Source organism: Colias philodice, chromosome 2 (assembly GCF_061535455.1).
Source record: "Colias philodice isolate Cphi_HAF_F1 chromosome 2, ilColPhil1 Martin Lab GWU primary, whole genome shotgun sequence".
Taxonomy (NCBI): domain Eukaryota; kingdom Metazoa; phylum Arthropoda; class Insecta; order Lepidoptera; family Pieridae; genus Colias; species Colias philodice.
In genome coordinates, this window is record NC_143087.1 from 8,042,342 (window position 1) to 8,306,128 (window position 263,787).

General features: G+C 32.8%; 18 protein-coding genes and 4 long non-coding RNA genes across 31 annotated transcripts; 15 read left to right on the top strand and 7 right to left on the bottom strand.

Moving 5' to 3' along the window:
* Positions 1 to 5,873: 5,873 nt before the first annotated feature.
* LOC149490619 (uncharacterized) lies at positions 5,874 to 15,734 on the top strand. Of its 2 annotated transcripts, none has more exons than XM_089707281.1 (6): positions 5,874 to 6,015; positions 7,059 to 7,164; positions 11,381 to 11,541; positions 12,775 to 13,014; positions 13,252 to 13,489; positions 15,516 to 15,734. In XM_089707281.1, exons 2-5 carry the CDS (start codon positions 7,059 to 7,061, stop codon positions 13,408 to 13,410), a joined length of 666 nt encoding a protein of 221 aa, XP_089563407.1. In that variant the 5' UTR covers positions 5,874 to 6,015; the 3' UTR covers positions 13,411 to 13,489; positions 15,516 to 15,734. The 2 variants fall into 2 exon arrangements, with proteins under 2 accessions (XP_089563407.1, XP_089563399.1); XM_089707273.1 differs by having other exon boundaries at positions 5,880 to 6,021.
* Positions 15,735 to 19,516: 3,782 nt separating this feature from the next.
* Positions 19,517 to 24,534, bottom strand: Cdc6 (Cell division cycle 6). 2 transcript variants are annotated; one of them, XM_089707103.1, is made up of 8 exons: positions 24,469 to 24,534; positions 22,624 to 22,792; positions 22,479 to 22,551; positions 22,157 to 22,328; positions 21,817 to 21,983; positions 21,194 to 21,489; positions 20,562 to 20,880; positions 19,517 to 19,902 (listed from the first exon to the last, which is right to left on the bottom strand). In XM_089707103.1, the coding sequence occupies exons 2-8, from the start codon at positions 22,775 to 22,777 to the stop codon at positions 19,689 to 19,691; spliced, it is 1,395 nt and encodes a 464-aa protein (XP_089563229.1). In that variant the 5' UTR covers positions 22,778 to 22,792; positions 24,469 to 24,534; the 3' UTR covers positions 19,517 to 19,688. The 2 variants fall into 2 exon arrangements, with proteins under 2 accessions (XP_089563229.1, XP_089563220.1); XM_089707094.1 differs by having other exon boundaries at positions 24,320 to 24,514.
* A 596-nt stretch (positions 24,535 to 25,130) lies between these two features.
* LOC149490621 (uncharacterized) lies at positions 25,131 to 29,528 on the top strand. The gene has a single exon (XM_089706871.1). It carries the CDS (start codon positions 25,367 to 25,369, stop codon positions 28,628 to 28,630), a length of 3,264 nt encoding a protein of 1,087 aa, XP_089562997.1. The 5' UTR covers positions 25,131 to 25,366; the 3' UTR covers positions 28,631 to 29,528.
* Positions 29,529 to 32,001: 2,473 nt separating this feature from the next.
* On the bottom strand, positions 32,002 to 32,731 carry LOC149490622 (uncharacterized). The gene is made up of 2 exons (XR_016317129.1): positions 32,490 to 32,731; positions 32,002 to 32,186 (listed from the first exon to the last, which is right to left on the bottom strand). It is a non-coding gene; the product is annotated as an uncharacterized LOC149490622 (long non-coding RNA).
* A 126-nt stretch (positions 32,732 to 32,857) lies between these two features.
* LOC149490623 (uncharacterized) lies at positions 32,858 to 35,194 on the top strand. The gene is made up of 3 exons (XR_016317123.1): positions 32,858 to 33,018; positions 33,091 to 33,161; positions 35,127 to 35,194. It is a non-coding gene; the product is annotated as an uncharacterized LOC149490623 (long non-coding RNA).
* Positions 35,195 to 36,928: 1,734 nt separating this feature from the next.
* On the top strand, positions 36,929 to 38,482 carry LOC149490624 (uncharacterized). 2 transcript variants are annotated; one of them, XM_089707312.1, is made up of 4 exons: positions 36,929 to 36,993; positions 37,426 to 37,556; positions 37,636 to 37,835; positions 38,121 to 38,482. In XM_089707312.1, exons 2-4 carry the CDS (start codon positions 37,446 to 37,448, stop codon positions 38,206 to 38,208), a joined length of 399 nt encoding a protein of 132 aa, XP_089563438.1. In that variant the 5' UTR covers positions 36,929 to 36,993; positions 37,426 to 37,445; the 3' UTR covers positions 38,209 to 38,482. The 2 variants fall into 2 exon arrangements, with proteins under 2 accessions (XP_089563438.1, XP_089563446.1); XM_089707320.1 differs by lacking the exon at positions 36,929 to 36,993 and having other exon boundaries at positions 37,200 to 37,556.
* Positions 38,483 to 40,407: 1,925 nt separating this feature from the next.
* Tpr2 (Tetratricopeptide repeat protein 2) lies at positions 40,408 to 44,624 on the bottom strand. Its single transcript, XM_089707010.1, has 8 exons — positions 44,444 to 44,624; positions 43,860 to 44,110; positions 43,523 to 43,721; positions 42,872 to 43,010; positions 42,667 to 42,784; positions 42,005 to 42,422; positions 41,718 to 41,896; positions 40,408 to 41,360 (listed from the first exon to the last, which is right to left on the bottom strand). The coding sequence occupies exons 1-8, from the start codon at positions 44,509 to 44,511 to the stop codon at positions 41,251 to 41,253; spliced, it is 1,482 nt and encodes a 493-aa protein (XP_089563136.1). The 5' UTR covers positions 44,512 to 44,624; the 3' UTR covers positions 40,408 to 41,250.
* Positions 44,625 to 47,169: 2,545 nt separating this feature from the next.
* Positions 47,170 to 49,987, top strand: LOC149490626 (dolichyldiphosphatase 1-like). Its single transcript, XM_089706716.1, has 5 exons — positions 47,170 to 47,397; positions 47,481 to 47,581; positions 47,951 to 48,129; positions 48,239 to 48,466; positions 48,772 to 49,987. The coding sequence occupies exons 1-5, from the start codon at positions 47,331 to 47,333 to the stop codon at positions 48,902 to 48,904; spliced, it is 708 nt and encodes a 235-aa protein (XP_089562842.1). The 5' UTR covers positions 47,170 to 47,330; the 3' UTR covers positions 48,905 to 49,987.
* A 215-nt stretch (positions 49,988 to 50,202) lies between these two features.
* On the bottom strand, positions 50,203 to 53,092 carry LOC149490627 (uncharacterized). Its single transcript, XM_089706728.1, has 4 exons — positions 52,963 to 53,092; positions 52,730 to 52,882; positions 51,830 to 52,024; positions 50,203 to 50,668 (listed from the first exon to the last, which is right to left on the bottom strand). The coding sequence occupies exons 1-4, from the start codon at positions 53,047 to 53,049 to the stop codon at positions 50,534 to 50,536; spliced, it is 570 nt and encodes a 189-aa protein (XP_089562854.1). The 5' UTR covers positions 53,050 to 53,092; the 3' UTR covers positions 50,203 to 50,533.
* Positions 53,093 to 53,669: 577 nt separating this feature from the next.
* On the bottom strand, positions 53,670 to 55,321 carry NC2beta (negative cofactor 2beta). The gene is made up of 3 exons (XM_089706738.1): positions 54,817 to 55,321; positions 54,379 to 54,542; positions 53,670 to 54,224 (listed from the first exon to the last, which is right to left on the bottom strand). Exons 1-3 carry the CDS (start codon positions 55,055 to 55,057, stop codon positions 54,078 to 54,080), a joined length of 552 nt encoding a protein of 183 aa, XP_089562864.1. The 5' UTR covers positions 55,058 to 55,321; the 3' UTR covers positions 53,670 to 54,077.
* Positions 55,322 to 55,887: 566 nt separating this feature from the next.
* On the top strand, positions 55,888 to 56,934 carry LOC149490629 (coiled-coil domain-containing protein 25). The gene is made up of 4 exons (XM_089706753.1): positions 55,888 to 56,116; positions 56,197 to 56,288; positions 56,375 to 56,521; positions 56,602 to 56,934. The coding sequence occupies exons 1-4, from the start codon at positions 56,044 to 56,046 to the stop codon at positions 56,911 to 56,913; spliced, it is 624 nt and encodes a 207-aa protein (XP_089562879.1). The 5' UTR covers positions 55,888 to 56,043; the 3' UTR covers positions 56,914 to 56,934.
* Positions 56,935 to 57,022: 88 nt separating this feature from the next.
* Tgt (tRNA-guanine transglycosylase) lies at positions 57,023 to 61,915 on the bottom strand. The gene is made up of 6 exons (XM_089706744.1): positions 61,652 to 61,915; positions 58,227 to 58,524; positions 57,860 to 58,103; positions 57,614 to 57,782; positions 57,320 to 57,514; positions 57,023 to 57,238 (listed from the first exon to the last, which is right to left on the bottom strand). Exons 1-6 carry the CDS (start codon positions 61,781 to 61,783, stop codon positions 57,038 to 57,040), a joined length of 1,239 nt encoding a protein of 412 aa, XP_089562870.1. The 5' UTR covers positions 61,784 to 61,915; the 3' UTR covers positions 57,023 to 57,037.
* Positions 61,916 to 63,444: 1,529 nt separating this feature from the next.
* Positions 63,445 to 100,510, top strand: LOC149490631 (uncharacterized). Of its 3 annotated transcripts, none has more exons than XM_089706853.1 (41): positions 63,445 to 63,701; positions 64,291 to 64,521; positions 64,956 to 66,775; positions 66,959 to 67,051; positions 67,130 to 67,231; positions 67,350 to 67,505; positions 67,621 to 67,776; positions 68,005 to 68,148; positions 68,254 to 68,391; positions 68,735 to 68,878; positions 69,058 to 69,180; positions 69,281 to 69,424; positions 69,527 to 69,685; positions 70,524 to 70,667; positions 71,187 to 71,375; positions 71,869 to 72,012; positions 72,116 to 72,274; positions 72,548 to 72,691; positions 72,926 to 73,114; positions 73,262 to 73,408; positions 73,661 to 73,843; positions 74,006 to 74,149; positions 74,227 to 74,406; positions 76,908 to 77,054; positions 77,175 to 77,327; positions 77,563 to 77,743; positions 78,070 to 78,179; positions 78,377 to 78,523; positions 78,762 to 78,961; positions 79,184 to 79,217; positions 79,499 to 79,700; positions 79,868 to 79,949; positions 80,348 to 80,526; positions 80,758 to 80,944; positions 90,107 to 90,304; positions 90,515 to 90,611; positions 90,694 to 90,850; positions 91,772 to 91,972; positions 92,932 to 93,092; positions 94,462 to 94,617; positions 97,897 to 100,510. In XM_089706853.1, the coding sequence occupies exons 2-41, from the start codon at positions 64,344 to 64,346 to the stop codon at positions 98,053 to 98,055; spliced, it is 7,731 nt and encodes a 2,576-aa protein (XP_089562979.1). In that variant the 5' UTR covers positions 63,445 to 63,701; positions 64,291 to 64,343; the 3' UTR covers positions 98,056 to 100,510. The 3 variants fall into 3 exon arrangements, with proteins under 3 accessions (XP_089562979.1, XP_089562984.1, XP_089562988.1); XM_089706858.1 differs by having other exon boundaries at positions 67,350 to 67,484; XM_089706862.1 differs by lacking the exons at positions 69,281 to 69,424; positions 69,527 to 69,685; positions 70,524 to 70,667; positions 71,187 to 71,375.
* On the bottom strand, positions 74,014 to 117,896 carry LOC149490632 (uncharacterized). Of its 2 annotated transcripts, none has more exons than XR_016317130.1 (4): positions 117,878 to 117,896; positions 79,272 to 79,354; positions 78,919 to 78,954; positions 74,014 to 74,147 (listed from the first exon to the last, which is right to left on the bottom strand). It is a non-coding gene; the product is annotated as an uncharacterized LOC149490632 (long non-coding RNA). The 2 variants fall into 2 exon arrangements; XR_016317131.1 differs by lacking the exon at positions 117,878 to 117,896 and adding an exon at positions 91,767 to 91,885.
* Pka-C3 (Protein kinase, cAMP-dependent, catalytic subunit 3) lies at positions 101,218 to 121,978 on the top strand. The gene is made up of 7 exons (XM_089707141.1): positions 101,218 to 101,640; positions 112,367 to 112,535; positions 113,861 to 113,970; positions 116,209 to 116,454; positions 117,042 to 117,223; positions 120,088 to 120,165; positions 120,357 to 121,978. The coding sequence occupies exons 1-7, from the start codon at positions 101,463 to 101,465 to the stop codon at positions 120,480 to 120,482; spliced, it is 1,089 nt and encodes a 362-aa protein (XP_089563267.1). The 5' UTR covers positions 101,218 to 101,462; the 3' UTR covers positions 120,483 to 121,978.
* LOC149490634 (alpha-tocopherol transfer protein-like) lies at positions 120,772 to 127,520 on the top strand. 2 transcript variants are annotated; one of them, XM_089707215.1, is made up of 9 exons: positions 120,772 to 120,895; positions 123,038 to 123,141; positions 124,386 to 124,691; positions 125,075 to 125,231; positions 125,448 to 125,577; positions 126,168 to 126,299; positions 126,385 to 126,495; positions 126,608 to 126,713; positions 127,093 to 127,520. In XM_089707215.1, the coding sequence occupies exons 3-9, from the start codon at positions 124,553 to 124,555 to the stop codon at positions 127,242 to 127,244; spliced, it is 927 nt and encodes a 308-aa protein (XP_089563341.1). In that variant the 5' UTR covers positions 120,772 to 120,895; positions 123,038 to 123,141; positions 124,386 to 124,552; the 3' UTR covers positions 127,245 to 127,520. The 2 variants fall into 2 exon arrangements, with proteins under 2 accessions (XP_089563341.1, XP_089563349.1); XM_089707223.1 differs by lacking the exons at positions 120,772 to 120,895; positions 123,038 to 123,141 and having other exon boundaries at positions 124,122 to 124,691.
* Positions 127,521 to 132,109: 4,589 nt separating this feature from the next.
* On the top strand, positions 132,110 to 135,421 carry LOC149490635 (alpha-tocopherol transfer protein-like). Its single transcript, XM_089707202.1, has 7 exons — positions 132,110 to 132,286; positions 133,189 to 133,348; positions 133,451 to 133,580; positions 134,138 to 134,269; positions 134,560 to 134,670; positions 134,751 to 134,856; positions 135,211 to 135,421. The coding sequence occupies exons 1-7, from the start codon at positions 132,148 to 132,150 to the stop codon at positions 135,360 to 135,362; spliced, it is 930 nt and encodes a 309-aa protein (XP_089563328.1). The 5' UTR covers positions 132,110 to 132,147; the 3' UTR covers positions 135,363 to 135,421.
* Positions 135,422 to 136,274: 853 nt separating this feature from the next.
* LOC149490636 (uncharacterized) lies at positions 136,275 to 137,702 on the top strand. The gene is made up of 3 exons (XR_016317690.1): positions 136,275 to 136,860; positions 136,987 to 137,048; positions 137,123 to 137,702. It is a non-coding gene; the product is annotated as an uncharacterized LOC149490636 (long non-coding RNA).
* Positions 137,703 to 140,028: 2,326 nt separating this feature from the next.
* LOC149490637 (alpha-tocopherol transfer protein-like) lies at positions 140,029 to 147,918 on the top strand. Of its 2 annotated transcripts, none has more exons than XM_089707248.1 (8): positions 140,029 to 140,242; positions 143,020 to 143,163; positions 144,123 to 144,279; positions 144,685 to 144,814; positions 145,112 to 145,243; positions 146,562 to 146,672; positions 146,784 to 146,889; positions 147,319 to 147,918. In XM_089707248.1, the coding sequence occupies exons 2-8, from the start codon at positions 143,025 to 143,027 to the stop codon at positions 147,435 to 147,437; spliced, it is 894 nt and encodes a 297-aa protein (XP_089563374.1). In that variant the 5' UTR covers positions 140,029 to 140,242; positions 143,020 to 143,024; the 3' UTR covers positions 147,438 to 147,918. The 2 variants fall into 2 exon arrangements, with proteins under 2 accessions (XP_089563374.1, XP_089563363.1); XM_089707237.1 differs by lacking the exon at positions 140,029 to 140,242 and adding an exon at positions 142,795 to 142,819.
* A 618-nt stretch (positions 147,919 to 148,536) lies between these two features.
* On the top strand, positions 148,537 to 156,539 carry LOC149490638 (alpha-tocopherol transfer protein-like). The gene is made up of 8 exons (XM_089707262.1): positions 148,537 to 149,012; positions 149,104 to 149,247; positions 149,493 to 149,652; positions 150,068 to 150,194; positions 154,760 to 154,891; positions 155,114 to 155,224; positions 155,596 to 155,698; positions 156,271 to 156,539. Exons 2-8 carry the CDS (start codon positions 149,112 to 149,114, stop codon positions 156,414 to 156,416), a joined length of 915 nt encoding a protein of 304 aa, XP_089563388.1. The 5' UTR covers positions 148,537 to 149,012; positions 149,104 to 149,111; the 3' UTR covers positions 156,417 to 156,539.
* A 6,957-nt stretch (positions 156,540 to 163,496) lies between these two features.
* LOC149490639 (retinol-binding protein pinta-like) lies at positions 163,497 to 167,554 on the top strand. Its single transcript, XM_089707188.1, is given in 7 exon segments — positions 163,497 to 163,539; positions 164,343 to 164,503; positions 165,014 to 165,173; positions 165,748 to 165,922; positions 166,255 to 166,455; positions 166,643 to 166,748; positions 167,260 to 167,554. Coding segments are annotated over 6 exon segments (939 nt in total). The 5' UTR covers positions 163,497 to 163,539; positions 164,343 to 164,358; the 3' UTR covers positions 167,412 to 167,554.
* A 556-nt stretch (positions 167,555 to 168,110) lies between these two features.
* Positions 168,111 to 183,316, top strand: LOC149490640 (uncharacterized). Of its 2 annotated transcripts, XM_089706772.1 has the most exons (9): positions 168,111 to 169,403; positions 174,141 to 174,390; positions 175,064 to 175,150; positions 176,241 to 176,555; positions 176,988 to 177,128; positions 178,869 to 179,082; positions 181,967 to 182,056; positions 182,166 to 182,218; positions 182,599 to 183,316. In XM_089706772.1, exons 1-8 carry the CDS (start codon positions 168,247 to 168,249, stop codon positions 182,204 to 182,206), a joined length of 2,295 nt encoding a protein of 764 aa, XP_089562898.1. In that variant the 5' UTR covers positions 168,111 to 168,246; the 3' UTR covers positions 182,207 to 182,218; positions 182,599 to 183,316. The 2 variants fall into 2 exon arrangements, with proteins under 2 accessions (XP_089562898.1, XP_089562889.1); XM_089706763.1 differs by lacking the exon at positions 182,166 to 182,218 and having other exon boundaries at positions 168,112 to 169,403.
* Positions 183,317 to 263,787: the final 80,471 nt, after the last annotated feature.

The following is a 263,787-nucleotide window of genomic DNA, read 5'->3' on the forward strand; positions in this document are numbered from 1 at the left end:
ATAAGAATAAGATAACTAAGGGTGGATTTCACCAAACAAGAGAATTCGAAGACTTACCTATTCTTTGTACTTACATACAACAAAGTATACCTACAACAAAACCGCTACCCGCTGTCTGAATACCTATGTTTGCTTAGAATTTAGGTCTGTCTCTCTATGTATAAGTTTTTTTATTGGATAAGATTGATTCAAGAGCAAGGTCATGTGTATTTAGTATTTAACATGCATAATTGCACCCGTGCGAAGTCACGGGGTTTGTATCAACTATCATGTATTGTATCACAATCTCGCCTGCGATGTGGTCTAAGATGGAGCGCGCTTCCCTAGCTGAGGTACCTGCCCCCCTAGTCAAGTGGATTTCTGTTAGCGTAGCGTTCAATAGAATAGACTACGAATGTATGAGATTGACGTAGGCTGTAGATAAACGTATCTACAGCTTACGTCAATCTCATACATTCGTAGTCTATTCTATTGAACGCTATGCTAACAGAAAGCCACTTGACTAGGGGGGCTGTTCACTCTACCCTTGAAGACCCCCATATCGTACTCATCGGGGAACACAGATTCAGGAAGAATGTTCCAGTCCAATACAATTTGTATACATATTTCTGAATAGTTCGTTTACCTAAAAGAGGCTCTCTAAAATAAAAAGAGCAATTTACGATAAAGTAGTTTCGGAGATAAAAATTAAAAATACTCTTCAATTCTAAGTTTACTTGTAATAGTCGAGCTTTTTCTGATAGGCTTATTTCTGTAGTTGTCTCGGATAAAATATAGTTATAGATTAATAAAATAATAAAATACAGTACCTACCCAACCTTTGAGTATGTGGGTCTATACTCAAAATACCCAACATTAAAGTAAGTAGATTCTCAACTCTGTGGTCGAATTAATGTTCGGAAAAACCGCAGGTAACTACTTAAACGTTCACTTTGCATAAAAAACACTTCGTTTAAATTCCCAACGATTTATCTGTTTTCTGCTTTGCTTTACCCTTACAAGGTGGGCCAAAAGAAATCACCCTATTGGAAGATGCTCTCATTTTTGCAAATGGCCGCCAATGTCAAATCTGTTTTGACATTTGTGTACTGGACAGATGTAGAATACAAGTGAACAAGCCATGGAGCGATACAGTACCCAATAACGCGGAATAATCGTGTCAACTTTTTTGCGTAACAATTCGTCGCCGATTCCCCGGCCGTCCGACACTGACTGCGCAAACACTGCGCCGTTTGGCCACCAACCTTGAAGAGTATGGGACCACACGAGACGTTGCCAAGATTGGCCGGCCCCGGAGCGCCCGTTCTGCCGAGAATTTCGCCGCTGTTGCCGAGGATGTCGAGCTGTCGCCGGAAACATGCTACGGACACGGTGCACGCTATAGGGCCATGTTGACTGAGTTTTTTTCAGCCGCAATTGGACGAATTAGGACTGGAGAATATGTGGTTCCAACAGGACGGAGCAACGGCACACACTGCGCGAGCCACAACCGATATTCTGAGGGCGGCTTTCCCGGGTCACCTCATCTCTCGTTTTAGCGATTTGCACCGATTTGCACTGCCCGAAAGATCGCCCGATTTAACCGTTCCAGACTTTTTTGTGGGGTTTTTTTGAAGTCCCGTGTTTACATGAACAAGGCTGAGACCTTGGAAGCCCTCAAGGACAACATTAGACACGAGTGCGAGAATTTGTCGCCCGAAGTTCTCGCTGAAGTGATGAGAAATGCCATAAAACGAGCCCGTATGGCAATCAATTGTGACGGCGCCCATTTGGCTGATATCATCTTCTCGACTTAACCAATAAAATTTTAAAGGTTCAAATAAACATAATCAAAAAACAGAATCGAAGTTTTTCATTTAGAAAAAAAATGAGAGCCAAACAACATCGGATGACTTCTTTTGGTCCACCTTGTATGTATATGTCACCGTGAAATTATAAATATTAAATACCGTACTTAAGCTTATAATCTACCTATCTCGTGAGATTGTAAAGTATCGAACTGCGAACAATTGCAGGTAATCGAACATGCAACTAATAGCTTAAAAAACGGATAATTTTTGGTCTTAGTTTTTAGTAGTAAAAATAAATATTAATCCATCGAATTGATTGTAGTAGTAATAGTTTTTATCAATCCTTCTAACTTTCATATACCAATAATTCTTAGTACCTAGAACATTACACCTAGACTACATACTCTTAGAGCATAATTTATCTCAAGTAGAACAAAGCAAATTAAAAGGGTGTGAAATGTATGATTTTTAGAGAGAATTTATACGTTGCGTCACTTTGTACGTATAATATGTATGTATTTAACATATTACATAACTTAAAGCCGTCGAACACTTACACGTAAATTTCTACTATCACCCATAACACACCCATGTGTCTAAACATTTGCTTAGACATAATATTAAACATGACGTTTTCTGTTAATATTTATGACATCAAAACCTGTGAAAGTGGCTCGAAGCAAAAATAAATATTACGATGTACAATGAAGTGTTATATATCTTTAACAATAGTAGGTAGGTATATCGTTTTATTAGGTACGGTCACAGAGTAGGTAGGTACCTTTTTATATACGGAAAGGTACGATACATTATCTTTTTGAAACACCTTCATAAAAGTCCCGTCTTTCGTTAATTTTTCGAAGTCGGACTTAAATTTAAAAAATAATGCGTAACTGAAACTCATGTTTACCTACCTATTGAGAAAATGAGAAAGTTGTTTCATCATTAATCGTAATCGCCTCGCCAATAAAGTTAAATATATTTGATTATATTTATACCTACCGGTACCTAAATGGTACATTTGGTCACTGCATAGATTCGTACATCGCGATCGCATCGTTTACTGTAGTTACGTCTGCATTTCCATCGTGTGTAATTTTTAAATAATCCCTTGTCATCCTTGAACTAAAAGACTACGATTAAATTAGCACGAATAGTTAATAATTATGTTTTGGTACTTAATATTGTATTGGTAGTTAGTGCAGAGGTAACTCGCGACCTCGGACTTCGGACTTCAAATCGATAAGTCGGGGGAGGTAAAACCTCGATAGGAAATAAATATATATATAAATAAATAAATAAATATTATTATAGGACATTATTACACAAATCGACCTAGTCCCACAGTAAGCTCAATTAAGGCTTGTGTTGTGGGTACTAGGCGACGATAAATATAATATTTAATAAATACATATATAGATAATAACACCCAGACCCAAGAACAAATAATTGGGTTCATCACACAAATATTTGCCCTGACCGGGGATCGAACCCGCGCGGGACCGTCGGCTCAGTAGGCAGTTATTTTACCACTGCGCCAACCGCGTCGTCGATATATATCCAAGAAGCATAAAGTTCTACGACATGACGTGACATCCGCCAAATTCCACTTGGCCATCGCGTTGTACCCTCATAGGAGACCCGTGTTTCAGCAGTGGTACACGGATATGGGCTGGTGATGATAATGATGGTAAATTATGTAGGTATACAGCGCATAATACTATCTTCCTATAAAATTTTATATGCCATTAACTGCAACTACATTTCTACCCTCCATAACCAAATAACCAATTTGCAATTACCCCCTTATCAGTCATCAGCTGGCGCCTCCCACTACTCTTGTCCTTCTTCTTATCTTAGATATAATATCTCTAATCTCTAGCAATGATGCAAAATAAAATAAACTGTGAACTACTAAAGCTTCATGTTTTTTTTGTGTTTTATAAATACATTTTTTTAAGTGTGTCATTAACAAACAGTGAATATATTAAAATTAGGTATTATGCAATTGAATGATATAAAAACATTACAATATATTATCTCTATGTATAAAAACATTTTTTTTTTAATTTGTGACTGACCTGAGGTTCAGTACGCATGAAGATTTTACGACTTTTAACGTTAAAAAAAATATCAGTATTTGTGTGAAGCGTCATCTAAATCGTCGCCTAAATCATATAATTTTAAAGTTATTTGGAAAAAATGTAGGTTAGTCTCGCCTCACAATGAAATTTTTTCTACTCACTGAATTTATCTTCATTTTTAAATTTTTCTTTAATGCCTTAACTAAATACTTACTAGTAAAAATAAATATTTCATAACTGAACTTACAGGATGTCAATTTTGTTTCTCAAATAACGCATCACATGAAGAGCATGAAGCGAACATGCATATAGCCCATACCTACAACAATGCCACAAACCTCAACATAAAAATACCTATGTTCCATTCTGTTTGTTGCAACGACTCAAATACAAAAGCACAATAGTGAATAAATAGTATGTATTATTATAAACCCGAATTGGCATCTTTGCCCTTGTAGAAAAACGAATAGTGTTCTGTTACCTAATATTTGACCTAAATTAATGTGGTTCTCTAGAATGTGTACAGCGTGACAATGCAATATTGACGATCGTTTCCATGATTTAATTTAGTACTAGTGCGCTAGTGTATAGTAGGTATTATAATATTATCTGTGATATATGTACAATGCCGGAGGTAACTACTAAAAACTTACTAAAAAGGAATAGGTTTCATTCAATACAATAATTTTATTACTAAACCGATGGAAGCTCAAACATTGGAGAAGTTTCATACATTGGTTTTGGTCGCAAATGGAATATTTGAATCATCTAATATTCTGAGTTGATTCAAGCTTTAGAACGAGGACATTCTTTTCCGCAATCGCAGATGTAACACATTACACCGTGATTGTTCGAAAACACACGTAGGTAAAGCTTTAAAGTTTAATCTAAGCTCGCAATTAATTTTGTATACAAAATTTTCACAACGGTCAGTAGGTACTCAGTATTATTACTTCTTAATGAACCGTCATTAAAAGCTAAATTAATTTTTAAAAGAAGTTAGGTAGGTAGTTACCTACTTACAGTTTTTTGGTTTAATAATCTTATATATAAAAATGAATCGCAAAATGTGTTGGTAAGCGCATAACTCGAGAACGGCTGAACCGATTTCGATAATTATTTTTTTATTATATTCCTTGAAGTACGAGGATGGTTTTTATGTAGAGAAAACGTAAATATGTACCACGGGCGAAGCCGGGGCGGACCGCTAGTAACTAATAAACATCATAGGTACCATTATAGTGAAATATTTTTTATGAAGAGTAATTGCTATGCAATGTGGATGTTTTATAGACCGCAAAACATTGATAAGTATTTTTTTTTCAGTTTGTCTGTTCGTTTTTTTCCATGTACTTATGTCTATAACATAAAAACAATTGAGCGGGTTTCTATGATTATAGAAATTACAAATAATAGCTGACTATATTTTATTTGAAAAAGAGAATAGCGGTGTCTCTCCATACATGTAACCGCGGGGAGATAAAAAAAAGTTCGCCAATACTGCAATTAGTACCTACTTAGCTAATTAAGTAAGGTAAAAGTGGATAATAATACAAAAATAATCTTTTAAAATGGAATACCTAGAGGTTTCTAAAATATAAGATTTTTGCTGTGATGCATCATGCACTGGGGCTTACTGCATTTTCATCGAAAATCCAAGAATTTCCACATATTCTTCAATATTGGCGCAAGCGAGAGAAAGAAAGTACCTAGTGAAATAAAAAAGGCAATTAAATTTATTCACACTTAAATGTACATATTATACCTGAGTATATTAATCATTCATTATGATAAAATCTCTATAATACAACGAATACTCTACAACTTCACAAGCGCAAGTACCTGCTCTAGGTGTATTCAGTATTATGTAAATTCATGTTTATATCCGGCTACGACCTCCAGAAGGTCTTTGCAATTACCCATAGGTACTTTTAATGTACAGAAGGAGAGGGACGAGCGGACGGATCTTCTCTCATCATCATATTGGAAGTGAAAGTGAATGAATGTCGGAGTCTTAATTAGAGAGGACGGCAGCGCCTGCGCCAGTTGTTCTGATACCGCCGCGTCCGACGCACTAGCATTGCGTACCGCACACGTACGCGAACCTTCCCGCAATCAAACAATCCCATCAACTATACAAGGTAGAGGTACGCACAAGTTGCATGTACTCATCAATTCATAGTGGTGTTAATTTAAAAAAATGCTCGATTCACTGGTCGACGTCTTGATTGTGTGTGATTTAAGAATTATTTGAAAAGATCGACGTTTTGGTCAATTTGGGAATTATCTTACATTTTAAGCATCCCAAAAATATTTTAGTTATTATTAAAGTAAATAATTTTATAAATTGTTTATCGTATAAGTTATTTTTTTTGATATGATAATTTGTGATACACATTAACACATATAGGTCTATATTATTTGTGAAGCGCATCCCAAAATCAAAATGCCGGAGGAGTAAGGTTTCAATACTTGTTAAATTAAAAAAAATGCAACTTACATCAAAAATTTAGTTCCAGTTTTTATATTATAGTTTAAGTTTCTATAGATATATTCGCTTTCGGCTTTTTAACATAAAAGCCTCACAGCTTTCCGTACCATAAAATGCGTCCCAAATCGACGATTTCTCGCGCAGAGCACCTTTTCACGCAAGGAGGTCAGTGAGGCGGGTTTTGCTTTCACAAACACAAACAACAAAATAAATTCATCTCACGTATTGATTGTCCTCGACCATCGTTAACTGCATAAATAAAAGAAAGTGAACTCATTAACTGGCATCAAAACAGCTGATTGACCACTTTCCTTTATACATACAAATCGAATTAACAAAATCTGACTCAAATCGTATTTTATAAGACTTAAAAACTTGTAGTACGTATGTGAGAATTGAGTGTGAATTAAAATGATTAAGCTACGAATTAAATGTTAATTAAAATGCAGTATCTAGTAGGTAGTACTAGTTATACTGAACTTCTGTTGATAATCGGAATGTAAGAATGATGTCGGACTGGTTTTAAAAAATTGTAAAAAATCGAATTGGTAACTAATTAATTAAAAAAATCTGTGCACTCATGGAATCGCTTGTCTTGAAGTGTTGTTTACAATGTACATAGAGATGATACATAATTAAATTAAGTTCCCTAAAATCTGGTTCAGATAATCATTTCCCTATAATTTGTTACAGATGAGCCGGCACAGCTACCTGGCTGCAGTCGCACTGCTAGCGGTTTTCTGCGTCGCAGAAGCACAGAGACGTTTGGCTCTTCCTGACCCTAGAAGTTGCGCTAATAGTATGTAGCAATATTATTTCCAAAAAATATAATTCATTAACTAATAAATAATTTCATGAAAATTCACCTAGTTTGTGGGGCGAAAATGCCAATCTAGGCATGTTCTATAATTTCATAATTGGATTCGAATTCTTGTTCATTATTAGTATCTTAGATATTATCTTAATTTCATATGAGATATGACCCTCAAATTCCAGTCTTTTTCCAGTTTTTTTCTTCATATTTACCTTTTAAATATTGCTGTAGAGTGGTCAGGACGTAAGCTTTCGATTATACACTGCGTAAGCGTAAGACTGCCTTGGGCCCTGGGCTCTAGCTTTGTATCCTGCACTCACCAATTATTTATGTTCACACATGAATTGATGATGACCTACCCCATTTATCAGAGGGTGGCCTAGGAAACTGTTATATATTTTGACCAAATTTTGACCGTATGAAGGTTTATCGTAGGATTGAATAAGATAAGTAAGAAATTACAGATAATTTATGTAGACACTGACACGACATTTATTGGATTTTTTAAACATTTTTGCTCTGTTCATTTCATAGTCAATATAAAAAAGCGGTAAGAAAAATTCTGAATTTACAGTTATAAACTATTAAAAAGTGTTACGCTATACGAAATTAAAGTTCCGTTGCGCTAAGAATAGCATAGAGGTCATGTACACATGAAACAAATCCTTTCAGCTGGATAAAGAGATGTGCAATGGTCACGAGCTCGTAGCGTCTTGCACAAGAACACTCACGGCTTAGACTTGGTGACTGGTGGCTCACCTTGTAGTCTAATTGCTGTACCTAATACGAACTGATGGCACTAACATCGCTAATTATTTCTAAGAGCATTCGTACATTCAAAAGTATATAGGTCAAGTACTTTTTAATATCATATTGCATAAAAATGTATTTCAAGATAATTCAAATGTTATCCAATAATCCATCAAATCAACAATACTAAAGTTGACTAAAAGTATTCTGAATAAGTAAATAGACACTGGCGATAAATTCTTAGCATTTTCATTTTATCATTGCTCCTGGGCAACATTTCTGAAGATAGGTACTCGTTTCCTCTTTACTTAATATGTATATATTAAATTTGAAGCCTCTTTGTAAATTAGTAGGTACGGTAGGTAATGAAGTATACGGAATATCATCTCCTAACGTCTTTCGTGTCGTTATTATACTCGCTTATCTAGAAAACATTGGTAGAAAGGTTGCTAAGTACCAAAAGTTAAATTTCACATAATTTTCTGAAATTGGACTTGTCGCTCGAGAACGAAAAGAAAAGAAAATATAAGCTATCCTATAACGGTATAACCTTAGATCATTAAGTAATGACCTACTAGCATTGGAAGTTAATAATTAGCTAAATAATTAATGTCCATAGAAGTAGGTTTTACGCACACAATATAACGATGCTTATTAAATTATTCTACAAACACTCTAGATCATTATTTGAATGTATTTCCTTATTCCCACAAGGAAAAACATAATAGGACCATACTATAGCTTTCGCAACGCAATGTTTGTACGGTTTGTACCACCAGTGAGGGCGTTTCCGACGACGATTTCATGTGGGAGCGTTCGGACAATTGAACATCATTCAGATACAATGCTGATAAAATGACGTTATTCAAGTGTATTGTTAAAGAGGTGATTTACATAAATTTTCGTGACTTTTAAAATGGTGACCATCAAATGCCCATTGTTTCGGCACCTACTTAGCTTAGCATCTAAAGCTAAATGATAAATATTTTAATAGCGGAGATTATAAGTAATCACTACTTATATGTACCTATACCTTTTACCGTGTTTTACATAATAGTTAATACCTACGCATAAATAATAAAAAATTGCAGGTTCTCTTACACACCTGTACGGCTGTACCACATCAAATACGATAAATACGTTTATGAATGACAATTGGTACCCACCTACAACTTTCTCCTAAATTGCGATGTTATGACTTGTATGAGATATGACGCTTGCCAAACTTGCTGCGTACTTTCTGAATTCTGATAGCGATGATGGTAACAGAAAGCATTCCGCGTCATTACATAACTACATTCCTCAATCGTATCGCGTACGTGTCATACAATAATCATTATAACATCAATACGTTTCGGGCTTGTTTATTATTAATTTACAATAATATGACATTTAACCGCTCACTGTTACATAAACAACTTGCTTAGTCTTAACGATACCTGACAGCACGTAACAACTGTAACGAAAGTAATTTGCAAAAAGCATAATATTCCATAGTCGAAATTGGAAACATCGAGAAAGGTCATAATGGACGCTTTCTAGTTACGAAACATGGCGTAGTTGTATGCAATACAAGTAAAATAACATTATAGCAGCATTACTAACATTGATTTCGTTAAAATACGGTATCAACCTGCGCTAATGTGTCCTCATTACAGTTTCCAGTGATAATTTTCATTTGGTAGATATACTTAGGTTTGGTAAATAGGTAAGTACACCACATAAACGATTAATTTTGTAAATTCATCATATGATTTTTTGAAATAAGTTTTTAAATTTCAACACACTATAATATATATACAGGGTGTCCCACTATTGGTATACTAAGCGCGAAGGAACTTGTAGTTTTGGATACACTGATCACGTAAAAAATACTTAAAAAAAAATTGGGTCCAAAATTTTTCGCTAAATTTTTCCTGAAAATCCATGTTTTCTTCTCTAGCTTCGCGCAGCCGGCATATATACTGCTTCTCTAATATGAGCATTTTGTCTATGAAAACATAATCTTAAACGATAGCTAACGTGCTGGTGGCAAAGTTGGGCAGGTTGCTTGTTTTGGGTTACACATAGAGTTTTAAGAATTCATCTATTTGAAAAAAAAATGCGTCTGGATTTTTTAAATTATTTTTTACGTACTCAGCGTATGCAAAACTATAACCTCCTTTGAGCTTAGTATACCAACAGTGGGACACCCTGTATATGCTTATGTCGATTGCAAATTATTAGCATAAATACCAACTATATAATGCTAGGTTTCCGCTCGCGGATTCGCCCGTGCAGTCAAAGAAAAACCAGCATAGTTCCCGTTCCCGTCGGATTTCCGGGATTGCGTCATTTTCCCGGGATAAAAAGTAGCCTATGTCCTTTCTCGGATATCAAAATATCTCCATACCAAATTTCATGAAAATTGGTTCAGTAGTTTAGGCGTGATTGAGTAACAGACAGACAGACAGAGTTACTTTCGCATTTATAATATAATGTATAATGTATATATTAATTAATAGTATGGATTATGAAAACAACAATGGTATAGTTTTCTACGTAAATAGGATTCATGATATTAAGCCTAGTGAAAGAAGGATGGGTAGCGTAAGTCTTAGTAATAGGGTCCCATAACCCATTTTACCTTACTTTGCGGATATGTTACGTAAATGGTTACAAACAAACTTTATATACTAGTTACGAATTAAGAACCTGGATAAACTTTTGGAACATCAGTTTAAAATGGAAATGTCACATTTTGGAAGTTAATGATACGCTTTTTATGATTACTTTTGAAATATATTTAAAACTGATAATTTGTTGCTAAGCTTACAAAGCTACATGGCACGCAAGTCAGAATAGACGTACAAATAGCCACATTAGAATTTTTATCATTTGTCTCAGATCTCTAAAAGATTAAAAGTGCTTTGCGTTAGACTTAAAAACTAAGAGATAATAAAAACGTGTGAAAATATAATAACCAGTTAGGTATGTAGTACTTTTTAATTAACCCATTCCACTTTTGTGTATTACGTTGCTGTAATTAGTATGTAGCAACGATGCGTGTGATCGATCTATTGTAACAATGATCTGAGAAACCTTGATGTGGTTTGGAGACTTCAAGTAATGAATATATTAATGATACGTATATATAAAAAACAAAATATAGTAAAGCTGTTAAAAATACACAAAGCTTCAAAGATTTTTCCTATACAAATATGTATTATTTAAGGAGCAATCAAAATGTATTCTATCTAATAAAATCTTAGTTGCGAACTACTAACCCGTACACCCGTACAAATTACCAACCATACATGAGTCCGTAGTTTGAGACGTACGCGTAGGTATTAACAGCACGACCGTTTTTTTTTTTTACAATTTACCCTATTATAACAACCACTAGTAGTGTCAGTTTTATAATATTTCCCATTCCATCCGTAATTAAAAAAAAACACATTTTTTGCCATAGGAGTGCGTCATTCAACATACAGAGATGCTCGCGGAGTCCTCCACTCCTACTTCTTCAGTTGGGAGCACGCGCCCACACGCAACTTGGAAGTCGACTGGTTAGACGCAAGGAACATCTGCCGCCGCCACTGTATGGACGCCGTGTCGCTGGAAACTCCTCAGGTATAGCTTCTTGAGCATTACACATAATGGACAAATATCTAAAGCCTCTGCAGTAGGTATCAAGTATGGCTTAAAATTTATAAGGAAAGTAGATATTCATCAGGTGCACAATACTTAGTGGCCTACCTAAATAAATGAAGAAAATAATATATTATGTCATACATTGAGCAGCGTTCTCGAAGCTTTTATTGAGTATAGAGACAATAAATCTTAAAAACTATTAAGAAAACTGAGCGCATTGTGAATTTAGTTTATCGTAAAATTTTATAACTTTTATGCACATTAAAAGGTCATTCAATAAGTTAATTGTGTAATACCAATAACATCAACTGAGGATGGTCGAATAATCCTTTCACAGATACAGACTTATATTACACAAGAGGGTCAGTCGTGATGCGCTCACTTTCTCATTCTCAAGTATCAAATAGATACCTATATAATTTAGCATGTGGCAATCGCAATTTGCAATTACGAAACAGAGTCATAAAGACTGCAGCTAAGACATAAAATTTAAATTATGCCATATAACTGTCTGTATAAGAATTCCTAATACCATCATGATGCATACAAATTATGAAGCTTATAATATGTAATCACTTACAAAAGTGTTACTTCAAGTTCCTCGTATTCATCTGTATGAAGTGAACTCGCTCTCTCTATAAAGCATCTCTGATACTATAATTAAGTATTGTTATGTTCATCCGCGTTATGGGTAAGCAAGAAAATATCAACGTAACAAGTTTCTCCAAACGCTTCCTGCCGCGGTTAGCCCGATGTCAATGCACGTAACCAACCCATTGTTATTCATTTTCCTGGTCGATGAATTAGATACCCAGCTCACATATCATATCATATTTAGTGACAGAAATTAATGAACACGTTGAGCAAACAGATAGTAATTGTTACGACAATGCATATTTATGAGGATGCATTCAATAGATTGATCGGTTTGTAGAGCGTGGAGAATCCGTGAAAGGGGTGCAATGGCCTGCTGCGTCACTTACGATAACGCGTCTATCTCATAAGGCGCACGCACCGGACAAGTAGCACATGGCATACATACCTCTGTAGCCGTGTTGCCCACTTTAGCCGGAAACGTACGACGGAGGTAGACTTCCCTTCGTAATCACTTCTTTGTAACCGATTTCACATCAACGCTGTTGTTAATATGAATGCTATGCTAATAGGTGTCGTAGATAATGGCTAGTTTTTAAATGTATCATTTGTTTTTAGGAAAATGAATTTGTGAAGCAAAGGATCGCTCGTGGAAACGTGCGTTACATTTGGACGTCTGGTCGTAAATGTAACTTCGCCGGCTGTGACCGCCCAGACCTCCAACCCCCTAATGTGAACGGCTGGTTCTGGTCTGGCTCAGGAGCTAAAATTGGACCAACCACTCAACGCAACACCGGGGACTGGTCCTACACCGGTGGCTACGGCCAACAACAACCCGACAACCGCGAGGCTGCTCAAGTAAGTTTCGTTTCGATGCCTGCAAATGATTTATTTTGACCTCGAAACCAGTAGTTTTATACCTTACAATTATTCAAACGTTTATTTCATCCAGATAGGTACGCACCTCCTTAAATCATTATAGGTTAAGGTACCTATTGGTCGGGTTATTCTATTACATAGTTATCTTCACAAGTAACTATGGAGATAGTCACTTTTATGTTGTTTTATAGTTTAAATATTTTTTTTTATTTTCAGGGCAACGATGAATCTTGTTTAGCAATCTTGAACAACTTCTACAATGATGGTATAAAATGGCACGACGTGGCTTGCCACCACGTGAAACCTTTCGTGTGCGAAGACAGCGACGAACTCTTGAACTTCGTCCGGTCGCGCAATCCCACTCTCCGTCTATAATACGTGTAATCCTGACAAACGGTCAGCGCTTTAGTTGGCTGTCATTGTACAAAATCCAGTGGCTAACATTATATCTGTGGTATTTGGTACGTACCACTTAAGTGCAAAATGGTGATTTTTGAGTACGAGCGTTTGAAAGTTTTCGCGGTTGCCACCCTGTTGCTACAGATCGGAATAAACTCTTGAGTAAAACAAATTTATGATAATTAAATGTTTATTATGTTCAAGTTTTGAACACTTACAAAAAAAATAAAAAAAATGTTCTAGTTCAAGAGTAATTGTTACTTAACATGTTTGTACCAAAAGAAAAAAATGTGAAAATGATGTGAAAATGTCTAAAACGTGTGTACTTAAGTGGATTAGAGCATATTTATTTCTACTCTTAATTAGTATTTATTCCTGTTTTTACATTAATGGAAAGGATTTTTCATTTTTTTTTCGACGAAGACATAAACAGACATTAAAAAAAAACAAATATTATGGGGAAACGTCTTCCATACAAATAGATTTAACCATATATAAAAACAAAAACGAATAGGAGTGTGATTTGCCACAAATAAGTACTCATAAAAAAGCCAGGAAATATTGTGATTTTCGTGCAATATGCAATTCTCTGATACTCTCTCTACAAAGTAAAATCCTAAAAGTAGTGTGTGTGTGTGTGTGTGGTTCAGAAGTCACGGTAGTTCGCTTGCCTGCCATGCTAGATGCTGCGGGATCGATCCCATCAACCGACATATTGTACCAATGTGTCTTTTTCGGATGCATAAGTAGATTCTCTAATAACCAGAGATACATTTTCTATAACAAGAAAACATCATCATTTCTAATAACAGAAAAACATCGTGATGGCAACCGGGATTTTGGTCTGAAATCACCAACCAGCAGTGAACAAGCATGGTGATTACTGCTCATGCCTTCTCCTTGTGAGAAGATGCCCTTACCCTGCAAATAGTTACGAGCTGGATCAAGTCAAATAAAATTTGTTTGTAAAACGTACCACTACAACATTCATTCATAGTCGTCATCACTGTCACTGAAAGTCATAAGATTGTCTCTAGTCGGACCATGAGACAATGATTTGAAATAATCATCATAAATTGGATCACTTATTGGCAGAAGATCTAAGAGATCTTAAAATTTCAGAGCATCGATATTGATAGGCTCATTAGAGGCCAATGGCAAAGCCACTTCGGGGACTTCTCTCTTTTCTCAGTTCTCTTAAACCAGAAATACAGAAAATTTTCACTCAAAGAACTTCGATTTCATCCGCATCTCTTTGAGCTATTCCTTCATACATAACATAATGGAATGTTCGTTTATTAGTAACTTTGGGAATTTTTAAATTAAAAGTCCAAAGTTTCTTTTATAAAAGGCTACAGATGCAGTTAAATTTGGAATCTGTAAACAAACAGCTTTTATCTTTTAGTTTCATAGTGAAATGTTGCCTTATGTTCCGATTTTTCTAAATCTAAATCTATTCTAATCTGACACGAAAGAATGAATTTGAAGAGACAAAGAATCAAACCTTGTGCACATGCACAAGGTATCGTTACTTGGCTTTTTAAACGTTTACCAATCTTTAAATCGATTTAAAGATTGGTAAACGTTTCTGAACACACTAAGTCGAGATCTTGCATCACATGCATGTTTCTTTATAGATCAGACCAGGCTTCGGACCTAATGTCTTAAGATTTAAATTATGTGCCAAATAACGTTATATTTAAGTAAGGGAGAAGACCTGTTAAGTTCACAAATAATTTTATTTGATTTGGTACAAATAAGTTAAGTGATGATAATAATTATTCAAGTTTGGTCTAATTATGTTAAGTGCTCTTACGTTGTAAATGGCCGTTCGTTGAATTGAGTATTCGTTTTACAAGTCTATGTTAAGTTATATTAATATATTTGTATCAAATAAAAATATTTTTTTTTGTACTTAAGGGGTTTTGATACAACCTATTTAAGGTATTTCTACTATCAGTAGGCTTATGTGACATAGACCAAACGAAAGAGGACGTTTTTATCAGTATAGATGGCCAGAAAACAAAAAATGGCCATTTTTGCACTTACGAGGTATATACCAAACACCACAGATATTTAAGTTATTTATTATGATTGCGAGTGACTATTTACACTACTGAAGTTTTATATTGAAACAGTAATGTAGATACCGAAAGTTATCGACACGACAATGCAAAATTGTAACTATCGTTTCTTTGTAACTTCTCGTTCAGATTTTGTTGTAAAAATGTTTAATGCACAAAATAGGGTAACGTAACTTATGTATACATATTAGAAATAAATAATAAAATTATGACCAACGTGTGATGTTATTTATTACCTTTATCGAGGTTTTTTTTTCGAACTTTCTCTGTTCTCAGAAAATAAAAAACTTAACTAGCATCAGTTCATCCAGCATAAATTAAATTTTTAAGGAGTCTTCTAAACTTGTACCTACCCCGAATTTCTGATAGTAGTTGAAGGGCCACGGAGCCACTACAGTTGGTTGAGATTAATTTTGGTTTTGCCGAAACTTTGTTTTAAAATTTCCTGAATAATACCTAGTTACCTAAATACTGAAAACGATAATCTAGTTAACTGATAGATAATAATTAATAATGCACATTCCTCAAAACAAGCGTAATATAACAAATGTGATTTCGTTCATACCTATATTTCAAGTCCCTTAGATTGTAAGAATTTATGAAACATCATTATTTATCATCATATAAATTGGCGGGCTCATCGCTGTATAGCGATTTCTTCCAGACAAGACTTATGGAGAAAAATTAGTAAGGTAGAGGTGAAGAGTAGGGCAGCCATGTAGTAGGTAGGGTAGTTCGGATTTTTTCCGTTAACACCGGTGAGCGCCCGTCCGACTAGGGCCCTTCCGGCCTCCTCCACTCAAGCGACAGCCCAAGCCGAGGTTCGAGATCCCCGTCAAGGGGGGACGCCCTTGCGCATGTCGCTACCAGGGTGAACCTTCAGTTCACCACCGCGTCCGCGTTAAAATGTAGAAGCCCTTCTGGCTAACATTGAGAAACACCACACAAAAAAAAAACATTAACTAGCTGCGCTCCGCGGTTTCACCCGCGTGGCTTCGCTCCTGTAGGTGATAATATATAGGGCTATCTAACACCGAAATATTTTTTTAAATCAGACCAGTAGTTCCTTAGATTAGCGCGTTCAAACAAACAAACAAACTCTTCAGTTTTATATAATACTAGCCGCGGTTTCACCCCCGTGGCTCCTCTCCTGTTTAGTTGGTCGTAGCGTGATGGTATTATAGCCTATAGCCTTCCTCGATAAATGAGCTATCTAACACCGAAAGAATTTTTCAAATCGGACCAGTAGTTCCCGAGATTAGCGCGTTCAAACAAACAAACAAACAAACTCTTCAGCTTTATAATATTAGTATAGATATAAAGCAATGAGCAAAAAAATATTTCAAGAAGGCTATAATAAGGCTTAAATACCCTGGCGAAGTCGGCGAGCAGTCTAGGATTTTAATTTTAAAACAAATAAAAATAGACAAAATTATAATAAAACTCCTATTCTGCCCCAGAAATAAATTTGAGGCGGTCGTAATGATTTAATACATAAAATAATCACAATATTTGGAGTTATTGTTTTGTTTGCTTCTCAAAATTATCGGTACCTAGCGGTAATGTATGTAAAACTAAAATATAACCAAGGGCGTATCTTTTTACTTGCTAAAGGAACAATAAAACGCTTTAAAATATACATTAAAAACATTTATTTGTACTTTTTGTAAACACAAAAATTATTATGTAATAGGTACAATGAAAAAAAGAAAAGAAACATTTTTTATTTTCTTTATAAGTAGTTACCTACTCAATTATATAAAATCAAAATGCCAGTAATATCAACCCAAATTTCAGATAAAAAGGCGTTTAATTTACAGTATTGGTACCTTATTTTTATTTACCTAACAAAAAGTTAGACACCATTCATTTAAAAATTAATGTTTTCATAACAATACGTAACATGATAATTGCACACAGGTCATGATTTTAATGGTAAAATACTTAAATTCAAAATATTAACATAATTTATGAATGATTTCGAGAGAGTTTGATATGTTTAGAGCTAGTTCCCCGTTGCATTAACATAAATTATGGAAATATGACATTGCAGTTTTGTAAAACATAATTACATATTACGAAGAGAAATTTAATAAAATATATGCACCGTTTACGCAATAACTACTATTATAAATAACAAACACATTAATATGCACAAAAGCAAACAAATTAGCATGTACCATAAATAATACGAATTATATCATTTTCGGAAGTGTATATTTAGCCTTTGTTGTGTAACATAAGAAAAGATACATTCGGTATGCAAATTAATAGGTGAGCTGAAAATCTTAATACATACATATATATATAAATCTCGTGTCACAATGTTTGTCCTCAATGGTCTCCTAAACCACATAACCGATTATAATAAAATTAGCACACCATGTGCAGTTCGATCCAACTTGAGAGATAGGATAGTTTAAACATGTAGGTACCACGGGCGAAGCCGGGGCGGACCGCTAATATACTATATAATAAACATAATAATTATATAATGACATTCTAAAAAAATAATGTCTGATTAAATGAAATCATAACCCTCGGTTTCTCTATTGAATATGGTTCCTACTTCCTAGTCCTTACGATAAAAAACAAAGTAAAATGTTAATACATAGCAAATATTCAGTATTCAATGTCAACAATTTATTTTAAGGCCTCTTATTTTCTATTCACTACTTCATTATTAACGTAACAAATATACAATCAAAACACACCACATTTGATGATAACATACTTTTCTTCAACAAAATTAACACAATCTCCCACAAATTGACCCATTTTTTATGCCAACTAATACTGTAGTCATTAAAAATTTGTTTACTATGACATTTCATTTTTGCTTCCGTATGTAGGTATTATATAAATTAACAGTAACAATTAGTCAGCAAATTGAATAGGTCAACTTCTAACATTTATCAATAACACAATAACTTACACAATTCTAAAAATTACAAGAACTAAATAATAATTCAACACTTTCAAAGGCATTAAACTTAAATGGTGTGTCCATTTACACAAAAAAACCAATACTCTAAAAATTGTAGTAAAATTTAAAAGTCGTCAAAATACATCAATGAGATCGCCTCAAAATTACCTAATAATAACTTAAAACTTAATTTAATTCAGAAAATGAATATATGCAATACATTGCCTAATTTGTCTAATTATAAGATCAAAGTGCAAAAAGATTTTTCGTAAGAAAATCGTAAGAAATGGCAAGTCAAAAGAATAAATAAAAGTACATTGAGGATTAAAAGAGTGCTAATAACTAGAGATAGGTAAAGGTAAAATTTAGTTGATGATTAATTCTCAATGTAAAACTTGATTTTATTATTTAGATATTATCGATTTGTATATTTCCTTTGCCCGAGCGCTCTGGGTATGCCTACTCACTATAGAAAAAAAAAGTGTTGCTATAGCTTATGAATGGTTAGTGAGTATGGGCAGAGTGCAGGGGCTTGTCAGCGAGCGCGGCGGTGAGCTCGGTCTAGTCTGATATACGTCCTAACTAGGGATGTAACGATACCGATACCGATACCGATATATCGGCCGATATAATCGGCAAGCCGATATATCGGTATCGCCGATTATAAAACAACCGATACCGATATCAAACAATTCAAAAAACCGCGCCCAATGAACGATGCGGGAGGCCGCCCGCGCGTGCGCACTTTGCTTTTTGAAAAAACTCTACCAATAGTAAACTTTTATTAGGAACTGATTGTATGTGTATAACTTAAAGTTTAACTGACTTTGCAAAATAATAATACTAAAATAAATGGTTTTCTTGTTTTTTGATTTGGCATTGTTATTTAAAAGAATACGATTTACAGTTGAGTCTCTGTTAAATGTTGGTAACTATTATGCATAATTTACTATTTATTTTTCTACCAAGCCATCGATATCGGTATCGGTATCGGTATCGCCGATATTTTATTACAAATATCGGTATCGGTATCGTATCGGCAAAATCATGTATCGTTACATCCCTAGTCCTAACGTATATCTGACGACGATCCAATTGATATACTCTCTAAGGAATAACTAATATATTATATACCAAATCCGTGTCACTTTGGTTATTAACACTAATATTACAAAGTACACCATATCCGTGTCACTTTATTTACGTTACATAGCACAAGTACTATAATAGTTGCACTCGTGTTGCTAGGCCAGCACATGGTGGTTAGCCAGTATGGCGGAGAGCAGCGGCTTGTCGGCGAGCGCGGCGGCGAGCTCGCCCTCGTCCCAGAGCAGGCGCAGGCGGCGCGCCCGGGACGCGCCCGCGCACACGCGCAGCGCGCCGCGCGCCTCCAGCAGCGAGCACGCGCCAGACATCTCGCTCATGTCCAACGCTGCTATGTTGCGGGACGCCGCCACCCTGCAATATATACGGATTTAGGAAATTCTCTTGGTTCGGAGTATGCCATTCTCTTGAATGAATGAATGAATCGGTGGTAAATGTAAAAATATATATTGACGTTTCAAAAGTGCTTCTCGAAGAAGTCTAATTGAATAAATAAATGTATGAGTTTGAATGAAAAATACTTTATTGCACACATTAAGTGTTTATAAGGATTATAAACTAAGAACCATACAAGTAACAACATGTACAGAGGGCGATCATATCGCTGTAAGCGATTTCTGCCAGACAACCCGAAAATTTAGAAGGATTACATTTATGGTGGTGATGGTGGTTCTCTCACATCTAGTGTAAATATAAATTAAATAAACAATAACTTTATTTTCCAACATATTACATACATGTAAATTGACAACCCTTGCTCCCACACTAGGATTCCCTGTATCGTGGGAACAAGTTTCTTCCAGTGGTAATACATTTTATTCCTTAGGCTAAAAAATATACTATTACATTTATAAATCTTGTATACAAAAATTTTATCATTACTCAATAACATTATAAAATATATAAATTCATGCTACTATACATAAATTCAATAGAAAATTACAATAGATGTTCCTATAATTTTTTAAATATAATATACTCGTAAACATTATGTGCATAATATGATAACTTACTTTTTATAGACATCATGTAGTTTGCCCATAACAATTTCTTTGTTTCTGCCTTTAGTGAGCATTAACAACAAACTACAAAGTATTAATTTCTGTTGCATTGGCATTCCTTCCTCTACATCTGTATCAATCTTCCTAGAACCCCCATAAACATCATTTAAGACTTCCAAAACTTGTTTTAATTCTACAGTAACAGTAGAGTCATTCATGATAGTGTCCACTGATTTATGTTCAGCAAATTTACTGCGTTTAGCTACTTCTATAACTCTGCGTCCTATATCCAGGGCTCTCCTCATATCTCCAGACACTGCAGCTATTTTAGCTGCAAATATTATTATTTTAGTCTTAATTTCCAGCAGAAATAATAATAATAATAAAATTGCAGAAAATATTATGTTACAATTAAAATTAAATATAAAAGGCAAAGTATCTGTTAAATGTATCTTTAACTAGCGGTCCGCCCCGGCTTCGCCCGTGGTACATGTTTACGTTTTCTCTACATAAGAACCATCCTCGTACTTCAAGGAATATAATAAAAAAAGAATTATCGAAATCGGTTCAGCCGTTCTCGAGTTATGCGCTTACCAACACATTTTGCGATTCATTTTTATATTATAGATTGAAGTAAATCTTACCTGCCAACATTTGCAAAGCTGGTGGTGAAAAAACATTTGTTTTATCCTGATTTGCTAAAACTTTCGTAAAAATGTTAATAATTTGCTGCTTTGTATATGGTGCGAAATGTAGAGTCAAAGGCCTTAAAGAACATCTAGCTTGTAGCCGAGGAAGTGTCCTCTCTGTCAGATCTAAGGCGTTTGCTATGCCTATTAATACAATCCGTGAATCAGGAAGTGCTGGCCATTCAAATATTGTATATAAGACAGATTGTCTCTTACTATCTAATTGGTCTATTTCGTCTAAAACTAGGAGGCTGTGAATAAAAAGAGATACAACATGTAATTTTAATATAGATATTTCATTCACTTAATAACACACTAGGAGTTTAAAAGTTTTTACTAATTGTATCCTCTTCTGTATTTTTTGAATAGTTTTATAAAATGTCGTCCATATTTTGTTATTTTAATTAAGGCTAGATTTTAACCATATTAATATATACCATAAAAGCTTACAATAATTATTATTTTATAACATACACAAAAAATATAAGCCCCCTTGAAGTTTTCTGCGCAAGGCCCTAGATCCAAATATAGTGTAGATACTGCACTAAACATAACTTAATATAGGTAACAAAACTTACATCCTTTTGTGTTCTTTGGTAAAATATTTCTCAATTGCATTAAGACATGCCTTTTCACTTGTTCCTGATGTTTTCAGTTGTAATTCTTTACAAAACCTACTATAAATGCTTGCAGCAGATTTGACCATTGTGCAATTTATATAAACTTGTTTATACCCTTCTTTGAACTGTAATGAAACATTAAAAGATATATGTTATGTTGATTCTTAGTAATTTACAGTTTTAAGTGACCATTATGCCACCATAAAGGAAAATAAGCCTATCAAATTTATGTAATGTATATAAATACACATTGTATAAGATTAATAGAAATTAATAAGTATATAGTTTATTAAATTACCTTTTTTAATTGTAAAATATAAGACAAACTGGCTGTTTTGCCTGTCCCTGGTTGTCCAGAAATATATAATGATGCAGATTTTTCCTTGTCAAGATTTTTAGTCAAAAATGAATCCAGAAAATCAATTTCCTTCTCTCTACTTGTTAAGGGTTGCAATGATATATCAGCACCTCTGAAAAGATTCAATATTATTAATTATGTTCCATATAATCCTATCATTCACAATAAAATTATAACACTGTTGTCACTACAAATACAAGATTTAAATTAAATGTTACAGGACATTTATTCAGGATGGAATAAAAAATTGATATTCACTTACTCGGTAACATCACCTTGATTTTGGTCTTTGGTAATGTTTTTTGTCTTAGTAATCTTTGGTGGTGAACAATTATCTGTAATAAAATTTTTATAACATAAATACCTATAATTAAATTGGGATATTGACATTGTGTCACCTCACTCACCATCATCAGTTAAAATATTTTTAGACACTCTCTTTTTCCGAGTGGCACAGTCAATATTCAAAATATTTTCATTTTCGATATTTGCCTTATTTTTGTTGCCCAGACATGTTCTTTTGCGCTGCTTAAAAGGAATTGTAGACTGTAGGGTAGCCATTTGATATTTTTATACCTGTAAGGAGTAAGCACCCTGTTAGTTGGAATATTTCATATAGACGACTTTCCTCAAAGATAGATGTCAGCAATAATGCACTATCAATAAAATGGTAATTTTTATGTGTGGTTGTACATGTTTGGAATGGAATGAATTGAATGCTATTGAAAGAGTATTGAAAGATAATGGGGTATTTCTTTAGAAATTTGCGGCACGAATTAAGGGGGGGGAGGGGAGGGAAAGGGAGGGGGGAGGTAAGGGGAGACCCCCTATAAAGTGGGGGGGTGAGGAAACCCCCCCTTCTATTTTATTTTTTTATTTTTTTGAGATTATATTTATACTAGCTTACCGCCCGCGGCTTCGTTCGCTTTGACTTAAACCTAATAAATTATATACTAAAACCTTCCTCTTGAATCACTCTATCTATGTATTAAAAAAAACCGCATCAAAATCCGTTGGGTAGTTTGAAAGATTTAAGCATACAAAGGGACATAAGGATAGAGAAAGTGACTTTGTTTTATACTATGTAGTGATGTAGTTAGAAATATAACGAAGATTATGGGCTTTCTTGACTGCTCCGGCGCTGCAGAACGTGGCGCTTGCCCCCGTGTACCTCGTTGCAGGCAGGAGTCTTCACTCGCCTTCGTAGCTTCGGCTTTTTGGTCGCCTTTGGCGACCAGCCTCAGCCACTCCGGCTCGCTTGACTCTGCCTGCTCCTCAGCACACGCGGGCGCCACGCTCCTCCGCGCCTCCGACTTTTTTAATACACTCTAGTGTATGACAGACAAGTACCACGTGGAATCGGGGTGGACTTCTGTGATTAACAATTTGTGTGCAATATACATACAATAAAAACATTTTTTTTTAAATAATTATTTATTCAAATCTTGTATATTACATGTTTGATACAATTTACAATGGCAATGAATGGATCCATTTTATTTTTTTCCACCCATCGTCTCCACATACTCTATATTATCACCGAAGTTTGCTGGGTGGTTACTGGTTATAGTTATCTTTTTTAAAAAATCTTTTTACAACATGCCACTGGGACTCAAATGGGTCAGAGGCAATAAATGGGTTGTCTGGGTCTGAGTGATTACCTTTTTTATGAACATACCCATATTGCCCCAAACAATCATATGCTCGCCAATAATCCGTATAAATTGTTGTCCCCTCAGCAACATGCTTTTGAATGAACTATGGTTTTTAATATGTACATTAAGACATTTGTTATCTCTTTCAAACACAAGTCTTGTAGTTTTGTCAATGTAACTCAAACAATTTTGAATATAATCTCAAAAATTAAAAAAAAGATTTCTCTGTAATTACACGTTTCCGCACAAAAAGCCGCTAATGTATGTTTCGGGGCATCATTACCGATCGATAAAAATTAAAATCGCGCCGAAATTCGTGCCGCACGTTTCTGAAGTCAACCCGATAATGGTAATATACAATGGTAATTTTTAAGGTTTCTAGAATCTGTGATAATATAAGTTCTGTTTAATTAGGAAACTGTAGAACTTTTAATATAGTGGCACTAACCTTTTCGCTACTTCGAATATGTTTTATTTAAACCAGTAGATACGTTTTTCACTTGTTAGGACACTTGGTATGATTTCATAATTAACTTTGTAAAACACTACATGGAATTCACCTAATAATTTATAAATAAAAATAAATCTGTAAGTTACCTAAACAATGAAGAACGAATTGGCATTTGGGCTTTGGCGCGAAACCTGACTGAAGTGTATGAATTATGAAATATCAAATACAAAGACAAGAGAATATTCGAAATTTGACGTAACAGCCCACAGAGTGATTATGAATTACGTTACGGTCTTAGGGCGTATTCAGAAAGAAAGCTTGAAACTTATAAGCGCTTATAAGCGCTTATCGGCGCTTATAAGCGCTGGTAAACCCGCGCAGGAAAATATATGAACATGCGCTTATAAGCGCTGATCGGCGCCGACAAGTTTGTTGAAACTTGTTGGAACTTGTCGGCGCCGATCAGCGCTTATAAGCGCATGTTCATATATTTTCCTCCGCGGGTTACCAGCGCTTATAAGCGCCGATAAGCGCTTATAAGTTTCAAGCTTTCTTTCTGAATACGCCCTTACTTACTGTCTTAATTCTGATTCCATTTAATTGGGTGTACAACCTTCACGGTATAACCACTAAATAATCATACTGTTCTATCAAACATATTTTGTAATAAACAAATTGTTTTAACTTTATTCGAATAAATCCTTCGAAGCCTTAGATTCGAAGCTAATTTAATTATTTCCATTTTTTATCTATGTTTACTTGAGGTCGTAATTTTGAGTCTGTTACTCATAACTCTATGATTTATCTCTATGATAGGTTTATCGCAAATATCGCAATTATTTAATATTTACATATTGAATGAATGAGTTTAATTTTAATTGTAAAAACTGTACAAATGAGAGCTTGCTGTTTAAGTTCGTGAAAATGAAAATCTAAAGTGGATTAAACTATGTAAAGTTCATAAACTTTCTGCTTGTAGCATATTTATCGTGTGCCAGCTGCTTTTGCTGTGTGTTTAGTGACGCTGTGCAACGAAATGTAAAAATGGTTACTTCTAATAAACAAACGGAAAAAAAAGTTGTAAAAATGACTACACAAAGCAACAACGCTGTTGTCCCTCATAGAACTCTCTTGGGTGAAGTAAATGAACATATTACGTGTCCATTATGTCGTGGTTATTATATCGATGCTACCACCATCGTCGAATGTTTACACTCTTTTTGTCGTAGTTGTATTATAAAGCATCTTCAGGTTAAAAAATATTGCCCAGTATGTGAAATGATGATAAATTCTGCAAAACCTAATATTAAACTAGATAAGGCACTTCAAGACATAGTTTACAAATTGGTACCAGGCCTTTTCCAAAAAGAAATGGAACGTCGCCAGCAATTTTATTCTTCTCGGCCTGGTCCAGCAGCATCAGCAACTCCAGAACAACGAGGAGAAGACACAGAGCGAATTATATTTAGTCCAGAAGATGTTATTTCATTTTCCTTAGAATATTCTGATGTAACTGATACTGACAGCATCTCTAGTAAATCATCTGATAGTAATGAATCACAATCAACATCAACAACTGCAAGAAGGTATTTGCAATGTCCTGCTGTTGTTAATATTAGTCATCTAAAAAAATTTCTCAGTATGAAATTTGATATTGATAGCACACAATTTGCTATTGATATATTGTACAAAAGAGTACCTTTGCCTGACTATTATACATTAATGGATATTGCTTATATCTATAATTGGAAAAGAAATGAACCTATGCGATTTTTTTACCAAATTATTGATTATGTTGCAATTCGAAACAGATTATTTGATTTAAATAGGAAGGGGTCTCAATTGCAGGACAAGAAAGCATCCCCTCCTGTTGCAGAAGATACTCATGCTAACAGCCCTACAACTAACACAAATGACCTTGCATCAGAAGCCTCTTCAGGTGCTGCTAGCCCTATGTTAGATGACAATGCTAAAAAATCAAATGACCCTTTGAAAAAGAGTAATAATATATCTGACAGTCATAAACCAAATCAAGAACCAAGCTCCACCCAGAGAAGTAATTCACCTATAAAGAAAAATGATGATGAAGATGAAAAATCACAGTTCCTTAATTCTTTTGAATTGACGGCTAAGAACAGTTCATCCTCAGCCAAAACATCTCCCACCAAAAATGCATCAGATAATGTTTCGACGGAAAATAAAGTTCCAACCCCAAACACATCAAAGAATGAAGATACATTAAAACGAAAGTTCCATATGGGAAATAATCTACCAGAAATGAAAAAGGTAAAAATTGAGCTTGAAAAAGCAAAATTACCTGTATCTCAAATGGTGTCATCATCTAATACAAGTTCTAAAACAGCCAGTACCAATGAGAAAAATGTAAAAAATGTAGAGCAAAACAAAACAGTTGATAATACCCCAAAAGGCACACAGTCAGGTAGCAATATAACGAATACAACATTGGCATCAAAAGATTCCAAACAGTCTAGTAATTTGCCAAAACAAGCAGATAATGCAGGACAGAAAAGAACTATAGCTGAATCCCAAAACAATCTTACACCTAAACGTAAACCAGAAATTATGTCCACATCTTCTCCTTCACTACAGAAAACTGTTTCTCCTCTTAAAATTCAGTTATCTAAAACAGATTCCCCATCATTAATAAATAATAAATCAAATGAAACGCCAAAAGGAGTTACCAAGAAAATGCCCGATTTAAAACCGAGCACAACAGGAACAGCAGCTTCAAGCAAAACTCATCTTTCTGGGAAATTAAGAATGGATCTTTTGGCAAACAATAGTGATCCCACTATTGACCGAAGTAAAATTTTATCTCAAGTTAAAACATCAGTAACTGCAAGTGGGCAAAATACAGGAGATAATCTAAAATCATTATTTGATTCCTGTAAAATTAATATACCTTCTTCATTATCAATAACCCTAACTGATCAAAAGAGCCCTTCTGATCCACCTATTTCTGAACAAAAGAAAAATATAATCAATAAGAACCTCATAAATCCCACAAATAGTACTAATCATAAAGCACCAAGCCCTCCTGTACACAATTATATTGAAATCAAGAAACTTCCCGAAACTGATACAAAAAAGGCGACAAAAACAGAGAGTGCAACAGATACAAAATCAAATATACAAAAATCTGAGAGTAGTGAGGTGAAACCTAAATCAAATAATAAAAGTAGTGAGACATCTGCTAAAGGACCAGTACCAAACTTAAAACCCATTGCTGATACTAAATTGGCTAAACAAAGTGGAAACACAGCTGCACCAATTACATTCCAACAGACATTTGAACAACAATTACAATCTCTTCAAACAGATACAAAAGTGAAAGTGCCCAAAAATAAAGCACAGGTACCAAAACTTGTACCAGCTACACCAAAAGCTTTTAGTGCGGCAAATAAATTGAACAATGCTAATTCAAAAGTTCCAACTGGTGCTTCTTCAAGTGAAAACAAAACGTCAACTGCTCTTGATTTATCAACTCCTCACACTATACAAAGCCAATTAGGCCCTCAACAAACAAAAGCTTTTGAAACTATGCAGTCTATTGCCAATTTAGCAAAAAAACAAAACTTACCTCCTAAATCAATTCCCTTGACTTTATCACAAGATGTGTTTCCAAGTGTATCAAGAAGACCTATTACAACTTCATCACCATTAAGAATTCCCACTGGTAATAACAATGCTCATGTAAAATTAGAGAAGCCTCCTACTAATATATCTCAGTTAAGTGCTAGACAAGAAATGCCAAAGCAAATAATTGCTCACAAATCAACAAATCAAATTCATCCCACAGTTTCGAATGTCGCCTCACCTAATTATCAGGGAGCTCAGCCTTCTACACAACCATCACCACGGTCTCAAACTCGTTCACCAAGCTCATCTCCAAAATTGGTAATAGCAGAAGAAAAGCAAACAAGTACTGCATCTGCAGACCAGAACCAGTCTAGCACGCCTCTGAATCCCCAGCTGTCAAATATATTTGCTCCTCGATGTGAGTCTCCTAAAGACTCACACACCCATACTAAACCAGGCCTAAAACCAATGAAACCCTTAATACCTACTAGTAAATTACCTTCTATTCGCCAACCCATAACTCCTACATTAAATGCCAATACTGCAATGAGTTCTCAAGCTGATTATTTATCGCATGCCATATTTAGGCATCAAATGGAAATGCAAAGTGCTTGGTTAAAGGCACAGAGACAATATGACATATTAAAAAACATGCCCAATATGGCCATTCAGAGTCAAAACGATTTTACTAATAAAGATAAACAGTAAGGCTTAAAACCGCTAGTTTTTCACAAGGCTAGGCGAAAATTCAGTTGTATTTGTAAGTTAAATGAGATGTTTAAAACAAAACAACATTCTTTTAATGATAAAGAAATTTGTAATTTTATTATTTTAATTTAAGGATATTTTTACTGTATTAAAAAAGCTGTAAAATATTAGATCCTAATTTTTATTAGTATGTATATGTATCAAAATAATGATTTGCAATTTTTCTTTAAAATAATGTATTAATTAAAATTATTTAAAAAAAACTTTCTTTGGGTATGATATAATATTATGGCTCATTCTTGTAGTAATTACATAATATGTTTATTTTAATATTACTTTCATATATTTATTAATTAATGTAGATGGGTAACTTTGGTTGTTTCTAATTTGGAACGAACCTTTTTTTCTATTAGATTTACTATTTTTTATTTGATTAAGTATTGATGTTTTGTATAAATGTTTTTTTTTTTTATCTTCGTTGATATTGAAAATCAATATAAGTAGTAAGTACTTATAAATTTAGTAAATCTGGTCATTTCGGGTCTACATGGAAAATACTAAGAAAATGTAAAACTTTGTGATTTAAATGTTAAATATGATAATATTAGGATAATCATAATCAAAGTTACCCAATTTCAAAATGATACATAACTTATTTAAATGGTTTTATGGTTGGGTTTATTACTAGAAATTGTAATATTATGTATACATTCAAGAGAAAAACGAATAATATAAGTAATATGATTTACATCCAACATGAGTGTAGGTAGGCAGCTACCAATGAAAAACTTTATAAATTTTGTATTTTAATAAAATGATAGGATTAGTTTACAATGTACAAATGGAATTTAATCATCTGAAAATTGTGTGTATGAAATAAATAGGTATAAGAAATCAATTAGTGTAATTATTTGTATTTAAAAAATGTTCCTCATTTTCATCATTTTGCTCAATAATAGTTTCTTTTAGATCCTACTAATATTATAAATGTGAAAGTTTGTGAGGATGGATCTATGTGTATGTATGTATGTTTGATACTTTTTCAAGCACATACTACTGAACCGATTAGATTAAAAATCAATCATTTAAATTCAGCACGCATAAAATAGAGGGCAACTTGGATTACAACATAGGATAGGTTTTATCCCTCCTCCCTCCTTGTTCAGTGGTTGACGCATGAGCGTAGAGCCGAGGGGTCCTGGGTTCGTTTCCGGTGGAGATGAAGAAAAAAAAAGACGGGTTGCACTCCGGGAGTGCCGGCAGAAGTGAAAACTTGATTATTAACGTTGAGCATGTTTGATATCCATCCGTCCTACGCTTTTTCGATCAGGTCACGTGTCCTGACGCGAGTTTAAGATTTTTTAGAAATTTATTAGAAATATATATAAATAAATGTTTAAAAAAACCCAACTCAAATCGACAATAATTATTATTCAAACACATTCAAACGACGCGGCCATTTGGCGCGCTCCGTGTGACGTCACAGTTCATAAGTTCCTGTTGGACATCAACAAACAAATAGCAAGTCAAGAAAATAATTATACAAGTAAGTATATACATTTCTTTGATTCAATATCGTTAATCGTTTCTTGTTATTGTTAATAAATCGATATAGAACATCCTGCTTCAATAGAAAAATATAAAAACCTACATACAAGTATTGTATAGTGCTTATCTGAAAAAATACAATAAGAAATGCTCCAAACAAAGTGTTTTAAGTTTGTAACTTTGTAAGAAAAAATCTGTGGAAAAAGTGTTGTAAACGGATTTTTCAAACTTAAAATGTCTTTATGTATCATACATTGCACTTGTAAGATAATACATACACACACATATTAAGAAAAAACACTATTTTTAACATTCATGATATTTTTGATGTCATTTTTGTTATTTAAACTAGTTAAAAAACAGTTTAAAAAAGTTCTGTCTTGGACGTCCGTGTGTCTGTATGTGCGGAGGATTTTCTTGTTAACACGATAGCGACCGAAATACTTTACTAGTCGAGTCTTTTTTTTTCTCTTACGCTTGAGTATGCTCAGGAATAGAACCCTTTCATTTTTCAGGGTCTGATTCGATGTGGTTTAATTGTTATTAAATAAACAAAAATAATAATTAATAAATAATTATTAAAAAAAGATTAAGAGGCGTGCACTTTTGGATTTTCCAAACTATTGCACGCCTCATAAGCGAAGCGTTGAGGTGGGTACTACTGTCACTTCGCGCAAAACATCTGATTTTTCAAACTTAAAATGTCTTTATGTATCATACATTGCACTTGTAAGATAATACATACACACACATATTAAGAAAAAACACTATTTTTAACATTCATGATATTTTTGATGTCATTTTTGTTATTTAAACTAGTTAAAAAACAGTTTAAAAAAGTTCTGTCTTGGACGTCCGTGTGTCTGACGTCTGTATGTGCGGAGGATTTTCTTGTTAACACGATAGCGACCGAAATACTTTACTAGTCGAGTCTTTTTTTTTCTCTTACGCTTGAGTATGCTCAGGAATAGAACCCTTTCATTTTTCAGGGTCTGATTCGATGTGGTTTAATTGTTATTAAATAAACAAAAATAATAATTAATAAATAATTATTAAAAAAAAATTATGAGGCGTGCACTTTTGGATTTTCCAAACTATTTTATATTATCTTTAATCATTATTTCATTGTAACAAACTGTGGCGGCATAACAAACCATAAACCATATAACAAACCACATAACAAACCTTTAATTTAAAGCATTAATTTACTAATACATACTTACATAACCACAGAACAATAAAAACAAATAGAAGTGCTTTAATGTCATAATTAGTATGAAAACCAGTGTCGCCAAACCCACACATTTAAACCGATAGTTATACAGTACACTACAAGTAAACTATGCCTTTGATTGGACTGCTTAATTTGAGTAAAAACTGACTTAGGTTATAAATTCAGCATTTCAATATGTACCCTAACGCACCATGTTACGGTTTATTTTAGTATAACATCTCTAGGTATATTAGCTGTTTTGTTTCTCATTGCACAGAAATTCCAAATTCGAAAAACATTCAGCTACTCCACAACAGAGGGCGTTAGTTTTCAATAGATATAACTTTGAACCTCAACACATAGAGATAAGGTTGAAATTTGTGTCACTCAACATTAATGACATTAACTTGATATTTATCTGATGCTATGCCCTGAGGGATGTCAGCCTTGTTATCGATATCGAGATATCGATAATTCACAAATAAATATTTTTTGTGTATTTTTTTTTCTTTCTATTATACGAGTATAGTATAATGTGTCACATTTTGGAGTATGTTTATTACTACTAAGTACGTCTTTTTATATTATTATTATTAAATAAAAAACGGAATAGAATAGTATTAATCTATATTTACAAAATACAAACAGAAAATATGCATTATTTTAAATCTTGGAACTGCCGTAGGTTTGCTGTATCGGTGGCCTTTGTTAGACTGCTTAGTGCTGTTCGGCATTCAGTTAACTCGTCACGTTGCATTTATCCATTTCTCTTTTAAATTAGCCTCTTTGGGAAATCTGTAAATAAATTGGACAAATGAAAGCTAAGGAAAAATAAAATAAAATTTAATATTTATAATGTTTCTCTTTTCTAAAGTATCGATACTGTCGATATGCGCCACAAGCATCACTAAAGTGACATTCGTTTGTTTATTGCAATAATATTCCAGAAATTCTTGTTTGCTGTTCAATCTATAATAGTACTAATTTCTTACGGATTAAGGTTCATTTTGACTAGATATTTGTATACAATTTTGACAAATTACAAGCGAAGATATAACATAAAATATTATATGTAAAATAAATAAAAATAAGACTTACCGATGGTATGAAATGCCTCCATTGCTGATATTATTTCGTCTGCTATCATTTTTGCACTCTAATACCGAACAACACGTCCTAATTAATGAATAAATACGGAAAAAAGGTTTGACAGCTGACAACCGACTCGAATATTTTTCTGCGCACAACTGAGAGCAAGTTAGGTGATCCTACCTTACAAGTGACACGTGGGCCACGCCCACATCACACTTCTATCTACTTTACTGTTCTGTGTACATAACATTTTGCTTTAGTGTGGCTTTATTAGTGTATTAGATGGTTTTACTTTCTTTCTTTCTTTAAATTTAATAGTCTGTGGTTAGACCAATGCCAAAATGTCACCACGGTTTTATTGGCTGTCAGAATTCAAACATACAGCTTGACGTTTTGCAAATCCTTCTTTTATTCACGGCCTTGCACCGGAGTACTCACGTTTCTGAATCCGAAGTTATCGATTGAATCCCAAGAGCTGTACTCGTTTTACTAATAAAATCTTTTCGGCTTTTAGCCTAGAAATATGAGAGCTAAGGTATTAACTATTCTTTACCAAGTTATTTAGTGATTTCGAAGACATAAATTAAACGTGTGAATCTTGTTTCAGTGGCGTAAGAAGCGTATGCGAAGGCTAAAGCGTAAACGGAGGAAGATGCGTGCGAGGTCTAAATAATATGGGTAAGCATTTAAATTTAATTTTCTTCATACGAATATTCTCTGTTATATGAAAGTTAATTGCATATAAATTCGTTACCGGTGAGGGGCAAATTTAATAAACAAACTGAACATGTTTATAACCTCCTTCATAAAGAGACATTGTAATTTGAAATTTCATATTGTAGTAGTTATCTTTCAAGACAAATATTTTTGAAAAATTATGGTTTGCACTGAAAATCAATTCATTAATTGTTTTATATATAAATAGGTACAACTCGAAACTTCTATTCCTACAGTATAAACATGTATTAAGATTTAAGACTATAAAACTTAAATGATAATATTCATTGAATTGAACAGAACATGCTTGTTTGATGAATTTCAGGTTAGATTAAACTCTTCTCAATTTCTATAAGATGAAACAAGTTAATTTAGATATATAAAGACAGTCTAATCTGCTTGTATTTCTTTGTAACTTGTGTTCATGTATTTTGTGGTTTTGCCAAAAAAATATGTATTTATTAGGTATAATCTGTTACAACCATGTGTGTTTTTAGTTTTAAAGTTCTTGTTCATTTGATAGATTTAAACAATATAAATACTAGGTAGTTCACACCTTTAATACCACCATGTAATTTTTTTGTCCAAAAATGAAAAATTTGGTTTTTTGTTGGTAATTTTCCATGCGTTCTTTTGGTTTTGAAGTTCTTGTTCATTCAATAAACATAAACAATATGAAAACAACCCATTGGATGTCACATGTTATATTTTTACATTTTTGTAAGTGATTTTCAACTTAATAATTTATAAAGAGAAAAAGAGGGAGTAGGAGAGTATGAATAATTAGGCATTAGTGGTCCACCTTTAAACTTTGCCTGTGGAGCATACATAGTCTATATTTCTATAAGAACTTGGAAATCACACATTAAGGTGAAAATATTATTGAAATTTGTCTAGTAGTTACTGACATTAGCATGTTCAATTAAATTCTAGCTTTAAACTGATAAATTAAAAAAGTGTCATTCAAGGGAGTAAAACTTTTGAAATTTGATTAATGATTAATACTATATTTATATGATAAAAAATAATTTAATCGTAAATAACAAAATTTAAAAAGTACATATTTTTTAAAAGTAAATTCTATTGAACTTATAAATTAATCATTAATTTTTACTAGAAAAATGTCATTAATATTTCTTATATTTATTTACGCTTCCTTGATTAGCGCATTTTGTTTTGCTCTTAGTCTAGGGATGAGATTATCTTGTAAATAAAGACCAATGTCATTATACTACATTGTTATACTAAAACAATATCATTGAGATTTATATCACCAATAAAGTGAAGTTAACATGCTGTTGGTACATTAAGCTATATGAGGAATATTTTGTAATACTCATTTTCAACAAACGCAATATCAATTGCTAATTTCAGTATTGGATATACTCAATACATATTGCCTTGTACCATATTAATTAAAATTTAAAAGTTACTACATTTTTATTTTTAATAACTAGTATCTTCTTATATATAAAAATGAATCGCAAAATGTGTTGGTAAGCGCATAACTCGAGAACGGCTGAACCGATTTCGATAATTCTTTTTTTATTATATTCCTTGAAGTACGAGGATGGTTTTTATGTAGAGAAAACGTAAATATGTACCACGGGCGAAGCCGGGGCGGACCGCTAGTATTATAATAAAGCTCGTGTTTTTTTTCATTACATTATATCATATGAAAGTTTTAAAAAATAAATTGAATTATTCCTCCGAGGCAGTCATTTATCACCAAAATGTGATAAATGCTAAGAATCAGAGGAAATATTACTAGTTATCTCCACCCTTACAAATGATATTTAATTTGTAAGGACTTAAAAATAACTAACAACAAAAATCTTGCTCATTAAGTATATGTATTATGATAATTTCTATTGTCCATGGAGTATTATAATGAGAGATTATAATGTTGCTTATTTTCTGTTTCAGGTACATGAGCGGGGGTGAGGAGATTGCTTCTATGTTTATGTATCTAATAAAAATATAAAAATCCAAAATGGTTTTTATTTAATTATTTTTTCCTATCCTGTGCTAAAAAACTTCCGGTGATGTCGCACTTGCATTAAGCAACAGGGGGTCATTTTAAATATTTCTTGTAATTTAACACCTTGTAATCGGTTTTAATTTGTTTTTATTAATTATGTAAAATAAAATTTTGCACTTACTACATTTAGATTTAAATTTTTCGATTGAAGCCTTAGTATGAATAATAAAATGAAATTTTCAGGGTAGGTAAAAAATAAAAAATAAAAATCTCATCGTACTCGGCAATAGGTGAAAAAAAAACCGAAAATACGAAAAATCGTATCACATACATGGGGGTGACTCAGATAGCCCTCTAGGTCCTCTAACCTCCTGGCTTCAGTATATCCATACTTCTTGGGACACCCTGTATAACGAAGTACCTATAACGTCTTTGGGTGGCTCTAACACCGTGAATGGTTATGGGCACAGAATACAGATCACAGAAACTAGGGAGATATGGTTAGGGGGCGGGGCCGGTGTCGCAGCATAATGCCATGATAATGCCCAAAAAAAGAACAAGCTGTAGTGGTGCTGTATACGTACGTCACTTACAATCTAGTGTGCGAACCATAGAAATCTAAATAACAAGACACTAGAAGTCGTAAGCGTGCGTGACCTTGTCGCCACTCAGGTGATTTTCACATCACCAGTGCATTCGTCACTGTTCAGTTGCTCTGGAGACGTATGAGTGTATACATGGTGTGTTTCAGCAATTCCCATTGCGGAAATTCTTCCACAAGTTGTAATTATACTTATAAAGGAATAATATTTCATCGGAAAATATTTTTTTTTAGAAATAATGCCGTTTTTCTTAAAATTATAGAATATTTACAAGTATTACGAGTGTCACCATAGTAATCGAAATAACAATGAATGACACAGTCGACCATTCTTATTATCACGTTTGTTCTCAGAGCAATCGTTTGTTCGTATTGGAGCAAAAAGTCTCATATACTTAGGGATGTTATTCTAAAATAAACCGTAAATTCGTGCGTTAGGATACATATTCAAAAGCTTAATTAATTAATAGTTAAGTTAGTTTTCACTAAAATCAAGCTGTCCAATAAAAGGCATAGTTTACTTGTGTGTACTGTTTAGCTTTCGGTTTGAATGTGTTGATTTTGGCGACAGCGGTTTTCATACGAATTATGACATTATAGCACTTCTATGTGTCTTGTTATTTAGATTTCTATAGGGCGTATTCAGAAAGAAAGCTTGAAACTTATAAGCGCTTATCGGCGCTTATAAGCGCTGGTAACCCGCGCAGGAAAATATATGAACATGCGCTTATAAGCGCTGATCGGCGCCGACAAGTTCCAACAAGTTTCAACAAACTTGTCGGCGCCGATCAGCGCTTATAAGCGCATGTTCATATATTTTCCTGCGCGGGTTACCAGCGCTTATAAGCGCCGATAAGCGCTTATAAGTTTCAAGCTTTCTTTCTGAATACGCCCTATGGTGCGAACGAGTCGCTCTCATATTTTTGTGTGATGACACGCACACAACGCGAAGTATTGTTTTGATTTTGTTTACTGCAGTCAGTAAACAAAATCAAAACAATACTTCGCGTGTCTCATTTACAAATTTACGCACACAACTGTGTGTGCGTAAATTTGTAAATGAGACACCAGTTCGTACTCAGCGCAAGCGATTGGCATCTCATCACTATCGAAAGTGATAAAAAAGATCCAAGAAAGAAAGAAGATAATCTACATTGATTATCAGTAAATAAATAAATTTTATTTAATTTGCAACAATCCTACTAAAATAGGTAGATAAGAAATTCGCACGTGTTTATTTGTCTGCTCTATTTTATTTACTCATGTGGTCTTTTAATCTTCCTGAAATATAATTATTATACATAAATAGACTTAAATCTATAAAATCTGTCCAGACATGAGTTCAAATGTCAAACAAACATGAATCGATTTTATCCAAAATTCGTCGTTTTTCGTTGCTATAAAATATTCATCTAGAGGTGATCTAGAGAAACTTTCGTCAGTTTTGTCTGGGTTCCGTTCCGTCTGACCTTTTTTATATGTACCTATACGTAAATCCATGCGTAAAGAGTTCTAAAATAAACAAAATATAGGCAGTAACTTGACATGCCCTGACGTTTAAATTTTAAGATTTTGTGAAGTTTTACAAATACCTAAATATATTTTCTAATTACTATTTATCTATCTACTTTTATCTATTTTAGATTTTTATCCGGTATAAAATATGGGCCGCATGTCCGGTATCAAATGGGAGAAAACAACACAATGTAGGCCAGTTCATAACATAATTTCATCAGATTTCCCTAAGTATAATCCACAGCCATGGAAATTTATGGTATTTTAATTTTAAAAATAAATCACGTTCATAAATATACTGGTAAATATTTCATGACCTACCTTTGTCATATCTTTAGGAAGGGCCTTCACGAATACAGTGGCTCCTTTCGTATGAGTATCAACGAATGTGGTTCGATGAAAGAGAAGCTTGGAAAAAGCGTATGTATCCCGAAAACACTACTGTCAACGTTGATATTGTAAAAAAATATGTACTTACTTTCAAATCTAATCATCAACCACCGAAACCGGAGAAGAAAAAACCATTTAAAATGAAAAAGTAAGTAGTACTGTGTCTGTCTATCCATATATTGAGTAGGTAAATACCTAGTAATGTTTTCCGAAAATTACTCAAGTATTTATCAGTTCTGAATGAATTGGTCCACTGTGGGCATTGTCGATTAAGACCATAATATTAAGAATTTAAGACTAGGTACATTAGTTATCTGCGCTCAGGCGTTGTCGCGGTTTCAATCACAGAGTGTTTCAATTACAACACAATATCGTTTGACACCCAGCAGTAGATTCGATATTAAGAAATGTAACCACTTTTGATTTGTTTTAGATTCGAAGGAGTCAGCAGTCGCACAAGCAATAAGCGCCAGCCAAATGATAAAGCAATGAATTTCAATAAAAATAATGAAAACAGTTAAAAAACATTTAATCTCAAAAGAATTAAATCCCTATAAGTTGTATGAATCGCTATATTGGTAATCGCTTTAGATTGGAAATAAAAAAGCACTTAGTTACTTCACTAGGTCATACTTATTTTTATTTTATTTAAATTACAATTTGGTACCTACGAGTTACGACCCATTTCGAAATATTTCATGAAACATATCTCAGAATATAGTCAATATACCTACGTGATACGTCTTTTACTTCTTTTTTTCGTTTTCCTTTTTTCCAATATATCAGCTCCACCCCTTAGGGCGAGGCCACAACACTGCGTTGCGGCCGGCGTCGCGTCGTAAAAATCTACGACGCCGCAGACTTAAAAATGTAGTATATTCACACGAATTATAAGCGCACCGCGTCGTAGATTTTTACGACGCGACGCGACGCCGCAACGCAGTGTTGTGGCCTCGCCCTTACGGGTGCTTTTCCACCAATAATGTGCAAGGATGTGTAGCGAGGAATATGTTAAAAGCACCAATCATATCGCTTCATTTAGTTTGAAGCGATACCACAGAATATATAGAAAAGACAAACATTATAAAAAAATATTAAATTTTATTTTATTTTTCCTTAGCTTTCATTTGTCCAATTTATTTATAGATTTCCCAAAGAGGCTAATTTAAAAGAGAAATGGATAAATGCAACGTGACGAGTTAACTGGATGCCGAACAGCACTAAGCGGTCTAACAAAGGCCACCGATACAGCCATATATACATATATATACATACATATACTCCAAAATGTGACACTTAATACTATACTCATATAATAGAAAGAAAAAAAAATACACAAAAAATATTTATTTGTGAATTATCGATAACAAGGCTGACATCCCTCAGGGCATAGCATCAGATAAATATCAAGTTAATGTCATTAATGTTGAGTGACACAAATTTCAACCTTATCCTATGTGTTGAGGTTCAAAGTTATATCTATCGAAAACTAACGCCCTCGGTTGTGGAGTAGCTGGATGTTTTCGAATTTGGAATTTCTGTGCAATGAGAAACAAAACAGCTAATATACCTAGGGATGTTATACTAAAATAAACCGTAACATGGTGCGTTAGGGTACATATTGAAATGCTGAATTTATAACCTAAGTCAGTTTTTACTCAAATTAAGCTGTCCAATCAAAGGCATAGATTACTTGTAGTGTACTGTATAACTATTGGTTTAAATGTATGGGTTTGGCGACACTGGTTTTCATAGTAATTATGACATTATAGCACTTCTATTTGTTTTTAATGTTCTGTGGTTTTAATATTGTGGTAACTGAATAGTAATGAAATACATTTTTTTGTCTTAGATTTTTTTTATTTAAGAATAAAAAGACAAAACCATTTTAGTTCCAGATCCTTCAAATTATTAATTAAGGCAGAGTAACTTTGAACTATTTTATAAAGTATCCAATGACCGGAAGAATAGACCAAAACTTTATTTTTTAACATTGATTCAATAGGAATTAATTTGAAAAATTTAATCCATATTATATTGTAACCATAACTATTTCTTTTTACGGCGCATTTACATCAAATGAGCGAATGCTCCTACTATGTCAAATTATTTTAGTGTAAAATAGGCGTAAAGCATATTTTCGATTTTCATTTTTCTTAGTGCGTTCGAAAAGATTCTATGCAATGTTCTAATACTGAATAACACTGAATACGAGTTATCGTTTACACTTACAGATCACGAAAGGTTGCTCTTACTCTAGCTCTGTTCGTTAGATGAAAATGCACCGTAATAATTCCTTCTATTGTAACTCTTGCCGTCTTACGATTTTTATATAATTATTATGATTGTTTAAATATAGTAAATTGCAAATCATCGATAAAAAAACATATTAAAATTAAACATTTTTAACCATTAAAACATTATCCCAACAAATTAATAAATCATTGTCGGGTTTATGACTGTCTATGTCGTGAATTCGGCTCCTGGTCCTTTGTATAAATAAATATTTTAACTTGAAAGTTGATTAAAATAAAAGCGAAAACTTAATTTATTTGCGATCTGGGAACTTAGCTGGGTACAGTTGAATTGTAATTACTGGTTAATATTAAAAAAAAAAATGAACACAAAAGAACCTTTAACGATGATAAAAAGTAAATTCCCATAGGGTTGACTAATACTACTGTTTACACCATTAACAATTAAAAAGAGAAGGACAAAACTAAATGTATCTTATTTATTTACTCTTTTAAAATCGGATAAATTAATAGAACGTTTAAATGAGTAATAAAAAAATTCTATTGCCAAGTACCAAATTATAAAAGTACGTTTCGAAAATGCTGCACACTTATCATCTATCTCAGCCTTTCCCAACCTTACCATGATTCGCGGACCCCCAAACAACTTAAAACTGAAAAATACAAAGTACGGCCGTCAGAATAGTCTGGTTAGTGGCTTTCGTAATTTTCTTGATTTGTATGCGGACCCCCAGGTTGGGAAACACTGATCTATCTGATAATGAAGTAGATGTTTTCGATATTATGGATAATGAAGCCTCAGAATTTATTTTTCCAAAATTGTATTAATCGTTAAACAATAGTTAAAAAAATGAATTAGGTATAGCATTTTCTAATTTTTCATTTTATTTTCGTTTTCATTAGTAATGTTTTAATATTCTTATTTAAAATTATTTTACGGGAAAAATCAATATCACATAATCAGTCCATACCTATTAAAAATATTTTGTAATAAGCTTGTATCTACTACTCGCATTTGTAATGTTTTTTCCCCACTTAAGGCATTGTTTTTTACGAAACCTTTACCTACTTATTTTGCCTACATAAACACTGAACACTTGTTATTTTTAAGCGTTTTCTAAGGCAACTATAGTGACTATTTTGTTTTGGTCTTAATTATACGACATGAAAATAAAAACAATGTCGTATTGTATTTATTAGCCCATTAGACAATAATAATTATAATGGAATGACAAAATTTTGATAGTTTCTATGTAAAGTTGGGTTATGAATGTTTTTAGTATACAGATATTAAACTGATCATATGATCTAGCCGAACTGAAAACTGAAGCCAGCACCGGGGAAACCGCCGCCACTGTGGAAATCAAAAGGTTGGCCGCCGCGGAAGAAAGTTTGGAATACGACATTTGGATCGATATCTGAAACAAAATACAAAATATAAATGACAAATTTAGTATACCAAAAAATAAAAAAAACTATTATCGGCATGACACATTTTTTTCTGTGTTTGTTGCTTAACAAAAATGAAATTGAAAAATACACCCATATTTTTTTTTCATCAAGTTTCTTTTTACAAATTTTAAACTGAACTCTATTCCATAATTCTTTTAATAACTCAGGCCGCGGAACCATAGACACAATAGAAAATCTATTGTGTCTGGGACCGATCGGGCCGCTTGGGGCTCAATAGGTTAAATCAACAATTTTCACATAAAATCTTCACATTATTAATTTCACGTATTAATTATTGAATAATATAAAATAGTTTTACTAACCACCAACACCAGAGCCATCGTCGTCAAAGTCTTGTCCATGGTCATAGCGGGCTCGTTTTTTGGGATCGCTGAGGATTCCATAGGCTTCACCGACTTCCTTGAAACGTTTCTCTTGTTCACGACGCTCCGTGTCTGTTGCACCCGCGTGTCTGTCTGGGTGATGAACGAGAGCCCGCTTCCTGTTGATTTGTATAAATTTAATTTAAGACATCAATATTACCCAATATGTATATAATTGATGATAAATTTATACATCTTATAGTGAAATTGAACTTTATAGAACATACCTATACGCTTTTTTAATATCATCCTCAGATGCTGTTTTTTCAACACCAAGAATCTTATAATAATCCTTGCGTTTCGATTTCTTAAGCGCAATTTTTGCTTCATGTAAGAGCTGTTTATTTTCCTTACTTTTATCGATTTTGTACAACTTTTCATAGTCTTTTACAGCTTCTTCATATTCACCAAGCTCTGTGTAACACTTGGCACGACGTAAAAGCGCTTTAATGTAGTTTGAGTCGAGATCAAGAGCAGCAGTACAAGCTTCTGCAGCTTCCTTGATTTGGTGGAGTTTGGCACATACTGTTGCCTTATTAAAGTATAGTTTGGCATTAACTTTTCTGTTATTTTTGTCAATTTTAAGTGCTTCGTTGTAAAGAGTTAAAGCTTGTTGCCATCGTCCCATCTTGAATGCCTCATTGCCTGAAAAAGTATTATAACTTTTTAAAACTAAAAGAATATTTATTTTTATTTTCTATAATTAAAAAGATCATCATCATACATCTTACCAGTAGCAACATAAATTATTACATTTTTCATGAGAGTGAAATAGAAAAATAGTTATCAAATTTGCAACATTTCTAATTTTGCATACATACATACATTTGAGTCCTACCTTCTTCTGAAAGTGGTTAACTTTAGTGGAGTCAACATGAAAAATACCCACCTTCTTCCTTTTTCTGTTTGAGTAGTTTAGCTTTCTTGTATGTTTCCATTGCCTTTTTGTGATCAGGTGCTAATCTTAGTACTTGTTGGAAATGTTTAAAGGCTTGTTCATCTTTGTCCTATGAAAGAATATGAATAATGATCAATCAAATATTCTGAAATTAATAATTTAATCAGGAAATAATAAATAAAAATCTGATAAATACCTCAAAATAAAGGCACAGTCCTCTTACATATATGGCTTCCGTGTCAAGGCTATCAAATCTTAATGAGTCGTTGGCAATCTCTTGAGCTTCTTGACATCGTCCTAGCATTGCCAGACATTCTGCCTTTATCAATTTTGCCCTGCAAATAATATGCAAGATAGTGTAACAATTATCCTGTTCATTTAATGGTAAACAAGCTGTTCAGCCCTACTTTACAGCAGCACTTAATTAGTGCCTTGCAATATAAAAAAGATGGCGACTTAAATTCCATGATTGTACAGGAATTTGTTATTAATGATTAGATAATATCCACAAATAAGAAAAATAAACACAAGAAAGAAGCTTTGATCTTATAACATAAGATCGGGTCCACCAGTCCCTTGGCTAAAAACTATATTATATCATTAAACACTGATTCTACTGCATTCATGCATAAGGGCTGATTTTTCAATCCTTGGATAAAACTTATTCGTTGAATAATGTATAAAACTACCATTTTAAAACGTATTCTAATTGTCCGTATTTGACAATTTACGTGACATTTTAATATTATCGTGTAATACTTTATTGGATGGATAAGTTTTAACCGAGCATTGAAAAATTGGCCCTAAGTCTAATCTACCTATAGATTGTATACTGACAAACAAATACCTTGAACTAGATGGACTATATTCAAGACAGCGATCCATACAAAACACAACACGCCTAAAATCACCAGATTCTAAAGCACGTTGAGCATCTTCATGTAATCGTCTCAATGAATCAAGTGCCATTTTTTCATTTGACGCACAATCTGCACCACCAAGTTCGGTTGCACGGTTTACTGCTTGTTCTCCACCAGATATATCACCTAAACATATCTTGTATTATTTATTACTTCAAAACTATTATGCAAAAATAAATAACAATAATGTTAGTTCTATCAGTGCTGAGTTTAAAGGTGAAATAATAATTAATGTTAAAGATTTAAGAAAATTCATAACTGTACCTAGAGCAATACAACATTTAGCCATCCTGATGTATCCTTTGGTGAAGGTGGAATCAAGAGCAACAGCTTTTTGAGCATCTTCCAAAGCTTTTTTATACATTCCCAACATCATGTAGCAGGCAGATCTGTTGCCATAGTATGCTGCATTTTCTGGGCACAGTTTGATAGCCTCTTCATACATAGCCAAAGCTCCTTTATAATTTTTAAATTTATATAAATGGTTTCCGTTTTCCTTTTTTTCTTCAGCCAATCTAAACATCATCAAATAAAAAAGTTTACAATGGAATTAGCGAAATATATACTTAAGTCTTAACGATAGATTTCAAATTCCTAAAAAAATAAAGAAATGAATATGAATATTTATAAGGCGATTGTATACGAAATCGTGGGTAGTACAAGTAGGTCAAGTGTCAAGGGCCTAGGATCTAGACGATTCATAACAAAGGAAATGATCTGAATAATTTGAGGGTATGCAGTGATTAAAATCTCTATGACAGGGTAAACAAAGAGTTCAACGATAACGATAATGTAATATTAATGAAGGACATTTTAAGGCATTGATTCAATGAAAAAATTAATCTTACTTCTCAGGGCTTTTTGGTACTAAGTCATCAATGGTGAGATCCAAATCTACAACTTCTGATTCTGCCATTTTTGTTCCTTATTTTTTCACCAATTTATACAAAAACACATACAACTTCTTTTATTTGACGACGGAATACGGAACCATAAAATCTGCCAAAAGAAAGAGCAAAAGCAAGTTTCCTTCAAAGAGAAAAGAAATAGATTAAAAATATTACAGATAAAAAATATAGTCACGAAAATGGAAATGGATTAATAAGTTAGGTAAGAGTAAGAGCGAAGGCACACGATGCGTTGCGGCGGCGGTGCGGCGCCGGAGCGGTGTCGCTACGTCGTCTTACATAGAAATATCTGTGGCATGTCACACGATGCGCTCCGGCGCCGCACCGGACTTGTAACCACCAAGACGAGGCGGGGAGGGGTGAATGCGGTGCGACGTCGGAGCGGCACCGCTCAGTTGTTTTGCGTCACAAGGAAGGACACGCTGTGCAACGCTGCTACGACGCCGCTGCGTCATAAAAACGTTACGGCGCCGCACCGCTCGTGTGCCCACTGACACGGTGAAATCTTTGCGGTGCGGTGCCGCAACGCATCGTGTGCTCCCGCTCTTAGGTAATCGACGAAATTTATCTGCATTATAAAAATGCTCATGAGCAACGAACTGATGAAATATTATGATTTTTCTTACACTGAAATAACTCCTCGTTATCACTGCGCAATGCCATGATTTATTTAATACTAGCGACCCGCCCCGGCTTCGCACGGGTGCAATGCTGATCTATACAAATATTATAAAGAGGAAAGGTTTGATTTTTTGTTTGTTTGTATGAATTGAATAGGCTCCGAAACTACTTGGCAGATTTGAAAAATTCTTTCACTGTTGGAAAGCTACATCATTTCTGAGTGACATAGGCTAGGTTTTATCCCGGAAATCCCACGGGAACGGGAACTATGCGGGTTTTTTTTTGAAAATGCGGGCGAAGCCGCAGGCGGAAAGCTAGTACTAAATACACTACAGAATAAAAATAACTGCGTTAAAAACAACCGACTTCAAAAACGGAAAAGTAATAAATAAAAAAGATTTGATATGCTATTCACTAAAAAGGTTTGATGTCGGTGCACGGGCTTAATACTAAGTGCTTCGTGTTTGGCACTGACTTCAAACCTATTTAATAAATAGCACATCTAAATAATATTATGTAGTAATTAATAATATCAAATCTTTTTTATTTATTACTTTTCCGTTTTTGAAGTCGGTTGTTTTTCGCAGTTATTTTTATTTAATACTTTTTAGTGTATTTTTCAACACGAATCAAACGAGCCCAATCTCGATAAAGTTGAGTCAATATATTACTGAGTTCCTATGGCCACCTTCCGATTCCATCATAAAATCAGCTCTATGTCATGATAATGTTTCATCGCTATCCAATTTACATACGTATACAAAATTTCAGCTCAATCGGTTACCGGGAAGTGAATCAAAGTTATTGCTACATTTCAATTAAGTCATCGAGTACAGACAAAAATGCTTATTAAATAAAAACTACTGGGCCTATCCGAATTAAATTTTTATGGAAACAATTCGACACCATTCCGCATTGAACACAAAAAGAATCACGTAAATCGGTTAAGAAACATAGGAGTAATCGGTGTACATACATAAAAAAAATATATACCGGCCGAATTGATAACCTCCTTTTTTTTGAAGTCGGTTAAAAACTGTGAACGTTGTATATAAAAACATAGCGGCCCGCTCCGGCTTCGCACGGGTGTAAAATAGATAGCCGGGCGGCCGGCCGGTATCGCCGCAAACGCTACGTCCGGCAATTTTTAAATCTGTAATATCTTCGAAAATATTCACTTAAATCATACGGTGTAAAGGGCCTTAAAGATCTATATTAAATGAACAATGTATTCAAGGTATTTAATTGGTTAAGGATTAATGCTGTATTGGTTAAAATCGCATCGAAAATTAGCCATTATTTGTCGTAAAAAGTAAATGATAAAAAAAAGTTATTGTGGGTTATCCATAAGAGATAGACATATACCATCGCGGACTTTTCTGTAGACCTTTTCAATGTGTATAATACTTAGTACATTATTTTGATAAAACTCGTAGGGTTCAGCCTGCGTTTGCAATGTAAGCGGAAAAAATGTAATTTTTTACGACATCACATTAGAAACCTCAAAAATAACAGTACTTCTCCACTATTTAATGGATGTTATTATACATATAAACCTTCCTCTTGAATCACTCTATCTATTAAAAAAAACCGCATCAAAATCCGTTGCGTAGTTTCAAAGATTTAAGCGTACAAAGGGACATAGGGACAGGGAAAGCGACTTTGTTTTATACTATGTAGTGATGATGATCTCTACCAAGCAAACACAGGCAGTGACATAAAAAAGAGAAACACACGCTCTTTTTGTTTTACATGCTTTACCTATCATATTATTTGATAATTTTATTTGGTAACTATGTCTATACCACACTTCACCTTCTGAACGCCTCTGAGAAACACGTCACGTCAGACAGCAACCATCACAGCAATATTTATTCTGTGGTATTTAATAATCGAAGCATTGTAGCTTGTAGGTTTATTGCCGTAGACCTCCGCTAGGAGTAATTGTATTCTATGCCGTAGACAGAGCTGTCTACGCTCGGTGTCTACGTTTATTGCTGAGCATTGTACAGTTTACTTTGTGATCCTGTGATCCAAGCTATACGTCAAAGCACGAGTCAAAGCACGTCAATTGTCAATGTCAAATCGTAAGCGATTTCCATGGAACTGTTTTTTAGAAAATTAGAAATTGTAAAAATGAAGTTCGAATAATATTATATGTGTACAGTTCATATGTTTTTAATAATAAATAAAATATACAGAAGATATGGCGGATAGTGAAAATGTTATTGAATGGCAGCCTTTAGCACTTACGTTAGTCGAATATCCCAAAGGTAAATTACGTTCACTGAACTACACTTTTATATAATTTATAAAGGAATGCTTGGTAGAATATAACCGTTTTTTACTATTTCAGGTGATTTCATTGGTAAATTTTTTGCCCTTACCAGTTTAGCACCTTTTGGAATTGGCGCTGGTTTTATCGCCTTGATCTTATTTCGAAGAGACCTACATACAGTAAGTTACTGAATAAGTATACTTACTAATATAATAATATAATTTACTTTAAAGTAGTTCCATATTAGATGTTCAAAATAAATAAATCACAATCATCACAATACTATTATAAAGGCGAAAGTTTGTATGGATGTTTGTTACTCTTTCACGTAAAAACTACTGAATGGATTTGAATGAAACTTTACCACAATATAGCTTATATATCAGAATAACATATAGGATAGGTTTTATCCCAGAAATCCCACGGGAACGGGAACTATGCGGGTTTTCCTTTGAAAACGCGGGCGAAGCCGAAATCTAGTAACCTATATATTTGTTTTGATTTATTGACTTCATTGATGATAACATGTTTTTCTGTTTACATTACAGATAGCTTTTTTTATAGGAACTCTCGTAAATGAGCTCTTGAATATAATATTAAAACATATTATATGTGAAAAGAGGCCACTATCTAGGGGACATTTATATAATGAATATGGAATGCCTTCCTCACATGCACAATTCATATGGTTTTTTAGTATATATGTCTTATACTTTTTCATAATAAGGTGAACTATTTTATTTTAAATAAAATTTTTATTAATCAAAAATTAATTCATATTTAATACTTGAATTAATAGTAATTCTTTAGCATTAATTCTTCTCACTTTGTTTCAGATTACACCATATAAACAATAATAACATAATATCTGTTTTATGGAAAGTTATTATTGTAAGTAATTGTTTCTTATTAGCCTTGATTGTATGCATTGGGAGAGTATATCTAGAATACCACACAACATGGCAAGTTGTTGTTGGTGGCCTGGTTGGATTTGTTACTGCAACAGTTTGGTTCACTGTTGTGCATAAAATACTCACACCAATATTCCCGCAAGTGGCTAATTTGTAAGTATCAAAAATTTAAGTGATAATCTATAATCATTTTGAATTTTGTCTCTGCATGATAAAAAAATTGTTGATTTGATTTGAGTTGAACAATGACCATCCAATGAAGTTTAAAGTAAATGATATGAGTCAGAAAAAATGTAAGGAGGCATAATTATATGTGACTATAAATTTATAAAGAATAGAAAAAATTCGATCACGAGGCGGGACTCGAACCCGCATCCTTTCGCGCCATTCCGAAAGGATGCGGGTTCGAGTCCCGCCTCCAAAAATATAAATTCTATATGTGACTATTTAATTTTCAGGAAAATATGTGAAATGTTAATGATACGAGACACAACTTTAATACCAAATGTATTATGGTTTGAATACACCAAGTCGCGGCACGAGGCACGCACTCGAGGCCGAAAATTGGCAGCTTGTAAACCAACCCGATGACAATACGCCTTCTCGCGCGCAAGCGACGCCGTGTGCCGTCCGAGAACTCGCGCGTGACGATTGCTTACCGCTGCAGCTGTTGTGCTCAGCGGGGTCATTATGTATATCGTTAGAATGCGTTTCCAATATGAGTAGCATTTATTTTAAATGTATTATGACTATGTTTTGATGGACGATTATTATATTTTTGTTAACTATCTAGAAAATTATATTTGAAACGCATTTTATTATTTGTTATTTTAATGGTGAGATTATGGTATGACTGACCATAACTTGATTTGTTTTTTTGTATTGTTGCACAATATTATGTTCAGATGTTTAAAATTCATCCATTATTATATATTATATGATTGAAGTATGTATATAAGGTAATCTTAATCCACCTACCATAATATTTATAACGTTTTAATTCTTAGTACTAATTACTATCTTTATACTCAAATGTAAACATAAAAGACAATAAAAGATAATGTGCAGTTTAATTAAACTATGTAAGTAAGTAATAGTTTACTTTTACAGTTATAAGAGAGAATATTTAAGAGCAATATATGTAATTTTGTAAAATAAAATAATGCACATGTTTAAATAAATTCAATATTTTAAATATATTTAGGAGACCTTAAAATACATAGTTTAAAAAACTGTAAAAAGTATTTTTTGTCTTCCATTTAAGTTTCCAGTTTATTTGATATTTAAATATGTATATCAAAATGATTTCTTACACAGTATGATGATCACACATTATAGTTCTTTCATTTGTAAGTAAATACTTATAATGAACAATGACTCAATATATATTTTTAATCCAATTTACGCTTATTTTTATTATTTTCGTTGCTGCTATAAAAATAATAGAAAAATATAAGTACAATTCTTGCGCTTATTTTGTGTGATCTTAAACACGACTAATAAAATGTTTTGGTACAAAATTAAAAATCCACTGGATTGTGTTTCAAAATTAAGTATTGGAATAAAAATGGTTGTGGTTTGAGATACATATTATGAGGAAAGCAAGCATGTTTATGTAAATTATTATATTGTTAATACAATTAAATGAATATTGAATATACACGCTTAACAAGTTTTGTTATTTTTAATAACCTTTGAGTAGTTACGACTCCTCGGATTTTGATCATATAATTTTTTTTCGTAATTAGGAGCTAAAATGGGTTCCAATACGCCTCCACAGAAATTATCCCATTCTTTTATTCTAATTTTCCTTGAGTTCTAAGCTTCCACCTTAATACCTACCGTACAAGTAGGTAGGTATTTAAATTAAAGGCTCCATACTGTATATTATTTAATTTTCAAAAAAAATCGCAGGCTGCACTTTTCACTACATTCTTAATGCGTAGACGAACTTGCTTTTGAATTCGTATCGACGGCTAAAATATAAAATAAAATATTCTACAATGAATTAGAGATCAAATCGCAAGAAGTCTGCAGCGAGCCATACGTACTGACGTATGCTGCTCTTGTGCTGCAGGTAATGTGGCTATGTTGGGTTTACAATTTACATGGATTAATTTAATCAGTTTACGAACGTAATTCTAATTTTACAAAGTTTAAGAATATTACATAAAAAAAACACAAGAGCCACCGAGTTAAAACTAAATTTTGGAGATTTAATTACATATTTGAATACTTATGTAATATTATTTTAATTAAATAGAAACCTGCAGCGCTTTGATCAAATGCCTGGTCTTCAGTAATGTTAATCGAATTCGACGAAATGCTTTTTTCTGATAAACTTTCTAGCCATACCTATAAAAGAAAAAATCAAGTTTTACTAATTGGCAGTCGTTTATAAATAGGTATACATTTTTATAATATGTAGACCGTATTTTAATTTATTTTCACATCAGCTGTAAATCTTAGAAACCATGTTGGTAACTACTTAACGTATCGTATTTTTAAGCTATTGCATAGCTTCTATCGCAGGCTTTGAGCGCGGGGACCGAATATAGAAATTCCGTAACGAAAAAACCTCACGCTCCACACTCCGACGGGCGGAGACGTGGCTTGAAGGCATAGCATGCAATAGCTTTACCGCGGCAGTCCCCGAGTGCCACACGTTTTTTTTATTCTTTGTCAGTTACTTATTAGGTATATTATATTTCTACCATTTCTACTGTACGTTTTATTTAAGCACTCGAAAATGGACCTTAGATTTACCTACATATAGAACGCGAGCGAAGCCACGGGATAAAGGCTAGTATTGTAGTAAGTAGGTAGGCATGGTGTTCCTCTTATTTGAATTATCAGAAATTTCATCTAACGATCGATAGGTGCAGTGTAATTTTAACATATTTTAGTCAATTTGATTCTCGGGTGTGGCTAGAAAATTTGCGAAAATCTTTGAATCAAGTTTTATTTTAAAAAATAATGGTTTTTTTTGTTTAGGCCGCTGGCAAACGTTCTATTACAATTTACAAACTACCCGCGGCTTCGCAGGCGTTTTCAAAGTAAAACCCGCATAGTTCCCGTTTATTATAAAACAAAGTCGCTTTCTCTGTCCCGATGTCTATATTAGACATCGGGATTCGGGACAGAGAAAGCGACTTTGTTACATATAGATATGTCTAAGGGCTAAGGCTACATATAGATATACCTAGATATTATCTAGGTATATCTATATGTAGCCTTAGATCACACCTTAGATCATTATTCATAAGCTACATATTATGTCCTTAGGTATGCAACGGATTTTTATGCGGTTATTTTTAATAGATAGAGTGGTTCAAGAGGATGGTGTTAAGTATATAATTTGTTAAGTTAGACAAAGCGGGCGAAGTCGCGAGCGGAAAAACACCACACATAGTCACATAATATATGTATAGATGTACCTACTACTAATAGTACCTAGTTATAATTTTCAGTACATATTAGGTAGTATATACGAGTAGGTTATTATAGATACTTTACCTTATCAGGAGGTATTAAGCGGTTAACTTTTCTCAAGAAGGAAAAGTTTGCTTTATGACCAACTAAATGCCTTGTTACTTCTGTAGTAGATATTGCTCTGTTAACAATTCCTTCTAATGGCAATCTGTCTTCATTCAAAAGATTTGGAAACATAAGCGCTATAGGTTTAATTTGAGAATCATCTTCAGGTTGTACCTTTGTATATGAAATAATTAATACATATATGTACTACAAGAACTAATAAACACGATAAAAGATAAAATTATTGCATTGTCACCAATCCGATTCTTGATAGTTGATACTTGATAGGTCATAAGTTTATATAGATTACCTATGAGTAAACTCGAGCATATAGGGGTCGATTACCATACAAACATACTGATGACAGAAAAATAACTAGTAGCTAGTCTGAAGCTATTACTTACAATTTTTTTTTTACAAGGGTTAATAATTATTAATATTATTGAAGGTGAATGACGCACTTTAAATGCATTTCGGACAAATTGTTGTTAGAACGAGGTCTACTTCGGATGTAGGTACCTACTTACTGATTTCAAAATCATAAAAATGATTATAGGCTTTAGGTTCTAGATTGATCAAGCGATTAAAAAAAACTATATGAGACGATAAGGGACTAGTCACGTTAATGAGATAAAGAATGAAATGCAAATGCTTGTTAAAGATAAAGCAATTATCACAATTCACAAAGCAAGTAATATAGAAAGCAATTTTGAATTAAGATGATATTAAGCCATTACATAATATAATCGTTAGCTAATTTTTAAATTTTTTATTCTTATTGAAATTCTTATACCGATACTATAAACTTAATTAAAAGAATATATTATGAAAGCTAGTTGTATAAGTACATATTTAAAATTTATTATAACGTAACCGTACTTCTTCCCCAGCTGGATTATTATTGTGGTCCTTCAACTTTATGTCGTACGATGTACTCTCCAGAAAATCCACCCATTCCGAATCTTTCGCTAATAAGGGGCATTGGTGTTTCACACAATCAACTGTATTGTCTTTATTTCTAGGATTAGCATTCTGTAAAATTGAAAACCCTTGTTTTCAGCTGATTTGCTACAATTACTTATTTTCTATATGAAAATATTGAATTCACCAACAGATGCTTGAGTCTGTTGAGAATTATAATTCGTAGAATTCTTATTTTTTGTTCTTTTTGTCTTGTTTTTGGGATCACTAGAATTCATTTTATATAGCTCATGGTTTTGTGTATATAAGCATAGGAATAAGGAGCACTTAAGAGTTTCGTTTAAAGTTTAAACACTACATTTTTGTCTTGTTTACAAAGGTAAGATTATGGTAACTAGGTAAATGTCACTACTCTCTATCTTTATGCAAGATCTTATGTTATGATGTTATGTTATGGTATAATATGCACAGAACAGTAAAAAAACAACTGTTTTTACTGTTCTGTGATGGTATGTGGCTGTGGGTATACCTCACGTATACATAATAGGTAAAAATATATAAATTAATGTTAAAATTAACTAACAGACACACCTAGTGCGATCAGAGTGATCGGACCTATACAAGCTTATAATTATTTTATGAACGCGTATTTAACCAAAGGTTTGGTGCCATACCAAATCAAGTGGGTATATAATTATATTTTTATGATAGCGAAGTTATGACAAACAGACAAATTCAAGTATTTCTATAGCTTATGTGTTATTCTGGTGCTTAAGCAACCTCACTGCCAGGTATCATCAAATTCCAATCAGTGGTTTACGTGTGAAAGAGGAACAAACAGAAGATTTAGAAGGATAATATTATATGTGATATTTTAAAGATAAAATTAACACACATGACATTGATAAAACCTTTTATTTTACAGCATATATTTATTTCTATGTATGGACACAATAGGTATACAATTTAAGTAGGCACTGAAAATTGTTTTATTTTAATTAATAATCTTAACGTAAGATGGTTTTCCTAGAAACAGGTTTGTTTTTCTGAAAAGTAATCATTGAATGCTGAAACAACATTTTAAAATATTGTGTTGTGAGTCTGGTTCAGGTATGCCTAGTAAGATCAATGGGGAATAACCACAGACATATTGTATCAAGGCATGTCTGTGGGAATAACATTTTCCACCATCTTTACTTGTACATTTTAATAAAATGGCATTGCATACTTTGTTTAAGTAAATTTCCATTTAACATTTTATATAATTATTTCTCAGAGTGAATTGACAGTTATTCAGTTGGTAAATTTATGAGTAGTCATCGTCTTCTTCATCTTCTTGCTTAGGTACCATAGGTGGTATATACGGTTGTGGAGTACCTTCAGATCCAACCAGACCTTGTTGCTGCAGTAATAACCATTGCTGCTGTTCCTGCTTTGCTTGTTCCTCGCGGGCCTGTAATAAATTATACAATACTGAATAAGTGTATTTGTTAATAATATTGAATAGACAGAATATAAAAGAGTGGAAGATTTTTTTTGGAATAAAAATGTCTGTGTAAGTAATCTTTCAAATCTCTAACTTTTTTTGGGCAAAATATAAAACATACCTTTGCAAACAACTCTTGTTGTTGTCTCAGTAGTTCTTCTTCAGGTATACCAAGATTTTCAAGCCTTGTGCTTTGCCTCCTGCGTTTTGCAGCAACTGCCTTACAATCTTTAAGGACTGCTTCAGCTTCCACTGTGTAGTCACTAAATCCCAGTTTATCAAGAGCTGTAATTAAAAAAAATGTTTTTTACAGGCTGTGGGACTCCTGCTTTACATTGGTGTCAAAGCTTACCTAAGCTCTAGACTGCCCAGTTTTTCAAGATATAATATTCCTTTTTGCAAGCAAACTTAATTAAAATCTGTAACTCTTTAATTATCTGTCTCTTACTGTACTTAAGTATATTATATCTAATCATAATTTTAAGATTTTTTTTTATGAATCACATAGATACTTACCTAACAAATAACCAGTAATCATGAGTCTTAATTAAATACTGACCTGTGAGTACATGTTCTGCATTTATAGTTTTTTTGTTGCTTTGGTTACATACTTCATTAGCTTCAGAGCTTATAAGATGAATAAATTCAGTACAGCAATTCAATATTAGTTCTCTCGACTCAAAAGCCACTCGAACCGATGGTACTAATTCTTTTATCATTTTATTTATACTAGCTCGTGGTAGAGTTAGCTCATCTTCTTCTGATGGAGGTGGACAAAGTTCACGTTCTGGACTACCCATTATTACAAGATATTGCACTTTTTTGGTGCTATCTGAATTTAAATCTAAACCTTATGGGATTCCTCAACTTTTAATTCTTTATGTTCATTCCTCAAAGGAATTGAAACTGCTGATAAACTTTATTGCAGTATAACTTTTCCAATGAAAATATTCATGACTATAAACTCGTTTAGAACTTACTTATATAGCAAGTAATATTAATTTCAATAACCACAACTGTGTACATACATTTTTTTTTATTTTGACATTTTGTTTGGCAAATTGACAGGCAGCTGACATTTTTTTTAATTTTTAATAATTTATTCGTAACCATGGATACAAGTCCTTCAGTCGCAATCTTATAAGGCAGCTGACAAACTCGTATGTGTTGCCAAAGGTTGACTTCTCAACTATTTTGTCTCTCCCATCAATTTGTATGGGGAGTTGCGTCGCTACGTGCGCGCACTTTCATACTAGCCTATGGGTGGAGAGACAAAATAGTTGCGGAGACAAAGTTGCTCGTGCGCGCTAGCTCTAAGGATATCTTACCTACAAAAATTATTGCGTATTAGTTACACCCAGTTACACCACATAATATAAATCAGCCATCAGCAGCTCTTGAACTGACTTTCGTAAATTTTGCTTTGTTAGATTTTTTCGGTTGGGACTAGGAACATTTGAAACAGTAAAAATTTAAAAACTAATAAAGCAATGTTGCGTAATTTTTTGTTGTTATTATTTGCGCGACCGTAACGATTAGTAAAAAAAAATCTGAATGTGAATGTCATACTTAAATGGAGGTCATATTGCCAGGCTAAAACAACAACCAAACGTCAACTTGACGGTTAGCAATATTCATTTGACAGTTTTGACACTTGTCGATATTTTTTTAAAATAGAAATCACATTTCTTACAATTTTCCTAAATTTGAAATTTTTCAAGTTTATGAAGCCTGCATTTAAAGCACGGCTATAAATGGTGTTTCATTAACTTTTTAGACATACAATATGGTGTTCTTTTTTACTAGTAATGTCGTGTCACCCCCTGTGACTTTATTTATGGGTGCCGACAAACATGAAAGTAAGCTCTCTTCTACATTTGGTTATATTATGTGTGATATCAATTCATTTTAAAACGAAATCTTTATTTATATTAAACAGATGAAGACTTAATTAAATGGGGTTGGCCTGAGGATGTTTGGTTCCATGTTGATAAAGTGTCTTCAGCTCATGTGTATCTAAGACTAGCTCCTGTAAGATATTTTCTGTGATTTATTTTGTAAAGTCTGGTTTTTATAGAATTCTATATTAGTAGTACTAGGACTTAAATATGTTTTAGGGACAAACAATAGATGACATTCCTAATTCTGTGCTGGATGATGCATGTCAGCTGGTTAAAGCTAATTCCATCATGGGTAATAAAATGAATGATATTGATATTGTATATACAATGTGGTCTAACTTAAAGAAAACCCCAAGTATGGAGGTAAGCGCACTTCATTTTGTTTATCTTATAATTTTATGTAGTAAATACACTCTTTTAATATGTAAGTTTTTGTTTTAAAGGTTGGCCAAGTAGCTTTTCACAAAGATAAAGATGTAAGAAAAGTACGAGTAGCCAAAAGATGTAACGATATAATTAATAGGTTAAATAAAACAAAAAAGGAGGATTTTCCAGACTTAAGACTAGAACGAGAAACAAGGGATAGATTGGAAAGGGAAGACAAGAAGAAAGTTTTAAGGGATAAGAAAGAGAAAGAGAAGGAGGAAGAGAAAAAGAAGAAAGAAGAAGCCGAACTAAGAAGTTATTCAACATTAATGAAAAAGGAAAATATGACAACAAATTATGATGGAAATGACTCTGATGATTTCATGTAAAAATAAACTTATTGCTTATTATGTTTGTTTTGATGGAATTTGAATTTATGGAGCACATCATGAATATTTGCATTGGGCAGACTGTACCATAACCTTAGTATATCTGCCACAATTATGATAGGTTCTATAAGCACATTTTTATTTTAGTCAAGAAGTAAAACAAAGTGGTATATGATTCAAGAATATTTATTCCAACAGATGCTAGTGAATTAACCACCCAAGTGGGAAACTGTTTATCTGGATACAATTCATTAACAAAGTTCTTGACAAATTCAGGAAATGTTCCCTCCTCTATATTATCTCTCATTGTTCGCATTAAGCGCATCTGAGAAACAATAAAATATAATATTAGCTTTTTAGCAAAAAAAACAATATGACATATTCCTTAAGTAATAACTTTGCTTACCTGGAATGCAATATTATGTACTGAAATAAGGTGACAAGCAACAGTTTCAACTGAAACAATACAATGCAAATAGGCTCTGGTGTATGTTTTACAAGTAGAACATGTACAATCCTTATCTATGGGATTGAGGTCAGTTTCATACTGTTTTTGTTTTAAATTCAATTGCCCCTTATTTACTAGAGCACAACCAAATCTCTGAAACAAAAAAAAAACATACAATTTATCTTTCTTTAATCTCTATTGCATAAAATACAACAGGTTTACTTGTATATGAGATTATCAAAAAACACTTACTGCAGTTCTTGTAGGAAAGACACAGTCAAACATGTCAACACCCAATGCAACACAGATTACTAAATCAATAGCCACACCTACACCCATTAAATAGCGAGGCCTATTTTTATCAAGCAAATCTGTGCCCAAACTGACTATAGGCCAGAAATCATCTTTTGCTTCACCTCCACTGTAAAATAAGTTCTGATTTTATCTATACAGTTTATATCATAATATTTCTTTGGATAAGTAAATATTAGTTATTACCTCAAACCTCCAATAGCAAATCCATTTACATCTTTTTTCATATGTTCAGTAGCACTAAGGATCCTTAGGTCTTTGTTAAGTAAACCCTGCACAATTGGGAAAATATTTTGATCTGTTGGTCTTTTATGAGCTTTGATACATCTATCAAGCCACCTACTTGTTCTTTCTGTTGCTTCTTTAATTCTATCATAGTCTTGAAAAGTAGTCCTCACTACGTCATCTAATTGCATGATAATGTCAGCACCTAAAAAGGATCATTTAATAATTATTGAAAAATTTGCTACCATAAAGCTTTCAAGATCAAAATATTATTTAAAAACTCAACTCCTTTTTCTTTAGAAAATTAGTTAAGATTAAGAACACTCACCTATACAGTTCTGGATTTCTATTGATTTTTCTGGAGTTAACATTATTTCAGAATTGTCATATGGTGATCTGAATTTGACACCTTCTTCAGTTATCTCAGCTAATTTGAGCAATGAAACCATTTGAAATCCACCTGAATCAGTGAGTAAAGCTCTATTCCATCCCATAAAATTGTGCAAACCACCTGCTTTTTGTAATGTATCAGTACCAGGTCGATTGCCCAGATGATATGTATTTCCTAAAATTATTTCACAATCCAAATCTTCAAGCTGATCTGGTAAAAGTCCTTTCATTGTACCCTGCAAAAAAGTATATATTAAACAACTTTTCAATACGAAAAGAATACTTATTTTTCTTACTTTTACAGATTTTTATTATTCACTAGCTGACCCGACAGATTATGTCCTGTCTTTGCGCATTCCGTGAAGTTTACATGGCCATTGGTTTTTTCCATTTTCTTTTCTTTGTCACAACTTGAGTTTTTCTTTATCGAAATTATCAAAATCGGCCGTTCACGAGAGAGGTTAAATATTTAATTCGATGTCCCCGAATTTCATTATTTTGTGCTGTTTAATCGATAGCTGGTAGTGGATTTTCTTAACAAACTGCTTTTCTTTTCCAACAAAAATGCGTAGTTTTTGTGAAAATCGAAAATGAAAATTATTTTTTTTAAGGTTATTTTTGTACTAAAAACGACACTTTTATACCATTGTCGTATTAAAACTTCTAGTAATCTCGCACACAGGCAATATTTTTAAATATAATGCCGTATTATTAATTTATTTATAACAATTTCTTAAATTATATTACCTGGAAAATGTAAGTTTGTATTTACCACGTATTTACGACATGCCATTATAGATAATAAATGTTATATGACGCGTTCACAATTCAGTGTTAGCAACCTGAAGTGAGCTGATTATCGTACCAGGGGCGTAAAATTATCGTACATTAGGCGTTTTTGGTTCGAAATTATCGTACTTTTTAGAATAAAGTCAATTATAAATAAATAAATCATATAAATTGTAATATTGATAAGTATGCAAGTTCTCTATAGTTAATCTTTGTTTAACTACCGCTGTCAAATCAACGGGACACTGAAAAGTGAAACCCAAACGTTTTACGTGCCTTAATATTCATTATACTCTTTGGTTTTACAATTTACGCGTGGTACAGACTACAGACCTGAACCGATTCCATTTCCACTTTATGTTCAATAAACGCGCCAAGTTTAAAATTCAATCTGACAAAATTTCACTTTTCCCATGAAAGTTCGATATGAAACACGTCAAAATTTCATATTTGTATGGGTGAAATAATATAAATTCTAGAATTTTGCCTGATAGAAATTATCGTAAAATCAGCGTAAGATAATAACATGCTATCGTTCATCGTACGTAGGCACCAAATTATCGTGTTTGTACGATAATTATCGTACGGTTGGGAACGCTGTCACAATTGTAGTTGTAGTTATTAAATATAATTCGAAAGTGATTTTTAAAATGAATTTGTCAAAAATAATTTTAAGGACAGCGCTAGTCGTCCGCTAAACGGATGAATAAAATAAATTAGTTGTCCGATTACCGGATGAATAAAATAATAATTCTTTAGAGAACTGCCGCACGTATTATAGGTTTTTTGTGGGGGGAGGAGAGGGGGAGGAGGGCACACGTAGGTATTTGATTTTTTTTGCGCGTCGACGGAGCCCCGCTTCGCGGGGCTCCTATTTCTGTGTAGTTTTTTTTTTAAGAAACCTAACCTAACCTAACCTAACGGCTAACCTAACCTAAACTTGATTTTTTTTTGCGAGTCGACCGCGACGGAGCCCCGCTTCGCGGGGCTCCTGTTTCTGTGTAGATTTTTTTTAAGAAACCTAACCTAACCTAACCTAACGGCTAACCTAACCTAAACTTGATTTTTTTTGCGCGTCGACGGAGCCCCGCTTCGCGGGGCTCCTATTTCTGTGTAGTTTTTTTTTTAAGAAACCTAACCTAACCTAACCTAAACCTAACCTAACGAATTGAGGGCGAATATCTCGGCCATTTTTAATTTTAGAGAAAAGTTGTTCCTATAAAACATGCTTATATTAGCGTAATCTTTACGATAAAACAATAATAAATAGGTGTTATAACGACACCAACTCCATCAAAAATTTTCTAAGTCCTGAGCCCCCTTTGCTTTAGTCCAACTCAACTAGCTTTAGTGTTAAAAGGTTATCTAGTAATCCGAATAATCGGACGATTAAATTATTTTATTCATCCGGTAATCGGACGACTAATTTATTTTATTCATCCGTTTAGCGGACGACTAGACACTTCGTAATTTTAATTTAGATAGCATTTGATAATAACAAAAATTTTACGATACATCAATAAAATACAAACAGGTTGTTTAAACCTACGTAGTTTTTTTTTGTTTGAGTGGGAATCGCCCTAAAGTCGCTTCTGGCACTCGCCGGCCGCTGCCGCGGCACGCTCGCTTCGCTCGCTCGGCTCGTGCGGCAGTTCAACAGTTAACCTAACACGCTCGTCGCTTCGCTCCTCGCTACCTATTTGAATACTAAAAGTAAAAGTTAATCGATTTTTAAAACTGAAGCAAGTGAGCTATAAAAAAAACATTAAAAATTAAAATGTATCATTTATACTCTATGATAAGCTAGTATATTTGTATTGCTAATCTGTGATCTGCGTCATATTAACTAATCTGTGTTATCTGTGGCTTGTTGTGAATACAAGGAACGATTTTTGGCTATACTAAATTGTTAAAATACTATTTTGACAAAATAAATTGTAATATGTAAATAAAGTAATAGGTACGTAAATATATTTAAAAATAATGCGTGTGAGTGTGATAATTAGACATTTTGATACTATAATGGCTTAAGATTTTACTTTAAGTTGCGTTTTTAGTACAAAAATAACCTTAAAAAATATCATTTTCAATTTCGATTTTCACAAAAACTACGCATTTTTGATGGAAAAGAAAAGCAGTTTGTTAAGAAAATCCACTACCAGCTATCGATTAAACAGCACAAAATAATGAAATTCGGGGACATCGAATGTAATATGCAGCCACGAGAGATTCCGTGACCAAGGGAAATAGGGATTAATTTTTATATAGGACTAGCTTCCGCCCACGACTTTGTACATGCATCCCCGTTTTTCCCTGTTTCCGCAAGAATTTCGGGAAATCCTTTCTTAGCGGATGCCTACGTCCTAACACCTACCTGCATGCCAAATTTCAGCCCGATACGTCCAGTGGTTTGGGCTGTGCGTTGATAGATCACTATATCAGTCACCTTTGAGTTTTTTATATACATATATAGATATATAGAAATAGCGAAGGTATTTATTTAAGTATGTCTATGGGGCAAAATCAAGTCCTTTGTGAATTAAAATTAATTAAAAATACGTAGTTCTACTTTACCTGAGTCCCAACAGGCATAAATACCGGTGTCCTTACACTATAATGCGGTAATTTCATAAGGCCGGCACGAGCCTTTGTAAATGGGCACTCTGATTGCACGTTAAAAGATAAAGCTTTAGATTTAGACCCCATAATGTTGGTATTATTAAGTCAAAGCCTAAATGAGAAATAATAATTTATTTTAATACCATTCGGTAAATAAATAACAAAACTTCAACCACGCTATCCCTGTCTCAAAGTAATTGACATTGACATAATATAAAATATCAGCTGTGGACACAGATCTACTTACACTTAGATTTACATTCTACACAGCGTTTTTTTTTTTAATTTGATGTAAAATGAACGCGAAGCGGTGCGAATCTTCGCAATATGTGCAGTGCAATACACTTAATTTATAAATGAAGTGTATGGCTATGTCAGCACTGCGTAATAAAATTCGTGCGTTTTGCTCGGTCGTGCAACGGCGCTATTGAGAAGATGGCTTATCCATTTTAACGCGCTTTCGTTATCTACACCTATACAGTACTCCTAAATTAATAATGCGCATGAAGATCTTCGCCAATTATCGTATTTCCAGAAACACCCGAATCACCCCGAATCACTGAATCGTAAGTGCCCTAAACAATGCACTTGCATCTTGCACCTTGTTCGAAAGAAATAGGAGTCAATTCAGAGTCATACACAATCGAAAACAATTCGGGCGGTAGGTGACGGTATCCTGTCAGTCAAAAAATTCAAAAATCCGTCAGTCGCATGTCAGTCGTCTTTATATATTAGTGGTCACTTGGTGGTCACCAAGTGGTCACCGCACGTATTATCTCTGTATGGAATTATATAGAGCTGCTGTTACATACCCTTCTTAGTTTTGTTTCAGTTGAATTTTCCGATAAAATGATTATTTACACAGGTAGCAGATAGCAGTAGGGAAAGTGAAAGTTAATAAGAGCATAATGAAAGTTATGATCATTCTACGATATCAGAAATAGAGATTATCCCTGATTCTGTAAATCCTTTGGACTGAGATTTTAATGATTAGATTTCTACAATTTAAATGTAAACCAGTGTTTGAAAATATTTTTTTAAATATAAATTTTTCTTATTTTAACCTTCCATACATCCATCATCACGCTAGCTTCAGTAAGACACTTCAATAGTTCTAAGTATAGAATTTTCCAAGTAAATCAATACAACAAATATATATTCGCAATCGTGTCGCTTATGAGTCTTATCCTCGCTATTAATTTACATTGAAGCAAGAGTAGTATATTCTTTGCATTGAAGTATCGAAACAAATTTCGTTACTTATCTCTTTTACCATAAAATCACAATAAAACTCATAATTCTAATAAACTATACATATAGAAAATACATTTAACCACTCTATATACATATCGTCTTCGGAAGCTCGGGGAATATGACAGTTGCCGAACAGTGACGAATTTTTCTGTACTGTACGTTTGTATGGGAATGAACGTATTCGCGCGTATTCGAGGGACTTTTGTACTAGAATGTGCTAAAAGAATGTGCATCGGTATTAAACATGTACACATAAATATGCACTGATAATATTCTCGTCGATAATTATTATAGACTAGCTGTGCCCTGCGTATTTACCCGCAGTGCTCCACTACTGCAGGTGGTCTTAGCGTGATGATATTATAATATATTATAGCCTACGTCGATAAATAGGCTATGTAATAGCCATGGTAATAGCCTGTGGTAATAGCGAAAGAATTTTTCAAATCGGACCAGTAATATTTCTTCCACATTTCTTCTATTCTGTGGTGAAACTGTGGTGTGAAATGTCAGGAATAAGAAATGTCATTTCTGCAATTGTCAATTCACAATTGTCACTTGTCAAAAGCTTGATATAAATATGTGGGATTAAGTTTTTAACCTAGTGAAAATTGTTTTTTAATTTAAAAAATAAGCAATTTAATTTAAAATTGAGATAAATTTAAGGATACAAATAAAATTTTAATACTTGTCAATATTTAAAGATTCTATTGGGTTAAAATATTAATTTTCTGACTTTCATCTTACGGATGTAAGTATGAACTTACTGTAAATGCTCATAAAATTATGTTAGATATTGTGATATTATATTAATAAATGTTCAACTTTTGTTGTGGGGTATATAATTCGTGTTTTGACAATGGTGAAATTATATCAATTTGGCTGTGTAGCCACCACGTGGTTTTTACGCCTTAGTGTCCACGGATCGATTCCCCGAGTGAATTTTTTTTTATTGTTGTTCTCATTAATAATTTTATTTTTCAACAATGTCTTTTTTATTACGATAGCTTGTGATGATTGTATGATTTATGATTTTATTACATTGTTCAATTAAAATATGTTAGTACATAATTTTAATTTTTCTTAGTAGAAAAATTCTCCAATAACTTCCATAATTTATCTTAGTATATTTTTTTTCAAAAATTAAACATTGCTTGTAATAAATGAATCAAAATTTGAGTCTAAAGTTATATTGCCTCGTAGCATTTTGTCTGACTGGCACTGCTTTCAGTTGAAGTTCTGGAAAGAGACCATGGTTCAAATCCAATAAAAAAATATATTTTTTAATTTTTTTTTTCAAAAGCTTTGTATTTAACCATGATTTCACCCATTAATTTCAGATAATTAATCTCGAATGAATCATAAATAATATTTTTTTTGTTTTAACATAAAAATGAGTTCAAGTAAAACAAGAAAAAGAAAAGCGTTTGTGAAAGGTCCTGTGATTGAATCTGACAATGAAACAACAGAGGTGTTGGTATTACCTCCAAAATTATTAGAGAAATTGGGTATATCTATAGGTAATATTGATGCAGGTCTAAATGAACAAAAAGATCAATTAAATAACAGTGGTGAGTACTTACATCATTTATATTTCAATTATGTTCACTAAAAGCATTTTTTAGGTGAAGTACTTTTTTTAAATAAGCTTTTTTTGTATCATGTTATGGAGTTTTTAAATTTGAAATTTACAAAAGTGTAAAGTATTAATCTAAAAGGACTAGGAATAGAATACAATATAGTATTTTTACACCTACTCAGGTACATTGGAGATAAAATTAAAATAGTTGATTATCAACTTCATAATATAAATAAATAATAAAAAATCCCTTTTAAATCATAATTCATTTTTAAATCAATGGATATCATAATTTTAATTTCTAGTAAGAAAGTTATCTACAGCAACTGATACAAGTCTGATTCAATTGTAATGAGATTAATTAATTATGTATTCAAAGTTTCATATTTTTGATTTTTAATTTTTTAATTTGTTTTCTTTTTCTAGGTTCAGATTTAATCCTTCATAATGAAGTTGACAACTCAGCTTTGTTTCAAATGTCTTCACCAAAAACAAATAATGTTGATCCAGATACATCTATAATGGAAACTGCAAACTTAATGAAAGAGTCAGTTTTTCTTAGTCCCACCTTCTCTTCTTCATCAGTTAGTGTTCCATCTTATATTGGTGATGACATTGTTTCTAGTACAAGTTCATTGGATGAAAATGGCAAAGACAAAAAAATAGATGTTCAATTTGAAAATATTGAAAGCAATTTTATAAATCATGAAATTGTATCATCAACTAAAGAAAATGCAAATGATTTGATCAATGAAAATAATGACAAAGAAATAGCTAAATCATATGATTTTGCTTTTAAAGACAAAAATAAGGATATACAAATTCTAAATCAAAACATTGTCACTAATGGAATAAAGCCCAAAATAAAAACAAATAACAAAATTTGTGTAATATCTGAAGAAGTGATTACTCCTTGTAACATAAAGGAATTAAAGACGTTTGATAAACCAAGCAATTCCACCCTGATTCCAATACCAATTAATTCAATAATAACAACAGAAAAATTAAAGGAAAAATCGAAAAATACCAAGAACAAAAATATTATTGATTGCAACTCAAAACAACTTAACCCTAAGTCTATTCAAAATAATGATAATGTTGAGAATATTAATAACATATCGAAAGAGAATTCTACTAACACAGTGTCCATATCCTTATCAGACAGTTTAAACAATACTGCAATTAAGGACAATTATGAAAGTTCTAATACTAAAATGCTTAATGGTGAGGTAGTAGATAAAAATACACCTGGAGGTGATATTATTAAAACTCAAAATCATGGTCATTCTGAAGAGGTTGATTTTAATTTAAAAAGTGATTTGATTTCTGATAAATTTATATCATGTGCAAAAGATGACTTAAAAATTGAACAAATGGCTGGGGAAAATGGAACAACTGCAGAAAAAGCAAATTGTACAGAAATAAATGGCAATGAAATTATGTTACCCCCAGAGAATAAGAAAAGTAACCAAGAAGAATATGTTCAATCTAGTGATATGATAATTCTTAATCCAAAAGAAATTTTAGATCAGACACATCATAAAGCAAATAATGACAAAGATGATTCATTTCTAAACAATTTTAATAACTCCTTGATCTCTAAAGATTGTCCTCTAAATAAGAATAGATGTGGCATACAGTCCAAGTTGCATATTCAGGGAGTTGAAAAGCCGGGTGGTCATGATTTAGTGAATAGAAACATCTTAGCAATAAGAAATAATAAGGACAGTCTTCGGACATATACAAGAAAACCTCTAAAAATTCATGTGCCTTTGAAGGAAACATATAATAAACCCCTCATTCAAGTATTAAACAGTGATACAATAGAAATAAGTGAAATGCTCAATGAGCAAACATTTTGTGTTTGTCATGATTTTGGACACTATAGTTATTATGATGAGAAGGAGACTTATGAGCATTTACATTTCCTGACTCGTAAAAATGTCCAATGTTCTTCTGATATCATATTTAGCATTTATAGTGATGACTCTAAAGTAGTTCTTGTTGATGACCAAAAATTTGAAGAGAATTTAGAAAGATTTGGAGAAGAAATTATTGCTGATGTTGCAGATGAAGATAGTAAAATCTGTTATAACTATATTTCACATGATTTTGATATGAATACGGAAATACAATCAAACATTGATAATAAATCCAATAAGATGAACCAAACAATATTAGGGGATAATATGAATGATGATATTACAACTGATGATAACCACACCAACATTTCGACCTTAGTTAATGTAAGTTTATGTTCTATAATTATATAAAATAAAGATCCTTTAAAAAATATATTTTGTTTATATTAATAAGGGACGGGACTATTTTTATACTAGGGGGGACACTTTATTTTCTATGTACGCAATTATATAAAATATTGTCATAATTTTTTAAGATTCGTAATGATAAAGGATGTGTTTTTTTAGGGACCGCAACCCTCAACAATCACCACAGAAGCAAAGCTCCAACCTGTATCAGACACCATAATATTATCTGATGTCTGCACTCCAGAATCAATGGTAATATTTTTATTTTCACCATTTTAGTCTTTTTGTCATTCAGTTTCACTAATTTAGATTTTACTTTTATTTTTGCAGGATTCTGGTGAAAAAAGAATATTTGAAATAGAAATTGAAATTGCTCCAAATCCATGTAACATAGAAGATGATCATTTACAAAAACCCATCATGACAAGAGGTGTAAGTGAAACCAAAATAATTTTGAATTTATATTTAAATAAATATAAAAATAATTTCATTTTAATTTGATAATCGCCAATGCTTTCGTATTTATTTACAGTCTTTTTTAATGTTTCAGAAAAGAAAGAGGCTTGAATCGGATCACACTCCTTTGATTCATTTGAAGAAAAAGCCGAAAGTCGTAAATAGTAAAAACAATGCCAACTATGATGATAAAATTTCGCAGGAATGTCCTGAAACTCGACAAAGTGATGTGAGTCAATCATTTTTGTCGGTTGGTCAATTTTTACGAATACTATTTCAATAATACCTTATATGTATTAAGTTGATTGCCGAAAATTAATTTGAACTAATGATAAACAATTGTGTGACCTGTTTATTTTTTTTAGGATACAACAGATGTTAATCTTAAAATTGAGAAAGAAGAACAAAATGATACAGTGATTTGTGGAGTTTGCCAATTAAAACTAAGAAATGAAATGTGGATAGCACATATTTCTAGAGAACACAGTTATTTGGCGTGGAGAGAAAGTGATACCCCATTGGTGGGTATAATTTACTTTAAATTGAGTATGAATTGGTATCTAGTGTTTTAAAACCATCAAACCATGAAATCGATTGTCCTGACAAATTATTTCTATTTAAATATTATATTATCTTATCACTAATGATGTGATTGTAGTGCAACATTTTAAGTATAGACAAATTTACATTTCTCCATTTTTATAAGTTTTTGTGGAATAATAATGTATGTTGAAAAAAAATGATTTCAGGATTTTTCAAATGAAGATGTTGTTTATGACCACCTGAATAAAATCTTAAATCAATTGGGGCATTTGATTTGCGGTCGATGTGGAATTGAGCGTGAAAGTACGAAGAAATATCTTCGACACGTGAACAAGTGCAGCGTAGTTCCTGTAAGTCATATGACTAATTAATACAGCAATATTGTTATAAATAAAAAAAAGATCTTTGTGTAATGTGCGTAATTTTATATTCATGAAAATGTTAAACTATTTTAGGGAGTCTGTTTTATAGATGTGCCGAGTGGTGTCCATGTTGTAAAATGTGGAGTTTGTCACAAGGAAGTCGCCGATTGGATCGGTCATATCGCAAAAGAGCATAATTATCTTGCATGGAGGGAAGGAGAGCTTCCGATTGTAAGTGTCAAATGTTTATATAGAGGATTTCATCCCCCCCTTCCATACACCTAGACCAATTTTAATTTTGTTTCGCTTTTCTATTAAATACTCAATTCTATTAAATAATAATATTTAGCCACTAGACATAATGTTCAGTTCTTAAATCATGTTGTGGAATTTGGGTCAAAGCAGTTATTTTTCGGGTTCCGAACCTCAACAGGAAAAACGGAACACATATAAGGATCACTTTGTTGTCTGTCTGACTGTCAAGATCCTTTTTCTCAGTCCGACTTGCACTTGTATTACTCAGATTAGTTTACTCGTATGTTATGAGTACTTACATATTTTTATCTCTTACTAGAATTTCGAGGATGAGACAATCGTTCGACAATATTTAAATTCCATCGCGAAGCAAATTGGAGGGTTGACTTGCGCAAAATGTGGTTGTTGCCGAAAATATGTGAAAGCTTATCTCGATCATATAAATACTTGTGGTGCTGAGAAGGTAAATATTCCTATTATGGTAATGGTAGTGAGTTCTTTTCAGTAAATATTTATACATAATAGATTATGTTAATTATATTAAACAAGTAAATACTTTTATTCTTTAAACGCTGATAATATATTCAGCTGATATTATACATAACAGTAACAGTTACGAAAAAAGTAATATGATTTTTACAGAGCAATTATGAACCTGGTGAAGTTGTAAAGTGTGGAGTTTGCCAAGAAGAAGTAAGGGATTGGTACACTCATATTGGTGAAAAACATAATTATATTGCTTGGGCCGATGGCGAACCAGCTTTAGTAAGTAAAAGATTATCATAATAATGTTAAATCAAACATATTATTAATCTATAATTTAGGTTTATTTATATACTTATGATCTCTTTTTTTTAACTTTCAGAAAGTTGACGATGAAGAATCCGTCCAAAAACACTTAAATTCTATAGTAAAACAAATAGGTGAACTTGTTTGTTCAAAATGTGGGTATCAACGAAAACATGTGAACTCATACCTCAATCACATAAAAGTATGCGAGGGTTTAATGGTAAGTATTAATGCTTGAAAAAATGTCTTATTTATTTATATATTGAATATAAGTTATGTATATAAAACTTAGAATTTATATACATAAAACTAATTATTTCAGAATACCACATTGAATAGCACTTTAGACAGTACCCTCGATAGTACAAGAAAAACTGTTAAATGTGGAGTATGTGATAAAGAAGTACGCGAAAAAAACTGGATTAAACATATTCAGCAAGAACATAATTATATTGCGTGGACTCAAGATGGTACACCTTTGGTATGTATTTTTTAGATATTGCAAATATTATGAGCTCCAATTATTTATATTCATCACTAAATATTATAAAACAAATCATCTGCTAAGTCTGTTTAAACAGATTGATTGTCTTTCTGTTTTTGTTTTCTGAAGGCTGAAAGTATTAGTCAGGTTATGCCGGGTCCAGACTGGTGAAACGTAACATGCAATGTAACATGCAATGAAAGAATTCACCGTCCACATTGCTGCAATGTATCATGAAAGGTAACACACTTTGTAACAATTTCTCATAGTTTGGACGTCTTGCGCGCGCGAATTGTGCATTACACGCGCATGCTACGAGCATTACAAGCCGCGCGCGGAGCGATCCGAAATTTGTCGGTTTTTCGACGAACACAAAGGGGCAAGGAACACAACTACGGGAGGTTCGTAGTGAATGCGCGTTATGAGCGCGCTATGCGTCCACACCAGCAGCGAACATGCAATGAAAGGCAGAATGTTACATTGCATGTTACGTTTCACCAGTCTGGACCCGGCATTAAGTTTTTGACTGCGCGAATGATGCCGCTAGCGAAAAGCTTTTATTTAATATGCATATTGAAAACATTAGTTGTTATTTAAGTCTGTATAAATTATTTTGTAACAATTGATATTTTTGGTTCTATGGGACACAGTTTTATGTGTCCCTGAGACATATAAAACTGAAAGAATAAAATAAATTCGATTGCTCTGGCGGGTCACGAGTGGCTGAATTGGTCAAGCATCCGCCCCGGAATGGCGCGAAGGATGCGGGTTCGAGTCCCGCCTCGTGATCGATTTTTTTCTATTCTTTATAAATTTATATTTTGTAACATTTCAGGATACCAATGATAAAGAAGCCGTTTATGACTATTTGTACACTATCTCTAAAGAGTATAACGGGCTTATTTGTTCTAAATGTGGAATACGTCGCAAATACGTTAAGTTATATCTAAGTCATATTAAAACATGCACTGGAAGTAGTGTGAGTATTTTGTATCTATTTTAAAATAATAATCAAAAGAAATGATAAACAACAGTTGTTTCTGAATACAAATGTTGTTTATCATTTCTTTTGATTAAACAAGAACTTTTTTTTTAACGTTGGGAAATGCATTTACGCATCCCTCTCTGCAGTTTTCCTGCGTGAGGGGGTATGTGGGACTCGCGAAAAGCCATACCCACTAAAACCCAACGGTGGCCACCGATCCCCTTCGGCGGCAGGGGTTAACAGCCAGGCCTTGTACCCCCATCGTGATTAAACAAGAGCTAAACTACTTTGAATCTTATACGGTTTGGGTGGGATGAACTTAGGATGGCTCCATCCCGCAACCATTTTCCATTGTAGACACGGACTTTGAATCTTATAAGATCATCAATTTGATTCCATACCACTGAGAAATAGGGTAGCAGGATTCATAAAACTAGAACATTTATATTCGCTGATATTAAAGTTTTTCGATGCCAAACAATGTTGCTAAATGTAAATTATTATTTTTTGTAGGATAATTCCAACAACTCTGAGGCCGATGTTAGTAATTTGGATAGCAGCGTTGCGGAAGATACGGCTTTAGAAAGTGGGCCCCTAGTGAAGTGTGGGGTGTGCCAAAAAGAAATTACGAATGGCAGTTGGCTCCGTCATATAGAAAAGGAACATGATTATATAGCATGGAAGGAAAACGAAACACCTTTAGTAAGTACTTAAATGTCATTTTATACTCTACCAAGTTTTCAAAATTAGTTTTTCGCACTACTTCAACTGATCGTCCTGAAAAAAAATGTTACTACTCCAGTTTGGCAAGTAGCTTTAAAAGTTAGCGCATTTAATAAGGATTCTAACGTGGTATTACACTTACTCCATTATATCTTAGATCGGCCATAAAAAATTTTTTTCTTAAACAAAGTCTGTTTTTAACAATTTCTTTGAAATTACAAAAAACAATTGTAGTGTACCTAAAGCGTTCCTAATGAGTAATGACCACAGGTGGTTTAAATAAGATGGAGAGAGACATTCCATAAAGCGTGAGCGAGACAGATAGTGACGCTTATGACATACAGACGCAAATAAGTGAACTAGAGTAAAATAAAGACAGTCAGTTTCTTTTTTATGATTATTGACAAATATATTATTAATCTTTAATTTAGGTTTATTTATATGCTTATGATCTCTTTTATATAACTTTCAGAAAGTTGATGATGAAGAATCCGTCCAAAAACACTTAAATTCTATAGTAAAACAAATAGATGAACTTGTTTGTTCAAAATGTGGGTATCATCGAAAACATGTGAACTCATACCTCAATCACATAAAAGTATGCGAGGGTTTAATGGTAAGTACTTAATGCTTGAAAAAATGCCTTATTTATTTATATATTGAATATAAGTTAAGTATATAAAATTTAGAATTTATATACATAAAACTAATTATTTCAGAATACCACATTGAATAGCACTTTAGACAGTACCCTCGATAGTACAAGAAACACTGTTAAATGTGGAGTATGTGATAAAGAAGTACGCGAAAAAAACTGGATTAAACATATTCAGCAAGAACATAATTATATTGCGTGGACCCAAGATGATACACCTTTGGTATGTATTTTTTCGATAATGCAAACATTATGAACTCCAATTATTATTTATACATGTATTTATCACTAAATATTAGAAAACAAATCATCTGCTAAGTCTGTTTAAACAGATTGATTGTCTTTCTATTTTTGTTTTCTGAAGGCTGAAAGTATTAGTCAGGTTAAGTTTTTGACTGCGCGAGTGATGCCGCGAGCGGAAAGCTTTTATTTAATATGCACATTGAAAACATTAGTTGTTATTTATGTCTATATAAATTATTTTGTAACATTTCAGGATACCAATGATAAGGAGGCAGTTTATAATTATTTGTACAATATCTCCAAAGAGTATAACGGGCTTATTTGTTCCAAATGTGGAATACGCCGAAAATACGTTAAGTTATATCTAAGTCATATTAAAACATGCACTGGAAGTAGTGTGAGTATTTTGTAGCTATTTTAAAATAATAATCAAAAGAAGTTATAATCAACAGCTGTTATTGTATTTAACTACTATGAATCTTGTAAAATCATCAATTTGATTCCATATCACTGAGAAATAAGGTAGCAGAATTCATTAAACCAGAATATTTATAATCGCCGATGATAAAAGTTTTTTCTATGACAGTGTTTCTATGCCAAACAATGTCGCTAAATTATTATTTTTTCGTAGGATAATTTCAACAACTCTGAGACCGATATTAGTAATCTAGATAGCAGCGTTGCGGAAGATACTTCTTTAGAAAGTGAGCCTCTAGTGAAGTGTGGGGTGTGCCAAAAAGAAGTTACGAATGGCAGTTGGCTCTGTCATATAGAAAAGGAACATGATTACATAGCGTGGAAGGAAAATGAAACACCTTTAGTAAGTATTACAATTAACTTCTTGTATCTTCTCTTCTATACATCATAATTATATTGAATTCTATCTATTTTTGCAATGTTTTATACATAGATGTATATAGAATGATAGAAAGAAATGACGACTAATTTATATAAATTTGAATTTCAGAATACAAACAACAAAAATGAAGTTCACGATTATTTATACAATATCACTAAACAAAATAATGGATTGGTTTGCTCGCAATGCGGCTGTCGACGGAAATACGTAAAAGCATATTTGGATCATATAAAATCTTGCAAGAACGAGAATAATGTAAGATTTTCTTTCATATGTATTTTTATTAAATAATTAATATCTTTTTGTTATTCAAATAAAGATAGAAGATAATGGTATAAAAACATGTTTAGATTAATGCAGATTTATTTGACGTGACATTTTTAATTCAATTTCTAATATTTTGTGTTTCAAAAGGAATACAAAGTTTTGTGATGTTTGAATTCCAATTGTAAACAAACTAATAAATTATTTTATCAATAATAAAACAACGATTGGCCTCATCTGCAGGATTCTCCAAATGATTCTTTACTTAATAGCAGTACTGTGGATGAAAATGCTTCAAATATTTTAATTAAGAATGAAAGCATGAAGTGTGGGGTTTGCCAGGAAGAGGTTGAAGATGATTTGTGGTTAAATCATATAGAGGAAAAGCATAATTATATGGCTTGGAGAGAAAACGAACAACCTTTAGTAAGTTTTGAATGGTATTAATTTTTTACTATGGATTTACTTTTCAGAATGTTTTCAAAATTTCTTTTAAACTAATAAAAACTGTGATGAATACATTATTTATTTTGACTTTATTTATCGAGTATTGAACGCACATTTTTAATAAATTAATAATCTTTTTAGAATTCAAGCGATAAAGACGAAATTTATGAACATTTATACAATATTTCTAAACAAAATAATGGTCTTCTATGCCTTAAATGTGGATGCCGTCGTAAATACGTGAAGTCCTATTTGAGTCATATTAAAAGCTGCACTGGGAATCCTGTAAGTCAAATTTTAAATATGTTTTATAATTTCTAAATTAAAGACTTAAGGTTAAGAATAACTAATGAATTTTACAGGATTGTACTAATGATTCAATAGCAGATACAAGTAATTTAGACCAATCTATAGTTGATAAAAATGATAAAGCTTCAGTGAAATGTGGTGTGTGTCAGAAAGAAATAGAAAGTGGTAACTGGGTGACACATATTAAAGAGGAACATGATTATATTGCTTGGAAAGAAAATGAAGCACCCCTTGTGAGTATTCAGTCTTATTAGTTATATCATTGAAGTTATTTAACCCATTGACCACCGAGCGGCCCGATCGGGCCGAGACACAATAGATTTTCTATTGTGTCTGTGATCCGAGGACTGACGGATTAAAATTTAAATTACACTTAAAATTTCTGCACGTTGTAATATCGATAATAGACTACAAGCCCACATATGAAAAAAATATGGGTCAAATGAACCACCACGGGACATATCCGGTACGAAAGAAGAGCAAAAAATAATAAGATTCATCACTATGCCGTCACTTGTAAGCTGTTCAACTGAGTGCAGATGAGAATTGAAAAGTACAGGTAGACTCGGTAAATTTTGGTCATATATTTTTGTACGGCATTCTTAACCATCGATAGATCCATTAAAAATAATAAGAAACCGCTCAGTGCCGTACAAAAATGTTGGTCCACCAAGTCGGAATTTTAATTTAATTTCCGAGAGTTACCGGGGGTAAATTTGGTCATTTGACCATGTACGGCATCTGTGTCATACTATTGCTATACTGCTTTTAATCCATTATTCCGCAACGCCGTACAAAAATCATGGGGACAAGGGGAAAAAATCGAGAGTTGTAATCCCCTCTCTTTCCCCACTCCAGGGGGTCATTTGACACAATACGAAATAAATTTATTTTTAAAGTATTTTATGCATAGATAATATTTTTTCATGTGCCGTACATTTTCGTTGGTTCAAAGGGGAAAAATCTGAAAAAGAAAAAATCCATATAACGAAATGTTTGCTTTATATTTTGATAATAAAATATAAATATACATTAATATTAAGAAGCTCGAGGTGGTTAATTATCACCTTGGAAAGTCGGAGTCAAGTGGAATGGACTCCGTTAAATTGATGAACTAATAAAAAAGCTATGAACGAAAAGATGTGAATTATATGCAATCAGCCCATGAATACAGGTAAAGTCACAAGCAAATGCTAGTATTATATACATATTCAAAATGTACAAGTAAAGCGCTTTCAAATGATACCAAACACGGCATATTTATCTTAACTTTATTTTTTTACTCAGTATGTTTTGTCCGCTAGAGGGCGCCACATTAGATTTTGTGAAACCCCATATAGCCTTTAGCTAGCTGGTCGCTGGTTATCCAGTGAACAATTCAGATGCTTCTAATGATATGTTATTTGTCGAATTCTGATAAGTAGTTTAGAAGTTACGAGGGAATAGATGAACATACTTAAATGACCTGTCAAAACCATAACCCTCCTTTTGCTTTGCCGTAGTTGGGTAAAAATATGTTAATGCCGTACTGTATCAAATGGCCATAAAGCACCCTTAAAATTGTAGCTTTCGTCGCTTTCATCAGCCTAAAAGATGTGGTCTGCACAAAAATGTACGGCATCGTTTTTTCCTAATTTATCTATGTTAATACTATTTAAAACAACGAATAAAGTGTAGAAAACTATTATATTTCATTAATCTACGATGTTTAAACTTTAACAAAATTTCTGGTTTTGCATTTCTCTATAACTTTTTTTAGAACGGTTTCTTTTGAACGGCAATACTATACAACAATTGAATTTTACAATATCATGTTAAAAAAAAAGTTCCCGTACAGGGTCAAATGACTTTACAGCTCTTTATATCAAGAATTCGATGAAATTAAGATGATTATTGGTATACATTTAAAAGAACAATTATTTTTTGACGGCATTGCTTTTAATAGTACTTTTGAGTGCTAGATAATGTTTTGGAACCGAAGCCGTACTTAGTCAAATGACCCCCTGGAGTGGGGAAAGAGAGGGGATTGCAACTCTCGATTTTTTCCCCTTGTCCCCATGATTTTTGTACGGCGTTGCGGAATAATGGATTAAAAGCAGTATAGCAATAGTATGACACAGATGCCGTACATGGTCAAATGACCAAATTTACCCCCGGTAACTCTCGGAAATTAAATTAAAATTCCGACTTGGTGGACCAACATTTTTGTACGGCACTGAGCGGTTTCTTATTATTTTTAATGGATCTATCGATGGTTAAGAATGCCGTACAAAAATATATGACCAAAATTTACCGAGTCTACCTGTACTTTTCAATTCTCATCTGCACTCAGTTGGACAGCTTACAAGTGACGGCATAGTGATGAATCTTATTATTTTTTGCTCTTCTTTCGTTCTAGATATGACCCCTGGTGGTTCATTTGACCCATATTTTTTTCATATGCGGGCTTGTAGTCTATAACCAGTTGATTGTTTATATTTATGACTTGTAAAAAAGTTTTTTTTTCTTGTTGTTATTTTTTAAGCTATTGCATAGCTTCTATCGCGGGCCTTGAGCGCGGGGACCGAATCGAGAAATTCCGTAACGAAAAAACCTCACGCTCCCCACTCCGACGGACACGGAGGTGTGCCTTGAAGGCATGCTATGCAATAACTTTACCGCGGCAGTCCCCGAGTGCCACACGTGTTTTTTTACATTTTTTAAATTAATTATTAATTCCAAATTATATTTTCAGGATGTAAATGATAATGACGCCCTGTACAAACATTATTATAATATCGTTCAAACGTACGGCCAACTTACCTGCAAGAAGTGTGGGTGTCAGCGCAAATACGCAAAATCGTATATGAGCCATGTACAATCCTGTACTGGTGATTATATGGTAATTGAGAAATTATATTTTATTCGTTTTTAATATACACCTATCCAAATATTTAGAAATTATTTTATGAATTCGATAGAAATTTCTTTAAGGATTATATGTTTAAAAATCTTTTTATAGGACCCCACGTTCGTTCAAATCCAAAAAGAAACCCAAGATAACAAAATAGTGAAGTGTGGTGTGTGTCAATTAGAAATGGAGAATAAGAGATGGACTACACATATACAGAGGTTTCATAAGTACGTAGCGTGGCAAGAAGGTGAAACGCCGTTAGTAAGTTGCTTAAAATAATTAATATTGATAAAAAACACTTAAAATCATGAAATAATTGTGTTGTCACCAATTCTCAATAAGTGTACAAAACTTGAGTGAAAAAATTGAGTTTAAAGTGTCAAAATCCGTGTACATGCAAATATACATGTTAAGCTAATAAAAGCGTGTTAATTGGTAATTCTGATAAAAATTAATTATCTGATGATAAATCTCTAATATTCCTCAATCATTTTAGGATACCGAAGATGAAAATCAAGTTAACGAACACCTTTATAATATGTCGAAAAAATATGGCGGGTTGACTTGTGCGAAATGCAATGTTACTAAGAAATATGTAAAGGTGTTCCTGGCTCATATCGAGAGTTGTGACGTTGATGTGGATGTTAAAGCTCTTCCGGATTATGAAATGAATACAGGTAATTTGTTTTTACCACTTAAATTTGGTTGTTAACTAGACTTATGAATGTTTTTTTTATAAATTTATTATTATCATACTAATAATAGAAAAAAAGTGTGTGTGAGCACACGTGTCAGAAGTGAAACTTCTTTGGCAAGAATCAAAGTATGGTGATGACGAGACCTTGAAACTTTACTCTCAACGCGCCTAAAGAAGTTTCTCTTCAATTAATTCGATATGGAATATATCTTTTTTCAATTTGCATCTAGTGTCGTAATATTCTATAGAGTCCTATTTATAATCTTTTTATATGTTAAAACTAATTGATTATGTGTTTTATTTCAGATAGGTACGAATGCGCGCTATGTCATGAAACTGGGCCAATTAGTGAATGGAAAAAGCATGCCATGAAGAAGCATTACAATGTCGCCTGGATGGTCGGAGATGTACCAATTGTATGTGACGCTTTATTATTTTAGTTACAGTTATAATTAATTTTCTCTTATTTTGTTTGTTTGAACGCGCTAATCTCAGGAACTACTGGTCCGATTTGAACCCTACCTAATAATAAAAGTTTAATAAGTCATTAGTAATCCAATCATAACTTGGAAGGAAAATTAAATAAATATGTAATCGTATTAATATTTTACAGGATTTAAAAAACTTGCCTTGTGTGGAAAAATATCTTAAAGAATACCAAAAATATCACAAGACATTACGATGTTTGGAGTGCGGTATGGTTCGAATTTCTATCACGGGATTTTATGCTCACGTCATGTTCTGTGGAAAAACTGAAGAGGTTTGTTGTATTAATAAAAAATATATTTTATTTTGAAACAGAACGTTTTTGTTATTTGATTTTCTTTTGATATCTGTAAAATCCATATAACTTTAAAGCTTTTTGAAAAACTTGAAATTTTATTATATTATAATATACTTATAGAAGAATTATATTGGTCTTTATAAATTACGAATAATCTAGATATAAATCATTACATGATGATTAGCTAGCTAAGCGAATTCTTTCATTTCTCTAGGAAAAAGACATGTACAAGAGTTATTGCGAAATATGTAACAACAAATATATAGGCGTGTACAAAGCACAACATATGAAAGCCCATCGAGAGCAAGAGTATGCGCAGATGAACAAACAGATGATAGAGGCTAGACAAGAGGCGATATTAAATCAGAAACCTGAAGATGAAGAAACTCCTGGTAAACGGCGAGCTGCTGAAAAGTAAGTAAAAATTAATGTCAATACTATTTTGATCAAAACTTAGTAATATTGTAATATGTATTCATATTATTCTAGACAATATAGTGTTCATTGTATTATTTAAATTTGCATATGTATGTATAGAAACGACGAGTCTATAGTTCATTATTATTTGTAGGTGCATCGTTAATTTCATACTTTTCCAAGAATTATTCTTTGAAATCACAAATTATTTTTTTGCAGGGCTAAGAATGTCATCAAGAACATCACAACAAAGGTAAGCTTATTTATTTTCACAAAGGATATGAGGACTTGGAAGATATTTACTTACATTTTTTTAATGGTCATGAAGTTTTTGATCTTATCGTATAATTTGCAAACCAGACGAATTCCGTAGAATCACTCGCGAAGTACCTGCATATAAAGTTATTACGTGGATAAATAACCACAAGTATGCGTATTGCGTACATTCATAAATTCTTACAGCCTAATGCATTTATCGTAAGATAATCCCTTATTAATACAAATAGTACCCCAATAATTATTAATTTTCCATAGACTGAAGATAAAGAAAACACTGATGATGATATATCAGATGATAACTATGACGAGACTAGAGACGATAGCAGCAGCGAGTCAGACGATTCTGTGACAATCGATCCGACGTCGGACGAAGAATCGATTGACACGGAAATCGATTCAGACGTGTCTAACGATGACAAAATAGAAGTGAAGAGAAAGAAAAAGTATGGAGAATCATGTAAGTGTCAGTTTTCCATTAACACATATTTATATGATATAATATTTATATTTTACCTTTAAACTACAAAAAAAAAATCAAACGACTTTTTAAGAAGTTTTTTGGATGGTCAAAATACATGATTTAATGTTTACCTCTTTATAAATTCTTTTTTTTATACGTTCCAGCGTTTGCAACTATTAACAATAAACGAATACCTTTTACGGTATCACAACCTGCTGCATATATTGCTGATAGTGCCAAAGAATTGTAAGTATTTTCACTATAACAAATACAACACAATACTTATAAATTTATAATTTGAAGTGAAACTTTTTTAGTCGCATTCAGAGAAAAATTTCATGGCAATACGTCACGTAATGGCATAAGGCGACGATTTTGGTATCTCTGAATCTTGTCAAAGAAGTTTCACTTCTGACATGTGTGTTCAGCACACACGCATTTTTTTATGCATGTGTATCGTGTACACGTAATTTTTTTACCCAAGAATGCTAAAAAATCAATAATAATTCATTGTTAAGTGACATATTCCTCCTCATATTCATTTTAAATATACCATCAATTTTAAATAATTCTTACGTTTTCTTTTATTCAATATATTCGTCCTGTTAAAAACCACCTCGTTTTACGTAAATGTTATATTCCAGTTTCAAGACCCATTACACATCAAGTACTCTATTCCCTCAATGGTTAAGTTGCGAATATGAAGCAGTCCCTGAAGACCAGCTAGCCAAATATATGCCACCGTTAGCGAAGTCCTGTAATGTTATGTATTCGACCGACGGTTGGACGACGTACGACCGATTTGAAGCAAGGAAGGGAAAAGGTATGGTATCGATATTAGTTACGGTAAAAAATAAGTATTTTAGTGATCTTGAGGTAAAAAATAAGTATTTTAGTGATCTTGATATTAAAACCAGACAATTTTTATCTTTTTTGTGAAATTTATTTTTTTCAACATATTTATGGTTGACCAATCTCTATTACTGTTACTAATCGTTCTTTTCTTTCTCATTAAGCTATATATTTCGCTCTGTGATTTCGCTGTATTTCCTAGGTCTCAGTTTGTTCGTGGGTGCCAGTATAAACAATATACGCTGGGTGCCTCCTCGAAAGAATTGTGAAAATACGCCATATTTGAGTGTCAACTGTTACAACGGACCGGACGCACCGCGCCTTGATGTGACGCAAACTGTCGAACATCCCGCCATGATACAGATATGGGATTTTCAGGATATGTCTGAGTGAGTTATTTTGCTAATTTTTTACATGGCAAAGAGAGAAAGCTCTCATGAAGTTTTTAATAATTCTTTAAGGTGATTGCAACGATCTGTTCCCAGCCAATATCCCGCTAGATGGCGCTGAATTCTACATTTCTAGTTTATTTGAGTTTTTGCGTAATTGGAATAGTCATCAAACCTAGGAATAGTCATGGCGGTTACTGAATATTATATTTTATTGAAATATGTTATATCATTGCCTTAAAATCCACCCAATTCGGTAAAATTATGCGTTTTAACATCTGTCATTGCATACAGGGTCGTTTACACACACAGACGTATACAAAAATGATAAAGATTTAACTCTAGATGGCGTGAATGTAAAGCGCGTCACACACGGTGAAGATACTACCTATAATATTTTATCTAATCTAGTAATATTTTATATTACAGTATCTTAAGGTATCCGGTATCAGCGTTCTGACCATCATTTTTCTTTTTTCGCTGTAGAACCGCCATCCTGTTACAAATGACCCACAAAGGAGAATGACCACGGGTGGTATCGGTAAAATTTTAGTTGTGCCACGTATTCGTTATATTGTTAATTCCTATTTGTATTTATAATGATCATATGTATCAATATTAAGTCTTAATTAAACCGGATAAATTGAAATAATAGTAAAAGTAAAAGTTTTTCTTTTGAAACATGTATGACTACGTATGGAATCGGTAAAATACTAGTTGTGTCACGTGTTCGTGATATTGTTAATTCCTATTTGTATTTATAATGATCATATTTATCACTATTAAGTTGTAATTATACCGAATAAATAGAAATAAAAGTAAAAGTTTTGTTTTGACACATACCTATATCTATCTCTCTTGCAAACGTCATATGTCATAGTTTCTATTTGAAATGTCAAATGAATGTGTTCGACGCATTGTTCGATGTTATTTTGAAATAATGTTTAAATTACGATTTACTTTTCACATTTGTCTTGTAAATTAAAATATTACCTATGTAATAAATGTAAAACTTAACGTTCATCGTTAGTTTAAACTCGATTAAGTAGTTTTTTGAAGTGTTGAATAAAACTATTGTTTTATTTTTATTGTCGCGAACTGCGGCTTATTTACATAAAAACTTTAATCATATCTAAAAGTACTAACATCAAGCTTTAAATTGAGCTATATTTCATCTTGACACAATAAGTTTGATTGCGATACCAAGTGCCATAGTCACTTGGGCAATCTCCTGTGGTTTTCATTTTTCTGTATGGGTAGACAAAACTTCAAAACGCCACCTGCTACGGTTTATATTATTATGAACGATTAGCTTTCCGCCCGCATTTTCAAAAAAAAACCCGTATAGTTCCCGTTCCCGTGGGGTTTCCGGGATAAAACCTATTCAATGTGTCCAAGTTACGTTCTATATGTGTGCTAAATTTCATTGTAATCGGTTCAGTAGTATTTGAGTGAAACACACACATACACATCCTCACAAACTTTCGCATTAGTAGGAAGTAGGATTGTTATAAAAATAAAAGTTATATTTGTTGGCGTAAACTATTTTATTGTAATTTTGGGAAATAAATAATGTCAAAATTGATTACCTACAATAAAACGCAGTTTTATTTTATTACCTACATTACACTATTGTTTTTTTTTTATCAAAACATGTATTTGAAGTAGCAAATATGATATTATGCTGATCCAAGCATTTTCACTCAAAACTAATATCACTAATGATTTGTAAAAGTAAATTATTTCAAAATACATTTCATAACCAACAAGTAAGAATAATTATTCATACAACAACAAATCAAAAACACTATTTACTATGGAAAAAAAACCAGGAAGGTGAAAAACATATTTACGATTTCGATGCACTCGACTTTTAGTAAAATAATAGGTAAAAATATTATTATGGTTTTGATCACAGACATATCTGTGGTTTTGATTTTAGCTATTAGTATCAGAAAGCTGCGTGTTCAATGCACGTCGGGGTCCCACAACTGTGGAGGAAGGAAGGTAGAATACCTCCATCGAATAAGTGAAGTTTCTCGACATACTCGATTTGCCGGCCGGCCTCAATGAAGATTGTCCGAAAGTTGTATATGTCCTCTGCAACGAAAAAATTTCGCTAGCGCGATTCAGAGTGAGGTGTCGTACAATATACCTAATGAAGTTTTTCATCTTTTTATTTTACTGCAAATACAAAATAAAAATTAAACAATGGTAATGTAAATTCTAAACAAACTACTACCAAAATACAATTAGAACAAAAATCATTTGACTTGTTTATTTCACCCAGAGGCCAGAGGCGGCTCGTGACAAAATTGTATAGGTGTTCACTTGAAATAAAACAACGAAAATACAATAGCGTTCGGGATGATTTATTACAAAAAAATGAGCACCACATTTTATAAATGTCTATAACACTAAAAATTACAAAGTACAGGCTATTTCAAAACGAATTCAATGACTAGGTATCAATAATTAGTAAATCACCGAATTTGCATTCGCGAGCGTAGGTATCCATAGTGTTTGTCACTGACGGTCACTGACCTCTATAACTTATAGTTATAGAGGTCAGTGGTGTTTGTTGTGTAAACATGTATGTATTTGAGTAGTTAGTAGCATATTATATTCTGAATTTCTGATCCATGCCTATTCACTCAAAACTAATAACACTAATGATTTGTAACAGTAAATTATTTCAATAGGTAGGTATTTGAACATTTCCCAACAAGACGTAAGAATAATTATTCGTAGGTATACAAGATACAATAACAAATCTAATACACTATTTATTATTTTATTATTTACTAGCGGTCCGCCCCGGCTTCGCCCGTGGTACATGTTTACGTTTTCTCTCCATAAGAAGTAATAGCTAGAGAGCTAGCGCAAAGCTACCTGTATGTATTTGACCAGACCTGGATTTTTGTGTGTTGATTCCCCTATACCTACTATACATGAGATGAGGAGTCACTAAGCCCAGAGTGGTGGACGGGGCGCGCGCTTAGGTAAGACAGGTGGAAATTTTTGGCGAACTTTGAAACCATTTGACCACGTCTGCCATTTTGATATTTGAAAATAGATTATTATTACTATCGGAAAATAACAATGGCAGACCATTATCACGCGGATAACATTCTGGCAGACACTTATGAAAGTGCTGAAAAAAATACAATTTTGAAAGTATTTGACCAGATCTGCCATTCATATATTTTATTTATTAGGGTCTTAAAAACTTATTTTCGAAACGGCAGACATTTTCATTGCGTACAGACTTCAGCAGACAACAAAACTTTACAGACTTCAGCAGTCAACAAGACTTAGCTTCTACATGGTCAGATGTATATATGTATTACGTTCCCTGACCTTACATCAATGATTTACTTTATTAATGTTTTTATGGTCATTTACATTTAATTTTGAAAACTATGGAATAAAATTTATAAATTTGATGATACAAAACTAAATATACATTTGTAAAGAATCTCAAATATAAAGTTGTGTTGCAAATAACAAATCATCATTTAAATATTTAGTTTATTTCTTTATTTAAGAAACAATTAACAATTACAAAACAACATAAAAAAACACGCATGCATTTATTGAAATGTTCATTCATCATCACTATCGTATGGCGTTGTGTGACTCGTCTTCATAATCCATTGAATCGGATTCTGTAAAAGTAAAACGTAAATTATATAATAAAAGAAATGAGTCATTATAAACTTACCTAGTAAGGCAATGCCTTTGATGTCGCACGATGCCGCCGCGCCGCCAGTGTAGGTACTTCTGCTGCTACATGAAAATATGCTAGGGTTGCAACAAATGGGAAATAAAACAATTGTGATTATTACTATTATGATGTAATCATTTATTCATATTATGTACATTCAAAACAATTGCTATTATTAAATCTGATGTAATTATTTTTTCATAAATATATAATTATTATTAATTACATAATATATTGCACTGTGAAATATTTACGTATCACTTTATTTTTGATGTTCTTAATTGTCTTTTATAAAATTTAAGTGACGCATTCGCATTGGGATCAACAATCCGATAAGAAAAGAATGGAGACAACATATACATAGCTTTGATTTCAATTCTACAGATACAAAATATACAATCTAGATCACTACTTTTCCTTGCTATAGTTTTTTTTATTATCATCCTTTTTTTCCTTACTTTATGTTTTGCTTGCTGACGTCATCAAATATTGTTTTTTATAAAGTTATTGTATTTGTGCTATAGTTTATGTATGTTTATGTATTCTATTTATATAATATGTATTTATATATCATATGTAACTATGTATATGTGTATTTTATTTATTTGTAGTATAATTTATGTATATATAGTAGGTATATTTGATACTTAAATAGTTTTATTTATTTATTAGGTATAATTATTATCATTATTTTTTTTTCTCTTCTTTTTGCACTATCCCATTAACATCATACATTTCCTTTCCCATCAGGTTGCCTGGTAGAGATTGCTGCTTAGCAATAAGGCCGCCTCTTGTACAAACTATGCCTTCCTTTTGTATTTTAATGTTATTTTTGTCCTAACTTTGTTTGTGCAATAAAGTGTTATAAATAAATAAATAAATAAATAAATCTATCTAAAATGATACAACGGATGTTTCCTGCGTTTTCTCGTCAAAATACCGAAACAACGTAATTATTGTATAGTAGTTGGGCGTGAAAGTAAAAAAACAAATGAAAAGTGTTTTCCATATGATTATTTATTAAATTTACGCGATTAAGAATAATTTCAACGATACAATTTAGTAACCGAGAATTCAGAGGATTAAAGAAAATACCTGCCTGATCATTTTATCAAACTCTAAAAGAATTATGGTTATTTCGCATCACTCGGTTTATTAGTTTGGTAATAATTATTAAAGGTAGTTACAACCCTAGCCATTGAGTCGAACGGTAGGCAACACAATATCGACTTTGTGCGGGTACATATGGTACATTTCTTCTTGCTGTGAAGCGTAATTATTATTATTAAGATTTTTTAGGCTATTTTGAATCAGCTGTTCTAATTTAATTCTAGAAATTTATTAAAACGTGATTTTTTTAAAAGTATATTATGAGTTTATAAATACCTCAACCAATAGTTATTGTGTCCTATCCTCATTTCTTTATATCTTGGTAGTTAACTAAAGTGTTAAATTTACATAACCTCAACAACAACATTTACACTGCCACTGCACTAAAACTAAACTAACTAGCTCTCTAGCTATAAGAACCATCCTCGTACTTCAAGGGATATAATAAAAAAAGAATTATCGAAATCGGTTCAGCCGTTCTCGAGTTATGCGCTTACCAACACATTTTGCGATTCATTTTTATATTAGACTAGCGGTCCGCCCCGGCTTCGCCCGTGGTACATGTTTACGTTTTCTCTACATAAGAACCATCCTCGTACTTCAAGGAATATAATAAAAAAAGAATTATCGAAATCGGTTCAGCCGTTCTCGAGTTATGCGCTTACCAACACATTTTGCGATTCATTTATATATATATACTAGCGGTCCGCCCCGGCTTCGCCCGTGGTACATAATATTTACGTTTTCTCTACATAAAAACCATCCTCGTACTTCAAGGAATATAATAAAAAAAGAATGATCGAAATCGGTTCAGCCGTTCTCGAGTTATGCGCTTACCAACACATTTTGCGATTCATTTTTATATATAAGAGAATAAGATTATGTGAAAATAACCAGGAAGGTGAAAAACATATTTACGAAAACATAGTAACATAATATGGCTGTCGCTACAATAATTATATTTCAATTTTATCTTTTTATACCTAGTAGAACTGGCCGACGAATAAAAAAAATCGTATTAGAATAAATACAATAAATTACGGAACAAAAAAAGGATTGTAACTGAATTAGGTATGTTTGTTTCTGGGCGCACCGTTTTCGACGACGCGACGCGCGACGTAAGCGTATAGGTATAGGTACCTACTTTGCTAAAACAAACTAATAAAATTGTGTGTCTGTCTGAAAATTCGGAAAAGCATATTTTGCAAGTTTGTAATTACTTTGATAGTTTACCGATTTATAATAATTGTAATTGTAATTGTATAATATATAATTTGCAATGTGGTGAAATTTCATAAAAATCACGGGCCAATTTTTTGTTTTGAATCCCACCGAAAATATAATTGCGTTATTAGAATAATTAATTACTATACCTACCCACGATCAATTATTACAATATAGTCTCAAATGCATACTAGAGAAATATTGCAATTTGATTCAATTAAAATGCATAGCATACAAAAATAAATTCACAACACAAGAAATTCCGCGCGCAAATCATAGCGCGTGTCAATGAAATCAAGAATGTTTTATACAAAGAATACTTATACTCTAAATCAAGCCGACGCGGACGACGACGCGACGCCGAACAAAAGTACCTACGACGGACGACCACGCTTCGAGTTGCCAAACAACATGAGTAATAAATTGTTTACAAAAAAAACAAGTTTTCCATTTTTCTGTATGAGTAGACAGAACTTCAAAACGCCGCGCCACCTGCTACGGTTTATATTATGAACGATTGTTATAAAAATAAAAGTTATATTTGTTGGTGTAAACTATTTTATTGATCAATAATTTTGGAATTTAAAATTGTCAACATTGATTACAATAAAACGCAGTTTTATTTTATTACACTATTGTTTTTTTTTATCAAAACATGTTATTTGAAGTACCATATAATATTATGCTGATCCAAGCATTTTCACTCAAAACTTATATCACTAATGATTTGTAAAAGTAAATTATTTCAATATACATTTCATAACCAACATGTAAGAATAATAATTATTATTCCTACCTACAACAACAAACCTAAAACACTATTTACTATGGGAAAATAACCCTGGAAGGTGAAAAACATATTATTATTTACGATTTCGACGCACTCGACTTTTAGTAAAATATAGTAGGTAAACATAATATTATGGTTTTGATTTTTGCTACTAATATAAGAAAACTGCGTGTTCAAACTACCTACTTGTTTGTCTGTCTGAAAATTCGGAAGTACTTTGGTAGTTTACCGATTTATAATAATATTGTATATATATCGTTGTTTAAAAAATATTCAAACACAATAAAATATGATATACTGATTTATCACTGGTTTCAGTGATGAACTGATGAGTCAATTATAGCCACTATACTTTCGTCATACGTGTGTATGATTGATGTGATTTGCAACGTGGTGATATTTCAGAAAAATCACGGGTCAAATTGTCCCACCGAAAATATAACTGCGTTATAAGAATAACTATACCTACGATAAATTATACATAATACAATATAGTCTCAAATGCATACTAGTGAAATATTTTATTTGAATCAATAAAATAAAAAAATAAATAAAAAATAATAATAATACAAAAATAAATTCACAACACAAGAAAATCCGCGCGCAAATCATAGCGCGTGACAATGAAATCAAGAACTTTCGAGCCGACGCGGACGACGAAGGAGCCTAACAAAAGTACCTACAATCATAGGCGGCTCGTGACAAAATTGTATGGCCGTGTTCACTTGAAATAAAACAACGAAAATAGGTACCTACAATAGCGTTAGCAGTACAAAAAAAATGAGCACCACATTATAAATGTCTATTTATACACTAAAAATTATAGAGTATTTCAAAACGAATTCAATTATTATTTAGCAATAATTAGAAAATCCCCGAATTTGCATTAGTGATCGTATTCATAGTGTTTGTCTACACTAATATTATAAAGAGGAAAACTTTGTTTGTTTGTTTGATTGTAAATTGTAATGAATAGGCTCATAAACTACTGGACATTTTACCAATGTTTGCAAGTTTGTGATTACTTTGATAGTTTACCGATTTATAATAATTGTATACTTATATCATTGTTTAAAAATATTCAAACACAATATGATATAGGTACTGATTTATCACTGGTTTCAGTGATGAACTGATGAGTCAATGTTAGCCACAATACTAATCACTTTCGTCATACATGTGTATGAACTATGATTGATGTGATTTGCAATGTGGTGAAATTTCATAAAAATCACGGGCCAATTTTTTGTTTTGAATCCCACCGAAAATACATATATTACTAATTGCGTTATTAGAATAATTAATTACTATACCCACGATCAATTATTACAATTTACAATATAGTCTCAAATGCATACTAGAGAAACATTGCAATTTGAATCAATTAAAATGCATAGCATACAAAAATAAATTCACAACACAAGAAATTCCGCGCGCAAATCATAGCGCGTGTCAATGAAATCAAGAATGTAATTTTATATCAAGCCGACGAGCGACGACGCCGAACTAAAGTACCTACAGTACCATTTACCTTCAGTGTACAATACAGTTTACAGACCTACGACGGACGAACAATAATGAGTAATAAATAAAAAAAAACATAGTTTCTAAGGTCATTAGTTTTATTTTATTTTATTGTTATTTTCTTTGAACGATTGGAAATGAAATTACTCAATTTTTACACAGAACTTTGATTTATTAGAATTATGCTCATTATGCATAAGATAACGAACGCGAATGCACGACATCTAGCGCGTCAATGTCTAAACATCGCCTTTCGTTTAGACATTGACGCGCTAGATCTGTAATAAGTATATAGTCTATGCGCTAGATGTCGTGCTTTATGTCGTGTTTCGCTTGGCAAAAGTCACGCACACTACTGTAGAAGTGTCAAATTTTTCCGGTATATTACTGTTGTTTTTCTAAGTAAATATTGTAAATTATTGATTAAAAAGGTCGAACGCGCACACATTTCATTATAGAGAAGTGATAAAATGATTAGTTTTAAAGAAATAGTGTCTGTGTTAAGTGTTTAGAGGTAATCAAAAATGTATGGAGGGACGGTCGGAACATCAACCTTAAAGTCCCATTTTAGTTACTGTACGAGGGTTATATCTATGTATAATATTTTACATGTTTAATATTATCATGAATAGTGTGTTTTTGTATAACAGCTATTGTGTTTCCATAAAGTACCCTCAAAATTTACACCAACTTTAAAAATAAAATCCACAGTTATTTATTAGCATTTTATTGCTAAAACAACATACTGTTTTTACATTATGTTATGCAATTATTATTTTTATTTCAGCCTTCCATCATTCGTTTTTGGGATAGCACACGATCTAGGCACAGTGTGGAGTATGGATTGGTGTCCTTCTGGGACTTGTGAACTATTAAAAGATGAGGAAGCAAAAGGTTTCACAAGGCTGGGATTATTGGCCGTAGCCTGTTCTAGTGGGTCCGCTTATATCTTCTCGGTTCCTCACCCGTCGTCGATAATAGAAGGGTCAGTATACTATAATGAACAATTGCTTTTAATATTTATTGAAATTGAATTTATGCTAGTAATTTAAGTACCTTTTATAATACGTACTTATAACGCACGAAAATAGGGATCATATTGGGATGGGATATTTTTTCATGTTTGAAGCATCATGTTATTAAAATGGCTATTTCTTATGATAAAAACAAGTTAATGTAAGTATGTATGTTTCAGTGATAAATTGGTGTATAAGTTGAAACCTGTAGTGGAGTTACGCATGTGCCGAAGTAAAAATCAAAAATTTCAAAGCACTGCCATTAGCTGGTCCAATGTAAGTATATTTTAATACGATTGTACTCAGATTAAATTATAATTTAATACCTTTTTATTAACAGTTTAATTATTTTTTTCAGAATAAAGGTCATGCGTGTATAATAGTGGGATATTCTAATGGAGCTACAGCAAACTTTGATTTGAACACCGATTCTCCGTTGCTTACATGTGTAGAAGATGGCGTTACAGTGTTCTATCCATTCCACGATGAGAAATCGCATTCGGCTTGTGTGAACGGTATGATAAAGTTTAAAATCTATTTCAAATGTCAAAATTCCAAATATATTACGTTTGAAAACTTTCTTTCAATATCATAATGACAATATAAAGAAATGAAAAAAAAGTATGTTGAAGCGACTTCAAACTACATATTATAATCCCCAAACTTAATAAATGTCGTAGTTTATACTGTCTGTTTCTCTAAATATATCTATGTTAAAGTCGATATTTTACAGCTGAAGTTCGAGTAGATGTGTACCGCTTTTCCACTCGTGACTAACTTCAGCTTAGTGGAAAGGCTTCACTACATAGTATAAAACAGAGTCGCTTTCTCTGTCCCTATGTCCCTTTGTATGCTCAAATCTTTAAAACTACGCAACGGATTTTGATGCGGTTTTTTAATAGATACAGTGATTCAAGAGGAAGGTTTTAGTATATAATTTATCACTACATTGTATAAAACAAAGTCGCTTTCTCTGTCCCTATGTCCCTTTGTATGCTCAAATCTTTAAAACTACGCAACGGATTTTGATGCGGTTTTTTTAATAGATAGAGTGATTCAAGAGGAAGGTTTTAGTATATAATATAATTTTGACGACGCGGTTGGCGCAGTGGTAAAGTAACTGCCTACTGTGCCTACTGTCCCGGGTTCGATCCCCGGTCAGGGCAAATATTTGTGTGATGAACTCAATTATTTGTTCTTGGGTCTGGTTGTTATTATCTATATATGTATTTATTAAATATTATATTTATCGTCGCCTAGTACCCACAACACAAGCCTTAATTGAGCTTACTGTGGGACTAGGTCGATTTGTGTAATAATGTCCTATACTATTTATTTATTTATTTATATTTATAATTTATTAGGTCTTAGACAAAGCGGGCGAAGCCGCGGGCCGTAAGCTAGTATTGGATATAATATTTATTATTGTACCGCAGATGTAGTATCTCTGTGCGGTGGAGCTGGCGGTGCAGAATGGCGCTGGTCGGGCTCGTGCAGTACTTCAGCGACGGGCACCACTGCAGTACTGGGGGCTCCTGCGGCGACCGCTGGCACTGCGCACGTGCAGCTCACAGCTACACATATAGCACGGGAACCGCTTTGGCCTGCCGCTTTACTCACTGGGAACAGTGATATTGGTATGTACTGGAGTTAACTGAGTAGCAAAGAGTAGTAATCTACACTCATATTATAAAGAGGAAAACTTTGTTTGTTTGTTTGATTGTAATGAATAGGATAACTAAATAATAATAATAACTACTGGACCGATTTTAAAAATTCTTTCACCATTCGAAAGCTACATTATCCACGAGTAATATAGGCTATATATCATCATGCTAAGACCAACAGGAGCGGAGTAATGCGGGTGAAACCACGCGACACAGCTAGTTATGTATAAGGTCACTGCAATACACAAGCATTGACGTCATAGCTGTTCTGCTTATGATATTGGTGAGTAATATGGATTATTATCCAACTTACCAACCTGTTGGTTGGTAAGGTGCACTATAAAGTCGTGCAAGTGGCACGCCAACTATCCTGACTCTGTCGCTTTGCTCGATAACAATAAGTTGGCGTATACTAGAGATAACGTATTGGAAAATTCAGTCTAAATTTTAAACTCGTCAGTTCTTCTGTCGAGTGCTTTTCATGTTTCGTCTTCGCTTTTACTGCCAGTGAAATTAAAACATGTAATGGAAACTGTATGTGATATGAATACTTACATATAAAATATATCGTCATTACATCCTTTTTTCTTTATTATAATATAAATAAATAAATTATCTAGTTAAAATATATTGTCATTTATAATTAAATCCTTTATCCTTTAGATCCAATTAAATGTCTATTTATTTGCGCATGTTGTAACATCACCACTGCTCGAACGGTGAAGGAAAACATCGTGAGGAAACCGACTTGTCGAAGAATTAAAAAGTTCGACGACATGTGTCATCCGCTAACACGCACTTGGCCAGCGTGGTGGATTATGGCCTGTACCCTCATAGGAGGCCCGTGTCCCAGCAGTGGGAACGTATATGGGCTGATGATGATGATGATGATGATGATGATGATGATGATGTAATGTCCGTTTCCACAGTATCGCAAGCAATAAACGAGGTGGACTGGTGGGGGTCGGGGCGGCGGTTGGGCCCCGTGAGCGCGGCGTGCGGCTGCGCGCACTGCGCACGGCTCGCCGCCTTCATACCGCCGCTGCTCAAGACCATGTTCCTGCACCCCGTGTTCCATGATAAACGGGAGGTGAGTTATATGAAATGAAATGAAATAATTTATTTGCAGGAATTGTGGTTAACTACAAGGTTTCACAATATATTACAATATAGTCCACACAATTCGCCAGCAAACTGGCATACAAATATTTATGTGTATTTAACTAACTAAAATACAATATATTTTTAATATTTTACATTACAGTTTTTATTATTATGTTGTTGTTGTTAATCATAATTATAGTCCTTTTCACCTATGATGATTCCTGTGACACTTCATCGTGTTCCGAATTACGTATTTTATGTTTAAAAAGTTAAAATAATTTTAGTGCATAATATTTTTATTTATGGCGGCATTATTACCAAAAATATAAAAATGAAACATGTTAAGCTTATAAATCGAAAACAGTATTGTTTAGTTTAATATAATGAAAAATAAAATAAAATAACACAAAAATATAATACCTACGCAATTCATGTACATGAAATGGATCGTTGAAAAATCATAGAGTTGGAAAATCATATAATCGGCGTCCATCTTGTGATCGTTTGTCAATCGAGTCAATCATCTGTACGAGTACGTCAGCCTTGTGTACAAGTTGCATTTTTATATTGATACTTTACGTGGTATTCTGTTATTTTTACTAATTGTTATTGTTGACCTTTGTTGCTGTTGTTTGCTAAGTTTCCTTAGTTAATTGTTGGCGAAATGCCGAAAAAACTAATTTTGGTACTTTATTCAAATCGATTTCATTTCCATATAGAATATTATCGATTATCGGAAACAATTGATACGATTTCAGTAACCGACATCTCTACACGTGTCAAAAATCGATGTGTCACAGAAATCATCTTAGGTGGAAAGGACTATAATTGTGTCTATGTGCTGAAAATTATCATATGTAGTAATAAGTGTATGGCTTGAATGCTAAATATAACAGAGCAATTTAGGTAATCTCATTTATTTAATATAAAATTAAATTAAAAATTCTTTATTCTTTAAGACACGTACATCAATCATACATACATACATTTTACATAATGCTTTAAAACAGTTTCTTAAAGAAAAACGTTAAAATACAGTAATAAAATCACTAGTGGTTCCCGCACTAGGCAATGTCTGTCCTGTGGGACCGTTATATTAACCAAAATAGCATTTCAATTTATATTTGACTAAAATTATTAATATAAAAAATATGATGGAAACGCTGATCATTAAAAGCGTTAATGAACCATAAGACGTAATAAAGTTTATTGAAAATTTCCGTCGAAAGTATAGACATAATATTATCATAAATGTTAAGGTAAACACATAATAGTAAACATTTTTTTCCTTGTTTATGTACGTTGGTTAAATTCAGGCGAATAAATTTTAAATAATACTATATATTTTTTTACAGTTGCAAGTACGGATAAAAATTGATATGGTGCCTCTAAAAGAGAATAAAGACTCGAAAAAGAAGTCCGAGCAACCTTTAAAATTGGAATCTTACGTATACGAAGAGGTTACCAAATATTATGGAATTGAATATAAATATGCCTCAGATTTGGATAAGGTAAGTTTTTATTTAACCGCACATGGTAGAAGGCAACTGCCTCGTATTAACTATTAATGGTACCTGCAGCATCGTTTGTTCCTATAGACCGCCCAGCTTTTCCAACGCCTCACCTTACCTTCATTCATTAGACACAATACTACAAAATATTAAATCTAAAGAAATCATACTCACCGGGGATATGAACCTTGACACAATTAACGAACTTAAAAGTAACCACACAAACGACTATCTGAATATTATTGCAATGCACGGTTTAATTGAAGGAATCAACTTACCAACTCGTAAAAATGCCTGTTTAGACCACTTTATGATAAAAACCTCAAAACCTTTTCAAACTGTTGTATTGCCTGAATTGACTGATCACAAGCCCATAGTTCTCTTTATTGAAGAAACAAAAATATCCAACCAAATCCAGACTAACAGTAAGTGCAACATTGACATGAAAATACTCGGTGATAAACTAAATGAAAAGCCTTGGTTGAAATTTAACTTTTATGATATGACGGATGTAAACCTAGCAACAAATATACTTTTAAATTGTATTAAAGATTCTATAGTTGCAAGCTCTATAAATAAAACAATACCTAAAAATAAACGAATTCTGAAACCCTGGATCACACCTGCAATATTGAGATCTATTAGAAAAAGAGACGCAATGCATAAAAAACTTAAAAACCAACCGAAGAATGAAATTATGCATTTGAATTATTTACGCTATAGGAATACGTGCAATAGAATCATTAAGACACAAAAAAATCAATATTATAGAAATCAGTTACTTTCTAATAATCGGAATATCAAAAACACTTGGAATACGATAAAAGAAATTTGCAATATGAACAAAAAAACGGCAACTTCTAATAATTTATTATGTAACAATACAAATGCGGTTGAGTCTCTTGATATTGTTAACAAGTTCTTCACTGGGGTAGGGCAGGATTTAGCAAACAAAATTTTAAATTCTATTGATAAAACAGAGGACGAACTTTCCAGAAACGCGACAAGTAAGGACGGGCCGCTCCACTCCATGGCTTTAATACCAACAGACTCATATGAAGTTAATAAGATCATTCACTCAATGAAAAAGAGTAGTTCGCCGGGGTGGGACGGTTTGACTTCTCATATACTACAAAAGTTCTCTCAAATTCTAGTTGACCCAATAACCTTTTTATGCAATCTTAGTATGAGCTCTGGAATTTTTCCTTCGTCTTTAAAAAAATCAGTAATAGTACCAATTTTCAAGTCGGGTACTGCTACAGAACCTTCCAATTACCGACCGATCTCCTTACTACCCAGTATTTCTAAAATTTTAGAAAAAGTTGTTACCAAAAGACTGATCGACTTCCTAAATGTAAATAATATAATTTCACGACACCAGTTTGGTTTCCGTTCTGGAGTCTCAACTGAGGATGCGACGCTAAGACTTACCGAACTTATAACTACATATCTGGATCGTGGTGAGAAGTGCCTGGGAATATTTTTAGATCTCCAAAAGGCGTTTGATACCGTGTCGTCTAGAATCCTCATTGCTAAATTGCAAAATATTGGAATCAGAGGAGTGGTCTTGAATTGGTTCCAGGACTATCTTACTGACAGATCACAGCGTGTTAAAGTAGATGGCCAGTTTAGCAACGAGGCAACTAGCTCTCGGTACGGTATCCCTCAAGGAAGTACGATCGCGCCAATCTTATTTTTGATCTACATTAACCCACTGTGCATGATGCAGATACCCAACGCTGACATTACTATGTTCGCCGACGACACTGTCATCCTATTCCACCACAGAAACTGGCGTGACGTCAAAATAGCTACAGAGGCAGGATTGGCGGCGACATCTAGATGGCTTGAGGACAACCTTCTATCGCTCAACATAAGAAAATCAAATCTTATCTGTTTCGCAAAAACAAAAACTGGATTGCCTACTAGTGATTTTAATATTAAATTACATACCTATCCGTGTAACAGACATCATCACTATACCAGTAGTTGTGCTTGTATAAACTTAACGCGTGTAGAGCACTGTAAATATCTAGGCATTCAAATAGACCATAACCTAAGATGGATACCGCAAGCGAATTACCTAGCGACTAAAATGCGGCGCCTGGTGTATATTTTTAAGTCACTTAATGCTGTTGCCAACAAGAACATCTTGATTCTGGCCTACAAAGCGTTGTGCGAAAGTTTGCTTCGCTACTGCATATGCACTTGGGGTGGTATGGCAAAAACGCATTTAATACAAGTGGAACGAGCACAACGTTGCCTTATTAAAGTTGCCTTGAAACTTCCATTTAGATGTCCTACCACTGCAGTTCTCAAAGAAGCACAGGTGCTTAGTGTCCGCAAATTATATTTCTTAAATATTCTCCAGAGATACCATATTAATACTGTACCTACGCTTCAAATAGCGAATAAACGGATAGATCGATGCCCTGTACCTGCTATTAAAAGTAAATTTGCTAACAAATCATACAGAGTACTAGCTCCTCGTATATACAACAAATTGAGCAATAAAATTAATGTAAAAAAGCTAAATAGGAACACCTTTAAGAAAACAGTTTTATCATGGCTAGACGAATATGATTACGATGGCTTAGAAAATCTCCTTATCTCACAAGTTAAATAAATTATTCTTAATGTAACTCACCGCAATTATACCTACTACACAACACGTTCACTCGTTACTCAAATAAATAAAACACACACACACATTCACACACATCCACCCACACTCACACACATACATACACATACACACACGCAAACACACACACAAACACACACAGCACACATTCACAGAGTTGGCTATTCTCCCTTTTATTTTTATTTTTATTTTAAATTTTGCCTTTGTATAAATTTTCTTTTCATTTTTACCTTTAACAAGACCAAGATGTATCAAGGGAAGGGACTGGCTCTCTTAACACAGGCTATGCCTAGCAAGAGAACCAGAGCCTCATATTCAATTTTGTATAATCTAAAGGTGAAATAAAGATTTATTTTATTTATTTATTTATTATTTATTTTTTAACAATAATTTGTTATGAAGATATGTTGATTTTTTACAAAATGAATATATTTTTATACAAATAAAAAAGAATGTTCTATTAAATATCATCTGACTGAGTTATTTTTAATACAACGCACAATAATAAATACGTGATATTACGAACATAAAATTTAACATTTAATAATTTGTATCACCAATAGTTCTCTTATAACTTAACCATAAATTAAAAACTAAAGTATTTATAATTACAATAATTGTTTATTTAATTGTAGTCGGATATCCAACACCATTTAAACAAGCCCCGGAAGAAGAGTCCGGACCAATTCCCCTTAGCCGAAGTGACGTCGATGGAATTCTGTCCAGTGCCCATATATCACAAGAAACTAGCCATAGCTACGCATTCTGGTATGCTTTTCGTTATAAATACGTGATAGCAAATAATTTTAATACATTTTAAACAAATATATTGAGCTTTAATGTATTAGATAGTTGTGGTCTTACCACAAAACAATTTAAACACAGTCTAACTTTAAACCAGGGATCTGTCAGTTTAATAGTCTGTTGTCTATATGAAATACGACAAAACCAGATTAAAGAGAACCCGCGCTTAAAGTTAAGTAAGACAGTTCAGGTTTTGTACTCCAATGTTCCAAAGATGTTATTGTAATAAATATTGGCGGATTGTTTAATCGAACGTGTTATTGTATTGTTGAATTGTAATTAATTATTTTTTTTATATCTGTTCGTTTATTAATAATTATAATACGTTATACGCAGTCGTGTTTGAGTATTCGTATATTATATATTTTTTTATTCAATGGCGTCTGTTATGTGATTAACATAAAAATAAAGATATAAATAATTCACGTTTGATTTCTTAGCTTTTTGGGCTATTTTTTAACATGGAGAATAAATTGAAAAGTGTTCGTCACAAAAATGTTTTGTAAAGACTATAAAATTAGAGATGGTTTTAATTAAAATTAAAATGAATATGTATAAAAGTATGGAATCAGAAATTTGTAAATAGCATTGTTTTATATTTGTAAACACTAGTACACATAGTGTAGAACACATAGTGGATTTTAATCAATATTCGTATTAAAATGATGATAAATTTTCTTGTATTATTACTTGCAAAATAAAACATTTGATCTCGGCTTTTGTTATGCAGTATAAAGTAAAAGTAATAAAAATTACTTGTGGTTCTAAACTGATCTTTCTCTAAATAGCTACGTGCCATAAATACGTCTCTTTTAAATTCAAAAGAATTGAAAACTCTATATTGGTGACAAAAATAAAAAAAAAATCAGTTCAAATGATTCGTATAATATGTATTTCATATAATTCAATCTGCAATACTTTTTTAAAGACACCAAAATATAAGGACTATAAATAATATAATCTATATAAGTACACCGCCCATAATGTAACGTCGCGTATAATTTTTTTTAAGATTAAGCATTGCGTTTTTTTTTTGTAACACGATAAACATGATAATATTGAAGAACTTGTCTATTGGCACTATTGGTCAAATTATTGATAAAAATCTCAGTTATTTTCATAAAAATGGCCATTCATGGTTCACAGCTAGTGTAATACGTACTTCTGTCTTATTCAAAGATTTTATCGTTATCAGGAATGATTTTATTAGCCTTGCTGCGTTGTATTGAATTTTCAATTTGAATTGATTTCACAATTTGTACGAAACATTCAACATTGTGTGTCAATATAATATTGTTGCCATCCACAAAATCAATATCAATACATTATACACTACACATTAATTACACATAAGTTTAGTGCCAATTATTTCGTTATATGTGGACGTCAGTTGTAAGGCATATTCAATTTGTCACGAATGTCATCGACTGGACACGTTTTAGAATTTATTTGGCATCATGATTTGCGTGTGACAGTCCTTTATTAAGCTCCAATCATGTTCCAATACAGTTCATTTCAGTGGGGTCAATGGTTTTAAAACCTCAATAATATTATGAAATATTATGTTGTAGATATCTCTAATGTACTAAAATTTTTACTTCTAAATCTAATCTAAATTCTAAAGAACTTTTGTATCAAACCCAAGTTCTCTCTATGTCAAAATTGTACAGTACAAGAACCTTATTTGACCATCTCATCAACATTTTTGGAACATCATTTTATCATACAATGTAACCAGTATAATCCAGTTTGTACTAGATATCCGTGCGCCCACATACAGATTGGGTTTTTATTTATGTTTGCGTAATCCCACTTTGAACCACTTCGCTTTTTAGGCACATTTCGTGATCTATTTTCTGAATATTTTGTTTAATTCTCAACTAAATGGATCTCTAACTATTAATGGATCACTAAAGTGAACACACTTAAGAATTGAAAATATAAAACAAAGTGTTTCTCAGTTTCATTTTGGAGAAAAGCTCATTGGAATTACGCCAACTATAAATAAAAGTCTACTGCATTGAAGTGTTTAGGAACCGCTGTGACGCTACACATTATTTTTTGTGTTGAAAATATTAAATTGTATGTGACATCACTATGTATAACGTGGAAAGTCCGAGACAGATTGAAAAAGAACGGTTCTTATTAATGAAATTTGTTTGCAGATCTTTAGTAAAAATGGTTAAATCTTTGGTACGGATGTAATGTTATTTATGATAAATAGGTACATAATATGTAAAAGTGTTTTCAATAAGTTAATTGTAAATTATGTTAAAGTTGTAAAGGTATAATATAACAATATTATTTATTAGTAAGTTTTAGCTATAACGAAACCATATATCGGAATTCAGTGATATTAATATATTTATTTATCTACTAGTAAGTACATCATTATGCTTGTTGCCTAATAAAGTTTTTACAAAAAATCAATCTGTTTGTTTTTATTTTGTTTCCTCGTTACTTTTTATCCATTTAATTGTGGTAAGATTCTAGCCAATCGGACGGAACGGATGGACGGAATTTAATGTGAATCTTTTTCAGTGAGTAAGTCTCTAATGGAATTAAAAATTGGAATAGGTTACAATTTTTCTGTTTACCATTCTAATTTGTTATTGTTGAGTATACAATGAGAAATAAAATAAATTAAATATTAGCTATTGTTATTTACTTATCTACTATATAAAAATAAGTCGGGTTTTCCTTCCTGACGCTATAACTCCAGAACGCACGAACCGATTTCCACGGTTTTGCATTCGTTGGAAAGGTCTCAGGCTCCGTGAGGTTTATAGCAAAGAAAAGGTGTCTTCTCTCGAAACGGAGTTCGCCCGGTTTGCTAGTTTGTTATAAATATAGAAAAAAAAACTTATGATTTATAAGTGTTTTCTTGATTAAATTGAAGTAGAAGCACATATTGATTAAAATTTACGTGGATCGTGGAAGCTAGAATTTAAATAAAAAATAAACTGTCCTAGACGCGACTCACAAATTTACATTGTTTTTACTTTATTGTCTTTCAATTGGTAGCGCACAATTTTTTTATTTAACATCGTAATTACTTCCCTCATATATTCAAGATGTGTGAAGTAATTTTTATAAATACTGCAATACAGATTTGTTTTGGAACAAGAGTGTTTTCATTGCGGGTGAACAAGTCTTAGTTCAAGAGCAGCAGTGAGACGCAAGACGCGTTGGGGAGTGCACGTATATCTGACATAATAACACACTCGCGCGCTTACACTCGATCGTAAATAAATTCAATTAATTTTGCTCTACATAAAAAAAATACTTTCTTATTATTTTGTTTTTTTTACTGGACGCATATAATAATATCTTATTCGAATAAATTATGAGAGAGATATCTCAAATAAACTGAAGTGGTAAAGTGACATTTTCCAAAATGATGATGGCCAGTGCGAAAATGGTAAGAGACATTACCGCAGACCTCAGCGCAGATGTGCGCTCGCTTTCAGTAGAGTCCTCTACTGAAGAACAAGAGTCCACTACTACGGAATCCGAATATTCGGAGGAAGAAAAGGAATATGAGCTGGATGATCTTCAAATTCTGAAAACCATAGGTAAGGCCTATTTTTTTGAATTGTCGTTAAGTTAATATTCGTGTAAAAAATATATGGAAAATGCTAACAACTAAACCATTAAATATGTCGCGAATTATAACAGTTTTTATGATTCATAGAAAACGTAACCATTAAGTTAATAATAAATATTTCCTGAATATTGCACGTGTAACAATTTTTATAGATTTCACGTTTTTATTGCGCCCATAAATATATCTACGAGTTATATTATCTCTTTTCTCGTGCTACAAGCATATTCTCCCCTTATTAAAAACACCGGTTCGCTAGTTTTGGCGTGAAAGCGTAACAAAAAGAGCGATCTTTCAATTTTATTACAATATGAATGTTGGTTTTCAAGGAGCAAATATTTATGAATCTCTTTATCAGATTAACATAATTGAATACAGTTTAATATGTAGTAACCTTTTACTGTTTGCAAATGCATTAAACCGACCTTGATTAATAGAAGGGTAGAGTGTTACCATGCCGGGAATAATAGTTTGCCTGTCTATATTAGGAGAGATAGGAGATATATATATTCTGATGTCTTTTTGGTTTTGACTGATAGGCCTTTTTTTGTAGTGGGAAAATCTTCCAAAGATACCCACGGCCCCCAGGAAAGGAGCCGTGGGTTATGTCGGATTCTTACCGACTAAAACTCCACTGTGTTCCGTCGAGCCGCTTGAATGATGGGGCCGCGGGTATTTGTTAGAATTCTTCCGCGACCTCCTCGGTGGCAGTTGACTGATAGGCCTACAATTTCCACTAGTGACTAGATGGAATCGATCCCAGGATGTTTATGATAACATCACACTTCTAGGCCCCGTGTCCATGCCGGTCAGACATTGTGTACATAATATAGAAAATCGCGATCAAAGTCGGATTGGTGATAGGTATTACAATTTGCAATCTCTCCTGAAATTTAGCTTCGTATGAAAACTTTAAAAACAAACCGTTCTATATTTTGTAAAGGAATATTATTTTAAAGATATGTACATAATATTAAATTTCAAATACGTTGTGACTTGTGACTTGTGTCAAATGTAGAGTTTAGGCACCACTAAATAAATATAGGTGAGGGTTACTTATAACATGTATTCATAGATATCTTACATGTAATTACCATTTTTGCATTATACGTATGCTGATAAAAATTTACATTATGTTTATTGCGTCCTTGGTCCACATTTTCACCATGTAGAGCCAGACCCCCTTTTGACCTAATTTAATGATATCGACTAAGGACAATTTACCGTGTCAGGTGATAGATAGCATTTGTTTGTGCTGATTAGATACATAATTACAACTATCTTGTTTGCACCAAAACTATTATAGTATTTCAAACTTTCACCATATCCAAAAGATGATTTAAATTATAAATGCAATAGTAAAATTGATTGCATACAGTTTCAAATATAAGACGTTAAATATTATTGAAATGTCTACGCGATATCGTATTTATTTACAGTTTGAATGCATCTCATTACTGTATTTTGGCAGCCGTCTTTGCAATAAAGTTTAGAAACGTATTTTTATACTGGTATAATTGCTTGTACTATAAAAGCGTATGTCGTAGCATTTAATACATAAATATACACGATTGATGCAAATAATGGTCCAAAGTTTATTTTTTAGTTCTAAAGTGCTTTGTTTTTTTTTCTGTAGGTAGTTTGTAGATTTTCATTAGCTATCTGTAGAAGTAATAATACAGTTGTGTAACTTTTAGTTGAACCAGATGTCTGCGTATCTTTTTGGTTTATAGATATCATGTATGCAATTCTGTAAACGAACTGTAAAAGTGAAACAGAGCACAAAACGTCTCGGTGGCAGACGTATCTGGTTTGGCTATTATCCTCTCGACGCTCCAGTTACAACAGTAATCAGCTCTACACACATTTACGATGACTCTACGGCGCTGAAATGTAATTTCATTTCTAACTATTCCTAAGTATATAAATTCGAACATTTTCTTATAAATTATCACTTAATACTAAGTTAATTTATTGAGATTAGTAGGTATGACTATTTGTAAATTCAGGGAATAACTTGAAGTTCAGAGTAAACTTAACACGTTCCATTTAACGAAGTTATTCGTAGGAATAAGTCGGTTTTATAGCAGAAAAATGTCTTTGTTTATACAGTTCTATGAATTTATTGTCTAGCTCGTTTTAATTAGGTGTATTGTTTTATTATACATTCCATTGTACATCGTGCATGATGTGAAAAATGTAAATAAACCATCTACATGCACGCAAATGGTTCATTCTTTGAGTGTAATATGAACGTAAATAGCAAGTGTCACGCTTGATTTAAGGTAAATCTAGGTTACCTACTGTAATGCTGTAGGTAAAAGTAATGAATTTTAATAAAACGGAGCATGCTGTCATAATATTTTCACTTTTACTGTTATAGCGATTATTCATTTTCCTAAGTTATGGGATAATAAGTATATAGGCTATCCAGCTATGGTTTATAAAAAAAACATAATATATGTATATACTTAATTTTAAATTAACTGATTAAATAAAAATACATTTTTAATAAGTATAAATAAAACATTAAAAAACTATACAATTGCTAAAAATATAATTTTTTTATATGAAAGTGCGTATGCAAAACATCTAATAGGTTTCAATTTAAATAAATGAGATCTAAACACCTCAAAATCTTCACAATTCAATTCACGTTGTTAAAATATCTAGGTGTTGTTTTTTTATCACCCAGTGCTTAAACATCTAACTAAATTTAAAATGAAAACACACCATATAAGCTTTCTAAATTCTAGTTATATTGTATCATATCAATAAATAAATAAAAAATATATTGTGTTACAGGAATATTAATAAAGAATATAATATGACCATATTTCACACAGAAAAGAAAGTGTAAAAGTTGTAAAACAAAGCTCTATCAATCGCGGTAATGCCATGACAGACCATTGACCATCCCAAACCGGTCTCATGTTTTACTTCTGACCCATGAGTTACATCGATTGCATAATCTGCGAAAAGAAATTTTAAATTAAACAAAAGACTATCGTAACTGTAGTAATGTGTGCTACTACGAATTACCGTAGGTATTTTTAGTAGAGACAAACAACGTAATTGAGTTTAACGTTATTGAGTATAAACAGAGATTATCAAGTGTTTTTAATTTAAAAGTATTATGCTTAAAGTCAGTGATCTAAATTTTTGGATACAGCTGATTCGTGAACCGTTTCGTTTGCCTCGGGCCTTTCTGTATCAGCCTTGACCGTTTTTCATTAGAATTCCTATCTGTATAAATATTTTTTAAAAATATTTCCAAGGGTTGATAAGTTTCCTCATAAATATTAAAATTTGGTGATATTATAAATCTTTTCATTACTATTAAATCCGATTAAAATAGCTTTTTATTTATTACATTAACGCAAACGCAAATATGTTACGTGCTTACTATGTAATTGGCACAAATTTGAGTCACAATTTTTTTTGTATAAAACATTAATGGTATCATACTTGTAAGTTGTAATATAAAATTTAAGTTTCAACCATCGCCAATCACCTGCATCGGTTATATAAGACTGGAACACGTCCGATTTACCTACTTGATGGGATTACAAATAACGTTAGCACTTTCTCTAATATGCGTATAATATACGTAGGTATACACAATATGTGGCACATAAAATTATCGCGTTTTTACATAGACGCCTATCGTTACCAAAAGAATACTAATTCCTAAAAGATCTTGGTTGTTATCACAGATAATATAATACTATTCAAAAGGAGTACGTAAATATATTTAAATTGATTTATTGACTTTCTGTAGATATTCTTAGAACTGAATATTCATACTAAATGATAATTAATTGACTGCACGTGACATTGAATAGTTTCAAACGGGCATATATTAAACAACTACTGGTTGCATACAGGTATAGAAATTGGTTTAAAGTTGATGTTACTGTAATACATTTCGGAAATTGCTCGAAACGTGAGTGGCTTCAAAATTTCTACTAGAAACTGGAAAGTTGTCTCGGATGACGACTGTCATCTGAGGCGCACCGCAGTCGCGGGATGTTTAGCGATGTTGCACGATTTCCTTTCTATGTGTAGGTACTCTACGTGTTTACTAGCAAGCGTGATATTTCCATTTTTATAAAAAGACGTTTGGATCTATGGTACTTGAACTTACAATACCTAAATGCTTTTATTTTTCCCAGCATCTTTATTATTTATAAACCTTCAATGCAATAATGCTCTTGATTCAGATTTTTAAAATAATTTTCCTGTTTTCAGCTCGTACTTTGAGCTTGGTGGGTTCATTGACATTTAACCTAAATGTGTAACTCAGTAATAATCGGCTTAACGTTTGCAAATAGGTCACGAAATTGATAGACGTTGAAGATTGATACACAATAATCGGTTACGTCCTAATAATCTATTTTTCAGGTATAAACAAAAATAACTTGCATTTAAAAAGAGGCCGAGTGTTCCCCTTCGGCTGAGATGGCCTACATGTCGTGATTTTCTCCGCGGAACCCTCCCACGCTTCTGGGAAAGACTCATAAAAAAGTTTTGTCAAGCCAATAAACTGACACTCGCGTATCCGAGGAATTAACATACACAGTAAAAATACGGTAATGAGCTTGAATATTTGAACAAGTACGAAAAATATAGCAATTTTATGATAATATTCGTTCTTGATCAATTATTGTAATGAATAGATAAACGCAGTAAAACAATAAAGAAGTCTTAAAAAGAGGAGCCTGATCTGATCTTTTGTCAAAATAAACTAGGTACATTGATTGTTCACGAATGTTGTTTTTTTCAAGTAGGTAACAGAAAAAAGACAATTCAATCTTGAAATGAGGAAATGTTAACCATCATGATTATTTATTGTACGATCTAAACTGTTAAGATATAGTTTCGCTGAAAAGAAATCCTACAATATTATGAAAAGAATTGTTTTACGTCAATAGTCTCGTCATCCATATTTTATCCACAGACTTTATCTTTGAAACGGCTCTAACGGCCGCGGCCGCGGCGGAGAGATTAGCGAACGACTGGTTGCTAACACGTGCCGTCTTCAAGTATGTTCCAATGAAAATAATAAATAGTATAGTTTAATTTTATAAACATAAATCCTTTTCACACGGCTTCTATCGTAATCCCGGTTAAATTTAATGCACTTCATTGTAACTTGTTTAGTGTAAAATCACGTTCCTGTTTGTTTTTAAATATCTGATGGACTTCATAACAAGACAGGGAGGAGTAGATACGTATAGTCCAGAAGCACTTGTGTTATAAATTGCGACTGGAGTGACAATCTTAGCAGGTGGCGGGGTGGCGCAGCTTGTAATATTTCCAATACAATGTGTATTTATAGAATTTTACAAGCAACAAACAGTTAGAAGATTTCTTTTTATAGATTTTTTCGCATGATGGTTATCCGACGTGTGTACTTTGTTTTGTTAAGGATTCCTATTTCCAGGTTATGTATTTATTGAACTAGTATTATAGGAGCTAATATATGAAAGTTTAATCTATGTATTTCAAACAAAAAACATAATTACATTTTAATATTAATTTTATGTATAAATATAAGCAATTCCCACTAGACATTATTCCACAAAATTATTAAATTATCTACCTACCTATTGGATATAGGTAGAAATAAATATTATTCATCACCATTAGGGCCGATAAGTACCAATTATGAAATAAGTCTTGAGGCTTAGAGCGACGACGCGAGGGTTTCATAGAGAAAACTGTAAGTACAACAAATATATAATTTGATTAGTAATTTTGTTTGGAAAGTTCCTTTGACAAAAATGATAAATGTTATCAGCCTTTTCTTTTGTATGCCATTTAATAAATAAAATATAAGGCACGTAATTGTTAAATGTGAAATGGCCGTATAAAATATTATCGTTTGTATGTCGCCATGACGTGACAGAATAACATATTTATCAGTCTGTTACATTCTCACAAGTTTATTTAACCTTGAGTGCTTTAGTATTGACATTTCTTGCAGTTTACTCTAAATAGGTACCAACAGGAATGGACAAGAAATTGTTTTAGTATCGGGTCTCTAAAACTTTGTTGACTCTATGGGCCAGATTATTGCAATAGCTAGCTTGCTATGGGGCTTAATGACTCATGAATGATAAATGGATACTAGTTACTATAATAATATATATTATATGAAATAATTATTTGAGTTTGGTAGAATTGGGTTAAAGAGACATAACACATAGTTTTCAATCATTATAAAGTATATTAGGTATTATGTTACCTCAGTATCACGCTCACTGCTGCACTAGTCCTCATCATGTGGACAGTTTACCCGTGATTTCTTTTAAATATAATCTAAAATAAAAGCTTTACACTACGTAAATTTGATTAAATAATCTCAGAAACCAGTTAATGAAAAGAAACAAGCAACGGAAGCAATTACAATTTCGGAAACGTTTTACGATTTGTGCAATTTCCTATAAAAGTAAAAAGTATATGGATGCGGCATGTTCCTGGAGCTATTAGCGGTTATGCGCGTCGCGAACAAAGACCGTTGAACCAAACGAGCTCCACTGTTCCATACATAACGCATTTTAAGTACTTCTATTTCTATTCAGTTCGCGTTCATGTGTATTGTCTTACTGTAATTAAAACATGCTATATTAGTGCGAAACTATTGATACACGTCTCTGAAACGAAAATTATTTTTGGCACAAGGATAATGGCTTTCATCTGTGTTCTACATAACGTTTGAAGATATGTATTTTGTGGTTGTTGATTCTTTACTTGTCAACCATATTACATTGAATATATATTTTCATTAATAAAACAAACAATAATAATATATATTTTATTAATTAGAAGTTTCAGAAGCTTTAGGTGTTAATTCGATGAGCTGCACATTTTTATTATTGTTATGTCTATAATTTTTAATAGTTTTATAAATTGTAATGACACTAATTTAAATTTATTCAAAAATATACATAATTCATTATATGATTTTATACAGTAGGTCATTGGTATTCAGGTGTGAAAGGTCATCGACGAAATTCTAAAATTGATGGGCGATTCCACATTTCTACCCTACGTAAATAAATCCTGGTAGGTATTCGATATAATTATGCGATTCCAGTATGCCTTTTATGTTCCTACGTGAAGCTTTTATACACAAAAATCCTTCAAGAAACAATGCTTTATGGTCTAGACTCTATCACTATTGACTCTACCTACTAAGTAAGTATAGTTCTAAGGCTTCTGTACAACTGTTCTGTACAACTATTAAAGAGTTAAATAAATAAATAAATAAGTCTGCTATAAGTAATGTAGGTAGCATATGCTTTTTATGCTCTAGTTTCTTTAACATGCACATTAGATTACGTAACCCAACAAAAAATGTATTTTAGTGTATTTAAAATGTCATAAAAAATTAAGTACCTACTTTGAAATAGCATGCGAAAGTTATTCGCGAAAATGTTAATTAATTCATAACATGCTTGTCATGGCTCAGGAAGATTTCGTTGCCAACTTCCTCAGCATTTGACATCTACTTTGTTTTTCGATTATTCACTTAGCGTTTCGCGAAGGTCATCAGGTGACCGCAGGCAGGAACTCAAGACACTTCAATTTTTTCTAAATTATATGGAGATTTATTTGACAACAACACGTCGCAGTAAGTACGTTGTACCAAAAAGAAGTCACGGGAGACAGGCGTGAAATAACGTCACAGACTGGAAAAATATAGATTATTTTAGTATCATAGGGGGAATATGAGTTAGATACCTACGGGCTACGTCATACGGCTTTACGGATTGAAAGTGTGCCTATAATATATCATGATACTAAAAAGATATTTATTAGTTTAGATGTGGGCTGTGGTTGGTGTTTTGAGGGCAGTGGTTATGATTGTTCTTCAATGCTTGTATTGAAATAATGATAAAACATATCGTATGATTTGTTGGTAAAGCTTAACAACTGGATCTTATTTAGCTGGAGGCTAAGCAGAATTTGTTATATAATTTTTCGCTTTAATAAAAAGAAAATCAATCAGTAGTAACGATTAAAATCTTCCTCAATAGGGTTAATGAACGATATTATTATCCTCAATTAGATCGTTATTTGTTTAGTTCATTTTCATAAATGCATATATTCTTACGTTCTTAAAAGATATTATTTTCATTATTTATTGTTTTGCTAATAATATTATCTAGTATTGTATCAATAAGAGCTTCCTGCAACTATACACAAGAGTGCACGACATGATTACGAAACATTAGGGCCCTATTTTAGATCGAAACTGGAGCAAGGTTTGTACCAAAAGCACTTTATTTGACACTAAAGTCTACTAAAATACAACCCGTTACTCATCAGCGTGTAACTTTTATGCTCTATAATCAGGTTTATGACTGACATAAAATATGGCACAGTCATATTTTTAATTAATGTTGGAAAACATTTTAATTATTGTTTGGAAAACTGAATATCAGCATTTTTTGGTAAAGGTATTGTCAGAGCAATAGATGTGTAGGTAATTTTTTATTGCGATTTATATAAAATCATATACTTAGTATGGGTAAATAAACATAAAAAAATGCCTATCACGTCACGTTATTTGGTAATGGTAGTAGCGTCTAAGGGTAGCGTAGATAAAGAAATAATGATAAAATAGATGTAAAATATACTACCTAAACCTTATTACGTTTAACTTGACCCCAATGAGAGAGCTTTTAATTGGGTTATTGTGGTTGCTATTATTTTGTGTATTATTTATAATTATAGCTTCATTTGATTGTGTACATGGATAATATTGTACGCGACTTTTATATTCCAATCAATAGATAAATAATAGACCAATTTGGCCACGATATCTAGAGTCAAGGTAAATCTGTCTCACTTCAATACGCACGGTTAAGTGCAAGGTCTATTTTTATTGTCCAGTGAAACAAAGCATTTTCCTCTAGTAAGTGACCTTCTACCGAAATTATTGTTTACTGTAGTAGCTTAGCATCGCGAAATGTGCTGATTTAAATATTGGATTAATATTTCAATCAACACGTAGACACTAAACAGTATAAGTTTTTTTTTATTATATTTCTATTAATAGGCAGGATGATACTCAATAACTATGAGAAGAAGTTTCCATGACGTTAAAGATCAACGTATGACGTCATTCCCGTGCCTTACGCTCGAGAGTGAAAGTGGCGAAGTAAGGTTACAAGAAATTATTTTACTCACAATCTTTAGCCTTTTTCTCTACCTACAGTATGATAAGGACGCAACAACAAAGATGCAACACGCTGTCGTCACAGACTTCCGATACTCAGTACTCGAAGCGAAAGGTTGAACCGGAATCCGATGATGTAATCTTTGTTTGAAATTGAAATTCAATTGGATAACTTGAAATTTATTACTTAATGGTGTAGCAGTAACCTGAATCTTGAATTGATGGCGAGGTTTATTTAGCAGCTCTTTTATTATCTTATTTAAAGGAAGTAAAGACTAAGGTATTAAACATTTCACTGAACATTTTATTTTTCCTTCAACATCTTCATTATTCTTACTAGCATAGCACCGTGTTACTGTTTACAATTTACAAGAAATGAATAAACCTTCAGAGAGCCCTGAAATCAAAATAGTCGTTAAAATAAATAATAATGCCCTTAATGCTGTTGATGTAACAAAATATATGCGATAGAGTAGTTGTAGCGACTTGCGCAAGAGTGGCCGAAATAAAGTCGAATGTTGAATCTTGCGAAAGTTTTCGACGTCACGGGCAGCCTCGTATAAACACGTGTTGTTAAAATTATTTACGAATTAAAATAAAGATATAACGGTACCCAGTTTAGCTTGGATTTTATTTAAGAAGTCTGTGATTCACATTTTGTTGCACGATTCTCTACATATTCTACTTGACTCAAACTTTCAAATTAGCTCCTAGGTGATAGAAAAAATTACTAAACATTCTGAAAGAAATTTCACCGAAGAATATGCGGCAAGATACTCAAATTTATCTCTATCAAATGATATTGAATTTCTTTCAATCAATGTACTAGTTCCGATTTTAGCTTCATTTATACTAATGCAAAAAATAGCGACTACAAGAATAATTTTAGGCCAAATACATTGTTATTTTCTTTCATCCATTTAATAACACTCTTGTTAAGTGAACGAAATGGTCTGGGAGCACTCAGCAACAAAACTACGTCATTGGTTGAAAAAAGCTTTGTATCTACAGCAATAGATCCACACCATTTATTTTTACTTTTATTTGAATATTGCTAAACATCGTACTTAAACATTATACTCAATATCATCAGTTATCACTTAGTCGGCTGTAGAGTGCAAATATAAACAAACTAAGAGGTTCCATAGAATTGGGAATCTCCGTGTATGACTCATTAAAATACTGTTTACTTCTTCATAATATTTACGTCTTGATTCCTTTAAATTACTGATAAACAAGTAAATGTTGAATCTGATAAAGCAGTATCGTTGGAAGACTTTGACCGGTTTATTATATTGTGTTTGGAGCTCTGCTTATTCTCTTTTCACGATGTCAGCTACTGTTGTACAAGAACACCGATAACTTACTACATATAGGTACCTATAAAGTTTTGTGTATTGAGAAGCCATAACATGGACTTGAAGTAGCCACGGTTGGGCTATATTGATTAGGTTATTAGGTACATTATAAGTAAGAAGCTACCAATAATTGATTTTTATTGTTTCAGGTACAGGCACCTTCGGGAGAGTGTGCCTCTGTCGGGACAAGGCAGCGGACGAGTATCTAGCTATGAAGATTCTTTCCATGGCTGACGTTATACGTTTGAAACAAGTCGATCACGTGATGAATGAGAAAAACATTTTATCTGAGATCAATCACCCTTTCATTGTGAACTTGTGAGTGAACTGGTTTATTTAAGAGATTCAGACGTTAAATATTGAGATAGGCCTATACAGCTTTACTTTCTCGAACGACAAACAACAAACGACAATATTTGATCTTTATTCGTAAATTTACATTGTGCAAAACGGAAAATTGGAACGTATGAAAACAACCTGATAAGTGGAAAAATATAAATTCACCACAACCACATTTTTTTTCAACCGAATAATTTGCATAAATATGAGTAAATGAAATAATGTTCAATATTTAATTAGATTAGGCATAATTTAATCGGATACTTGTACCGTAATGATTCCGATGAACTGAGCTTATAACACGTTTTTTATTGAAAATATAACATATTAACTTTCACATGAAAGTATTTACGCGATGTAATTTATGAGTTGGAATGGTTTCCGCAGATTGGAAACTTTAATTATACCTATAGCTGTCATATAAAGGTTTTCTGTTTTTGTTAATATTTTTTAGGCGTTTGTTTTATATTTTGTCTTCGTTAATTTAATTTGTTCTCTTGTTTGTAGTATCTATTTCGAACTTTAAATTATTCATTATTTATTTATATGAAACTATTTTTTAAAAAAGGATACAATTATGGGTGATAACTGATAAGATAATACATATATTGTATCCAATAGATATTCTTGTTTTATACGACACGGGAACAGGAAGAATACTAACCTACATGTAAAAATACAAAATATTAAATAATATTATGTCTAAGAAAGCAGAAAACATATCATTTATTATTGAAACGGTTATTTTTTCTAGTTTTAAATCGGATCCTATGAAGTTAAGTCTCGATTGCTTCGATTTGTTGGATATGGGAAAAATACCATTTAATTAATATCTAGTCATTAGAGACTAATGGCCCATTATAGTCCAAATTAACGTTGGCGCACCAAGCATAGTATAATAATATTACACAGGTAATATATTATGAGGACTATAAATATATTGCAGCTCATTTTATCCAATTACCCTGTCACGTTTGTCTCTCACACACACGTGTCGATAGTCTTAACGTTGCATTAAATTAAAAAGATTGAAAATAGTTACGAGGTTAATAAGAAACCCTTCCTATCCTTTAAACTCTTTTTTAAAGGTGATATTTTTTTTTAAAGTTTAAAAATATGATATTTTTAAGTTAATAATCAAAGAGTTCATTGACAAACGCAGTAATATTTCTCGGAAATAGATATTGTATACATTTTTCAAAAACTACTACCATGATATTTGAACAGATTCAAAAACTTTCACTTTCAATCTTAGGAGTATACTAATAAATTATATTAACTCTAAAAATATTGATATTTTTTAGACGGTGGTGGACTCATGATGACTCATGTATCTATATGCTGTTCGACTACGTATGTGGAGGGGAATTGTTTTCCTACTTGAGGAATGCAGGCAGATTTAGTAATAATATAGGTAAGTCAAATGTGTTCTTACATAGAGCATTCCTGCTGAGTCACTTTTAATGTACAACGATGTTTTAAATTTACCATCGATGGCAAATATTCATAACAAATTGACGTAGAGGTCTACGAATACATAAAATGTAGGTACGTTATGTGAAACTCAGGAAAGAAATGTCACGGTGCGTCTGTGTTGATTTGGAAAAGCAAGTACCTATTAATCTGATATACGCAAGAGCTTATTTCTGGAGGAAAGGACATGGAATGGACAAAAATAGTCGGTCAATGACGCGATGTCTGTAAATACTGGCTTGTGTTGAAAGTTGAGACTTTAGCGATGTCTACACGTAAAATTTTACGGATACAGTGGAACAATACTGGAAGACATTTATTTCTGCGGCTGTCCGCGGCGGCAGTAAAATTGTGGTCGCGGTATTGCGGCTCCCGTGCCAGACGTTGTGACGCCGTGTCCTGATTAGCACAGAGCTTTCAGTAGAACTAAACTTTTGATGATCCAATAAAATACAATATAAATGGGGATCCAAACCACATTTTTGGCTTGCGCTAACTAAATTCTCACTATAATTATGCCGCCATCTAATATGCTCCTAAAGTTTGAAATAAATAAATTATACATATGTATAGAGCGCTCAGAACATTTTCTTTTGTCCAATTAACTTAATCCGAAGAATAAATTTATACAGGCTCCTTGCCTGCCTTATGCAGCTAGCACCTGCAAGGGCAGCTTATGTCCTATTTTGAAATAGAATTCCGATAGTTATGGGCTTATAAACGTGATATTTTATCAAAAAATCTGACGCATAGAGACAAATTAATATATTAACGTACCGTAATGTTAGTTTCAAATAATGTTTCCTGTTAGAAATTTCAAACTATGTCCGGATGTTTTACGCAGATACAATTCAAATGTAATACAGATGTCAGATGTACAACGCATAGGTATTAGAAATCGGACTAATTATTTATTACTTTTCTAATTTATTGCAAAATGAATAAAACTTTTAAAACTTTTAGTTACACATTAATAATGCTTTGCTTTATAATCATTGAAGGCACTTGACTCTATCTGGTTTATGTTTTCACCGGACGAAAAATAATACGTGACACGCCAAATTAACACCGGTAATCAAATTTATATATATGGATAACACCTAATTTTTATAACGGGACGACTCAAATAATATTAAAAGTAGGCGCTAGTTCTGTAGTTCATCATGGACCGAAAAAGAGACGTGACCTCATGAGACGCTTGAACCATAAATGACGCAAAGGTATCACCTACGCTACCCTGACTCATCTTTGATAAGTCATTAGTTTCATTCAACACGAAAATTTGTTTACTTTAAATGTGCTAGTTAAACATTTTATATGAACACTTAAATCACATGGGAGTATTAGCTCCGGAAATCCTAAAGACAGATTTACATTATCTGTAGACTGTGCCTAGTGAAATGGTGAATGTTTTCAATTAGCACATGTAACAGTTAACCAATTAAAACGAACATATTCTATTTGGCAACATTCAATTCTCTAATAAAAATTTGTGTGTGACTAGATGTAGGTTACAAAATAGAGCATTGAGTACGTACAATAAAGACATCGTTCACTTAGTAGCGGCTGACACTCTCGAGCAAGGTGTAAGTTTTCTGTTCAATAAATGTCGGGGAAGACAAATAAAAAGTGAGAATATTATTTATTTTGTTCCAAAGCCGTTTGTAGATTGATAAGAGAAGTACCGGCTGTAAATCGGACCATTTAAAAAATCCAATCAATAAATATAAATCCAAATACTTTCCTTAATTTTTAAATGTTTTTATTGTTACTTGGTTGATTCAAATATTAATTAAAAATGTTGCAATCAATGTTGGAAAGTGTAAGACTTGAAATTAAATATTAAAGGTTATTTGCAATACATTGTCCTGGCGAAATGTTTCAACATGTGTAGTGTAGGGTAATAAATATGTTTCTTTCACGTTGCTGCAATAATTCCAAATATAAGTCATAAAGTTTACGTTGTAAAACATTTTTTATAACACAATTCCAAAACGAACTGTGAACACGAATTTCCGCAATGAAATAAAATGCTTTAAAATATTATCATCGAAGTGAGAGGTTAAAATATTTTGGATACTAGTGACTTCTTATTTTTATTATTCATATCAAGATTGCCTATTTTGGATTTTCCCACGTAAAAAAAAAGCTTTTAGACACATCGCCTTTCTGTTTGCAGCAAATTTCTACGCAGCGGAAATAGTTTCTGCACTGGAATATCTTCACGCTCGCAACATCGTGTACCGAGATCTGAAGCCTGAAAACCTCTTACTGGCTAAAGATGGCCATTTAAAGATCACTGATTTTGGTTTCGCGAAGAAACTTACGGATCGCACGTGGACACTTTGTGGCACGCCGGAGTACCTCGCCCCGGAAATTATTCAAAGCAAGGGACACAATAAGGCTGTAGATTGGTGGGCTTTAGGTATGTATTTTCGGTAGTTAAACAAACTTTTGAAGCTGTCTCTACAGTTTGCTCTCTCTACTGTGTCTGTTTTGTTCACTACAATAAAATTTTATTTATCGAATGATATTAGTTTTAGAGTTTTAATGAGTATTATATCATTCCATGTTCCTTCTCGTTTAATCAAATGTAATTCTACACAATAACTTGTGTAATATGTATTTTTATGTAAAAAATAAAATGTATTTTTGCAGAATAGAGTTTGAATTTCTTTGTTTTCGTTCTCTTCAAAGCGCATGGCGTCAAATGTTATGTTTACACTTTACGGTATAATTATTTACTGTTCTAATGATATATTCCCACGTCCAAGTGACTTGAAATCGTTTTGGTGCCAGATTGAATGTAATTTATAGTTAAGACACTCATCTGTGCTTGTAACTCCTTATATCCTTGGCACAAGTACATAGAACTACACACGACACCTGTTATTGTGTAGAGCATTATCCAGATTTATTGTCCTTTATGAGCGTGGCTTAACATTAAGTTCAATTTATCTCTTGTTATATCTTACATTTACATTTCTAAGAATCATACGTTATCGCTTGCAGGTGTTCTTATTTATGAAATGTTGGTTGGCTATCCACCTTTCTACGACGACAACCCTTTTGGAATATACGAAAAGATCCTCAATGGAAGAGTTGACTGGCCCCGACACCTCGACCCCATTGCCAAGGACATAATTAAGAAACTTTTGGTACAGGACAGAACGAAAAGACTCGGAAACATGAAGGTATTTCGTTATTTATGTTACAAGGAAATTGGCACACAATATAAAACTTTGTTTTTGTATTGTAAATGATGTATTTATGCAATGCGTATATTTTGTTGTTTATGCGTCTTAAACTTTCAAATGATTTTAATTAAAATTTAAGAATCTTTTAATATCATACTATTTCGGTTTATCTCTTTTAAAAGTCTATATACCTAGACTAAGGAGCATTACTGGCACTAGCGAGACGGTTGTAATTAAATATTGTTGCTCTTTTCTATGTGGAATTGGCATGAATATCGCTGAATCTTTCAAACCTACGTTATTTTATATTCCTGTACGTTTTTAATCTGCGTCGGGAGAAGAAGAAAATAATGAATTTATCTTCATCTTGGCTTGTTTCCAGTAACTCTTATATGTACCTACTCGTACATAATTATATGCGGAGTATAAACTATGCCCAACTATTATATATTTGATTTAATTTGTAACTGTCTCCCAAAGATTCATTAATTAGGTACCATTAGTAAAGTATTTAAAAAAATATCTTTGTATCATCATTCTTAGTAGATATCCATTGTTTACAAGCAAATTTACCCGTTGCATATTTTCTATATAATTAAAATTTGAACTAGTTTTACGACAATCTTATTTAATGTAAGTCTACCGGTCTACCAGTCTTGTATTAATTACCGCCATGATGTTGTAGCTTTATAATAGTGCTATTACGGCTTTTATACGAAGCAATGTTGTAGGCCATGCGCAGACGACAGACTATCCGTGACGCACTTTTTAGTCTGTGAAAATAGAACCTATGAAATTATATGCAGTAACGCACACGACGCGCAAAAAGTCCGGCGCACAAAAAATCCGTGTAATTCGGGCAGACCGCACCGCGCCGCTCCGCACAAAAGTGTGTGAAAAGAATTGAACGTTTGCTTCAACGCGCGCTAACGCAGACGGCGCACACTTTACACGATTTCCATAGCGTCTACGTCCCTACAGCTCTGCAGACAAAATGATCGAAGATGTGCGTCGTGTGCGTTGAGTCTGTGAAAAATCCGCGACCGACTTTTTGCGCGCCATGCAGACTTTTTGTGCGCCGCAGACTCGATCGCACAAAAAGTGTGCCGTCTGCGCAGGGCCTAAAGTGATCTAGTTTATAATTATTTTGCATTGCATAACAAGGTAGTTAAATTTATTTATCCGGTATAACGAGTCATCAACTTCAGTCATTTTAAAATTTAAACACTCGTTAAACATTATTTATGTTCTCCGTCGATCTGGTTAAATGTACTTATAAATTTTATAACCACTTGATTCACAATTACTAGTTTAGATATAAATACCGATTGTTCTTATAAAACAATAAATTTCTTTGGGAATTTATGTGTTAATATAATAAATAAACTAAAACAGTTTTCGGCTAGAAATCCGAAAGTTAGCTTGCTCATTGGATTCATAAATGGTTTATTATGACAAGATAATAAAAATGTTTTTTAAATTGTACAAATACTTAACTTACTTAATATTTATAATTAAAATGTATATTGCAATGGGTCATTTCTCGTAGAGAACTATTTATACATAATTGGGTCCGATAAATCCAAATAAAAAAAGTTTCAGTATACTTACTACAGAAAAAAATAACACTGAAAAGACTTTGCATTTCCAATTTAATTTATTTAGGATGCGAAGTATAATTAGCAATAAAATAACGATTTTTAAGTTTATAGAAGTAGTCGTTTAAAGATTTGAACAGCAATCGTTTTTAACAAAACTTATTTCTATAACAATATATTGATATGTCTTTAGAGATCAATAAAATATCACAGTTTATGTTATGTGTGAAATTACATAAATGTTCAAACGATGCAGTTTCTAGTATCTGCACGTTTTCACCTAGCTTTTTCTGCGAAGTCGCCAAGATATTTAGAAAGCCATCATTCAAGTGTCCAGCGGCGATATCAAAGATACTTTGACGAGAAGAATTGCCTATAATCTTTGATATATCGTCTCATATTGTATGCGATAGAAGACGAAATGGGATGGAATAGAGGGAAAGCTTGATAATAACCATTCATCAAAAGTTAATTTAAAGAAATAAAAATTATATCTAGGTACGTTCAAAATAGAAACAAATGTCTTAAATGTTCTGCAGTTTTTGTAAACTTTAAACGCTATGATATCACAAAAGTAGCATTATTGAGCAGCATTATTTATCAACAATTTTAATGTCCTAGATTTGCAGGAAATGTAAAACCTGTTTTTATTAAATATATATGCGCTAAATGTAACCCTAGGCTTAGGCGAGTTAATTGTTCAGATCCGCTCCATAAATTTCAAAGTTTACGATGTCGAGTTGCGTCGAACGTCGCTTAAGCCAATAATAACAAAATGACTCTAATTTTGGCTACCAACATGTATGTAGTGCTTCTGTGATTGATGTATGGAATGATTGTTTATCGATTCATTTTAGACATATTGATTTATCTGTGTTTTGTTTTATGGTGGAAGCTTTGGATCATGTAATGGGTTTCATTTAATAGATTCGTGTATTTATTTTTATGTTGGTAGTTTAAAACAATTTATAGTTATTTGGCATCTTTTATGAGCGACTGATCTGACCTTTACTTGTGCCTTTAATTTTAATCGTAGGCTTAATCTGCTTTTCTATCCCTTGTAACCTTACTTATCGAGCAGATAGATAGATAAGTATCAGTTAAATAAATAAATAGCACACATCACAATACTAAATAGTGACCATAAAGTAAAGTCTTTTTTATTTAGAATTAGAATTAATATACGTTATATTCTAATTATTGATTTTTTATGTTTCTATAATTTAAATAATATTATACATAATTAAAAATTATTTGTTGCAGTGTGGTTCCGAAGATGTAAAGCGTCACAGATGGTTCAAACATTTGGATTGGGCAGATGTTTACATGAAAAAGCTACAGGTAAAGCTATAAAGTTTGATTATGTATGTACGTTGCTTTTGCTTATAATAATATAAAAGGCGTTTAATATTCTAAAAAAATAGATATATTATGCCTCAATGCCGATTGCCGTGCAGAATACATGCGTTTTTAAATAGGAAAATGATGAGTGTTGTCAAGCAATGTATAACTGTTTATTTTATATATTTCAGCCTCCCATTGTCCCTTCAGTTTCCTACGAGGGCGATACGTCAAACTTCGATGAATATCCAGAAACCGATTGGAAGGCGGTGCGGTCCCTTGACCCCGATGAACTGAAATTATTCGTAAATTTCTGATGTAATAATTAATATAACTAGGAGATTTAAATTATTGGCGTTAACTAAAAGCAGGGAATTCTGAATTCGAGCCATGAATAGTATTTAATATCATTAGGATCATAAGAACTTTGGAATGCAATGACTTCACCGCGTTTTGCTGCCTCAAGTTATTTTGAAAGCAAATGCTTACATCTTTAGCGTGGCTAAAATAGATGCATAATGTGCAGGCTCGCGTGATTGAGTACTATAAGGAATCATTTCTATTCTGGAAAAAATAGTATAGATACTTCGATCATTGGAATGCGTGTAGAGTTTTTAAAATAACATAGTCTAAAAATGTATTCATGTCTGCGTTCTATATATCTTTAGGGATCATCAAACTTAATATTAACGAGTGATTGTGATTGTACCTAATTGTGTTTTATTGTTATGTAAGTGTTTCGATAGTTTAATTTAACAAATAGGTAAACAATGAACTTTACAATTTTTTCACTTTATGATACTGTAAGATTATTGAGAGAAAAAAAGGTACATTAGAAGCTAATAAATTACTTGCTCTGCTGGATTTATGTCTTGATTAAAGTTACTTTGGGTCTTATATTAGATTATTACAAGATGCTTACCTACTCTTGGAGATGATGATAGTATCTAGCTGATCCTTCTCGTTTCTTTGCTGTAGCATATAAAAGACTGCTTAAACATTTTGTTTACATTTCCTGCAGGCTACAGACAACGTTTATGATGTTATGCTCTCAATGGTCTTACCACGCTTGTGATGTACCTATCGAAGAAAATATGTATATTTTAGGAGAAAATATGATGAGAATGTTGCAATGATTATATTGTAAATCGATAACTACTAATTTCATAACTAATTTAGATACATTAACTTGGTCATAGTGTAAAATTATGATTCCTATAAATCGTGCATAGTTTTGCAAGAGATTCTTAGGGTATAGATAATAATTGGATATAAATATTTAAAAACATATTATAAGAAGCCTTAGATTGACTCTACCTAGGCGTTTAATTTAATTAACTTAGCCATGTTAATGTTAATGCTGTGATCTGTATTAGTCAAATGGAAACTCTGTTTTATAATATAAAATTTATCATATATTAAAAGAAGACTTAATATATTCATTTGACTTTTCATGCCTTGTCGTATCGATACGTATTTATACTTCCTATCTATAATATATTATTACGCACCAATTTATACTTAAAATTATTCCATTTACATATTATATGTACTTAACTTTTAAAAAAATGTCAGCCTTAAAGAACTATGAATGATCTTTTTTTATTCGTTGTAATTTAGTCATAATCTAAATTTAACGTAAAATTAAAACTACTATCTAATTTAAGTATGAAAAAGGCATGGAAAAGTTTTATGGAAATATTGTTACAACTTACAACTATAAATTAAATTATTTAATACATAACGTAACATGTAACAGGGTTTTCAGAGAGTAATTAATTTAAAATATGTAGATATAAATAGATATATTTATTACAAATAAATTATTGATTGATTCCAATGGCTTTCATTTTACAATATCCTAAAATATTTTCTTTCGATGATAATAAAGGTATTGTTTTGTAGTTCTATAGTGTACTTTAACACTGGCCAAAAAGAAAAAAAAGTTTGGAAAATCCAAAAGTGCACGCCTCATAATTTTTTTTAAATAATTATTTATTAATTAATATTTTTGTTTATTTAATAACAATTAAACCACATCGAATCAGACCCTGAAAAATGAAAGGGTTCTATTCCTGAGCATACTCAAGCGTAAGAGAAAAAAAAGACTCGATTAGTAAAGTATTTCGGTCGCTATCGTGTTAACAAGAAAATCCTCCGCATATACAGACACACGGACGTCCAAGACAGAACTTTTTTAAACTGTTTTTTAACTAGTTTTAATAACAAAAATGACATCAAAAATATCATGAATGTTAAAAATAGTGTTTTTTCTTAATATGTGTGTGTATGTATTATCTTACAAGTGCAATGTATGATACATAAAGACATTTTAAGTTTGAAAAATCAGATGTTTTGCGCGAAGTGACAGTAGTACCCACCTCAACGCTTCGCTTATGAGGCGTGCAAAATCACAGTTTTGTGAAAAAAAATAAGCGGCCATTACTATTTGAATTTCGAATTTGATTTATGAATTTAACGTACACTTTCAAGTGAGGAAAGGTGGAGGAAAGTATACTGCTCGCTGACGCAATTGTTTGAAAAGTCGATCATCACTATTAATTATTTCAGTAATGTTTAAGATTGCTTTAGGAAACGGTTGTAAAGAAGCAAGCAACGTTTATTTTTGGTTGGTGCGTGTAGACAGAGCGCCGCCACTGCTGGGTTTAACTTTTTCTATAAATAGATTAAAATTTTATCTATTTTCTGTAAACCATGCAGAGGCTTTGAACATAATATAATTATGTTCTTAAATTACATGTAACCTAATCCTAACCCGTTTTTCGAAGATAGAAAAACTTGCAATTTCCGATACCTAGATTATGTAAAGATCGATTTATAATAAAATGTTGATGTTCCATAATTTTCTCAGATCTATTCAGATTAATGCCGCGCTTGGATAATTAGAAATTTTTCGTGCATGTGTATAATCAATTTACATTATCTGAACAAATTTTTGGCTGCGTGAACATTAAGGTGAGATAAGTTGTTTATTTTAATCTAAATTATTCATTATATAATCAATTAGGGATCATTTAAAATACATGTGATATGAATACCTACCTATTTGATTGACGAATATAATATATATACCCAGATACAGAGGCGACTCGTGACAAAATTCTATGGATGTTCACGAGAAAAAAAAGCAACGAAAATACAAGAGCGTTAACAGGATAATTTTATGACAAAAAAAAATACTTATATAGGAAATGCATACGTCTGTCGTTCTTGCAAAAACATCTATTATTTTTGTATGAAAATCGGATATCTGATTAATTAACCGTGTTTCTGTAGATATCATACACGACCCATTTAAACGGCCCTGTGTCATGGTATTGCGCGTAAAAGTTTTCATCGAAAAGCAACGCTCACTTTCGACTGCGGTCATCGGTATGGTATCTACAAATTAATTTTAACCATTTAATAATTTAAAAAAAAGCTGACGCTAGGCTGATGAAGTGTTGCAGTAAAGAGCTATCGCACCATCCGCGTTATGGAAGTCTTCTCTGCTGTAAATGACAATTATTATTTTTATTAGCTCATTTTTAAGTTCTGCGTTCTCCAAAAATTCAAATATCAAAACAGAATTATTGGGACAATAAATTATATTATTAAAAAAGTGATTTTGATATTACATATTAGAGTTATTTGGAACCTTAGTTTGAAACACTAATACTGATATCGACACCTAATAATATTACTGATAGCATCAAATGTACATTTGTCTTATTTTCTTATCTGTAAATGGAGTATATAAATTGATAAAGCGTTCATTAAATATAATTAATCAACTGCAATTAAATAAAAAATGTAATGTTATTACATTGTTTGTAATCAAAGTATTTAGTAGATATTATTTAGGAACTGCAAAACCGGTTACGTGTAAAAATATTTAGTTTGTAGGTATACATATATTTGGCTAAAATAATTATAATGAGATGAACGGAGTGATAGGGATTAGAATATATTTAAGAAATTTACATCACTTTGTAAGGCATTAGAAAACGAAATGTTTCATAAGAATTCTTAACATTCACATGGGTTTTGAGTTTCTTTTTCTTCTCTGTTATGAAAATTTTTTAAATGTTAATACCTACATAAAGTTAAATACTCTTATGGATTTGAACGCACATTTCGTAACTATGTATATCTACGTGTATAAATAATGCATAATATTATATTATATAACTAATTCCTAATAATGGTGTGATTTTAAGGACCGAAGAGAGAACTTAAGTACGTATTATCACGTTCGAGGATAATGCACGATACGCAATCAGCGATAATACTCGCATTAAGTTTTATTACCTTATAAAAATACGACCTTAGTTATAGTCTTTGATCCGTAGCGGGTTACACGTTTTTATAAGGTTTTGTTAGCAAGATGTCAATTCGCGCCCTGAGCCCTGAATTAGCTGAGAAAGCTCGGCTAGAATTAAATGAGGATAGCAATAGACTGCAAAGTGACATACAGCATATTAAAGATTGGCTGTCGAAACAACCGCATTTGAGGGCTAGAACAGGTTTGCCAAAAATTTACTTAATAAATTGAAAAAAATATAAAAATCGATAGACAAAAAAATATCCAGCCAAAGGTCTTACCAATGGGGCATTTCCTTTATTCTCTTTTCTGCTTTGTTCCATACGCCTAAAACATTTGAAAGGCGTAGCCGAAAGCCGAAAATGCCCAAAAAATTTTCAAAAATATAAAAAAAGGAAACGATTGGAGATTTTTTTGTTCTTATTATTTTCTCAAACAGAAAAATCTATTAATTGATAGCTTAGAATTTTAGATAATTGGGTTATTTCTAATTATCTTCCTACAAGTAAGATAAAAAGAGAAACAGCGAGGTCCGATACAGTGTTCGTTTGTTGCACGTACTAAAATACCAAAAAATGATTGCAGATGATCAGTTTATTGTGTCATTTTTGCGTGGATGCAAATTCAGTTTGGAAAGAACAAAGGAGAAGATTGATCTTTATTATTCTCTTCGTAGTATGGCCCCAGAACTGTTCAGCGTGCATGCAAAAGATGCCCGTTTTAAAGAAATTATGAGTCAAGGGTAATTAATGTGTTATGTTTACATTTAATAATGATGTTTTAGTTAGTACAAATAATGCTAATCATAATGTTATTATTTTAATACAATGTTTCATTATTATTTCTAAACATAGTAGAAAGTCATGTTGATAAAGGAAACAATTATTATTTATTGATTAAAACTTGTATCACATGCTTAATATTGCATTTATTTTATTGTACCAATTAAATCTTTCAGATCTTATATAATACTACCAAAAACTTGCGCTAGTGACAAGACAAGGATTACATTGATACGCCCGGGACGATATGACGCCAATAAATATAGTATAATGGATATTCTTTCCGCAGCAAATAATTTGGAAAAGGTTGTAACTCGTCTTATTATTTTTAACAGTACAATATAATCACACATTGCTTACATGCACATAATAAAGCCCTTCCCCTTATATAGGTCAGGCCGTTTGGATCTGTAGCTTCCTTATTTATTACTAGCTGCGCATCGCGGTTTCACCCGCTACTGTTGGTCTTTAGTTTGGTCTATAGCCTTCTTAGATAAATGGGCTATCTAACACCGAAATAATTTTTCAAATCGGACCAGTAGTTTCTGATAGATCGATTGCCCACTGGCAAGATGTAAAAACTCTTTATACATTCCCAAGTAACATATATAAAATTTAGCTTTTATACTATAATGAAACTTAGGTATTATTTTATACACCTTTACTACCTGTTACCTGCCAAAGTAACCACAACCCAAACTTGATAGTCGCTGGTCGTTCTTATCTGTATAGGAGATATATACAGAGAAACTTTCAACTTTTATAAAATAACGAAGGTCTGGCTGTCGTGGGCTCTTGGGTTATGAGATTATAACGAAAGTATTAAAACTCACAAATAAATTTCCCTTATGTTTTATTTTTCATAAAGTCTTATTATTTTACTACATCGTTTCCAGATTATTTTAGTCGACGATGATGCTGGTTTGATCAATGGTAGACGTACTATAGTAGATTTAGAGGGAGTCACAATGGCACATTTCGTACAAATGTCACCAAGTAATATGAAGAAAATGATTGTTTTAGGACAGGTATAACCTCATTACTAACAATTACAAACAATGTAAAAAACATTTAAATCTGAATTTGTTAATTAAATTATGAAAAATGTTCTAGGACGCTACTCCTATGCGGATGAAAGGTGCACATTATATTAATCTTCCTAATGGATTTGATGTCGTTTTCAACGCAATGCGAAGTCTTCTTAATGAAAAGAACAGGAACCGGGTATGGCTTTGGAATTGCATTTATACGTAAATGGTTTAAAAGTGTGTATAAACGACCAGAGTGGACAATTTTTTATAATTTAACTATGTACTTAGATATGTATTATTTTTAGTTACTCGTGCACAATAAGAATTACGAAGAAATGTATAAATATATCCCTAAAGAGGCGTTGCCAGCTGAATATGGAGGTAATGCGGGAACTATCGACGAAATTTTAGGTAAGTCCCTAGATATAAAAAAAAAGAAAAACCCTCTGGAAAATATGATATGAGATTTTGAGTCCCGAATATCCAGGGTATTCTAATGGTGCCCATTAATCAAACTTACCTACCCGATGTTTTATAGGTCTATTATTTTCTTAACTTTCCTTTCTCTGGATTACGACTACTTTTATGGAGTATACTGACAGCCTTTGATTTTGATAAACTTACATAATCCATATATTATTAGAGGTTCAATGAGCCAAAAATCATAAGTTACACGTTAATTATGTAATGAAATATTTTTTAAATTGCTAGAAGCGTACTTAACTGCACACGTTTGCCTATTAATAAAGCTATAAAAATATAAATAATCACGATTTCCTCCATATTTCAGATTATTGGATGAAAAAAACAGACGAATTCAGCTCCTGGTTAGAAGAGGACTTACAATATGGATCAGACGAATCCAAAAGACCCGGGAAACCAAAAACTGCGGCAGATTACTTTGGTGTTGATGGTTCCTTTAGACAATTAGAATTTGATTAATCTAATTTCAAATTAGAAAAAACTCGTAAAATGGTATTAAATTGGTAAATAAAATTGATGTTCATTTAATTGAGTATTTAATTGGAATGTTTATCAATATCAATCATATTATATTCTTACAGGGTGTGTCGTAAATAATGTATAGCCTGATAATGGTGCTAGTGGACATTGAAGCCGTTTTTTAATATAAATTTTGTGTTCTATATTCAAAGTACCCTGATAATACACATAAAATTCATGATACAATGAGTCAATTGCCTTTATTCAAAATAACTAAAATCATATAATTTAGTCCGGGATACATCGCCTATTTTTGCAAGTGATTACTATCAAGCTAATTTTTCGTGACTAGCTATAATTTGATGAGATGCCCAATAATTTCATGTACGAAACTCTCGATTGTGGTAGCTTACAGAGGTAACAAGGATAAAAATTTTTGATTTGACGGTTCTCAAATATTTATTACGCAATTTGTAGGACAATATGTCTGTTGAATTATATAAGTATTAAATAAGTGAAAATAAAAAAATCAGCTGGTTAGTAATCATTTATGATGACTTCGTTATCGATACACATTGGAAAGGGGGACTCTTTGATCAAACCATAGATTTTGTAGGACAAATATTTTTTCGAATAATTTAGATAATTATCTTGAGATTGAACAAAAAAAAAACATTCAGTTAGTAATTAATATTTGAGAACCATCAAATCAAAATATTTTATCCTTGTTTCCTCTGGTAGCTACCACAATCGAGAGTTTCGTACATGAAATTATTGGTCATCTTATCAAAATAAAGCTACTCACGAAAAATTAGCTTGATAGTAATCACTTGCAAAAATGGGCGATGTATCCCGGACTAATTTACTTAATTACTGGAAATTGACTTTAAATATTTATAATATTTATAAATTTATAAATTTCAATTTATTAAATTACATTTTACAAAAGTTGCTGAAATCTCCATATCAAACTACATTTTTTTATGAATGATTACTACAAACTGCTTCCATGTCCTCTATATGTAGTTACCAGGTTATCCGTTCATTATTCTGTATAATATGTACCAAGTACACAATTATAAATGTTATGTACATAGTTACTTAATAAAAATGTTGTAAAAACGACGTTTCTGTTCAATAGCCAAGTGGTAGGTACAAAACCACAGTCTAGCATATCGTATTCTACTTGGGCGAGATTTGAAAATGATCTCTCAAAACTTTATGAAATATGATGCTGTCCCAATGTGTGTTTTTCCAAAAATCATTGAATTGAATACATAACTTATAACTACTCCGTGATGAATAATTTATTATTTATCAAGGTAATTTCAAAGCAAAGTCCCAATTTCTGGAATGCCATTTAACATCGGTCTTTGCGATGACTCTACGGTGGGAGCCACCAAAGATGGTCTACTTCTATGGATTGCTCCTATATTAACACTACCATTATGATATGTTTTTAATACAATTATTTAATTCTTAAAAAGTAATATTAGTAATTATAGTACTTACCTATATCATTTTTCACAAAATATTTACGAGCAAAATGAAGTTTCTTGGCCAGTGACGGATTTGGTACGAGTAAGGTGGGTGATGAACTGTGATGAAGTTGAAGGAGCATATTGTCTAATAAGGTACAATATTTCTCTTTACTAGCATCAAATAAACGGTTTTCTTCAACACGAATCACTGGAAATATATATTGTTATAGTATAGTTAGAACAGCGACGATTGGCGACGAGAAGCTAAATTTAAGCCAGATTTTTTAAATTGTTAAATTGCAGTTGAATAGAGACTGGTACCGTATTTTGATATGATTGGTATCTAATTGTGTAGAAATTATAAAATCTTAACGCCCTTTGGTCTCTACTTTATTATTTAATTTTAAAACAAATATATACGGTAATATAAAAGAATTATGGAATGTGATTAAAAATATTAGTTGTATTAATAAGCCTGTGGATCATTCTTCCTGTCTAATATCAAATTCAACATCTCCTGTTGAAAACATTAATAAAGTAAATGCCTATTTCGCTAACATAGGAAAAAATTTGGCTGAAAAGAACATTTCTTTAAATCACCAAAATTCTCAACTAGTTGAACATTATAAGCAATCTCCACCTTTATCATCTTTCGCTATGCTTCCCACGGATGAATCCGAAATTCTCCAGCTGATCAAGGGTCTTCGTGATAATTGTGCTGTAGGAAATGACTGTCTCTCGGGTAGATTGATTAAAAGATATGCTCATTTGCTTGCTCCTGTTCTCACTCATATATGTAATCTTTCGATTTCCGCTGGAAAATTCCCTACTGCTTTCAAATCTGCAATTATTAAACCCATCCATAAAAGTGGTGACAGAGATTGCGTGTCTAACTACAGACCGATTTCCATATTGCCTACTCTTTCAAAAATCTTAGAGCGTATAATTAATGTTCGTCTAGTTAAGTACCTAGAAGACAACAACCTTCTTTCTCCTTCGCAATTTGGCTTCCGTCAAGGTCGATCTACAAATGAAGCTGTTCATGAAATAGTGAATTCTATAATTACAACAGTAGACAAGAGGAAGAAATGCCTGACAATATTTCTCGACCTAGCAAAAGCTTTCGACACGGTTTCTGTCCCACTTTTGCTTTCTAAGATGGAAAAACTGGGTATTCGTGGTATTGCCCTACAGCTATTCCATGACTATCTTTCTGGTAGGAAGCAGAGGGTTAAGGTCAACTCTTTTTTGAGCAACGAACTTTCTGTTGACTTTGGAGTGCCGCAAGGAAGCATCCTGGGCCCAACTCTATTCTTGATCTACATAAACGAATTGGGAAGCCTTAACCTTACGAATGGCAAAATTATTACTTTTGCTGACGATACGGCAATGTTTTTTGAGAGTGATAATTGGAATGATCTCTTCATTACTGCTCAAATAGGGTTCAATAAGGTTAATTCATGGCTACAGAGAAATATTCTTACCCTAAATGCTTCTAAAACTAAATACATATGTTTCGCACTTAAGTCAAATGTGCTTCCACCGCCTTCTTTATCTCTAAAAGCTCATACCTGTGACCAAGAAAATCCCCTGTGCCTTTGTTCTCCGATTGAAAGGACTGAGAGTATAAGATATTTAGGAGTAATACTTGACCAATGTCTTACCTTCAAACCGCATATCAATGCCTTAGTGTCCAGAATGCGTAAACTTATTTATATTTTTAAGTCACTCAGACACGTTGCTGATCGTCGTGTCATTAAGATTGTATACAGTAGCCTGTGCCAGTCTCTAGTGGATTACTGCATTACCTCGTGGGGAGGTGCCGCTAAAACATACTTACTCGAATTGGAGAGAGCTCAACGTGCGGTACTGAAAGTAGCTGGAGGTTTTCCTTATCGTTTTCCCACTTTTGACCTGTACAGATTCTGGGACGTTCTATCTGTAAGACAGTCTTTTATACTCCAAACTGTCCTTAAGAAACACCAGCAACTTACGTATAATCCTGACTCGATAAAAGATAAGAGGCGAAAGGACACAGTATGTCACATGGTTAGATTTTATTCAAAATTATCTCGGAACTTCTATTGTTATCTCGGCAATGATCTTTACAATAAATTAAATAAAATTCTCAATATTTACCCTCTCAATCGATCCAATTGTAAAATCAAAATCTCTATGTACCTGAAAACCTTAAACTACGATGATACAGAAAAACTTTTGTGCAACGTTATATAAAAAAAAAACTATTTGCTTCCGCTTTAATTAATCCCCGTTTCTTTTGACTTCAGCAAAGACATTCTTCATTCATCAGCTCAGACTTCATTACAGACCTCACTATACACTCACTCATACACGCACACACCCATATACACATTCCACATACGCACATACACACACACAACAACCATCAATTTTTTTTACTTGTTTTTAGTTATTTTATTTTTATACTATTTTACTGTTTCTTTTGTTTTATCCACAAGCTTGCTGCAAATTCTGCAATTTCTATCCATACGACTGCTACATTGTATTTTGGATATACTAAGTGGGGCCTGGTGACCCGTACCACAGGTTCTACAGAACCCACTTCGGGCACCAGCTCTCATAAGGTTGCCTAATATATTATGTGTATTTTTCATTAATTGTCATTTTTAACCCTTGTGAGAGAGACAAATAAAGGTTTTATTTATTTATTTAAAAATATTGTGTTTATAATACCATATAGCTGTATTAGCATTTAGCTTATCAATTACATTGATAGTACAACATATGAAGGTCACAATTAATAAGTATGTAATGTAATAATTTATAATAAGGAACAAAGTGGTATAGTACGAGGAACAGTTTGCGATAAACACATGTCTCTAGTTTGTTTACTCTTTAAAGCTTACAATAATTGCGTAGCAGATTAAAGCTATAGGTCACTTTTGTCTTTAAGATGAATCACGATGCCTGATGCAGCTATCATCTTTAGATAATGATTATTGATATTATAGCATTGCTTTGGTTGAACGACCTATCAAGGTTCTTAGTCTTATATTTTGAAGGAGGAATAAATGGCGTTGAACAGGCCATTTCTCAGAGTTCTTAAGTTTTTAAAACGATGAATAAATAATACTTATATATTTTGTTACTTTTCATATTTAACACAAATTCAATCGAAAATAATTCTGCAATTTAAATAAAAGAAATTACATTTTTAATCATTCTTTTCAATTCAAGTATTATTAAACCTGAAAATAATTATAGAGATCAAATAATGAATGTTTTTTTCAACAAAACTGATAAAATTTATTTTTATCAATCGTAATCATAACGTATCATCGTTCGATTACAAATAATAATTATAAGTGATAATTTTTTAATGCAACTTTTATATAATGATAAGGTAGTGTTAGTTCATTGTGAGTCGACAATCGAACAAAATGCCTGTCCGGCCTCTTTGCCCCGAATTGGCAGTAATTGCCGAAAAGGAATTAAATGAAGACCCCAAGCGTATTGATAGTGATATCCAGCATATTAGAGAATGGATTTCCAAGCAACCACATTTGCACGCCAGAACAGGTCAGAATGTTAACATAATACCTAGTACCTACACCTTTTCTAAATATGACACTGACGATCATAATTATATGATAAAAATTATTGAATAACTTGGACTGGCTGACAGATTGTTAACCAAACCAAAATGAAATTTAAAAGGCCGCAAAGAAAAGTATTAGATAGTAATATGTATTAGGTACATACCTATTACATATGTATTGGTGGTATTTTTTATTCTTTACTAGCGGTCCGCCCCGGCTTCGCCCGTGGTACATATTTACGTTTTCTCTACATAAAAACCATCCTCGTACTTCAAGGAATATAATAAAAAAAGAATTATCGAAATCGGTTCAGCTGTTCTCGAGTTATGCGCTTACCAACACATTTTGCGATTCATTTTTATATATAAGACTAGCGGTCCGCCCCGGCTTCGCCCGTGGTACATATTTACGTTTTCTCTACATAAAAACCATCCGCGTACTTCAAGGAATATAATAAAAAAAGAATTATCGAAATCGGTTCAGCCGTTCTCGAGTTATGCGCTTACCAACACATTTTGCGATTCATTTTTATATATAAGACTAGCGGTCCGCCCCGGCTTCGCCCGTGGTACATGTTTACGTTTTCTCTACATAAGAACCATCCTCGTACTTCAAGGAATATAATAAAAAAAGAATTATCGAAATCGGTTCAGCCGTTCTCGAGTTATGCGCTTACCAACACATTTTGCGATTCATTTTTATATATAAGATTTACAATCATTTTGATCTACAAATTGATTAATGCGGATGTGTTGTGATCTAACTTTAAGTCAATGATAAATGGGGGTCTTATTTTGCTGAAAATTCTATCTCTTATCGCTAGTGGGAGACTCGTTTATCGCTATATGTACATCTCTTAAAATAGTGATTTTCTTATTCCAGACGACCAATGGATTGTAACATTTTTGCGAGGTTGTAAATACAGCTTAGAGAGAACAAAGGAGAAGATAGACCTGTATTACTCTATGCGCAGTTTAGCACCTGAAATATTTTTCCACCTAAAGCACACTGACCCAAAATTTATCGAAATTCTAGAATCAGGGTATTTATTGATTATTTTATATATTCATTTTTTATATTAATCTCTGGGAATGGATTTTAACACACTTATCTAACTATCTATCCTATATATTTTCATTTTCAGGTCATGCCTTCTTCTTCCAAAGTTGGCAGCACCCAATGGTCAACGCATTTTCATTTCTAAACCATCTTTACTAAATGTAGAAAAACACAAAATGATGGACGTTTTCGCTGTGACGAATGTGATGCAAAGGGTTAGTGTAATTTTAATATTAGTACTTGATTTTTATTGATTCCAAAAACAACATGAAATAATCCAATGTTCGAAGATAACATCATTTGGTGCTCTAAAAGTATTTAACTGTTATGAAAGTAAAATGGGAAAGTACTGTGGTACTTCTTGTATGGCATTTTCGTAAAAAACGTACATAGTTTTTGCTTTACATATTAGAAGAAAGAAAAACTCTTTTTCATATCCAAACCATAGTACTAGAAGGATGATAGATAAATAGAAAACTGTTTTTAACCGACTTCAAAAAAAAGGAGGAGGTTATCAATTCGGCCGGTATGTTTTTTTTTTTTTTTTTTTTTTTTTATGTATGTACACCGATTACTCCGTGGTTTCTGGACCGATTTACGTGATTCTTTTTTTGTTCGATGCGGGATGATGTCGAATTGGTCCCATAAAAATTTTATTCGGATAGGCCCAGTAGTTTTTATTTTATGAGCATTTTTTTCTGTATTTGTAAATGTTGCAAGACGTGCAAGTTTGAAGTCGGTTGTTTTTAACGCAGTTATTGACTTGTTTTAGATAATGCTCATGGATGATGACAATTCCGTTATTGCGGGATCTCGATCAGTAATGGATATGGAAGGTTTGAATATGTCATTTTTCCTACAAATGACACCATCTCTGATGAGGAAACTGACTGTATACACGCAGGTAACGTATTCGACATTGTTAATTTTTTACAGCTTCTATATTTTCGTAGGTCTATAGAAGTTCAAATATATTTCATCAATCATTGTTAATTGCATAATTTATTTAAATTAATTTGTATTAGGCCTATGTCCTGCATTGGAATTAGTCCTGAAAGGCTGGAACGACGACGATGGCTAATTTACACCGTATACAATATAACAATGTTTATATTTAAATACTCCATTGTGTAGTTAAAGCCTAATATTAATTTATAATGCCTCCTAATAGAAAATTATTTTTTTGTTATCCAGGAAGCAACGCCTTTGAGATTCAAGGGAGGTCATTACATTAATGTAGGCAACGGATTTGAAACAATTTACAACGTCATGAAAACATTTTTGAACGAAAAAACAAAGAGCAGGGTAAGTAATTCTGTCGATTGGCAAAACCAATACCGTAGTTGTTTTTATTATTATAATTTATTTTTATTGTTATTTTTCAGCTTTATGTGCATAATACCAATTACGAAGAACTATACAAATACGTACCAAAAGAGGTCCTACCAGTTGAATATGGTGGAAACGGTGGTACCATACCAGAAATTATTGGTAAATTTTTTGTTATACCTAAATTACCTATAGCTTATCGAGTGTTCTTTTGCAAATTTTTAAGTTCTAACTTCAATTACAAACAAAGTGTCGAAGAGTTACTTTCAACAAACTGGCAAACTGCGTGTTTTAGAAATGATAGAGAATGTTAATATGTTCTCAACTCAAAAGCGACACCATTTTAGCAAAATAGTTAGTCAACAAATGTTTACCATGAATACGAGGCATACAGTCTATTAGATTGTAGTATTTTCCAGAGAAAGCCTTATTCTAATCAAAACTTCTATGAAATGTGTCTATCATACCTATTATGGTTCATGAGATTTAACTTTTAGAAAAAAACTTAATTTGCAGAATACTGGAAAAACAAGATTCAGGAGTACAGTGCTTGGCTGGAAGAGGATATGCAGTACCGTACCGACGAATCTAAGAGACCGGGCAAACCAAGATCCGCTGAAGAAATGTTTGGGGTTGAAGGCTCGTTTAGGCAATTAGATTTTGATTAAAATATCGACAAACATAATTTTAAATTATTTAATAAATGGTTTTGGTTGTTGGTTCTTTATTTTTGTTTTTGATTCTCAACAACTTTGTTTCGCAATTATTTTTATATTATCACGGCAAATCCATACCAAAAATGTAACAAGCAAAGTACGTACATTGAATATATAAAAAAGAAGACAGCAATCTATTTCTATATAAATAAAAATGAATCGCATAAACGTAAAACTCGAGATAAGCTTAACCAATTCGACAAAGACTTTTAAAAGTTATGGCACAAGCAAGGACAGAACCGTTTTTCACCGTTTAAAACTTCTTAAACCACGTTTAGGGGTTTCTCACCGACATGCTAGATGCTAAAAATAATATACTTACTACAGCTTTCTAAGTTAATAGTTTTCACTTCTATCATCAGTCTCCTATGACTGTTTAATTTTTCTGCAAAAAATAAAAGCTGAGCATAATAAAACTACTTATATCTAGTGTTTTAAATAGACATACCTAAGTCTATTTAAAATAAACCAATATTTTTTGGTATCACTTAATACCAAAAAAATAGTGGTAGAATTTGGCGAATTTTTTAAGATTGTTCTATTTATCCTGAAAGAAAAATATTCAAGCGACAAATCAAAAGGTTGTCTATATTAATTAACAGTGTCACTTCTAGAATAAATAGTATTTGACAAGAACATTAACTAGGTATATTGTATGCTAATAACTAATGTTTTTACATAATTCTACTCAACAATGACCTTCGGTGACCCAATACGTGAAAAACATCAATCTAATCTTTTTTGAAACGTGATAGAACGATGAATGTTTTGCCGGAGTCTATGGTCGGAGCAAATTGGGTTCAATGTCACAGATACTATTACTAATTCTCTATGCTCGATGACGACAAACGCCACGTGTTCAAAGTCTATATTTAAGGTGATGAATTAATTTTTCTAACATTTACGGCCCTTTTTAAACCTTCGTAATTTTTATATTATTAAAGTTGTCGTGATGAAAATTCTTGACAAGAAAGTTCAATAGTAACACAATACGTCTACCGTTTTAGAAACATGATTCCATGATATTTTCTCGATAGAAAAAAAATACAAAGTTCTCATTGTTATTTTTTTGTAATCTCTGGCATCTTCAAAATAACAAACGTAAAGTTACGACTTTTTGGATATTAACTATAAAATATACAACCTATACGTCTACCGTGTTAGAATTTTGAAATATGCGATGGTTTTGAAATAAACAAGAAATACTTGAAATTAGCGCCTGACCAGCCAATATAGCGAGAGCCGCCCTGTACCTTCCTACCCCGATCGCTGCACGAGTCATTCCCGCTACGGCCGTCACACGGGGAACTTGTGTCGCTTGCGCAATCGTAAAAAAGGGTGACAACACGATAAGACAAAATGAGACAAATGAGGACAATAAAGAAAATAAGAAGAAGAAACATAAAGGTTGGAGGAAAAAGAATGCTTACAATTGGAACAAATTAATGAAGTAAGTTGGTTTTATTTTAAATTTGATGATAATTGTATTATAGACGATGTTTGATATGTACCCCTGTTTTAAGTACATAACGAATGTGTAAGATTTTTTCATTTATAGCATAAATAATCTTTTCAGAAATCCGGAATCCAGAAGGAAAATAAACCCACTGATTGTTCACAATGTGAACCCACTCCTTCGTAAGTACCTTTATTCAGTCAAAAATGTATGTTATCAACGCTCTACTGGTTTTATCGCATGATTCCATTTTTAGCAAAAAGCAACAAAGTGCAAAGAAATAAAAAATCATGGTGAACTTAGTGGAAGTATGGTGGACGTAATATGGAATTATGGAACAGGAGCTCGTTGGAGTAGTATTATATTTTAAAAAAATACGAAAAAATTTCAAGAATTTCTTAGTAGGTGGTAGATAAGTATGTTGTATAAAGAATTTGATGTTGATATTTATTTCATTTATACTTACTACACCTGTGCGGGAAATTGCTTAGTACTAAAACCGGTTTATATTCATATTTACATAGTAATGTGAGTTTTCATTTCGAAAAATTTTGTGTAAGTATATTAAATTGAGTTCCTGGGTGATCTGGAAACACAATTGGGCCCGGAGGATGGCGCTGCAGTCACTCCTCCTAATCACATGAACCGATTTGGATGAATATTTGTGTGCACATTTCATTGTTGTGGGATGATTGGTTGATTCGTTTTCACATTAGCTAATATTATTATGTATTTTTGTTGTTAGAAAGTAAACTTAATTTAATGTTTATAATACATTATTATTGGTATAAATAAGCCAGTGTTCGTCTCACATTGCTGTACCTGCCTACCTATCGTACCAGGGCCTAACTTTGTTCTGGCTATTTTATTTTGATTATTTGTAATGAATAATTACAATTATAACAGAGTGCAAAAAATAAATACATGCATGAATATATTTTGTGTTTTTTTTAAACAATTTTTTTATTTAAAAAAATATCATTCCGACCGCGGCTTTGCCCGCGTGGAATTAGGTTATATCGTGAATCCTGTTTTATCCCACAGAAGTGTTCAGTTCGGATAAAAAGTATCCTATGTGTAAATCCAGGCAATTAGCTATATTTTATCAAAATTGGTAATGTAGTCTTGACGTGATTAAGTAACAACTAACAAAAAAATATATAAATTAACATCCAAAGTTTCGCATCAGTTTTACTGTATTAGCGATATCTTCCACTCTTGACTTTGACTGAGAAGAATTAGGGTTTATAACTTCTTTCAGAAATAGTACCTTTCATTTCTGGGCATGATGTAATATCTACGTCAGCATCAAATTCTATCTAAATCAATTCAGTAGTCCGCGTAATTAGGTACCATTTCATTTTTTCAGAGTAACAATATTTTTTGTTATTTTAAAGATTATTTATAACCTGTATTATTTTGTAATAAAGTAAACATTACGAAATAATAATAATTAATAATTATTAATAATGTCTAAGTAGTTGTTAAAAAGAAGATAATTTTGTGTTTATAAGCAAGAAAATAAAACCAATAAATCAACAATTAAATATATGTATAACAATATTATAACTGTATGACGACTCCATACATGTTTGTTCCGAGTCGGCCAGCGGCAGCGCGGCGAGTATGCAAGAATGACTTCGCGCACACCCGCGTTCGCGATAGCGAGCTATTAGACTCCGCCCGCCAAGCAGTGGATTTTTTTTTGTGTATCGTCTTAAGATTAGTTTTATGTAATACAGCGAAGTACGGTCATATTTTCTTATGTAAATCATTGATATTTTCTATTTCATATACTTTCCATTATTGTCAGATCAGGATTAAGGCGTACCTTTATAATATTGCGATATAAAGTATAGTAGACTATTTATATACATTTGCATATTCATTTGTTTTCTATTCTTTAAAAATGTTCTATAAGATTGTCTAATCTAAAAATGAACGCCCTTCCACTAAACTTAATTGTTTCAATGTGTGAGGACAAATAATTATTGAACCACTTTATATGTGTGCGCGCGTCGATTCTACTGCAAACTTTGACACTCGCGCACTGATTTGTCAACTAATCGGGCGATCAGTTCAGGTGCCTAGCATTGTATGGCGGGGAGAGCGCGCTATGTACGGAATGACACGTCCGTTCTGTCGTGCATCGCGTCATTTATGCACTAGTTGGCCAACTGGTCTTGTCGTTCGGGCATGGACGGGACTGGAGGACTGAACGACCAATGAGGCAGACGAATTTGTGTGTATTGCGTCTATACACGTACTTTGAATGTGAGCGTAAACACAGTGGAGGGGCGTTCATTTTTAGATTAGACAATCTATACCTCAAGATTTGAGCGATGAATTGGAAAAAAGTTACTATTTATAAATAAAGGAAGGAAAATTCCATATAGTCACCATAGTATAATAGTTCGGTGGAGGTAATGGGTGGTATTAGGTACAGATTACGACGTAGTAACTATATAATATTTAGTGATCTGTGCTATAACAAGATTTATCCGAACTATAACTCGATATGCTATGCTCTAATTTTGCACAAGTTTATATTTATGATATGTATTAGATACTAAATAATAATCAAGGGTTAATTAATACAGTTTAACACAATTTATAATGCTGATTACTCTATTAATTGCTCTTGACTGTAAATAAATAGAATATATGTATTTCAAAGTATACGTTATTACATAAGATAACTCTTAAGGTAATAAAATACTTATTTCATAATAAAAGCGTCGCTGGACTAGGATAAGGGTAAATTCCAGTTTACTGGTTCGATATTTTTATCCTGTCCATTTTTATATAATTCGGTATATAAATGGACAGGATAAAGATTACAAATATAAAATTATACAATGAATGAAGTTACAAGTTCCTATAGGTAGCTGATTTTTTATGCCCCACTTCACATCTTTTCGTTGTTTTTGTTACAGCAAAATAACACGAATTATTCAGATGGCGCAGTTTCTATAAATAATACCAAACGAAGTATTTTTGAGTTCTTGCAGAATATTAACAATATTAGGCACGTACTTTCATGTATCATTTTTTAGCGTATTTTATTTTAGCGTCTGATTTTTCTACCTCATAAGTTGAAAAAGCAGACGCTAAAATACCAGTTACGCTTCCATGTGTTAGTTTGGCTTGTAAACATATCACACAGTCAGTGTTCGTTTTGGCGACATACAAACGCAACGTTCGTACGGTTGTTTTACATAATATACCGATCGAGTTTATTATATTTACAAACGTGTTTGAATTTTGTGATTGAATATTAGTTCAAGTCGACTGCTATGTCGACTAAACAATACAATATATAGCAGAAGATATTGGCTGAAGGAGTAATTGACAGTGAAATATTATTTTTATAAAGGTAACGTACCTACATAGATAGTTTTTATTTCTGTTAAATATTTATAACAATGGTATGGTGAGTCAGTAAGGTCAGTAATGGACATAACATTTCCATAAATTGTACCAAGTACCAATCAAATTTTAAGTCTGATGAATACGCTTAAAATTTGAGAACCTTTGGCGTTTTGGGAAAGCGTGCATTCTTTTGTACATAATAGGTGTGTATCAGTTGTTAAAATAGCGTCGCGTCGTTACTAATTGTTTCGATTTCTTCTGATTCAAAACATTTTATAAATGGGTTAATAATTATTATACGTTGAATCTGATGTTCCTAATCATTTTTATCGGAAACACGCGTGCCCTTGAAACGTTTGTCATTTGTTTGTAATATTTGGCGAACATTCAATACGCACATTAAGTAATTTATTCAAAGTGGGTCATATTTTTCTGATTTGAAACTTCTGATTGATAACATAATTTAATTACCCACTAACACTTAAATCATATTCTATATTCTATTAATTAGGATATATATAATTATTATCAGTTTTAGTATTAATCAATAAAATGTTACCTTATATGAAAAAGAATAATATAATATGTAGGTTAACTACTAACTAACTAACACAAAAATTGTCCTAATGTTTTAATTTAATTCAACTGAGGTTTAAATTGAACTCAGCTCAGCAAATAACAGAATTCAGAATAAATAATTGTCATTTTTACATAGAAATATTTGAATCTATAAAATCAAGGTTAACACTTTGCGGAAATAGGAATAAATTAATTTATGGTAGATTAATTTGAATATCCCTCAAAGATTTACTTCCTATTAGTACTTACTTTTCCAAACTTGATATAAAAACGTGTTTTAATGTTTGCTTTTATAGCTGCTTGCGAGGGAAGCTTTTGGGGTCTTCGATATACAATGTATGATAGCTTTATTATTACACTGTTGCTTGTTTAAGTGATTTTATTTAAACTATCTACTTACCTGAAATTTATATTCGTATCGGATACATTATTATGTATTAGGTATCTATGTATCAAAACCTGTCGTAGTTTATTGTTTTTATGTGATTAATAAAAAAGTTGTAGGTATTTTAGTTCACTTTAATACCTATGGTATGTTCAGTAAGTTACATACCTACACAATAAGGTGCATGCGGTGTATAATAAAAGAAGCCTCTTTAAAAGCACTCCGTGTTTTTGGAGGTTTATCCAAAAACAAAAGAATTATTTTTTATATATTTTATACTAACTTTCCGCCGGCGGCTCCGCCCGCGGTTTCAAAGAAAAACTCGCATAGTTCCCGTTCCCGTGGAATTTCCGGGATAAAACCTATCCTATATTACTCGTGGATAATGCAGCTTTCGAATGGTGAAAGAATTTTTAAAATCGGTCCAGTAGTTTATGAGCCTATTAAATTACAATCAAACAAACAAAGTTTTCCTCTTTATAATATTAGTGTAGAAAAATGAATTGCTTGATCCATAAAGAGTTTTGCGTTATAACAGGGCAGACCTTATAAGTTTTATCTTTACCCCGAGTATTTATAATTAAATGTGGGTCGACTATATGCAAAGAATACATAATATGTAATACTTAAGTAGGTACTAGAGATGAATACAAATTATTGTTATTTTTAACCGACTTAAAAAAGGAGGAGGTTCTCAATTCGGCCGGTATAGGTATTTTTTTTACAAATAATATTGAAGACAAAAAATGCCGTAACATTGTTCTATTTTTATTGATTAATCAAATGTACCTACGTTAAAACTTCGTTGTTTAGTTATAACTGTGGTTATAACACATAACGAAATACATATTATGTATACCTATAAACAAAAATTTCACAGTAAATTTTTATACCTATAGGTAATTATAGCTTGAAGTTTTCACCGAGGTCAAATTATATTATAACTAGCGGTCCACCCCGGCTTCGCCCGTGGTATATATTTCCGTTTTCTCTCCATAAGAACCATCCTCGTACTTCAAGGAATATAATAAAAAAAGAATTATCGAAATCGGTCCACCCGTTCACGTGTGATGCCGTGACGAAGGAAAACGGGTATTTTAATTTTTGTTTCTGATTTTTTTGTCATATTTATTATTCAAACACTTGTGCAATATGTGAGTGCTTGTTATTACAAGCGATATGATAATTTTTAAATAAACGAAATATTGCTAGAAATATCAATTCAAAAAGTTTCCGTTTTATCATAAGATTATATAACATTGTCCTCTATGATAGTATTAATCATTATCAGGTACCTACCTATTATTGTAATTGAGCATAATTAGTATTCTTGACTACTCGTGCAACAAAGTAACGTACAATACGGATAAAATCAGATCTTGTTTATTATATTTATACCTATTATGTACTATCTTTGATAATCCGCTGCATACGTGTTTGATTAATTCAGTATTGCATTGCAGGTGCATTGAAAACAAACTTATTGTTTTAATGTTTCATGTACAATTTCATAGATTTTTTTTGTTGAGTCATAGTAACCATATGTTTCAATGTATTGGATTTAGTGTCAGGATGAGTGATAACTTTATTAGAGTGATTGAATGAATCTGTGTAACGGTACATTAACATCAAACGAACATAGAGCTAGAGCTGAAGAGCATTCTTTCGTGATCTTTTAGTGTAAACGAAAAGTCATATTCAGTGTTGTTCAGTACTAGAACATTGCATAGAATCTTTTCGAACGCACTAAGAACAACGAAATAATGCTTTACGCCTGTTTATACTAAATCGTCTCATCAATTAATATTTATTTACAGGTAAAATGCCAATACGTCCACTTCATCCACTTCTAGCGGCAAAAGCTCGGGAGGAGCTAAATGAAGATCCTAATAAGATAGATGAATATTTACGAATTATAAAGGAATGGCTTTCAGAACAACCACACTTGAATGCCAGAACAGGTAATGTAACCAAAAAACTTAACTATTAAAACTCCATAAATTTATTTAGTTTATATAATACTAGCGGTTCGCCCCGGCTTCGCCCGTGGTACATATGAAAAATAGATGTTGGCCGATTCTCAGACTTACCCGATATGCACAGAAAATTTCATGAGAATCGGTCCACCCGTTTCGGAGGTGTATGCAGACTAACATTGTGACACGAGAATTTTATATATAAGATCATATGCAGTAAAAGGAACAGTAATTATAGCAGCCCGGTTTAGTATTATATTAACTGTGGTATCACATTCCCCTCAATATGAGTCCCAAAGCTAATAAGAGGCAGTTAATTGCTAAGAACAGCAGGCAGCAGCTGGTATGTAAAACTTATTTACCTGCATGAGTGTTTCTTGTACCAATCAACGTGGTTACGAAATAAACAATAAACTGTAAATTTTATGTACATGAAACATATATTTGCGTGGTACGTAGATACAATCTGAAGACGTTCATACTTATGCAAATAAGATAATAATGTATACCCTAGATTCTCTGCTTTGTTTATAATTATAATATCTATGCCCATCTAATCATTAATATTATGGAATAATTTATTTGAAAAGATTAGTGGAAAAAAATATATATTTAGATGCTTCTTATCACAGATAATATAGGTATGTAATAGTAAACTAGTTCTTGTTACTTTAAAAGAGCAACTATGGATTTTCTTGCCGGTTCTTCTCCATAGATACTGCTTTCCGAATCGGTGATAGATGTTAAAACTGTTATGACGATTCAAAATTCCTTCTAGAAGAAGTCTAATTGAATAAATAAATGTTTGAGTTTACCTATACATATTATCTTAGGTTCATCTGAGCGGTGGGTAGGTATGTCCCACCGCTCAGATGAAGTTGTGGATTCAGGCTGTATCTTTAAATATAAAATTTGATTTCTTACTATCCTATTGTACTTTTCAGATGATCAATGGCTTGTAAGTTTTTTACGAGGGTGTAAATATAATTTGGAAAAGACAAAAACGAAACTAGATCTTTATTACACCTTAAAAACTACAGCGCCTGAAGTTTATCGTCTACATTATACGGATCCAAAAATCTACAAAATTTTGGAAACTGGGTAAGATTTTTAAATTTAAGTATTTGAAATAAATATTTATTTTAATTAGGTACCTTATTAATTTATTAGCAATTATTCCTATCAACTTGTTTATATAGCAATGAAAATAAAAAATATATTTTAAAACAAATTTAATTTAAAACGAAGTATCGCCATTTTCATTGACTGGAGATCGACTTCCTACAAACGCTAATAGGTTCCCGAGGTTATTGAAATATGAAAACTAGACTATTAATATGGAAGTTGTTTTATAAAAGCCTATTAAAATTTACCAATTAGATTCTGCTTCTTGTATTCAATCAGTAGTAGATATAATATACGATATCAACTGTTGATGCCTTTTTAGGGTTTTTAAAAGCCTGTTTTCCGAATAAAAGGGATGATGTTCCAATGCTTTGCTTTCAGTGCAATACTCATGCTGCCAAAAACCAAATGCCCTTCAGACCCCAAAGTGATGTTATATCGATTTGGTCATTATAATACTTCAGAAATCACGGTTATGGAAATCTTGAATGTTATGCTTATGCAGCTTCAGGTGAAATATTTGGATTTATTGTTATCCGTTATGACTCTTTAATTAGCATCATCGAGATTTGTTTACGTGGAATACGATGCACATATAGAAATACATTTTAATGTATTTCTAAAATAAAATTATCATAGATGGACAGATTAGCCGCTACTTTACTCGTTAAATGGACATAGGTAAAATAACTTTTAAAATCGATGTGGGATTGAATGGATTCTTAAGCTAGAAAACTGAAATTTTATTTTTTAAACTATGTAAATGGGAAAAGTACCATTGTTCGTAATCTCTAATCAATTTTATCAGATATCATACATGGAAGATGATAACGTCACCGTGGCTGGAACTCTGAACGTAGTCGACATGAAGGGTACGTCGATGTCTGTGCTAACACAAATATCGCTGTGGCAGATAAGGAAATTGATATCAGTTACACAAGTGAGCATTTCCACCTTCGTTGTAATTATTATTGGTAAAGGTACAATGAAATGAGGTTTATAAACCACTGTTATGTTGGTTTAAAGTATAAACCCGTTATAATATTTACTTCGACTCCCGTACTAAGCAAGACCTCTATAGCCAGGAGTCATGTTACTTCTCCAGGAATGATGATGATACGTGGTAGCTAAGCATGGTAGAATTATAAAAAAGACGGGTTGCACTCCGGAAGTGCTGGCAGAAGTGAAAACTTGATTATTAACGTTCAGCATGTTTGATATTTTGGAATGGTATCCGTCTTACGCATGGAATATAAGGGCTAAAAAAAAAATTCGTCTTACGCTTTTTCGATCAGGCCACGTGTCCTGACGCGAGTTTAAGATTTTATACCCAACGCCGCTAAAGAAGTTTTCACTTCAATAAGCCTCCCAAAGGACCGGTTATCTTCATTCTGATGATACCCGTGAATTATGGAGATAAAAACCAAATAGTAAACGAAAGAGTAGTAAACAAAAGGCTTTACGAATAACACAATATAAACAATAAAAGTAAAAAGAATCATGGCATTGAATGCTTATAAATTTTTCTATTAAATTCCGCTTTACTGTTTACTATTTCTGAATATATTTCAGAAAGAGTAAACATATAAGCGGAAGTATTTTTTTATAAATTTTGAAATACAGTAGAACCTCGATAAGTTAAAGTCCAAGGGAAACACAAAATATTTTAAGTTATAGAGGTTTTAAGTTATCAAGGGTCTATCCATTTTTCACTGCTTCTATAGCTTTTAATTTATCAGCGTAGGTAAGGGTTGTTAGTTTTCTTTTTGGACTCATTTTAAGCCAGTTTTATCACACAGTAAGTAAAGCGATGTTTCCAGGACAACTATCAAAAACTTATGATGCAAGTAAGTCGTTGTCATAAAGCTATCCGCCTCAAAGCTTTGAAGAATTTCGATAAAGCAAACAATAGGTAATGTATTGTTTACGTGAACAATACATAGTAAACACGTGCAAGCAATAAATACCGAAACCTTTGTTTTGACACTCTTTCAAAATGACTCATTGACAAATAATTTTATGTTATAGAGGTTGTGGACCAATTTCTTTAACTTACTGAGGGCCAATACAGAGATTATTTATTTAAGTTATAGAGGTTGCGTATTTTAAGTTAAAGAGGTTTTGGGCTCTGATGGGAAGGTAACATATTATTTTTTGAAGTTACAGAGGTTTTTATGTTATCGAGGTTTAAGTTATCGAGGTTCTACTGTACTAAACTAATTGTATTTTACTCACAAAATTTTGTGAATGTATTTCAGGATGCATCACCATTACGAATAAAAGGAGTTTATATTTTAAGCATACCATATGTTTTTCAAGCAGTACTTAACTTGTGCAAAAAGTTTCTTAGTGAAAAAATCAGGAAAAGGGTAATGAATTCAAGATATTTCAAATATTGTGAAGCATATTATATAAACCGAATGCAGTTTGATAATGTTTAGATGATGATATAGTGCTTAAAATTTTTCTTATTATTTCAGGTGAATGTTTATAACAAAAATATTGAAGATCTATACGAAGAAGTTCCTATAGAATGTATGCCGGCAGAATACGGTGGCAACGGAGGCACTCTAAGAGAAATTATAGGTAGGTTCTATGGCCCAGATTACTTTCAATAATTTGAAAGTGAAGGACAAAAATGTTTTAACAAAAAATTGTCTATGATATTGTGGTAAAACTGTTATATTATATCCAGAAGTAGAGACCCATTTTTTTGTATTTGTTACGAATGACACGAACTTTCGACTCTACTTTATAGTGTACTAGCGGTCCGCCCCGGCTTCGCCCGTGGTACATATTTATGTTTTCTCTACATAAGAACCATCCTCGTACTTCAAGGAATATAATAAAAAAAGAATTATCGAAATCGGTCCACCCGTTCTCGAGTTATGCGCTTACCAACACATTTTACGATTCATTTTTATATATAAGATAAGATATTATCTTGTGCATTAATAGACTACTAGAAGACAGTTTTTGAGGCTAAAATAAAATAATGTAAATCTCCTTTCACAGATTATTGGAAAGCGAAGTTTAGCAAATACCACTCCTGGTTCGAAGAAGACACCAAATATAAGTCGGATGAATCAAAACGCCCTGCCAAAATGAAAACCAAAGTTGAGGACATTGATTAATATTTAATAGGCGAAGTTTCTGTTAAGAAGAATGAACTTATTGTAAACAAAAGATGAGATTGTTTAAAATATTGCAAATTCCCACAAGAGTTTGTGAGATGCATGCCTATACTTATGCATCTATATAAAATAAGGCTAAAATAACAATTATCATTAGCCCTACAAACTCTCGAACGACGCTTTGATTTTTTATATATTTTTTTCTTGATGTTGAGGGTTGATTTATTTGTGTTGTAAGAATTTGAGGCTAAGGTAGAGGGAAGATAGATCAATATTAACATTAAATATTTAATGGACCCTCTGCACAATGGGCAGCGTTGGCCCAACAAATGTTCATTTTACCATTACGGCGATTATGAATATACATCTACGATGACTGTCGATCTTAGATATTTAGGCCCTCTACACTATAGTGATTGCCTTTACTCGCTCAAAGCAGCCCATTGTGAAGAGGACCCTTATGGAATCATAGGTAATATTACCTATAAAACAAAACACAATGAATAACTAGCCTTGTTTATCTTTTAATCATGATAATGTGTTTTTCTTTTAAACTTGTGATAAATTCTATGTTTTTGGTTATTTTTTATACAAGATGGAAGAAAAGGCTTTACTGGATACTCTTTGTCTATTATATAAATTAGATACTTTACTCATGTTATTATGATTTCTGGATTACGTAACTAGGTACCTTTTTCTCTTGTTAATATTTATAAATCAAACAACAGATTTAATTTTGTGGGTCTATTGTAAATATGTAGTAAATTCGTCATGGTTAATTTGATTTTATGTATTTTTTAATACTGAATGCTCATTTATTTACAAAATTTTTAATATATGAAAATGTTGAAATGTGATTGTTTTCAAAATAAAAAATTCAATGTGATACATATTTATGTTTTATTTAGTTATTAACCAGACGCAAAAGCAAAATATCTGAGCAAAATCGATCCAAAGAGAAATCAGTATTAAAGTAAAGGAGTTTTCGTTTTGAAACCATTTACCTACAGCGTCTACCTCAAGTGTTACACGGGTAAAATCAAGGTGAAATAGTTATTTTGACACTTAAAAGTATCACATTAGAATTTAAATGGCTTGAAACTCATTAAATAGTTCGAATTTTTCCTTATTAGGTATTTCAATTAGATAAATAAATTGTCATAATGAATATCCATTTTGACATACGTGGACGCGTTTATTACTTTATGGTGTAGTATTGAAACATAAATAATATAATCTAAACTCGTATATAGGTGTTAAAATGCGCCGTCGTATAGTTGAACGACGGTACTGATAAGGTTCTGATAACACCTAGTTAGTACCAAAGGTACCATTGACAACCAATACTGAAGTTTCCAACTTTCCCATTACAAATTAAAACAAGGTATTATATAGATGCAATTTATTAACGTGATAAGTTCGGGTTTTATCAGTTTATATTGAACCGTGATCTAAGTATGTTCGACGAAATAAAGTGAATTTAACAGTGTCAATTGCAGTTTTTATAATTTATTTTATGTGATTGTCACGAGTCTGGTGTCGATCGCGGTTTTACTTTATTGTATAAATAGAGAGGTAAGTCTTTTTAGTGAATTAGTTATTAGTATTATATTATTGTGATCTTTAATTGTTAGGTTATTATTTCTTCTTAATTAACATGTTTAAGGATCTACAATGGTTCGAGAATTAAGTCCAGCGTTGGCTGAAATAGCTAAAAATGAATTAAATGAAAATCCTAAACGGACTCCCAGTGATATCCAACATTTGAAAGAATGGATCGCCAAGCAGCCTCACTTAAAGGCTAGAACAGGTGATTTTTTATTAGTACCTACCTATCTAGTATCTACTTGTTTTGTTAAGAGATTTATTTTTTTAATGTTTCAACATATGTATTTAAGGTATTTCACCTTTGTAAATTAAAAATAATTACCAAGCCGGTGTATAACGTGCGATAATAATTCATTGTTCGTAGATATCGTGTGATAACAAACTTTTATTGTTGTTAGATAAAATGTGTTCTAATTAGGCTCATAATTTCAATTTTCACTTTTCCAGATGACCAATGGCTCGTCGCGTTGCTTCGAGGATGTAAATTCAGCTTAGAGAGAGCCAAATCAAAATTAGATTTGTATTACACGCTCCGAACAACTGCGGCTGATATTACTTTACGGTTAAAACCTACAGAGCCTGATTTTATAGAGTTTTTAAGACTTGGGTATGTTTGAAAATTATGTGCACGTAAGGATATAATTAATTATAATAAAATGGTTTGAAAGGATAAACTTAATGGTAGAGTCGATATTTAACGTAGAGTTGGTTTTCATCTACATGGTGTACGGTTCGAAGAAGACCTTATACTTCGAGGTTAATGTCATTGATACAAAGTTTACAAATAATATCTATGTAGGTAATAAATCAATCATTAGTGGAAAAGGAAATGAAATAAGATAAAGAGATCATTAAGCATCGATTAAAATAAATATTACCAGCCCACTGTTTATAACATCATTAAGTAACATTTTTTTAATTACACATAGTTATTTAAATGAATAAGAACATGAATTTTCTATCACATTAGATATTATGAAGTAGGAGTTTTATCCAATTTTTTTTATTATTGAAATTCTCAGGACATGTTTAATACTACCAAAGTCTGATGACCTTCATCCTCGGGCTATTATGATTCGGTCTGGCCGATTTGACGTCAACAAATACAATGTAGCTGATATTATGTGTATTCTACATTATTTAGTTCAGGTACGTAATAAGTTCTCTTTCAGTTATAAGCTGAAATACGTATGAAGTAGAAATGTTAGCAGTTATCATTTAGACGCCATTTCTACGAATAAAATGATTAGATTAATAGCATCTACAGACGCTCCGATTTGGTTGGTGCCAACCATATTGGAACCGACATGGCAACCATTCCAACATTGCTACAGATTGTCCGACGGTTGGCCTTCCAACTGTCAGTTGACCATAGAGTAATATGTCAGTTGACCATAGTACGAAGAGAATGGGCTAAATTCTACTATAGAAATAGAGAAAATTACAGTCATATGCGGCTCTTATAACTTATTTTTTAAGGTTTTTAATGTAGCCGCACTGTCAATTTTTTTAATACTTCTAACATAATAAAATACACTTGATTTCTGGCATCTCTATTTGCGTAATCTTTGTTACTTAAGCCCCACAAACAGGGAAAGTCTTTATATAGTTCCAGTAATTTTATTAATATGTCACGTTCGGTGACCGTAACTCCCTCGGCGTTCATGTTGACGTCCTACACCGGCGGCGTTGCAAATGTGAATGAGCCAATTACCTCTATTACTCTATGGCTAGCCGCACACACAAAATAATATTGTCAATGCAAGATTGTCAAAAATCTTCATCAATATATGGTCCCCGCGCACTACGCAATATTATTGGCAATTTTTCATGGTAAAATCTGACTCAGTCGTTCCGCAGCTAGATTACGTGCGCACGTATAACATACCTAATGAATAGAAAGAAAAAAATCGTTGCATTGATTATTGCATTAATTTTACTATCTAAAAAAAGCAATCAAGAAAGAAACGATGGATTAAGGACTGGATGAGAAAAAAATTAATAATTTAATTTAATTTAATTAATTAAATTAAACAATAATTTAATTAATTAAATTAAATTAATTATAAATTAATTCATTCAAAATTCAATTGAATTAAATCTTTAATTCTTTCCGAAAATTTGTTCGTATAAGAATTAATTTTCTTCTTTACGTCTTCTCTTCTCTCTTTTCTTATTTGGTTTGATTTATTTATAAATATCGAGCAACTTATCAAGCGCATTATTTTTCGCGATATGATTTGCAGGATGTATTCCATAATTCTGGATAAGTTTCCCATGTTTTAATAAACACTGACAAATAGTGTTTTTCCGTGAGACTGCTATCACCAAAAATATTAACATTATTTTCGCTTTGGATACTGTTTTCGTCCTCCATTTTGAACAAAAAACACGAACGTCCGCCTGCCTTGAAATCTTTTTCTCAACTAAAATATTGCCGTGCGCCCGCACACGTCAATATTATTGTCAATACCCCTGCCTCCCCCCGATATTGACGTGACAAAATCTGAATTTCTGGATAATCCACAATAATATTGAACAATACCGCAATACAGGCCGCACACACACAATAATATTGACAATACGTACTTTATTGTCAATATTATTTTGTGTGTGCGGCTAGCCTATGGAATGAGCCGATTTGGTCGGAACAAAGCTTCCAAACGTTCCAATTTGGTTGGATCGGATAGGAAGTTGGTTTGGTCGGTATTGCTGGCGCATCCGACCACGACAAACCAATATTAATAATAATTATGTCGGACCGACCGCTCTCTACACTTTCCGATTTGGTCGTGGTCGGATGGTTGGCACCAACCAAATCGGAGCGTCTGTAGATGCATTTATTGCCTGGAAGTAATAAGTTCAGATTATCTATATATAGAGCAGGCTCCAAGGAGATGTTCGTTTGCAAAAATAGCGGACCTAAATCTGACTTCTGATATATATTGTATAGATCCCAGACATCCTATAGACAGATGCTGCCAACCAGTTTTGTGGTCCCCCTCCCCCCACCCCGGTAATTAAATATGGCATAAGTACAAAGAAAAAAATAAAAATTTCCAAAACATGCCGTGTGGGGTATCAAATGAAAGAGCTTATTGAGTAGATCACGAATATATAGCATACTATAACATTTCTTATACTTTCTCTAAGATTTTTTAGAAAATTTACGAAAATGCTCCATTTTTGAGTTAACTTTAAACCACTACAGATTGAAAACTCATGAATATATTTTTTAAATTATTATTTTAAATAATTAACAATAGTCCATTGTTTACGATTCAATAGTTTGTAATAAGTGAGCTATATGTATGTGGTGGATTTGATGACCCCACAAAATGTTTTAAATTGCAAGGAGCAACTTTCACTGAAGTTACCGATTTGAAATCTAATCACACAGAGGCTGATTCAAGAACGTTTTGCCATATTGCAGAGATAATTATTCTAAGCTTTGACACCGATATTTTTGTATTGGGCCTTTATTTCTGGCATAAACTTGAAAATATACTCGCCATCTTTGAATGCTCCCCCCACTCCCCCATGTAACTATTTCACTGTACGAACTATTGAATCGTAAACAATGGACTATTGTTAATTATTTAAAATAATAATTTACAATATATATTCATGAGTTTTCAATCTATAGTGGTTTAAAGTTAACTCAAAAATGGAGCATTTTCGTAAATTTTCTAAACAATCTTAGAGAAAGTGTAAGAAATGTTATAGTATGATATATATTCGTGATCTACTCAATAATCACTTTCATTTGATACCCCACACGGCATGTTTTGGAAATTTTTATTTTTTTCTTTGTATGCCATATTTAATTACCGGGGTGGGGAGAGGGGGACCACAAAACTGGTTGGCAACATCTGTCTATAGGATGTCTGGGATCTATACAATATATATCAGAAGTCAGATTTAGGTCTGCTATTTTTGCAAACGAAACTCCACTGAGAGTCTGGTCTAATGAGTGAATGATTACCGATAGTAAGATTTATAAATTCTACTGTTTTTATGTGTATGAGTCATCTCGATATATTTGCGTGGGATATTAAGAGTGATAAAAAACCATATTTGTCTTAGTCTTAGGCCTTAGCTGAATGAGGATGTTAGTTTTTTTCCATTTAAATCAAGGATTGTTATATTACAAAATTAAGACAATAACATACATGTATTAGGATATAATATGTACATACAATAACATACATCCTTATTGTCTTAATTTTGTAATGGATGAACTATAATCACCCTATTTAAAAGGTGTAAGTATCTCGTTGTTAATTGTTAACCTTAACTTGTCACGTAAATATTTACTCTATATTTACGTGACAATATAATAAAAATTCAGACTAAGAACAAACAACTTAAAAAATAAACAGATTTTAATTATGTCCTTGGTGAATGGCAGAAAGCGATCGTACCAAAACAATCTTGCTCTTTTGTTGATTCTTTTGAATTAAGTTTTTCACAAAAAATTATTGTTCTCATTTTCATTAGTAGGTATTGTGTTATAAGCTCGTAGGTTTTTAATTAAATTAATTGCGCTGTAATTATGTATTTTACGAATACAAATTATCTCAAGAGAAATTTCATCAACAATAAATAATTCGTATACTTTCTTTGACTCCAGTCAGTCTCAATGCTTTTTCATATCTTATCAACTTGACCTGTGGTGTTATTTTACTTTTATTAAATAATAACATATTAAATTAATGTAATTCGTAGACATATACCTAGATACTTTAATTTTAATTACATGTGTAATAAAAATTAAAGTATTCATGTCTCGCAACATGCAGAATAAATACCTAGTTTTATTATTATACGCTAGAAAAATATATAGTTACTTAATTGTATAATATCTACAACGTAGGTAATAAATTTTATGGAAAATTCTTATTTCTGTTATAAGTATGCAGACCTGTAATTATTTAACACAACACATACTCACAGAATATTATTTATAAGTAATTGCTAGATATATAAATTACATTTTTAATTAAATATGTGAATAAACACTTAGACGAAAGCGATTACCCGAACTTAATCTGCATTTTAACGCATTTTCTGAGCACTTATTATATATATGTCACGGCTAAAGGTAGGTGAGAACATAAACTTAAGATTAGCCGGCTAAACTTAGGTTTATTTTCGACGAGGTGTTAATGTTAGTTTGTTCTATCTTTAGCCGGCTAAACTTAAGTGTAACCGCAGGCCCGTGGCTAAAAATGTCGGGGTGGGTAGATTTGGTTAGCGCCGGGCCGGTGGAGGGCTTGAGGGGCCCGCACAGTGCCAGAAAACACTCGCCCTGTTCCTTACATGTATTATAGTAACCAAATCTACCCACCCCGACTCAGGGCAGAAAGCTGGTGGCTAGGTTAGGTTAGGTTAGAACTCTTAAGACCCGCACGAGCCGAGCGAGCGCAGCGAGCGTGCTGCGGCAGCAGCCGGCGAAGTGCCAGAAAACACTCGCCCTGTTCCTTACATGTATTATAGTAACCAAATCTACCCACCCCGACATTTTTAGCCACGGGCCTGCGGTTACACTTAAGTTTAGCCGGCTAAAGATAGAACAAACTAACATTAACACCTCGTCGAAAATAAACCTAAGTTTAGCCGGCTAATCTTAAGTTTATGTTCTCACCTACCTTTAGCCGTAACATATACATATATAAATTTATTTATACTTTTCGTACATATATATATTTCAGATTCTGGTAATAGAAGACGATACAGCATCTATTGTGGGAACAAAGATAATAGTTGACTACGACGGCAATAATACTAGTCACTTGGCTCTTGTTAATCCTAGTTTGCTGCGGAAACTTGTAGCAGTCTCTCAAGTAGGTCTATAAAATATTATGAATGTTAATTTTTCATGCGTTTAAACAGTTTAAGATGTACCTAGCAAGGTAAATATGATATGCTTAAGAAATCTTAGGGTTTTTGTTCATAATATTATACTCTTGCGACTAAATTTACTATCAATATATGGTGTTGTTGTAACGTATACGTAGGCAGTAGGCACTCATGTTGATATTCAGCTAATGTGTGTACATTTTCAGGATTCACTTCCTCTTCGTCTCAAAGGCAGCCATCACATCAATGTTCCCGCCGGTGTAGAGATTGTTTTTAAACTCGTATCTGGATTCTTAAGCGAAAAGGCCAAGGAGAGGGTACTTATTATTGTTTATTGAACTTTCTAGCCCTCACTGATTGTAATATTAGTTATAAGAAAAAAATAACTAGGTTTTGTTATTTTCCGAATAATAAGTTAACGTTACCATTTAGACGAGCTCTATTATTGAGATCTTTGTAAGCATAGAATAGTTTCAGATTTCCTCTAAAAAAGGTAATGAGAATCTTGAAGTAAAATGATAGTACAAAAAAACTTTAACAATTGATTGATTTTGATTAAAAATAAATATCTGAAACAGTGGTTGTTCTATAAATAGTCAGTCGTATTCCTTATTAGTATAAATGTGTATGTAAAAAGGTATTGAATATCCTTTTTGACATTATTGAATGCTCTTGTGTGTAATTTCAGTTGAAGATACATAAAAATCACGAAGAGTTATTAGATGTGTTCCCTAAAGAGTCTATCCCTGTAGAGTACGGAGGCACTGGTGGTACTGTAGCGGAAATAATTGGTAGGTACATTTGTGTTCGAATATTATCATACTATATTAAATATCTTATATATAAAATTCTCGTGTCACAATGTTAGTCTGCATACTCCTCCGAAACGGGTGGACCGATCCTCATGAAATTTTCTGTGCATATCGGGTAAGTCTGAGAATCGGCCAACATCTATTTTTCATATGTACCACGGGCGAAGCCGGGGCGGACCGCTAGTTTACCTATATATTTATATGATACCATCAGCTATATGTATGAAATTAGAGATGACTTTCCATTCGTAAGGTACCTATTATTAAATTAAAAAAAAAATGATACAAAATACGAATTTTAGCATTTGCACTAAACATTTTCTCAAACAAACGACATTTTTAGACGGAATATTTAATGGGTTACGAAGCTATAATTTATCTCAATGCCAACGAACAAAAATTGTCCTTTTGGCGGGACAATTAATTACTTACCTATGTAAAAAAATGATTAAAGCTCATTATATTCATTTCATTGAATATATTTCAATCACAATAAAATGAAGTAAATATTATAAATGCCCACAGAAAACTATATGGTTTGTTTCTTTCAGAATATTGGGTAAAGAAAATGCAAGAGTACAGACCGTGGATGGAGGAGGAATTAAAGTATGGGACAGATGAACACAAGCGACAAGGGAAACCAATTGGCGCTGATCTCTCCGATACGGGTTCCTTTAGAACTCTGGACATCGATTAGAATAAAGTTTTTTAATTAGGGACTTTAAACAACTGCACAATTTGTTGATCAACTTATTAATTAGTGTATGTGTAGACAGTATTTATAACAATCGTTTGTATTTGAAATAAATTATATGATGCACTTAAATTGCTTTATTTCTCCACCCTCTATACTAATATGTATTATAAAGCAAAGAGTTTGTTAGTTTACTTGACCGAGCTAGTCTCAGGAACGACGGTTTGAAAAATAATTTCACTGTTAGATAGTTCATTTATCGAGGAAGGCAGACTATAATATATTAACATTACGCTAAGACCAAGAGAAGCGGAACAATGCGGGTAAAAACGCGGGGCATAGCTAGTTACCTACATATAGGTATGAACATTGAACACCACAGATTTATTCATGATACTAAAAACTATTATAATATGAAGTTTTATATTCTGATGTTGATGCTGGACCACACCTAGCAAAGGAACATCATTAGGAATATAACAAAATTCTTATGTAGGTACATAAAATGCCAATTATTTCGTACCTTATTATTCGTTTTGTGGCGACATCAATCATAACCAAGGTAAAGGTAAGTGTAAATCACGAAATATAATAAGTTTATAAATATATTTTTATTTCAATTACATAGGAAAAAATGTGTTAGAGCCAAATTAAAACTTTTGTCGTTGGCTTACGGTTGGTAATTCAGATTACTCGTTGTCTCCGAGGAAAATGTATTATCTATTTCTATTAATAGCTGTGTTTTACCTGAAAATAAAACACATATTAAATACTTACCTATATTTGAAGCTTACTTATTGAGAAGGCACCTAGCTTTTTCCGCCTATTTTTCCCTCTCTTTCCGTTGTATATATGCTATCTCTCTCGCACACCTCTCCACCAGGTGGCGGGGCGCTCGATAATGTGCGGGCGCTGGATGTTTTTCATTGAGTCGAAATCCACAACAGGTGGACGTTAAGTGTAAGCTTCAAATATAGGTAAGTATTTAATATGTGTTTTATTTTCAGGTAAAACACAGCTATTAAACACTTGACCGTAATTTGAAGCTTACTTATTGAGACCCGTTTGTTACCCACCTGGTGTAGAATATATGGACGCCAATGTGAATTTGAAAACATAAGTAATTGAATTTATATTTTTGGTTTTATGGCATTCAAATGCTTTATAAATATAAATTTATAAAGAATAGAAAAAAAATCGATCCCGCCTCGTGATCGTTTTTTTTTCTATTCTTTATAAATTTATATTTATAAAGCATTTGAATGCCATAAAACCAAAAATATAAATTCAACAAAAAAGGTCGTGTTCCATCGTTACAATATTGTATTCACTGAAAAGTGCTTCATATTGGTTGAAATGGTTGTTAATCATCTCAATAGATGGCGCGCGGTGTGTCCCTTCAGACACATAAAACTGAAAGAATAGAATAAATTCGATAGCTCGGGCGGGTCACGAGTGGCTGAGTTGGTCAGGCATCCGCCCCGGAATGGCGCGAAGGATGCGGGTTCGTGTCCCGCCTCGTGATCGATTTTTTTCTATTCTTTATAAATTTATAAACATAAGTAATTACTTATTTCTTTATTTGAAAGAGTAAGGTGTGCAGATAGTATACCTACCAATAAATCACACAAATTTTTATATTTTATAATATATTAACAATCCCAGATGAAAAGTTAATCAAATAAGAACCAAAAAGTTAATCATAATGATTAAAAGTATTAGAACTTATGAGATTGGTTCAAGTGTACCTTAGTTAACCTTTTGGGCTTGAAAAGTTAAAGTTACTACAATTTCCACTATCTTTAGCGTAAATCTGCGAAAGCGCCAGTAACGACTTTCAATTAAGCATTTAGATGTTACTTTCAAAATTAAGCAAAAGCTGATCCCGACGAGGCAAAAATACCTCAAACTCAAACCTTTATTTATTCAATTAGAACTCTGCAGAAGCACAATTGAATCATCTTAACATAAAATTACCACCTGTCTCAACTCACACAGTTTTAACCCAACCTGCTACAAGCAGACAAGAAGAGGCCTTGGTCCTTACTTTTGGGGTCAGAAATAAATTTAAAAAGGTCACCCCTTGAATAAGGCAATAAAATATCAAAACAGGTAAACGGTTTTAATTATAATACAGATTTTTAACATCCAACCAAACCGTGCGATATCTATTAATGTTTAGAGCCAACGCCACCGATCATAATCTAAACATGGCTAGTACTTTCAGTACAATGCATGAATTATTTATTTAAAACTGATAGGTCATAAACTCTGTACTGAAAACAAATATACTGAACTCAAGAGACTAAAATGATAAGGAGCTTATCTGTGTCCCAAAACTGCAATTACTACAGCCAAGTACGTTACTTCTAATCAATTCGGTATTAAGATATAATTATGATTTACATCAGAACTTATATACCGAAAGCCTCGGGACTACATAACGTGACTTATTTATAATAAGAGTGTTTGTACATAACACTAGGCAGTCAACAGCTATATGAACGTCAGATAGGAAAAGAGCCTTTATCCAGTCAGTAACAAAGGATTTTAACTATAGGTACTTATTCTAAAACAAACAACTACTACTAGCTACTCCGTATGACTTTTGGGTAGACGGAGGCAAATAGGGTTTTTATTCCAACTATATCATTTGATATTTTGAAAATGTACTCCACATTTTCATACCGTCAGAGTCATTTTGCAGATTATAGTGGTGCGGCACTGAACACTGTCTATTAGGTGGCTGGTGCTGCTGACCGGGCCTTCAGTTCCGCTTTCCAGAATACCTTCACCCTTCTAGGTGCTACTACTACTGAAATAGCGGTACTCTATCGCGCCGTTCAGGTCTCTAACTGACAGGATTTCTCATATTATCGTAACAACCCTCGCTCGTTCTAACGAGAACAAAATTATCGCCAAGGAATTCTGCTGCAGGATAATGGCAAGAGAGATAAGCTTAACTATGCATTATTATGTTCAGGAATATGGTAGATTTTGAATACTATCGTCGTCTGAAAGTATCTCCTTTCGATTAACTTCATTAAGGATGCAGATCTGATCCCATCTTTGTTCCGTAGGAATGCTACGACAGTCTAAACGTTACACTGGACAAAGAAAATTGCCCTAAATATAGTCGGTTGTTCCAACATCCGTAATATGGCTAGCCTACCTTGCTAGCCCTTGATTGTAACTGCTACCAATGGAGGCATTGGTCTTGTGTTGTCCACAGTTGTGCGAGTGCAAAAATGAAGAACTGAGCTCGTGGGGAGCTATGTCAAATGAATCTGTGTTAAGATTATGACAGTATAGGGCAGTTAGCTGTGGATGCGAAGACAGCACATTACTTTATTCATCCGTAAACACGCGAGGCAGCCACGGACAGCGATATAGCAAGAACTAAACTAACAAAGTTTAGTTCGCTTACCAGACTTTGTCATGTTTTAAATGCAGTATATCCTCTCTATAGCATTGCATTTATGACTATTGATTGATAAACTTAATTCACCCGTAAACACGAGAAGCAGGCACGGATAGCGATATAGCAAGAACTAAACCAGCAAAGTTTAGTTCGCTTACCAGACTTATATTTTAAAAGCCGTATAGTCTGTACTGCATTTTATTTATTGCCCCCCCCCCCCTCAAAGCAAAGAAATGAGAAGTCATTTGGCAGAGCTTTCTCGTTAAGGGTAGGGGTTCCAAGTAATATCTAATAATAAGAGGCTTTTGTTTGGAAAGATTGACTTTCCGTTATTTATCCTCTATCCTATGTAACTCAACAGTCAGTATTCTCAGCATTCGTTGAGTACTTAAACGTTTAACGTTTATAGTTGTATATAACTTTATTATACAATATAATAATCCTGGTGGGATGACAAGAAACTTGTCTAACAAACGATTATCCTAATCCCTCAGCGATTTATTGTTTGAGCCCTGAAGAAAAATCTCATGGGTGCAATAATGAGGTTTAAATGGGTTGAAAAAACGAGTCAAATAAATTGCCTACAAGACCGGGCAACTAAAATAGGCCTATGAGAGGTAATCAATCGTCATTTGTTACATTCAATCGCTTTGCGATTAAAATATCTCTTCCGATGTTTTTACATGAAAATTGGTCGGCTAGTGCCATTGAATTACGATACCAAACATACCGTTGACACAAGGCTTGGTGACAATCCTCGAAACCACCGCCACAAATCATCTGCGAGATGATATTTGAGCTATGATCCTCTCTCACTCGCCTTCCTTTGTTGTGAATAGGCTTTGCATTGGTAAATACGATTTGTTCAATTCCAATTTCCATAATTGGTAAACCAATGGTGGTTTCCTGATTCCTGAAGCGTAAACTTTTAGGATACGAAGTATCAATTTCATGCGCCCATTATTTAACGTCTCTAACCTTTATTGTATTTATTAGGTCATATTACTATACTACCCACTGTGAAGTGGATTTCAAAACCTTTTTCTACCTACCTTAGAAGAGTGAAGATCCGATACTGTCATATCCAAAACTTCTTTCGTTGGTCCTCGTTGACGAAAGCAAATATCTATGATCATTTTAATGATCAATCCTTTGTATATTTGCACCAATCGCCATCAAAGCCCCGCGAGGGCTGATATATTCCCCGTGGAGACGGTTGCTATCAAAGCCCCGCGAGGGCTGATATATATTTGCACCATGTCTCCGTGAGGTACTGTTGTAATCAAAGCCCCGCGAGGGCTGATATATATTTGCACCATGTCTCCGTGAGGTACTGTTGTAATCAAAGCCCCGCGAGGGCTGATATATATTTGCACCATGTCTCCGTGAGGTACTGTTGTAATCAAAGCCCCGCGAGGGCTGATATATATTTGCACCATTTCTCCGTGAGGGACGGTTGTGATCAAAGCCCCGCGAGGGCTGATATATATTTGCACAATCTTTTCCGTGAGGGACGGTTGTAATCAAAACCCCGCGAGGGCCGATATATATTTGCACCATTTCCCTGCGAGCGACAGCTGCGCGAGGGATGTTTGTAACTAGAAATAAGTAGGGCCTGCCAAAAAATGCTTAAGAGACACCTTGCGAGGGTGGATTTGACCTGGCTAACCCCTGCGAGGAGTAGTGGCCACATTTATGTATTCTGCTTCGAGCAAGAATACACCTTAGTGCTAATATAAAATTAGCAGTAAATAATCATTTAAATAATATAGCAATTAACAAGGTCCTTTAACTTATTTTCCAATGTTAGCGACAACTGTCCAGGATGAAATAAGAATTGATTTGACAATGGTAATTAATTATTATGATTATATAAAAAAGGACTATATTTAATAAATTCATAATTCAAATCAATTCACTAAATTTTTAAAATGAACTTCGATTCATATTTATTTTTGTTCATGCAATCGATGTAACATTTAGTTGCTTTATATCCGTTAACATTCCTTACGAACGCAACCATACCGTCGTAGGACGTTATATTTAATTGCACAAAATAATCTCCACTCACCCGCAATTTTTTACTTTTTGTCAAGGTGTACAAGTTTATAATATTATTCTAAAACGTTAGAAGTGAATTGTAAATCCTTTGAAATAAATGTATCTAAATCTAATTTATATTAAGGTATCTCGATAATTATATTATACGATAACCCCTTCAGCACAAGTTCAGTAAACCAAATAATTTAATTGTAAAATTTTGGTACTTACTCGTTTTAACAAAAAAGTTGCATCATTTGAAACATAGGAAACGTAATTTTCAATCAAATTAGCCGTGTGTAATATGTCTATTTTCACATAAAAACGGATCAGAATAATACTCATAAAAGGACACGTATAGACTACGGATAGTTTTGAATGTGTGGTACATTCATGGTACGTATCTACTATACATGAGCGAATTCCATCATTATTCAGTTGAGCGGTAACTCCCGTACGATTTATAAAATAGTATCACAACATGTTCTGACATGTCGTGACTTCTTGGAGCTGACTCATCTCGTTCGATAATTTTTAGTAATAAACTATGATAGGAATTCCGAACCGTTCCTAGCGATAACGACAATGTAATAAAGTCCACGTGTTTTCCTCGAAAAATTCACTTGTAACATTGTAATAAAAACACATTATTAAAAATGAAATAAAATATTAAAAATATCTATATACAAGAGAGGGTATTTGATATATCTAGTAATATCAAATAATCACAAAAGTAATATTAACGATTCGAGTAAAGCCGAACGGTAACACCGTTAAAATAGCTTTACTCACAGTATTAAAAATTCAAATATTAATTAGTACATATTGCATAATGAAATATTTCAAAAGAAAAGTTACTATTTCAAGTAAAATGTAACGGTTGTATCGTTAATTTTAAATATCTTTATTCATGCTATTAAGTATTTAAGCATATTGAAAAATAAACTATTGCTGAAGGATTCATTAAAAACCTCAGCATTTTAAATAAAGTCCAACGATTATACCGTTGACTTTAAAGATTTTTACTCATTTTTAAGTGAAATATCATAAGAATAGATTAAAAATAACTCACTGTACCGATCCGACGGGATACACTTTTTAACACTTTTAGCACTTGCTTTAAGCAATTCTTAATACTTAATAGCACCAAGGTTGTAGTCTTGTAGACAACCTTCTCGCGGCGGAAGCTAGACGCCAATGAAAAACATCCAGCGCCCGCACATTATCGAGCGCCCCGCCACCTGGTGGAGAGGTGTGCGAGAGAGATAGCATATATACAACGGAAAGAGAGGGAAAAATAGGCGGAAAAAGCTAGGTGCCTTCTCAATAAGTAAGCTTCAAATTACGGTCAAGTGTTTAATAACTTATATTTAGTATGAAAATGTACTAAAAATAATGTAAAAAGAAAGAGTTATATTGTGTTGTAATTATAATTTCTGTTATTTTTGTTACTTTTCTTATAATTTATTTTCTATTTAAACTATGGACATCACAAGGCAAAGTGATAATACTTATTAATTTGTGTTAAGAATTCTACGTAAGAAAGTAATAAAAAGACCTATAAATAAAACAAAATGGTTTTTGAGTCGTTTTGTATAAACACAACATATTATTCAGTATTGTATCCAGGAAGCATTGTGAGTGGTCGTATCATTCTAATTATTTGTAAGTAAACAAATAATTATTTAAAATTTTATTTCGGGTACTCTCTATCTCTCTAATTATTAATAGTGGAAAATACTTGAAATACGATGATTTTGGTTAACTGACAAAATATATTAATAATATATATCTTTGTTTTCGTAAATTAGTCTATTAGGCCCTTCGCTCATGGAGCTACTCAAAAATGACTGAACTAATCAGTAATTACGATTACAAACCTGTTACAAATTGTATCTCGCATACAACGCTACTCAAGTTATAAGGTTTCAGTCACTTCTGTTATTTGCTCGTTCATTTTTATCATAAAAAACAAAGAAACTCGGGAAACCAGTAGCGTGGAGACCGACACGACGCGTCGCGCGTGATTTGTTGCTAACGCGTTACTCACCAGTTAGTAACTAGTCGCGTCGTGTGCGAATCTCCATAGAACATGTATGGGCTGTGACGCTCAGGCAACTCGTTAGTAATTTGAGTTTGTGACTAGTTCTTTTTGAGTAGCTCCATGAGCGAAGGGCCTTATTAGAGTGTTATGTTCTAACTATAACTACCTACACTCGTATTCTATTTATGAACTAAGATTGTTTTATCGAAAGGGGGTCATATTGGTCTATTGGGTCAATTTGGTACTTGGCTAATAAGAAATTAGTATCTGATATCGTTTTTATAGACACAGTACATATCTATCTATCAGACCAAAAAGGTCCATTGTTAAGCGTTTGTTTCGGAATTAAAAAAGGTAAGGCTTTTTAAATAACATATGATTAGTGTATTGTTAATTCGATAAATAAATTTCTTATTAAATATAGGGAAGTTATTTAAAAAATGTTGAAAATAAGGCCATTGCCACAAAACTTGCAAGAAATAGCTGAAAAGGAGCTTCATGAAAAGACGGAAAGATTGGCCGCTGATGTAACAGCTATTAGAAATTGGCTCCAAAAACAGCCGCATTTACACAAAGTCAATCCACGTAAGTTTCTTTGTTTAGTTACCTTTTTTCGATTTGTAAGATTTTTGAAGTGAAACATTCTTTAGGCGTTGAGAGTAAAATTTCAAGGTTGCGTCATGACAATTCCGTCACGTCATGGGGTAAGGCGATGATTTACAAAATCGTTGAATCCTTGAATCTTGCCAAAGAAGTTTCACTTCTGACATGTGTGCTCAGCACACAGCCTCTTTTTTTTCTAGTCATTCAAAAATATGTAGTTCTATTTACGATTTAGGAGTTCGTTAAAAGCGCCATCTAGTTTGCTATCTGTAAATTGTTTCATTTGCACCACGGTGAACAATATAACTGGTGGACACCAGTTACATTGTTCTTCTTTTAAAATAATAGTGATACATCAGCTTTCCAACAGATGTCAGCACTTCCAAATACTTCATGTATTGTATGTAGCTATAGGTACATTCTGAATTGAAATTTTAAAACATGAATCATATATACAATCAAAATGAAAATATGTTATTAATAAAATTTTAGCCGATCAAATAATAGTGTCCTTTTTACGAGGAAATAAATTCAGCCTTGAAAGGACAAAAGAAAAACTCGACATGAGTTACACGCTACGAACTGTTGTACCTGAATTATTTCAAAATAGAGATCCCTTAGATCCAAAGTTGAATGAAATATTAAAAAGGGGGTGAGTATTTGCCAGAATTTTTTTTAACTTTTAAATATATCGAAAGACGAAAAGTTTACTATGTGACATTAATAGTATAGATAAATAATTTGGAAAATCCAAAAGTGCACGCCTCATAATTTTTTTAATAAATATTTATTAATTATTATTTTTGTTTATTTAATAACAATTAAACCACATCGAATCAGACCCTGAAAAATGAAAGGGTTCTATTCCTGAGCATACTCAAGCGTAAGAGAAAAAAAAAGACTCGATTAGTAAAGTATTTCGGTCGCTATCGTGTTAACAAGAAAAAGGATCCGCACATACAGACACACGGACGTCCAAGACAGAACTTTTTTAAACTGTTTTTTAACTAGTTTAAATAACAAAAATGACATCAAAAATATCATGAACGTTAAAAATAGTGTTTTTTCTTAATATGTGTGTGTATGTATTATCTTACAAGTGCAATGTACGATACATAAAGACATTTTAAGTTTGAAAAATCAGATGTTTTGCGCGAAGTGACAGTAGTACCCACCTCAACGCTTCGCTTATGAGGCGTGCAATATATTTTTTTCCTGTCCTTCAGTCTTTCGTTACCATTGAATACAGTGAAGAAAGGTGAAAGAAGTGGTCGTCCAGTACTATTGCGATATGGTTTTCCAGATGGAAAGCTATTTCCAGTCGAGGATCTAATGAAAATTTGTTACATGGTGATTGAGATTTTAATGCAAGAAGATGACAATTTTATTGTGGTTGGAGAGGTATAATTTAATATAGTAATACAGTAATGTATCTTTTCCTTATTCTCATTCTTCTAAAAGTCCAAGTCATTGTTAATTGTAAACTGTGATTGTCAACTATTCTGAATTTAAATGAAGTTTTTTGGGTAATCCCCTTTTGCTATCAAGGCTTTGCTGGCTGACAGTACTGAAGAATTTTATGTTTTATAATATTTCAATTCTGATTTTTATAAGTTGTAAGGTGCAATCTTAATCAGATGAAATTATCTATTTACCTACATCAATGTTATTATATAACCTACTTTATTACTTGAAGAACGAATAAGTATATATATGCATATGATTATTTACAGGAAGCTATTGTAGATTTAAAGGACATCAGTTTAGCTGCAATCGGCCAATGGACACCAGCATTAGCGAAGAAAGTTATAACATCTTTCGAGAAGGCTCTCCCAGTTCGCGTCAAAAATATGCACTTGCTCAATCCACCGCCCGGGTTTGAAACTATGTTTGCCTTTATAAAATCGTTTATGAGCGACAAGTTGAAGAAGAGGGTAATTTTTATAGCTATTAACATTAAATTGTATTTTGATTTCATATACAAAGGTTTTGTAAGCTTATCAAGAATTTTTGCTGTTAGTTTTGCATAGTTAGGTAGTTACTTCGTGTCACCAAATTAAGCTATTTTCATAAGTTGTCATTTAAACTTAACACTGATATCTTTAAATGTGTGGTTTGCAGATTCATTTTCATAATCCACCGTACTAAAATTTTCACAAACAATTTTCACAAGAGGCTCTACCCGTTGAATACGGTGGAAAGAACGGGACCATACAAGAGCTTACGGGTAATTTTGTTCTATACTTACTTGGCACAAATTATTTATTGAAATTTAATTAAACTAATCGATTCCAGTTCAAAATCACGATTTTTAACTGGAACCTTATATTATTATAAGAATAATAAGTAAGATGAAATTATTTGAGAGGAACACATTAATAACACAATAACATTTTTAATTTTTTTAACAATCACGTAAATAAAATACACATGTAGGTATAACGTGCGTAATTAATGTTAAATTTTTTGTAATGGCAGTGAGGTCATGTTATGAGTGAGGGAAGTGAACTTAAAAAGAAAAAGATTATAATAAGTAAAATAATAAGTATTATTTAATTAAATAAATTCAGTATACTTATTCACATTAGTTATAAGCAATGACTAAACTTATATCTATAAGTATAGATAGATATTTACAATCTGGAAGTTAACCTTTACAAATTAGTAATACCATAGTAAGTATATTTCTTTACTATTAAAAAAAAAAGAAATATTTTTTTATGATTATAAATCCTCAGATTACTGGAGAGCTAAAGTGGAAAGCTATCGCGACTGGTTCCTCGCTGAGGAAAACATTCGCTCAGACGAGTCTAGACGCCCAGAGAAACCGAAGACTGCATCTTCACTTTTTGGACTTGAAGGCTCCTTCCGAAAACTGGATGTCGACTAAGCTTAAAAATTAATTTAATTTTTTGTTAATTTTATCTGTCAAGAAAAAAAATACTAGCAGTTTAAAATAAATTCAATTCATTGTATAGATTATGATAATTGAGTATAAAGATGACAATTTTCTAATAAAGTGGTAAAATATTATGTAAAGGCCTTTAATTTCAAAATTAATATTTTATTTCTACAGATTAGCACAGTATTATTCATATAATATTTTCAGTCAGAAAATGAAAAACAAAATATTCGTGATGTCTTGCACACCTACATAAGAAAAAGTATAGAAATACCTAATTGTATGCAAAATTAATTTTAAACTAAGTATATGCACCTACATATTAATTATGTAAGTTATTTACAAGCTACATTCCATAATTACTTATCTAAATATTACGACTTGAAATAACTTCAAGTAAAAGTGGTTTATTATACAACTTCAAATTTAATGTTAGCATATTAAATCATTACATTATTAGCAGGCGTAATCATAATAATTGAAAACCAGATCAAAGTTCCGTTGGTTGAGCTACTTTTCAAAGCGACGATCGATACGAAAAGGATAAACTATCACAATTTATATTTTATACATACATCTATCTATCCTCTTATTATTTAACGAACAAATAGTTACAAGGCAGAATCAAATTATCAAAGAATGATAGACTAAAGACTGTAGTGACGTATTGCATATCGCGCGCCGAGGGGCGCGGGCGCCGTCGCTGCCAGTTGTGTTGTGCTGTCAACGCGGGCGCTCGTAATCTGTGCGCGTGTAGTTAATTTGTGTTTTGATATGAACGCGCTTTCTCTATTAGTTCGGTGTGAGTGCAATACCTAAACACATGCACTACACCATGTCACAAGAAAACATCAATAGGATTTCACACGAACCTACGTCGTCTGGTGATGTTTCAGACAATGACTGTGTAGAATTAAGAAAGGATAGAACCACTGTCAAAGATATGATTCTTCGGTTCGAACGCACTGGTATCCAACTCGGTAGTTCTAGTGAATCCCTGGAGAGACTTAAAGACCCTCTCCTGGGTAGTCTAACAAGCGTTGTAAATCCAATTCATTTACACTTTCAACATTTGTGTCCAGTGAACGCAACTCCAGATAGAAATTCAAATGTGTCTGTAAATTCTATCTTATCAAACGTTTCGGAAATAAGTTATGAATCAAGTTCTTCAGGATTCATTTCGGACCGTAAGTCATCATCTCTTAGACCACACAGGCCAGCGCCACCGCCGCCAGAACCTTTTAATGATGGTTCTTCGGTTGAGAGCAAGTCTCCAGTTTCAGAGAAAACTACTGGAAAAGAGAGGCGTTATTCATTTGCTACACCTTCCACTTCACCAATTGTGCAACGACGATCACGACAGCCGCCTGTAATAAGAAGAAAATCAACAATCGGTGGACAAGGACACAATATTGGCGAGACGCTTTGGTCATATGGTGTAAGACAAAGTGATTTAGAAAAATTATTACGATTAAAACAATCTGAATCATCAGACAATGAAGAAGAAATGAAGGCGAATGTAATTAAAACTTCATCAAATGAAATACGTTCTAGTAGTAATAGTAGTAGTAGTAGCAGTAGTGACGATACTAATGACAGTGATAAACTTAAAGAAAGTGATGAATACATTGTAAATAACGATGAAGGTAAAGCGGATACGTTATCAACAGACCAATCTACTGATACATTAATAAACGGTTATGAAAGTGATGAAGCAGACAATCTATCGGAGAGGTCTGGTGGATCTGGGGATCGTAGCAATTTCGATAATGTTAGCATCAAATCGATATCATCCCTTGACATGGTTCCTTACCAAAAGTATGACAGTATTACGGTATCTTCAGACGAGTTTGGGTCCGAGGTGTGCCATGCACCCGATACAGAATTCCTCACAGTGAGTGCAGTAAACGAGTGGTGTGTTTCAAAGTCCATAGAACCGGTATTAATTCCAGTGGAATCAAAAAAGGAAAAATATAGAAGGTGAGGTCATTTGAATTTATTCTGCTCAGATATCTAGGAAAATATTTTCGATATTGCAAAATTGTTTCGCGTTTATATCTGATAATAATTTATCGTTTGCCATTGAAGCGCTGATATGATTAGTACGTCTTTGTTCTATTTCTTCAAAGTATATGTCGACGTTTTGAATTTTTGATAAGCATTTATCGACATGTTACTAAATTTAAATGACGCTAAGCCAATGCGATTTTTGGTTATATAAAACGTGTCTCATTCGAGAATATCGAATAGTTGTTGGTACAAGTCTCATTACACAAGCAAAATGATTATCGCTGTAAATAAACAGTGGTCGCGATCGCACTACGTATGAGGTTTCACCTTGATGTTTATTCATATGGTCCGAGGCAGGCAGGTAGTTAACATAGTGATGTTTGCCTCTATGTATTTGACGAACAGTTAGATTCCGAGTTATGATTTAATATTCATGTACACTCAGATTGATAGGCCTCAAAATTTGCTGTGTATTTCACTATTTAGGTTATATTAACATAAATTCATTTTAACTTGAGGAAGTTAATGCATAAAATTGCCATTCGAATGTGAAAATCTAGTGCGAACATTGCCGTAGAAAATTACGTTTTAATGTTTTTTTTGATACAACTAACTTAAAATTAAACAATTGTTATTACTTAGTTTTTTATTTTTTTACGGTAGTTGTCATGAAAAATAAATATACGCACAGTTATAACACGTCATATTTACGTTTATTTTAAATATGCAATCAAGAGGATAATTATGACAGATATTGTATTTCTATTATATCTAGTCACTAGCGGCGCTCCGCGGTTTCACCCGCGTGGCTCTGATTCTGTTGGTCTTAGCGTGATGATATATATAGCCTATATCCTTCCTTCCTTCTGTTTTTTCTCGATAAATGGGCTATCAAACAACGAAAGAATTTTTAAAATCGGACCAGTAGTTCTTGAGATTAACGCGTTCAAACAAACAAACAAACAAACTCTTCAGCTTTATAATATTAGTATAGATACCTAAAGCTTAGTCAATCGAAACTAAGCCTTTATGCAAATGAATTATTAGGTATATTCGAAACAAAAGGCTGATATTTATTAATTACTGATTTTAAATTCATGGTAAGTTATCTTGTTCACGATCATTTTCAGATAATGTAATAAAAAATAAATATTCGCAATAAATTTATTTTGTCTTTTATGGAAAACAGCTTTATCTTTTAATTTTTTATAATTAAAAGGAGGTTTACTCTTAATATAATTTATTCCAAATCAACCTTTCAACTTCACGTGTGAAAAAAAGAAAGTAAATTTTGGATTCTCCACTTTTGTACTGCTGTTACTATTTAATACATCCTCATTACATACTTTCTGAACGTTTATTTTCAATAGTATTTGAATAATTATTTGACTTTGATTTTTGACTTGTTAATTGTTATGTTAGGAAGAATAAGTTCTGAATGCTGTAAGCTAAACTACACTTAAGTCCCTTAAAACTAATATCTTTTCCCGATCTGTGCTTAAATGCTGCTGCTGTTCAGTTCTTTGTAATATTGCTTGCGATTCTTGCGATTCTGAAGCTTATAATAATATAAGTTTAAATATTTGGATTTAAGTTTCTCTCTCTGCCTTGGTTGGTACAGCGAAATAGGTATCAATAGGTATATTTATAGTTGGTTGGAACAAAAAACGGAACGTGGGCTGTGATGACTAAATTCTAATTGAATGTGAACATAATATTGTTATTGTTGATATGCTGACGAGTTTTGTATAATATTTACAAATTCCTAAACGTGTCTAGGTTGTTTATGAAGCATACTAGTTTTACAAATGGATGAATTATACCCCTGTGCATTATTTACAATGATGGTAGAATACTACATTGTATAAATTAAAAAAAGAGCTCGTGTGTCGATCACACATGTCAGAAATGAAACTTCTTTGGCAAGATTCAAAGATATCAAAATCGTCGTCTTACTCCATGACGTGACGAAATTTTAGTCGCAACGCGCATAAAAGAGTTTCTCTTCAAAAAAGTCATCCGTAAATACTCTCATTTGTAGAGTCAAAAATAAACAGTAATTTGTAACAGATTAGATTTGGCAATTTAATATACGGCGTGTATACAATGTAGGTAAGTAGTAAACTGTACCAAAAAAAAAATAACACGTTTCATTTTGATGTCACTGTAGACAAAAAATGAACATCGAACCGAGTTCAACTTGCAAACTAAGAAGTTCTTTGAAATAACACGTAAAATCTCAAGGTCTGAATATTTTTAAACCGATTGTTTATTCACTGTATTGTTTGAAGTTACACAGTTTCTGCTTTATATTTATTCCAGTATCTAAAAATAAAACATCGAACAATAATAATTTTGTAAACAAATCTATTTTCTTAGGAATAGGTAGGAACTGTGTTCAAAAGTCTTTGTGTGTTACTACACATAAGACTTTTGTACCTACTAGTATTACCATTACTAATTTACTAGTATTACTAATTAGTAGTAGTAGTAGTTCCCTACTAGTACATAGTAAAATAATTTGGAAAATCCAAAAGTGCACGCCTCATAATTTTTTTTTAATAAATATTTATTAATTATTATTTTTGTTTATTTAATAACAATTAAACCACATCGAATCAGACCCTGAAAAATGAAAGGGTTCTATTCCTGAGCATACTCAAGCGTAAGAGAAAAAAAAAGACTCGATTAGTAAAGTATTTCGGTCGCTATCGTGTTAACAAGAAAAAGGATCCGCACATACAGACACACGGACGTCCAAGACAGAACTTTTTTAAACTGTTTTTTAACTAGTTTAAATAACAAAAATGACATCAAAAATATCATGAACGTTAAAAATAGTGTTTTTTCTTAATATGTGTGTGTATGTATTATCTTACAAGTGCAATGTATGATACATAAAGACATTTTAAGTTTGAAAAATCAGATGTTTTGCGCGAAGTGACAGTAGTACCCACCTCAACGCTTCGCTTATGAGGCGTGCAATATTGTATTTGTTATGACTGCATATTACGTATGAGGTGACTTATTACATTCCAAGTTGCATATACAAGTAGTACGAAATTATTTAGGTACACCTCATAGTGATTAAAAAATGCTTTCAAACTAGATAAAATAATGATGCAAATACATAAACATAATATTTTTAATCTTTGGCGTTAAGAAAAAAAAAACTAAAAATAAATGAAAACTCGTATTTTTTCTAGGAAATTTATTAATATTTGTGTTTATTCAAACATTAATACACAGCAAATTGATCTGATATGTTAATCGGTAAGTCCTTAGCGGTTTATTAATTCTGCTCCAGTTACAATTATTAAAGGTGACTTAAGGTTAGGACACGTTAGGAGTACTCCCACATAGGCGACACTAGGAATTGCATAAGAACACAGCATAAGAATATAGAAATTTTACAGTAAAACCTATTGTAGTGCATTGTTTATATTTTCTTTGCTTGTGTCATTTCTCTGATCACTTCACACGTAATCAATGTTTTTGGCTTATATACAGAACGGAACGTTTTCTCATAGATCTAAATATATCTGATATGTCAGTAGATTTGTTAGATTGTAATATTATATAAATTCTATAAAATTCGGCATATAATATTTATATAGGGTCTTTCATTGAGCATGGGTCGATGTTTTTGTCCTAGTGTGGTGGCCACTCACAGAAGGTGAGTGAAGAGAAAAATTTTATTGTTCGGCTAATTATGCCATTTTATTATGCCAAGTGACACGAATAAACAACAGGCACAAATGATAAAATTTTACAATTACAATAAATGTAAAAAATAGTCTTGTATACAATACTACTACATAATATTTAAATAACGATACACCTGTGGTTAGGGATAAATATGATCTATACTAATATTATAAAGCTGAAGAGTTTGTTTGTTTGTTTGTTTGTTTGAACGCGCTAATCTCGGGAACTACTGGTCCGATTTGAGAAATTATTTCGGTGTTAGATAGCCCATTTATCGAGGAAGGTTATAGGCTATATATCATTACGCTACGACCAACAGGAGTGGAGCCACGGGGGTGAAACCGCGCGGAGCTGCTAGTAAAATATATAATCGTCTTATATATTTGAATTCATATGTTAGCAAAGTAAGCACCTTATAAAAAAGTAATTATATTATTACTCAGGAAAACTCTTATCAATACCTCGTACGTGCTTTTCGTGTTACGATCACGGAGATACAGGAAATACTGATATTGATAAGTTTCGTTGAAAAGTATAACTTCAAATATGTATTAATATTTAATTCAAAATCAATTATTTCAAGCGAAAGATAGAAAAATTAGTTAAACAGTAACTAGGTAAATTGCTGTATCTATTTTTAATGAAAGCGTATGTTATACGTTTTGTATGCCAAGGTTATTTACAAATTACATCTGACGTGATTTTACACAAGTTTCATTTGTATGAAAATATCGCTTTTTCCGCAATTATTTTTTATATTAAAGCACGTAGATCAAAAGATTTTAATTGACAAACATTTTTTGAGAAAGTTAATTTCTAAGGTATTAATTAAACCATGTAGTATAATCCAAAAGGGATGTTTAACTCCATGAATCATGTTATAGCTACATACTTTACCTTATCGATACAATGATAGTATCGCTAGTAGAGTATAGTATTGTAGTATCTGCGGTATTAATGTTTTCTTCGAATGATAAAACGTATATCTATTTTTACTAGGCGGATGACTGAACGCGTGAATGAGTTGCTACATACCGAAAATGTGTACGTCGAGCGACTAAGGCATGTGGTCGAAGATTACATCCCAGAAATGTCTCGAGAAGATTTACCAATGACACTTAGAGGGTCGAAGATGGACATATTTGCGAACATTGAACGAATATGTCGGTTCCATGCAGAGGAATTCCTCCCAGCCTTGAGAGACTGCGAAAATGATCTAAGGAAACTTGGACAATGTTTTCGGAGATTCGTGAGTATATTGTGATACCTACTAATAAGTGTGAATACGAAGTAGAAAGTGGTAAAACATAAAATATAGATACAAAGAGTAGAAAGTATTCTATCTGTGGCAATTTCAGTTTATTTCATAATGTAATAAAAATAAACATTATACAATACGCAGTATTGATTTTTCTACCACATTAATATTATATCTGCATTACTATGACCCAAAATGATAAGCTTCAATTGGAAGAGATATTTCTATCAGGAATAAATCTCCAAAACATCCTGCTTATCTTTAGAATGCCAATATCACAAGGAAAAGAACAAATTGTATTTTTCAGTAGGTAACAAAAACACCTTAACGGTCCGATACTGCACATGGATATCGTTCGCTTGTTTATACCGAAAAGGCTTTCGCTTTAATTTTATAAACCTCTCATTATAATAGTAGAAGTCTAACATAATTATAGAATTATGAGCGGTTTTTTTAATTATTTGCACGGAACAGCGAAGTTTCTTTCTCTCTTAGTTTATAATTTAAGCTATCCAAACATTTATGCCTATTTCAATTTTTATGGACAGTATCCTTCACAAAAGAAAGTATATCCTATTTATTTTATACTTACGCATACATATCAATGCTTCTCTAAGAAGTTTCAATGATTTTCAATTTTTAAAATGACTGTATTTTATTTCAGGAGCAAAGGTTTAATATGTACGTAATGTACTCTAGAAATAATAAGAGAGCAACTAGACTGGTGTATGAGCACAAACAATTTTTCCAGGTAATTTAAAAATGTTCCATTTTTATGATCTATTCAGGTATTTTTGATTAACTGATATGGGTGAAATTTAGTACACAGGTGGCCTGTATCGTGGGTACAGGCTAATTTTAATATACCTAATCAAAGCGTCATGCAAGCAAGTTTGGCATACATTAATTCAATATTTGCATAAATTAATAACATGACGCAGTCGTTATCTAAGTTGGGATTTTTCTCATACAATTGAAAAAATCCGGTTATTTTATTGTGTATTAATGTAAAATTTAAAATTACGCCTATCATGATGTATAAGGGAATGTCCCAAAAGCACTGAATATTTTCCTTTAGATTTGTCAGGTTTTTAATTGAAACACAATAATTGAATTATGAATGTAAAAATTATGATTTTAATTATCGACTATTATCTGTGCATTGTATATGCTTTTGTGCTCACGATGATGCGTGTGCATTTCCTCATTTCTAAAGTTGTGGCTTATGGAATGTAAAGTACTGTTGAATATGTGGATAGCTGTGTGTACTGTGTACTGTTACATAATTTATGCCAGTATTGAGGCATTCAGTTCACTACATTCAGTAAGTTCTACAATACTTCAATCGAATGCTAGTTGAAAGACGGAGTTGTCATTTATAAATCTTAGAATACGAGGCATAGGTTTTAAATATTCAGCTTAAATATTGTTTATCAATTTACAAATTAAGAGGAATAAATATGCTGAATGTTCAGACAGTTCCCATGTGTGTTGAATGGAATATTTATGCAATTAAAATTATAAATTTTGGCATAGAGAAACCTCGTACGTCTGTCACGCGCCATTTCCTTGCTAACAAACTTCTCAGTCTAGTTAGTCGGATGAAATTCTGCTCCAGTAATTCTATTTGATCGTGATCACATATCTTTTTCCATACAATAATAATTTTGTAACTTGATATAAACGAACTATTTCTCTAGATGCTTACGTAGAAGTACGCGCTTACGTATGCATAAAATTAGATGATGTTTAAAACTATTAATCGCTTCATAATTATTATCCACTATTAATATGCATTAATGTTTGAGCATCGAGTATTAAATCATTTTTTATTGTTTCAGCGACGACAGTTAGAATTAGGTGATAGATTAGATCTCTCTAGCTACCTTTTAGAACCGGTGCAAAGGATACCGAGGTATAAACTGTTTCTGGATGATCTCGTAAAAACTTATATAAACTATGAAAATGAGAGGTGTGAATCGGACTCTAGAATATCTAAATTAAGTGTGGACAGTGATGAAACGGGCGGTAGCAATGGAGAGTCGGAGACTGATGAAACGCCGTTAGAAAGTTTGAAACTAGCTAAAACTATGATTGAATGTGTTCTGACAGCGGTGGACGGGATCATGGCTTTGGAAAATATAAGAGATTGCCCAGTAAGTATTAATAATTAAGGTTTAAGACCTTGACCAGCTATTTATAGAATGGATTAACAATGCATAACGTATTGACGTTTGTGTTATGAATGCGAAAGTGTTTTGTTTGTTATTTCATGTGGCATCGGACGTTAGGGGGGAAATGAACGGAGGGGTAGAATACAAACTAAACGACAACGCTGTCTTTGTTATTTGCTGGTTGCCAATAATGCGGATGTCTTTTTCCTTCTTATTTTCAACAGTTTTCTTTAAGACTTTCGAATTACTTACAATGAATATTAGAAAATATTAGTCAAATAAATGACGTGCAGTTTCATCACGTCACTTATTTACATGAGAAAATTGTCATTATTAACTTATATTACAATTTCCTAAGTCCTATGAATGAATGTGAAGCAATGAAATATGATAGATAAATTTATATGATTCCAGCCTTATTTGAACCTGTTGAATCAGGGAAGATTGTTACGGCAGAATGAATTCTACGCGATGGACAACGCGCGCCGGCGGCGACAACTCATGAGAATCTTTCTGTTTGACAAATTGATACTCATTACAGCTGTTTATAGGAAGGTTTGTCTATCTTTCCTTTTGTAAAATCTCTTAGATTTCGAGTCTGTAAATATTTTTTTTGAATTCATGAAGATTTTTAAAACTATGCGGATATTTGAATAAATTTTAATGAGGTACACATATCACTTTTGAAGGTAATAAAATCAAATCTATCATTCTTATCAAAATATTCTCATTGCGTAAAATGCGTAAAAATGCGTAAAATCAAATAATTTGATAAACATACTATAACAAATAATTAAATGTTCACATCATGAATCATAAATAATGAATCATGTGTTATCAATTTGCATTAAAAATTACTATATTATTAAACAGTATCATGAACATAATATTGTCTACTGGTCGGTGATAACGCAATAGTTATAATGCGAAGTCCTATAGTGCGTTTTGCATAATATTATTATCGTATTTTCAATAAAGATTGTCTAAAGTGATGTTAAATATACAAGTCTTTTTATCTTTATTGCCTTTACTCAAACCTTATGCTCTTTAATAGTCGACAACATTAATTGCTAGAGTAATTTGTTAAAACGAATTAAATTATTGGTATAAGAGCTGCACGAATGTATCTTGTAGCACTTTGTTATTTTACGTTACGTTGACTTTATACCGGAACAAAGGTTCCACTTGAGAAGTTTTGTTCTTATTGATATATTTTCTTTGATATTTTGCGACTTTCTCGCAATAATATGTTTAATGGAAATTAAACTTAGTTAGAATAAGAAAATTAGATATTCAATATCGGATGAAATAAGGCTTTAAAATATTGACCATGATTTTATAAATTGCATATATACCTAGTTGAACTAAAATATCCCTTTAAGTATAATGACAGCAAAAAATAAAAACGCATTGTGTAGCCCAATAGCCTCTACTAAAAGGTTACGATCGTGACCATGATGTTTAATTCAGCATTCGTACGGAACATTACTAGTATAAATATTTTGAGACTTCAATTCGTAAGAATAAAAGTGCTTTTTACCGAGATACTTCCACTTAACATAGCGTATAATGAAATAGTGGGTAGATATTACAAAAATAGTTTATTACGTGGACGCGCCTCACTGGCGTCGGAAGCTGATTTCGTAGACAGAGAAATTGCTAGTGTTCACAACTTACGTATAATTCTGGTTTGTATTTTCCTATCCAAGTCCAAACTATAAATTTATTATGTAACCAATGATACAGACTTTTTGGGTCAATTATTCCGAAAAATCTAGATTCAACCCGAATTGTCTCAAGATAAGCACCACCATTACATATTATGCCGTCCTATAGTTCCTCCTGAAAAGATACATATATTTACCATTGTATAAACGTATGACTGTGTCTGTGTGTTTATTAATGAAGTAAATGAATTCAGGAATTTTGCACTTTTATTATGTTTATCATAATTAGCATGCTATCTATAATTTTCATTCAAAGATAAATTATGTAAAGTGAATATTTAAAGATTGTAAGAACGTATGGATGACACTGTCCATGAACTATAACAGGATAAACAATGTGCGGCCTCGTGCGTTACGGGTCGATTAATTGATACCGATTTCAATATGACGACACAGGAAACACGTAATAGACGCCATTTTCACACAAAATATTATATTTGGCAGTATATAATGATATCGTTACAGACTGATAACATTATTTGAATAATTTAATTTTAATGCTTCCAAGTTTTTTGGAGATAATTTGTATTGATCGACGTTCCCACTAATTAAAGTTATTATATTTCAGCAATTGACGGTTGAGTTCTTTATATATAAAGATCACATACCGGTCGACGATCTTGGCATAACGGCAAAAGAGCATGACCAGTACAAATTCAGCATTTGGTACAAGAAGAGGAATCTCAAGTCATACAAACTGGAGACAAGAGATTCGGCGATAAGGAACGGTTGGGTCGAGGAGATAACTTCGTTGCTTTGGGAACAGGCTATGCAGAAAAAAGGTATGACAATACAAATCATATGTACATTTATTACGCATCAAAATATTCGGTATATTATATAGAGAAGGTAATTTAGAGATAAAAGTTAATTACGTTTGTATTCCCATTAGGCCTTTATCATTTGTCAGTATTTATTGGTTTTGTTATAATAAAATAATATTTCTTACTACAGTAATTTACTTGTGTTTACTTGGATTGATATTTATCTCTTCATACAAATAGATTTCTTTCATGTTTTCTGCAATGAAAAATTTATTAAGATCAAAGCAATTATTTCATAATTGTTATTAACGATGACGCGATATTAAGTATAGTTTAATTTATGAAAATTATTAACACTTCTGAGAAAAATTGTAGGTTAAGGCAAACAAGTCATTTGTGGTAATAGAGCAACAAAAATCATAAACATCATTTGTATTTGTTAGAGTATACAGCTCGGATCACGAATGCACATTTTGTCAAGCAATTTGTTATCACAATGAGGTTGGTTGCATAAGTAGTTGCAAGCAAAGATGAATAGAGCACAACGGGTGGCAGGAACTTGTCACGGGAGCGTTTCGCTCCTCACAAATCATATCATGCGCGTTATGTTTGGATTTCATTATACGTCCACTGATTCGGTAACCGCAGCACACGATTTATATGCCGGATTATTATTAACAATTTAAGTTAATTTTCCGCTCCACCAGCCTCACCACTCGCCAACAAAACAAATTGACAGCGTATTGCAGCAATCTTATCACGAAAAACGTATCGTTATTGAGTTAGTGTATGAAGAATGTTATGTGGTACATCTGGTGGAAGTAATTTCAGTGTAGTTAATGCGGGCAAACTTTTTTAATTGATCGTCATCTGCTCCCGTCTTGGTACGTGAGGGAAGAGGGCAGGGTCCTTATCGTCGGTCGGTTGACGCATGCGGGGTCGATGACTGTGTTTTATTGGGTGCCAGTTGAGTTGCATGTGCACTCGATGCGTCGGAGTCTGTGGGAACGACAGGAAGCGAACTTTTTATTCCGCATTGATTTTTTCTTATTTGATATGCGACGTATTTAGAACACTTGCATAAATGTATGACGTTGTTATAAAACATCTTTTATTTTATGATTTGAACAACGTTCATTATTTTTTTTTATATCATACACAGAGTTTATTTTTAGTCTTTATGCGTTAAGTATTTGTAATTAATTCTACATTATATTTGGTTCTAATATTAGTTATTGTTTTAACTATTTGGAGAATCGACCATATTTAAATCCAGTCAATATGCAAAAACGTCTTAGTCACAAACGATATGTAACAGCAAATGCAATTTTTAAAAAACAATAGCCTTTTGTCCTCTGCGAAACGTCGGTACTATAGGAAATATGTCACCAACTATGACTCACATATTACATGTAATCGAGGTTGTGTTACTGATTACAGTTTCGATGCGTGTTATCGAAAGAAAACTGGTTAGAATCGAAATTAATCGACTTTTAATGTCATACTCTTTCTGTACGGCATTGCTAGATAATAGCAATAAGTACACGAATCGAGTCCTCGATTGCGGTATTGAGTTTCGGTTTATCAACAAGAACCTCGTTTTCCGTCTTTATTGGATTTCAATGTGAGAATGTTATAATATTTACATTGCCATCGGCGAAACAATCTGTATTTTGACTATATTACAATAAACAATTTGGAATTCGAATGACTGTATTTGCTATTAATAGATTTCATAATAATTAACCTATTAAATTGTATGTTGTTTAGGTTTATATTGTGGTGGATGTAATCAATACTGTGAGGCCCTAGGTTGAAAATTATCGCTATTATCAGGTGCGGCGTTATCACATGTATTTAGACAGGTGCGGCCTCGACATGATATTTGCTTCTAGGTCGTTACTTGTACATAAAATAAGTTATTTTTAATTTTATTTATAATCTATATATTCTTAGATGTGTAATTTGATTTAAACTAATCAAACATCCATATTATATATGTATATTTATAGTAACTAGTTCATTATAATTATTTACCGTGTGAACTGTGAATGTTTTTTTCGCAAAATAGTTATTGTAATTATTAGCCTACTAGTCTACAAAAGACTTCAAATCATAAAAATGCGCTAGCTATTAATTTGATCCCTAATCAAGGCCTTTACCCTAAGCCTTTACCGAACACTAAAGAGACTAATGAGACTTGCCATAATGAAAGGAGACACAAGAAAAATCCATAAACAGATATGAATATTAAATAAAATAGTGGCTTATTGTTATGAACAAAAGATTACCATGTAGCAGAACAAGAAAAAAAGTTATATATAATCATTATATTATTGATTTTTGTTTGGCACGTCCTTGGCTTTAAGCTCATATATCGAGAATTGCGTATTTATTTTAAAATATTGATTGGAACATACGAAAATATGGTTTATCAGATAAAGATCCATCCTATGTATTCCTACCGATTGCTTCGTAATCGTTCGAATTATCGATTTGTCGTATGTTTATCAATTTCTATCTAGTAAGATATCCGGTACACCAATAAATACTTATAGTATGATTGTACCAAATGTAATGCTGTAAATATTATCAGTTATGATATTGCAGGACCATGACCTTTTTTAAAAATAAACCAAATATATTTCGTGGTTTTACTTGTAGATGAAATTTAACATCATAGAGCTTAACTTCTACACTCAAAAATACTTTACCGTTAATTTCAAACTTTCATAAAAGTTCTCATAGCTCAATCTTATACATTTATAATAGTTCAGAAATATAGAATTTTCTTTATTGGTCAATATGTTAATTATAAATAAATATCATGCTCCAAATTTCGAACGATACTTCGTGATTCTGAATGAAAGAGAAATATTAAAGAATAAATGTCTTTTTACAGAACTTTTACTGCAACAGCGTAGTAAACGAGTTTCCATGGTGTCTATGGACAGTCAAGAGTCCACAGAAACTGAGGGCAAGGACGATAAATGTAAGTACACTAAAGATTTCATAGTACATGATATATCCATACGCTTAGTGTCACTAAAACGTATTTGGAAAACAATACTATATTAATTAAGTAGAAATCTTTTCTCCAGGTCTGTTAGATGGTTTTGTTCTCGTAGAAGTGCACCCATGAGTTGCTTTGTAGGTCAGTACTATTAAAATTTGGGAATTGGGTTCAAAGCATTGGTTGCGTTTGGTTTTGTGCACCTTCTTCACACTTCTTTCCGAATATTCTATGTGTAGATGCCTTTTTCTTACTTACATTTTTGTTTCGTTTTTATTATATTTGTCATCGGGTAAGTTAGTGTGGTCAAAAGAGGAGTTATTATATGTTGTATGGTACGTTTGGTGTTCATTTCTTATAAGGCGGCTTATTATTCCTCTTTTGACCATGCTAGTTTTATATACTTAGTAATACACATTCATATTTACCTAAAGCAAATTCTATTTCCCTGAATTCTGAACTTTTGTGTAAATATAAAGCGATTTCAATAGAAATATAAAGCAATTGTTCTTTCATTTCAGATAATTCTCTAAGAGGCGTGCCCGGCGAAGTTCGTCGTTCGGGAGACAAGAAATTTCGAAGAACGACTTGGTATTGTGAATGAGGTCAGGCGCTTGATGCATCTGAATTAAACTACAGGGAAAAATATAACTTAGACACTATAGGATTAAACAGAGGCCAAGATGCGTTCAAGAATTGATTCAAAAAGAAGGTTACTTTATCATACCGATGAACTTTTAAGTGTGGTATGATTCGAGAGTATCTCAATGATAGTGTTCCATGAAAATCTGATTTGAGATGTAAGTCGATGTTGATATCTTTACGTTATAGATGCGGATAGTGTCATGTTTTATCAAGTGGCAAAAGAACTACATCGTAACTTGACTGCACTAGAGTTTTCCAAAGATTATATTTCAAATATTAACGTATTAAATACGTCTTGTAAAATTTATCATATATTTTTGTATTTAAAATAGTAACGATTGTTAATGAAATATGTATTAACTTCGATTCGATGTTTGTGATAACATGTATTTAGATAAATTTATTGAACTAATTAATCGTCATATCAGTCATTATTGTTATTGTTATTAAACTACTATAAATTTAGTTATAAAATCATGTCTATAATAAAATTATCAAATATTTTGTACATATGCCTAATTAGGATTTTCAAGAATTATATTTAATACTTTTCCGTGTATAGTTAAAGCAATATAATAAAATATTATTTTTTAATAGTTGTTTTAGTTTGCCTCAAAGGTTATAAAACTATGTACCTATGCCATTTATTTGTATTATTATAACATTTTATAATGCAGAAAAGAAAAATAATCTATAACCTATAAATAACTTCATGAACAAAATGAACAATAACAATTCTTCATGTTTATTATCATTGCAGACGAAATGTTTTTATCGGACACACAATGTAACTTATTCATTCTGTTTATCTATTGCCAATATTCAAATAACTGATTCATCCATCATCGATTTGTACACTGAATAAATCCGAACAGGTTATTGTACTAGATTTTCTATGTAAATATACATATAATATAAATAATATTAGAAGTAGAAGTAAATACATCTCATAGAATGCAGCTGTTTTACAATCTAATTTATACATGATATAGTTACCTAATTATAATCAAATGAATACACTGACAATCATGTTTTCTCCTATTTTAGTTCATTTTTGGATATACAAGAAAGTTAATATAATGTACTTTTGTGTAAGTATCATACTTTTTTATTTTCATGTTTATATTTAAATTCTAATTTTATTTCCAAAATTTTATTTACTAAATATTTCGCTTTTTTACCGCTTGGTTGCCTGGCAGAGATCACTGCTTAGTGATAAGGCCGCCGATTGTACTACATCTTTCTTGTACCATATTTTCTTCTTATTGTTTCCTATTATTAAGTGATTGTATTACAATAAAGTGTAATAAATAAAAAAATAAAAAAATTAATCTCAAATTCGTAAAAATGATCTAATGATTCCAAAAAAATACAACACGAGATTTTCCTACAAACTAAGTTTAGTTAAGTACCGCCTCATTTGCGCCAAGAAATAAAACAAAGTAAAGAAGCACGTTTGTTAAAATCCGCAATGCGAAAAATTATAGCCTAAGGGGCAAAGTGGAGTGGAATATTCCACCTGAAGGCTAAATTTTATTGCCTCGCTCTGTTTTCGAACAATTGCATTAATAGTGTATCAAAGGCGCCTCACGGCTTCTTTACGGCTGAGCAGTCGAGCTCCGGAATACAATTAAACTTTTAATAATTTACATTTGAGCATTCACATTTGATTACGGACTTCTTTCCTGTGTTTATCGCTCATTAAAATATTATTGCGATCCTTAAATGAAGTAATAATTTTTAAAACAAAGCTACGCAATGTTTTGATAAAGTCAAAAGCTTATTTAGATAATACTTTAGAGCAGAGTTCACACGTTACACAGTGAAGATTAATTATTGTCCGTGTCAGGCCCATAAAAAGATCTACGAAAGAAATTAAATCGTCCCGTACTCCGTTGTACTGTAAAATATTCTTAATATGACGTTTTCAGAACTCCACTAAAGTTTGATTACTTTTTTAAATATTACGCTATATTATATTAATCTATTTCAGTTTATTTGTAGCTAATAAATCGTCCGTCGTATAATAATTTAACAACATATTCGCCTTACATTACTGACCTCATTATTTGGTTGATAATAAATTGATTCGCCAGTGGCGTAACGTGTTTTATACATGGTCCCGTCTAGACAACATTTTGGTTAGAAAGACAAAATGACGTCTTAGTCTCGGTGGGTAGAGGGAGGTTTACGGCGCTATTTCTCTGAGCCCGACTTGTTTCGTCAGGAGTTCTTCGGCGGCGTCTTTAACACTCCCTTGAGGGTTCATTTATATATTCGCAACACGGAGGCAGCAATAAAACTGCGTTATCCTAGTCATTATTTAGTCATCACCCGGCCGCTCCTACTCCAGTAAAATAAAATGCAACCGAATGACTTTTACACCCGCTGTGCAGTAATACACAACGTTAGTAATTTATGCTCTTGCTTTTTACTATGTAGTTACTTTAAAACTCTACAAATATGAACATTTTGAAATAAAATAAACGTATCAAAACAAACCTCTCCCCTCAAATAGCTGCTTTTAAGCTAACCACGAGCTAAGGAATCTTTTCTTAATAAATTTTTATATAGCGTTCATATTATTAATTCCGACTATATATGCATTAATAAGATTAAATTAGAGAAAAAATTAATTGGAGGTTAAAATACATGAGCAATAAAGCTACTTAACATAAGCTATTTTAGTACATTGATCGTACGACATCTTATAATTTATAGTGTGAATTCTGTCGAGAAAAGCTAGTAAGGCCGCCGGTCAAGCCAGGTTACGAGCTAGCCATTTTATGAGGCTGCCCCGGGCGCCGCCGCTAAATCTCCTTATTTATCCGGGAAAACATAAACCGTAGTCTCAGCAAAAATTAATTGGCTTCCACGCTCTTTCTTGTCGCACATTAGGTTTTGTGACTTTATTGTTTCAGCTATCCAATTGAGCTTGATATTGATAATAGTAGTTTTATGAGCTTTGTTTAGTATTTCTTTATTGTCAGGTTTACGTTTACGGGTTTGCATTTTGATGGACTATGGTCTAGTGATTATGTTGTAAACATTTAGAGGAGAATAATTGTATTGAACGAAATTCATTTTGGAAGACTCGCATCATAAACCATAGGATGTTATTTTAAATGTTGAAAATAGTATTGTTACACCTTTTTTTAGGTCAAACCGATTCTTTGACGTGTTTTATGTAAAACCATGATATAAAAATTTTAAGTCTTCCTGAGAGCGATACTAAAATCTTACTAAAATTTTATACTTATGTGGTTTAAACTACGATCCCCGGCGTGTTTTATCACAGTCTGTTTTGCTTTTTATTTTTATGAGGGGACCAAATTTGGCGTGACGTTCAACGACGGATCATAACCGTCGGACACAGCAAAATGTTTGCGATGCTATTCGTAAAACAGGCGGTATTTCGTTTGAAACATTGCATAATAATATTACCCTTTATTTTGTTTGTGTGCAGTTTATTTTTCCCGCACTAGCAATAACCGCATGCAAACTTGTTCGTGTTTTACGATTGTAGTTTGTTCATCATGCAAATACTATTCGCACCTGTTCTGGTAATGAAACTAAGAAACTAGAAAATTTCCAAGAGGAGCTCATATAAACTTGAAGTTTATTTTGGAAAGCTTTCGTGATAAAATTAAAGAAACACGCGGTCAAAATAAACGAATGGCGTTGTTTACTCGAACGAGTCGAATACTTGTGCTTACTCGACACGTTCCATATGGAATGGATAAGAACAATGAGTCTGCAGCGGAGATCACACATGCGGCCTTTTTAAAAATGCCAACTCTAGATGGGATTGGAGTGTATCCAGGATTAACCACTGATCGTCGTATGAAAATTTTGTTTTGAATCCTTGAACATGTATATTTACATAACGGATTATAAGAGCGAAAGTGTACGACACAATTAATTTATATTATCAAATTTACGAAGATATTTATAAGTATGTATATACTATTTATAATTGTATAATTCATATTATATTTCCACATAATATACCTATTTCACGTAGATAACAGGTAGTTAAAACATTGTTGGTTCTAAAAGTTTTAACAACATTAAAGAATTACGAAACAGCATCAATATCTGAGTATGAGTCCTCTGACATATTAACAAAGAGCAAGATCGTTATCATAAAATTATCATCAACAATGAACAAGCATGTTCCAAGAATAGTATAATTCATTCCGTACATTCAATTTATGAGCATACACTCTTTAGCATTTTATCGTGGCACAGTTTCCCAAGGTGAGTGGAGCTTTTCTAGTATTGCCTTTAAAATGCTACAACATCCAGACCATTTAAAGAAAAATGTGTAATGAAGGAAGAATGGAATGGAACTTGCCTTCTTAGTGCTGTTAATAATCGTTGTTTCTTAAAAGCGCCAAATTCACCTTCCTGAGCTGCCGTACCAGCTGTTGTTCAAAATGTAAACTCAGCTGCTTTCAATTTAAAATAAAAATTTGTATCTTAGAATTATAATTTTGTCTGTACACGTATATTGAAAATACATTATTCAAAGCTATGAAAATTGAAACTTAAATACTGTTAATTAGGCAATGTCGCAGTTGAATAAAAAATATGCGGTTTATAAATAGAAAAGTGTGCAACAATTTAAATGCATAAATCATTCTGCATGATGCATTTCAGTCTATAAATCATCTGTTCATCTCAAATACCGGTCGAGACAGAGGTAATTGTGACCCCATCACCGGCACTTACAGGTCGTGTTACAGATGTAATTACATAATAAATTACATTGCATCCAGTTAATCAGGTGCCGTTGTTTAGACACCATATCAAAGCCTGCAGTGATCCATTGCGATGGCCGCGTAATCCCGGCTAGAGGCTTTGTCTCACGTCCAGCTTACTTTTATTACCGTGCCTGCATGGCGAAATAAAACAAAATTGGCAGAATTTATAGGCCACCGCCCCAGTATGGCTAGTGGGGTAGAAAGTTTTCAATTTGAAACGAATAACTTGTTTGTCTCGTGTAATAAGGAGGGTTTTGTAGCGGGTAATAAGGGGCCGCAATAGCTGTCGCGGGCTTACTTAAAACTACTTTCTTCGTTTTATTACCTAAGTGCTTTTGGGTGGAGGAAATACTCGTCATGTGAGCTACGCGTTTGTTTACGCGTCTCAATATGAAACATTGTATCCCTTTACACTTTATAAACCCAAATAAATATTTTATGATTTGAATTATTGATTTATTTAAAGTATACTAATCTTTATTAATATTATGGAGGGTTAATGTTTCTAACTTTGTATGTATATAGAGTAATCTTCAAAATTCATCCGATCATGAAGAAACTTCTTTAATTAACAGAAAGAGAAGATAAAGAGCTTTTTATCCTGGGTCTACTCGGGCGAAGCTGGGGCAAGCGGCTAGGAAATAAAAATGAGATTTGACATTAAATTAGATAATAAAAGTTAGTTCCTGTACAATATTTTTCCTTGTCTCCGAAATTCATCATGTCATACCCTTGTCATTTTACTCAAGTTTAACGAAAATGGGACAATTTTAACGGAAAGTACGACACATAAGGTAATAAATTCGATGCAAAAACGCGTTACCTGGCCTAAACTGAATAAGTTATGAGGGTGAGCTATTGGTAATGAAACTAGAATGACCCCGGGCGTATAAACCGTCTGGATGGAGTTTCCGTGTTTACTTAACTCCACCTCTGTTTATTCTGTTGCGTTAAGTGCCACTTCGAAAAGAGCATGCTTTGAAAGGAGCCTAGTGTCATTTCATAGTGGAGTAGTTTTGCGAGGAATTAGGTGGAACCTTATACTTCGTTATTTTGTTATTCTCCTCTTTTTAATAGAGTGCAAGAACAATATTTTATTTATAGAGAAGAATTTTCATAAAATTTTAAAATTTTAAAAATATTATTTATTATACTAATATGAACAAATTGAAAATGAAGTTGATGAATTATTAAATGATTAAATGGAAGTTTATTATGTATGCAAAATGTACTTATCTGCCTAATGTATTTCATTATTTTGTATGTTGTAGAGCTTATAGTTTTATGCATTAATTTTATTTTCAATACTTTTCATTTAAAGACAACTCTTATTCAAATAAAATTATAATTATAACAGAAAATAACATGCAAATCTATAACTACAAAGTATGCCCAAGATTCGAAAAGTTAATTTAAGGATAACCCAAGTTTCCATACGAAACAGTATCCTCCATTTGATGTATTTACAAGCAAAGCGCATAACTTCGTAGTTTAGGCTAACTCTTTTATAAGAATAAAAAGAAAACAAGTAAATAACTCGGAGAATTCTCACCTAAAGTTCTTTGAAGAATGCCAGTTACACAGTTAGTCTCGATCCCGTGTCGGGTGGAACTTTCTATTTTTCGATTGCCCGTGTTACTAAGTTGGGAAATTTAGCTTAGTCAGCAGTTCACGCGGCGGCCACTCTACAGCAACTCAATTTCGTAACTTATTTTGCATCCAGTGTCCTTATGTTTGGACAACGATTGCATAGTTTGCTACAAACTCGCGAACTCGTGTACATACACTTGTACGCTTTCCTCATTTTATACTTTTAAGGTTTTCAAATTGAAAATGTAACTCGTTTTGTAGAATACTACGACGTAACTATTGAAGAGTTTCTTACGCACTATTAAATTCCTTTATCATATTGTGATAAAACACCGCGTGAATTTAATATTAAACTTACAAAAATATAAAACTAAAACAAATGAAAAAATAGATTTCAATACGAATAAAATTTTCATGCCTGGCAAATGAAAGACTTCAATTGAAATTTGAAATCATTACTGAAAAATATGAAGTAATAATGTATGTTTAAGTGTTCCGTTTATTGTGATATGCAACCAGAAAATTCACTGTTGTAAATACAAATACAAAATTGTAACAAAAAGCAGATGTTGTAAATGCCTGCAATATAGAGGAAAATTTGTAACGTTAGAGGATATTATCTCAAATACAGCTATTTCCGTATGAAATAAGTAACAGTTTAACAAAAGTAAAACACAAGTACTTAATTAAACACTTTAAATATTGAAAGTGATTAATGGAATATGTAAGTGAAAAAGATTTTATTTTTACAAACATTTTTACGTGAATATTTCCGTCTATAATTTCATAGTTCTTGTTTAACAAGCTTAAGGCAATTTGAGTGTTTGTTCGAGTTCGAGCGGATCTAGTGCCTAGTGGCAAACGGAAGTGGCCGGGATGCTTGCTCCTGGGTAAACTGTTGCTTGCCTCAATTCACACCCGAGCTCAGCCTAACCACAATTATTATTATTTTTTAATTTATGTTGTCTGTGAATTTGATTAAAATATTATAATGTTAAGATCTACTATGATAATATGTACCTATGTCTATTATAAATTCATCATCATCGATTGGTAGGAATTCCTACAAATATTTTACGTTTGAGAACACTATGATATTCTGTGTTTTAGTTGATTATTTCCAAACTAGGTATAAAGATTAATATGTAGGTAGGTACTATCACGGAACGGTGTATTTAATCTTTAATTTTAGCTAATGGCTCAATTAAAATAAATGCAAACCGTGTAATTTAGTTTTTCAGGGAGGTTTTTAGGAATTAAAGACTCGAATACTGGGACAGTAAAAGTGATTTACATCGAACTGAGATCTCCCTAGAATATATATTTCGAATTACTAAAGCAATTCGGTGTTTAATTCGTAGGCCAGACAAGAAAGATGGGAGGCCGGCGCGGGCGGTGCGGCTCGGCACCCGACTTTAATTACAACGCAGGTTTATATAGACTAATTTGCGAATTTTAAATTCTGCGCATGAATCGCGGAAGGGTCAGAAAATGACATTTCGTCATTCTATTATGCTTAATTCACTATGCTCCAGTGGAAATGATACAAAGCGAAAAATACGCGTTGACTATGTTAATATTCAGCTAAATTTATAACAATAATTTCTGTGAATGTTTGTCAGTGGTATGTACTAATTACTTATAATGTTAATTAAAATACCGTTTCGGTAATTACAGTCTTATTCAACAATAGAAAATATTTGCTTGGTGGTTGTGGATCGAGAGAGGCTGTTCGCCGAAGGGAGGTCGCCGGAGCGTAGCCCTCTGGTTGTCCATCGCGCTCGGTAACGGGCTAAGTTTTCTCTCCTTGGTCGTTACGAGGCGCGAATTGCTCGCGTTACAATTACAGCGCGGCCCGCCATATTTATGCCAGCGGTAACCAAATTGCCTGATATTATTCCATCCCATTGAGTGCGAAAAGCGCAAATTAAACCGATTTTATATTGGATGATTTTCCCCAAGAGCTGGGGCGAGATATGTTCGTAGTGAGATAAGAAGCCGAGGAGATTGCGTTATGAAATAAGAAAGGAATTGCACATTCCAAAGAGTTGCGCTTCCAGTTGCTGGCTGCCGCGCTCAAATAAATATTTTAATCCGCTAACTTTTAATGTAAACAATTTACTCAATTTATAGGTACTAATATTTTATTAATTATTCTTTGTGTCTCGTCTTTAGCTCTTATAGATTTTCCTACTAAGTTTTAATAAAGTTATTGTTTTAAATATATATCTACGGTTGTGGTTGTCATATTACATTTGAATATTCTAATTTTCATTCATCATTAATTCGTAAATCTCTCCTAAAACTTACCATTTCTTCCATTATCCTTTATATTTATCTACCTGAAACCGTGAATAGTCCTACGCCTCCTCCTTTTTATAATTGGAAGAACGGATAAGATATTACTGAAATTTAAATAAGGACATTGCCGTTTTTACAAGGAAGTAGCAAAAGATATATTTTGAGGGGTTCAGATATTTGGGAAACTATATAGCCTAATGAAAGTGAGCACGGGCGGCCGGCGCTAACAACTAATTGGCTATTCCGAAAACTCATTTGAACACAAAATGGATTCTGTATTTAAATTTAAGCATTTTGTAAAACGACCCCAAAAATTAAACGCATGGGTATGTCTAAGCTTCGATAAGTTTGTCATTGTAATTTTTTGGGTTTGTTGCGTAATGAAGAAATTGTTGCTTTTTAACGGATATATTACGGTTTTAACAGTTCAGTGATAACATATGTTTATAAGGTTTTCGGATGGAAACCAAGTGGAAATCTGAATTGAAATAATCAACCTTTATAGAATTTTGAATATTCTTTTTATTATACCACATGCTGCGTGTATATTCAAAATAAAAAATTCTAGGTTCATCCAGAGAAAATAATATAAATCGAAATCCAATTGTGATGTAGATATTCTTTCCTATAATCATTATTCAGTTGGACTGAGAAGGTTCAATCGTGCTGCTTGTGGGAATCCAACGTCTGGCTCGGCTAATGACGGCTGCGCTCTGAATACTGAGTGACCGGTCTCCTTGCTGCATACCTACATATATTTTCTGAACACCTCAATTTATTCCAGTACCAATATATCACGAAACCAATAGCGCTAGTATTAAGGGAGATAATAAATCATAGGCTTCACTCCCGTGGTATATTGTTTCGAGTCTTAACCGTTCCTGGTGCGTTCGGTCGGGTAGCGCGACATATTGTCTAAGAACTCTGCCGACGCCTCTCCAATAAATAAGCAGGTCACATATTGAAGGGGGTGAAGGGGGAATACAATTGTAACTTTCGTGCCCCTGGCTTACGTAAAGGCAAAAGTTTAAAAAATACAAGTTTCGCCGGGACTCGCGGATACGCATCAGCGGCGTTCACACGTACATACTATGAGGCCCTACGGGACCATTCGCAAGTGTGCACAACTTCTTACAATTTTGAAACTCGATTCGCTCTTCAATATAATACAGATGTGCTGCAAATAGGCGATGGAAATTTCTTTAAGTAATCAATATATACACGCTAAAATGAAAAGTTGTGTAAATCGAAGCTCTTTAAAGATCAATATGATTTTAAGATAATAAGGAGATACGTGATTTTATATTTTCAAAAATTACTACTGTCTTCAGGAACGAAACGCACTGTAAACTTGTAATTTTCATAGATTTAATATCTAATAGCTAACAGAGATATTGAACAAAAATGGCAAGAAAATTATTCTGGAAATAATGCATTACTACCTTCCAAGTTCCATAAAAGGTAATAAAATATAATAATTGGTATTCCTTGGCCATCACTAATCCTCATTCTCGGTAACCTGGTTTGGAATAAGAATAAGATTTCCATCTACATTAAGTTTCATAAGATTTATTGCATTGAATTTTAAGCTTTAATGTGTTGATATTACTTCCCGCAATAAAAAGTCTGAGGGTATGAAAAGTGAGGCTTAGAAAGCGACCGTTTTAAGTGATCGATGAGAAAAAAAGTCTTGAGCTGTTTCGACAAAGTTTCGTACGGTGAATTTTCTTAGGCTTAAGTAGACACAACAAGCAATTAGTATGCAGGGCGGACGCACAGCATTTTTTTACATTATGCTAAGTCCCAAAGAAAAAGTGTAGAAACTCTTCGGGAGCACACTTCAGCGATTGCCAATAATTCATTAGAGCTGCCGTCACGAGGCACGAATTAAAATTAATGATTCGCGAAGGCGGCGGCGCTTTGTGTTATCTTATCGTGTAATCCAGTCTCTTTATATCTATTGAGGTAATACCTTTATTTAAATTAAGTTCAGGTATTAGTTTACATTAGTTCGACTCCGGGAATTAATGGTTTCGGCGAATTTTGTCCAATATATTTCTTATTTGTAAAATTTTACTATTTCTTAGTATAATTTATGGGAGATATGTAGCCAATTTAGCTTCAATTTGGCTTTAATACTCTTGATCCCGTGTTGGGATTTGCGACGACATTGTCGCGGGATGATTTGATGAGAATTCGGGCGACGCGACATACAAGACGCGTTTCCAGTTTCCTGTCACGCGCGCTCGGCTCAAATAAGGCTTACTACCCCCGCTGTCTCGCCTCGCCTAACGTCCTCCGTGTCTAAAGTAAACTACGGAATACTTAATATGTAACGTTTTATACTATGTTATATTTTGTACGAAAAGATCGTTATTGTATAATCTTTTTTGTCACGTCGCACGGATAGCGCAACTTATTTAAAAGCTTCAGTGACATGATAATAATAGGTATTATGTTGAAAAGTGGTTTTACATACAGATAGAGTTATAAATATTTTTTTTATATTAAAGATGTAGATTGTAGAGTCATGAAAAATAATAAGGATTTTATTTTCTTTCTTATTATTCTACAACGTAGATATTAGTTTAGATTTCTTCACAGAAGGATAATAACCAATTAAGCTTCTACATTAATGAATCCAAAGCAAATAAAATATTACAAGATAGCGAAAATTAGTTAACATCTCAACTTTGTTGTAGTTATTGGTAGGTTAATTTATAAGTTGAGACAGCTAGGCTGTCGCGTCTGGAATTCTAAGCAGGCGACTTGTAAGTAGCGGCCAAACAAATTGACGGCAATATCTGTTGGCAGTTCCTGTCACCCCCGCCTGGTTATTGCTGTGGCCGCAAACGAGCGGTTGGAACGCCCGTATGTTCTGTGGCGAACAAACGACATTAAAAATAACGTTGCAGTCGTTCTTGTATCACAAAATGATATGGAAATAGTGCAATTTTTTTCTTAAAATAGTTTGCTTATTGTTATGCTTTTCATTAAAATAAATGGAGGAGTATGGGTATAAATAAGACAATGATTCATTATCGTATAGTCTGCCACTATCGTCTCTTGTATTTAATATTTTTTTAAATAAAACATTTTTTTGCCTTAAATTTTCGTGTTAAGAATTCTATTTTTAAAATAAATTATAAAGTAATAATACACTACCTCTAAAAAAAACAAACAGAAAAGAAAAAATAGCACTAAAAACTAGAAAACATTTAACATAAATGTACAACATGAGCTTGTTAACATCCCTGACTAACTGACTAGTTAATCATTACTCATTATTCAATTACCTTTCTTTCTAACACATAAAAATCGTAGCGTTCGAACGATTCGTCTACAAAAGAAAAGTATGGCTGTATCTTGGATCTTTTTAATTAACCCCGTCATCTTCTCAGTAATCGGAGCACGTACGTTACTCCTATATTGTTCAACGTTCAAGGTGAGTGTCATCTCGTATTATACCTGTGTTAAAGATATAACAATTCTATTTATTCGCTAAATATAATATTATTTATTCGCATAAGAATTTTGGTCTCACTTCAATGTAAGAGATTTTTTGCATACCTATATATAAGTACAGGTATCGATATTAAAAAGGAGATCAATTAAGAAATACATTTAATTATTAAAAAAAAAAAAATAGGCCTCCAGAGTTTATTTCACGTTACCAATAATTAGAATATCTAAAGCTTATATTTTAAATGATCTAAATAAGAACATACATCTTTCGAGGGGTAGGTACTTTTGTCATCTGTTAATCTGGTGGATTTTTGAAATGTACATATGATGAAAAAATTCATAGAATTCAATTGTAAGGACAAATAAAATAGTATTGAGGAGACTTATATTATCTAAAAGTTGAATGCTTTCTATGTGAGCGTATTTTTCGTTTGTCTTCAAAACTACACCAAAATTGTATTAAAACCTAACAATAGAAGACTGGACTATTTTCGTTCTGATATTCTTATCTATTGTCGAATGAATACACAAATTTTGCTCCAATTGAACATGCTTATTCGAAATCGGCTCAATTTGCAAAGGTATTCCAGATAGTTCAATAAAGCTCATGCCGTGTGCCCGCGATAAACTCTGCTCATTCGTTGTTTTGATTTCACTGCTCCTTGTCACGATACTCATTGCATTTGCAGCTTGCACCAGCTTGAATATAATTATGATAATCACACACCGAAAGTTTGACATTTAACGAAAAAGTAATGTGCATTCTGCATAGCATCTGCTCGTGAATTCGAATTGGGTAAGATCTTGAACAAGGCGACATTTCGTTGAGCAATTTACTATACAATAATTTTACATAGGTACATCTTCGATATCTAAATATTAATATCTAATACTTTACTAAATACAATAATGAGATGAGTAGTGCTTTTTATTTCTTTTGTAAATGTATAAAATATTTAAACCTTATAGTTTAAAAGATCTTATAAAATTGTAGCGTGCGTGACCTGATAGGCGCCGTGAGGTCGGCGGCTAAACATACAATTGTGTAGGTGGTCCTAGAAACAGCGACCAGTATACTGTGACCTTCGAAAAATCCAATGTATTCCCCTTTTTATTCTATTCTTAATTGAATTTGAGGGCTGAGGAAGGTCTTCATGAAGTGGTTGGTGTACTAAGGGGCTAATATGAGGAGAACACGCGTATGGAAATTACAGTAGAATCAATCACGAAAATCCCAAACATACCGCACAGACAACGTAAACAATGGGTTTCTTAAATACGATATTTTATCTTTTTTTAAAATAAATGTAATAGAATAAAAATTACGTGATTATGAGTCACAGAGTACACGTAGGAAAATATTTTATGCTATATTGATGGCATAGTTGGCAGTTTTACAGTGGCAAGTAGTGTCTTGCGTGGCTTTTTATTAAACATATCCTATGAATATAACACATTTTCATTTTAGATATGTGTTACCTCGTCTCCTTCAGTTATTTCTTTTGCTTCTAAGAGAGTTCTGCAGAAATATTTTAAGAATTTTTGGAGATGCACACAGATATATTTTCTTTGTCATGAGACCTTTTTGCAAGGAAAATATATTAAGTCTTATATAGTGATGTTTTCGTTATGGTAATCTGTAGTCATATTGAACACACATAAAATCAGATAATAAAATACACATCAGAAAATTCAAAATCACTTACGTTTCAGGGCGATGCCGGCAGGCGGTGTCCTAGCATGCCAATAAAAATGTAAATGCCTTCAATAAAATTTTGCTTTGAAGTAGTAGCAGTGACGGCTTTGATGTCCTCTGTATGTTATAATCCCTTTGGCTTTGTTAGTCCTATCAGCGTTAGTGACCCAATCATCGAAAATAGCCTTTTGATCCCCAAAAGACTGACTATTCAATTTCGGACTGATTAAACTATCTGTTTCATTCTTTACCTATGGTATTTGATGTCAAACTAACTTTTGGCTTGTTCTTCAGAAGTATTAACGATTTTGACAAAGTGGAATTCTCCACTAAATTATATAGAAACTTTTAGTACCTATTTTAAAGTATATTTATGCAATTTATCGAAAACTTATAAAGACTTTAAGAAATATTTATAAAGCTTATTAGCCCATAAGTCAGAGATATATAATGTATGGAATGGAAATATTGAATGAAGGTAGTCAAATTGATGGCCAGTTTCTATTATTATTGTATGTTACTGCACTAAATATTCTACAACATTATGCTTATATTTTTGCATTTGTAGCAGACAAACTTATTCATAGAATAATATAAAGACGATGTTTGCCGGGTGAAAGAATTTCAATATGTATAATATTATGCAGGTTGATTCTTTGAGATCGGGTCGGACAAGGAGCATTTGAATAAACCGATATCGCGGGAGCCTAGCAAAATATTGTCCGTTGTTTAGTCATATCGATGAAAATATTATATTTGTTTTGCCTGAGAGCTGCGCTGGAATTAGATTCATGACAACGTTCCAAAATAGCTTACGAGGAGATGTAGGTATTATATCAATGTTTTGTATCGCATTTATTATGGGCGTTTTCTGTTATTATTTGTCTCGTATTGCGGTGATTAATGATAAAAGACTAGCTCGCAACACATTGTCTTTATATGGAATACCGCGGCCTAAGAAAAAATTGTTTTTATGTGAAAAAAAGTTTAAAAAAGTAGAAAAAAAGCTACTAAAAGCTGCAGCATAATATAAGGCATGCTTAATATTTAGAAGATAAAGGCTCTAAGAAGTTAAAGAATTATAGACACTTAAATGTTATTGTGATCCTGCATTTTTTTTAATATATTATATGGAATTTTTATTCTCATAATAAAGTGTTATAACGTTATTTCTATACAATGAATCTCAACAGTATAATGTACTCCGCATGACGCGATAATTACTTTGTATCCAACATCTTTTGGCAATGGTACGTTATTAATAAGATAAATTCGACGTTCTTAAAAAGTATTTGTGATACAAATTCCGCTTTCATCTTAGAAACTGGCTCGCATTGAGCAATCGTCGGTAGATATTATCATGAGCCAGCGCCAATTCGGGCGTGTTAATCCCTGATTATGCTACGAATTCGCAGCCATCGGGTCGAGTCCTGCCATTACACGTTGTCCTCACACTTACACTAACGCTCTGCTAGATGAAAGATAAACATTTGACGTGAGGACGGAGTAAATCGGTATTCCCGTCACACGGCCGGGTTAATTCAACAGCTGATTGGATTTTGGGGCGCTGATCTCAAGGGCTATTTATTGCTCGCGACGGTACAAATGTTTTCGAACGAAACAAAACAAAATTAACAAAGAACTTCTTTTTATTACGAAATTATCTGTACCTCTTTATTTTTCTTTTTTATTATTTGAAGCTCTATTGTTGCTCTACACATAGATTTTTCACGATATTATGTTGCTCAATAAGTATAATTCTAAGTATATTCTTCTACTCATTGGTAATTACCTGCAGTAGGTATTGCGGTATGTGTGATGTAATTAGAATGGCACCTTGTGCTGACGCGACAGTTCTGTGGGATTCCTTGTTTATTGGGCTGATTTGTTTGCGCCGCATGCCTGTAACTCGTCGACGTATTTGTGTGGGGTGGCTAAAGAGTAATTCAGAGAGATGCGTGACTGCTAAATTGTGATTACTTTTGGCTTTCACCACGGTTACACATCCCAAACTTTTGTGCAGATACCAAGATAAGTTGATTTGAACACAATTAAAACTTGAGAGATACAAACAGTGTACATATTGTTGATTTTAGGATTAGTTATCAGTTTGGTGTATTGTGCGATAATGGGTTAAAGTAGATCATTTAAGGTTATCTGAAATAATGAGCGGTTTACGTGTATTATGAAAGGTAATGAATCAATTATTATATGGCTAGATTTACAATATGGGTAATTGGAATTGGATACTTGTGTGTAATGTTTTATTCGTATAAGCTTGAGCTTGTCTAGGAATAAAGATGTTGTCGATAATAATCCTTGAACTACATCTTGTATATGTAGTTGAACAGACGACTCGATATCTCTTATCTGAAATTGTATAGATATTATGTAAATCACTGCAAACCATGCAGGAATATATGACGTTTGTTTTATCTTTGTTTTCTTTGTATCTATTTTAAAGTAGTCTTATTATTTAGGGATAATTACGAGCGAAATCGATTTTTCATTAAGCTATTGCATAGCTTTTATATCAGACTTTGAGAGCGGCGACCGAATGTAAAAATTCCGTAACGAAATAACCTAACACCGACCGGCAAAGCGGTGAAACTTTTTATGCTATGCAATAGCTTTACCGTGGCAGTCTCCGAGTGCCACACGTCTTTTTTTTTAAATCCATTAAGTATCGCCAAATATAGATACTCTTTTTAGCATATAATTAAATTTATAGGGATTTATTGGCAATTGTGCATGAAGAACATAAGGAAAAATAATTCCACAACAACATAAAACACAACCCAACAAATAACAATTGACAAACCTTTCTAGCATTGTTAACCCTTTAATAGAGAGCGATATTTTTCCATACATTCCCTTGGCTTTTTCAATTTCAATCCATGTTTACCTTACTCGTAGTATTAGCGTATTTGAGAAGATAGAAATTTCTCGTCTATTTCGTTTGTGACCTTGTGTTGGCACAAATGTGCGGCTTGTTTTACGAGCGGTCCTTTTTCGCGTTCACTAAGAAAGGTATTTTGCGAGAATACTCTACATTTTGAATTATTGCGCATTGCGTAGTTCGGTATCTTATTTGAATAAATGTAATCGTAAAAGTACAAGGTGGATTTAATGGTGGCCTTATAATTCTGTAATTCAATTGAGACTATTAAATAACTACCTATAAATTTGTTTTATATTACAGAATCATAAATTTTTAATTTGCTCTGTGTGAGTGCTTACTGCTTTCCATTTACAGCTCTCCTAATTTCTATAATTTCAATCCTAATCCTGAAACGATAACAATATATCAAACGGATTACATAATAAATATATTTTTGAAGTGAAGACTTACAACACACACATATTTATAATAAAACAACGATCTAGCATATATCAAGCTTACGTGTCAAGCAGTGCGGTATGAAAAAATGCTTAATCTAGTAAACAGAAGGTAAATGACTCACTTTACGGTGGGGAGCCACGTATTCGGGGAAATTCGGGGGACTTAATCTTTACGGGATAAAGTAAAAGGAGACATGACCCAGGTGGCGGGCCAACACGCGCGTAAATTGTAAGACCCTTTGTCTTGTTGCGTTACCTACGACCGGGGCTTTTTCGTTAATTATGAAAGTACGACTAATTTAAATTATAAAACCAAGGTAATGAAATTACTTGTTTTTAATGGTGATGGTGTTATTGAGCTTGGGAACGAAAAACGTTGAATAAGCAACGTTTTTGGAAAACTATAGGATTAAGTATGTCATTTCTTCTAATAGCTGAGATAAATAATATTTAAAAAAGTCCATTTTATTAAACATACTTTTAAACTGTGTCAGCAATATTTAAGGTTTATTAGTTAAGTTTAATAGAATACTTTAATAAAAATAAAAATTATATTCGTTCGATTGATTGCAAAGTGCCCATTTCATTCCAATAAAAAGGAAGTACCTATCTTATTTAAATAATTTCACGAGTATATGAAAGGAGATTAAATAAAGGGGCAATACACGTGCCGTTAACGTTTATAGTATTAGCGGAACGGTTTTTCATGTTTATAACACAACATTAGCCAGCAAGTCCGGCAGTAGCTACGTGCGGGGTAATCGCCGGCATGGACGTCTGTGAAACACGGAAAACCGTTCAGACGGCCCCATCCACCCGCCGGCCCACTCGCACCCACCACTTTTACGATGAATCTTCGTTTCTCCGCATCAAGAAGTAATTTTAGTGTTCCTTTGCCGATTCAATGATAGCACTCGCCCTGATTGGTTAAGCCCCTCTTTGATTTAATTTCGGGTTAAGTTACACTGCGGTTACCCCGCGGGATTTTGATACGTTACATTGATCACTGATCTGTTTTAGTAAGGTATATGCTAATATTCCCGTTTCATTGGGATTTCGGTTCCTCAGATAATAGGAGCCGACGGGAGAATACGTAATCAAATTTGTTCCGCTCAACTTGTAATAGCTATTAATAACTTCCTTGACTAACCTGTGCGTGGTTTGGAAAATTGGTAAGTCAGAATGGCAATGATTCGTACTATTGCGACATTTATTGCAAATTGCTTGCAAGACGACAATGGACCCAAAAATTACAACTAAAGCGACCGCTGCAATGCATGTTTTCTTTTCCCGAAAAAAGTCCAACGGAATTTTTCATCTGGTTCCACAGCAGATGTGACTCGTATGCACGTCATTCTGTCTCTGTATCGTCCACGGGGCCAGTTGTCATGAATACGTAATACAAGGGCAGGACGCGAATTCTTTCGTTTATTATTCAATCATTCGTTCGGCGCGAGTCGGCTTTAATTTCATGGCGGGTGGGCACGGTGCCCCGAGCGGCGACGAAGCTACCGTGCTATGGAGAGGCATCTTATCCACTCTTATTTGTGCTTTTATTAATAATGAAATACTTATGGTATTTAAGTGAAATTGACCTTATCTTTTTGAAGTGTTTTTGTCGAGGTAAAGGCGTATATTCAATAGCCATGACTTGCGAAATATGAAATGTACATGTAGGTACCTTCTGCACTATTATAGATACGTTTGAATAGTTTTAATTCATAAAAATTTTAGATACATTATCGTGGTAATAGAGGTAGAAAAACCATTGATTGTAATTCATTTTGATTACAGATCTAATAAAATGGACTTGCTATTCAATTAATTAATTTTGATTTGACGCTTTATCCTTATTCTAATCATATGGTTTCAAGTAGCCTAGTAAATAATTTAAACATAAGTTTTCATCATGTGATAATTAAAGAAGTATTTTTGCTCACATGATTTTATAAACAGGGAATTTATTAAATACGATCCTCCGCAGTTGTCGAGCACACAGCATTGAATACAGCGAAAAAGACAATTCTTATTCTAAAAGGCGAGCCTGGTGAGGATGTGGAGCGAATGCGTGCCTCCTTTGATTGAAACCACCGCGTCCCGCAACCGCGGCCGACACCAAATTGAAAACGCAAATTTAGTGACACATCTATTAACGAAAATGTGAAGGCACCACCAGAAAATAGGATTGAAGAGGAAAACTGTACAATGAACGTCGCAACAATCCACCCTTTTATTTAGAAACAATAGACATAATTTTGAAACATCCCGTTACTCACCCTTTTATGAGATAAAAATGTTACTCGCGTATGAATTTTTTTGATCGCTTTAAACTCGGCGGAACAAAGTATATAAGCCTCGAGATATTGTACGCGGCAAACATCTTTGTAGAGCTCCGTCGAGGTAAAGTAACCAAAAGATATTTTCGCAAAGAAGTATGCATTTCTTTATAAAAATATCATGCATGCGGTGTAAGCGCTAGAATTTCTGTACATTGCGGAATCATTTTTATAACTATCAAAGGAAGCATGGCATTAAAATTCAGGAGACAGTCACGTGACCTTGTCCTGTCGCGCCGTGTCGAATCTCGGATTCCATGAAATGAAATGAAATGAAATAAATTTATTTGTCCATTATATGATTTACAATTAATGTACGACAGTGGGTCCCAAACTAAGTGAAATACTTGTGTCTTGGGACCCTGAGTTGCGCTTCTTGGTTATATACATATGTTATGGACAGTAATGCCATCACCAGAAAATACAATTGCCATGAACATTTTTTCCAAATAAAATATGAAAACGTCAAACAGACATTATGAAAATAAATGCGGCCCCTAAATGGAAGAGTTAATCTGCATTAAACATGGAATGGAATCAACATTTTAGACATTAAGCTTACTTTATTTTAGCCATTATTTCAAAGTGCAATATTTATTCCCTCGGAACTTTTATAAGCCACAATGTTCTACTTTTTTTATATAAAATTGTCTATTTGTTCTTTCTTTATTTTCAATTAATCTTATATTTTCTTTGTGAAAATTCAGATTTAGTATTCGTAGAGTCATTTCACACGACATCTTTTACAGTTAATTTTTTAATATTAATAGTATAAAATATACTAAATACTCCATTTCTGAAAATTGTTATACCTGTTTATTCATAAAGTTGTTAAGAAAATTGTTATACCTGCTTCTTCATAAAGTTGTATGATATACCATGCTATTAACAAAAAACCTAACTGCAGTACTAAAGAAAATAGACATGAAGTAAATTGTTGGCCAAACAAATTGTTGTGTTCGGCAAGTAAATAAAATTTGGCTAAACCGATATAGTGCTGGTCGCATTCGCACACGATTCAAATAAAAAAGTCCGCCATCACTCAAGTATGCGCTGCCATCCAATCGCTTGCCTAGAAATTTGCTCTGGTGGACTGTTAGGAAAACGGGGATAAGTCCACTTTTTTAATATTGATGGGCGATTAGACAGAAGTTTCTAGAAATTGTTAAATTTTGACTGTTAGTTCGGAGTATAAAATTTTTTTTATGTACAATTTTTTATGAAGTTTAATATACAGGGTGTCCCACTGTTGGTATACTAAGCTCAAAGGAGGTTATAGTTTTGCATACGCTGAGTACGTAAAAAATAATTAAAAAATTCCAGACGCATTTTTTTTTCAAATAGATGAATTCTTAAAACTCTATGTGTACACCCATAACAAGCGAGCCGCCCAACTTTGCCACCAGCACGTGAGCTATCGTTTAAGATTATGTTTTCATAGATAAAATGCTCATATTAGAGAAGCGGTATATGCCGGCTACGCGAAGCTAGAGCAGAAAACATGGATTTTCAGGAAAAATTTAGCAAAAAATTTTGGACGTAATTTTTTTTTAAAGTATTTTTTACGTGATCAGTGTATGCAAAACTACAAGTTCCTTCGCGCTTAGTATACCAATAGTGGGACACCCTGTATAATACTTTAATGCGATAATGCGATATCAATTATATTTTATAGTCACAATTACTTATTATTATTATATAGGTATTGAATTGTTATGTTATGCTCGGTTTCTTTTGGAAAAAAGTATTTTTTGTTACAATGTGTTACTTTCTTTTTTGACAGCCTGTTGGCTGTTTACCCAAGAGTTTAAAAAGATCTTAAAAAATATATATTCGGTAGGACTATTAATTAATCATAGATTATATCGAATATTACATTATAAGTTTATTTAAATGTAGAGTAAGTAGCAGCACACAATACGATACTTAACTATAATGGCTCGATCGTCCAATGGCATCGAAAGATCCGACTCGATATAAGTTTTGACCAAATGCATTTCTAACAAAATAATACCATTAGCAAATGAATGAAGAGCGCTTTGAAAAATTGTAAAATAAATTATTATTCTTTAATCTTATCCATATAAGTCTTGTAGAGCTTAGACGCGTAAGGAGCGCCGGGCGAGATGTGACCCCGAGTTCTACACGGTCCTTGCAAATGGACAGGAAAAAGACGCGGGAGGAATGCGTGGGTGCTTTTAATTTAATATCGACTGACACCGAATTGGAATCGAAAGTTTGGCAACGACGTGCTCTGCCGTTTAATCTTGTACAATTCCTTTATTATTTATCGTTTACGGGATCGAATAGTTTATGGTATCGTTTGTTTTACCATTGTCCCTGCCCCGATCTTTTCGTCACAATTGTCCTTTACATGTGTAATGTTTGTGTAAGGGACAAATCCTTATTTTATCTGTCTGCTCATTGTTCGTTTGATAGTTCGCATTCAATATTTTTTTTAATTTTATAATTTTATAAATCTGTCGTATCGTAGTAGCACGTAGTAGTATCGCATCTATTAGATATCAATGTAAGTCAAAATAACTCATTTCATTAGTGATGAATGTCAGTCATTATTATTTATGAACCTTCGGGGGCAAATTAAGCCATAACAAAATTACATGACGTATTTTGTGCACTACACTTGCCATATTTATTAGTCGTTCTATAAAAAATAATCCGAAAATTATTTCGTTCAAAAGTTAAAAACCTATACCTAAAGCGCAGAATGAATACGAAAGTGACATCAGTAAATTTCTCGCTAGCGAGACGTGGAACGAGTGTGCGATGAAAAATAGCTGGTATTTCAAACAATAAAAACATTCAGTTCGGTAAGAGGCTCATGCGAGTTCCTTGCGACACCCCTCCGTTGCAAGTCAGAGTCAACTTTAAAAGTGGAATCAGTATTACTTAAAGTAAACTCTCGGCTGGGTTCGGAGAAATAGTGCCTAGTGGTATGGATTTGTTAGGCAGAACATTTATGCAGTACAAAATTTGTATACGGCCGCGGCATTAGAAATACGTTGAAATCTATTTGTCACAGTTATATTATGATATTAAATAAATAATAGGATAGAAACTCAATTTCTCGAAAACCATTACATCATTATTGAATGACAATGAATAGACATTGTACAAATATTGGAAATACGTTTAAGTAACAAGCGAAGAGCACGTAAAACAATAATTTTCCCGCGTTTCCAGTAAGTCGTTGTCGGAAGGTAAAATTTAATTTTGCTCGCTCCAGGGAGATACCACAAACTTCAGACCAAAACACGTGTTAACATGACTCGTCTTTGAAAAAGTGGATAAGGACCTTATTTGTATGGGGTCAGCGTACGTCGCGACACAGAAAGGAACATGATGCTATTACAGCTACCAGCCACCCGCTAATGTAATATACGTACGTAATTTTGTTTTCGACAAGACTCATCTACATATAAAAATTGAATAAAAACGTGTGCGCTGCCAACCTTATATTACTTATATAATATTTTCATCTGAAATTCTCCATAAGACATGTTTATTACTTTACGTATAAGTTATTCTAATAATAAATATAATATAATTATTAATTAATCATGCCATTGTTTTTCTTCATTTTCATACACATTGGCTCTGATTTTATTGTTATAGTAAATATTCATGTTTATGATCTCAGAGTGTTTTAATATTTCCGGTAATGTCAGTAGCCAGTTATTTGGTAGAGAGAAGACTTAGGGTGCACTCACACACATCAGTCACCGTCAAGTCACCGATGACTGATCGGTGACGGTTCGTGTACGTATCCACAAACACCAGTCACCGTCATGTTGTCCGTCAGTCACGTCGCCGGTTTGACTGAATCATTGAACACATACATCAGGTTAGTCAGTGATTAGACGTGTGTCACGCTAGAGAACATGTAGCAATTGACGGTAGCACGACGCTGACTGAACTGAGACGTGACGGCACCGGGTGAGTGGGGATAAAAGTATGATACATGTATGGAAAGATTATTTGACGTGCCTGACCGGTGACGTCACTGATAGATTTCGTGCCGGCGACTGTCGTGTGGGAACAGAGTCATACTAGAACTATTGATACATATTTTTTTTTAATCCTGTCCGGTGACGTGCCGTGACGGTGACTGATGTGTGTGAGTGCACCCTAAACCGTGAGATAATGGGAGAGGTTATTTGAAACCACCATGAAATTTTTATCCATTCTATTTTTTAAGAAGATAATAATATTAAAATACGCTGTTATTTCTATGTAGGCATGTTACACACGAGGAAAATATAAAATTTTCCCTTTGTGCTAATCATATTTATGAAGATAGACACATTTTTCCTTCATATAAAAAATAACAAACTGTTAGAAATTGTTTTACTTTGAAAACAGACTGTTACTTATATATTTGATTTATTTTATTTACCCAGTGGGTTGGTTTTCTCCTCGCACGTACTAAACGATATTTGGCGATCCCTAAGACGAGCCGTTTGTCACGTACGTGACGCAGGACATAATGGAAACTTTACTGTTACCGAAACGGACAAATAAATACGTTACCGTTTAGCGAAAACTAGATAATGCTCTATACACCTTTTATTTCCGTTTATATGCGAGTCAGAAATTGCAAGTACCCATATGCACGATGATATGTCATCACCTGCTAATATATACAAAAGTTCATGTCTCCGAGAAACCTAGTAAAAATGTATCACGGAAGAATGTGAAAATTCAGGTGTATCACCAGGCGAAGGCAATATGTAAGTATTAAGAAATGTCAGTCAAGATGTAAGCCTTATTTAAAAAGATAATACCTCTTATTTGTTTTTTCCCCATTTATGATAACATTAAAGACAAGGTTGAGTAAATATCAAACGTAATTCTAAATATTATCGTTATAATTAGACGACATAATTTATCGAGAAGTATGTAAAAAGACAATGTACCATTTGTAAATAAGTATTAGTGGTTATTCCGAATAGATTAAAAGCAAGTTCTCGTTATTAATGCGCTCTAAGAGTCCAGGGTGCGATTACTTCTGAGAATGAGACAAAGAGCAAGACTGATTCAATACTAATTATATACTACTCTATAATCAGTCATTACGGATTACTTGCTCGCACTCGCTTGACTCGCCTATTTACTAATCCTATTAGGTATAATGTATACCTTATACCAAATTTCATCCCGAAGCAATTACAAGTTTGCCAAGTTACATTTATCTTTACAAGCATCTACGTTTAAAATAGTAGTAGGATTGCTGTTCAACAGTTTCGAAATTGGACTTAAAAAAGGTGATTTAAAAACAGTGTTATTTTGTACTCTGTAAAGATTCCATGCATCGATACACGTCAGCTTAGTAGTGTTGATGAAATACAGGCACATGCCGACCTGTGCGGAAACTCTCCACTCTTCATATGTCATTCCACTCTATACGAGTATGATATTACTGTCCAATCGGACACACTGTTTGTTTTAGAGGCTATGAAATATGATTGGATTCTTTCGTGAAACAGGGAAATTTTACGCAGAAACATTTTTTATTGAGCTTTGCTTCACACGTGGATATAACAGAAAATAACGTTGTTTTTTGTTGAAACAACGTTTACAAAGGAAACACGTTTAAAATATAATATTCACATCCACTGAAATAGTAATAATGTTACTTGTTAAAATTCAAATATTATTGTACATTTTTGGCTATCGATTTCATACGTCTGATACAAACATAAAATCGCTGATGAAAGGCTCTACAAAGAATGATTTTCTGCTCATAAAATCTGGAACCATTTCACACTCATTTATGTTTCCATGATTTCAGAAACACAGTAAATTGTTCATGATAAAATATACGTATATACTATCGTTTGACCGCCGTGGGCTATTTAATATTTATAGTAAACATTTAATAGAATCATCGGTGCCCAAAGGCCTTCATTACATTATTGCACCAATATCCTTTTAACGTAAAATCGTCGACCCCCGTAACCCTTATTTGTCAAACATCAACACCAATGTTGTTGTTGAACAGATACAAATACATAATTGATTAGATTACACGATACATTTACAGTTACGCATTACCGGATTGTTTTAGGATGGGGTTTTGTAATTCAGTACATCGGGTAAAGTACAATCATATAGATTTGTTTGTTTCTATATGTGGATATGTATGTTCTCGTATCTGCTGTGTTCATGTCAATTCATCGCTTAATTAATTGAATTATTGATGTGTGCAGAGCAATGTGTTTATTACTAAATATATTGGTAAAATATCTCTATAGAAACAAATATTTTTGGGAACGTAGACATTGCAAACTAAAATTAAATGCTGGTAGTCTTTTATGTGCAAATGTTTAATTATATGCCCCCTCGAAGAAACAAACAATAGAACAAAGAAACGTTTCGGGATTGTAATACTAGTACAAATAAATTATTGTAAAATTTTCTATAAAGTAAAAGACTTTTCATAGTTATGTATCTATAACTAACCCGCATAGGTACCTACCTAATATAATTATCTCTGTAAAATTTTGTCAAAGCTTCACATGAAGTAATCATGGCAATGACTGCACTTAATAGGTCACTTTATATGACTTAGGGAGGACACAGACAAAGGAAGACAATCCATATTATAATAAGAGTTGGAGGCATAATTTACGAGTGATTTTGTTACGATTTGGAGCCAAAAAGTTAATGAATTCCGGCTAACAACGTCAGAAAAACTATACATAGTGTTTATCTAGTACACTTAAAGTACAGCACTGAACACTCGATATGTTTATAGCTTCTGTCCGATAATCGGGTGCGATTGCATCATTCGATAAGGCGCCAGGCAGCTCGCGTGTTTGTGCAGATTAATGACCCGATACGCCATGGCGAAAGCACTTCACGAACGTCATACTTAGGTTAGTCTAATGTTAGGTTTATGTAAAAGCTAGTATTCAAAAGCTCAAGCTTTTGCTTTTGAATACTGGCTAAATTTCTACATCATGGTATTGGTGAATTAAGTGGTATGTAGGCGGTTTCTTCCGTGTTGTAAAATATTTTTGACGTGACAACGTCTTATAATTCGAAAGAGCCGGCTGCACGCACGAAAAAACATGACTCATGCGGCGTTACCTCGCTCTGAGGCGTTCCATGTTAAGGCTTGAAGTGCAAGCGAGAGCGCGGAACGAGCGACAGAGAAGCACAATCGGACGTTGTCACTTGTCACGTTCAACTATCGTCAGTAAACCGACTTTACAGACAACCAATTTTTTTTATTGTATATAGTGTTTGAGGATTCTTAAGCCAGGTTCGCAGAGAGCGAGCAGCCACGTGAAGCAATTGCTTTGCGAATCACCAGATGGGTGTGGAATGGCTCGAGGAAGACGCGTGAGCTGTCATTTTCCTCGGACGTCCATATAGACAGAGCTGCTTTCGTGTAAAATTCTCCTCGTGGACCCGCATATCGAAAGTAATAAAATGGCTCTATTTTTTCACCATTCTTAATCGTTCAATAGTAAACATGCATTAGCTATTCACATCAGCTTTTGAAGAGTTTATAAATAAATAAATAAATAAATCATTTATTTCACTTAAAACATTATACAAATTAGAAGTTCATGTAATAGTTTAGAAATGTATTAGTTATATAATTAAAATAGAAAATAATAAAAAAGCTTCGCCTATTTTTGTACATTAAAAAGCATTTCAACAATACACTCATATAAATAGAAGCGGAAAATGGGAAACCCAATTGGAAAAATAAATCATAAGTAAATGAGATATTGTTCCATTGTGACGCGCCCCTCAGATCTGTGACTGGAATGGATGCGATGACAAAGTGTAACAAAACGTGAATTAAATACGCCCGGTAAAGTCCTCTTCAGCTATATTAATGGACGGAGAAGAACATTTTATTGCTCCGACAAAAGTTAAATTATCTATAAATAATATTCTTTTCCTTTCTGTTAAACAAATTAGTGATTGATTTCGCAAGCATTGATGATATTCTTATTGGTTATTCAGAATCTGTGTTGTAGACACCTTTTAGATACTATGCTGTGTTATATATACCCATGTATGCTGTATTTTTATCGTTACGTAAGCAAGTTTTTATATTAATTACTTCCTGGTTAAACTTAAAAAAGCTACAATAGCTTCAATATTTATTTATTTATTTTTATTTATTTTTATTTATTTATTTTTATTTATTTATTTATTTGCATACAATTCGGATATCGCAGATCCATATTTTGTTAGTAAAATAAAAAATTTAGTGTACTTCATATATGTGTAAGATAATTGAACAAGATAATGGAGTATCAATTAAAAATCAGATCAATCTTTTGTATGAGGACAATATTCACTTTAAAACGTTGACAGGTAAAGAGAAAGCGAAATAAACGAAATATTCGTTTTCTATTACAGTCGCATTATACTTTTGATTTACGACATTATATTCGCAAATTTCAGGTTAGCGCTTGCACAATTTATAAGCGCTGTCTTATGTTTGTGATGTTGTGTGTAATAAATATTTTGTTCATACAGGGGGAAGCGGACCCTCCTAGTAGACTGTCTCTATTAATAGTGCATCTAGCGGTTTCTTGACTGCTCTAGATTTTCAATATTCGCCTGTTGGTTGCATCATAAATCTTATGAGCGCAAACGCTTACTACGACAACCTGCATTCCCGTTTGCTCCGCCTTCATATTTAATGAAAACGTAGGTTTAGCTTAATTTTCCTCAAACCGTGGCACGTACAATATATTGTAAATTTTTGCAAGATTTAAAAGAGTTCAGTTATGTTCTTTTCACGGAATATTTTGATGTGAAGTAAGTAGATTATGCTTTATGTAATATGTAAAAGTGTTTTATATGGCAGTTATGTGACTGATAGTCCATTGAATAAAAAGTTCTAGAGTGCGTGAGTTAGTAACGTAAGATGTTTCTTCGGAAACATGTCAAGAGTCCCTAGGTAATAAACATACTAAAACCCCGGGCCACTAGGAGGAGCCCCGGAGTGGGGGGAGGGGGAAAATGGGTCCATTTTTTCATTTTTCGCTTAAATCTCAAAAACGGTACATGTTAGAGAAAAACTTTCAAGGAAAAGTTGAAAGGCCATAAAATTATCTACAAGTTGTACCTGAATCATTTTTTCCTATATCCTACCGTTTCTGAGTTATACGCAGTAAAACATGATTTTGGCTCAAACAATTTCCACATCAATCGATCAAAAAATATTTCTTTCTTCCAAAAAACTCAAAAGTGCAACTTGTGACCGGTACTGATAGATTGCTCTTAATTAGGTCTATAATTGGTAAAATAAACACATTCCTCCATGGAAGCCTTTAGGAGGAATCGATTGTCAAAATATTATATTATGGTAGTTTGAGTTACTGAACTTGATCTTTTTATTTTTTTCTTCCAAAAAACTCATAAGTGCAACTTGTGACCGGTACAGATAGATTGCTCATAATTAGGTCTATCATTGATAAAAATACCAGATTCCAACACGGAGGCGTTTACGGGGAATTGAATTTTATTAGGGTAGTTACGATACTTGAACTTTTTATTTTTTTTCTCCAAAAAAACTCAAAAGTGCAACTTGTGACCGATACTGACAGATTGCTCTTAATTAGGTCTATAATTAGTAAAATAAACACATTCCTCCATGGAAGCCTTTAGGAGGAATCGATTTTCAAAATACTATATTAGGGTAGTTTGAGTTACTGAACTTGATCTTTTTATTTTTTTCTTCCAAAAAACTCAAAAGTGCAACTTGTGACTGGTACTGTTAGATTGATCTTAATTAGGTCTATAATTGGTAAAATAAACACATTCCTCCATGGAAGCCTTTAGGAGGAATCGATTGTCAAAATACTATATTAGGGTAGTTTGAGTTACTGAACTTGATCTTTTTATTTTTTTCTTCCAAAAAACTCAAAAGTGCAACTTGTGACCGGTACAGATAGATTGCTCATAATTAGGTCTATCATTGATAAAAATACTAGATTCCACCATGGAGGCGTTTACGGGGAATTGAATTTTATTAGGGTAGATACGATACTTGAACTTTTTATTTTTTTTCTTCCAAAAAAACTCAAAAGTGCAACTTGTGACTGGTACCGATAGATTGCTCATAATTAGGTCTATCATTGATAAAAAAACCAGATTCCACCATGGAGGCCTTTAGGAGGTATTGAATTTTATTAGGGTAGTTACGATACATGAACTTTTTAACTAACTACCCTAATAAAATTCAATTCCCCGTAAACGCCTCCATGGTGGAATCTGGTATTTTTATCAATGATAGACCTAATTATGAGCAATCTATCTGTACCGGTCACAAGTTGCACTTTTGAGTTTTTTGGAAGAAAAAAATAAAAAGATCAAGTTCAGTAACTCAAACTACCCTAATATAGTATTTTGACAATCGATTCCTCCTAAAGGCTTCCATGGAGGAATGTGTTTATTTTACCAATTATAGACCTAATTATGAGCAATCTATCTGTACCGGTCACAAGTTGCACTTTTGAGTTTTTTGGAAGAAAAAAATAAAAAGATCAAGTTCAGTAACTCAAACTGCCCTAATATAATATTTTGACAATCGATTCCTCCTAAAGGCTTCCATGGAGGAATGTGTTTATTTTACCAATTATAGAACTAATTAAGAGCAATCTATCAGTACTGGTCACAAGTTGCACATTTGAGTTTTTTGGAAGAAAGAAATATTTTTTGATCGATTGATGTTGAAATTGTTTGAGCCAAAATCATGTTTTACTGCGTATAACTCAGAAACGGTAGGATATAGGAAAAAATGATTCAGGTACAACTTGTAGATAATTTTATGGCCTTTCAATTTTTCCTTGAAAGTTTTTCTCTAACATGTACCGTTTTTGAGATTTAAGCGAAAAATGAAAAAATGGACCCATTTCCCCCCTCCCCCCACTCCGGGGCTCCTCCTAGTGGCCCGGGGTTTTAGTATGTTTATTACCTAGGGACTCTTGACATGTTTCCGAAGAAACATCTTACGTTACTAACTCACGCACTCTAGACCCCCCTTGGAGGGACTCATTCAATGGACTATGAGCTAAGTTAAGATTTAATTAATTTATTTTGCTCATAGATTTGGCACCTACTTTATTGCGTCGATTGTGTTATTGGTGTTACATTGCAGGCTTATGGTGACGTGTAAGGGCTGCTAGTGTAGTAATTGAGCGAGTACCGTCAATGTTTAATCCGACCGGAGCGAAACGGGCCGTTTATCAATCGGCCCAAAAAACAACATATTTCAATATCCGCTGATTAATATCCGCTGCCAGATCGCCGGCCGAGGCAAACATGAAATTTATGTACTGCAACCGAGCAGTTTATTTCATTTTGCTTTTTAAATTACAAATGTTTGGCGCGACAATTGGCCGACGCGTCGCGCCCATCTGTTGCGGCGCCGTCGCCCAATTAACGTTTGCATTAGGATTCCACTTCAGACTTATAAAGTATGGATTGCCTTAATGCAGATTGATTATATTGCTTGTTTTGCGTATGCTTTGTTGTGCTTGCTTATTATTGGTAAATTAATATCGATTTTCGTTGGCTCTATCAAGGAGAGTTTGGTTTTTAAAAGGAACAAATTTTAAAGTTTACTTTCAGAGTTTATCCGAATTACTACGTGGCAACTCAGCAATACGTTTTAGAACGAAAGCAACAATTTGTAAACTGGAAGAGAATTTGAATGCATACTATTTTTCATATGATTGTGTTCAAATTCCATTAAAGTTAATACAAATTTCATTTATAATTTCTTATATAAAGATAAAATGTGAAGTCTTTAGATTGAATGAGAACGTGTCAGGGTCAAGCCTAGCCTAGGTACATCGTTATTTAATGCAGTGACATTTTCCAACACTTGCACAAAGGTAACTTGAATTAAATTGCAGATAATTATAATGCGTGTTACATTATGGATATCTGGTATTTCAATATTGAGAAAAATCAATTATTGACCCTATGTGAGATTCTATAGTTTTCGTTATTATGATATATGCATTAATTAATCAACAGTACCTATACTAGTAATTACAATAAACTCGTTATTGATGCGAAAACTAATTGAATGGAACGCAGCAATTATGTTGTTATGCTAAGACTCTGGTGGTTTATAACGACATTAAACGTACTTTCGGTTCCCGAAACTGCAACGGAAGTAATAAGCAGTGCAATACTCAAGCCCATAAATTAGAATAAGGAGTTTTAACTGTAGAGGGCGCTCGCGTCGTCTGATGCAAACTGCTCTCTTATCTAACTTTGCTTTTAATATACAATAATTTACGGCTTATGGCAAATTGATAGTAATTATATTTTGTCATTAACATAATAATTTTGTTAAAGCCATTTTCTACTGTGTGCTATAAACGTATACGAGTACCTACAAAGTATATACATACTATAATAATCAACGGTAGTTTTACGTAGTTGAGGTAAATTATACACGTAGGCTATTAATTATTATTATACTTAAAGGTAGCCGCTTAAAATTATTGTCATTTCTTGTTGTTTTATCTAACCATTTCAGGGATAATTTAGATTTTAGTGTGTTAACATGCATTTCTGTAACATAAAAACGTAAGGATCTAGTGGGTCTCTTATGCTCTATTCCACCTACTTTATGATAAAGAAAACCTTTAAATATAAGTTCCTACAATACATAGTAATTACTAATTATATTAATATCCTTTTGTTTAACATTGTGCAATCCAGCCTTATTACAAATTATTCTAATCCATACTAATATTATAAATGCGAAAGTAACTCTGTCTGTCTGTCTGTTACTCAATCACGCCTAAACTACTGAACCAATTTGCATGAAATTTGATATGGAGATATTTTGATACCCGAGAAAGGACATAGGCTACCTTATATTGCGAAATATGTACCACGGGCGAAGCCGGGGCGGACCTCTAGTAATAATATAAGTAAGACTGCCATTGCAGAAATTTAATAAATATAAATTAATCAAACTAAGTAAATTCATCTCAGCTATACAGAATGAACAGAAAGCCTATTAAAAACCTAAGTCTTTTCCTTAAGCTTCGTTATTATTTCAAGAAATATTTCTCAGAGTTTGTTGACGTTAAAGTTAGTGTAGGAAAAATATTATCAGCGAGCAATTTTAAATACATTAGAAGCGCGACCGCTCTCAACTAGTGTTGGTTCACTGCAAATACTTGATTATTTATAAGTTGTTAAGGTTCCCAAATACCTACGAGCTGAAGATTTGAAGACATAAACAACCCGCAACAGAAATAGCAACAGTCGTAAAAACGGAACTTTGGAGAAACTTAACAGGGAACTTTTATTAAAATAACAACATTAAGTCGTTAATTTGTTTGTAAAACTGCGCAGACGGTAAAAATTACTTATTCAGCATGGTGAGACCGCGACGGAGCGAACTCGCCTTCTTGCCAAGAATTGCGAGCTCTTCTATAATTCAGCTGTATTTAAGACTGCAAGATTGCTGCGATTCCTAATACGCCAAATGGAGCGAGTGATGAATTACAAATCGTATTTTAAACTCAAACAATCAAACGATGCACTTGATACTAAATGTACTTTATTCCCTTTTACGTATGAGGTTAAGAATTTTGTTTCAATTGTTCGAGTTTTTTCTTTAATATATTTATAATATAGATTACCTATTCATTTAGTTTGTGTTGTGAATACATAACACAAACTCATTTTTAATCCAATTAATTACTACTTATTTGCTTCTATCTTATTTTTCTTATTGCTCAAAAATTCGTCAAACAACAATTAAACGACATCGATCGTCGGTCGTCTATTCGAACCCACTTATCATAAGCTAAAAAACAAATATCTAAGTAAATAATCACAAAATCATTTATCTTCCGCACGTTGTTTCTACGACAAATTACGTTATCGAATGATTGAGATTCCAAGACACTAACAGGTTTTCTGATAGAAAATAGACTTCTGATAGAAATCACGATAAAGGAGGCGTCCGGTGTCGCTGTGCCAACAAATGAAATTAATGCATTTCTCAAGAGAAATAAAATGTTATTAGTTTCACTCGATGAGTTCGTCCCGCAGAAGAATGAAAATGTAGTTTGTTATCCCGTCATCGAAACGATTCGTTTCCACTTCAACAATTATTAATATGATATTTGTTTATTTTTTTGCTTATTTGTTTCGTTTATTTATGAAGTGTAATTTAAGCAATAAAATTTATATCGAATAAAAAAAACCAACTAAGAGTACTAGGAAAAAATAGTTCCAGAACAATGTGATCGAATCAGCCTTTTAAAAAAAATAAAAATATAATGTAACTTATCTAAATTACATGTATTATGTAAATCTCATTTACGTTAATCAATATTTATTTTTTAACTGTCCTGGAAGATAAAAACTTACTAACAATTAACCACAATGCTTTTATGTAAGTAACATGGTTTATTATTTTTTTCATATTCTAGATACATTAATATATTCAATTACAACAATTAATAAAATTACTGAAGCCTTTATATTATTTTAGAGGGCATTGCCCGTCCATTTTTTTCTTCGACTTTTATTTTCTCCTTGGAGGACAAGATATTATTCGAGATAATTACTTGTCTAAATATCATATCTAATCTACATTTGGCTAATTTAATTCATAAGGCTTAGTTACTTATATTTACGTGAAACATTATTTTTGTAAGAACCTTGTATTGGTACAAGAAATAATTTTATAAGAAAGGAAACTAAACAAACGTCATCATAGTAAAATAATTGTAATATCGAAGTTAATGTAATAAACTAAAGAGCACCAACGACTTAACAACGCAAATTAAGTACATAAATTGAAATAAATTAAAAATGAACGTAGGAAAAGAAATATAAATGAAATTCAGCGAGCAAACCTCTCGAGGCACATCGCTGTCTGTGGTTCTATAACGTTTCTCACGGGGCCCATGTTGAAATTTCCAAAACTTTACAATTAATTTATTTCGTATTTAGCGTCCCTTCCGACTATACGCCGAAATATTAAATATCTGTGACAGCATAATCGAACCGACCTTTTTGCCCACTGAAACAAACGTTTATAAAGAATTATCCAAATAGCCTGAGTTTATCCTAAAGTAATATCTAGAAATCATTTTTTCATTACGATCCGCAGTAAATGAGATAATAAGGGTCAGCCTATCGGGGAATACAAAGCTACATCGTCAGATACAAAGCCAAAAGGGCTTCTATGAACAATAATACGATATTGTAAGAAAACGATGTAAATTACGAGAAGGGATGTACTATTGCTATGAGGCCCAGTTATGTCTTATTTTATCTAAATCCTATTTTGTGTCCCGCGCATAAATCGTGTAGACACACACTGCGTGAACATTTTCTTATTTTCTTCGCAAACGTGCCGAGAACAGTAAATACTTCGTCTCTACATTTAAAAAGACAATCACTTTATTCATATAGTAAAGTTAAGTAACAAAATATTGTATTTTAGAAGAAAACACGGCTTTTTGTGAGATTATTTTACTTATAATGTAAAATATTTTTTTTTACTTTTTATAATATTTTTTATCTTGCGCCCAAACCATTTTATGAATTGGATTAATTTCAAATCTACCTATATAATAAAAAAAGCATTTCAAATCAATACAAATTAAACATTGAACAGAGTCCATTTATCCTTCATAAGAAGGAGGGTCGGGTATCAAAATCCTTGTCCCTTACCCTTCTACAAACGAAATCCCCCCAATAATATTTGAGATTTGCAACTTTTTCGCAACTGTCTGTGGTTACTTATGCGTGACACTGCGGCTTATTAGCCCATTACGTGGACGCATTGTGTTTCTTTTATAAAAAAATAGTGAATAGGTAGCATCAGAAATGATTGAAATTCAAGTAAAATGCAGTAGGAAGCAGTCAGACTAGCGTAGATACTTTACTCCTTTTGATATATTTCAAAACATAAACAGGAGCAAAACACATCGGGGTAGTCTTTTGAAAATGTGTTTCACATGTAGACTACGGTACATTTGAGAATTGGACGATTGCCATTGCAGTAAAAGTGGAAATAAATCGAGTGGGACACATTTGCTAGTGAATGACCCAGATCAAAAAAGTAGCAGGACTACTCCGTTTCAGACTTCTAAATCTAGATTTTAGAGACCTTAACGGACTTATAGGTACGCTCAAAGTTTAAACTATACCCACTACCCATATTGATTGATTAGTTAATATATATTTTAATACTGGAAATCAAATTTCCATAGATAAAAAAAAAGTTTCACTTTAAAAGGGAATTGCGATTAGAAATGATTCCTAAATTACATACGTACCTTTAAAATATAAGTCACAATATCTGGGTCTTATAAAATACCTCATATATCTTTATACCAGATAATATTTTCTTTATACTTCATAAGAATGTAATCACAGAAGGTAGGTATTAACGAAATTACAAATGAGTTTAATGGAATAATAATTAAATATTCATGTTCTTGCTTTTCCGTCACGTATTCTGATATGACCTCAAAATCCTTGGTAATAAGTTCGGAGAAGAATCTTAATAAATAAAAGAGATTTTCATTTACAGTGCATTTAATGGAATGGAAGGTTGGAGTGAAGAGATACAATAATATATCAATGTTGCCAACATAATGCTGCAGTAAATAGTTTGTGGCAATTCTTCTAATCCATTACGTTGTGTGATGTTCAAGTTTAATGCAGGTCCAACAGCCGAATGTCTCGTGAAAAGCGAATAACATCACTTAAATTATTTCTTGTGGTGTTTTACGATAGCCGTATCTTTTTACACGCACATTATGTTTAGATATGTGCACATAATGTTTACGTGTACTTCGAAATACGAGAAAAGTATCCATAAATCGAACTCGTGCGTCGTATGCCAAGTTAACCGCTTATGTAATGAATGTTCTGAAAAATTGTACATTACAAGCTCCCCGAAATTTTCATTGTTTCAATCTGATCGATACCTACATCTAGGGTTTTATATAAGTGATGGAATTTTATATTTTTCAATTGTAACCTTAATGAACATGGATATTAATAATATTATAAGGCTTAATATCAGCCATATCTCGTCTTCATGATACGGTCTACGACCTACGTCCTACACCTAAGTTTGAAATCTCAAATCGAAATTTCAAAATAGAAAGCTCTATCTTGGCTACTCCTAATAATTAGAAAAAATCAATAAAGGTTAAATTAAGCTGAAATAGCATATTCACATTGCTGAGTCGGTTGATTTAATTTCGTTTCGTTAGTGTTTTTCTTATAGGGCTGCCAACAATTCAGTTAAATATATCGAATCGAATATATTAACCGATACCGATTAACAAAGTGCTTTTAAAATAATGTAGATTATGTGTCTTTTAGTAATAAGATAGGCAACGAGGTCTGCAGATAGAAGTAAAACTAAACTAAGAAGATCTCATAACTATATTATGTTAACAAATTAATATGTAAGATTGTAGTAAGAAATACTAATAATAATGGCACTTTATATTTTTTTGACATATGTTATTTATTAAACAAGTATTAAAATCTTTATTAACGCCAATAATGTTTTATACTTAATATGTTCACGTATCAGTATAGACTATAGAGGTACTACATGAATAATAATAAAATAAAATAAAATAAAAAGCCTTATATTTCCAGAAAAAAGAAACTTAAATAACATTTGTTTTTGTTTTTACTAAACTTAACCTATATTTGCCTTGTTTATATTAATTTAAATATATTTGTAGTTTTTAGTGTTTTGTTCAGTATTTTGGTTCGTTTTCCAGAACCCCTCCTCGGGTGAAGGCCTCCTCCAACGTTTTCCATTTTCCCCTATTCAGGGCTTTATGTATCCAGTCGTGGCCAGCCGTCCTGACAATCTCGTCCTGCCATCTCGTAAGCGGCCTTCCTCTGCAGCACTTGCCCAGAGGGCCGGTCCATGACGTTACTCTCCTTGTCCATCTCTGGTCCTGAAGTCGCGCTACATGTCCCGCCCACTTCCATTTGAGTTTTAGAGACTGGTTTAGTGCGTCAGTAGCTTTTGTTGTTTGTCTGATTTTAGTATGTCTTATTTTTTGTATTTTTCTTATGTTGAGCATACTGCGCTCCATGCCTCGTTGACATGTAGATATTTTCTGTCTTATACTGTTTGTAAATTTCCAGGTTTGACAGGCGTACGTTAAACATGGTAGGAGGCAAGACGTCATGACCTTAGATTTAATTTGTATCGCCATATTGCTTTTGAATATTTCTTTCAGGCTCCAATATTTATTCCAGGCGAGTTGTATTCGTCTTTCTACCTCTCGGTCGTTGTTTGTTTTGTCAAAGCTGATTTGTTTACCCAAGTAAATATATGTATCTGTATAATTTAATGTTTGTCAACTGAAATTTTGGGTTTTACTCTACTGTTTGTCATTAACATCGTTTTAGTTAGATTCATCTCTAAGCCGATTTGTTTGCTGTATTCATTTAGTGTTTGTAGCATGTACTGTAGTTGGGTACTTGATTCAGAGAGAAGAACTATATCGTCCGTGAAACGGAGATGACACATATACTTTCCACCAATATATAGGCCGCAGTTTCCCCAGTCAAGCTTCCTTATTATATACTCCAAGATAGCGATGAACAGTGTCGGGGACATCGGGTCGCCCTGTCTCTTCTTCTTCGCCCTTTCTTCTTCCTGTTCTCCTCTTTGTATGGGAAATCTTGGGCCGATTTTTTCCAGTTTTACTCTTCCTGAACTGTTATTGTAAATGCTTTTAATTAACTACATGAATATAATAGGTATATTAATTACAAACTTTGCACCTTGCATAGAACTTCGACATTTCCCGTTACATTAATATTATGTATTCATACACATACAGCGAACTAAATACGAAATTCAAGCCTCTACAAGATTAATTATGTTTTACACAGCCCTATTTAACCGCGTCTTATCTCATTCCCGCATCGCAATTATGTGAGGGAATACGGATCTCATGAGATCACGCTTCATCTATTTAAAATTAATTTATATCATACGTCTCACTTTATTTTTATACTTGAGAACTTTTTGTAGAAAGTATCTTTCTTAATTAATAACATTTTCATTGTTCGTGGAAATTACTAAATAAATTGCATTGTTAATGTATTTATTATACTACCTAATGGTCACTACTATGTATCTACCAAAATATATAAAAACTAGCTTTCCGCCTGCGGCCTCGCCCGCGTTTTCAAAGAAAAACCCGCATAGTTCCCGTTCCCGTGGGATATCCGGGATAAAACCTAGCCTAGCACAGTGAAGATGCAGCTTACTAATGGTGAAAGAATTTTTGAAATCTGTCCAGTAGTTTATGCGTGAAAACCATACAATACATACATACATACATAATTACAAACCTTTCCTCTTTATAATATTAGTATAGATATATCAGTATCAATTTAACAGTTTGAATAACAATTTAAAATGTTAAATTTGTTTGAAGCACAGGTTTCTCCGGTAGGTAAATAAATGTCATGTAGAGAGGTTTTTAAAGAAAATGTGAAAGAAAACTTTTTAAATAAAAGTATAAAAATGTAGCGGTAAAAGTTAGGAACTGTTCCGTGAATTGTGGCTCCTAATTACACTATATTGATTAGGCTGCTTTGCGATAGTACGTTCAATCTCAATACTGGAAATGCTTAATTATTAATGATGGCCATAAATAAATAATCACTGTAATAAGTAATTAGTAATTTCATGTTAAGGGGTATGAAGCTGAAAATGGAACCAAGTGGATTCCGGTAAGTGCAGTTAATTTGGGATTGATTAGCTTTTATGAATGTATGGTATAAATAAATGTATAATAGAATAGCCAACGTACGCACAGAACAGAATAAACGCAATAAAAAACGTTTTGGTAGACAGTGGCGTCGCTTGAGTTGCCGGCATCCGGTGCTAGGCTCCACAATAAAGTCTGGATGCGCTTGGCTAACGTCACGTTCCATATTTTACACACTTAAAGCTGTTTGTCGTGTCATACCATTATACGCCATGTAAGACTGCAACTTATTGCCAGCTTCGAGGAATAACTTTAAATTGTTTTCATGAAAAGGGGCCCTTTATTGCACTACATTGGAACGCTTTTTCATTGCAACGCAATAAAATTATAATAGTATTAAGAATTATGTGCCTTTCAGATATATTGTCGGCAATGGGTTTATGCGTTGTCTTAATGGGGGCCATTCATATTGCACATATTTCAACGATGAAATTGTCACAGTAATGGCTCGTCTTGATATATGTGCGTGCAACGTAAAATACTTAGTATTTCTTAAATCATTTTAATGACTAATAAATCCGATAAAATCTACAGTTCTATTCGACTATTGGGTACTTAATCAGATTAATATTTGTTTTATTGGAGCTAAGTAAGCGTTCTACTTGTATAAAACATTTGAGTGCGATTTTAATGAAATACGTGAAATGGGATTGTGAGCTATCACAATAGATAGTTATGCGAAATTCTCGTCAGTCTACCATTGTGCATTTTATGTAAATCGGTGCTGCAAAGACTTTTTAATAGAAATAGCTTAAATTCTTATGGAGTTCATTTAAATAAGTGTTTGGATGAATGTTTATTTTATAATTACGGGCAAATACTTTAGCTCAATTGTAATTTATTCCAAAATCATATTCTTGAAAGAAATAATGAGATCAAAACTTTGAGTTTATAGGAGGCAATTGAATACAATCAATTATCTTTAGTTCATTTTCTGCCGTGACTTAAATTTGGCCATCACATTTGTATTATGAGTAACAACAAGATGGAAATTTCTTTCTTTGACCTCAATTTTAACCTTTAACCGAAAGCCCTTAAATTAGAAAATGACGAACGAAAAGTGGAAGACACTTATCTCTGATGTTCATTATGAATATAAGTATCACAAAAGGTGTTTGTACAGGGTCTGATTATCAGTTTTTTAAATTAATTTCTTCGTTTTCAAAATTAATTTAAAAAACTTTTTAAGGTAAACGCAGGTATTAACGACCCCTCTAAGGCAATTTCAAAATCAACCATATTTTTTAAGTTTACTGGTTCTGCTAAAGATTTATAGTTTCATTTTATATGCTAGTGTTATGTATAAAAAATGTTTTTATTGAAGCAAATACATTCTAATAAAGGATTATCTTGTAAAAAATAATTTACAATGTGACTTAGTCGATTGTTGCAATTACCGACCCATAAAAACGGCTGTGAAGCTATTAACGATTTTTATGCAGCTATTCCCGATCGTATGTGAGAGGAGGCCTTTTTCCAGCAATGGAATGTATAGAAGCTAGTGATGATGATGATTGCCGATCTTAATAAAATGAAATAAAAATGCAAATATATTCGTATTTTTTTATATAGTTATTTTTAATAAAACAAATGAGTACTTTTTAGTAATGAACTAAATAATTATAAACTTTTAAATTAATCAACATAATACTATTAATATATGTACATATATTATATTTAATTAAGGATTTCAAACTCTAGGATATTTATTTCCTTATGCTATTTGATTGATTGCTTCGGCGAGTTGTGTTTTACTGTATACTTTTCGCCGCTTTTGTGGCTCCATATTTCTGGAAAAAAATATAATTATATGTTTTATGTTAATTTAACCATGAAGAAGCATTTCTTAATAGGCACCTATTATGTCATAAAAGTAGTAAAAATATATTAGCACGCTCAACTACGAGCAGAATGTTTAAGGATCAATATTATCTATATCTACAAACATCCTTATTCTACATTCTGCAAATAAAGCAATTTGAATTTGAATTTGTAGATGAGAAACTAAAGAATCTATATTCGATCGGTAATAGCTTCCTATAGTTGCTATTGCCGACCCACATGGGTCGGTAATAAAGTATGTAAGTATAATTAACCTAAATTGTGTTACCGACCCATAAAAAATGGTTATTTTAATTCATTTGACCATCAGACTATAAAATAGATTATAATTGATTAATGTCATACAAAATATGAACAAATGCATATTGATTAAACAAAAAAACAATGATTTACTACTGTAACTATTCGATACCGATCCTCGAAAAATATCATAACTTTGTATAAATTGACAACGCTAAAAAATAAACACTAGACAAAAAAGTTTAGTCGCTAATAGATTTTTATGAAGACTCATAGCTTAGATTTAAACTGGTCCATAAAACCACTTGTGTTAGTATGATACAATAACATAAAGGAAATTTAAAACAAAAAGTTACGTTGTTGCCATTGCCGACTTATGGGTCGTTGATACCTGCCACGACTTAAACTGGTGAAGCTAACACCGTCCCATTTTTATTTAAAGTTTTATCGTTTCAAATTACTTTTTATTAATAAAATGTTGTAAGAAATGAAAAGTTGACACTTAAATGCATTGACATTTAGTAATATTAATTAAAGTATAGATGTCATTTGTTTGTAAATGTCTTAAAAAGATAAATCACAGTACTTACCCGAAGGAACAACGGAACAGTACGAAACGTCCTGCGTCCACGCTACCCCGCAGCAACTTACGTATTTTAACTCTTTTTTGCACAGTTATTCACACTAACGTAAAAGTATACGATGCTCCAGTAATACATTCGTGTATAACTTTGCCTACCTATAGCTAGAATAGTTCTGGAAACGTTTAAATTTCGAATTACTTTTATAGGTCGGTAATACCTTCAGATTTTCGATGGGTCGTTGATAGCTGCGTTTACCCTAAAGTAAGAATTTTTATAAGATGAAACTTCATTGACAAGTTTCTAGAAACAAGTAGAACAACTGTCTTATCTAATCCTAAATAAGAACTTATGCCGTAAGAAGTTAAACTCAAAAAAAAAATATCGGCTAAGTTTAAGCGGGTACTTAGTCGAAAAGGCTAGCGCTCATTCAAAGGTTTTCGCTGGAAGGTGTCCAAGAAAAAGAAAGCTACGTAGAAACAATTTGGCGCCACTCATCTCTTACATTCAGCAGCTTGTAAATACCGACAGTTCACTGCGATCAATTAAGCGTAAAAAACCGAGCAGAGAGTAAAAATGGAAGAACAAATTTTAATACGATACATTGCAATTTACATCATTAACATATAATGTAGGTGGATATTTTAGATGGCCAGCCGGGGGCTAAATTCTGTCATTGATAACGTGGCATCTCGTGCAAGGTTCTATTTTTAACATTTTAACTAAACAAATTAAGTTCCATGCAGTGGCTGTAACCTATCGTAATGAATTAAGTTTCGTTAAAAATATATGAAACCTTATACGCCTTTATAAATGCAGAAATGTTTTTCTGTATTGTTACGTAGATATCGTTAGCAAGTATACTCACTTATTCCTTGTTCAATTAAAAAGTCAGCTCTTAAAGCAGGATATATACACAGTGGATTTATTAATTTTTACTATTTAAAACGATGACCGAGTTTATGAAAAGTCAGAGCTGGAATAGTTCCAAAATACAATCAAAGCGTTTTCGTAGTTTCGGCTTGCGAGAACCTCTTGTGTCTCTAGTTAACGAAGTTTTTCATGTATGTCAATGGTAATAGAGTTAAATTGTTCTATCGTTCCGTACAATTAATTTTTAGTGCACTTTAGACCGTTCAAATCTTATGTCACAATCGTGGATATGTGTCCTACAGTTGCGCTAATTTTAAACACGGGATTTTGTATGATATTTAACTAAGGAAAAATAACCCACAGAGGTTCATTTTTATTTTAGTAGGATTAGAAATCAGAAAAACTATTTCTTCTAAACAAGTCAGCAATTTCTTTTATTATTTAAATAAAAATACGTACCAGCTGTTTTCAAGTAATATATTTTTATTTACTAGAAAATACCTACATAAATAAAATCCACGTTTCTGAAATTGGGGTAAGCAATACGTACTCAGATCTAAAGTCTTAACTTTACTGCACGGTTTTATGTTATGAAGGCAGACGTGTGGGGGTGCCTTATTTAGGAATAATAAAAACAAGGAAGAGCAATGAATCTCTGGCCACTTCATCTCGTCTCTTTAATATTTTACGTGACCTCTAAAATTTGGGTAACATCTCGGCTGACGGTCGAGCGCACTTTTCATTAAGTTCTGATTACCCGACGAGAGCTCTTCAAGACATCATGTTAGGAAGATTCACGAGGTTCGCCGTGAAGTGCTAAAGTTTTATAATATTATGATTACTTGTATGCGACGACTTCGGGACCGAAATGGCTTCCTTTGTTTATGTTATGTGTGGAAACGTATGTCTTATCTTTGCGCATATTTTTTAATAGTATAAATATTAAAATGCTTAAATTTTTTTATTATTTTTTGTAGGAAATTTTTATGCTTGTAAACTTATTCATAATAAATAGTCTGGAGCGACTATTGTATGAAAACTCAGAAAAATTATTAAGTAGCAACATTTGTAATACTCCTTAACGACACAGCCGCAAATCTATATTTTGTAAGTACGAAACCGATCGGAATGCATTATTACAGGTAGTCTAACATTCCAACCAAATGTTTTCCCGGTCGCATGAATTTAGATCAGTCGCGTTATTAGAGCACAACAGTATTGGGATTCGGGAGGCAGGTAAATCGGAATATCGGGACATAAGGGTCGGGCAACGGAGCGGAACCAGGGACGGCAGTGAGCATGCAGGCACCACCGACCTATAATGACACTTTGAATCTACAAGGACCACTCCAAATAACAAATAGAAAACTACGCTTTCATCCTTAAACTATTCATAGTTGAGAGGAAGAGAATAATGAGGATTTTGAGATAAAATCAAACTGTTCAGTAAAATTTTCCTAGTTTTCAAGTACGTGAGATATTTTTACTTAATAGAGAGGCAAATTATGTTAATAGCGCAAATCAGTTTTTATTAAACGTAAGGTACGCATGTGTTAAGTTAAATAAACCCATATTACGTTAGTCTTTATTCCTTAAATCCTATCTCTTCACAAAGACGGAAAAACCCCAAACAATTTCGTAAAAATATCGTATTTTTACGGCGATAAATATTTCATGTGCTCTATACGTCAAATATACGAAACCTCTTAATACTAATAGCGTCCTGATAAAATTTGCCGCAACTTAAAACGGGATATATTTTCTTAGCGGGCGGTCTGTAAGTAACCACAAAGGCGTCTTGATACGATTTCCGGTTCTCTAGTGAAGCGCTTCCTGTGCCATATAAATCCTTGTTAGAATACTGCTCTTTTAGTGTTCATCGTCTTCGTGGTACCTTTGGCTATTAAAATTTCAACGACTTTGGTATGAGCTACGTTTGGAAGAAAAGCTACATAATAATGCAGAAGTCGTGTACACAATATGAAGTTATTGACTAGTTGACTGAAAATATGCATTATAATTTACTAGCGGTCCGCCCCGGCTTCGTCCGTGGTACCTACATGTTTTATAGCCTATATTGCTCAGTGAAGATGCAGCTTTCTTATGGTGAAAGAATTTTTGAAATCGGTCCAGTAGTTTATGCGTGAAAACCATACATACATACATAATTACAAACCTTTCCTCTTTATAATATTAGTAAAGATAGATATACCTACTCCGAGAAATCTAATCGAAGTTTATAAATCAAAAAATATTGTTACTACGCCTATGATAATGAACTTGTCAACCTACAATTTATTATGAGAATATAGAAAGCCTGATATGAACAAAATAATTAATAATGAAAATATTTCATATAGAAATCAGACCAGCTATTTTATGTACAAACAGATAATCGTAATTTTGCACACTTTTTTGAATATGATGAAATTTATTAATTTTTAGAACGCTTTATTTATTTTAAAAGCATGACAGTAGTCGCACAGGCGCCTACAATCGTCTTAATCAGCTTGACCTAGCCTAACATACAGTATTGGCAGAGAGCCCGGATAAACGTATAACACAATAATCAAGAACAGTTTATTTCCTTTTTAACTGCAAAACTGCTCATAAATCAAATTAATATTTTGCTAATATAGTTATCCTTACAACATGAATGTGATGAAGCTGTGCAACTCCAAGGACATTAAAAATCTGTTTCATTATTTTTTAGGAAATGGTTCATGATCTCTTTTTAAATTAGACATTGTTACAAAAATATTAGTGATGTGATGTGACATGAATTTGCTTATTATAATAATACATTTCGTAGCAAAGAACTTCATGGTACTTTAGTGATAATTTCTTTAATTAACAAGTGCTCTATTTTCATCTGATCTTAATCGTAAAATATTTTTTCAAGGAATTACTTTGCTCAATATTTGAAAGATTTTTTATAATATAATGAACATAATAGAATTGTTTATACTGAACGAAAAACGGACCCTTATAAATGAAATTTTCTTGAAAATAAATGGCTTAGACGATATAACGACACGGGGGCCAAGTTAACTGCGCGGGATCTGCGGGCCCTCATGTTTCTAAATAAATTATGAATATTTACCGTCACGTTATGCTTTGCTAAAATGTAATTATTTTAATCTAACCCTGGGATGGTAATTTTGTGAAATTGATGTCAACCAGTGCGGCTTATTATAATATCTTCCGTCTTTTTCAAATATGAGTACCTACCTATTATTATAAAATGTACCCTTCTTAAGATTAGCTTTTTATAATTTTACTTTTGTTTGTATTCTGAAGTCATCGTACAAAAAAAATTCAAATGAGAAAAAATATATAAGAAATTACTAAACAGTAAGTTGGCTAAAAATCGATGCTGTTTGTCTGTTTATATTCCTCAGAGATAACATGGAACATGTCCCAAATGATAGAGAACTATAAAACAAGTTTGTTATGCAGATATAAAACAAATGCACACTGCGAGTATTTAAAAAAGGTTATTTGTAGTTAATTAAAGTACTGTGGTTGGTTACCGTCATGTTTTGTTCCGTTTTTATTGCTGCCTTGACCGTTAGTTCCACCCCATGAAACAGAAATAGTTTGTACCTTATTACGTAAAATCTAAAGTCAAATGGGATTAGTTTTAAAATAAAAATATTGTTCAAATATTGAATTGTTTCAGGTAAAAATATATATCCTCCGCTTTATAAATTATACTATTTCTATAAAATACTCTACTTATATTTTAAAGAAATGCTAAACGTTAACATCCTTTATGTCAAAATAAGTTACTTGCATTATAAAAAAAAATATTTTTTATTAGTGGTACGAATGTGTCTTGGTAATTCTCCGACCCAGGTGCGCACCGCCTAAGCTAACAACTAAATATTTTAATTAAGCTTGTCGTATATATATTTTTTACCCTCCTTCTGCCCAGATATATTGACTGGGACTTGATTAAAATAAAACAAGGAAACAATCTCGTGAGTTTCAAGCAACAATTCGTAAAATTCCGCAGGAGATGTTCATAATTAAGCGTTCTACCTCACGGAACGCGGCGCGAGAGATTGAGTTCCATCAAATATGTAACAGGGTCTGCCATGAAATCCTTTTTACGTCAGTCGCGGACAGTTTTACGTGGGTCCGGTGTAGCGGCGGCTTAACGGTCTTATAAATTAGTGAAACTCTATTAGCAAGATGTTCGGTCAAACGAATTTGCGTTATCGCCTCTGCCGGCGTCACGCGCGCCGCATACTAATGTGCCCGCCCGGCAATCGTCCCGACTTACCCTGGCCCTAATTACTTCTTTAAACGGAGCTTACCTAAAATGAGCTCATAACATCTCGCCTTGTTATTAATTAATATTACGCAGACCTTCTCCTTTAAGGTGTATAAAAACAATGTACGCGTCTTAACGTTCGCGTCGTTTTTGTTACATTTGAAGATAACTAAATAATACTATCCTACCCTAGACAAATTCTTTGCCTTTGTATAAAAAGAGTAAAACTTAATTAATAAAAAAGAGGTCAAGGAAAAAGAAAATAGACAAAAATTATCTTGTATCTAAACATCGTTCCTAACAAATTGTTAATTTTTGGAAATGCTTACCAATTTTGCGTTCCACTGAGCTGTATTTAGAGATAGTTATTTAAATTTGTTATTGGAGTAGATCATAACAATTTATAAAATATGAAACGAATATACTTACAATTTTATGATCGTTATTTCTAGCCTGTTAGTAAAAAGCGATGTTAAGAAAACAAGATGTTTTATTTGTTTGCGTACAGGATTAGTTTACAAGTAACATCGGCGTCGTAAAGTCAGAGGCTCGGTCGTAAAACCTAGGTATTGAAATATGACCCATGTCTCATCTTGTTTCACTATTGACGCAACTGCCCTGTGAATATATTTTATATTAAATATTAGTATGAAGGATACACATTACAGCATCTACGATTTTTATACAGGCATTCGGAATTCCTCTTTCGGGTGAATAAAAACATATTTGATTGCTAAATAAGAAATAGCAGTGTCTTTTACCCGTTTTGTTTCTAATTCTCAGCCAAATGAGCTGCGGTTAATTGACTTCATTGTTACCAATATGTTATTTTGTCTAATTAGCTTGTTAATAATAATATGGTTATAACTTGGTGAACTAATTCCATAGTGGGAAGGAGAGGAGAGTAGAATGTGGGATGGCATTTGATATTATTTAAATTATGAGATGATGTAGAGTTTGAATTTTTTCACGCTGTTATTATGATATATTTTGTAATGCATATTTTATTATTTTAAAAATAAATCATTACGTCATATTGTATATCTTGTTGGTAATATAAATTTATTAATAGAAAACTAGCTATAGTCAGTCAATAAAATTGTGTTTTTTAAACGATGAGCCAGCTCAATGGAAATTTAAATTACATCCGCTTCCATGTCACAGCGAATGAAAAGGAAGATTCAATTACTCATCGCGATCTACCAATAATGAGGTTCCTATAAGTGAATTAAATAATTTTCTATACAGGCACGCTTTGTTATCGGGTACCGGAGACCCGTCGAGACGTAATCACCGCCTGCGGTCTCACTCGTCCCATATCCTTTCTTCGTTAATCTATTACTTACAGTAAACAAGAAACTATACGAAGCAAAATAGTATTATTATTGAGCTCGCAATTTGATTACAGAATAAGTGGATTATTAACTGTATTTGCTTTTCGTATCCACTTTTGTGGAAACGTTTAGTACAAATATTATATAAACTAACGTAGAATTGGAATCTGAAATGCAAATTGGAAAGATTTTGCTTTTGTTGTTGGTAAAGTAGTAGTACCAAGTTTCAGGTATTTATTTTAAGTTTGTTACTAAAAATCAGCAAAAATCAAAGTCAACATTCGTATCTATTTTATTGGACCATTAAAACATGATGAATTTCAACAACATAATCGAATTTAACGTATTCTGGAGATATGGCTCCGTCTTGTTAAGGCAGTCGTGCAAAAAGAAATAACTACAAATATTATATTCAGCAGCATACCTTACGCACGTAATGATACAATATTCATATCGCCTTATCCAGCACAATATTATAAAGCACTAAACCTTGTTCCCAGTTTACATTTGGAGACTATAAAAAGAAAATATTTTGTTTTCGAGGAAAGTGCGGGCACATCATCATTACGCTGCGTAATTTTTTCGCATGTGCCATTCCCGTGTCTGTACTTTTATGCCTTCCCTCCATAAAGACAAAAGGGACTTTGAAGTAAAATCACGTACATTTTTTGCAACTTACTTAGGAGAGATTCAGCCCCTTGCCTTCTATGTTAATATTTTCTGGGAAAACATTGCGGGGACAACGCATGGAAATTACATTTAGATATTTGTTCACAACGCGTACTCAGAGTATGGGTAGGGATATTATATTTTACGTGCATGGAATATAATAAAATGTTTAGGACGTTCAACCGAGCTCATTGGAGCGCCGCGCGGCTCCTCTCTCGATTGATGTGGAAATGAGGAATTCAATTATCAATAAATTTACTCTCACCTACACCTTTTTGCAAATTATATGCGTTCAGTATAAATTCTCTTTATTTGTACGGGGCGCACGTATTTGCAGATAAATATATCTGTTAGTATCACGAATTAGATACGGAAGTGATAAAACGCCATTCTAACGAGCATATTGAGTTTATATGAAAAAGTTTCTTATATTTGACATAAACAGTAGTAGAATGATTTAGTAGAATACAGTTAGTAGATAAAGTATTCAGTTACCTATAGTAAATATTGCACTACATGACTATGATGGTAGCACGATAATTCGATCTATCAAGCAATAGTGCATCAAAATTACCTTGGTACCTACTCATTATGATTTATGTAATGGGTATAATTTACTGTTTTTAAAATATAAATAAATAATAATATGCTTATTAACTTTTCTGAAACCGACAGCGGTCTAGAACTTGTAGGGCATGACAATATCCACATTATAATATTATGTAAGACAAACTAAGCGTCAATATTAGCACTGGAGCAGTTAACTGTTAATTCCAGCGGGAAAATTTTTAAATACTCGCGCTAGGATATTGCATTTTAGAGTCAGTACACTCGACGTATAGTGGCCAATAAACGCTTGAATAGAGGCTACAAAGGATTCATATTGTTCTACTCAAGCGGTACCACAGTCTTCCTTGTTTATAACAAAAAATATATCCTCGCGAGTCGGATAGTGCCTCTAATTAAATGTTTCTTTAGAAATGGGACTCAGATTACGCTACGTAATGAGATCTTGGCCGTGAATCATAGCTCTCTGGGGCGATCCTGGCGTCATACTTCCAAGGATCACGACCGCTGAGAGATTCCTTAGACCCCGTTTCTCGATAGTTACAGAAATGAGTAATATTTTATACATATTATATAGGTATATTCATTTACGTTACTCTGTATATATTTTCGCAATTCTATAGTAGCATACAAGTTAGAATTAACCTTATATTAAATTTAAACTGGAATAAAAAAATCTAAATAACTATTCGAACAAATTCCGGACTATTTTGTTTCATTCAATTAGTGATAATAATCGAGAGTAACTACCGGCTGGCGAAAACAATTTTTCAGCGTTATTTTTAGAGCCTCGTGTAATCATTTGCGAGAGTTCGCTTTGAAAATTTTATACAGTAAATGATCCTTGATTGCGATTTGCAATGAAAGTGCCTATTACTTATTCAAATGCCTACACTTGATAAATATTCTGATAAAATAGTATTTTTTGGCTTTTATTGATAAAATTTTTAAATTTACCGATAAGTATAAAATTATTATAAGTGTCATCGGCAGTTTACAAGCCATGCAAAATTGTATTCAAATCTCTTCAATGGTCTTTCATTGTCTTGAACTTGCAAACATTAAACCTTCAACATTTATAATTTTGGTCGGATATACGTTATCAAAATCATAAGCCGTAATAAATAGAGCGCATTAGGATTCTGTACGAGTGCCTTTGGAGGTGACGTTTTTCGTAGAATATTTTAGTGTTTGAGGAAGTTAGGGAGTTGGTAATTAGTTCTGTGTACCGCCCGGCAGGTGGCTCCACTGTCTTTGCAGTATAATCACGTCCCATAACTTTTTCATTTGATGCGTACACGAACAACTTTTCCATTTCTTTTTATTAACATTGTAACGAAAATGAGAGCAGGCTTTATGAGAAACGGATACCTGATGGCATTACCTAAAATGTTATTACAATTTCTGTTTGCGTTTGCCGCATGAATTGTACATATTGTTCCAAGTGTAATACTGATGTTTTTGGGTTTTACTTCTAACATTACTCGTTGTATTTCAATAATAGTTTTCTCAATCTATAGTGAGCAATGTAGACTATATCATAATATGTATTTTGACTTAGGAAATTATATTTTGTGGTTGAGAGCAAACAAACTATTTTTTATATCTACGAAACTGAAATATGTACCTACCTACTTATAAATATATATTGAAAAATACTACCTTTAGTCGTATAATTTATAATATAATATAAGTTAAGTAAAAAGTAACAAAATCTCTTTTGATATTTGTTAACAGCCATTGTAAAAACAAACTTGAGTATATATCATTTTATAAGAACAACTACAAAAACTTGTTTAAGGAGCGTTGAAAAGTATAAATTTACGGATTTTGTGGCGGCTAATGATAGCCCTTCATTTTTTATATCTCACCTTGATATTCTGGAATCTTGAGTATTAAAATAAATCTTACTTTATAAATTGTACGAAAAATTTAATTTGTCTGTAAAAATTATAGTAAGTAATTTAATATTTAATACTTTCGGGGCTTTATGATTTATATATAAAAATGAATCGCAAAATGTGTTGGTAAGCGCATAACTCGAGAACGGCTGAACCGATTTCGATAATTCTTTTTTTATTATATTCCTTGAAGTACGAGGATGGTTTTTATGTAGAAAAAACGTAAATATGTACCACGGGCGAAGCCGGGGCGGACCGCTAGTGATTTATATAATTAAAACACTTAATTATAGATGAAGGAAGAGGCGTTTATTAACAGTTATTAGATACCTAAAAGGTTATTTTAAAATGTATAAGAGAATTGGAATTTGAAAGTTGGGGAAATAATTATTATGTTCCCAGTAGCTCGTTAATAATATTTAGTAAGTACCGAGATTGTATCTTGCAGCAGTGATATGGCGTTTGAACCTATATAGTTGTACCTAGATCCTGAACGCGTTCCTTAATAACGTATTGTAGATATCTTGTCTCTTTATATGAAAGAAGTTTACCTGTTACAAACAAATAACTTTAAATAAGGTGCACGAAGTTTTTTTGATGTAATGCCAATTTGAAAAATGTTACGAATTGTTTTCTTTATTGTTAAAAAATGCTTTGAAGTAAAATCACGCGCGTCCAAAAGTTTCGCAGTAGAATCCGGTCGTTGTATCATTTTGTACATTAATAATTTTGCAAAGCTCACCGGTCTCAGAATAACAGATAAGTTAGGAGTTGTTTTTCATATAACGATCCTGTCAAGATTGCAGACAGTTCTACTTTCTTAGTATAGCGCATGTAATGAATAATGATGTGAGGCTGAAATATCAACTAAAACTTAACTTTGTTATCTTGATATCTTCCTCGAGCTATCTACGAAGGTTTTATATTTTATACTGTCTTATTACTCCTCTCATTAATGTGGGTGTTAAGCAACTTTGTAGTTAATCTCTTTAGTTTTACGTAATTTTAAAGCTTTAGGTCATAGAATGTTAAAATTTTAATTAAAGAAAACGTCCTCGTCGACAATAGCCCCTTACAAGTTTTTCCTAATCTGGTACGACATTATTTATGTGTGATATGCCGCAAATAGCGTCATGTAATTGTAAACACTAACACAAAATGAACAGCATAACATCATAAAAATCATTGTTCACGTAATTGAAGTTGTAGTTCGAGGAAGCGACAAAAAACGGTTGCCGCTCGGACGCGACAATTTCCCGCTGAAATAAAAGTCATTAGTTTACAAACGTTAATGGGTACAAAAAGCCTAACACTGGCGATCGGGTAGGTATTCTACCGCACTGCGCCTCAGTTGCAGTGCCGTTGACACAGGCGCCGCGAGGTCGGCACGCGACCAATTATTTAATACTACAACAATTCGCATATTTTCCTACGAAGCTCCATTGACCTAGTGCGGTGGAATTTTAACTAGATCCCCTATAGTCATTTAGATGAAATTTGCGCACTTCTATAGATGTTGTCTCCTGCTTTTCAACACGTTTGTAACATTATGCTTTACTTTTGTCAAAGTCGACATGAACGTTACCATTTAAAATTTAAAGTTACTTGCTGATATTTAGTTTATTTATCGTATTTTCTGTTGCTTATTATAATGGATATTAGAATAATTATAACAAACAGGCAGTTTTGCATGAATTTAGCATAAATATGGATCAGATATGGTGTGTTCATACCATACCATTAAGAAATAACGCAAACGAGACTAATTATTGTGTTTTGTACAACCTTAAGGCATTAGGAATATCCTTGCAGTGGTTAGTACAATTAATTTAGCCTTGGCTAGCATGCAAAGTAAAGTACACGATAAATATAGAACGCTAGTGGTGCACTAAGTGACATATAGCGTACTAGTGACCCGCCTTCACTTCGCTTGAGATTTACAATAAAACAAATAACGATAGAGTTTAGTTTCTATACCTACATTTCTTTTTTTATATACCTTTTATATATAATCTCATTTATGTTAAGATTACGTATAACACATGATTTTAAATCTTATCATATCAGTTCGTTTTGAATTGAATTAAAGCAAAAAAAAATACTTATATTTTTGAATGAACGTTTGAATGAACGAAAAAAATGAGTTTCCTTACACAAACATTTTAATTTGTAGAGTTTTATCAGAAAACGATGGGAAAATAAATATCTTAAAAGGTCAAAAATTCGGGTTTTGAAATTTTTTTAATATATTTCAAACAGAATGTAGCAAAAATTTCGCTTATTAAGTTATTATTATCCATAACACGATGCCATAATTATATTTTAATATTTTGTAGAAGATTACTTTTACATAATATTAAAAGCCGATTATGATATTTATGTTCGAAGATTTGAGTTATTAATACAATGTGTTTGAGTTTTTATTATAATGTTGTTTATGTATTTTATTTAAACATACGATTCGAAATTTTCTTTAAATTTAATCACCTCAAAAAATGTGTGTTGCTTTCCAATTTCGACTTCCACCTCACCTATTGCTATAAAAAATTTAAATTCCGACGCTCCCGCCCAAATTAAAATGATTGTATCCTTGTTCACGATTTAATAAGATTAAGTAAGACGGCATATTAACGTAACGAAGAGTATCGAAAAAAGATTACATTTAAATAATATCACCCTAGCGATCACTTTCGCCTACGCGTGAATGGCAATTGGTTCCCTGAAATCTGGCCTCTCGGGCGCTTAGTAATCAACCCGAAGAATGTTCGATTGCAACGTTCATTCCCTTTTGCAAGGAATAAAAAGATCCTTATCGCACTTGCTTGTTGGGAGTGCGAGAGATTGTAATTTGTGATGACGCCTGTTTAGAATTAGCGGGACGGTTTACTTCACTGTGGACGGAAGCGATTTTGGAGATGTTCAACTTGAGAATTGTTCTTAAGTACGCATTTTTTGTACACGAAAATAAATAAAGATATGATTGTATAAACGTAGGTGTCGATACGTACACGTGTTACACAGAAGTTCGTGAACTTCCAACTGTATCAGTATTCCTACGCGTGTAATCTCTTTATATGTTTATTTTCGAACTTGTTAATATACTCTTTAGAATATATTTATCTATAATAGGAATAAAAACTGACAATGATTTTAATATTAGGTACTGTTTAACATCGTAGTTTCAAATATTCTATGTGTATCTATGTATATATTTAAACTGAATGAAGATTGATGATATAACATCTACCAGCATTATTTTAATTAATAGAGATGAATACATATTTTATAGACTTTAAAATCTATAAAATATTAACGTAAATTTTATTACTATTTTATTTATTTCGGTAAAACCAAAGTTATTTCAATAAAATTAACATTTCACATCAATGAGCATTTACTGTATCGAAATTATAGAATTGTTTAATATACTTTTCAATATGGAATCCGTTATATCATTATAATGTAAGCAAATGTTAATAAAGTTTCATAAAGCTGAGTAATTAGCTCGCAAATGGGGGTGCAGCACGTTTATGGCAAATTAAGGCAACTCTCATTATCATAGAGCGACTGATACGCATTGGTTTTGCTGCTGACGATAATGTTAACCGAAAGATAAACGGATTTATTGGGTACTTTATCAAGTCTTGTAGCCTTGTTTAGATATTGGATACTTTTTAGAGGATTTGAAATGCGATGTCTTGATTTAATATGTTTTAAGTAGATATTACGTATATAGAGCGCTTATAGAGCGTGTAATATAAAAACTTTTAACGAACTATTTTCTTAAAACTATACTGTTTCCTTGATGCTAGTACCTATATATGTGGACGGCTTATTTTAATGATTTTTTGTTTGATAGATTTATATCCGCATGTATGAGTAAAAAAATACTTTAACCTCAGACATCTTTAAAAAAAATATTATCTTGAGGGCACAACGTTGCAAGCGGCTAGTTAAAAAGAAATTAACTTTGCGTTAAAAAACGTTGCGTTTCATAAGCGTGTTATCAGTTATTAAACTAGTTATTTGTAACTTCAGTAAGCTTAAAGTTGAATCCACTCAATAATATAAAGCCGATAAACCATTTGGAACCAAGCACGTTCCATCTGTAATGGCCACTACAAACAAATCTTGTCAAGTGGCTTCATAATTTCATAATTCTAACGGTTGGCTCGCCGCGTAAATTGAGTGAATTTAGTGAGGTTTCCTCCCCTGAGGCTGAACATTTAGCTGACCATCCCTACATCTTGTGTAGCGCTCCAAACAATTGGTTAAATGATGCTGAAACAGCTTCTTGTTAAAAAATCATTCGTATATCGAATCACAAACTTATGATTATATTGTATGGAATAAACATATGTAATAGGTACCTGGTTATATATATACCTGTATATAATACCTTGTTAAATAGTATAAGTTACAGGTATTTAAGTAAGTTAACCTGTTTAAATGTATTTTTTCAATAAGATATTTTAAATAATCGTATCTTCTATTAGATATATTCAGGAATCTTTACACTCAATCTACTCTTCTATTTCAAAAGTTATATCGAAAAATAATTTGTAATTACGACATGTTTGATAATTTTCAAACGTTTGAATACTAATCTCTGAAAATAAATTGTAATTAGTGGAATTCTATTAAAGTATACCTAAGTATACAAAAAACAACATTAATCTACTAATGAAACATATAGCAAATATTAGCAGTGTAAAAGGATCTAGTTAGCATACATGCAAGCAATTTAACTTTCCTGTATTTATTTTCACTTTAGGCAGCGATGTTCAAGAGTTGTTGTTAATTAAAATAATGTACGTTGTCGTGTCTACAATTTGTAATTTTGTGAATATTCCTCTGACAAAATAGTTGATTAATCATTTTTGTGACGTTGTTGTTCCTGGATCTGAAACACATGTTAATCTTTTGGCATGTATAAGTATATTAATTGCAAGTTGAACACAGTATTTGCTTTCTCTATAGATCGTTAACACATCAATTATTTGTTGTATTGTTTGATTACAAAGGCAAGAGAATATGTAGAGTACTAGAGACTACAAACTGTTGTTATCTAAATTTGTTTTGCTGAATATTATATCATCTATGTATGCTGTGTCATCGCTTCAGGCTAGCGCTGGTTCAGAGTGATGAAAAAAGAAGCTTGTTTGGCAATAAGTGTTCTTTTTATTTTCCATACCAATAAAGCATCGGTATTTTGTTCTCGTCCAATTCTTAATGTTTACGTGCGAGACATACGCACGTAAACATTAAGAATTGGACGTTTACGACGTTTACATTAGATTAGAGTCGTCTAATGTATGAAGACTTTCAATCTATAAAATTAGAAGTTATTAATCTTGTTTGCACAAATATTTTGAACGTAAATAACCATGCTTAATAATGTGATAATAACGTGATATTAAAATGTATTGCTATTGTATACGGTCCTTCCACGCAGACCGCACATAATTTATTTAGCATTAATCCAGTGTATACGTAACTCATAATACTGTTATTAATCGATAGCGTTGTTCACATATCGAGTAGTATTGAGGCTCAAGCCCAGTCATTAATTTAATTAACATACGATGGCTCGATGTGCTCCGTGAGACAGATAATCGCGCTTAATGACTTTTTCAACTCCGCACTCGATCGGGTATAGCGCGCCACAATTTCGTATTAAATTTTATCAATTATTTGATTAAGCTCTTAGTAGTTCATAGATTTTTTAATCAAGCTTTATGTTTATGGCATAGCATATTCAAAATTGTTTGTTGAATTTCGTTTTACTTGTTTATTTCCTAAAGATATTTTTATTTGAATCGTTATAATATAATAAAGTAAAGTTTGCAAAACAGGAGTTTTGTGGCGTACGTGATATTTTCATTTTTCTCGTGCCTTCAATAAATATTAAAATTTTAACTTAAATGCACAGTAATATTATTTTACAAACAAATTTAAAGCCAAACGAAATCAATTAATTAATTACTACAAACCTTGCAGCCTTTGTACACCTACCTACCCAATAGTTACTAATGTGAAAACCACAAATATATTATGAAACGCAAGCTTCATATTGTTTTAACAATGTGACTGTATAACAGTGACGAAGTGCGTTTATCTGATATCGTTTCGATGACGCAATATTATTTTTAATATCAATTTAAAAGCGGGCCTTTAATTTACATGTAGTGTTTACTGCTCGATCAGATACTGGGTGAAGGGTACGGAAGTGTTACCAAATGGAATGAAAGCATCGAGTTTCGTTTTCATTCATTTAATTAGTGGGAGTTTTAAACGCGGCGCCGCGCCGTCGCTTCACAATTATTTATCCATCCATTTAGATGTTGCGCGACACTTTTGGATTTTCTATAGCTATTGACTCGGTTTAAACGTTTTTGAGATAAGCGAACATCGCTAAATGTTGGTGCTGCTAAATAAATGTGTAACATACACGATTATTTTGATAATAGAGCGGAGTTTAGCTTAGTTTTTGTAAGTTTTATTCCATACCACAGTATAATCAAAGGGAGATTATAATATGATTCAAAGCCTATGAGTTTAAATTATTTGTAATGACAATATTATAGCACCTTATAAGATTTTTGTACTTAAGATATATATATTGACTTAGATTATAAATCCGTTTAGCACATTGGTTTTTTCGATAGATCCATCTGTACACAATCGACATCAATTAGACTTTGATTTAGTCCTCATACATCGTACAAAATAAGTTTCTGCCTACCCCTTTGGTAAAGTACTCAATAAATTAAGTTCTGGTTTTGTGTAACAAGTAAAGGGTTAGACAATAAAGCTTCCTGTATCAAAACTGACCGTGCGAAACGCTCAATTAGAGCTGATCGTCAGGGTGTGGTATCTTCTTCGGTGTTGGCTTGACCCAATTCGAGATGAAGCATTACTCGATGGCCTCTTGTATAAATGTGTATAATTGATTATGGTATGTTTGTAAAACTCTATTCATAATGTGTGTGATTACTGTAAATTATAACTATTGCTGCTTCTGCATGGATATGTTTCTATTTAAAATTATTGCATTATATTAATAACTCAGGCCCCGGAACCACAGACACAATAGAAAAGTCGTGGACCGATCAGACCACTTGGGGCTCAATGGGTTAAATAGAATAAATATTGTGCAGTTAGTTGTTTAGATAATTGAAGTGAACACAAATTAAGTTTATATCAATTTATAATTAAATGAAGATAAGTTCGTGATTTGCTTTACTTACCGATATACCTTTGTAACAATAACAACGTTAGTAAGAAAATCTCCCTTTTGTGGGTCATAAAAGTTACTTATTTCTTGAAAAGCAGTATAAAAACACACGAATATATTTACTCTGTGTCCCAAAAGGGACTTAAATAAGGAATAGTTTATAATAATGGCATGAAACATTTTTTAACTACAATATACAAAAGGGAGTGGTTATTTTTAAAAATGAACGTAGACTCTGGCGCATTTTAGCATTTTGTTTTTCCGTTCTACCGAAATTTATGATTCCGATCCTTAGGGAATTGCTCTGTGAGGCATTTCACCTACATCCTACGTGTTCACCAGTAATTACTGAGGCAGACGGCTTTTTTACTCAATGAATTTTTGTCATTTTATCCACGAGTTTAGTTTTTAATAAAAATATTTTAATGACAAATTGTTTAATTCTTCGCATACGTACGAATGGATAAGGAATAAGTAGCAGTTGCTACTTATTCCTGGTTTTTTTAACTTGACATAATATTCAACATCATACCATGTCATTGTGTGAGCAGAAATGGTATCCACTTTGACGTAAATAAATCTATACTAATCTATATCTATTTGAACGCGCTAATCTCAGGAACTACTGGTCTGTGTTGAAAAATTCTTTCGGTGTTAGATAGCCCATTTATCGAGGAAGGCTAAGACCAACAGGAGTGGAGCCACGGGGGTGGTCAAACAGCTGGTCAAATATAATTTCCATGAAGACAACCACAAAGCGCGTATTATGCATGATATCATGGTGTTTCATCTCGCTATATCTGTGTAGCAGAACAAAGGACATATAATTACCATTACAAATCGGCCAAGCATACACTCTAATATTGCGTAGGGGGTAAATGGGTCGGGGTGCCGCCAACAACTCGACTTCAATTAGAAAAGGCGTCGATTCTCTTTATTTATTCATTCAGAGGGAACGAATGAAATAAAAAGGATAAGGAATTTTTGTGAGATAAAAATTCATGCGGAGGGGACGTGAGGAATATCAGGTTATGTTTGGACTTTGCTTCGGGATATGTTTGCTTTTCTCTTAATTTTTGAATGAAGGATAATTTGCGTTAACAGTGTATTCAGAATATTGTTTTTGATTTATTTTTTTAAGTATGCAAGTAGATTTTTATTTGTGTTAACATATTAGATAATATCTGAAACGAGAGAGAAATAATGTGTACTATTCAGATTGAATTATCAATGTTTAAGTGATACCTAGTTTATAAATAAATACAAAAAAGGAGATTGATATTATACGTAAGTAATTGTTTCTTGTAATATTACCAAAATTAACATACATTAACACATGTACAAAACGCATAATAATATAAAGTGTTAAATTATACACACTTTCCTAATAATGACCCCATTACAATGGCGTTAAGCCCTTCATTTACTTTATTCCAAAGGAAATTCGTTGAGACCGAAGTAATATAAGATTTTAGCTTATTTGACCAAGAGAATGAAAATCTCGTGAAAAGATGAAAATGCTTTTGACCTCTAAGGCTTGGAAAAGGCAGGTGAATATTTTAAAAGAATCCAGTGAAGCCGAGCGGCTTGAACATACACCGTATTACATTTTGAGTGCTTGTAAAATTAGTTCATATTACGTTTCCTAGTATATTTTGGAAATTATCAATGAAAATTTCAATGGAAATGAGAATTTAAAATTTATTAACGTTATCCAATCGAGATAACTAATAAAGTTTTTATTGCAGGCTCATAATCTCAAATTAAACCGGATTATATATAATTCAGTCTATTATCATTTATTAAATCGTTTTAAATAAAGACGATAAATTGAAACACAATAAGAACTTGAAACTTATAGTTCGATGATATAAAATTATGTGTGCTTTTACTTATCTATTTGCGAAAAGAATACACGCATAGTAGGAAATTCCTGAAGGAAAATACCTTTTGTATATAAAAATTCAGGTAAGAACAAGCCAATCTCGGTATATTGTGTTACCGTCTGCCTTCGATTTCTTAAATTTAATAATCTATGTATTCGGGTTGTAGTCGATTGTAGAGGGGCGCTAGAGGGTCGTAAACCATCGTTGAGACTATACTAAATGTCAAAGTACAAGGCCTCCGAATATTACCTTTCTGTATAACAGCTTTATCGTGTATATTTAATACTTATTTGAAATAAAATTTTGTTGGTGGTAATAAAATTATGCAAATTATTACAACTTTTTTTTCATTTATTTTGTGGGAAACAGATATAATTTTAAAACTTATAACATACAATTCACAATAGCATTTCAATATTCAATTCTACGTCCGTAAAATAATATCATAAAGTTGTAACAAATATAGTTTGTCAAATTAAAACACATGCGCACGTTCAAAACGTTATTGTGGAATATTGAGGTATACCATGACACTACGTTTTCCCTAAAAGCATAAAATTTTATGAGTGCGAATATTTATTGTTTATAGTCTTATAGGGTTGTCAAACATCAATTTTCTATTATTTTTTGCGATATTACCTATCAACCGTTTTGGAATTTTATTCTCAGACAGGTAATACAATAGAGAGTACATTTTATTCAGAAAGTTTTTGTTCTATCCGAGAAATATTCTATAACGAACTACTTATCAATCGAGTATCGCAATTGTTTGCGAGACAATCGAAAAGCACTTATATTCGTCGTCGGGAAATACAAAAACGATACAGGGGAAAGGTTTAAATGTCAGTAAAACGGTGTTTTAATCCGTCCATCGATAGCTGACAGCGGCAGGCGGATTAATGTGGTATCTCACTACGGGCTGACTCGATATTTTTTTCAATAAAATGCTCAGCTGCACTTTACCTTCCTGACGTTTGAATTCAAGGCTACTTTCATAGCGCCGGGGAATGTTTTATTCATGTTTTAAGAGCAGAAAATAGACGGGCCTCATTAAAGTTTTTGTTGTAACCAGCGTGGAGTTTAATGTGGGACATATTATCTGTCTTCGTAGGTACGAACTGGATCTCTGCCAACTACCTGTGGACGAGCTCTTTGAGAAACATACTGTTGAGAAGCCAGCGAAATTTATTTTTTGTTTATATTAACTCCAAAACCAAGTAAGTGCTTTTACTAAACTTTGAGTTTCTCTCATTGTACTTCTCTATACCTTACCTAATTTGCACACCGGCAGCTATATAATAGAGGTTTAAAAATTCATGAATCGTTATTCGACACAAATAGCGAACAGCTTGTGTATAATTTGAACTTAGCTTTATGATTAATATTTAATGTAAAATTGATGAACATTGGTCGCCCAGGAGTGAGTCAATGGAAATCCCAAGCCCGCGAGGCCAAGCGTAATGTTTATCTGATTTACATTATTGGTGCAAGCGATGGAAATGGAAACAGATTATTTTCCATAATAACATATTGTTTAAAGCCCAGTATTTGTGTATTCGGGATTTCAAATGAAAATATTACCTAAAATGCGTACCTGCTTACATCATCAACTTTTTAATGGTCTCAATTTAGGCAGTTAGGCGCTCTCTGAGGACTTATACCTTAATTAAGAGATAATAGTCGCGGCTCATTGCACGATGAATAAAATGTCGGTATAATGAGATAATTCTACGTATGAATGTTCTTTACATGATTATCTCACATTTTATTTTAAAACATATTAATATATATAAGAAAACTGTACAGAATCAATATGAAACTATTTAAAATTTTCAATGAAAATCATGTATTGTAATAGTTCTCAGAACGACGCTCGCGAGCTTGCTGTTCTTTTACAAAATTTCGCACTATTTCATTCCACTTTCCAAACGATACTTATTTCCATCAAATACACTAATACAAGTTATTACTTTTCAGTTGGTTCTATGATCGACCGAATGCCAGAAATAGTTTGATCGTAACATTATCGATGCCACGAAATACGCTTGCATTCGACTTTACGACCTTGTTCGTATTTAATAAATATGTCGGTCTCTTCCGACCCCAAATTTTACGATTGTACAATAAAACATGTCTCGACATCCAAATTTATATGCGTACATAAAGTTTTATATCTCACGACTTGCACCGCCGCCGTAGCTTCTCCTAATTGTAACTGGTCATGGACGCTAACATGCGTTTTAATCGGATTCATTACTGATTAAATTATGGCGTAATACTGTTACTGCTAACAATACATCTATAATAATACGTATGGACGGGCCAATTGACATACTAATAATGTTATTTCTCTATTGTATTGGGATAATGGTAATTTGTATTTAGTTACATAGTTCAAATTGGCCCACTGTATTATTACTAGAAAACAAAGACTTTAGATATTGATCTAAGGATTTTATATTTCGTGATGATTTCATGATTTCCTAACTCATTTACATTACTGTAACGGACGATATTTCCAATGACTTTGGAGTACTTTAAATATAATTTTGCTTACCACAAAGCTAGTTACAAATATGGTTAATAATTTATAGAGAAGGGTTGAAATATATACTTATTTTCAAACCCATTTTAACAATAATACTTACTTATTTGATGTGTTACCCAATAAAACAATACTCTACTATTGTTCTATTATTAAAACTAAGTCACAAACAGAGGCGGCTCGTGACAAAATTGTATGGGTGTTCACTTGAAATAAAACACTGAAAATACATGGTGTAAATCAGTACAATTTATTAAAAAAAAATATATATAGATTCCGGGATTCAGGGATTCCGAAGACTCATCATGCCCCCCATAAAGCAATTTAAAATGCACCACAAAATACGACACAATCTATTAAAAATATGTCTGTTTTCCTCGACACGGTCATTGAACTCGCGTATTGACTTTCGGTACCTACGCGGAATCTATAGTGCTTTACGAATGTCTTGTCGTCCGATGGACGCCAATTGCAGTCCAAGCACTCTCACCTCCGCCGGCCGCGCTCGCTTTAAATAAAAGACACGGAAAACAAAAGAGTTTGTTGCTTTCATCACAACCACACAACCACGGTGTTTTCACATATTGTTCAGATTTAAACACACGCGTATATGTTTTCGTTTTTGTCCATTTTGTTTTACATTTTTGCGTAAGATCAAGTTCAGGCCGTGGCGGTCCCTTATTAGCTTTACATTCAAGCCGAATTTGTAACGTTTTAACACACTTTTTAATGAACGCCACATTATAATTATTGTTCATTTTAACACTCACAAGTAATACTGATAACTACAGGCTATTTCAACACGTATTTTATAATTTTAATTAGAAAATTGCATGAATCGCGCGCGTGCATTGAAGTTGACTCAAGTGTTTGTTTTAGAAGTGGAAACTGGCAACGTCGCGCCGCGCGCGCAATCGCTGTCCTGCCGGGCGGTAAAAACGAACCGGCAACGTTTGCGCGTGCGGCGCTCCGAATTTTGCTACTTTTCCATAGAAAATCTTTTGTTTCACGCGCAGGGCTCTGGCAAAACCCTCTCTTTCACTCCTATTGGATTTCGTATTAGGAAATGTACTAAATCTTTTTTCATTGGAGCGCAATCGTGAGCGCACCGCTTCGCGCGTTACATAATACAGTAGGTATTATACAGGTGTATGGGATGATGGAATGATGGATATATTCATTGGTATTAACAGTAGTTTTAAAGATTACGATTGATTTTAAATAGTAATAATTAATGTTAATAATTAAATTAAGGAGTATGATTTTATTATAATTATTTATGGGAGTTCACTGCACCAGCGCTCCTTAGGGCGAGCCGCCTCTGGTCACAAAGCTCATTGTTAATTGTCGACACTCTGAAATTGCAATAATGAACTAACTGTTGAATGAAAACAATAATATTGAGCCTTAAATATATTCGTATTTCAGTATAAAACCACATATATTTACAATCAAATGTGTTAATGATCAAATGACGGTAAACTTTTGTCAGTGCAATTAGTCAAGTCTGTAACTCTTTCATGCACGAAATTTAATTTGGTTAATAGCTTTTCCCTAATTGCGTATGCAGCAATTATCTAACGGACGTGTTCGAATGTGTAGTTATAGGTTGCCCCAAGATACTGAGAATTACTGACGTCTCAGGTGCCTTTGCGCGGCTTTAAATACATTAGTGTGTATGTGACTATTATCTAAAGTGGTAACTACATATAGAACTATCTATGATTATATCCTAGATCTCACGCTCATCGTCTTTTTATTAATCATCTCAAATGACTCGAGCGATCGTAATTCTAACATTCGTAGCTATTTCGTAGCACTTAATGTATATTATATGGAACACTTTCTAATTTATTTCAAAACCTGGGCCCTTGCCAAACTTAATAGTATGTTCATACTAAATAGATTCCTAGAAACACACAAATAATTCAATTTACTTCTGGACAAACATCCTTTTACTTTCATCTACGAAACTTCGAAAGATATCTACGGGTAAGTAAGTGCTTTCGTACTTACTCGAACTATGTTTTAGGGTCCAGTTTAGCATAAATATAATTCAAAATTGTTGTTTTATTTTTTTTTCTAATAAAATAAAACATTCTAAATTGCAATAATTTCCATTGCTATGTAAAATATATCCAATTGTGGTTAAACCTACATTCAATAAATCATAAGTCTCGAAATTGGTATTGCCTATTTTGAAAGTACAAAAGTAATCAAGCATCATTTAACAAAAACACGGCCAGTATTAAAGACTTTATTGTCGATTCAAAAAGTCATTATAGAATAATTGCAGTGTTATACATGGCTAGGGAAAACCGGGTTTCCATGAAAATCGTCTGCTCGGCCCACAGTCGGCGCCAGATATTGACTCACATTGTCTAGAAACGGCCAATTTAACTTTCAACTATAGTCTATAATGATAGGACATAAACAAGGGAGTCAGACGTTTTGAAATTACTTTTGTTCCAAATAAAGAATGTGTGACAGGTTCCAATAGTACGAGAAGTAAAAAATATTCCCCTATTCTTATCTAAATGTTGGTGAAGATTTTTCGTAGATGTCATTTAGTGCTAATGCCTGTTGTGGGACGAGTCGCGTACGAATTGCCACATTTTCTCGTGATGTCGGTCTCCCGAACGAACCTTAAATCCTGTGTTTCGAATGAGCCAATGCATCTTAAAGAGAATGTTACTTTAAATTGTATTGTGACGAAATTGAAGGGAAGATCCAAGGAGACAATGCCGTGATAATTTGTTAGATATTGTCCAAAATTTTTTTACATTTTCCTTTTTCCTTGAACGCAACATAAATTACCATTGAGAGGGTATTGTTGCATTGGGGTATTATATAAGAATCTCAGACAGGATTTGTTTACTTTTATCGAGAAAAGTAATTGACGGGTTTGAATGTTTTATTTCAAATTAATAATTAAGTACCTACAAGGTTTATACGTCGATTTAACCGTAGAAACATGTAATGTACAGACAATATAAATGAAATATATTTTATACTCATACATTCGATGATAATGCTATGATACAGGGCCGTAATTACATGGTAACAACGGAAGGGACAGTCAGACATGCGGAGGCGTTATCGCAGCGCCATCAGTCTATGACTACATTTCTAAGAGGTTGATACTAGTAATGATCTCATTTGTCGGTCCACAAACGAGTATGTATGCGAGGAGGCACTTTCACGCGTTCATTAAGAGGGTGGCGAGTGTTCGGAAGTTGTGCACTCTTGAATTCAGCGCCGGCCCGTGCCAAATCGTCGGACGCAATTAATTGTTCCTTTATGACTTGTTAAAGCAGTGAACAAGTTAAGTTACACTTTAACATACAAGATAGTTTTGTCGTGTAATTTGGAATTTAGGACGTGGATTGAATATTTAACTGGTTTTTGAGTTGGACGGTACCTTGCACGTGCGAGGTTGACGACCAGATGTGGCTAAACGTTCTCTAATATAACAATACTACATGTGAAGCATTTCTTGTATTAGCAAGTAGGAGTTCTAATTATTGTTAATTCTATTATAATATTCTCTAATATCTCTCCTATTTGAATATATCAATATTACCGTTAATCCTTATAAGTATATCTACTAATTAATTATTTTGCCTCTTGTTAGGTATAACTTTAAAGACATAATCAGATCTTTTTCTAAAGGAATTAAAGTAAAAAAAAAAAAAAAACACTTTATCTATGTTAGTGAAAAAGTGAATTTTTCTCCCTGCAAATAAAAGTGGATGCCAACTGTATAACTATAAGTAATTATTACGAGGGAATAAAACTGCGCACAAAAGTTTGTTAGATTTATGCCACAATCACAACTTTATAGATTTACAAAATTCAAGTCGTAAAAATGGAGCTACATTTTATATGAGTGGCTACAAAATGGTGAAAATTTATTGACAACCAAATATTTTTTTATTTTGTTTTTCATCGTCAAAATATTTAAAATTTACCCAGCCTCTAAAAATTGACGTATACATATGCGAGGTTATTATTTACTGAACAGTGACCTAGTTTAGGAACAAGTTATAAACGAAATAAAAAATGAAATTAATCATACAACATTTTTGTACTCACAGTAAAGTGGTAAGATATTAAAAAACTTTGAGGTACTTTATGCTAAAATGTACTTGAATCAAAAAGTGTAGGTGTTTAAAATAGATGTTTTCAAGTATCATTCTACTTCAATAGTCTGTCAAAGCTTTTAAATAAATTTAACGGGTGCCGCAAAGTGAATGCAGTAAATTTTACGATCGCCATTTTGTATCCGTGCATGTGAATTTTATTTGCTTTTATAGGCATTTAATGGGTCATATTTATCAGTAGCATTGCTAGCGTATGTAGCTGTAACTTTCAGTGCACTATTTCTTGTTGTGTTGCAATCATAATGTCTCGTAATTATGATAACTACTTTCAAACATTTCAATGTATTTTTTATGTAAATATAAATTTTATTACAGCTTTTCGAGTGAATATCCTTTTGTATTGTCGATTCAAGTGGTATGAACTGGCGTACCCTTGTAGATATTCCTTTCAAAACACTCAACAAAAGATTTGGCAATGACTGAACAATTAGATATCAACTATTGTATATTTTGGGATCAGTTCCAAATTGCTACAATAGACAGATAGAGGCTGGATGCCATAATAAACTTAATTACGCGTAGCTCTTAACCATAAGCTACGAAAACCGTAGCACGTAGCGCAACTAGTGTAGCGGCTACAGCATTTTATTTAATAAAATGTTAAAATTAAATATTTTTACTATATTAACCCTTAAATTGTCACCCCTAGATATCTTGTGTTTATAATGTCCAAATTTGGAGGATGTGTTGGAATTAGGATAGAAAAGAGGAAAATGAAAAAAGAAATTAAAAATTTTAATTTTTTATATTGTTTTCACTATGTCACATAAAACGGACACTGCCAATTATATGTACATGTTCGAACCGTCACATATAACGGACATTGCACATTATTCCTGCAACCGTGGTACATGAATACAATGCACATTTTCAACTCTGTAATTCAAAATTATTATCAAATTATAATTATGGACGATCTAGAATAAGCTTTTCAAACATCTGTCTTAAAATGTTGGTTAAAACTTTAACGATATCGTTAAAAATAATGGATTTTAAAAAACGACACTACCAAAAATCACAGCCTAAGAATATGCTAAGAATTGGAATATAAATAGTATTACATAGCCTGAGAACTTATCTAATACACCAAGGAAGTCCTCTTCCCATTCCTTATATTGTACAGATTGAAATGTGTTTGCTTCATCGTATGCAAAGAAGTCGTATACCATGCCTGAAGTACCAAAACAAACAGGAAATTTAAATCGCTTTTTTTTGGATTCTTTGGCATATATTATATCCATTTTCTGCCAGTTTTTTAATTTGTAAGGTATTATTATTTTAATTTTTCAACATTGGGTGGTATTTCTGGTAAGTAACATCATGCTGTGGCTGAAGAACTACTGAGAAGTTGGGAAGATTCATCTCGCACCGCATGTAATGGCTGTAATTCTGCAGCAATAATATTTTGTTGATGGTAAAAATTCTGACTTTCTGGGTCTTCATTGTGTCTCAAATCAATATGTCGTATAATTCCGAAGGTATGGTGCTGGGGGTAAATGATTGACACTGTTATCATAGTGAAATCACTCCCGTAGGTCTACATTTCCTTCAAAATCGTCATCTCAACTCAACACCAGACTCTTCAGCTTCCGCCAGAGGTAGGTAGGGAATTTTTTATTGATTGCCAAGTCATGCTCCTCTAAAACATATTAAAAATAGAGAAAAATATATCAAAATGATGACATTGAAAATGGATGGCCTTATTGGCAACGTCCGTTACATAGGACATGTGAAGAATACCCTAGTATATACTCCAAGTTGTCAACGTCCGTTTTATGGGACATCATATATAAACTAAGATTTGTATTCCAAATATTGTAAAATATGTAAAAATTATGTCAAAATACTATACTTACAATCGTATTCTAACTAATAATATAACATTATAAGCAAAATAGCCAAAATACTTACAGTTATTATCAATTTTATCAGGAGAGTCAAGAGATCCGTTTTTTGCAATTTTCAAATGGTCACCATTCGCGACTGTACTTCGCTTTGGTAAAAAAACCTGCATGTACGCGAAGGACATAGCTAGTACCTTCCCAATATACCGATTAGCAAAGCTTAGGTCTACTGTAACAGCGCCAGCATGTGTGTAAATACTATGTCCTTTAAAACGGACGAAATCAATTTAAGGGTTAAGTATGTATTTGTGAAATATACTCATAAAATAAAATTAAAAATAGCGTATAATATTGAAAAAGATAATGTGGTATTGAAAAGTTAATAGTACTGAACTTTCGTGTGCCAGCCGTTCGCATGTGACCGGCTTTTATAAAACATTTTCACGGCGTTTTTACAACCTTTTATTCAAGTTGCTTCATTCGTATGTCCGTCATGCCAATTCAAAACCAAATGGGGTTGGAATATATGTTAGCGTTTGATTGAGTTGAGCTCTTTGATAACTGTTTAACGATAGTGACGGTATCGTTAAACAGTTATCAAATAGTATTGAAACCAATTTCATCGTAATCTCTTCTTTCTACTTTTGATTTGGAAGATTAGAGTTCATACTAATGAGATAAACATGAAATAATTCTTCGTTTTATCATATTTGTATTTAATCAAAAACATACATATTATGTACACATTTTTGAAAGAAAAAAAAACAGTATTTCGCTAGATTGCTCTGATTCAGAATATTATAAACGTTTAATATTTCAATCTTTACAAGTCTATTTTACTATTTCACATTAATCACCAAAATGTATCGAAATTGTAGATAAATCTAGCACTAATAACGTGAAATATAATTATGCACTAGAGCTTGTAAATGCAAGGTAAATTAATATTTCATCATCATTCCCATTACATTGATAATCACCTTGGTGGGCGGTAAATTTCAGATATATGTCATCAATTGATAGAGGGATACTATTGATAATTGCAAATACCATTTCCCTGAAAGCATTGAAAATAATATCATTTGCTTAATAGTAGGCTTATGATTATGTCATACTGTTCATGTTTGAATCATTGATAAATCATGACAATACTCATGATGGAGTGATTAATTATGCGAAGTTCTGTGTTCCTTTGTGAATTTGTGATGTATTGCATGGTTCCATTTTACAACAGATTTACGAATTTTTTTTACAGGTCACCTGAAGAAGAGTTGAAGAGGATGAAGGAGCATGTAAAAATTAAACTAATACAAATTGCTCCATATTTTGTGTAATGTTGTTCAATAAATGATTTAGTTATCTGATGGTATTTTTAATTCCCACATAACCTACTAAAACTACTTCAAGGTTTCAAACCTTGATTGAATAATTAAGTAGACATAATTGAAACCCTATAAAGGGAAATATAGGGTTGTGGGCGCTGAAATGTAAGCAAAGAGGTTCTACACAATTTTCAAATAAACGTAAAAGACCTAAGCAGTAAACACGTATTTTTTTCTCTTTTCGCAATTTGGTAATAAACAATACACATTTATCGCTATAAATTATCATAGCTAAGAACAACAGGGGTTATAAGTGGACACCACAGGACCACTTAGACACCGCACGCCACCGGCTTCTGAGAAATATGTGTCGATGAACTGCACCCTGCCAATATCGCTCTTTCCATGTATTAAAAACGGATTTTCCACACCACTGTACTTTAGCTTTTACAGTAAATGACTAATGCATTAGACGGTTACTTTTTGTTACGACAGTATGGCGCTGTAAATTTTAGTAAGGATTTGTGCGTTAAAAAGTGGCTGAGAGCGTAATTTTGGATTAAATTCAGGTATAAGATTTAAGAATATATTTCGAGATACCACGTAAGAGATTATAGACAGACCATACAGCCCCTTTCATTTCTTTTAGTTTAAAACAAAATCATTACAATCAGTTAGCTATCAGGAACGACAATATGTTCATAAATCCAACTAGTAAAAGCAAATAACCGTAAATAATGATACAGTATGTAGGTGAACATCGGAAAGTAATTCTGTGCCTGCGCAAGGAAAGCTGAGGAGCATTACACAAAGACAAATGTCCATGAGACAGCATTAACATAATCCGAGAGTGGCGGAAACAAAGGAACTGACGTGAATACGCTCCCCATGCGGCCTCGTTTCCGTGGACACTTTTTTCCTTAAAAATGGGACCGTCCGTAATTTAAAATATGCCTGGTCTGTCTGTTCCACAAAAAGTAATGTACTGAGTAAGCATATTCATGTTTCTGCTCGACTTTAATACACTTTAATAGAGATAATAAATGTGGAAACAAAGGTTCCTGCGATAATGTTATAATATCTATTCATGACTAGCATTATATTTGACTGTGTTTTCAACTTTCGCATATGTAATGAAAATATGTTTTAATATAGAGCGAGAAAGAAAATCCTGATATATGAAATCAATCTATACTTATAATAAATCTGTAGAGAGGCCAATTCTGTACATGAAATATATTTTAAAAAAAACTATGAAGGGGTGATAAGGGATCGCTACTGATGCCAAAAATGCAATCAGTAAAATTTTTGTCTGTCTGTCTGTCTGTCTGTCTGTCTGTATATTCGTTATAGAAACAAAAACTACACGACGGATTTTAACCAAATTTGGCACAATTATTCTTCATACTCCTGGGCAGGTTATAGTAAAAGAATCATGTAAATCGGTGTAGAAACACCAAAGTTATACATGAAATACGCTATAAGTCATCGCGCGTGAATACAGAATCATGCAGCCATAAGGATTATTTTTGTGTATCAGTTGCCGCGTTCGACGCGCTTCGCGGCGGGAGCTATAAAAAGGCGGCGGGTCTGCACCCGTTTCGCGTTGTCATGGCATCACGTGTGAACGGCTGAACCGATTTCGATAATTCTTTTCTATTATATACCTTGAAGTAGATACGAGGATGGTTTTTATGTAGAGAAAACGTAAATATGTACCACGGGCGAAGCCGGGGCGGACCGCTAGTACTGAATAAGTTTTTATTTCGCTTCACGTCCCGGTGTTTGTGTGTACGTAATCAATCAGTCTCACTAGTTGAATTTGACCCAGTTTCCGTTGTTCGATCGAGCCGAAATTTTTGCATACATATGTAAATCCGATAACAATGCAATATTACCGCGGATCATAACATACCAATGTTATCGAAGTTGGGAAGCGGCCGCAAGAATTTTGTTATTGAACTAATATAATATATTGAAAAGCTGCGTTAACTCTATATCTTTACACCTAATGTATATATATTAATACGAACTTATTTTGTAGAATATGAATTAACTTTTTCCTATTTTAATAGTATGGTAACCCTAAAAATACCACCAAAAACGGGGAATCCACTAGAAGTCGGAAAGAACAAGTCGTAAATTGATATGGTCCATCTCAATGAGGATTTGATTATCTTCTCGACTTGTCTTTTTCTTAGGAATGGTGGATCATTTGATTTGCACTAGCATAATGTATGTCTTTTGATATTTTCTTTCTCTTTAAATAAATATCACGGAGCTTTATATGTCATATAATTACCTACAGTAAAAAAACTCCCGTATAATAAAATTTTTGATTTTAGTATTATTAATTGCAGTTATAATAGAAAAATATCAATCAATTAAGAGAAACAGAAAATGCATCTACTTCATTACCTACTAATGATGAATTCACTTATGGTGATTAATTACTAGAGGGATGGATTTAATGAAGTGAAATTAATTGAGTATTTCATAATCAAATGCTATCATCGGTGCTTCAAGTATTTCATAAATCATGTGAATTATATTACCGTAATAAATGTCGCATATTTTAACAGTGGGTAAAAGTAACTCATCTGACAATCCAGACTAAAATGCAGGCATATTTGGATCAGATATGAGGAACCAATTTTAAGAGCAAGCATAAGAATCATCCATTCATATATTCATCCACTCAATCTTTTGCTTTTATAATACAATTCCTAGCATAATAAAGTATCATTCTACCAAAAAGCATTTCCTAAAGGCCGAAATCGCATAGTAACATGGCATTATAATGAGCTCTGAAACGGCCGTATACACAACATGGTATACGGTCAATAATACACAATACGTATCACGCTGGAAGTCTAAAATGCATCAATCTTGATCAGAAATCGCGAGGGAGTTACGGGGAGTCACAGTAAGTCATGGTACGTGAGCGTTCACATCTTGTAATGGAATGTGTGTGTTACATCATTTATAATCCAACATTTAGATGTTTGAAAGTAGATTCAATACTTAGCTATTGAGGCCATTGTTTAGTTATTGATATGTTGGTAACACATTGTTTTGTATCCATGATTTTTATAATGTATATTGAAGTATGATGAGACGCCAAGTTTACAATGTGTGTGACCTGCACTAAAAGCTTTTGTATTAAAAAAAAATGTTTATTTTCTTCATATCCTTCTTCATCATTGCAAGACGTATAAAACACCATAATTAGCTGTTGTGTGTATAATGATACACTGTACATATTGCATTAAGAAATAAATTTAAAAATATAAAATTTCACAATAATCATACGAACTAATTGAAATAAAAGCTAGCTTTAGAAATAAACATTATTTTTCACGGTTAAGTGATAACAAGTATAAAACTCCGCGCTTAAAGCAATCTCTCAATGAATATAAAATTAAAGCTTCGGTAAATACTTTAAAAACAATCGGTTATGAGTATGGAAATTAAATTTGAACGAAGCTGGTATTCAGGTTAAATCATTAATTAACTTCGTTTAATCTATTCAAAACCGCATTCAACAAGTAGCTTTCAGTTTCAAAATCTTCAATACTTTTATATGGGACGAGCGTACAAAGTAATGAAGTGGCATTTTCCTGCGAAAGGAGATTACTTATTTGCATCGGGGCGTCAAAGAGTGGCGATCTACCTACTTGAAGATTTTCTTTCCGCCGATGGTCTCTGAATACTGCACCACAATGCTCGGAGTTCAAAAGAGCTTGATGAATTTTTCTTTGTTTCCACTGGCTCTGTCTCGACAAGGCATTGCTTTTTAATTTGGACCACTTCGCGTCCTCCTTTTATTCTGGTAATAAATCTGGGTATCCAGTGGATTTTGTGTTGATTCGTCTATGATTCACGTAATAGGGTTATTGGGACTTTAAAAACTCCATGATCTGTGCATAAATGAGCACATGTCATCCCAGTAGTGGGATGAAAATAATAACTACGTAATGTTTTCAAAAATAGCTTTTGATTTGGATGACTTTATGAATGTATAGAGTATGTGAAAACTAAAATATAGAAAAGACTAGAAGTAAGTAAGTTTTAAAAATAAATGCTATTAAAATTCGTTGTGTTTGCTTGTTCTTTATTTATACAAAATCAAGTTAAATCGTTTACAAGTAGAAAAACTAGTTGGGAAAACTTTTCTACATAGAGTGAGCTCAAAATCATCGCAGTTGGAGCATTCAATAGCACATCTAAGCTGATGGATTTACTAGTTTTCCGGAAAAGTTTTATTTATATAATTAGTTCTGTTCTTGTTAGATATTCCTTAGAAAAGAGCCGTAGGAGAAAATGCCTTTCAGCTTTCATTGTTTTGCTTACAGTATGTTGTAGCTAATTCTTCAGTTAAAGAGTAATTTCACTATAGATAAACGAGAATAGTGCATATTGGAATTCTACCATTATTTTGATAAATATAGTGGATATCTCTTAAAATATAGTAGTTTCTGGAATTACACTATAAACTAATATAAAACAAAACACCTTTACATCTTTAATGGAAAATATGAAAACATCATGTTATCTGGAAAACGATGATCTTATTGTATTTTCTGTTTTCCCTGCTTATATTGTAATGAGATTTCTATAAAAAGCTCTAGTTGTCAATAGCATGGGTCTGAATTTTCATTAAAACCTTCTTAACTGCAACCTTTCATAAAAGAGCAATTTTTCTCAGTTGGAAAATCTCGATGCAGCCGCATTAACGCTTTTATTTGCTTTGTTACGAAAAAACTTATTATTCTACTACTTTCATCCGAGAAATTACACTACCTTCTTGCATTTTTCTGACATTCCACGGCTAATTTAACAATATCTGATGCAACTATGAAGGATTTTAAATGTAATTGTAAATTGCAACGAATATCCATTTATGCTAGAGAAAGGTATATTATATAAAGGTATATTTCATTTAAAATAAATCTGAATAATGAAGAGATCATACTTGTATTCAGTGCTCGTTACAGTGCTCATGGGATTAATATTAAGTTTGTTCAGTATATTAATAAAGTCTAAACTGCTGCCATACTGTCAGTATACGTCTGCTGTTTTATTTCTTACAAATAGATGGAGAATGGGTAAGAATAATATGTATGCAAATTAAATAGGGCACTCGTATGTGAGATGCTGTGAGATGCCAAATACAAAATACATGCAACTGTAATTATAAGGCCGTCTTAGCGCATCTTCTTCCAAATAATACGCTACAACCACAGGAACAATAACAAATTAAAATGTATATTTTCCGGCTTTCTTAAGTAAAAAATAAAATCCTCGGACAATTATGTTACAAAATTACTAATGTAAAACAATTTGCTATATATATTCAAAGTAACAGTTAATGAATACCTGGAAGATACAAATTCATGGAATGTGGTTGCTTAAGAACTAGAAAACAGTTCTTTAGAATAATTATTATATGGTATAATATATTTTAATTTCAAAGTGATATGATTTCAAAAAAAGCAACTAAAGAGACACTTGCTTGCTTTTCTCTGAGGAGCATAAAGCCAAGAGCCGGTGATAAATAATAATTTCTATGCATTATGACGATTCAAAAGCGCTGTTAAATGATGTTGCATAAAATAAATAAATGCTTGAATTTTGTTCATATGGAAAATATAATGAAAAATGAAATGTAATGAAATGAAATAAAATTTATTTGTCCATTTTAATGTGTGCAAAAAGTAGCAAGTAATTTAGGTAATAATGGTAGGAAAAGTTAATAATGTACCTTAAATCAACTATATATTTACAGTTACGTTAAAGAAAATTCGTACTGGTAACATATTAACTGGTAATAACAACATACAACAAGCTTTACAAAAGTTAATACGAATTATATATTATACCTACACTAGCGGTCCGCCCCGTATTCGCCCGTGGTACATATGAAAAATAGATGTTGGCCGATTCTCAGACTTACCCGATATGCACAGAAAATTTCATGAGAATCGGTCCACCCGTTTCGGAGGAGTATGCAGACTAACATTGTGACACGAGAATTTTATATATAAGACTAGCGGTCCGCCCCGGCTTCGCCCGTGGTACATATGAAAAATAGATGTTGGCCGATTCTCAGACTTACCCGATATGCACAGAAAATTTCATGAGAATCGGTCCACCCGTTTCGGAGGAGTATGCAGACTAACATTGTGACACGAGAATTTTATATATAAGATTATACGAATATGATATTGCCACGTATTAATTTAATCTACAATTTACCGTTTCCATAAGTTAATCTTTAGTCTAGACTATCGACAGAGCAACGTGAAACATTATACACGACGTTACAAGGTAAACTATCTTGAACATTTCGATACAGCACAAAAGCGAAGAAGTGACTGTTGCAGTTCAATATAAAATTTGCAGATAATACGCCCTGACAGTGACAAGGGTTGAAAGCAGCTCGCCCATCCATGAAAATGTGCGCTGCACCTCGTTTTATCAGTTATCATAATATTGCGAAAGTGTCATTTTTATGCTGTGTATTGCTCTGCTTTAGGGAGTTATTTTATAGCTTTTAGCGTTTCAGTTTTTATGCAGTTTTATCATGTGTAGCTTGTTATAAATGTTCTTTGCTTCTATACATAACTGTATAAATGCGATGAATGTGGCAAAGATTGGGTGACGATTCGCTTTGGCTTTTTGTGGAGGCATGAAAAGATATAAGTAGGATTGAAGAGCCATATTATATCCTCTTTTGCGAATATTTTTCTGCGTTCTTTGTGTGTAGGTATTATATTATTTAATAAATAAAAAAAAACAACAGTGAAGCTGTTTATTATTATTTTAAAATGTATTACCTACTGAGTTGACACCAAATCGAGGGCATCATTAATTATTACAGGTCATTATAAGCTAAAACTTTGAACTAATTTATCGTAGTTGACATTCATTGGGATAATGTGTATAAATCTAATCTATAGGTATTATAAGCAACAATTTCACAGCGTGAACAAACACGAACATTGAATTTTATTTTCTTTTTAATTAGCTAAGTGCTATAACAGTTGAATCACATTTACTCAGATCGCTTACACGGAGTCGACCTGAATAGCGTTATGTCAAACATGTTTCAAGGAGGTGTTCTTGCATATTGTCCGTTGTAAGGGCCAGCTGACCCTCGTCAAAGTCACGCCTCATTGACCCCTACCGAATATCGACTAGGAAGCAATTTATTTCATATGAATCTTGAATCTCCTTATGATGCCATCAAGAAGTGACTGTGTTGATGTAAATTTGGCAATATCGTTCATTCATTACGTTAAAATTACATTCCCCATAACCCAACCATAACCCTTCTCTTCCATTTGACAGCTAATGTAACTTTTAGGGTGCACTCACACACATCAGTCACCGTCACGGCACGTCACCGGACAGGATTAAAAAAAAATATGTATCAATAGTTCTAGTATGACTCTGTTCCCACACGACAGTCGCCGGCACGAAATCTATCAGTGACGTCACCGGTCAGGCACGTCAAATAATCTTTCCATACATGTATCATACTTTTATCCCCACTCACCCGGTGCCGTCACGTCTCAGTTCAGTCAGCGTCGTGCTACCGTCAATTGCTACATGTTCTCTAGCGTGACACACGTCTAATCACTGACTAACCTGATGTATGTGTTCAATGATTCAGTCAAACCGGCGACGTGACTGACGGACAACATGACGGTGACTGGTGTTTGTGGATACGTACACAAACCGTCACCGATCAGTCATCGGTGACTTGACGGTGACTGATGTGTGTGAGTGCACCCTTATCAATAGATGGAATTTCTTCTTAATTTTCATTGATTTAAAATTTATTATTTATTTTGTAAGCACCGATAAAATATATGTTATGGAATTGCAGTGCTTATAAGAGAAATACAATGGTAATTCGCCACTCATCGGACGAGATATTAAAAATATTTATACGTCAACCTATCATTAAAATTAAAATTATCATCTAGACATAAGCTATTAAATATACAGTTAATATAAACCGCCAATGCAAACGATACAACTGGTGAATCGTATAATGAATTGAATGCTTTTCGTTACGAGAGTTTCATTATTAAAGTCGTTAATATGCTTACGAGTGTAGTTTATTTAATTTTTATGGTTGTCTCACGTAATAAAATCATAGCTGGTGCTGTTATCGTCGCCTAGCGGAAGATTGTTTTACTTGGAACCTTGCCATAACGACGTAAGGAAGTACAAAGTATAAATACATTTTGCATGCCACTTAACAGTCTCTACGATATATCACAGAGCAGACTGCCGAAGCGTGGCATTTTTTTATGTTCGAAGAGGTTAAAGAGATACTAAAAGCTCTAAGTGTCCTGATTGCATTTTGTGTATTATTTTATATGATTGTTCTATACACATGATACGGAAATTACAAAGCAAATACCCTTAATTGATACGATTTGTTCGATATGTAGGCAATTAAAGAGGAAATTCAGAATTTGGATAGGATAGCAGGTGAGGAAAGCTATCAACACCTCCTTTTCCGGAGGGGCCTTGCTTATTCAATTCATATGTTCAGGAATCAAAATATTATGAATATTTTACTGATCTTTCACAAATATATAACAGCTTGATTCACATAGCTTGCGGAAACACAAATACGTCTACAGCAACTAATAATTATTCGTGTAAACATAACATTTCAAACTGATCTAAAGGTGTAATATTTTTATGAAATCTACAAATAAAAAAGAAACATGAGTACACCATGGATAACTTTTGTTAACAATTCTTCTCACTTTGTAAAGCTAAAAATAGTTTGATTCAGTTTTTATGCTTCGCTTAATGTGCTTTTTCCTGCGACGTCAGTTTCATATTCTAATTTGGTTAGATAGTTTTTGGATAGCAGTTGTCAAAAGTTTTTAACCATTGTGATTCATATGTTTGTTAGTTATTCATGCAAATGTAAATTTATGCTCAAAGTTATGTGATGAGTTTCCCATTTAATGAAAAAATAATGCTGGTTTAACTTCCCAACTCATTTGAATGATAAATTTTGAGCTATATTTTCTTCTCAAGATTGAATTGTTGATTCATATTTTTTTCTTTTCTCACACAAGAAGGGCTTTATGCGATAAGTTCTTATAATGCAGGTGTCATACAGACTTGTGATTAACGACGCCAGACGTCTTAGCGCGTGATTGTCACTGCAACGTGTGGGACTTTAGATTAAAATATTACCACATACTTTAAGATAAGACTGACAAAATAATGGTATTCATGCTAACGTTTTAATTTTATTAAGATTCGTCTTGAAAAGCTGCTAAGGAAACCTCTTGATATACAATTTATCTAATACTGTTATCTAATATAAGTTTGCTGTCGAAAATTGATGTTTATACGGTGATACAAACTTGTCAGTATAATATTCGATTGGATTATGTGATGATGTCGCGCAATTTAGACTCGATGCGGGTGCACCGTGCAGGCCTGAACTAGTCGAAAAGTTACTTTGTATCCGAAGGTACGTGAGCGAAATGTCTAAGTCAAGTGCGCTAGTGCACTCGTTTGAATTCCTGCATCGTCGCCTCACATCCGACGTTAATATACCTTACTGCTGCGCTGTGACGACTCTTCAAGACAACGTATAGGCCAATTTTCTACGTTTTATATTTCACTCGGAAATATATTTCCTTCGAGCGTAAGTGGCCATAAAGTTAACTACGTATTTACACTTCTAACTCGACTCGAATACAGTGGAGCTCCGTATCGACCTCGTAACTCTGCCCGCCTTCCCAAATATTTCATAGAAGTAGTTTAAAGTTGAAGTGTGCAAGTGGGAATGTTTGGTAAAGTTTGCATGCAAATGTAAAAGTAAGAAGTAAGAATCGGAGCGGTGTGGTGCGGAGCGACGCCGCGGCGTCGGCGGCGGCAGCGGCGGCGGAGGCGTGCCCCGGTGGGCCAATGGCGCGCCCCCGCCCGCCGCTCCGCCCGCGCCCCAGCACCAAGCTCGCCAGTAGGTTTGTGTCCTTTTGGCTGACCGCATGACTCCGTATCTCGCTTCGTCGCCGTTCTCGTGGTAACTCGAGCACGCGCTTCACGAGCTTACGCCAGTAGCTTCGGGACTTGTGAACTAGTTGACAAACTAAGTTGCTTGTCGAGCGGAGCAGCTGCGGAGTGCAACGACAGCTCCAGGTACTGTGTCCACGCTGTCGCCCCCCGCGCCCTTCCCGCGCTGTCGCGTCGCTGCCTCCTAGGCGACCGGCACGCGGGATCCTTATCAATGATTCATCTCGTATGCTCATTCACACACGTATGTCCATTGTCCATTGTCCTGACCGCTAATTTACTTTCTAATTGTTTAAGGTAATGTAGTTAGCTACACAAAAATAGCATTTATGAAAGGAATAATATGAATTATAAAAGGTTCATCTGTGTTTATTATTTTCATGCACACCTCAAAAACATATACC

Coding starts and splice junctions, on each gene's coding strand:
- LOC149490626 (XM_089706716.1), top strand. CDS start 47,331: ATGGCGGATAGTGAAAATGTTATTGAATGGCAGCCTTTAGCACTTACG. Junction 48,130..48,238: donor TTATACTTTTTCATAATAAG/GTGAACTATTTT, acceptor ACTTTGTTTCAG/ATTACACCATATAAACAATA. Junction 48,467..48,771: donor TTCCCGCAAGTGGCTAATTT/GTAAGTATCAAA, acceptor TTTAATTTTCAG/GAAAATATGTGAAATGTTAA.
- LOC149490631 (XM_089706853.1), top strand. CDS start 64,344: ATGAGTTCAAGTAAAACAAGAAAAAGAAAAGCGTTTGTGAAAGGTCCT. Junction 68,149..68,253: donor ACAAGTGCAGCGTAGTTCCT/GTAAGTCATATG, acceptor AAACTATTTTAG/GGAGTCTGTTTTATAGATGT. Junction 72,275..72,547: donor CCCAAGATGATACACCTTTG/GTATGTATTTTT, acceptor GTAACATTTCAG/GATACCAATGATAAGGAGGC.
- LOC149490640 (XM_089706763.1), top strand. CDS start 168,247: ATGCACTACACCATGTCACAAGAAAACATCAATAGGATTTCACACGAA. Junction 174,391..175,063: donor GACAATGTTTTCGGAGATTC/GTGAGTATATTG, acceptor ATTTTATTTCAG/GAGCAAAGGTTTAATATGTA. Junction 175,151..176,240: donor AGCACAAACAATTTTTCCAG/GTAATTTAAAAA, acceptor TTATTGTTTCAG/CGACGACAGTTAGAATTAGG.
- LOC149490621 (XM_089706871.1), top strand. CDS start 25,367: ATGGTTACTTCTAATAAACAAACGGAAAAAAAAGTTGTAAAAATGACT.
- LOC149490627 (XM_089706728.1), bottom strand. CDS start 53,049: ATGAATTCTAGTGATCCCAAAAACAAGACAAAAAGAACAAAAAATAAG. Junction 52,883..52,962: donor CTCAACAGACTCAAGCATCT/GTTGGTGAATTC, acceptor TCAATTTTACAG/AATGCTAATCCTAGAAATAA. Junction 52,025..52,729: donor ATAATCCAGCTGGGGAAGAA/GTACGGTTACGT, acceptor TCATATACAAAG/GTACAACCTGAAGATGATTC.
- LOC149490619 (XM_089707281.1), top strand. CDS start 7,059: ATGAGCCGGCACAGCTACCTGGCTGCAGTCGCACTGCTAGCGGTTTTC. Junction 11,542..12,774: donor TGTCGCTGGAAACTCCTCAG/GTATAGCTTCTT, acceptor ATTTGTTTTTAG/GAAAATGAATTTGTGAAGCA. Junction 13,015..13,251: donor ACAACCGCGAGGCTGCTCAA/GTAAGTTTCGTT, acceptor TTTTATTTTCAG/GGCAACGATGAATCTTGTTT.
- LOC149490637 (XM_089707237.1), top strand. Junction 143,164..144,122: donor ACACTTGAATGCCAGAACAG/GTAATGTAACCA, acceptor TGTACTTTTCAG/ATGATCAATGGCTTGTAAGT. Junction 144,815..145,111: donor TTATGCTTATGCAGCTTCAG/GTGAAATATTTG, acceptor CAATTTTATCAG/ATATCATACATGGAAGATGA.
- LOC149490635 (XM_089707202.1), top strand. CDS start 132,148: ATGCCTGTCCGGCCTCTTTGCCCCGAATTGGCAGTAATTGCCGAAAAG. Junction 133,581..134,137: donor TGACGAATGTGATGCAAAGG/GTTAGTGTAATT, acceptor GACTTGTTTTAG/ATAATGCTCATGGATGATGA. Junction 134,857..135,210: donor TACCATACCAGAAATTATTG/GTAAATTTTTTG, acceptor CTTAATTTGCAG/AATACTGGAAAAACAAGATT.
- LOC149490634 (XM_089707215.1), top strand. CDS start 124,553: ATGTCAATTCGCGCCCTGAGCCCTGAATTAGCTGAGAAAGCTCGGCTA. Junction 126,300..126,384: donor AAATGATTGTTTTAGGACAG/GTATAACCTCAT, acceptor AAAATGTTCTAG/GACGCTACTCCTATGCGGAT. Junction 126,496..126,607: donor ATGAAAAGAACAGGAACCGG/GTATGGCTTTGG, acceptor TATTATTTTTAG/TTACTCGTGCACAATAAGAA.
- Tpr2 (XM_089707010.1), bottom strand. CDS start 44,511: ATGGCAGAATCAGAAGTTGTAGATTTGGATCTCACCATTGATGACTTA. Junction 42,423..42,666: donor CAAACAGAAAAAGGAAGAAG/GTGGGTATTTTT, acceptor ATACTTTTTCAG/GCAATGAGGCATTCAAGATG. Junction 41,897..42,004: donor GATATTAAAAAAGCGTATAG/GTATGTTCTATA, acceptor ACAAATCAACAG/GAAGCGGGCTCTCGTTCATC.
- LOC149490624 (XM_089707312.1), top strand. CDS start 37,446: ATGGGCCGCATGTCCGGTATCAAATGGGAGAAAACAACACAATGTAGG. Junction 37,557..37,635: donor CACAGCCATGGAAATTTATG/GTATTTTAATTT, acceptor TCATATCTTTAG/GAAGGGCCTTCACGAATACA. Junction 37,836..38,120: donor AAACCATTTAAAATGAAAAA/GTAAGTAGTACT, acceptor GATTTGTTTTAG/ATTCGAAGGAGTCAGCAGTC.
- Pka-C3 (XM_089707141.1), top strand. CDS start 101,463: ATGATGATGGCCAGTGCGAAAATGGTAAGAGACATTACCGCAGACCTC. Junction 112,536..113,860: donor CACCCTTTCATTGTGAACTT/GTGAGTGAACTG, acceptor GATATTTTTTAG/ACGGTGGTGGACTCATGATG. Junction 117,224..120,087: donor AAAGACTCGGAAACATGAAG/GTATTTCGTTAT, acceptor TATTTGTTGCAG/TGTGGTTCCGAAGATGTAAA.
- NC2beta (XM_089706738.1), bottom strand. CDS start 55,057: ATGGGTAGTCCAGAACGTGAACTTTGTCCACCTCCATCAGAAGAAGAT. Junction 54,543..54,816: donor TGCAGAACATGTACTCACAG/GTCAGTATTTAA, acceptor TTTTAATTACAG/CTCTTGATAAACTGGGATTT. Junction 54,225..54,378: donor AACAAGAGTTGTTTGCAAAG/GTATGTTTTATA, acceptor AATTTATTACAG/GCCCGCGAGGAACAAGCAAA.
- LOC149490638 (XM_089707262.1), top strand. CDS start 149,112: ATGGTTCGAGAATTAAGTCCAGCGTTGGCTGAAATAGCTAAAAATGAA. Junction 149,248..149,492: donor TCACTTAAAGGCTAGAACAG/GTGATTTTTTAT, acceptor TCACTTTTCCAG/ATGACCAATGGCTCGTCGCG. Junction 154,892..155,113: donor AACTTGTAGCAGTCTCTCAA/GTAGGTCTATAA, acceptor GTACATTTTCAG/GATTCACTTCCTCTTCGTCT.
- Tgt (XM_089706744.1), bottom strand. CDS start 61,783: ATGGGGTCTAAATCTAAAGCTTTATCTTTTAACGTGCAATCAGAGTGC. Junction 57,515..57,613: donor TCTTTCCTACAAGAACTGCA/GTAAGTGTTTTT, acceptor TTTTTGTTTCAG/AGATTTGGTTGTGCTCTAGT. Junction 57,239..57,319: donor TACATAATATTGCATTCCAG/GTAAGCAAAGTT, acceptor ATTGTTTCTCAG/ATGCGCTTAATGCGAACAAT.
- LOC149490629 (XM_089706753.1), top strand. CDS start 56,044: ATGGTGTTCTTTTTTACTAGTAATGTCGTGTCACCCCCTGTGACTTTA. Junction 56,289..56,374: donor TGTATCTAAGACTAGCTCCT/GTAAGATATTTT, acceptor AATATGTTTTAG/GGACAAACAATAGATGACAT. Junction 56,522..56,601: donor AGAAAACCCCAAGTATGGAG/GTAAGCGCACTT, acceptor TTTGTTTTAAAG/GTTGGCCAAGTAGCTTTTCA.
- Cdc6 (XM_089707103.1), bottom strand. CDS start 22,777: ATGGCTACCCTACAGTCTACAATTCCTTTTAAGCAGCGCAAAAGAACA. Junction 22,552..22,623: donor AAATATTTTAACTGATGATG/GTGAGTGAGGTG, acceptor ATTTTATTACAG/ATAATTGTTCACCACCAAAG. Junction 21,490..21,816: donor ACCAAAGAACACAAAAGGAT/GTAAGTTTTGTT, acceptor TTTTATTCACAG/CCTCCTAGTTTTAGACGAAA.